Here is a 258,829-nt window from a genome sequence, read left to right as displayed (position 1 = left end):
GGGGGCAGCGCTGCGGCTCCTGCGGGGAGCCCAGGCAGACAGATCTCGCCTGGGTACCCTTCCCAGCGCGCAGGGTGCCTACATCCGTCACGCCTCGCCCCTGGGGGTCACCCCGGCTGAGCCACTCAGTCTTTCCCAGCGCGCACAGCCAGACCGTAGCGCAGGGCCAGCGCAGCCCGGGGAGCTCCTTAGGACCCCGCAGCCGCAGCTCCGGGATGAGAAGCGGGTCACAACCCCGCTCCATCCCACGGGGCAGTGGCAGGGAACGGCCACCCGCAGCCACCCCCCAGCCTCGCACCCCGGGCTGCTCCCAGCACACCCCCTCGAGGCAGCGTCTGGGAACCCGCACCCACCGGCGGAGACCCCCAGGGCCACTCCAGACAGAGCTGCCTCATCCCGCTGGCCCGGGTGCCCAACACCCCCCAACTCTGTCCCCGCTGCCCCTGTGTTCCGCCCAGGCCCCAACACTGCCCATGCCATGACCCAGGGAAGGGGAGGCACAAAGACCCCTCGCAGCCTGCCGGGCCCCGACACGTCCTCCCTAAGCAGTGCCCAGCTCCCCGTTTTGGCCTTGCCTGAGCCCAGTGCCCCCTCACCACAGCAGGGCCCTCATATCCCCAGGAGACAGGTCTCAAGTGTTGTTGGGTCTGGAAATTGTTACTTGGGGTAGGTATTTACAAGTTCTGGTGATATGTGTAGCTACAGCCTTTCTTTTTGGGGGGGCTGGCTACCTAATTGCTCTTGGGTGAAATAATTTCATTGGTAAGCTATTTCTATAGATTATATGCCTGTAAGGCTCTCAAGTTTGTGTTCTTAAGAACAGGACCCTTACTTTGAGATGAAGTGGGATCTGTTTTGTGTCTGGGAAGGCAGAGAGGTTGCCTTGCTTTAATTCCACTATTTATCCTTACTCAATTGTAGTAATGTCTTCAGTATATTAGAGTTGTCTTGCTATTGATAAGAATGATATTTAAGCTACGTCTCAGGCTTGTTAGCACAACAGGCACTGCAATTAGTATCTTGTCTTAAGGCTTGTTTAAACTTAAATCTGAATGTTTGGAAAGTATCTATGCACGTGTCTTATGCATATACGTGAACTTGTCTGCTTTTAAATAAAACATCTATTACCATATTCGTGAGTATGTTTTGGAGCTGCTCTGATGGCAGAGCACTTCCAAACTATTTAAATAAACTGGGGTCTTCTGGTAATCAGGTAAGGCACGTTTAATTGCCTGGTGAAGAACCTTTCAAGTGCAGGCATGAACTTTGGAGTATGTTTTAAGGGGTAAATCCTTATATTGTTGGTGTACTGTAACTTTTTCAGTGGGTTTAGTGAACCCTGGTTGGAGTTAACTCATGTGGCAATATCGTTTGTGTGACCAGTTCAGCTGGCTCAGTGCTGACAGGATAGAGTAGCCCAGTGCTGTTTTACGGTTTGCAGATGCACTGCAAGGTGTGGTAAGCTCTGCCCTTTTCAAGGGGTAGTGGCTTCTATAACCCACAGTCAAGTGTTTTTCAGCCATGTTTGTGCTGTTGCGTTCTAGGTATGGGACCAGTGCTTCATAGTCCTGCTCTCGGATATTAAGGCCTCTCCTCTATTGTACCTGGGCCAGGGAGCATTTTTCCAGGCAGAGGCATGGTGTTAAAGGCCTGTAGGTGAAGTCCTGGGTTTTATTTTCAAGGTGAGAACGTAATTGTCACTTAAAGAAGCTACTATACTGGGTCGGCACACCTACTTGGAGTATGTGCCTTTCTATACTGGTCTGCTTTGGTAATTATTACTTTTTAGTTACAGCTGCAATGTGAGCTGTACTGATCTGGTGGAAGCAGTTTGGCTGTGTCAGGGTAGCAAGGAGTTGTTGCTCTCTTCAGCTTTGGGTATATTGTCTTTGAGCAGGAGCAGCCCTGGTTTGACTCAAAGCTCAAGTGCCTGCATAGTTGTTTAGTCTTCGACTTTTGTGCGATTTCTTTAGTATTAGGTGCTGTGAGGTGTGAAGAACTAGATTTTTGAAGATTCTTCCCCACTTGATCTCAAAATAAAGAGGTAGGGGAGGCAGAAAAGCTTGGGAGTGTAACTGGAGAACTAAGGGCACAAGGAAATGCTGGGACCAGCCTCACCTGGCTTGCCTATACACACCAGTTCTGCCTGCTTATCCAGGAGTTCCCTTGAATTTTTGGCTGAAATGGCTGCCCAAGCCTTGTCTGAGTCAGCTGGCTGGAAGTGAGGACAAGGTGCAGTTGTGCTTCTTCTTGAAAGCTGCAGATATCTTCGATTTAACTCTGCTAACATACACCAATTAGTGCTATGCAGTAAAACCAAGTTATTGGGTGCCATGTTTGCAGATGGCTTTCCCTTGCCTGAGGTATGTTAAAGTCTGTCACATGCTGTATGGAGCTTGTGCCTTATTTTCTGAGGCTGATGGTGAAACTCCCCATTTGATTTAAATAACTGATGCAGGAGTGTTGGAATAGAGTTAATTGTTTCATCAATGTGTTCTATGAAGCTCATATCAGAGCTGCTTATGCTTGACCAGATCTGTCTCAGTTTTCTTAAGACCACACTTTTTTGTTTTGAACACTTGCCTAGTATCTGAGTCATGCAGGTAACATTAGAGTCAGTTGTCAGGCACAACAGTTTCTCACATAAATAATAATGGCTTATTGAGATAATACACAGAGATGATGCACTTCAACTTCTGGGTTAATATTAAGTCTTGCCAGGTGGTTCTCATTAGGTTAAATTGAAGTGACATTATACTTAAAATTGGGACTGAGGTCCTGGAACATAATAAGCTATACTGCAAAAAAGGTAGGTCCTGGTCTGACTCTACTGTTAAATAGCCACCGTCTTATCTGATGGGTGTTAGTGCTGCCTGTCAGAGAACTATGGGTGGGTGGATAGAAAAAAACCTAGTTAAACCACTTAGAGGTGTGGAGTATCAAGACAGAGCTTCCTGTGCAAGTGGACTATTTAACCACTTGTAAAATCGGTCTGTAGGATACTTGTGTGGCACCTTTCATACTGGCTGTGTTTGAGAATGTGAGCACATCACCCCCTGGCTGAACAGCATAGCTGAGAAATAAACCAAGAAGGTTAAGAGCTACTTCTCCTTTTTGTCAGGCAAGATTTGTCTTGTGTATGGCTATCAATGACAGCACTGAATCTGAGCTGCCTGTATGAATTTTTGCTTTATGACACTCTTCTGAGCTTTGCTGCTGTGTCACTGAGTGGCTGGGCAGTATGGGGAACCAGATTTTCAGTGAAGCTGATAATCCCTGTGGTGTGTGGGGAGTGCAGTAATTCAGTGTAGGTAGTACTGAGGTACATCAGTACCCTGTGCTTCCAAGGGTGAGGAGAGAGGCTGGTTTCCTAGGCCTATCCAAATAACACCTTCTGTTTAATCTCAGAAAATTGGTTACAAATTGGTAACATATTTCATGAGAAATGTGCTCAGGCTCATCCTAAATTGGGAGTGTTGAACTTAGAATCATAGAATCATAGAATTGTAGGGGTTGGAAGGGACCTCAAGAGATCATCGGGTCCAACCCCCCTGCCAAAGCAGGCTCCCTAGGACAAGCTTGTTTAATCTGTTTTGAAACAGGAGTTGGGAGGCTCTGCTTCCTGTAAAGGAGCTATTACTGGTCTCATGTATATGCTCCTGCAGGACACTCGTGTATTTTTGAGGCTTAAATACTCCTCCTTACGTATGGAAATTAAAAAGGAAACACTTGCAGGTAAAGATGCCAGGTCATTTTAATGTGTTTTCTATGGAAGCATCTGCCCCTTTGGAAGTCTTAAATATCTGCAGGTAGTATAAATTAAAGTCCTTGAACTGGAAGTCAGAATCCTAAAGAAATGGGAGGGTGCTGGAGATGGTAGGGTGATGGGAATGGACAGTCTGCAGCAAATGTTTTCTGACTAGTCTCTTGGTGTTCCTCATATAATGCTGTTCTGTCACCCAGTAACATCTTTCTGGTACAAAATTGTTTTGCATGTGGTAAAAGCACAGATTAGATACCAGCAGACCAACATGTGTGAGAAGTGTCATCTTCCTAATTGACTGCTTTAGATAGAAGTGTGTAGTTTCTGTAATGCACAAATATTAAAGACTTGTACAGAGAGTAGTTCTGACAGAGTAATTGATATCTTGGCTAGTAGCTTAGCTTTTTTCCTTGCAGCTCTCAAGATTGCAAAGATATAGTGCTAATGTACTACTTGAAAACCACTTAGCAAGATAAATGGTATAATTTTGGTTTTTCCTGCTATTTGTGTTCTTTGAATGATGTCATTAAGTGCTAAGGCTAATGCTGATATAATGTTTGTGTATTAGCTTCCCGTGTGCGTCTGTGCAGCTACATGGTTCACTATGTGTCTCATGAAACAATCCACTGAGTGACATGACTTCAGGGCATCACTGGAGACACCAAAAAGTGTCATTGGTCACCAGTTATGGTTTAATGCCCCTTCCCTTCTTTCTGAGGCAGACATGATGGCTGTACAAAGTGTTAGAGGAGAGCAGTCAAAAGACAGACTGAAGACCATTTCCTGGTAGTTTAAATAACCTGTGCTTGAAGCACCTTTAGCTCAGCACCTCTTCCTTTAGGTTTTCATGTGCTTGGAAATCTATTTCAGGATCTACCAATTCTGCTAGCTGTATCAGCTAGAGATCTTTTTTGCTTACCTAAATGTAGGGGGTTTTAAATCCTATATCCCAGGGCTTAAAGTATCTTACAGTAATGGAGTAAGGCACTGTACATTATCTCTTTAAGGGACTGCAGCTGCCCATGAGGGTCAGTAGCTGGAAACAGTACTTCCTGTCAGCTTGTTTTCCTGGCTTACAGGGGAAAGAAAAATTTTTGCTTTACAATGTAGGATTGACTGAGGCTGTTAATTGTGACACAAAGCTTGTGTTGCTTGGGGATGTGCTGTTATATGTGGGTTAAATCCCAACCTGTTTTGTGCTGTTTGATTTATATTTATGGGAGTAACTTAGTCTGGGTATACCACACACTCAATGCTTAATCTATAGATATTCTGGGACCAGCAAGTCCCTGCTAAGGGACTCCCTAAGGAGTTGAGGTGGGAGAAAGATGAAGCAACACTTCAGAACTGCCTAGACTTTTTTTTTTTTTTTTACTACTCCTTGCCACTGCGAGGAGAGAATCATAGTCTTCTGAGTTGTAAGGTATCCACAAGGATCATCAACTCCTGGCTCCACATAGGGCCAGCCAAGTCAGAGCATGTGACTGAGGGCATCATCCAGATGTTTCTTGAACTCAGTCAAGCTTGGTGCTCTCACTACTTCCCTGGGGAGCCCGTTCCAATGCCCAATCACCCTCTCAGGAAAGAACCTCTTCCTAACATCCAACCTAAACCTCCTGCTGCAGCTCCCTCAGGTTTTATCACTGGTCAGTAAAGAGGAGATTAGTGCCTGCCCCTTTGCTCCCTCTCATCAGGAAGACATGATTGTGCTGAGATGAGCTGACAAACCACACTGGCTGTTTTTTACATAGGCAGTGAAGATGACTCTACCTGTTACTGCCGTTGTTCAGCTGCCATCTTCAGCCTGACCAGCAGATGTCTGCACTGAAGTGGAATGCAGTGGTAGGTGAACCCTTCTGTAAACCTGAGCAAAGTTAAGTGGTGAGCAGGCAAGTGAAAAGCATAGGCAACACTTTCTCTGAGGCATTGACACCCTCGAGGCAGGGATGACTTTTGGGTGGTTTTTGTTTCAGTCCAGGACTAAGCTTGTTTCCTGAACTGGGTGCTGAAGCAAGGATGCCTCAGTGTTTGAGTGGGAGGAATGTTCCTCCTGTTTGTCATGTCCTTGGTGTAGCACTGGATGGGGTGTAGAGCAACATGATTTACTGGGAGGTGTCATTGCCCATATCAGGGATGTTGGAACAAGATGATCCCTAAGGTCCCTTCCAAGCCATTCTATGACTTGATGGGCAGAAAAAATTGATACGCTTTACAGTGGTTAATGGCAGAAGGGAGTAGTAGGTTAGAGACCTGCATTTGGATGTTTGGCCCTGATGAGGAATGTGCAGCTGGACCAAACCCAAGGCTCAGTGTGATGCATGACAATTTGGGTGCTGTTTGGCTGCAGGTCCATGGAGCAGTTAGACTGTGTGGGTTTTGGTGCTGCAGTGTCCCAGTTTAAATGTACTAGGGCTTGAGCCCCACACAGCTTCCCATGTCCTGCACCAAGCACAGGGTGATGCTAGGAAGCATGGGGCTATAAGCTAGTCAAAAGCAGTCAAATAAATGCAAACCTGGGAAGTGGGCAGCTTTAGAAGTTTTCAAGACAACCAGAAAAAGCATGTATTTGCCTGTCTTGCATGTTGTGGGCTGGAAGATAACTGAGGACTGAGACATGACTTAAGTGTAAGGGATGTTCAATGTCCATTAGAAACTTTACGTGTCGTGTCAAGCAGCATATTGGCTCTGGTTCTCTAGGGCTTTGGCTTTTGGTATCACAGTATCTAGTCTTTCACCTATATGCATGAAACTGGAACTCAAATCCATCCATTGAGCTCTGTTACATTAATGTTTGCAAGAACTGATAAAGGTATATGTTACAGGCAACATACTTCTATTGGTTTGTAGAGCCAGCTGTAATGCTAGTAGCTATGTGCAAGCTGAGAAGAAAAGGACATCAGGCCAGAAACAAGTCCCAGAATTTTAAGTAAAATGTGGTGAACTTTCCAGTGTGTCTGAAAAGCTTTAAAAAAAAGCGCCAAGTACTTCTAAACAAGCTAGTGTGTTTTTCACGTAGTTTTGGTGAGATGGTTACTCAGGACCTTTATTTGAGCTGCTGTCAGATGAATAAACACCTTTAACTTGAGGTCATAGTTCTGTTAACTACTTCTCACAACTTGTACTTCAGCCTCAGTTCCAGTGATACCTTAGAGATGACTTGTGGTGTTCCTGAAACTAGCATTTCTGTCTTCAATGGCAGTTCCCTGATGGGTGCAGGGCGTACAGTGTGTTTTGTGACAGAAGCAATTTGTCAGCTCTGCAGCCTCCACAAGAGTCTTCAACTGGCTTGTCCATGGCTGTGCTTAAGTGATGATGGTGGTCTGCCTGATGCTGTCCTCGTACGCAATGAATCTCGTGCAGCTTGACCTCTTTTCAGAAGAGAAGCGTGAATGGTGGCAGGCCTGCAGTCCTCTTCATGTTGCACAGGCATCCCTCACTGACAGGATGATTATTTTTGATTGACTGGCTGACACTTGCAAAGCACTGAAAGGGCCTTAGTGGCACAGGTAACAAAATACTTAATGGAAAAGCAAGGCCAGGGTGTTCTGGCTTAGAAAGACAACTTCATAAGCCCTTTCATTACATAGCATGCTGAGCTTGACCACAGGCCCATAGTGCTCAAGTTAATATATTGCTCTTTCTGAGAGGATAGCAAAATAATCCAACTTGTGTGGCCAACTTTCTCTTTTCTGCAGATCCTTAGGGCAGTTTGTAAGCTTCTGCTTGCCAAAAGGAGCACAGCAAGTGTAGCAGTAGAGAACTCAGTGTAAGAACTGCTTCCATTACTAACTGGTAGTGAAAAGCTTCCCTTTCCTCTGCTTGTTAAAGGTTAAGAATTGCATCCAGCACATGTATATAACAAAGGATGCTTCCTGACCTCCCCACCCATAAAACAATGACAGCTTGGGGCTTTATGTGCACCATATTGATGTTAATAATTGCTTCCTACCAGGAAATCCTGTGTGATTATATGCTTTGACACTGTTAGGCATGTGTTATAAATGTGAGGCTGTAACCTGTGCAACTGTAGTGTAGCGAAATAACAGAATTTGAGTATGCCTTTCTGAGGAAAATACTAGACTTTGGCTTCAGAGGAATAATTTAGTGTTAACCAGTGACCTAAGCATTAGTTCTTTTCAACAATTGTCCTGCTGGAATGTAGACATGCCTACAAATACAAGGGGCTATGGCATTTCTTGCTCCACTTAGGACTGGTTAAAATTACTCTGGATTACTTCAATCATAGCACTTATGTCCTGAATCAGAGTCTGCCCTCTGATATAAGCCTGCATTTTGCCTGGAAGTGGCTATAGAGTTAACAGGGTAAGGTACACAGGCTGGTGCAGCATCATATAACAGATCATGTCCTTGCTCTTTCGGTCTGTTCCTCGGTGATGTGGCTTCAGTGTTGGAGTCATCCCATGGATGACTTTAGTTCTAATACTGTGGATAAGGTTGGCCTGTGTACTCTTCACTGGGTGCTTTCTGGCCTTCCAGAAGCCTTATGGGAGTCGGCAGAGTCTCTCAGCAGTTCATAGATCTAAGAATGCCCTGGTTTCTATTTACAGTTTAATATACTTGAATAGAAGAAAATTTGGTCTTTGTGTCTACAGGTATGACTTGGCTGCTGGTCACTGCTACCTCTGCCTCGCCTATGACCACTGCTACACCTTTGGGAGGGGAGAAATTAATCTGGACTCCGAAGGTGGCTGGCATACTAGGGTGCCACCAAGTTGTTTTCATGCTTCCCTTCTGGAGCTGGTGGTTGAGCTCTGTAGTCTGAAGTGCAAGAAAGGAAGGAGGTTGACCATTTGGTGCCCAAGAGGTTTTCTGTTTGTTTTGAAATGCTTACTTAGATGTGATGGTCTTCCCTAGAACCTGTGTGGATGCCAGTCAACTTAGCTGTGCCATGGGGTAGTTCTGCTATTTCAGAATGAACAAGCAGCTGACTTACCAAGCCTTTCAGCTAAAGAGAAGCATCCTTGCTTACATGACTTATGTTTCAAATATTAGAAAAGGTGACTTCAAATGCCTCAAAAGTGGAAGTCTGTTGCAAATCTCAAGTCTCAGGAAGTAACCTCTACTTGTTGTGAGTATTCTTTCCACGCATCAAACCTAACTTGTGTTAAAGTTTTCATGGTTTACTATCACCTTTGTTTGTCTAGATAGTGATTACTGTGAAACTCCTCTTTGCTATAACATTTTTTGAGGTAAGAGAAGTGAACTTGGCAGAAAAGAACCTGCAGAACAGAAGTCCAACACATGTAAGCAGCAACACAAAGAACCATGGCTGCTGGACCTTGGCATCCTTGTCTTTTAAGATAGATTTTGTAATGAGGTGAAAGGCAATTTTGCTGTCTCTGGTGAATGGCATGTACATACTACCTGCAGAAGAAAATGTTCAGAGAGCAGCGGGAAGACAGACTTTTTTAGATCTACCCTTTGATTCCTCTTCCTCCTGGTGGGTTTGTGCTACTTTAAGTACAAAGAAAATAAATCTTGGACTACCTGTTTGTTCACTTGTTTAGCTTGAAAGAGACACTTGCCATAAAATTTCAGGAAAACTCCACTTGCTGGAGTGTCAAGCAGGTGAAGCTGCCTACTGCCTCTTTGTTTGTAACTTTAACCTCAGTTGCTTGTGACTCTCAATAATTACACATCACACTTGTAGTTGTCCTTGCTTAAAGATTTAAGTAAAGCAACTAAAGCTTTCTGTAGCTGAAATAATATGGAGGATCTCTTCCAGAAATTTTTCGTGTTGTACAGACTTTTGGACAAATTCCCTTGCCAGAATAATGGCAGTGGAAGTGTGGGAATGAAGAAATAAACCCTCACTAGGATGCAAGCGTGCATATGCCAAGCAGACCGGCTGCTCCTTGGTGTTTACTCTCCAGAGGACTGGTACAGTACTGTCCACCCTCTGCTGCTGCTGGCTTGCTCTTCGGTGGTTAACCTAGCTGGTAGCCACATGGGCATGTGTTGGTTGGATTTGGTAAAAGGTTAAGTAGAATACTCACAGATGGGAATGGGGCAGGGGGTGGTGGTTGTTAACTTCAGCTTCAGCTCTTAGTAGTTGAGTAGGAGGTGGGGGAATCCTATTGCTGCAATTCACAGAATGTTTGAAATAGCTGCCTGGCTGCAGGACTTGTTGCAGACTGTTAGTCCTGATCTGTGAATCCTTTGTGGTCAGCAAGGCCTTGTTTACATGTGCTGTCCCCTGCCTCCATAGTCTGTTAAGGTTTTATTCTTCCAAGCCCCTGATGGTATTTTTATAGTTCTGTGTTGAACTCTTCCAGTTGCCTACTGTGTCCATCTTTGTGTTGCGGTTCAAAGTTAATGTTATTGTTCCTTGTGTGATTTTGGTATGTTGCTAGTTGCCCTACTCTGTCAGGTACTTGACCCTCTTCCCATGCATGTTTGTGGTCGAATGATAGGGTTAATTCCACCTCTTTTTCCTGGAGAATGAGTGTCCACCTAGGGCATTCTACCTAAGGCCTCCTTTACAGGACAGTCTGTTTACTGTAACCTCAATCCTATTTAATAAAATGGGTAGAGGCTACTGCTTGTCAAAAGGACTAAAACACTTGGATATAGCTCAAGGCATTTCTAAGTGAGTAGTATATCAGGTTAAGCCTCCCACTGAGCAGAGAAATAGAAAGGAGAAGTGTTTCACTTCACTAGCCAGCAGCTTGACAAATGAGCATGTAGTTACACCACTTGACAAGAAGCAAGATATGAAAAGAAATAATGGTTTTATTAAAAGTGAAAACTAATGGCTGTGTGAACACTACTTCCTGCTGTGTTGTATCATCTAGGTGTGGAGAACACCTATGCTGCAGTGAAGTTCAGTATGGAACAGAAGCACCAGCAGTCAGAAAGAATGGAGAGTAGGACTGGCTGACCTGTCTGCTCAGCCTGGTGCAGGAGGCTGGAACTTGAACTGCTCCTCAATCACTAAGGCAGAGTGTACTAAGGATGGAAATGTTTTGCTTGCCAGGTCCTGCCTCTTCCCACGGTTGTTCCTTTGGTTGATGTTTAAATGGTATTACATCTAAGGTTAAATTCTGAAACAGCAATGCAAACAATCTTCAAACTCTTAAACTTCAAAGAATTGAAGGTGGTTGCAAGCCAGTGTGTTCACAGTTTATCTTCCCTTCTGTGCTGCTATTTGACTGATTCTGGAGATAAGGGACTGGGGTTTTTTCTATCTCATTAATAGAATGCTGTGGTAGCCACCCAGTTTCTCCACTGAAAATCTTAGTGCCCTGTTTTGTTAGGTGCAGCCAGCTCTGGGTGAGCAACAGGTGATGAGTCAACATGGTAGATGGTAGGGCACAAATTGGAGCTTGGCAAATACAATGTCTTAGTGCATAATACTAGGAGAGAGGGGAGTTGGAAAATATTAATGAAAAGGGACTGTTTTTACCAGGTTCTTCCGTGTTGGTGAAAGAAGAAAGCAGTAGCATACTACTTGTCTAGTTCCTTTAGTTAGGTGAACTTTGAAAACATGTGATACTAAATTTACCTGGGGCATGATTGCTGGCCTTGTTCCATTAATTTTCTACTTTGTTTTCAGGCCTTAGTGCCATCCTCTCTTGAGAGAAGTGAAGGATTGCTGCTGTACAATAACTGAAGTGAGTCCAGTCCAGGGATGAATCTCTTCAGTGAGGGGGGAAAAAGTGCAAAGAGCATTCCCAACTGTGGAGAAGGGAATAAGTGCAAATAACTGACTGTGCTTATATACGCTTCCTGTAGTTATCCTTGCTGATGCCAGCTGGCCTGGAGGGAGTTGCATAGCCCGTGGCTATCATGTGAAAGTGATGTAATTAAATTTGACCAAAATTTATGAAAGGCTGATCATAAACACTCATTTTCTAACAGGAAAGGTCATCTTCATTTTGTATTTGAAAAGCTCTTCATAGGTGCTGTCCAGGATTAGCACGCCTGTGGTTACACCGTATTTATACTGGAGGAAGTTGAGCGTTTGCCTTACCTGCACAGGTCAGGGGTATTTGACATAACAGAACTGGTGTGGACCGGCAAGAAGTGAACATAGGTTGGTTTTGTTTTTTTTTTTTTTCCCTGAAGTGTTCTGAAACCCTTGTCATGTTTTTCAAGCTATTTCTTCTCATGATTTTGCCCTGTGTGGTGGATTCTATGGCACGGGGTTTTTGTCTTTATTCTCAGCGTTGTGGTCTTGGACAGTTTGGACAGGAAAGGTTTTGTTCATTGGGGTTTGTTGTTGTTGTTGTTGTTTTGTCTTCCCTTGTTCCTTATAGTGTAGATTAGTGCAGCATGCTGCACAAGCGCTGCATCTGGTGGATGCTCTTGTTTGTTTGTTTCTGGTTCAGTTCGCATTCAGCATTTCTTGTGGTCCAGAGCATTGGATATCTTACTTTTTCCAAAGTAATTAGTAAAGAATTGAATAACATAAAAGGTACAGTATAGAATGAAGCTAGTTCTGATAAAATTATGCTAAAAATACAATAACAAAGTTTAGCATAGTTGTTATGCCTGTAAGAGGTAGGATTCAAACTGTTGAAACAGGGCATATTTGGCTGTCTTCTCATTTTTTATGGGAAGAACCCTATAGTGAGAAATCAGAACAGTATGAAAACAGGATCCTTTGACTTCCACACTGTATTCCCTGCTCTGCCCCCTCCCCAGACAGGAAAAATCATTTAAGATGGCACATCTATGCCAAATACTTCAGTGTTTGATCAGCAAACCCCAGCATCTTCCCTGTCCCAACTGCCTGGACTGCAACAGTCTCTAGTTCTAACAGTGGTATTGGGTCAACTTGGAGGGAAGTTTCTATTTTCCATTCTGCTTGGGATTAACTCAATATGATAATGACTGTGTTTTTAAAATTCCATTTTGGTCCTATGTGTCTTCTAAAAAGTCTTAGAAATTGAGGGGTGGGCTACTGAGTTAATTTTGAGATTAATAGTATTGAAACAGTTCTACAGGAAAGTACATTTCAGTAAAATATTACAGATGTGGGATACTGTATATGTTTGGGATTCAGAAACAGAAAGACAGAGTCAGACCCTTAGGTCTTGTCAACTTTTGTAGTCTCACTACTTCAATGGGCTTTATGACCCCCTCAAATGAGTGTTTTTCTCCTCTCCTCATCCTCGCTTGTCTTGCATCACAAGTTGTGTTTTCAGTTTCTTTGCCTTTTTCCTTCGCTGCCTACTGTTGAGAATTGAAAAAAGCTCTCAAAGTATAAAGCTGGTGATGCAGTACAGTTTGTTCCAAACCACTGCCTGGAGGCAGATTTAAAGGCATTAAAAAGAGCAGCAATGAAAGAAACCTCACAGAGATGCCACAGAGTAATGAGATCAGCGCTGCCCCGCTCTTTGCATTTTGATAGAGGCTGCTCATTTATGGATGAAGGATTCGGTAGCAACAGAATTTGCATTACAGCAATCTGTCCAGAGGATGACTCTGGGTGGGAAGCTTTCAAGAGTAAAATGACTTTAGAACTTCTGTGTGCATTTTATATGAGAGAGAACTTTAGGAATACAAATTTTAGTAATGTTACCTGGATTTATCTATCCAATACATTAAGAGGTAGTCTTCGTTCTTACTATCGATAATGCTTGTTTTCATAACAGCAGGAATATACTTCCTCTTTGTGTACGCTCAGCATGTGTCCACTTTAGCAGTGTTCCATCTATTGGTAATGGAGCTTTACCTACTGGGGCAGTGTCAGAATTTTAGTGAATTGCTACTCCACCTCTTCAGTTCTGCAGACCCCTTACTGCAATTAGTGACAGTATCACGCTACTTCTCTCCCCAGTAGTGATAATCATATTCTGTGATACCTTCTTAAAGCAGGTGAGAGGTCTGTGGCTCACCTACAACCTTGATATTGTCTTTTCCTGCTTGGTTAGACTTGAGATGTCCAGCGTCTCCCTGACATGTCCTTTGCTTATGGGTCGACCCACAGGTTGCTCACCGAGCCTACCCTGTCTGTCCTGCAGCCAAAGCTTTCTGAGGAGCAGAGCCTGCTTGCTGCTGCCAAGGAGGACATTAGTTTTGAGGCAAGTACCAATCTGAAAAGGAAGGGTGAGGGCTGAGATTAGGGTGGCGGTCAGATGGAGATGAGCCACTTGAAATAGATTATAGGACTGCTCAGCCAGGGATAATTTGCCTTCTCATCAGATGTGCTAAGAGATATAGGTTGCTAATTACTTGTCAGAGTCTAGAATTGGTTTGAGGGTTTAGGACAGCAGGAACCCAAATTCTTTGTTTATTTTCAGATCTTACGTGGATGACAGCTAAAGCGAGAATGGTTAAGAGCCTCTAAATTGGGCTCAATGCAAGCAACCCTCATGGGAAAACAGATGCAGTTATGCTTTGGGGATGATTTGCATTTGGCCTCTGGAAAGCAGCAGGACAGAAGAATGCCATTATCTGTTGAACTGCTGAAGAGTTTCCATTGGAGCATGGGTGAGGGTACTGGACAAAGTGATTGTCTCTTCCTGTTTTAATGCAGGCTTACAGTTACTGGGATCTTGTTAAACACAAGGCTAACTTGAGTTTTAGCAGCTATGTTCTGGGATGCAAGGTCTGAGGAATTTCAGTTTCTGTGACATCAGACAGAAGACAAAATTTGGTGCCAGAGCAGTGTCATACCAAGCTGCGTTTTCCTTGAAAGATGGAGATCTCTGGACTCTTGTCAAGACTGTTGTGAGCTTTTTTGATGAGTAATCAAGATAACTCAAGATAAATGAGTAATTGTTCCAAACACCACCTGGAATTAAGAGTTCCAGGTGGTGTTTGGAGGAGTTGCCTTAGGCTAGTTTCATTTGTCTGAGAAATGGGATTTGAGCTGGAGAGAGGTTGTTTGGAAACAGAGGACAGAGTAGATCTTCAATGCCACAGAAGAATGTGCTGGTCCTGTCAAGGAACTGCCTTGTACCTGAGTAACATTCTCTTCACTGGATGCTGGTTGGTGTAAAATTTAAAATTGAGGTTATGTTTTCATTCTTGTATGGTGGGTACTCAGGTTTCTGAAGTACGTAAGGATGACAATTATTTGAAGGAGAGTCTGGCTGCAGTTAGTTTGTTGCACAAATGGATCTGAGGGCATTGGAGCTAGGGTGTTATTTTAGGATTATTTTTTTAATGTTAACTATGGGCTTGTGTTTATCAGATCTGCTTGGATCAATCCATGAGTGTGAGTGTAGGTCAGTGAAGATGTTAGATAGGCAGACAGCATTCCAGTGAGGCAGTGGGGGGACTGACCCCCTGAGTGTGGTTCAGAAGCTTTACAGCTTAGTTTTCTCTTAATTTTTACTTTTCCTGGTGAGGCTTCTTTCCTGAAAGGATCACAATCACAGGGAGATGAGAAAAGTTGTTGTCACTCAGGGCCTCTGGTGCTAAGGAAGCAGGCTGCCTCCAGAGAAACAATTAATTAGCACAGTTCCTATCCAGCTGTTCTGTGTAGGCAACTCCCTGCCAAATTCCCCCCTTAGTAGGGGCTCTACTGAGAGTGTGCTCTTGTCCCGTGAGGCTGGTCCTGCAGATGAACCTCCTTCTCTGCTTTTCTGGTCTGTTGGATTTGAAGCAACTGAAGTGTGTGTGGCTCCTGCTGAGAGCTGCCACTGTGAGAAAGCGTGCAGCAGCCAAGCCATTTTGTTTAGCAGCAGCCTCCTGAGCTAAACCACTTCTGCAGAGGGCTAAAGTGGGGCTCGTCTTCATTGAAAGGTGGGAGCTGGGAATAGTAACAAAGGCCTAAACAGCTAACTGTGGGATCTCATGTCCTCAGTTCCAGGTATAAGGACAGTGTAGCATGAAAAGGCAGTATTTATAAAACTACATCAATTTTGCCCAGACTTGCTGTAGAGCGGTGATGTTGACCATTGGATTTGGTGTAGACCTGCCAGTATTAGCCACACCACCCTCCCCACACCCTCTGAATCCCCAAAACCTAACTGGATATATCAAATACTTCAGCAGCTATTAATCGTTTTTTAAAAAAGAGGCAAATATTAGTAATTGCTTATGATGCATAATTTAATTTCCTTTTAAATTATCAACAAGGAAATGTTTCAACACAAAACATTTGAGTCAGTATATAAAAGGAGCTGTTCAGAAGAGTCTGTGGCGAAATAACTCACATCTGTTGTTTTATGGGATGTTCTATTTAACTCTCTTCTTCAGGTTTCTTTTTGCTTTGAGTGTCACCTGCTGCCCATTTGTCAGACCAGCTTGAACTGAGCATGGCAGTTGGAACATCAACTTGCATCAGGGGCTTCTGTGGGTGCTTTCTTGTCACTTAACTCTTCTTCAAAGTGGAAAGCGATAACATTTTCCCAGATCTTCATAATATCTCTGAAGAGGTAATTTAGTGGTGGTGGTTTAAGTGAATTTCTGCTAGCTTACACAGAATGATATTCTGACCTTTACCTTCTAAACATTGTTGCCCATCCTTAATGTGGCCTCCCATGAGCAGTCCATGTTCTACGTCACCGCTTTGATTATAGATCAGATAGATTTAAGTGAAACTATTTTTTCTTGTTTAGAATCTTTACAAACAGAAGTGTGCCATTGTCTCACTCCTGATAATTGCTCAAGGCATATGCAAGTAGCTCAGTGCTAGCACAGATCTCCAAATAATAACAATATTGGAGAGACTTAAGTATTAATAACAACTCTATTGTCACTTGAGGGCAAAGAGTTGGGCCTATATTTTGAGGTTTATGAAGAAAGAAAGGAACAGAAGCAGTCCAAGGAAGAAAGAAAATGAATGCATGGAGCTGTGAGAGGAGATGTGCAGCTAGGGCTGTAATAAGAGACAATAGCAAATCTAGCCATTTCATTAAAATCATCAGTTACCTCCTGCCAGTCTCCTGGCGCTGCTGTTCCATTTGTAATTTTGCCACCTGCCTCCTTTCAGCAGGAAGAGCAACTGGCTTTTTGTATCTTTTGGAGGTTGGGGAAAGGGAAGGAGGATTTTTCACTAGTCAGCCACTTTTCTGCTTTCCCTGACTTTATGACCCCTGTGCTCCCTCATTGGAGTGCTCAGAAATGACTCTGAGGTTGAGCCCTGTCCACTTCCAAGGTAGTGGTCCAGTAATCCTGTTGATTTAATAGTTAGTGGTGCTCTGTAGCACACAGGGGGTTGTTCATTCTTCTGACACTGTAAAGTCTGAAGCAGAAACCTGGTGAAATGTCTGTGGAGCCTTTGAACAAAATCCCTTTCCTCCTTTTCTCCCGCTCGAGTCCAAGATGTGCATTTGCTCTCAGGCTGCAGTGCAATTTCTGTTCCCTTGGCATGTAGAAAAATAGCGACAGGACACTGACAGTGTGGTAGAGAGCTGGTTTAGTGCCTCTCGCTGAGGCATTCACAAACATAGTAACAGCTCCAGAATTTTTGTCAAATTTAATGAGTTAAATCTGTATATTCGGGGGAAACAACAAAAATCCTCATTTCTCCAGCCGTGCTGGCTCTCCTACACACAACGTGGTAGCGCTACCTATTAGGGAACTGCTGTTACTTTCATGCTCAAAATTTGCACTTTTTCTTTCTTTAGGCAAGCTGACTAATTGCCATGGAAGAACTGCTGTTATTCATTTTGCAGTCTCTTAATTATGTTGTATGATTTACTGACAAGGCTGGGTTTTTTTTATAATATGCCCTTGTTTTCCTTTCAAGCTGTCTCTGGCATATCTTTCCATGGCAGGGTAAGGAGTCTGTTTCTGGTCAAAAACTCTCACAAAAGCTGCTGGTTTTTTGTCTGTTGCACTTCATTCATTGAAGTAACAAATAAAAATTAAAGGTAGGGGGTAATTTAATTAACCTGAATGTTGAGGTGAAACCTTTTCTATTAGTTATTTCAAGTTATTTAGAAGTCTTACAAGAGAATGGCTGAAACGTGCTCTGTTTAACTATATAAAATTACCCACCAAGATACAGAAGTTTTAGGGCTAGAAAGGGAGTAGTGTTTCATGCAAGGCTGTAAGACTCAGGACTGAGGTGAGGGTGTGCTGTGATGCAGATGACTGAAATGTTTCTTGACTTGGAGCTGACGAAGGCATAGAGAACTAGAGGAAGGGCTGATTCAGTATTAGCTGCTAACATACTGTAGCACTGTGAACTGAAGGCTTTGTGTGGCCAGCTAAAATCTAGAGTCTGGGTTTTTTGTGGGGGCAATGGATGATTATTGCTTATCACCAAAAACTTAGGTGGGTAGGGTGAGGTCCATTGCTGTGCACAGCTAATGGATATGGTCAGAGCACATATAAGGAGGCCTAAAGAGTACAGTTATTTCTTACTGTATCAATTATGGCAGCAAAAGGAAGAGAAACCTCTAATGCTATATTTATTGCAAACTTTGCAGCAGACAAGGATTAGAGCTTGGATATGGTAAGAAGGAAGGAAATGAAATTGCTTGCTGCATGTGAAGAAACCCCTGATGCCCAGCCTGCTTCCAAGCAGTGATCCTGGCTACCTTCCTGTGGTGGTTTAGGCCTGTCTGGAGGCCAGAAGCCCACCAAAGTTGGTCTATCACTCCCCTTTTTACTTAGGGGGGAAAATATGTATTGGGAGGCTTAGGAGTCAAGATAAGGACAAGGGAGAGATCATCCCATAATCAACGTCAATGGGCAAAACAGACTCAACACAGAGTGAAGGAAAGAAAACTCTCTAATTTATTAGACAACACACAGTGAAACCAGAGTCGGGTAATGAGAAGAGTGACCAGATCTTAAAGCACCTTCCCCCACTCCTCCCTTCTTAGCAGACTTTAGTGATGATTTCAATCCCTTCTTCCCCCCTACCCCACCCCACATTGTGGCACAGGGAGGGGCAGGGACTGGGGAAATGGAGATTTTGGTCTGTTCCTTGCAAGTTGGTTTCCTTCCTTGGCTGGGGTGGGGGGCATTCATTCCACACACCCATCCCTTCCTGCCAGTCCTTCATGAACTTCTCCAATGTGAGCCCTTTCCCACAGGGCCCTAGCTCTTCACCAGCTGTCCTGGTGTGGGTCACTGCTATGGCAGGCAGTAATAAATCACAATGTCTCTCAGTCCCAGTCCTCCACAGGGTCACCAACCTCCCCCCAGCAAACCTGTTCTGGCACAAATCTCTCTTGCTCATCTCTGTGTCTCTGTCTCTCTCTGTGGGCTGCAAGTGCTGGCAGGGGCTTGTTCCAATGCGGGTCACAGCATCTCCCATATGCCTCCACCTGCTCCATCCAGCGTGGAGCCCCTCCATGGGCTACAGGTGGGGTCTAGGCCTTTTTCATGGGCTGAGGTGGGACACCCGCTCTACCATGGGTTTTTCCATGGGCTGCAGGGGCATCTTTCTGTCTGGCACCTGGGCTGCTTCCTCCCTCCCCAAACCTCCCCTCCCCTCCCCTCCCCTCCCCTCCCCTGCCCTCCCCTCCCCTCCCCTCCCCTGCCCTCCCCTCCCTGGCCTTGGTGTCTGCACAGCTCGTTACATCTTCTTAGTCCCTTCTCTGGTGGCAAAATGCAGCTGCTGGCGTTTTTTTTGCTCCTATATGTGATTCACAGAGGTGCTGTGACCATCGCCAATTGGCTCAGCCTTGGTCAGCAGCAACACTGGCCTTGAATTGGCTCTTGTTTAGTCTTTGGGGCCTGCATAGAGCTTCTAGCTGCTCCTTACAGCAGCCATTTTCTGCAGCCCCACATTCTCTCCCAGCACCCAGCTACACAAAACTGTGACACTTCCCCAGCTGTATCCAAAGTATGATGCTATCTGTAGTGCCAGGAGGGCACCCTGACACTGTTCGGTCTTCGGTTGGAATTGGAATTAGTGGTCACAAGTCTTAGAACTTAGGAGAACTTCCGGTATAGCTTGCAAAGTCTGTCACTAGAGTGCCTTTTTTGTGACATGTAATTCATGGCAAATTATGGGGTATGTGTATATTGTTAAACTTGGTAGAAGTTTAGGATTAGATTTTGAGGCTTGGGAATTTGGGGCTGTTCACTACAAGCTCTTGCAAAGCCTAAAAGGGCTGGAGAAAGAACTGTTCTCAGCAAAGGTTGTTTGTTAACATTACTTCAGATTTTTCTGCAGATGTGGGCAGGAGAGGCAAAGTTTTGGGTTAGGAATTCTGAAATCAGAAACTACATGACCTTTTATTGATTTATACATAAATATATATGTAAATCTTCCAGGCTTGGGAAAAGTGCTTTTGCAGTTCCTGAGCTGTAATTGCACCTGTTGCAATTTTGAGCCATTTTGTTATTGTAAAGGTACAATTAGAGAAAACTTTGAGGATATTTCAAGAGCTCCATTTGTGGCTGGATCTCACTCAAATTGCAGCAGTCAGGTGAGGGTTCTTACTAGTAGTCAAGCCTAATGCCTTCTGGTCAGCCTGGCTGCAGCTGGAACTGTCACATTCTGTGGCTGGGATAAGTCTTCCAGGAAACTGAAGGTGACTAATGGCTGGCATTCTGGAAAGCAGGGACTGCATGGTCCTTACTGCAAAGCTGAGATGAAGGCTTATAAAAGTAGCACAAAATGATTATTCTTGTGGGTTTTGTTGAGTATGTGTTAGTAATCATAATGGATGTGCAGCAAGGTGGTTATTGTGGTCTGCTGTTCCTCAAGGAGAATGCTTGTTCTGTAGTAATAAAGCTTTCCGAACTACAGGCTCCATTTTTTACTAGCTTTGCTGCAAGTATTTTTGGCACTGCTCTCATTTGGATTCAATACTGGGATTGCTCATGGGGCCAGAACTAGGTTTCATGCTAAGAGGGACTGAGGATCCACTTGACTAAATTTTGCATGATAAAAATGTAGTAGCTATAGAGCAGTGACTTCTAGTAACTTTTTTCCGGTTATGACAGGCATATTGCTGATACAGGCTTTCAGTTCAGATTTGTTCTGGTATCCCTGCCAAAGTGCCTTGGTTGCTGCAGTCTGTAAATCCTATGGAGAAAGGGATAGTAGTCTTTGCTGCCTTTTGATCAATTTGGTGTAACTCCTGGGCCCATCCTGAAGATCAAATTTAGGGCTGGAATTATGGTGAGGGATTGGTGTGTTGGGTGGTTCTTCTTTCTGGGTTGGGCTGGAAACGAGTGGTGGCTGGTAGGCTGTTTGTAGACTGGATGTGGCCAGGTTTTAAGCCCAGGATTAGTTTAAGGGATAGGGATAGGTTTAGGTTTTCCTCAAGCAGGAACTGAGGTAGTATGTTTAGGCATTGCTGGTACTAGAAGAAATATATGGCTCTTCTGGGTTCTGTGTTTATATGTAAGGTGATGGAAATGTCTCCTATTTGTAAAATTGATTTGGCTAAGGGACAATATTTAACTTCAGGTTTCAGGACTGGGTCTGCTGCTGATTTGAAACCGTATTAGGATGAGTGACATTAACCAAATTATTGCTTCTAATATTAGATATTCAGGAACAACAAAATTAGGAAGTAACAAAAGCTTTCAACATCTGGAGCCAGGGACAGACACTGTGTGATAAATGAGTTGTTCATCGACTGTACTCCAGCTACTACATGGCAGCGTATTGCAGGGGGATGGGCTCCTCACCCTGCAAGGCATGAGCAAGGTTCTCCTGACTGGGACTCCGCTCCAGCAGTGTAGCAGCCAGGCTGCTGTTTATTCTCTTCCCATATTGTAGGCTTCATACAGATATATCTTCCTCTTCTCTTTTTTTTCTTTCTCACCTTCTAGTGTTGAGGAGATACAGTTGGGAATTCGTGTCATCTGCTGGGTGAGTTTGGGGATAATTTTTTTAATGGAGAGGCAGAGTCAAAGGCAGATGGCCACGTTTTATTGCGTCCTGAGATTTTATATTTCACCTTGAGTATATAGACGTTGTGGAGGATAGTGTTTGTATTGAAGCAAACAGAAGGTAGAGGTGGACATGTGCGTGGGCACTGCTGGCGGTTTTCTCTCTTGTTTCGCCATCTGTGGGCAATTTGCTCTGGAAAAAAAAACTATGAAAAGTACTGCTGAAAAATAAAGAAGTTAAAAACAGCTATCAAAAGAAATCACTCATTTTTTAGAGGAAAATCAAACCAGTCTGAAACAAAGAAAATTGCTTCCCTTGTGCAGAAATATTTAACAAGACTCATCCAATGAGGGGCCAATTTCAGTTTGCTCTGTGTTAAAGAGGATTGAGAAGGGGGGTTTTCTGCCAGGTAAAAAAATACTTCGGCCATGGAACGAGGGATTTGAGCAACTTTCTCAGTATTCAGAAACTTCTTGCAAATGCCCTTCCAATTTGCAGTTTTCAGCCTCAGCACCTAAACCCACTAGTTTTGGGGAGGGTCTACAGGAGATGTAAGAGTTGGGCAATGCAATGGAATTTCAGCTTCTAGCAGTGAATGCTCTAGCAAGGAAGGAATTATACTAATTAATTGTGAGCTGGGGTTGCCAACAGGCTCTCAGGCAGAACAGCATGCCCTAGAAAGAGTCTATCTTTTTCTATATATAATTCTTCCACAGGAAAAACTCCTAGTAAAATTCTACTGGGGATGGAAAGAACAAATCTGTTGTAAATCTTCCTAGTGCATGGAAAGATGAGTTGTAAAAATTCCTCTGGCAAACTGGATACTTTGGGATCTGCTGTTATCACACTTAGCATCCATGTGAGGTAGTTTGCCTTTGAAACTCTAAAAAAGATATGGCAGTAGCAATGCTTTATTATACACAAGACAAGCAGAAGCTAGCATATTTTGAATACTGTGAGATTCACTTTGAACTCTACCTGCTTAATGGAGTTTAAACAGTATGGGGGAAAGACAGCAGAGGAAATCTTGTTTGGTCCAGTCACACATGTGAAGGAAGCAAATCCCATGTATGGTCGCAGTGTCCTAGAAAAGGTGCCATTTGAAGCTTTAATGTGATTTATCTGGGTCAGGTGTTAACTGCACTGGCCTGCAGCCTTTTGTTTTCCTGGTTACAGGTTATATCAGGCATCTGGACAGCCTTGGATGTAAGCAGGGCAGCATGGCCAAATACTCTCCAGCCCTACTACAGGCACATGCTTCTTATCCCCAGCTCAGGTAGTCAAACAAGCCCTCTTCTATTGAACTGTGTGGTCCTAGACTTGTCCTTTACGCTTCTGCTTTCTGAAACAGAGACCCAGCCACAGCTGCTCTCTCTGCACCCGAAGGTCTGGGTGTCTTAGGTGCATGTTCAAGGGATGCTCTTCAGTGCATCAGCTGACACAGTAAAATTAAGTGAAACACTATGGAAAATCCAGGCACTGACTTTTGTTTGTGTTCCATTAGAGAAACCTCTGTAGGTGAGACCAGTAAGCAAAAGGTGGATGTGAAATAATAGCTACTGCAGTGGCAAGGCAAAAGACTTGAGCTGGTGCTGGTGAATGAGATAGACATGTCTGTATCAGGTAGCTTTGGTCAGTGCTAGGCAGTGATGTGTTTTTTATCTTGCAGTAAGTGTGGTTAGGTGCACTGTGATACCGTATGCTGCAACCTGGGGTCTGTTTGGAGGGTGGTGGAATGCTTCCCCTTTCTTTTGAAGGAAAGTTGATGACTCGTAGTGTTGAGGGTGGTGTTTAGATGAGTTCAGGGTAAACTCTTCCTAGTAACTTTGTTAGAACTTGAACAAATGCTGCAGCAACTTAATTCTGGAGGTCATTGCTACTGTGAACTTCCAGAAAGTTCCTTTTGCTGCGTCTCCTCTTAGCGTTTTGTCAGCTACTATTGCCTGGAGTAAGATCTAGGTACTCGGTAATTTGCTGTTGGAAGCAGAGTGTCATCGCAGATTCTTTTGAATAAAGCCAGCTCTCATGAATTTGTCTGAAATTCATGCCCTCTAATGTGGTATTGTTATTAAGCTGTTACCTTAAGGTTACCCTTAAGGGCTAAAGTAGGGTGTCATTAAGAGAATACAGTATCATATCAGTCAGCTTGAAAAATACATTTCACACAAATTGCCTTTCTTGGAGATGCTTGATGTCAAAATAGAAATTAATTAGCTTCTTGTGAACATATGAACCTTTGGGCTATTGAGCACAAAGGAGTGCAAAAGCACTAGCACGCATTTGAAGCCAGTGAGAAATTCATTATTCAAAGTGCAGGCCTTTGTTGGGGCCTGTTGCAGAGGAGATAAATATTTACATCATCTGTAAGAAAAGTAGGAAAGAAGTGTACAGAATATACAGTGATTTGCAGAGGAAGGAAATAGGTATATTAAAAGTGTGCTGATTTATGTCTTTGCTTATTCTTTCCAAACGGGTTTATCAGCAGTGTCTAGGAAGATGCTGTGGAGGAGATGAGCCTTGCTGCTCAGCCTGGGCTGCCATTGCAGGAACACCTGCAGCTCAGCTGCTCTGCAGGGCCCAACCACTTCCCGGGCTGTGGGAGAGTAATTGTGTCTCCAGCTGAGGCAAAAACTCCAAGATCAGTGGTGTTGCTGCATATCCTTATACTTGAGAGGCATTGTGAAGGCGCTGCACGTTTGTTGACTTGAAAACAGCCCCTGTGCTGAGGTCCTTGCAGTTCAAACAAACCAAAAGCGATGAGTATGTGGGTTGCTGTTGAAGGAAACTGCTGTAACTTGCCTGTCCATCATTGCCCACCTTGCAGTCACCACAGGATTGTCACCTCTGAGCATGTCTCATGCTATGAATTTCGGTGGGAACAGGGCTGAGGTAATTCAAGCTTTCCACAGCTGTCAGCCAGGAGAAATGTTCAGCTTCGGATGGCATGGACCCAAAACCTGTCGCCTGGACAATAAAGGCATTGAACACAAAATCATATTGCTGGCATCAAGGTATGTCAGTTCGGTCTGCAGCTCTTCCTCATGCTGGGAGAAGGTTCTGGGGTTTTTGTGTGGTGCCAGCAGTGTTAGAGCTGGGCTGAGCTGAGCACACAGAAATGCTGTAAGTCCTGTCTCATTCTCTGTGTGCTTGTGTGGTACGAGATTCCTCTGATGCAGCTGGGCTGCAACCAAACAACCTGGGTCAGGTAAAAACCTTTAAAATGAGCAGACCTAGAGTTTGGCAGGGACTGCAGAGGTGACTGATACTACTTGGGACCTTTTCCCCCTGAAATAGTCTTTCTGCTCTCATGTCCCTTCTCCCTTTTCTTTTCCTTCTAGGAAAGGTTTGTTGTGGAAGGCAGGTGTTGTGTTACTTTTGTTCTTCATGAGTATTCAGCACTTGAGTTGCCCATCAGTAAAACTGAGACTGTGATGATTTCTGCCTTTCCAAAGTGTGATTCTAAACAACTTCTGAGATTTCAGATGCACCTTGCAGTAAAAATAAGTGTTTGCAGCACAGAGCACTGACTTACAACCTGTGGTCTCTGGATACTGAGGTTTGTGAGGTGCCTGTGTGTGCTTCATGAAAGGTAACTAAGGAGAGGCAGTGTCTTGTCAGAAGGTTTAGTTAAAGTTTAGAAGAGGAGTACTCCTGTAGGGTCCACAAACCAAGGCATTGTGAAGTGTCCAGGCTTACTCATGCGTGCATCATCTTTGAGTTTCATCATTATGCATTTTGGGTGCCTATGTATGTATGAGGATTACTCTTTCATATTTCTATCTTTTATGTCTGCTACAGAATAATTATTAGATTAATGAGGGTTTGGTGATTGCTTACAGGTTATACTGGAAGTTTTGGCCAATTAGAAGTTCAAGGTTTTAGACAAAGAATCAAAGTGGAGTATGGAAGGATGGGAACTATGCCTAAAGCCAGGAATGGTTGGAGACGTGTATTCTCAGTGTCTGGTAGCACTAGTTCCTCTTGCTGGAGAGGAGAGGCTGTAAACCTTACTGCAGTAAACCATAGGAAACCTTTGCACAACAGCAGGAAGCGGGGAAGGTTAGCTGTGCCAGGTGGGTGACCTGTGTGAAGGAAGGCTTGGTGGAGCTGGCTCAGCTCCTCCTGGTGCATTGTTGGGCTGTGGATTACACTGCTTGCTTGTGAATGGTGTCTGTGCAAAAACATGCCTCAGTATTTTGGTAGTTTGAATATCGATTACCAGCAGCTCCAGTGGAGCTGGGCTGCCGAAAGTGAGCGGTGAGAAAAGCAGTGCAGAGTTTAATAACATTCTGTGCCTTTTTAGAAACGGGGAGTTCAGAAGGGCATTAATGAGCTGTTAGCTAGGTAGGAGAGTTGGTCTCCTGTGTTAGGTATATCCCTGGCTTGGCTCACCAGGATCTTCACCAGCATTTGGATCAGTTCTCACAGACCCCCATTAAGAGCTGAGCATAGCTCTTGAGGTGAGGTGTGTGACCCTTAGAGGCAAAACAATCTTTGTGAAAAACAATAAACCATTTATTCAGCACTTCAGAAGGAGTTTTAACTGTTCAGGAGCTGTTAAATTCACAGTGACACTGTAGTGTGCAGTTCTGAAGAACAACATGTTTGGTTTTCTACTGTTAATATGCTCAGCATGTTTCTCATTAATGAGTGGGTTTTTTCCCCCTCATGGTATTTCCATTCTTATTTGCCCACTGTCTTTATGACAAGGCTGTTAACCACTCACAGGGTGGTGACACAGCATCAATTCCTGCTTGCACAGCTCATTTATTTAGGCTGAGATTCCTAAAGAGTGCCCTGATGAAAGCTGAGTTGAGAACTCATTTTAAAGCTTGATAACTCCTTCTCTTATCTGAGAAGAATAATTTTGTGCTCTGCCTGAGAATTTTGTGCTCTGTCTGCATCTCTCCATGTTTCAGTTTTTCTCCTTTTTTCCAGATTGCTTGGCTGGCAACGCAGTGACGCAGCGGCTAACTGTTGGAAACCATATGCACTCTATTCAGTACTCGCCGTGGTGTGTGAGAGCAGGAAAGGGAAGAAGTCTGACTTTTCTCCAAGTCTGAAACCTGAAAGGGTAGTATCTTTTTTTTTTCCTATGTGGTTTGCTTAAATAGTGAGGATTTCTCATGTGCTGTGTCACAAAATCCCACCTGCCTAACTTTGCCCTGGAAGAGTAGCAACTATAAATGCAGAGGAAATGAGGGCTGCAGCTCTGAGAATTCTCTTTGGATTTAAGTAACACAAGGAAGTGGTACCTGCGATGCAAAGACCCACTCCAAAGCTCCAAGTGAAGCAGTGGAAAGGCTTGACTGTTCAGTGAGGCTGCTGCGAAGCCTGCAGAGCAGCTAAACATGCTGTGTTTTGTGGTTTATTTGTACTTACTGTATCGAGGCACTTGGACTTGAATGCATGATTATCTGTGTGTTTGAAAGTGCTAAAAGTACCCAGGTTGTTCTGTGGAATATGACCAGCTCATGTCCAAGAGCCGCTTAAGTCTTCACTGAGTGTACGGAGGGCTCATAACCCCTTGCAAAATAAGGCTGAGAACACTGGGGCAGGTTTTGTGGCCAAATTCTGTTGCAGTTGCTGATGTATTTATAAAAAATAAAATCAGGGGAAGCAACTTAAGTTTGTCCTGTGAAATGCTTATATTGTTTGTGTGCATGTGTAATAATATGAGGAAAAAAAACAGTGTCATAATGCAATTTTTACTGTAGTCTTCATGGTGCTATGCAGTAAGCTGAGGGGAGCAGTGAAAATGCTTGTTCCTTCTAATTGTGCATTCCTAAGTGGTTTAAGTGTATAACACCAACCAACTTACTGCATCCAAGGGCTGTCTGGTACTACAAGTATTATCTTTTTCTAAGTAAATTGTAGCTTTGTCAGAATTGAGATGGCCCAGATTTCAGGCTTCAGGATAACCCTAGCAACAAGGTATTCTGCTGTTCAGAAACCTGTGTGGTACATAATTAACCTCTGGTGTCACTTTACTGATTTCTGTAGGTTTAAGGCAGGAAATAGCCAGCATCCCAGTATTTTAAAATGGGTAAGAGGTCAGCAGTCCGCTGATAGATTGGAATATGTGATAAAGGACATTAAAAAATATATACAGTTCCTAGTGCCTTTGTTTTTCTTCATGGAAAATACCCCTGCACGTGCCACTTTATTTCATGGGGTCTCTGTTTCCGTGGCTGTGAACAACACAGTGCACTATGGGCAGAAAAATCCCATGTGATTTCTGTAGAAGAACTTGGTATGTATTTTATAACTAGTAATAAACACCGTTTACCCTGTCACTAGTCTAGTGTCCTGTGCTTTCTCCCTGGCTCTTGAACCAGCAGGAACTACTTAGTCCAAGTACAATATTTTTTTTGTTATAGAAAAGAGGACAACAGTGTTCCTTAGATATCTTTGAGCATCTTAGTGCCCTGTGTGGGTGGAGGCTACCTGGGGGGTGTGGTGAGGGAGGTGTTGCTACCTGTGTGCCAGTGGTACTGAATTGGCTGTTCCTTGTGTTTCCTGCACAGGGGTCAGTATGGGTCACAACTCTCTCTTTTTCTGGTGGTGGAGACAGTGTTTCAAAATTAAATCAATGCTTGAAGCCCATCATCATGGTTGTCCAAAATAAGGCTTTTCTTGCTGCATTTATGTAAAAGCAACAACCATCACCCTTAAAGCTCCCCAAATTGCCCAGTTCAAAAGTTCAAGTAGCTTGTTACAGGATAGCATTGTTTCACAAATGTCTACTGGAAGGCTGTTCTATGGGGTGAGGGGAGCCCATTTAGTCCCTGAAACAATAGAGGCTTTTTATCCTACTCCTTTTTTTCCTCCTTGTAAACCTAAAACACACAACCTGTTTCCAGAGCTGCTTTTCAGATGATCTGAATCAACACTGCATAACCATTCCTTTCTTCCTCTTCCAGAGCCTGAGTTCAAGAAGCAGATAGGCTAATGGTCACCCGTGGCTCTTGAGCTGTGTGTGGCCTGTACACAGTCCCTTGTGCATTGCTCACACAGGGCTTTGAAAAGTGAAGGCCATACGGTGTGTTATACCTGGGTTAAAGCCTTTCTTGTTGACTAAACTAAAATGAAGCAAACCATGCTACAGCTTTACCCCACGTTCTCACTGACTACTAGAGTCTTGTCTACTACTCTGCTAGCAAAACTTTACTAGATTAATATAAACTTCTTTTTCATGAGGAAGGTGAGTCCGTCTGTCTAATTTGATTAGTTGTATCCAGTACCCTCTTGCTCAGCTGAAGAGATGTTCCCAAACCAGTGGTGGCTCTTTTGAAGTGTAACAAAACAGTCCCCAAAGTTGTCCTTCCAGTGTGAAATTCTTTCTGTGTAAGCCTGTCTTGGGCCACAGGAAACACAAATGCTCTGTGTGCTCTGCTCATGCTGCTTAATACTTTCTTGCTTGGAGACAAGCTGAGCTGCTGTCACTGCAAAAGCCACCTCACCAGGGAAGTTTTGTACTTCCTGCAGCTATTTGCAGCCTGAAACGGGAGCCTACATTTGTGCCTCTATACTGTCTGGAGTGTTTTCTGGAAGTGTGCTTCATGTGAGTCATCAATGTGCATTAGTCAGATTGTTTCAGACTGGATGAAAGGAAGAGTGTTGGAAGTTTAGGCTTGCCAGCTTAAAAGTTTGATTTGCGAAGTTGCTAAAAAGGACCCATCAGTTTGTCAAGTCACAACTTTCACACACCACTCGATAGTCTTTGTTTTCTATTTGGGATTCTCATCTCTTTACAGGGCAGATAATTTAACCTTCTAAATTCAGCCCAGCAGATCACAAAGTCTATTACTGGAGTATTTATTCTTTACTGTCCTTTGTGATTGTTTAATCTCTACACTGCTGTGAGCAGTTCCTTAATTTCTCTTTAAGAAAGCCAAATTGCATAGGCAGTTTGAAGAGGAGACCATAATTCTGTTTTCAGAAGATAGTGCTGACAGGTTAGTCTGCCTGTGCAACCTAAATATTGTAATGTCTGCATAGCCCAGGGGGAGACTGGTCAAATACTGTTAGATAGAACAAAATTAATGCATTGAAGAGGTTTTGCTTCAAACCTTTTCATAGTTTTCTGGTAATTGTTTGGATTATTTCAAAAGTACAAATAGAGCTCTTACTGGTGTGTTAAATTTTTATAGAGTTGACAAGTGGGAAAGTGTGTGGGGGAAAAAACCCATGATTGTGATTTGCAAATACTTTTAAGGTCAGCATGTCAGGAACACACCCCTGTCCCAGGCCAGTTTGAGGCTGTATTGCCCACTTGGTAATAACTTTTCAATTTTTGTAATCTGGTTTTGAATCTTATCAAAATGAAAATGACACTTTCAATAATTAATGAAATGAGGTAACGACAGAATGTTTAAGCTGCGTCCAAATACAATATGTTTTTTAACCTGAGATGTTTCCTCTTCATATTAAGTTGCAAAATCAGCTCCTGTGAGTGGAGCTAGTGCATCAACTTTCTAGCTACCCATGATGAGCACGTTAAAATCTTGATTTAGTTCACAGGCAAAAAAATCGTCACAAACTTCCTAGGCTTCAGTTCTTACTCGACAGTAATTGCAAAGCCTAGAAGAATTTTCCACAGCCAGAGAAACCCTTTTGACCATCCAGTCCATGGAATTACCCAGGCTGCATAACTGAATCATTCATTTAGCAACCGTAACGCTCTCTGATTGAGCGAGGCTGGAGAGTGGCCTGATGAGCTATGGGAGAGCCACCTCTCTGGAGAGGCTGGAGCAAAGCAAGACAAACAGATAAGATACTGTGTGATGACGGGGAACTGGAAGCAATCAGAACCTGTGGGTAAATTGCCCCATGGTTTTGTTTTGGCTTGATGTACTTTGTTCTTAGTGCTAAATTTTGCAACCAAAATGTGGTATGTATGACCTGTGTCCACTGGTTTTTATTCCTTTAACAAAAATTCAAAAGCAATTGTTGTGTCTGGATTGAAAAACTTGAAATAACTTTAAATTCTTTTTTAAAAAAACACCTTTTTCTTCTTTTTCATAATGTGATTGCTCCTCTGGAAGCATGCTGAGCTCTTGCTATGATGGGTCTTGCTGCAGCTTGTAAAATTACCACAGGGTGGTAAGAGCCATGTTGGGTCTGAGGTGGGGTGCAGTTAAAAAAACTAAGCTGTAGCTTAATGACTGGGCTGTTCCTTTTTCTGGTTGTTTCAGTCTGTCTGGTGGCTACTTGGCAAAAGGCAGCAGGTGAGGAAGTACTCGGTGAGGAATTTGTACTGGCTGCTCTGACAGGGGGTGCTGGGCCACACTTCTGAGGGAAGGGACACACACAGAGCTCTGAGTGTGCATTTATTCCTTTCAGCACCAGGATCTGTGATCGTTGATGCTTGTGGCAGTTTAACCTCCAGGTATAAAGCTAGTTTAACTAGCAGTTAGAGGGCTACTCAGATTTGGGGCTGATACTTCAGCATCTGCTGAAGAGCTTTCTTTCACGTTCAGTTCTTTCTGCTGGCTCTGTGACAGAGAGGTGCCAGGGACAGGTGACACAGAAACTGAGCTGGATGGTGTTGGGTGCAGAGCCAGCTCAACCACCTCCTCACCACTGAAGAAGGCATAAAACACCTCAAAGATGCAATTCTATAGCTTTTTTTTTTTTCCCCTCTTGACCACCTGGGTGCCTTGGTAGTTTTTTGGGCACTGCTAGCTAAAGCTGTGTGGAGGCACCTGTTGTACAAATTACCAGCTTCTCTCATCTTCCTTCTGCAAGGAAAGTGGTTCTCTCTTCTTGCCTGTGCAAACAATTCTCAGATTTCCAAGAAGCATCAAAGCCATCAAGCTTTAAATAAAGTTGTCATGGTTTAACCTGACAGGCAGCTAAAACAACTGTACAGCCACTTGCTGATGCTCAACTAGTTGTGCAAAAGTGACTAGAAATGCCAGAGAAAATTAGAGAAATTTAGAAAAGACTCAAGAGTGGGCTGAGAGCTGAGTGCAGCTGACAGAAGAACACTTCCCAGAAGGAGTGGAGCTGCTGGGTAAGAGTGTGGCCATAGAGACAGTTGCGCAAAATCAGAGAATAATCTCCTGCCAGGCAGTTGGGGTCTGAGCTGCAGCCTGATGCTTTCTTCATCGTTTTGTAGCTGATGCCTTCCCAAGTTCAGCAGTCTGTGGCGTGACTCCTCCAGACCAAGAGCCTTCTCAGGTATGCTCTTCTCCTCAAACTGGTGCTGGGATCCAGCTCTACTTTTCTAATATGTAATTGAGCAGAATTCCTTGCAATTCAGAAAGCTTAATCTCCCTTAAAACTCCGTAATATAAATTGTTCAGAACTTTAAAAAGTAAGTCCTGAGTGGCTGCCAGTTAGCAGTCATCTTACTCAGAAGATTGGAAGTAATTCTTGATTAGATTGCAGAAACCTTTTTTTAAAACCTTCCCCTTTTCCTGCCTTTGTACTTACAGATCTCTTTCTGTCTTTGAATTTACAGGTTTTCCCTTATGTTGCATCCCTACCTGCAGGAATTCCTTACAGCTCCTAGTTTATGGTAGGCATTCAGATGGACTTTCCTCCTCTTCTGCTTGTTTAATGCAAGCCAATTATTTCAAGGCAGTCTGACTTTCTTTCCTGAAAATGGACTTGAGCTGCTGGATATCTAGTCTAGTGTTTGTGCATGAATCTAAATTATCTACTACTTTCCTGCTTGTTTTTTGAAAAACCTATAGTAACCCCTGTACTACCCACAGCATGTCTGGACTTCAGTACACGAAGCTTATGAATGTTTTGGCACCTGCGTGAAGGTCAGCCAGGCTGTGAAACAATCTTTCTGTAAAATTACTGGGTGTTTTTCCTCCCAGATGTTAGCAGAGAGGTGTTTACCGAGGGTGTAATTCTGCTCCTCGGCGGGGTGTACTGGTCTGTATCAGACGTGGCTTAGTGCCCCCACCTGGCACTTGGTGTGTCAGACTGATGATCCGCAAATTGCCGGCTGGTTTATAGCTACGAGAGAGCAGAGGTTCCCAAACAGGTAAAGCTCTTTCTCACACCCAGAACTGGTGTGGGGGTACTCGGGTAAAGGTGTGCAGAGACGCCTGTTGTTGCACAGCAAATAGTATTCTCTGTGTGTGGAGCAGTAAGTGGCTGAGCTAAATTCCAAGGGCTTCAAATTCTTGGCTGAAAAGTTCTAAAATGGAAATTTTCAGTTTGAAATGTCCCAGTGGCATGTCATGGGAACTGTACTGTGGGACTCTCATTGCCATGGGTATCTTCTTGAGGCTGGGTTCCTGACTGAGTGTGTCTCCCACCCAGAGCAGTGAGTTATTTCTTCCCTTGTTGGGCCAGTAGGAATGGTCGCTTGTGATGACCATCGGGCTGCAGTTAGCCATTTCTGCAAATGGCTCACTTAAAATGATCCTGAAGCGCAGGATTTCCACTCTGCCAGTGTAAATTCAATCAGTCTTTACTGCAATTAGCAGTTCCATTACCTGGCTTCTCTTTACAGTCTTCTCACTGCTGCATACATGGTTGATTTTGAAGACTTCTTAACACTTTTTAAATTTAGGAAAGGAGTTTAAAAGCCAGCAAGGGCAGCTTACAAAGCCAGGCTTCAGCAGAATATATCTTTCAAAGTCAAGAGCTTGTAAGGAAATTGTTGTTGTCTAACAGTAATTCAAAGGATTTTTATTTTTTTTATTTTAATTTGGTAAGCAAAATCAAGCAATACAAAGGCAAACTAAACACAGTGGCATCATGGCAAAGGATTTTGACACATTTATGACTGCATAATTTGCTTTACTCCCTTGATATTCTGCTGGCTTTGGATCATTTCATTTTAATGACCTGTTTTTTCACTATCCAGCAGCAATGTTTGCTTTCCTTGTCAGTGCAATTCTGCCAATTAGCGGGGTTTGGTTTTTTTCTTTATTTTACATCAGCTTAATTTTTTAGAACATTGTCTTTCCCTTATGGCAGAAATTTTAGCTGTCTGCTTATTCTCAGCGGAACAGGAGAACAGTAAGAGTCACAACAGAGGACCGTGAATCCCTTGCTAATGTTTCCAGATTTGCAGGATGTTTGCTGAGTGACTTTTGAATCATTTCAGTATCAGTCCCTATGACAGGTTCTGTTTATACTTCAAATGCCACAGGCAATGAAATACTCAATTTTTGGAAGATGGTAAAATTGTCCCTTAATTCTTAGCAGTATAGTGGTGAGTCAGCTGTTAATACTAACAGTACTCCCACAAATGTCAGATGCCTAACGAGGAGCAGCCCTTGCGCTCAGCAGCTTGCGCTGGAAATGTCGCACGTAAGCAATGAAGAGCGGTACCGAAGGAGCCCGGAACGGCACATCAGCGCTGCCTGCTCAGTGGGCACAGGAGAAGGGCCAGGGATGCAGCCTGAGCCCTTGGCCAGGCTATGGGCACAGACTGCTGGTGGCTTCAGGGGCACGTGTCCAGGGAGGGGAAACATTTGTTGTTTTCCCAGGGTGAAAGCGCGTGCCACCGGGCGCTGCAGAAGGGGAGGACAGGTTATTATTCCTGTGCAGCACCTGTTAGTCTGGCATATGCGGTTGAAGACTTGATGTCTTGTTAATCGAATGGCCAGGAAGGATTGGTAGCAGTTACCAGGATTTTAATACCTCTAAGTGTGGTCTACCAGATTAGAGACAAAACACTTCTCTGGGGGCTTTTTCTCACTTTTTCTCTGTCCTCAGAAAGGGCAGATCTCTTCAAGCTCTTCTAAAGGTCTTTTATGACCCTAACATATATAACCCCTGCCTGAAAGTCTGGAAGACGCTCGTTTTAGAGCAGCAGTTTGGGGGTGAAAAATACAAGGTGCTGCTCCTCAGGTGAGCTTTGGGCTCCACCTCTGCTGGCCCCTGCATTTGTGTGAACATGGTGAGGAGGGGGAGACTGGGATTGCAGGGGAGCTGTTCCTCAAAGCAAAACTCAGGGGAAACATTAGCACGTGATTTCAAGGCAGTACGGGGTAAGAGAGGGATGTGTATCACACCACTGGGCATTTGGTGACACCCAAATTAATTCCTCTGTTTGGGACGTGGTTGCTGTTGCTGCAGTCCACAGCACAGCCAGTCTTTGGACTGCAGTCCCAGACTTTGGACCTCAGCGGCTGTTGGAAAGCTCAGTATTTGCAAACTGAGAGTTTTTATTAAACCACAGTGCAGGAAGTTTGACAGCATGGGTAAACCACATCTGCTCCCTTGCTTTCAGACATTTCTGTGTTACAATTGTGAAGAGACAGAACAGCTGTAGGAAATTTTTTCCCCTCTTTTTTTTTTTTTTTTCCCCTTATTCTTTCCTTTCATAGAAACCCTGTCATCTCTGAGGCCGAAGCCTGTAAGACTGCTCCCTGCCTGTGGTGGGCCAAATACTCAGTTTTCGCAGCTTCCAGGCAGCCCTGTTCTGGCTGCTGCTGCAAGCTCAGAGCAGAGTGCTATACAATGCATGTGTACTGCCAAAATGTATACAGTGCTTAGTCTGTATAGTCCGAGCTGATGTAGCAAATATCCCTGGAAACTGAAGCTTGTCTGCTGCCAAGCCTAAAACATGCTGTGGTGAGAAAGCAAGAGGTTAAAGGACGGGGAATACAGCTGTAACTTCTACACCCTCTACATCGGAGCCCTTGGGTGCCTTTTCCCAGGCAGTTGGGCCATTTTTCCTGCCTCTGGAAACCGTGTGATTTCTGTAATTACCACTCAAAAGATGGAAAGTGATGGACCAACCTTTTTATTCTCACTGAAACTGTCAGCTTGGGTCTCCTCACTGTTTCCAGTTTGTATGTAACTGTTTTCTTTGCCTTTTATTACACAGAGAGGAGCAAGCTGTGCCATGGGGAGGCAAGCTGAGACCCAAGGCTGGCAGCATCCAAATGAGAGGAGCAGAGCTGCTCCAGTCCTCCGTCAGCCACAGTCCGGCCCGTAGCAGTGAGGGAGATCGGAAGTCAAGTGAGGTCAACAAAGCCAGGTATGACATAGCACACTCACAGTGTCACTGAGGCAAGGGCCTGCATCTGCATTTAAATGTGATTTCAGTGGGGTGAGTTTGAGGCAATTTGTTCTTCACAATTCCCTGCTAGTTTTTTTGGGAGGATGGCTTTCTGGGGTTTTGTCACCTGAGGCTACAGGGACAGGCAGGTTCTCTTAAGGATCCTTGGAGAATGAGAATGACATACCACAGAGCTGTAGTTAATATTAGAGCGTTGTTTTTGCAGAAAGATTTTAGCAATCAGCGTAGCTTCTCACTGCACAGAGTGTCTGGCAATTTGTACAGCTTGCCTATTACATAAAATGCCTGTTCCTCAGAATGAGCACATGGTAAAGCAATCATAATTTAGGCACTGATGTTAAAAAGTACCAGTTGCTCAATCCACAGAGGAAGAAGGATGGTGGAGGTGGAGAGTCCTGGTACTGCCAGTGACGTTCCATGTGGAAAGCATGAAGGCCCAAGCAGTTGAGCTGTTGTTGGATCTGCTTCAGAAACCTCTTGGATAAGCTGATGTATTTATAACATCTCAGTTTGGGAGTTTGGCCTTTACATCTCTGTAAGTAAGTGGATTCTGAAGAGGCTGCCAATCATCACGTGGGCATTTGGGTTTTAGGAGGTGATGACTGTGTCATGATCTTCATCTCTTCCTGTCCATTGCATCCTGCCTGAGGACACACTTAATCCATTAAAGTAGAAACTGAGGCAACAGATTATATTAAGGACTTTAAGCATTCCTCTGTCATCCATGTACATATTACCCTTAGGAATGTGCCTCAGCTTCCAATTCAATCTCTGCGTTCACATGATCTTTTTCCTATTCTAGGCAGTTTCTTTTTGATGCCAATAAAGAGCTTTTAACACAACCAGTAATGGTTTCATATTATTTTTTGTCATGGGAAAAGTTTTCTTGTGAGACCATTTCTTCTTTCAGTAACTACCAGCTCCCCTTAACTTCATTCTTTGTGGTTTTCAAAGAGATTCTATAATCTGTTATGTTGGAAGTGACCTTTAAAGGTCATCTAGTCCCAACCCCCTGCAGTGAGCAGGGACATCTTCACTACATCAGATTGCTCAGAGCCCCATCAAGCCTGACCTTGAATATCTCCAGGGATGGGGCCTCCACTACCTCTCTGGGCAACCTGTTCCAGTGATCCTCCACCACCACATTGAATTAATATCCAACCTAAATCTCCCCTTTTCCAGTTTAAACCCATTACACCCCTTGTCCTGTTGCTACATGCCCTTGTCTACAGTTCTTCCCCAGCTTTCTTAAAGGCACCTTTCAGGTACTGGAACGCCACTACAAGGTCCCACCGAAGCCTTCTCTTCTCCATGCTGAACAAGCCCAACTCTCTCAGCCTGTCTTCACAGGAGAGGTGCTCCAGCCCTTTGATCATTGCTGTGGCCTTTCTCTGGACACACTCCAACAGGTCCATGTGGTCCTTGTGTTGAGGGCTGGATGCAGCACTCCAGGAGCGGTCTCAGCAGAGTAGAGGAGCAGAATCACCTCTCGATCTGCTGGCCGCACGTCTTTTGATGCAGCCCAGGATGCAGTTGGCCACCTGGGCTGCAGATGCACATTGGTGGCTCATGTCCAGCTTCTCATCCATGGGTACTCCCAAGTCCTTTTCCTCAGGGCTGCTTTCAAGCACATCATCTCCTAACCTGTATGGACAATGGGGGTGGTCCTGACCCAGGTGCAGGACCCTGCACTTGGCCTTGTTTCACCTCGTGAGGTTCACTCAGGCACACTTCTCTGATGCATGCAGATGTTCTGTTCCACACATTTGCTGAAGCTTTCTTGATCCTGCCTGCAGTCCATGTGTGTGTTCTGGGGGAAGGCTGCTACTACAGAAAGGCAGAGCACAGACACCAGCAATTTATTATCCTGCCTAAATAGTGATGCCTGACGAGAGGAGCAGAAAGAAAATAGCCTCAGCTTCTAGGGCCTTATGGCAGTATTAAATTTGGTGACAACTTTGTCATATAGCTGGCTTGCTCTTCTGTACCACATCTGTAGGTAGCATGTCAATGTCCAGCAAAACACAAAGCCCAGAAGTGCGTTCATAACAGTTTTGAAAACCTCTTCAATTCAGTCTGTTTACAGTCAGAGCTGGTTTTTATAATGCTCTCAGGCCCAAATGTACATAAAGAAATATGTCTACAGATTTCAGTTATGCATTTGGTGACTTGGATTGCCAAGTTACCTAACAATAATTTTGAGGTGTTTCTCTAAAAGCAGAGCCATGCAAGGAGATGAATCAATGGCATCTGGGTGAATGAGACTCTGCAGGAAGTAACATGACCCAGCAGGTTATAAAACATGAGACTCTGGAAACTCAGTACCCTATGTGTGATGAAGGATGTTTGATTCTAACTCAGCTTGAGAGTGGAAGGTCTGTTGTGTGTGGGGGAGGGTTGTTGATAAATCATAACTGTGTCTGTTTGCAGTCCTCTGAGCTGTGGATTGCAGCTCATGAATGCTGCTTGTTCTTGGGACAAGCAAGTGCTGTTAAGTTCCCCTCTACAGATACTATAGTACAAGCAAGTGTCTAATGAAGTACAGGACACTTGAGGTTTTTAATCAGTCACTCAATGCTGCTGAAAAAGTCATTTGGATATGACTTAAAAACCTGTTTGTGAGCATCCTGGGCATGAACAGTAGAAACTCAAGTAGAGACCAAGCCCTGCTCCTGTTTTTGTGAAATAAATCAGTTGTTGGAGAACCTTGTGCCTAGAACAGATCAAAGATACTGAGGATTGCCCCAACCCCTGTGCAGCACCCCACGCTTGGCCTCGTTGAACCTCACAAGGTTTATGTGGGCCTGCTCCTCACGCTGTTGGGTGCCCTGGGATGGCATCCCTTCCTGACAGCTATCAGCTCAGTGTCATCCCTAGACTCGACTCACTGAGGGTGCACTCCATCCCATCGTCTGTGTCACTGAGAAGATATCAAAGGGTATTGGTCCCACTACGGGCATAGCAATAAGCTTTGGAATCCAGGCAGGGCAAATTTTGGGTCTTGTTTTCTCAAAGTACAAGCAAAGGTCAAAAGACCAGAATCCTGGAGCTCCAGAAACCTTTGAGGTGGCGTTTTCACCAGAGCACAACAGGATCAGGCATCCATATTTGATTACATCCTTTGAAAATCCCGGCCTAGATAAAACACATTATAAGCAAAAAAAACCCTTCTGCAACATCAGAGCTGTTCACACAGCTTTTCTGACAGTTACTCCCCAAATGCTTTCCTTATTTTTTGGTATTCAGAAAGGAACATAGTTTGGGACAACAAGGCTTGAAAAGTTGTCACTTTTCCTTAATTGTGCAAATCTCTCATGATCTGAAACGTTCTCCAACTTACTTGGAGAAGGGCTGCAGCGTGATGAGCCAGGATGCACCTAATCACTGGGGAATGACCTTACCCCACACTTGGCCCCTACAGCCCCTCTCAGGGCCCATGGGCTCTAACCATGTAGCAGATCTGTGTAGGCTGGTCCTTGCACTAACCTGCATTCCTCACTGATTTCAGGAGTCTCTGTGAGATGCTTCCAAGATTGCTCCCTGTACACACTGAGCTGTGAGAGAGATTGAGCCCTAAAGGTGTTCTCTCTCCTAATAGGACTAAAGTTGCAGTCTTTTCAGGTGACTTATATCCCCCCAAAATAGAATTGAGTCGTGTGTGCTCCCCACTCCACACCAAGTGTACCACAAAAGCCATGTTTAATCCTTCATTTCTCAAATTTTCACTCCTATTTATTTCTCTAGTTACAACAATAATTAATTTCACAGAATTAACAAGGGGAGGCAACCAAAAAGGGGAATAAATGGAATGTGACTGACGAGGTTTTCCTGTTGTCATTTGGGTAGGAACCGGTTGGCATTCCAAATGTCCAGGCAGAAGCAACGAAAGCACAACCACAGAAGACCCAGAAACTGGTGAGTTCAGTTCAAATATTCAAACAGGATCCCCCATATTTGAGTTAATGAGATTTATACAGTAATGGACTGACAAGTGCCAGGAACAAGCTTATGTTTCACAGAAGAAACTACAGGAATAGTACCAAGGACCCATTGCTGAACAAAGAAAAGCTTATGTTAACTCAAGAAGTAAGATTATTGGTTTAGCCTGGCTTTTAGAGGAGGACTTTTTATAAAAAAAACCATCAGCAGATATGTTGGTCTACAGATGAAATTATTTCTTAATGCATCGAGGGGGATGCCTTCAGCCACACTGGCTCAGAGCTGCCCTGAGCCCCAGTAGTGGAGCTTGGGGCCCTGGCAAGTCTGGCAGTTCCCTCCTTTGCCCAGCTCCAGGCTGTCTGGATGCTACAGACTGCAGTGATGTTTTTGTTGTCTGGTATCAGAAGAAAATTGCAGGTATTAACAATGACTAGCCTTATGTGCTGAAACATTACCATAAACATTGTTCACGCAGCCCAGCTGCTCGGAGACATTGATAGAAGCAAACGAGTGAATGTTCTCCTCTTCTTCAGTGAGTATCCAGAGTAATTGTATCCAAGTCAATAATCATTCTTCCCTTTTCCTCTGCCTCATGATAAATGGAAGATAATCCCATTTTAATCAAGTCTTTGCTCCAGCCCAGTTCCAGAGCTGTGAGTCATCAGTGGCTGCGGGGGTGGGGGGAGCTGCCCCTGGGTTAAGCTGGTAACACAAAGGCCTGAATTTGGTTTCCTACTTCTATCAAAGGTTCATATATTATGCAGGCTGCCTATCTCCTTCAAAACAGAAACTTCTTAATGTTTTCATGAGAAAAGGCCTTACAGTGCACGAGTTTCACAACACAATAAGTAAACCCTGCTAGGCATAAATCATTTAGGCAGCTCATAGCACTTTTCACTTAATCCCATCATTGCAGGACTCTTCTAGATCCTCCAGTATCAAATCCTGCTGGTTATTCACCCAGTTTCCTTTCTTAACTGTCTTCCCTTCCCCCTTAGCCATTTGACCAGCTTGATACTGGGGTGTCCTGTAGTGGGAAGCTGGCAAAATGACATTGCTTTGGCCTCGCTGAGAGTAGACCTCCCTCTGAGCAATCTCCCTGAAGCAGAGCTGAAGTTTAAAGGCTGCCTGAAATCCTCGGCGGAAGTTTTCATTAAAGAAACCGTAGATGATGGGGTTGACGCTGCTGTTGAAAAAGGCCAGCCAGTGAGCAAAGGGGTAGATGTAGATGTTGATGATCTGCAACTGGAGATCTGAAAGGTTGGCGTAGTCTGAGAGCATCATCAGGGTCCACAAGGGAAGCCAGGACAGGGTGAAAAGCAAAGCCACGGTAATGAGCATTTTGATGACCTTTTGCTTCTTCTTAGGCACACTGTGCCGCTGCTCCTGGCTGTGCTTTCCCACCACAGGCACAGCTGTGTTGAAGAGAGCAATGCTTATCCTCACATACATGATAATAATAAGTGACAGGGGGGCCAGGTAGATGTTGGCAAACAGAATGGTCGTATAGACCTTTCTCATTTCCGGGTAAGGCCAGTCCTCCCGGCACCAGTATACAGGGCGGGTTTCATTCCCATAGCCAAGGATTACCCTGAAATGCTTCTCTTCTTGTACCTGCAGCATGACTGCAGAGGGACACATGATTGCGATGGCCAGCAACCAGATGATGGCTATAATGACAAGTGCAGTTGAAATCGTCAGCTTCTGCTTAAATGGGTAAACGATGCATCGAAACCTGTGGCAAAGACACCCAGGGACACATGCAGAGAAGCCGTGTAAGGACAGCTTCAGCAAACAGGCAAGCACATGCACACTTTTAAAATTATATACATATTTTTAAAAGTATAGATACGATCATCTTCTTATCCTGCCTAAAGCAGTGGGATTATATTTCATGACTCCGTTTCAGAGCTGTGCTGGTAAAAACAATCCAAAAAACAGGTCACGTGCTGTTAAAATTTCCTCATTTTGATCTGTCTCTGTATCAGCCTGCTGCTGCTACTTCCATTAACCCAAGCAGGTACCAGTGTCTCCGCTATCTGGTTTAATCACTAAGGGACAAACCAGTTCTAGGCAGCCAGGTGGAGCCTGGCTGTACCACTTTTAAGAGTGTAGAAGCAAATTGCTAGGGCTGCTCTTCAGAGTCAGACACATTTTGCTTTACTTAATAGCTTTAGAAGCCAAATGCATCTAATTATTGTGATGGTGTGTGGATTAATGAGTCGGCCCCAGCACAGTCGGGTGGCCAGAAGGAAAGAACCAGTTTACAGCGTCCACATCATCTTACCTATCCACAGCAATAGCAACTAGAGTGAAGACAGAGGCAGAAACAGAGATTCCTTGGACCATGCCGCTCATCTTGCAAACCAGGCTCCCAAATGGCCATCCTGGAAGGAAATAGGGAGGTAAACAAGACACAGTTTGACGCCTCTGCCCAACAGGTCTGCCAGTCATCGTTCCTGCAAAGTCCTGCTGAAATGCTCTCTGGGACATAGGAGAGGCTTTTCTCGAGCTGCATTTCTTTTCCCTCCTAGAACTGAAGAGGCTTTGTGTGCTCGGACTTAAATGAAGAGAATTAATGAGAAACCTCCCATTAGGGTTGGACTCAATGATCTCTGGAGGTCCCTTCCAACCCCTACGATTCCGTGAATCTGTGAAATGGGCTAGACTTGGATGCCTAAGGGGAAATTTCCACCCTAGAACTGATAGGTTTCTTTTGCTCTGTCAGGCCGTAACAGGGGTTAGGGAGGCCAAGGTTATGTAAACAGGCTTAACCAAACACCATTAAAATGAGATCTCAAGACAAGAAGGGGAATTGAACACAGCCTTTGAATGTTTCTCAACCAGTGTGGGGGTGATGTGTGAAAGAGTTTGCCCCTTGAGCCCAGCATGCACCGAATTTGCACCAAGCTTTCTCAGAGAAATTGCTTTCTGTACACTGTGGACAGAGTTAAGAAGCAATTTGGGTGCATAGCTGTGCACCCAGCTCTCTGAGGCCTTAGGGATGCCAGCCCTCAGAAATGCAGATGAGCCCCCCTTGAGATATTCCAGCCTACCTGCAATGATATTGTCCAGGAGGGTGGTGGGCATGCAGAAGATTCCCACCAGTAAATCGCTGACAGCCAGGTTTAAGATGAAGAGGTTCGTGACTGTACGCATATGTTTGCTCCTCAGGACGATAAAGCAAACCACTCCATTGCCAACCATACAGAGCAGGAAGATGAGGAGGTACGAGATGATGAAGACAGCTGCCACGGAAGGCTGATGAAGGTAGAAGTCCACGTAGGAGACGTTACCTTCTAGGTAGAGGTACTTGTATGTCCCATTATAATTCAGCACTTGAGGCCAATCCAATGACGAGTTTGAGTCCATTTTCTTGCTTGTGTCGTAATGTGCCTTAAAAGATACGTTTGAAAGGGTTATGTGAGTATGCTTGAAATAGGGCTGAAGAAGCACAACTCGTTTGGATATGCTGTGTGCTGGGATACCTGTGGAGATCAGGTACACACACTCCTCTGTGGCTGTCTTCAGCAGCCCACCTTCCGACCCTCCCCATGCAGGAAAAGCAACAAATACCGTTAGCCTGACTGTACAACACAGGTGTACAAAAGCAACCAATTAGACTGCTGAAGGTTTTTTTTTTTTCCTTCTGCAGGCTCTATAAAGTAAGTCTTTCCTTTCCCAAAGGAGATGAAAGCCAGACAGGGTGTAAGCTGAACTATTGTGTTGTGTCAGGTAAACAAACCAACAACCTGAACAGTTTATTTTGAGACAAAATAAGAAACAAAATTCTTGAGAAATCCATTTGCTCAGCAGCTTGAGTACTCTGGCACTTAGGCAACAGTGAAAAACAGTGATTAAAAGAAAGCTCTGGGAAGTGGCACAATCCTTCTGCCTGAACGTATCCAAATCCATACCCATTTCATGGAAAATGAAGTGGTTTTGTGTACAGTTTGTACTAGACCACAGCTGATTCCACTTCCTTGCTTACAAGCCTCGTAATCAGAAGATGAGCAGGTCTGCAAACATGAAGGGCTGCACTGTGTTTCAAGCATGCTGGAGTACAGGATAGCTGGATTCATTTCCCAGCTCTGCTGCTGAATTCCCCTGTGATCTTAGGAAATTTGTAATCTCCCAATGTTGCGGTTTTCCTACTATAAAATGTGAATAACTCCTTTCCTACATGATTTATTCAAGCTGTAAAGGAAATTCTCCCATTTTATATCTTATTATTATTGGCAAAAAGCTACCTTTTAAAGACAGGGGTATTTTTCAATTCGAATTTTTCTTGATATAGCATCGTCTCTGTTTTAAGCTTCAAGTATCTATGCCTGCTGTGTTGTAGGAGCACTGCTTTTGCTGGTGTGATGGTTTGAAATAAGGGACTTGAGCTTATGAGATCTGCCATCAGATAACTTGACTTGGAAGCAACATTCTGATGTTTTCTCCACCTTTATTTAACTACTGGATGGAGACTTTGATGCTTAGGTAAAGGGAGTAGGGAAAACAATTGATTGCTGTCTGCTGCTACTGCCAGCAAGATGGCTTTTGGATAGCACTTGACTAAAATGGGCTTTGGGATTATATTGCTTTAACAAGCATATGTATATAGATGCCTTAAGAGGCAAGGGGATGGAGGTGAAACTCCATCCTAACTGAAAAGAACAGCAAACTTAATTAGTGGGAGAAGGCATAAAATTAATCTGGGTGCCTTTAGGACACTTAGAAATTCCTTAGTTTATTTAGGCACGAGTACCCAAACCCTGATGAGCTTGTATGCAAGGGGAGGAAAGTGCTGGCTCCGCCTGCTTCCTCATGGAAGGAAACGCTGAGCAGCCCCTTTTTTGTGCAGCTAGTGCTTCAGCTGCCCCCCATGCCCCTGGAGAGGAGGGAGCTGTGTGCTCATTTTCACCTGTCTGTGGAGTAAAGATGGTGGGTGATGTTCTGTTGTCACCCTGTATGGGGCAGCCCTCTCCCTGGGAAAAGAAAATGATTGTTAAGGTACTGATGCTGAAAGGACAGCTGTTTTTTCTTCATTCTTCTCCTGGCTTTTACTTAAAAGGGTTCCTAATCTACCTTCTGTCTCTGCCTGTTGCTCCCTGATGTATTTACTCACACCTAATTCTCAGGAAAGCATCACAGCTATTTTATATTTTGCTTGTCAGTGGAATTCAATAACATAAAAGCCTTTGCAAGTGTTTTCCTTTCAGGTAGCAGGTGCAGTAAAAAATATTTGTTCTGATATGCCTCAGGTATGGAACAAGCAGAGCAGTGGAAATAAAGGTAGCTTTCTGACGTCTTCTGCCTTTGTAGAAGTCAACAGCAGCATGATGCATGTGCTGGGCCTGTATGGCTGCATGCTCATTAAACTGTCTGCACATTATGGCAGGTAGACAAGAACCTGCAGTCTCTCACCCAAAAAATGACTGCCTGTGGCTTTAACAAACATGGACAAGGGAGCTGTGAGGGCTGTACATTCCCTTTGGCTGGCCTTATGGAGGAGTCCTTACTAGATCATTTAATATATTTTTCAAAATGATTGGAAATAGTTTGGTTCAAATGTATTACGTGCCAAAGGCTGTAAGTAGCCAGAGATGAGTCTCAACTGCTTTGGAACCTATTTTAATGTCAAGTCATTATTCAGTGAGGATAGCGGGCACTGGTACGTGTGCACACCAATGTGCCCAGGATGGAGGGTGCCAGCAGAATACACATAGAGAGAGCTGACAGTAGTAGTTTACACCACTTCGTTAATCACAGATTAAAGCACTAAAGCTGTGCTTTAGAAATCCCAGGAGATGCTGCATCACTAAAACCCCATCTAAAGCACAGCATGTCCCACGGTCTCTGTTGGCTTGTGACAAGAAACAGACTGACTGCTGCTCGCTCTCCTCATCATCCCCAAATGTATCCTTTTTTATTACTGTTCTTGTACGCTAACACTTAATTTTCTACTGTAAGCCTTTGCTTCCCAGAGACGGTGCCTAAGGAAGACATTCCAGGTTGGGGTAGAAGACAGCTTGGGCCTCATGCTGTGTTCCCAGGACCGACAGGACCAGTGCTGTCATGAAACAGAGATGGAGGTGGCTTCCTTCCTCATCTTCAGTAGGTGGGCTTTTTGAGGGGTCTGATGTTATGTGAGAGAAGTTCTTGGACAGTCTGTGATAGAGGAGCATTCCTCTCCGTGTGAGAGCAGAGAAGGAGTATCTCTGGTTCAGGTTTCATCGCTGCCTTGCACCTGTTGTACGTCAGCGTTCATGGGCTACACAGGCTTTTGCTGGGCTTTTTACAAATGCAACTTACTCCACGGATACAAGTAACAGGTGGCCTCTGTCCCAGGAGTACAAACCCTTGCGGGTCCTTCCTATGCCATGGCACTATTCTAATGATTTAATTACTTATAATTTTGCTCACTAAGACAACTGCACTGGTACCTGCAGGAATAATTTGTACTTACTGTTCTTGGATACATATCATGGATTTTCCCTCTTTTTCTGACAATATGTTGTAGAGCAACAGCTTTCCACCTTTTCAGTAATGAACTCTGGAGTAGTTTTTGTTTGTAACCAGTATAAACAACAAGTTCCAAACAACCTCAAGGCAAACCTGGAGCTCTGTCTGCTTGTCTTACGTAGTCTGATCACAGTCACACTAATGAAATTTTGTGTCATTGTGGCTGTAGCAACAGTGACTCTGCCAAACAAATACCATAGCTTATAGGGAGCAGAAAAAGTAAACAGATTTTTATTATAACAAAGCTGTGGTGGAAAAGGATTGGCTGGAAGGAGAAACAGAGGCAATGCCACGTGTCTTCATAAGGTACTTGCCAGCTGAAAGCAACAGTGATAGATAATCAAGAGAGGCACAGAAGACAGAAACATAAGTTGCCTAAGAAAAGGGAAAAAATAACACAGTGCATAAATATTACAAAGTGATAAATAACAGTAATTTGCTTCCATGTGGTAATTTGATAAGGGCATGGCCTCCCTATTTCATTTGAGACACCAGTGGAGACTGCAAACAAGTAAAGCAAGAGCCTGCGCTAGCCCCACACATGGGGCTTTTAAACTCAGGAGGCTTGTATGCTGCTGAGAGTTCAGTAACAGCACCCGTACACAAACAGTATGCAGAGCCTCACAGCTTAACCAGGACGTCCTTGTGCCCCTGGGCATGGAAAATCAGTTTTCCATTTTTACAACAGAAGCTGGAGGTACTGATGAAGCGGATGCAGATGTTTTTATCTTGGCCTCTTGGAGGACGTCTGGTAGCCCCTGGAGCCAGCCAACACCGCTTCGCCTCTGTGCACAGCCATCTGGCTTTGACTTTTGTGTGTGTGACATCTCCTCACAGAGACCTCCAAGGCTTTGGAAGCTGAAATAAAGTTAAGGAACCTTCAGAGACGTGAAGAATACAAGCATTTTGTTGTGGAAAAAGATGATTTAATGTGGTAAGTGCTAAAAAATTGGTTCTTCCCTTGTCCTGAGCTCTCTACTCCATAATGGGTCAAGTACAGAAAGCTCCTGGCCATCTCAGAAAATGATAGCATCTCTGGTCTGCTGAAAAGTTAGAGCATCCTGCTTGCACAATGCAGCCACTGAGGGATGGCAAAAATAGCAGCACCTTGTTCTGTGTCTTAGAGATAAGTAAGAGACAAATGCATGGATTATCCTATGCCTCAGTGGATCAGAAAAAGCTACTGACCGAGACAAATTGTTCTTGCCTAAAAAAAAAAAAAGTTAAAAGATCATCTGTGAACGTTCCCAACTCAGAGAACACCTATTAGCAGCTATTTTTAAGAATTAAGTAGGGCATGTAAAGTAGTATGAGAAGAGGAAGTGGTCATGAGTGACTTCTGCCTTAACGAAAACTGAGCTTTCTGGAGGCAGCAGTAGCAGGGAGAGCAGCCCCTTGCCAGCCAGGCACTTGGATGCAAAAGCCCATTTCCTACAGCAACCAGCTTAAGACCAAAATACTTTTCAACAGGGATACTGTCAGTACGCAGTGAGGCAGGAGAAACTCAGGGGGGTGGCTAACTCTGTGGTAGTACAGTGGCCAAGGATCTGGGGGTGGTACTAAGCTACCAGCCAACAGGAGGAAGCAACAGCAGCGTGACACAGGAACATGGCAGGCACCCTAAGAGTGTGTCAGCAGGACAGGAGCTCACAAAGCTCACAGAGCACGCCGGTCACTACTCAGGGCTCCTGGAATTTGGTGCGTGTAGTTCTGGTTGATTTAATTCAGCACAGGTTTGGATCATGGGCAGGAAGTCTGTAGGAAGACACAGGAAAGATCAGAGGGCTCAACCAGCCGTATGACCTACAGGGAAGTACTGTAAGATAAGTGCTCAGTTAATCTAAAAAGCTAAAGTGCAGCAATGCATTCTCCCATTTTGCTGTAAATTTCAGAAATACTCTCTCATAGCTTCATACATATCAGTAGGTCAGACATAGAGAACCCGTGTCTGCAGTTCAATGCCAGCAGGGCTCACCTTGGCTTTCCCTTCCAGAGAAAGAGTGAGGCTGCAGGAAGAGCCAAGCACTGAATTCCAGGCTCAAGTGCACGACAGGCAGTGGTACAGACCCCGTCACTAACAGACCCGAGCACCTGGGCTTGCCAAGAGAAATGCCACCAGCAAGACAGCCTGCTTCCCACATCAAGACTGCATAGAGAATCATCAGCTGCTTGGAAATGGGGTTAAGGTACATTTTAACTTCATTTTCCACTTACTTTCCCATATAAGCAGGAACATTCAGTTTCTCTACTACGAGACCTGAACTACAAGGTACAAACTGTGAGGACATTTAAGGGAGTAGAATTTACTCTTATTTTATGTTCATGTTTCAGACTTTCCATGGTACTTTATATTAAATACCTCCAAGTGTCTCATCTCAAAATAAGCCCTGAATATCACGTGGAAACAGTAGGCTTTTAGCTAGGAGAAAAGGAGCCGTGAAAGAAAAGCCACAGTAAAAATAGCAAGTTGTAATTATTTTTTTTTGTTACTGACATTTACTTCTATGAAGAAAACCAAGTATACAATGAGAAGAAAGTCCCTCATTTTTAATTGGGCAGTCCCAGGGAGCTCTACCAATCTTCAAGTTGCACACAGAGCTCTTGTGAAGGGACTGCAACTGTATCCTTCCCTAAAAGTGATTTTCCTGGATAATCTCAGCAGGGACCAAAGAAAATATTTTGTCAAAGTATTTTTGGTTTTTTAAAAGACGTTAAAATTTTTCCTATCCTGTGTAATTATGAAGAACAATGCTATCAGTAGGATTGCTATCATAAACAAAACAAGATTAACTTGCAGATTACTCATCCACTTGAGCAAGGAATAGAAAACATTTATCTGAAAAGCTGAATCCCAAATCTAAACCAGAAAGCTTTTGTGGCAGGTGAGGCATTCACAGCAAGTTTGTGCAGTTTCTCTACAATATATTGTTTTTTCCACCCTGCTTCCTTCTTCTAACATTCAAGTAACATCAGGCAGTTTCAGTGTCAAAGACTGACTGTTACCACACTAACAAGAGTAAGGCTGAAAATTTACTGTTGCCAAACTTGCTACATAGCTAAGCATTTTCTGCCCATGGCCATTAGCTGACCTTCAGGTGCCAAGGTATGAATTTTATCCTTTCAAGCACATACTTGACCCCTACTGAGCTGCTCAGAAGCGTTCGAAACCTGAAGTATCCGTAGTTCAGTATGGGGTGGAAGTTTGTCAGCTGCTAGTTGTGTCTTTTTACCCATCGTGAATCCCGCTCTCCTCACGCAGAGCAGGGATTGACAGGAGGTACAGATACGGGACAGTGATTTTAGCATGAGCTGAGCAAGTCCATGGTTACCCGGTGAAGTGAAAGTTACTCAACATTTTGTTAGGAGAGAAATAAGGAGAAAATGACAACTGTAACATAACATAAATTCTTGGAGAATTCCATCTTAGGCTGCTTCCCTATTGCTCATCAACCTTCGTGCTTCCAAATTTTAAGTTTCTCCATTCAAAGCATCATAGGCTGCTTTAAATTTTAGCTGAAATCTCAGCCAGCTGTTCCCTGTCTAAGGTTAAAGTAAGATTCCCACACAGAGGCATACTTCTCCAGTTGCTATATTAAGCAGCCTAGTAAGCTGTAACATTTGAGCTCCCTTTTACTTGGAAATGGCTTTTTGTCACCTTCACAAGCATTCCATAAACCGCTCACAACCTGTGTCTCACAGTTTCCTGTCTGTTAGTGGCCTTTTCTCAACTGGAATCTTAGAAGTCTTTTACCTCAGTCTTCTCAGCCAGCAGCAGGGCGAGAAACAAGGATGGTTCTACAACTAATGTCAGCAGCACAGGGGAAGAAGAAGTGTAAGGTGCTTGAGTAGGGCACAAAGAAGTTCTACAACATGTTCAGTACAGAGCTTGGCCTGGCCATGATCAGAGTCTTACCCCCAAGCTGGGAACAAAGGGGTGCTGAGTCAGGAGCCTAGTGCACATGTGCTAGTAGCTGTAGAAGTTGCACAAAACCTCACTGAAAGCTGTCATAACTCTTACTGAGACACCATAGTGGTCTTTGCTCTTGATATAGTATCATGCTGAAAACACAAGGAATCGGGAACACATCCTTTTGTAGGCTAGCACAATCTACCTGGTGCTTAGGACGTGGTCAAAGGTATTAATAATACTTAGGGTATCTTCCCTTCTGAGGGATCACCCCCACACACCCCCACTGCATTATCTAGCACTATGGAGAAGAGCGCTGGGCTCAGTACAGTAGGGGAATGAATGCTGAATGCTGTACAAGCAGAAAGCTAAGCATGCTCATTCCATCCTGCCTTGGCTCTTCAGCCATGCATTCAACAGAGAAATTATGCATTTCTTACTTAGTCCTTGTGGCTGAGCAGCAAAACTTCAGAGCAAAGGCTACAGAAGAAATCTAACCCAGCAAGAGCAGCATTCTCCCTGTTCACCAGTACAGAGCACTGGGTGCAGCAGCAGGAGCAGTGCTTTCCAAGCAGGCTAGCAAATGTGTCAGATCACTCTTCTCTTTCACCAGCCTTGGCTGATCTAACACACCCACTTCCCCTGTGAGCCAGACACTGAGCGCAGCGTGCTTGGTGCACTCACACCTGGCCTGCCTTGGTCCATTTTAATGCAGGACTTGAATTCAGAAGGGGAAACAAGGCTGCTTTTGAGAAGCTTTTGGTAAGGTTAAACTGTTTCAATTAAGTTCTCCTGAGATGCAATCTGTAAGCAGCAAGCTTCCCATCCACCCTGGGAAACCGGCCAGGGACCCCACTCAACAGCATCTGAGCTGTTCCAATGGAGTACCTCTCCAGTGAGCACTTAGCATGAAGTGTGTGGATTAAGCTAGAGGAACAATTAAATGACCGCTGCCAGGCTTTTTGCCACTAATGGGAGACAAGCCTCCTAAATTGCCACCTTCCAGCACAGCAGCTGATTTTTATCATCCCCAGTCCTTTGGTGTTGGCTGGAGGGTAGGCACAAAGCTGAATCATCTCATGTTACGTGCAGGTTAAGGCTCTATGCAGGAGTCACTCCCTGCCAGAGCACTGGGGTGGGAGTGACAGCTATGTCATTTGGAGTATTGAAAGTGAACAGAGTAATTGAGGGAGTAGGTAGAAGGAGGAAGCAAGTGTAATCATCATTCAGGTAGAAGCTGAAAGGTGGGACAGCCATGAGATAGTCCCAGTGGAGAATAAAATTGGCAAACAAAATAAGCGGTTCAGGAGCCTGTCATTCGGGTTACAAGCTGAATCACTGGGTACAGGGAAGCCAGCACTGTCACCATGCAGCTCACACACACACAGACACCCACCCCCCCACCCCTAAAAGTGGTGGGGCAGAGAGGATACTGTAATCACTGCAGAGTGAATGACCCAGGGTATGCTGACACAAGTTACTAGTCCATATAGAAGCCCAACACAGATGTGTTTGGTTTTAGTCCACTGCAGAGGTGCAAACTGCCAAGAGCTGCAGCAAACAGACCCGCTCCTTGTGGCCTCTGTAGTAAGCCTCCAAGGAAGCAGGGAACTGTCCTACAGGAGGTCCCATCCTGTGTCCAGGGTTGAATGCTGGGGACAAGATAAGGCCCTAAGCACATAACAATGCAGGTTAGGTCCCTTACCCACTCATCCTTTCCCCCCTGTCAGCTGCTGCAGGTGGCTGCAGAGCCAGCTCTGCCCACCCTGCAAACCCCCCAGCAGTGCTGGGAACAGTGCAGGTCCCAAACCAGAACAACTTGCTCAATGTGTCAGTCATCTTGGATCAAACAGGGACACAACTGGAGCAGGATTTCTATTTTGGCACTAAAACTAGACAAGTCTCCTTTTAAGCCTTAACCCACGTTATTTGGTGTTCAAGTTAAATTTTTATTTGATGGTAACAACATAATAAAATAATGACATTGTTTTGGGCAACACAGCTCAAAAATAGATCCTTTTACCCCCTCTGTACCATTGGTACAAACCCAGCCAGCTTCACACTTGGCATGAAACTAATTGTAGGGTTTACATTGTTTGCATTTTACAGCAGGGATTGCTACTTAGAGCTTATCACAAAATTAAAGAGCATTTTATCTCCTCACCCAAGCTCCCAGGCAGTGGAATACCAGTTTATGCTTCACTAGAAACAAAGCAGAATTAAGCCATGACCAAGGGCAGACCAGGTGGCCCAGCTGTGCACCAAGTCAGTGCTCAGTCCTTAACGCTCTGCCACAACCAAAGGCCAGGTGAGTCCAGATGCAACACCTATAATCTTAAATAACTGTATGGACTAAGCTGAAATAAAACCTGCCTGTTACAGTTAGAACAAAGGTTTTACCTGTGCAATACCCTCTCTCTGGACTGTGCTAATAGTTTGTAGGACTGCAGAACAGGGAGATGGAGTCAGCTCCTCCTATTACCTTCCCACTTGCTAACTGGTCACTTGGGCTGACTTTTCCCACCAGCCTCTACACCTACACAGTTACTTTAAATACTAACTTAAAGATGAATCCACCAATTCTTTCCATTACTTGCTCTGATCATTGGAATCCAATTCCTACTTACTAGCTCAGTTACTTGATTTCATTATGCACTGAGCAATAACACCACTCAAAGATTAAACCTCACCTGGAAAACATTGATAGCTGCCTCTCATACAGGTCAGAAACTTCACATACTCCTCTCACAATGAGAGGTTACCTGGGGCTCAGTAACATCTCAGTAACCTGGGGCTTCGAGTTGTAAAGTTTAAGGTGGTTTTGTGTCCGAACATGAACTATTCCCCACAAAAACATCCATGTCCCCTTTCCTGTGGCTTTCCAGGTACTCCACATCCTGCCAGGGTTGAAGGGGACAGCAGCATGCAGTGGTAGTGACACAATGAGCCCGGCAGTTTCAGTGGTATGGTAAGCTGTTCTGCTTTGTCATCTCTTACCTTTTGTCACCGATAGCACACCAAGCATGGTTTCACCAGGTCACCACCACCACAAGGCCAGTGAACGTAGTTACTAGAAGGTGTGTGGCATGCACCTATTGCAAGTCACCCAGGCATGCGTATTTCAGCTCTAAAAAGGTTTATTCTGTTTTCACCCCGAGGTCTCCATCGCCATGAAGCTGAGTTCAGGTGTAGAACCAAGCTCTCTCCGCTCTTCTAGGGAAATTCTGCTCCTCATGTCATAGCTGAAACTCCAGGGTGCCACAACTGTCACCAGTAGCATTTGCTTCTGTATTGAAAGCCCTTTATGCCATGAAGTGTATTTGATGGGTCGTAAGCTGTAAGTTTGGTTACATACCTTAAATAATGTGACCTGTACCAGCCATATCATTGCACTGGTAGCAGCAAGTTCCTCTAACAACCTGTGTTTCTCCACTGGAAGGCAACAGCAAAACAAGGACCCTCTAACCATAGTGACTAGGGCCATCTGGTGACTAGTAGCATTTTAATGAGGCCCTTGGCTTTAGGATTTTAGGCTTCAGTTTCAGTGACTGTTGAAGACAAACAGTACAGCAACTTTTCCCTTCTAAAGGCAGGTTAATAATTTCCTTGAAAGACAGAGGAGTGACATTCTGTCAGTGCAGCACTCTCAGTACCTTTCCTTTACCACGATGCAAAGCTAGATTTAGTCAACAGGTTCCAGACATATGATCCTCCTGCAAGGAGAGGTCAGGCCAAGGCCTACCAAAACCTTACCCTCAGATTTTAGTGCCATGTGGGTTGTTATTTAATTCTATAATGCAGATGACTTGATAGACAAAATAACCACCCCTCCTAGTTTAAGGGCATTAATGCAACCAATGCTGGCATCAGCTGCTACCAGACTGTTGAACCTGCACACAAATACTGCGACTCCCTTGCAGTAGCCATGAGGTGCTGCCTTCAGTCTGCAGGAGTTAGGGTGTTCAGCAGGTAGGTAGCTCCAGGCACAGATGCCCTGTGTGCCCTGACCCTCCCACACTCATCCCACTTTGAGGTGGTGAGTCCCATGGGCAACGACAGCCCATGCAGATAGTCCCACGCTGTTCTTCAGCGGCAACAGCTGTACCACACAGACACCCTCATCTAGTGAAGAACTGCGAGTTCAGGGTCAGTTTTCTCATGCACCCTCATTCACATAGGAACTACCCATCGGTACTGCTCGGTGAGGTCACATCACCCAACGACTGGAGCAACGCTGCTGCAGGACTTTGCCCAGCTCAGTTAATTTGCAGCTTCTCCCTGTCATCTTGCTCCTCCTTTAGGGAGTTCTGCCAGCTCAGACAGCAGCAATAGCCCTACCACCCCAGGCAGTTTGCTTCCCCCTTGCCTCTCCACCGCCCTCCTCACAAACTGGAGACTACCTTTGCCTTCAGCACTGCCAGAAACATCACTGCACCATCAGCCCAAGGAAATTCAGCTAAAGTACAAACCCAGATGCAGACCAGCTGAGGGTGACACATAAGGATTTGTGGGATGTACACTCCAGTCCAAGGTCTACACAACTAGACTGCTTACCAAATCACACGGTACACAAATTCAGCTTTTAACCTTCAGAAGTCTTAGATTTCTGTGGAAGCAAATAAGTTGGACTGAGATGCTCATTAAAAAGATTAACATCAGCATGACACAGGATTAAGGGTGTGCAATAGGCAGAAGGTAAACTAAGCCAGGATTCGGGACATAAAATAGCCATAAGGAAAATGAATCGATTGCCCTACCTTGAGCAGCATGGATTGGTATTAAGTTTTCCTTGCTAAGATCTTTGAGAGCAGCAGCAGCACAGGTCCATTCCTTTGGTTTGAGATGCCATCTTACAGGTACCCCATCCCAAGCATCAAAATGCTTCTCCCTTGCAGAGAGTCATATTCAATTAGTAATCCTTTCTCTAGAAAAAATACTTGAAATGGATCTCACTGAATCTGGTACTTGAGTAGCCCATGAGTGTGGTTCAGATTTAAAGGACAAAGCAAATTCTTTTGTCGCTAGAGTTAGATAATAGAGGTTACTTGAGGATCCAAATACTGTTTCCTACTGGAGGTAGTCTGCTATTGATATAAAAGCAAAATAAGAGCATCTAAAAACTTTTGTTAGTCACTGAGGCAAAAAGGAAAAAATGACCAGTCACCCTTGGAGAGCCATTGAGGTGGAAATGAGTAGTTCTGTTGAGATGGGGATGTCCTTGATCTAAAACATCCCAAATCTATCTTTAATGAGATATTTCATGTCAGTTCCCCTGAAAGCAGGGTTTATGTTCAGGTTGAATTTTCCTCTGTACACATTTGGTGTTTGATCCCAACACGGTTACACTGCCAGCACCAACAGAAACACAGTGGACTATTAGAGGCAGAGCCACCACAACACTTGCTCTGAAAATCCTTGCACTAGGCATCCAGCATTTGGATTCACAGCAAATTTAACATAGCTTCGACTCCAGCCATTCGAGTTTCCCAGCCTCAGCAGGACACCTGCGTTAACTAGCAGCTTTTGACAACTGACCCTGAAAACACGATTTCACCCTTTTAAACCAACAGCCATTTGCAGAATCAATCAGGACAATGCACAGCAAGTTACCCAAAGGGTAACTCTCTCACAGCAGCAACAGGCTTTGCTTTATAAATCCGTAGCGCTGTGCAGGGATTAAGCAGCCAGCCCATAGAGATGGGCGCTCTCAGCAGCAGCAACACAGATGCTTCCCCACATCACACACAGGGGTCCCTGCTAGTGGGGGGAATGCATTGTTGTGTGCTCCCCAGCTTTTGAACCACAAAGCTGTGTGGGTCAAAGCCATCTACTGCCACCCTCCATCCCTCCCCAGTGCAAGAACCCGTCAGTACCGCAGCCTTGCGCTCCCTGGGACTAACTTAATCAGCGCGCCGGGGGAGTTGCTTACCAGAAGGCAGATGCCTGGCATCACCGGGAGCTCCGTGCAGGCAGCGTCCTGTCCCCAGGGTGAATGGGGGCACCCCGCCTCCAATCAGCAGGATCACCATCCCTCCCCACTCCCCTCCCAACCCCCCCCCGACCCCCCAACCTGTTGCTAAGAACGCACCTGCAGTTTTACCTCAGCCCCCAGCTACAACGGAGAGGGAGGAGAAGCACAACCCAAGTTAAAAACAGCCCCCACCCCACTCACACAGGACACCCCCACTTACAGGTGCCGGAGCTCCGCGGCAGCCGCTTCTTCAGCGCGACAAGGAGGTGGAAGGCTGCAGCCCCAGGCACAGCAGAGAGCAAAGAGACCCTGCAGCTCCTGCCTAATGCAGGGAGGAGGCAGAGGAGGAAGGAGGGATTGGAGCAAACAGCCCAGAGCCCTGATGCCGAGCCCTGGGGTTTAGAGGGCTGTCACCTGTAGCCACTACTGTCCTGGGTGGAGGGGGATGCCTGCTTTGCGCATCAGGGCTGGCTTTCTTGCCTGTATTTCTTTATCCAGCCTCCCCATGCTGCTCCTTTTGAGCTTGTTAGCAGGGTCAGGGACTACCAGCCACCTCCGCAGATGCCAGCCCTCCGGCACACAGCCCAGCCACCACAGCTAGGGGAACAGCAGCCCAGAGCCATCCTCCATGCACTGAGCACTGCCCAGCACAGCATGCAGCTCTCAGGCGCTTGCTCTGCATGCTCAGCTGCAGCGTTTAGATCAAGCCTCTCCAGAGAGAGGGCAACGGGAGCTTATAAATCATCAGCAAGAACCAGGGGAAGAACAACTGTCTGTATCGCCCAGGTTAGGCTAGTTGGCCCTTGTAGCTGAGATTGCATACTTCACCTTACCTAGTTTGCCCCCCCTCCCCAAACCCAACTCCCACCCAGAGCTGGTAATTTCCATCCCACCAGGAGATTCCTCCCTCCTCATGGGGCTAAGCAGTAAGAATAAGGGAATCTCAGGAAGGCCAAGGATGCCTCTTGGTCCACCTTACATCTCCACCTCCAAAGCAAGGAAGGAATCTCCAGTGCTCAGAATGTACCTGGGGAAAGCATCCCTGCTCTCAGGGACTTCACACAGAACTGCTCGGTGGGGGCTTGGTACCAGAACTGCCTTTTGCCCTGGGCTGGGCTTCAGCAGAAACCTTGTCAGAGACCAGGAGAACGAGGAGTTCTGCCCTACCGCTGTAACCACCCTGAGCATTTCTGGGTGTAAACACTGAGGCAAAAGTTAATGGGCACGCTTTAAAAGGAATGTGCTCCAGCTTTCCTTGAAGCAGCCAGTAGAAGTGAAAACCCAAAACATGAAGTCACACACTACCCCTAACCCAGATAGTGCTGACAGGCTGCAATAAAACTGGAAGGGAAACAAACTGAATCACAGCAGGAAACTGGAACTGCCCCCCGTCCCCTCCAGGTGCAAAGCCCCACAATACCCAAACAGGAGTCAAAGGCAGGCCAGGAACACTACCCAAGTACAGCAAAAGATAAAGACAGCAACAAAAATAGTAAGACTAGCAAGGAAAGAGAGGATTTACAGCACAGATACCACTGGAGTGAGAAACTCCCTGGCCTAGTGGGGGGCAGCAGAGAAGGGGCTGATGGGGGGTGGTGGTGGACAGATGGGGCCATTGGGGCGATGAAGTCCTGGCTGAGCGCTCTGAGTCCTTCTACCCACAGCTGCCACCAAGCAGCTCCCACATCCGCCCCCCCGCCTGTCCTGCAAGGCTGTCAGTACAAAAGTCATCTCACTTTAGGATAGGCCCTAGTGTCTCCTCTGCTGTGATGTACAGCAAGGGCAAGTCGGGAGAAGCGTGTGTGGGGTGTGTGCTGTCACCCTACACACGGCGGTCTTTGTGATCCAGAGCTCTGGACCTGACTGTGAGGTTTTTTTCTCATGACAGCAGGAAAACAACTGACAGGCAGTTTGGACAATGAGCTGAGTGCTGCTTGGCATGCCTCCTGTCCTTTGACTAGACCAACTGGGGCTGGAATTAGAAAGACCCATCTAAACAGAGACATGTGGGACTGACAGACAGGAGAAATGTTTTTCCACTTGCCCTGATCCCAGGCTGTCAGGGTCGGTGGCCAGCAGCACAACCGGCCGTGGCAGAGCGAGGAGGTCTCTGTGGACACTGCGTGGGGACAGGAGCACCAATCTCACACTTCGATTAGCTATGTGTGTTTTGTCACACACCTCGGGACACATCGCCGGGCTTGTAACAGACCCATCTGGCCTGGCCAGATGAACAATTCCTCCCAACTTTGAGGATCCATGCAAAGGAAGTGTTTTCTTATGGGAAAAAACTGCGGAGTACCTGTTGGGCTGGCAGCACTGGTTGTGTGTGCATGTGTGTGCATATCCTGAGCTGCACTGCTGCCAGGCTATGGGCCTCTGCAGCAGCAGAGCGGGACTCAGACTGGGGTGTGTGTGGGGAGATGCTAATGGGTGTGTGATGGGGTGGCGATCTCCTTTTCCTCCTCAGAATGGCTCACAGAGTGTCGCTGCATTGCGGGGTTATCGTGTGGCCCAGTTTCTCCCCTAAACTGGAGATTCTTTTCCTTGTTAAAGGGGAAGTGGCTGTACAGGAGATAAACTCCACTCGGGCTTGTGGTTATGGACTTGGGACTGTTCTTGTTGGACCTGAAGCCAACTCTGACCTTGCTGTTGTGTGGGATGTCACTGTGATGGCCTCAGATGGTACCGACCCCACTCTTCTCTGTACTGGTTCCCAAAATACATCCGGCCCAGGGCGAGGGCTTTGCTTTTACCTACAAACAGTTGTGGCTCGGCCGCTTTCCGTCTGCCACTGCACCAGTTCCCCATGTCCTCCTCAGCACAGCATGGCAGGCGTGTGTGCCACCGCTGCTGAAGGGAAGGGGAAGGGGAAGGGGAAAGGAAGGGGAAAGGGGAAGGGGAAGGGGAAGGGGAAGGGGAAGGGGAAGGGGAAGGGGAAGGGGAAGGGGAAGGGGAAAGGAAGGGGAAGGGGAAGGGGAAGGGGAAGGGGAAGGGGAAGGGGAAGGGAGCCCTTGGCCAGCAAGGCAACAAAGACGGTGTCAAACATCACACCACGTGTGAGGCTGCGATTTGTGTCATGAGAACGATCCCTGGCAGGCGGGAGCAGCAGGCAGCGGCCAGGGAGAGGCCGCCGGGCCCGACCCTCCGGCCCGCACGAGCCGGCGCGTGGCGGCTCGCTGCCCTCCCGGCCGTGACCTCGGGAGCCGCGGGCAGAGGGCCGGCTTCGCGCTGCGGGCGTCAGGAGCCGCCGCCGAGCCAGGGACGCGCAGGGAGCCGGCGGGGCGGGGCGGGGCTCCTGCAGAACGGCCTGCGGGCTCCCTCCCGGCCGGGGCGACCCGCGACTCCGAGGTCGGGCCCGTGGGCCGGGCCGGGGCCGCCGTGACCGCGGGGCGCTCTGCCGCCGCTAGGCGGCGCCACCATGGGCGGTCCCCGCTCCCGCCCTGCCTCGCTATTGGCTGTCAGGGGGAGACGGCACCGCGCGCCGAGGCTTGAACAAGGCGCGGGGAGGGGTTTCGGTGCTCGCCGCCAGGGGGTGCCCCTCCGTCGGGAGCTGCGCGCGGGCCGGGGCGGTGGCCGCAGGTACCGGCGCGCCCGGGGTCTGCGGGGGGGGGCGGGCCCGCCGCGCTCCTGGTGAAGCCCTCGAGGCCCGGCAGCGGCGAGGGGCCCCGGGCGGGCTGAGAGAGGAGTTCGGGGCTGGAGCGTTCGTGCCCCTTCCCCGGGCCGTGGCGTGGACGGTGTCGGGGCCGGGGCCGGGTTGGGAGGCGCTGGATCGCCGGGCCGGCGGGAGGGGGCTGCCCTGTCCCGGAGCAGCCCCGGGGGCTCGGCCGGGGGGTGGCTGCGGGTGGCCGTTCCCTGCCGGCGCCCCGTGGGATGGAGCGGGGTTGTGCCCCGCTTCTCATCCCGGAGCGGGGTCCCAGGAGCTTCCCGGGCAGCGCTGGCCCTGCGCTGGTGTCCGGGTGTGCGTACTGACCGAGGGCTTCCGTCTCCATCCCTGCTGCGGACCGAGTGAGCAGGACACAGGCGTCCCCATGTCCAGGGGACTGGGGGCTTTGGGGTGGGAGCTGCAACTGTGTGTGCTGCCGTGTCTGAGGGCTCTGGGGGGCTGGCAGGTGGGCACAAGCTCTGCAGCAGTGCTGGGACTTGTGTGCGAGGGCTCCTCTGGGGGAGTTAAGGTGCTTTTATTGGACACTTCCTGGTCCTCAGGAAACGTAAGTGCTGCTGGATTTGCCGGGGTCCCTAAAGGAAATATTTTCTCTCATTTGTTTGGGCTGCACCTATTGCTGGCCCTGGGCAGGTGTGTGTGTGGGTGTTGGGCTTTGCAGAGGGGCATACACTTGTACAGCCTGGGCACCCAGCCCCGGACTGGGGGATGGAGGGACTGTAGGAATTCCCTGGGGTGCCCAGCAGAGGGGCTGGTCACTGCCCACATGGGGGGAGTCACAGGGGAGCCAGGGGAAGCGGAAGGCACCTGCGTTGGCTCCACCTGTCTCCATTTGCCAGGCACCAGGCTCAACCCGAGGAGTCAGCAGTGACCTCAAAGGAAGGTCTGTGTTTCTCCCTTCAAAACCCCAAGAGCTGCAGCCATGGGGTAGGGGTAGGCCCAGGTCTCCTGTGCTGCTGGGGGCAGTGGGGCTGGGCCCAGAACAGCTGTGGCAGCGGTTCTCCAGGTCACCCAAACAAGAACAGCCTTTCTGTAGGGGTTTCTGATGAGACCAAGGCTCTAATTAAATGAGGTTTTGTTTCCTTTTGGTCAGCACAGTTTGTTAGCACGTGTGTTTAAGCAGCTGGTAGCCACAGGTTACTGTAAAGGTGTAACTGAAGGGTTGAAGTTTTGGCACAGCAGTTGCTGTATTTGTGCCTTGATTTTACTGTGCTTTTCTCTCCCCCCAGGAAACGGTGTTCTACTGTCCCTGACTGTCTCTGAGCTCTTCCCGTCCCTGTGCCTGACCCCGCAGGCTCTCACCTGATGGGTTTTTGCCATGAGCCCATGGTGACTAATGGGTGGATGTGCTGCTGGCTGGTAGCCAAGATGTTTCCTGGCTGGGGGAGCTGCAGTCACTTCACTGCCTGCACTGTGGCAGGTCTCTGGTGCTCAGCTCTGTGTGCCAGGTACAGGTCTGCTGGTGTCAGGGCAGCTGTATTTCAGGGGAACCAGTTGATGCTGTGACTGCTCTGCTGCTGGTGAGTGGGGACTTTTATGGTGGCTGCAGTGGCTTTACTCAAGGTGTGGGAGAGAGGAGCAGAGCTCCTGGGGTGTGGGGCTACTGCAGATCCCTTGTCCAAGTCCCGAAGGGCTGCTGCCTTCCTGGCAGGACTTGCTCCAAGAGCCCTTGGGGCAGCCACAGGGGTGGCTCTGGGCAGGGGCACGAGCTGCATGTGCTCCCCTAGCTTTGTGTGTGGTGAGAAATGCCCTTCCATTTTCTAAATGACATCAGCTGGTCTTTACCACGTGAGAGCCTGTTAACTTTGGTCATTTGGGCTATTTCCTGCTCTACAGGGCTGTGCAGTGAGGTGCTGCATTGTCCTGGGGACGCAGGCAGTGTTTGTGCTGAGGTAGAACAAAGCCCAGGCTGGCCAGCCTTGGGTTCGTGTCCGGGCCTGGCTTCCTGGAAGCCAAGAGCTGACCCTCATGGACAAAGGACCCTCCGGGCACCCAAGGTAACACCAACACCAGCATCCCAGGCCCTCTGACAGGGCTCTGAAACCCTCCCAGCGTGGCAGAGAAGGGGCTCTGGCAGGGCTCTGGGAGTGCCAGGACCACCAGACCGGCAGCAGGAACGCAGCCAAACGGAGCTGCTTTGCGGAGCTTTTCTGCAACTGGTGATTGAGGCTGTGGGGGCCAGCGACCAGTCACATGTGTTGGACCAAACGCCTGCAGGGTGCAGGAACCCCAGGTGAACCCACATTTGGGGTGTGGTGCTTTGGCTGGGACGCCTCATGCATGTGAATAAATCCTGTAATCCTCGGTTCTGCGTCCCAGCCTCTCCCCTCAGTTGCTGTGGGCCGGTTGTGAGTTTGCAGAGAGGTGTTGGGCTCCTTGGCTGGGCCCATCCTCTGCACTTGGTTTCTGGTCTGATCCTCTGCACTGGGGCGGGCACGTGGGGCAGCCACAGGTGGGTGGCTTGTTGTCCTGTTCCCCCTGTGAGACATTCCATGGGGGCCCAGCTGGGACACAGGGACTTCACAGGTGGGTTTTGGCACTGACCCTCTGGGGACCCCTCTTGGGGCACCGGTGGGAGTTCTGCCTGTGGGACTGAGGGTCCCCAGCAGCTCCCCATTTCCACCCCTGCTTAATGCTGCTGGCAGCTCATCCGCCTGGCTTCCAGCCAGGTCTCCCAGGGGAGCTGGGGGTCTCCCAGTGTGACTTGTGCTCCCTCCTTCTGCCAGGCTCCTTCCTCACAGCACAGGCACTAGCTGGTTTATTCTCCTCAGCCCTTGTCTGAGGCAGCTGATGGAAGGACAGAGTGCTCTGGGCTGTCACTGTCACATCTGGGCAGAGCTTGGACTGGGGAGTGTAGGACCTGCTGCTGAGGGAACTGGTTTCAACTGGGGTTCCAACCTTTGGCCCTGCCTGGCATCACCCTTGCAGGCAAATGCCAGAGGGACGGAGCTGGCAGCATGAGGGTGCTCCTGTGGTGGGACCTCAGGATGCCTCTGAGCTCTATTTTAAGCCATGGATTCACCTAAAAACTTATTTTTCAGCCCAATACACACTGTGGTGGGAGCAGAGGCCACTCCAGGGACCCACACCGGATCCCTCCTGCAGCCCCACTTGCAAAGCTGGCCCAGCCAGGGTGGAAGAGCAATGGCCATCCTGGCACTGATGACCACTTGGAGGTGCTGGTGGCACAGTGATGCTGGGTGGTGGTGCCAAGGTGTGAGGAAGGCTCATCCCAACACCTGGGCAAGGAGCACAATGTGAAGTGGGAGCCCTGAGGCGGTGGCTGTTCAGGCATTTGGGAGCTCAGGGAGCAGTTTTAGGCTCAGGGCACTTTGGCTTTGCCCCTTATCCTGCTGGGGGCAGCTGAAGGATGGGGAGGGCTGGCACTGTACCCTGGTTGGGCTCCTCATCAGGCCCTTTCAGGGAAAGAGAGGTGTCCCAGCATTTGTCCCTTGGGGCTGCAGAATCTCAATGCCTGCCTGGGCAGGGTCTCCCCATGGCCTCCCTGCTTCTGTCCCTGCTTCCTGCTCTGAGCTGCACATTTTGGGGGGGGCTGTGACCACAAGGGGTATTTGGGGAGGTGGGAGTGGGTGCTGTCAGGCTGCAGCCCCAGCCCTGGGCTGCTGAAGTCAGTCTGTGCTGCTGCTACTGTGCAGGGTGTATGGCTTTTCAGCTGGGGCCTGGCTCTCACCTGCTTTCTGGGGGAGAAATGGAATGTGTGTGGTGTCTGTCCCTCCCTCCCCTCCCCGCAGGGTGTGGTGCTGCCCATGCCCAGGAGGCAGCCGGGTTTGCTGGGCCATGTGATACCACTGGCAGCTCTGACTGAGCCACTTTTCTCCTTGCACAGGGATGGACAGATAGACAGATGGGAGCACCAGGAAGACACCAGGCTGCCTATGTCCACCTGGCTCCCACTTGGTTGCAGCTTCAGGTCAGTGTCTGGGCCCCAGCCAGGGAGTTTGAGCTCCTGTCTGGTTGTCTCTGCCCTCCTTTTTTCCAGGTCTGGCACTCAGACAGCTCCAGTTCAGTTTTGGACCCAGTTGTTTGCACCTCCAGCCCATGGATCAAGCTCCAGCCCCACTTGCTTGTGGTTCCAGCTTGCTTGCAGTTTCAGGTTGGTTGTTTCTCCTCAGTCTGTTTATGGTTCCAGCTTGTTTACATCTTCAGCTCATTGTTTCTTCAATGGAAGACAGCTCTTGGACAGCTCCAGGACAATTGTGGCCTCCAGCTCCTCTGTCATTTCATCTCCAGACCTGTCTGAGGAGCCTGGCTTGTAGCCAGGCTGTAAATCAACCACTGTCACAATGTGTATATGAATATGCCCTGTCATAACTGTGCAGTTATGCCCACTGTACACACCTTGAATAGAGTTGGATGGGTGAACAAAGTGTGACAAGAGTCTCTGGGGAAAAGGTGATCTCAGATGTTTAATTCAGCCTGGTGCATGCCAGCATCTCCCACAAGGGGGACACAGGCAACCAGACCCCCACCCCCGGTTGGGGCCCACGTACCCTGCCCATGCCCCCCGACTCCACCCAGACGCTCCCACCTTCCCCACCCCCCCTGCACCAGCTGTGTCCAAACCAGCCAACTGAGTCTCTGTTTCAGGCCCAAGGGTGCAGGACTTGCTCTCTGCTCTGTCCCCAGGAGCCCCTTTCCCAGCCTCACAAACGCAGCCCCCAGGCTCCGTTCTGAGCACCGGGAAACGCCGCTCAGCACCGGCCTCAGGGCTCCGGAGGCTCCCCAAACCGGCCCCTATACAGCCCCCGTGCGGTGTCGGGACAGGCCTGGGAGCCTCGGTGGTGCCGGGCGGCGCTTAGCGACCGGACGGGGGGAGCCGCGGAGCGGGCCCAGCCCTGGGAGACCGCGGGTGGCTCGGGCGACGACGTGGGGCGCCGGGCTCCGGCCCTACGGGCTTTACTCACCGGCGCCGCGGAGCCGCCGCCGGCGTGGCCGCCCGAGCGCCGGTAGCTACCCCCGCCTCCGCCCCGAGCCCCACCCCGGGGCCGCTCGGTCGCGGGCCCTTCCCCGCTCACCGGTCCCCGCGCTCCCGGGGGCCGAGCGCCCCGTACCGCACCCGGGCCCGCTGGAGGGCCCCGGCCCCGCCGCCGCGCACCGCGACCGCGGGCTGCGGCACCAGAGAGAGCGAGCAAAGGGGAGCGACGGCGGCCGCCGGGGCTCAAACCTGCTCGGCCCCGCCCGCTCACCTGTGCCGCGCTCCGCGCAAGCGCCCTGGGGCGCCGACCATTCGCACCAGTGCCAGACCCCGCCCCGCCCTGCGGCCCCACCCGCTCACACCTGCGCCAGACCCCGCCCCGTGCAAGCGCCCTGCGGCCCCGCCCCTGCGCACGCACCTCCTCTTCCGCCGCCAGACCCGCGCTGCTCCCGACGGTGGCGGACGCGGGAGTCGGGGCTGCGGCTGTGGGGCCGCTTCTTCTGTAGCGCCCGGGGGCGGTGGGGTGGGGTCTCGCGGGCGCGGCCCTGCCCTGCCCGTGCCGGTGGGGAGTCCCAGCCGGCATCCGCCGCTCCGCGGCCGGGCTGCGGGTCCTGGGCCGGAAGAGGAGCGTGAGAGCGCTGGGGCCGAGCCCGGCCTCATCGCCTCCGCCCCGTCGGCGCGGGCAGGAGGGGCCGCGCTCCGGGGCCGGGCTCAAGTCCCGCGCCGCTCCCGCCTCTGGCCTGCCTGGGGCCGGGGGTGCGCGGCCGGGGCTTCGGGCGCGGGGGAGGCAGGGCACTGCCGGGGGATAAAGGCGGCGGCGGCTTCGCGCGGGTGCGGGATACAGGCTGGAGGCGGCCAGCAGCAAGGGGGCTCCTTCGGTCTCCGAGGCAGCCGCCCCGGCCCCTGGGTAACCCCAGAGACCGCCCCCGGGTTCCTGGCCTGAGCCCAAGCCCTCCAGCCGCGGGCTCTGCTGCGCCCCCGGAGCGGGACCGGGGCTCTGCCCCCGAGCCCTGAGACAGGCGGGATGAGCCGGGCTCTGACCCTACAACACCGCATTTAGGCTCTGTGCCGCGGATCTGGTGCTGGGCTGTAAAACCCCAGGCTGATGGGGGCTTAAGCACTGGGTTGTAGGGCTCTGTTCTCAGCTCCAGCACAGTGCCCAAGCCCCAGGACTTATTCTCGATGTGAAGTCCTCCCAAGTACAGCTCTTGGTCTCTATGTGACCCCAAAAGCTGCCTGAGTGGCCCTGGTTTCCAGACTCCAGTCTTGAAGCACTGAACCTGGCTTCAACCCCCAAAATGCATGACTTAGTCTCTGTTCCTGAGCCCACACAGGCACGACTTCGTCTCTAGCCCTGAGACTAGCACCATGAACCTGGTTTCAACCCCCAGAAGCATAGGATTTGGTCCCCGCATGCCTGCAAACTGGCCCAATGGGCCTGGATTGACATGCAGGTCTCTAGCTCTGAGCCTGGTTTTGTTAGAATGGTCCTAAAGAAAGGACTTGAGGTAGACACGTTAGTGAAACAGTATTTTATTATACGTTCTTGCACGAGCGGGTGACCTAACAAAGGCACATCTTTGGTCAGAGTTTGTAGCACTTTTATACCATATCCTTATTCAAAAATCATTGGGTTACCTCATACATGTATACATATTCTTAACTTGTCCTGCTTCATGTTAAAATGAGTTCCAAGAAGTGATTTCCATGAACTCCTCCCAACTGTGCCTGCACACTGCTGTTTGGTGGTGGTCGTTGAGGGTCATGGGGATGAAGTCGGATGGCTCCTCTTCGTCACCATGAGTAACCTTCTGTCTTGCGCAGACTCAGTTACCCCTTGACTCTGATCCAAACTACAAGTTTGGTTTCAGCAGGTTGTGTATACCTTCAAGGACAAGGGGGAGCTTGAACTAATTACAATGAACTGTTTTGTCTGCATTTGTGACCAATTAGAGAGAAGCAAGGAATTCATCGAACAGATAAGGAGGAGGGGGTACTGGAACTTGTCAAAGAAGTCATTTCCACAGAGCACACAGTCCTGGAGTGTGTCATTTACTTAAAACACGGTGTTAGACTCAAACTTATATCCCAATTGGTGTTTCTTCTTTATCATTGAGGCAGTCATTCAAGTGAGGCATCGTTTATGGGAGGTCACCACTATGGCACTTCAAACCATCCTGTTAGCAAGTCTTCCTTAACCCTTTACAAGTGTCTTAATGCAATATTTCAGCAATGTTGAGACATAAGTCCACGGTTTTCGCACCCCGTCACCCATTACTTAGCAAATTAAGCTTTAGGTGGGTCTCCAGGCCTGGTCAAAACCGGCTGGAGTCTTCTCTTTTGTCATGTGCCATCATCATGACAGAAATACTGGGTTCACTGGATTCATGCATGCGTGAGCTTCCTTTTCTAGAACTATCTGTGGGGAGGTGGTGAGGGAAAACTGCACATGTGCGTTTCCAAAAGCACACAGTTAGGTGAACAAGCACTGGAGCAGCAGAAAATGTTATTTTGGTTTTGCTCTTGATTGTGGCTGGTTTCTAGTGTTGTCTCAGTTGTGTACATGAATAAAGTTTAGTTTTGTTCAGTTAACCAAGAGTTTCTGTATATCCTAAATTCTTCTACAGAAAATACAATAACCCTTTTCAATTTGCAAAAGCAACATTTCCCAGCATTTTCCACAGTCCATGCTCGGGTATTTTCTGATGCATTTGAGTTGATTTCCCCCTCTCTAATTCTTTGCTAACTTGGCCTGTCAAAAAACAAGCCACGAGAGAATGGAAATCTTGTGCATGGGGCGTCACCTTCCACACGCACCATCGTATGGGTGGGCACGTGTGGGGACACCGTGCAGAGGCATCTGAGCAGAAGGAAGCACACACCCTCCCCTCCTCCTTACTGTGCTGCAGAAAGGCACCTGGCAGAACTGAGATCCCGGAATGGGGCAAGCAGATGCCCACCCCAGAGCGGATGAATTTGGGGGGGGAGTACAGGCAGGAGGCTACCACCATGCCCAGGGAAGGAGGGCTGGCTAGTTTCAGCCTAGCACACCCCCAAAAGCGGTGGAATATCCACATCTGTACCCAGATAGCCCATCATCCCTGTTTCTTCCGCAGGCATGGTGCCATCAAGCCCTCCTCTGATCTCTCACAGCCCCGAGCCCTCCCCAGCACCTGCGCTACGCCGCTGTGCCTGCTTTGATTATTGCCCAGGTCTACCAAAGCCTGCTGTCCCTGCGCTGAAGAGCATCTCATTTGTCACATACACCTGGCGGGGGGGGGCAGTGTAGGGTGTGCTCACAGGAGAAAAGCAAGAAAAACCCCCTGCCCCACACGCACAGACCTGGTCGCCTCTGTTTTAAGCCAGAGCCACCTCTAGACCCCAACTGTTGCGGGGCTGTCCCAACGAACAAGCCCACCCCCGCGAGGTAGGAGGGCAGCCCAAGACTAGCAGCAGATGGCTCAGTTGCCGCTTGCCCCGCCCAGCAGCGATCTCTCTCCAGTCTGGCTGCTCTAGCCCTGCCCCAGCTCTTAAAAAGCTCAAGGGCGGCACCGGTTAGTCTGCCCACAGACTCCCCCCCCCCCCCTCCCCCCCCCCCCCCAGAGGAACCAGTTGGTGCAGCAGACACCGCCAACCCCTTATTTATACTGCAGCAGGCGTGATTCCCGCCTTCCTGAGGCTAAATAACCAAGCTCCTCCCAACCCCGATGGCTCTGCCACCCCTCCACGTACTCCCAGCACCTTGTCAGGTGCAGCACTCACCATCCCTTCTGCTGCAGCTCCCAGGGGGTTCCGGGGCGCTGATGTCAGCCCAAGGAGGGGGAAAAGGCGCCTCACGCTCCCAGGAAGCAGCCAGCGCTTGGACACCTGTCCATCGGTCACTGCGGGTGGGAGTCACCCTGACCCAGTGCCAGCCCGACACGGTCACAGTGACGAAGGGTATTGCATCGCGCCACTGTCACCTTGCGGAGCAGCCATCCCCATCTAATCGCCACCCCGGAGGGAGTCTGACGTGTGGATGCCCCAAAAAGCACGAGCCCTGTCCTCGCACGGGGACAGGATGACCGTTTGTCAGCCCTACCCTGCAGGGCTTTGCGCTTGCAGGGTGCACGGGTGCCTTCCCAGCCCACCTCTTGTCCTCCGCATTACGCCCATCCCCCGTGGCGGGCAGCAAGGCCCTGCCCAAGGTCCCGCAGCAACGCATCCCCTGTCTGCCGAGTTAATGATTGAAACGCTTTTGGAGGCACTGGCACCCCAGCGACAGCAGGCAGGCCAAGGATGCTCGCCCCCCTGCCCCGCCGCCGGGATTAATCGTTCACCCGGCAATCAGCGCTACCCCCGTATAAAGGCCAGGAGAGGTTTTCCTAGCGCCACTTTTCGGCAGGAGGAGGGAAACCAGCCCCAACATGAGGGCAGCTCTCGCCCTGCTGCTGCTCTTAGCTGCCGTGCATGCTGAGCACCGAGGTAAGGGCGGCTGTCGCACACCTCAGGCTTTGTTCTCCTCTGGGGACGAAGGGTACGAGGTCAGGGTCTGTCAGCTCCAGAGGTTTTTGGTGGCCTCCCGTCTCCCCAGCCCACTACCAAACACCTGGGCTGGAACTGGGGAGAGGAAGGGGAAGGGGTGGGGTGATATTTGATACCTGGGACATCCCTTTGGAGTGAGGCTGGAGGGGAATAGGCTGGGCTGGGGTCGGGGCAGAGGGAGGAGAGGAGGGCAGCATTGCAGAGCCCAGATTCTTCCCTTTCCTTGGGAAAATGAGATTTTTCTGACACCTGACACGAGCCCCATTTCCCTGTAAAACCCACCCCTCGGCTGGAAACTTCACAGTGTGCTGCCCCTCGCCGCCTCCACAGCTCCCCAGGCATAACCCACCTGCCAAACAGCCCCTCCAAAATCCCTCAAAATTTCCTTCTCCCCTACTGCTGCAGGAAAACGAAGAGAAATGCAACAGGTTGGCGCTTGGAGCCGCAGTTCCTGCCTTTTAGCACAGTTTCCCCCTTTCCCCAGCCTTCCAAGAGCCCCCTTACCCCTCCTTCCCCCCCCAAAGCAACGTGACCTTCAGTGTGATGGCACATAACCCCTCAGTTCTGGGGAGATGACCCTGCCCTGCACTGTCACACCAGTAAATACTGGTATCAGTATTTACCCTGCCAGTACCAAAGTCTAGCTGATGCGGGTTGTAGTAAAAAATCGATAGCATTTTTCCAGGGAAAAACTTCCCAGAATTACTGGGGATGTCTTCATGGCTGGGGGCTCCTGACCCCCATGGGCCCATCTCTGGGACCTTAGCCAGAAAAAAACACCACCACACTTTTGTTCAGGTGAGGGATGAGCATATCTGATGATGTACCCCCGGCTCCCCCAGCTATAGGGAAGGGTTTCCCCCCACCCCTTTCTTTCCCTGCAGAACTGGAGCAGCAGCTTGTGTACCAGCAGTGATTCTCCACGACCGGCAGCCCAGCAGCCGCCTTTGCTGGTCTGTGGCACCGCGCCAGCATCTCCCAGGGACCACCGCCGAGTCTGACCTGAGAAAAGAAGCAACATTAAAAAAAACCCCAACCAAAAAACCCCCACCTAACCCCCCCCCCAAGCCCTTTAGCAGATGAAGCAAGAGCCCTGTGGCCTTTGGCCTTTGCTTTGCGGTGCCGTAGCATCCCTTGCTCCCACGCTACTGATGGACAGACAGAGCAAAACAGGGTGCGCTGGCACAGATCCTGCTCACAAATCCTCCTTTTTCTGTGCTTGCAGGTAAAGCTTATGTGCGGGACAAAGTCTGCCAGGAGTTCAAGACCCTGGGGAAGGAGAACTTCCGAACTCTGTAGGTACCTCCTGCCATATCTGTCCTCCCAGGACAGTCAGCATCTACGCAGAGACCAAAAAATACCCCCAAAATGGATTCACTCCCTGCAATGAGGCTCCAATTCCTCTTAACAGGAGGAAAGTTCACTTCATTGCTGGGCTCCTCAAAACCAATTAAGTGCCTCAGTAACGAGGAATTCCAGTGGAGCTGGCGCATGATCCCCATGGCATGATCCCATGACCCGCCCTGGGTCCTTCCTGGCTCTTTTTCCAGTAATAGCCTGCTATTTCCTGTGGTGTGGCAGCTGCGGGGCTCTGGCTGGCGGTGCTAAGCTCTGCTTTGGCAGAGCCATGCTGCAGCCTGATGGTGTTTTGTTTGTTTTAAAGAGAGGGAAGCATGCTGCCAGCTCATCCTCTCCTTGCTCCCTGCTCCCAGGACCATCATTGCCAATAGCAGAAAATTCTCCAACGCCACTTTTGAGGAGATCAGCCACCTCGTCCACGAAATCGTCTCGCTGGCTGAAACCTGCTGTGTCGAAGGTGCCGATCCCTCCTGCTATGATGATGGGGTGAGGACAACAGAAGCTAGGTGATGGACCCCAAAACCACGGGGGAGGGACAGGATGGGATGTCCCTCGGCATGTAACCTCCTCTTCCTCCCGCAGTCCTCAGCTCTGTCAGCCAAATCCTGCGGCAAGGACTCGCCCTTCCCGGCGCACCCCGACACGGCCGGCTGCTGCACCCAGGAGGGGCTGGAGCAGAAGCTGTGCCTGGCCGCCCTGCGGCACCCACCCCAGCAGCTGCCCCGCTACGTCGAGCCCTCCAATGAGGAGCTCTGCCAGGCCTTCAAGAAGGACCCCAAGGACTTTGCAGACAGGTAAGTTGGGCCAGGGCTGGCACTTGGTCTTGCCAGTAATGCCCAGTTGAGGCCAGGTGCATGATGGCACCTGGCGATGTTTGGGTGCCCTCTGAGGAAACATCTCCTGTTCTTGCCCCAGTGCCATCGCCCCCACAGCTCTTGGTGCCCATGGGGCTGCTGGTGCCTCAGAGGAAAGGGATGGGGTGTCCTGCTTTTGCACAGGCCCCGGGAATAGGATTTGACCCAAGGGATGAGGGGTGCCATCCCCAATATGGGGACCAGAGGGTGGCCACCAGCCTGCTTAATGCCTTGGTGCAATAAGCCTGCAGCACAGGGTGGTACCAGCCCTGAGCAGCCCTGATGCCCTCAGATCCCCACATCTCCCGCACCCAAGCACCCCATCCTGGGGACCTGGGTCTCCTGAATCTGCCTCTGCCACAGGTTTCTGCATGAGTATGCCAGCAGCTATGGCCAGGCCCCCCTGCCTGTGCTCGTGGGCTCCACCAGGACCTTCCTCTCCATGGTGTCCACATGCTGCATCTCCCCCACACCCACTGCTTGCTTCCTGAAGGAGGTGAGATGCCTGGGACCACCCGGCTCGTCCCCATCCTCGCTCCCCAGGCGAGAGCTGTGCTGATGGCTGGAGGAGAGGCCACTGGGAAAGGCTGGCATTTCCCTCTGGGGACACCTCTGTTCTCTTTTTGTGGCAGAAACTGGAGAGGAAAAGCCTCTCCCTCCTCACCCTGATGTCAAACCGCATTTGCTCCCGCTTCACAGCATATGGGAAGGACACAGTCACCTTCAGGTAAGAGGGGGAAATGGCCCTTTCTCCCCTTGAACACGGGTTCCTGTCTCAACCCGTGGATCCCGTCACGGGTGGTGTTCACCAAGACAAACATTCAGGTAAGATGTACAAACAGGCGTGCCCCATGGAACTGCTGCATGGATGCATGCAGTGGAGGCGCAAAGCGAGCCCTGTGGCTCCCACCACCTCCCTCCCACACCCCCATGCAGCAAAATCCTTGCCGTTAGTAGGGGAAGGGGGAGCTGAGCTCCCTGAGCCCCTCGTACACCTTGTCCTGCCCAGCTACCTCACCTCACTCGCGCAGAAGATGCCCAGTGCTTCCTTCGAGGACCTCTTCCCCCTGGCAGAAGATGCTGCCGAGGTGTTTTCCCAGTGCTGTGACTCGGTGGATGAGGACTGCATGCAGAAGAAGGTAGGGCAGCCGGGATCTCACCCCAAAACCACCTCCCAAGTCACAGTGGGGGCGTAGGGAGTGAACCTCATCATGGCAAGGGAGCCCTCAGCCCTGCCAGCTGCAGCAGGATGCCAAGCCCCACACCCCCCTCCATTCCCCTCTTGGCAGCTATCGGAGCACACAGCCAAAACCTGCGGCGCGCTGTCAGCGCGGGACAAAAGGTTTGCCGACTGCTGCGAGGGGAAGAACCTCCTGCAAAACTATTTCTGCATCTCGGCCTTGCCGCCGGCACCCAGCCCCAAACTGCCAGAGGTGCAGGAGCCGGCCAACGGGCAGCTGTGTGGCGAGGAGGGGGCTCGCCATGCCAAGAGGTGAGCAGTACCCACAGCTGACCCTTCCCCCACTCCTGTCTTCACAACAGTTTGATTAACCTTAGGAGAACCGGGGGATGATCCTCTCTTCCCTCAGGTGTATTGCCCCCTCCTTCCCCCCATGCTAGGGCAGCACCAAGGTACATAAAGCACCCCCCATCCCACGCTGTAACAAAACCTCACATGGCAATGTGCTTTCCCTGCCCCAGGTACCTGTTCGAGCAGGCGCGGCGGCACACCAGCGTCCCCGACACCTTCCTCAGCAAGCTGTACGATGCCTCCAAAACAGTCAGGGGGGAGTGTTGCTCTGCCAAGGACCCCTCCGCCTGCCTGGACAGCAAGGTGAGCAGTGGGATGGCTCCCTTGGCTCACACCGGTTGCATCCCCCCGCCTCACCCCCCCATGGCTCCCCATCCCCCAGCCTCCTGCAGAGGCTTTTCCCAGATGGGTTACAGCCACCCCCCCCTCCCAGCGCCAGCAGATGAGACAAGAGCTGCCCCGCTTCCTGGAGAAGGCCAGCCAGCTCTGCCAGCCGTACACCGAGTTAAACTTCCTTGACTTCAAAAAGCGGTAAGCCTTTGCCCCCACCCCTCCTCCCCCCTAGAGATCACAGGCTGCATCGCTTGTGGGGCGTCCCGCTGCCATCCACACATGCTCCCCTCCTCCCAAAAAATACCATAGGGTTATGTAATGCCCCCGGGTTTCCCCTGAAATGTGCTGATCCCCACACTGCAGGCTGCGGGAGAGCCTGATGAGAGCCATGCCGGACGCCAGCCCTGAGCTGCTGGGGCAGCTGGTGGGGCAGCGAGCTGACTTCGCCTCCACCTGCTGCGGCCCCAACTCGCCCCCTCTCTACTGCACCTCCCAGGTAAAGCCATGGCCCCCCACTGCCCCGTGCTGCACTGGTAGCTACACCATGCCCCTGGGGCTGCCCCTCAGCTCTTCCCCTACCCCTGCCCCCCTTTTGCAGGTGATCTCGGAGCTGGGAGAGACGTGCGATGGTGGCTCCTGCCTGCTGGGCTAAGTGCCCAGGGGTGAGTGCCCGGGGCCAGGGCCCAGCAAGTCGGCATCAGGGACCACTTCTCCAGTCACACATGTATGGAGTAGGGTGCCTGGGGCTGTGCTCTGTGGGATGCAAGGCAAAGGGGGACGTTGAAAGGCAGCATGAGGGAACTGGGCTGGGGGGATGCCTGGCAGACGGCTGCTTTCCAGGAGAGGAAGGTACCATTTGTTCCACAGCTCCCTGCCCAGCCGCCAGCAAATGCCACCCATGTATTCCTGCAGCCCCAATAAAGGCTTTAAAAAAGCATCCTTGCTGCTGCCAGAAAGGCTTTCCGCACCCCTGGGTTGTTGGGGAGGGGTGGAAGGGGGCACAGGCAGGAGAAGGAGGTCCCAGCTCTCGTCCTGAGCGCTAATGGTCTAAAAAAAATTAAGCACACCGAAAACACTGGCCAAGCACTGCTGAAGATGGCTCTCTGTGACTGCTTGGATGTGTGGTTAGCACATGGATGTGGAGGTGATAGCACATCACTCGAGGTGGGGCCTCTAGGCATCCCCACAGCTCCAGCTACTTCCCCACCCAAATTTGGAGGGTTTCTGCAGGAGAATGAGGTCTATAGATGTACATATACACGCACAGGCACTGAGGAAGGTGGGTAAGGATGCCTTGGTGTGCAGAGCTCTGTGAAGATAAACCGCCACCGAGAGCAGCCTGCGGTGCAGGGGTGAAGTGCAGCCGAGCTGAAGCCACACTCGAGGAAAGCAACAAATGAAAAGGAGACGAGCGAGCTGTGGCCTTACCAACAGGGCAGAGGGCTCCATCCAGAGCAGGAAAACACTGGAGGAAGAGGATTAACCACATTTAAAGTGATGACTTTGCAGACAGTGCTAGCAGTCCAGAGTTGCCAGGCTCAGCAGACCCCACCTGAAGCAAAACTGAGGGATGGGATGGGTTTGGGTGGCACATGGTGTGGGATGGGGGACATGGGACAGCACAGGACTGGGCCCTGGGCTTGCAGGCAGGTTGGTCCTTGCCAGTTCCCTGCCAGAATCCCTCTGACAAGCGCCATGCTGACAATCTCATCTCTGGAAGGATGAGTGGAGCAGCAAAGACCAACCACCTTCCTCCCCGTGCTGGAGCCCGCAGCAGCTGCTGACAGCACTCAAGAGCTGCCATCATTGCTCAAACTATTTCCTAGGAAATACATCATCTGTCTCCACACACCTGGGTCCTGGCCGGACAGACGGCTCACTCTCTCTGTCAAACACGAGCTGTCAGCGACTGGCTGGAGCTCTTGCTCCGTTCTGGCGTCACGTTTGCACCTGTCAAATTCCCGATGGGCGTGGTAAGGGCTCAAGGTTGCAGCGGCCTCCTGAGTTTCTGAGAAGGACTGGAGAAACAGGGTTGAGAGAGCCAAGAACGTCCCCACTGGGCGTATGTTTCTGGGGAATGTGCTGAGGGAGGGGGAAAATAAAAGAAAGAACCCGGCAGCTCTGATTGCCAGCTTTCCGGGCCAGAAGTGGGCATTGCGATGCCCCGAGGGTATTTCCTAACGTGGAAAGCCCCAGGGCGCTGGACAGAGCAGCAAGCCAAGCGCTGGGTCTCTCCAGAGCAGACTCCACCACACACCCCTTCGCACCCGGAACGCAAGACACCCAGCAAGGGCTTTGCTCCACATGTTTTAGGGATCAGGTGTCACTTGCTGCTGTGGCATTGTGCCCTCTTGGCTATCAGGGGCTTCCAAAGCCCTGTGGCAGGCAGCCGGCGGGGTGGCTGGCATGGGGGACTTGGCCCTGGGCACAGGGCTGCCCTCACCCACCCTCACTCGAGGCTCTGCCTCTGCCAGCCCATGAGAGCATGCTGCCCACCTCAGCAGGAGGCTGCGGGCAGTGGTGCAGGGTTCACTTACCAGCCGTGTTGCTCAGTGCTGGTGCTTGGGCTGCTGCTTGCTTCAATTGCGTACAACAAGGCCCAGTTGTGCCCAGCCCACCCACCCCCCTCCCCAAAATTGATCAAGCAGGTGATGAAAGCGATTGCACCCACAGTAAGGGTTCCCTTTATGCAGTGGGCTGTGTCTTTGGGCTGGCTCTCAGGACCTTCCCCTGTGTCCGTCCCCACACTGACAGCCTTTACCATCCCAAGGCCGCGTTCCCTTGGCTCTGTGGCAAAGGCTGATGATGGGTGCCTGGGGACCTTCTGCCATTTCAGGCGTAGGCACAACGTGTTGCACTGTGCCAGACATACAGAGAAACACAACCAGGGGCCCCAGCCCCTGCCTCCCCAGGGAAACAAAGCCTTTGCGGCAGCAGCCTGCACAGTGCTCAGGGGCTCCTGGTGCAGCTCACGTGGGGGAGGGAACAACCAACCCCCCCCCCCCCCAAAATGCCAATTGCTGGTTAAAAAAAAACAAACCCCAAACAAACCAAATGCAACAGCTGTTTTATTAAACCAGCTGGCTTCGCCCAAACATCGGGGCACTCGGCAAGCCTCACATCACCACGAGCGTGCTGTGAGGTTGGAGCCGGCAACGCAACAAGGAGACGTTCAAACAAAACCCCAAAGCAAAAAGCCCTGCCAGAAGGACACCCCTCCCAACCACAGCCACCTCCAGCTGTTTATCTCGCTGATTGGCAGGTCCCAACACTTACCTGGCTGGTGCTCGCAGCCCCTCCAGCTCCCACAGAGAGGAAAGCCCCTAAGTGTCACAGAGTGACCTTTCCTAAAAACTGGAGAAACCCCTCCAGCCTTGCCCTGGCCAGCCCATGGCACCACCAGCCTTTTGGGGGGAGTGGGGGTGCACACAGGGTGTTTGCAGCCTCCCTGCCCCGTGCCTAACATGGGGCAAGTGGCGTCTCTCAAGAGCAGGTTATCCCAGCATAGGAGGAAAGAAGCCATCTAACTTCTGTCCCCCTTCTTTTTTAAAACATACAAGTACTAAATCTGTAAAAGTGCTAAACCAAAAAGGTTTAAAGCATTAATTTCATCCACTCCCCCACCTGCCCCATTTGTGTGCAAGCAGGCCCGTGGGCTGCTCCCTTCCCCAGCCGTTCAAGTGGAGTTTGCTCTTTGGGGCCGGTGACACCCCTGCCACCAACCTCAGCTGCAAGGGAAAAACCCCAACCCAGGGAGCAAATGAGCTCACACTTCTCTTCACTCTGCTTTCGTGCTGCACACAGTGCTGTGCCAGGAGCAGCTGGCACTTCCCTCTCACTTTGGCACCCCAAACACCCACAGAGACACACTCAGGAAAGACTCCCTCACCACCTGGCAGGAGACAAGCAGCGATTCATGAGGGAGGAGGGGACAGGCTCACAGGTGATGCTAGTGCAGCCCAGCTCACACCGAAGGCTGCGCTTGGCCCACCGTTACCCGTCAACAGGTGGCAGAGTTGGGCAGGGAGATGCTGCGTTGCTGCAGGGTGTCCTGATCTGGCCCCAAAGCTGCTCCCCCAGGAGAGGGACATCCCCCACAGCCCGGCGTCCTGCTGCCCACCACACGATGGGGCGAGGTAGCCCCACAAAGGAACCCTCAAATCCAGGTACCCACATCCCTGAGACACATAGGATGGCTTCACAGCTCTGGTTCTGGACAGACATCTCCTCTGGCTTGATCTGAGCCTGCATCACACCAAATGGCCAACAGCCCACTCCCAGGAGAATGAGGAAGGGCAAATCAACCCTCAATTCAGCCCATCTGGGGAGCTAAGCCTCCCAATCCTCAGTGTCGCGGGGCTGCCAACTCTTCCTCCCCACCCCAAGGCTTTTTCTCAGCCATGTTGCCCATCTGCAGCATGATTGCCCCTGCCCCACCCCCGTCCCCCTGCCCCACGCCTGATGTTGCTCACTCCCCCAAGTCCATGGTGCTCCCCAGGGGAGGGCAGCAGCAGCGACCCCCACACAACCCCAGAGCTGGGCCACTGAGGCTGTCCATGCCTGCTCCACACAGGTCATACCCCCCAAGACTCCCTGGTAACACACCTCCCCGTGCCTTGGGCACCTGCTTTCTGTGGGTCAGTGTTTTGCTGGAGCAACAGAGCAGCCACAGGAGGTGATAGGGTGGTACAAACCCACCTCCCCAGGCCAGCCACGGGGGTCGCACCATGATGCCTCCAGCTGCTGTGTGACCAGTACTGACCATTTTCTTCCTGCTTCTGATGCAAAAACACAGAGGTTGATGCCTCTTGAAGGGGAGATCTGTGGGAGGAGTGCCCCAACACTGTGGAGAGGCTGTGTGGCTGAGCACACAACAGCTCACAGGCTTTGTCTTCTGGGTGCTGTGCAAGGGAATTAATTGCCCAACAGGTGATGAGAAAAACCCAGGTGGAAGGATGAAGGGGCTCAGACAACCCTTGGGGCAGACATAGCCCTGTGCAGCCCTTAGGGCCCCAAGCATGGCTCCCTGAATGCAGGTCCAGATCAGGGCTTCCCCTTTCCCACCCTGGCTGGCTGAAAAGTCAGCTGAGGGGTTTTCCTGCAGGTTTTCCATCATTTTCCAACCCCGCTCTTTGTTCTCATGGTGTGGGCCACCTCGCGATGGCCGTCACCACGCACGGCAGCCAGTGAGCATCCCTCACCATTCCCCCTGAAGCATGAGAAACGGCACTGCTGAGCCCCGCAGGACCACAGTGGGTCAGACCCTGCCTGGAATGGGCAAGGAGAACAACTCCCCGCAGCAGGAGCAGGAGATGCCCCATCTCCCAGCACTGCCTGGGACCAAGCCCCTGACACCCCTACAGCGTTAATGTTCCCTGGATTTGGGGTGCGAGGGGACTCATCCCCGATACCAAACCTATCTAGTCTAACCCCAGGTTCAACTCTGGGTCCTGCAGCACTTGAGCCCCTTGAGGGCCTTTGCAGCATCCCAAAATGATCTTTGGGGGGTCGGTGAGGGTGTCCTGCCTCCAGCACTGGTGGCTCTGGGAGCCCCTAGGAAGCAACGGGCTGAAAAGGGATGCACCAAAACAGAGCCAGTGTGTGGCCAGGATCCATCCTCACCTGCTGACCACAACGGAAGTCAGGCCTCTTCCCTTTATTCAGGAAAAACCTCTGTTTCCCTCCCAAAAAAGCTTCAATACATCCTCTCAAGACAGAGCGTTCCTAACGCTAAACTTCATGCGTACAGCCACACATCCAGAACTCCCTCTGTGTTGGCTGAAAGACCTTCCCTACGTGTTCCACATTTACTGGTGGGACCACTCCTAAGCATCCATCCCCTCCGGAGAGCTGCTGAGCATTGTCCTGTGGAGTGGCCACTGCACCAGCAGCACCCCGGGGGTCTTGGCTCGAGCAGTAACGAGGGAGAACACACACACACACACTCTCCATTAAATGCATAAAGTTACTTTATTTTCAGTATACATTTAATTTTGAAAAATATAAATGCTAAAATATCTCATCATCTTCATCTTTTGATTCCATAAAAGTCACAATAGAAAGCTTCATAAAACTGTAAAATACTATAATGTTATAAGGAATTTTGTGGTTTATATTACTGGAAAAAAATCATTTTAATACACTGAAATGTTTCTGGTTTTCCTTTTTGTTCCGCCGCCTTGATCCACTTCATTTTTCTACCTACTTCTTTATTCTTCCCTCCAAAGCGAATACAGACTTAACGAGAATTAAAAACAACAATAAAAGTATCTGAAAGTGCGTGTTGATTCAACAAACAAACAAAAATAAACACACAAGACGCGTATCGTCCACGGTGACAACCAAGTGTGGGCTACAGAGGCAGAACGGCCGCCACACTCCCGGGGCCGGGACAAAGCTGGCTGCAGCTGGGTGGCTGCCGGGTGTCCCACCACCCAGAGGGACCCAGCTTTTTTTTCTCTCTGGGAAGTTCCATCTCTCCCCATTTCAGAGGGCTCTGGGTCAGGCTCCGCACCTACTCCCAGCAGTGCTCATCCAGGCTTTCCCTGTGAAATCCCCAATTCCAGATGGAAAGAAGTTTTAGTGATTTTTTCCAAAGGTCTGAGAAGTGCAGTGAGACCTTTGCTGGGATGCCTGCAGCCCCTTTTCCCTGCCCGCTGGCTTCTGGCACCAGCAGAGCTCATGGCTGCTCTCTTTGTGCAGGATTTTGGTTTGTGGTTTGAGTTTTTTGGGTTGTTTTTTTTTTTTTTTTTTACAAGGAAAGACCAAGGAAGGAGCCACCACCGCCACTGAAGTGCAAGGAAACATTTCCACCTCCCACCAGAGCTGTGCTTCTCACAAGGAGATACAGAAACCTTTGCCCTGCCCCTTTGGCAGCACTGCCCTCTGTAAATCACCTCCCTTGGGTAGAAATAAAAACTAGGGGGAAAAAAGGGAGAGCGAGAAAGGTCCAGATCAGCAGTCAATACATTTCAAGTACATTTAACACAGTTTGAAGGTGGAAGACCTCATTTTCGAGGAGACACGTCCCCAGCGCAACGGCAAGCAGCACGTGGGGCGCGCACATGGGCGCAGGGCCCTGCCCGCGGAGCCTGCCCGCAGCAGTGGGGCCGCGTCTCCCTTCCTATGGGCGATCTTCTTCCCTCAGTTACTGCGGCACCTACAAATCAGAGCAGGATACCACCAGTGCCTGTGGGCTCCCCAGGTGACGCTCGGATCTGTTTCTGCTTTGGGAGCACGGACTCAGGCTCCCCACAGGATGGAAGCTGTTGGCTCGAGGTGGCATTGCACTCCTGGGTCATCCGTCCTCAAGTTAGCAGGGCCCCGCAGCAGAAGGCAGCAGAGGGCTGCCCCTCTTCTGGCTGTTTCAGACATCTCCCCAGCAGGTTTGGACTGGTATCCGGGGATGCCGATCCGAGAATCAAGAGTGTTTTGTGGAAGCCAAAACCCAGACCCCTCGAGAACGAGCTGAGTTGTGCGCACGCATGTGTGCTGTGTCGGTGCCTCTGTGGCTCCATCGTCCCTGCAGTGATGACCGCCTGGAGCAGGGGAAGCTCCAACCACCGCGGTCCCTACCAGCTCACCCTTTAACCAGAGCGCTGCGGGAGAAGGTTGCCAGCTGCTTCTACAGCGCAGAACAGCCCTATTCTACACCAGTATGGCTACTACAAGTGAGTAGATGCTAAAATTTGGCAGGTAAGGTCTCAGCACCATCATGAAATTCTCTTTACTTAGCCAATGTGGACTTTGGTTTTGCAAGGACAAAAGCGGCAGCGACGTCTCTGTCCTCTGGGGTGGGATTTTTTCCATCAGGGAATTAGCCCTCACAGCTGGGATTATTTTCTTCTCTTTTTCTTGGTTTGGTTTTTTTTTTTTGACGAAGCCTTTAGCGTGCCACACAGAATCCCCACCTTCAGCAAAGACACTTCTGAAACGCGTGTTTGTACTCGGCACAAGTCCACACGCACATGTGGTACAGAGAGACAACTGCCTCTCCAAAACGGTGTCTGCTCTTTCGGTTCAACACCAGAAGGCCAGGGGTGCCCGTGCCTCGCCTGCCTGGCACTGCCGCATCACCGTGTACAGATGGGCGGATGGGCTTTGGACCGAGCGGTCAAGGTGTGGGGTAAACCCTGTAGATAATGGAAAACCGATGCAGGATGCGGATGTTGGTGACCCTGGTGAATCCGAGCGTCACGATGACCATCCCAGTAGGCCTCTTCAGCTTCCTCCTCCCATAGCGCCATCATCGTGCCTGAGCCGCACGCGGGGTCTGCTCACACACACACACACACACACACGCGCACACCGCGGCCTCAAAAGAACGCACTCGAACAACACCGCGTAGGAAACCAACAGTATGAGTACAATCAGCATCTGTCCGCTGGCAGCCGGACAGTGTTTCGCTTACTGCAGTTACAGTTAAGACACTTCCTAGACCACAAGAGATTTAAGTTACATCCCGTCTCCTTCATAGTAAAGTTAGATTAATTATATATATTAAAAATAAACCCCAACAACCAACCAACCAACCAACATCACCCTAAGTAAAACAGATGTTTCAGAGCAGAAGGTGTTAATCAAATTGATCCAGCCCATTGCAGTGTTGTGGTTTTGTTTGTGTTTTGTTTGTTTTTGTGGTGTTTTTTTGTGGTTTTTTGTTTTTTTGTTTTTTTTTAAAAAATCACATTATATATGGTACAATACATTTTTTACAGAAAGCCTGGCATCTAGAAATAAGAGGTAGAACTACTCATAACTATAAGTTTCCTGCTGCAGGAAAAATTCATTTTTCTTTACAGTAATTAAAAAAAGGTTAAAAAAATTGACAAAAAAAAAAAAAAGGTTGTAGGTTAGGCCCCCATAATTTAAACAAAATAATCTAGGAAAATAACACTCTTCAATGTACCTGACAGATTAAGTCCATTAAAGTGTTTCTTTAAAAAATAACAAGAAGATTGCATAGGAAAGGGACGTTTCAGAACACACGCTACAGCGATGGCAATGGTTCGTGCTGGGAGTGAAGTACCTTTTCCTTTTCCTTCCTGTGATAACTACAAGTACAGGCCTTAAGAGCAAATCAGGATTAGCAGCACTTTCCAGCATCTTCCAGCAGTGTAAGCAAGACATCCTATCAGCCCGGAGGTCAGTTTTTGTTCTGCCAGAGGACAGACAGACAGGCAGGCAAACACTGATTCACAACTCCAGCCCCTCCCCGGCATCTCCCACGGGTTATGATGTGACATCCTCGATACTTCTGCCCTCTGCTCATGAACGAGAGGGACGCGCGCACGTCAAAGCAGCAGAGAAGGCAAAAGGAGTCTTGGTCAGCGTGGGGCAAAACCGGGCATGGAGGGGTCGGAGGTGTGCCCAGGCAGCGCGGGATGTCTCATTTACTTATGCAGGCGGGCAGCAGAGAGCGTTTTAATATTTGGCTAGTCACAAAGTAAATTCCGTAAAAGATTTAACAGACAGACAAATTACAAAGTAGTTTCTGTTCCCTTGCTCCTCCAGAAATAACCATTGTCTTCAGGCTCAAGTTCTATTCTAATTTGAGGCACAACTTTTACTGGAGTTCGTGGAGGGCTGTGAAGAAAAAGAAAGATGAGGTAAGAGCGGGGACTGCCCCCAGGCCTCTCAGCACTACTCAGTGTGGCCTGCCGCGCTCCGGACTTTGCTGGTACAGCTTCCCAGCCACCAAATCCTGAAAACACTCCCACAACAAGAGAAAAAACAGCATTTCACAAGCAAAACAGAGGGGCAACCGGCATAAACTGGGAAAATTGCAGATCCCAGGACTGTGTTACATCTGGAAGCGGAACAAACGCTCGACTCCCACTGCTGGTTCCTCGCATTAGCTCAAACAGGGCAGATTGCCGAAACCGGCGCAGAACAGGGACCACACAGATCACCCTGACAGGCAGCAGTCATGTGCAGCTGGTCTTAAGATACAGCCCGTACATCCCATAGGGTAATTGGCATGAGTCAGCCTGAATGCTGCCCGTGTCAGGGGGTAAAACCACTGACTTTGCTGGCCAAGGGAGGAGCTCCGAGGATCCTCCAGCACTCATGCTTCATGCCACGCTGTGCAACGCTCATAGACTGCCCCTGAAATGGCCTGGTTACAGCCCCTGAGGTTAATTTCGCGCACTCTGGAGCACCCAGAGGCTCAGCTGCTGCTCTGCCACTGCAGAGGACTATCCCTGCCTTGGTCTGCATCCGACTCCCGGCACGGAGGGTCCAGGGTGGCCCCAAGAGGCTGAGCTCCAAGAAGTGGTTACCTAACTCCTTCTCACTGTCAATTTATTATTGACTCTCTTTCCCACCAGAGGCATGGGAAAATGGATTGCTTTCCCCCTGCAGCATCCTGATGCATCTCTGAAGCAATACATAACAACATCCCAAGGCCGCCCCAATCAACTTGGGATATTGCACTTTCTCGAAGCGCCTTTTACGTTTCCTATAGGGAGGAAGGGGGGCAGAAATTTTGGCTTTCTGTATACTGAGGGGTAACCAAAGTGCTCTCGAGGGATCATTAAGTGTGGTTTTTAAGTGCTTACCTTGGCATGGTGTGTGGGCGAAGGAAAGGAATTGTATCAGCACGACGTATGGCGTTCAAGGAATGTTGGTGATTTTTCTCCTGTCAGGAGGGAAGAAAAGCCTTGTTTGTCACTGCTTGCAATACAGACAGCTTCTCAAACCCAGCCTCAGTTTCTCCAGTGCACTCTCATCTATGCAGCAATGCTTTTTTACTGCTGCCTGCCTGGCGGACGAATTTTGCACCTCATAAATAAAAATACTCAACTTCTCTCTCTCTGTCCTCTCTCCAAAACTCTTGAACTGCTAACAGGACCCAAAACTTCATTTCCCACTGCTCTCACCACCTAGACACTTACCTTTTATCTACACCTCTCCAGTTACCCTGTGCTCCTTGCTGAGGCACCCAAGCTCCCTGCGAGAAAACAGGTGGTGTTCTGCCTGCAGCGGCTTTCCCCTCCTGACCCAGTGCAGGGAAGCGTGCTCCTTGCTAGTAATAATCCTTCTCTTTCCAATCACTGGTGGAAAGCTAGTGTAAGCAGTATTACTAGTAACAGACAGTTACATATTCTAGGGCAGTACCATGGTGTCGATGGACTCCAGCTACTTTTTATAGGCCAAGGGCCTGATTTTTTTTTTCTTTTCTTATTTCACTTGTTTCTAATTAAACACCCCCCCTCAGCAAATCAATTACTGGACTATAAAAACGTACAAATGTGCAAACCCACTACTGCTTGGCTCATGGGTGACTTGCTGCCTTGCTGTCTCAAAGGGCATTCCAGCAAGCAGGTTTGCAGTAGAATTAACTTCTCCTTAACTATTTCAGCCTTAAAATGTTGAAAACGGTGCATCCTGTCACAGAATCCTGTGTGGTGACATTTAGGACGCAATCTGTTTTCAGCACTCAGGGCATTTTCACAGAAAAAAAGAGGAAAACCTGTTTGTTTGCCTGAGGCTGATTTTGCTCCTTTACTTTTCCTTACCAGGGGAACCCCAAGAACATCTAAACAGTTGGGGAAACTTCTCTCTGTCTTTGGCTTTGTCTTCTAATGCCTATCTCCCTGCGGCCCTAAACATCACGGGGGCAATGCTTAGGATTGCCTAAATGCCCCTGAAAGGCAAGGGACTTTGGGACAAGCTCTTAAACTCCAGTGATAGTTTAAAGGACCTAAAGATCTGCGGGCTTAGGTCCTATACCTTGAAATCTTAGCAGCAGCATTTCAGCAGCACTGATTTATTGCTGTCCTTAGCCCTTCTCCCCTCCCGCCTCCGTATTTATCTCCAGGCAGCAACCATCACTCACAGTATTCGGAAAAGTCAGCGCAAGGGCCAAAAAAAAGCAGCCAGGGTCAGTTGTTACTCTCAATTCCTCACTTAAAAGACTATGACAAGTGGGAATGGCTGGAAACGAAGCTCATCATACCCAATTACGGATATTAAGGTTAAGAAATTAAAAAGAAATGGAGTAGCGCAAAAGCAAATCACCTAAGAAGGGAAGTAAGTTAATGATCAACTGATCACTGCCTTGTCAGTTTAAAGCACAATGCAGATCTGTGATGCACTTTTAATTACTCTTTTATGCGCTGATTTTTGCAACTGCTTGGCACCTAAGGAAACAAACAGTAGCAGGACAGCGATGTGGGTTAGACACGCTGCAGATCCAGAACACTAGGCTCAGAGGAAAAAAAAATACTGATAAATGAACGGAATGGTCGGCAGCATTAACACAAAACAGGAAAGGTCAGAAAGAAAGAGAAGAGGAGGTGGAGGAGGAGGAGAGAGTGGCCAAGAGACCTGTTAGGAGCTGGATAAAAGCGCTTAAGCTGGAGGCACCAGAAGGAACAACATCAGGTTTGTAACGAGCAAAGGAAAAAAGCTCACAAAAACCAAAATCTGTTATAAATCACAGGCCTGAAAATTAAAAAAAAATAAAAAGAGTAAAAAAAGAACAAGAAGCAGCACTTCTTAAGTAACAGGAAAGGTTGGGTTTATTTTTTTTAATCACTCTAAATATGTATCTATTTTTGTACTGCAAGTCAGAGTCAAGCAGGCATGCAAGAGGTTAGTTCTACTCACTGTCGGCAGGTTTGCTATCACTTAGGAAAGGTTCCTGCTCCATGATGTCCATTGGTATTTTAATACTTGGGACTTTTTCTGAGTAGGGGCAGTCAGACTGTGAAAGAAACGTGTAAAAGGTCTTAGAACATTTTCACTGCTCTCTCTCTCTTATTGTCCCCCACAAATTCAAATTATCCTTCATATAGTTTCTGTAGGAATGAGGAAAAGAAAAGAAAAGAAGAAAAAAGCATCAACCTGCCCAGCTGCCTGCTGATTTCTGCTGGCTCCCCACTGCACCCCGCTTTCCCTCTTCCTTCCCACTGCGAAAGCGAAACAGATTGAAAGAATTGTCTTGGGTAACTGCTGTCCTCCCCCTTCCCACCTCACCAGCTCCTTTGCCACCAGTTTCCAATTCGGCTCGGTGCTGGCCACAGGAAAGGAGAACGCTGGCAGAGAGCGCAGGGCACTGGTTCTGCCAGAGCTCACCCAAATACTTTATCCTGCTGCAACTGCCAAAAAAAAGTGGGTGTTTTTTCTTACCAATTGCTCTACAAGGACGAGGGCCAGACAGGATGTGGCAGAGGTTCCTTAAGCTGGACTGTCCTAACACCCCTTTTTATTTCAGTTGAGTCAAACCCACCCCTTTGCACCGGCAGTAAAACAGTTCAGCAAATGCAGGGCCCCTGAAAGAATTGAGGCCTTGCAGCCAGGCAGGAGAGACAGCAAACCGGCCAAGCAGAGGCATGAGTGCAGAGAAAGCTGCACTCGGGGTCCCCTCGGGTGGGTACCTGCCTGATTTATACCCCACTGGCTTCACTAACCCCCCTGCTTAGGCACAGCAGAGCATACATGGATTATTGTGCTTTTTTGAAAAACAAAATCTACCTCTCATAACCAAGGAAAGGCCAACATTGCACCACCTGGCGAAGGGGGAAAGGCGGTATTTGCTGGAAATATTACATGTCTGTTCCCGGAGAGAACCAGACTGGCACGGAACCTAATGCTGAGGTGGAGGGAGGGAGACCTTGGAGTCAGGGCAGGATAACATTACAAAGGCCAGAGAGTCACTTTCCCTGGATTTTATTTATTTTGTAATTATTTTTAATGTAACTGACACCCGGTGCAGTATTTCGTACTCCGACAGCAAAACGTTTCCTCAGGAGCATTTTCACGGGGCTGAGGGATAAGCGCAGCTCCAAGAGAGAGGATTCTGTGGAAAAGCACCGAGGCAATAAAGCCATCCCAAAATTGCTACCCCTTTGGTGCCATGCTGTAAGCAGAGCACAAGAGCTGGGTAACCCCTCCAACATTTCAGTGCTAAGAAATAAATACAAGAGATCTGTGGGACAGCAATGTTAATGCTTGGAGCCACCATCTAAAAGGAACAGAGGGATGGAGAAAGTATCCATAGTTGGCCAAAGTGCCCCAAGAGTGAAAAGAGTCCCTGACACAGCACTTCTGACTGAAAATAAACTAAACTAAACTAAATCCCAAGGCTGTGGGCTTTTTCTCAGAACAAAGAAGCTTGACCCTCTTGGATCATGCTTTTTTTGACATAAAAATCGCAGAGAAAACCATGGCATTTGAGTTTTCACTATGCACACGCAGTAGTTAACTTGCACTAACTCACTCACACGGTGTAATGACAAGCTGGAGGGAAAACCGATGGGGCTACCAAAACCCTTTCTTTGCAGCTCCCTTTTTGCTGCCCCTGTTTGCTAGCAAACCCGCATGGAGAACTTTTGGTGGGTCCTAACTGGTGCTGACAGCAGTCTCTGCCAAAGCCAGGTTTTGCTGTGCTCAATCATCTAACACCACTTGCACTAGCACGTCCCTAATTGCCGTATCGCCCGTCGAATCCCACACCTCTAACTCTGGGGAAGCATGTTTCTGGAAGGGAAAGTGTGAAAATAGTCAAACCAATAATGCCAAGTGCTTTAACGTTCAGGAAGCTGGTAAAAGCAAGTGCTGAAAAAGAAGGAAGAAGAGTTAAGAATCAACATTTTGCATAAATTCTCTTACCTGTTTAAGTACTGTACCTGAAATTCATTAAAAGTCTGAGGAGAGAGGAGATAGCTTAAAACAGGCTGGAGATATGTGAGCCACGGCCCAGGAAACAACACTGATGGATTCAAATCACTCAAAGGGACAGGATGGAGTCAGGCCTTTGCTGGCTATTCACTACGTACAGAGCAGTGACAGGGAAGGGCAGCTTACTGTCTTGCCAACCTCACTGGCTGTGATTCAGCTTGGCTGAACATGTTGTGGATCCAGGCTACCTTCAGCAACGCTGCGTCCTCACCTAAGGAACTCCCAGTTTGGGCTCTTGCAGTGCACACACTCTACTTTAGACAGTGTACAATGCATGTTACTGTGCTGGAATAACGAGATCAGACTGTTGCCTTTAAGGCAGACTGGCAGAGGCCTTCTGTAGCTCTCACATAATGGACTTGGGTTCTAGCTTGTCTTCCACCAGGACCTACGTGGTCTTTTCTGTGCTCCCCACCTTGAGCAAGATCCAAGAAAAGGCCAGCTGCCTTTTCCAGCTGCCTGCTTCCCTCCAGGAGCATCATCCCCTCTCATTTGTTCCTCCTGGCATGTCAAAATGAGATTTTCTTCCAGCTTCAGGTGACCTTACCTCTGCTTACAGTGTAGGAAAAGCCCTTCTTCACCAACCCTGGATGGTTACACAAGCAGAACAAGTACTGCCCAAGTGGTCTGAAATTGCTGAAGCCTACCTCCCTTCTCACGTTGCAAAAGGCAGTGCTGACTGAGGCAGCCAGCTCGCTTCCTATACGGAGTGCTGCACAGCCAGCATTCTTAGCACTTCAGTATGAATTTACAGGATTTGAGATCATGCTGGACCTGGGTGGGAGAATGTTTCAAGGCACAAAGACTACTTTTCTTCTTATTATATATAAAGTAAAAAATAAAACAATCTAAGGCACGTGGATCTGGTCTAGTCAGGTCACTGCCCTTAGTAATGACATATGCAGCCACACTTCAGTATTTCAGGTCACGCTGCAACCTGAGGTAGGACCAGAAAGTGTACTGCAGAAGGGCGTGTGTGCTTTGAAACATTTAGGGCATGAGCATTACCAACAGAAAGAAGTCTTCCCTGCAACAGGACAAGTGACATCTTTTTTTGTGCTTTAAAAAAAAAAAAGTCGGAAAAGAAAACGGGAAGATATTCAACAGAGCTGCTGGCGAAAGCCGTTCTCCTTCTAAAATGTAAAAGACAGTAACAGGGGACACAGGCGGAGGAGGGAAAGATGAACAAGGCAGGGTGATGAAAGGCATTCTAGTAAGGGGCATGACATCTCTGCAGGTACCTAGTGCTCTGGTAGAAAGTGTGATTTCTTTCTTGGCAATGCAGGTAGCACCTGCCACAGGCTGGTGATGTCAGGCAAAGGGAAGGCAATGTAGAAAGGGACCTTTGTTTGGAGCCGATTTGCTGCAGCAGCAAAGGCCTGAGCTGGTCAGCTCTAAAAGAGGCTGAGAAATTCCCAGCCCCAGAGCTGGGGGGTGGGCATGGACCATCCCCTGAGATTAACTAGCTACAAATGAGTAATTTGACAAGAGCAGAAAGCTCCTTACATCATCATTGTCACTGTCCACGCTGCCCTTCTTCTTTTTCTTCTTCTTCTCGTCCTCTTTCTTTTTCTTGTCCTTTTCTGGAATGACGTCGTCAAGAAAGCTTAAGTCGTGCTGGGAGAAGAGGTAGTCCATGGCTTTTCTGACTGCTACAAGTGCCAGGATCTGCAAAGGCAGAGAGGAACTTCTCAGTCACATTTTACCTTTCACTTTCACTGGAAACAGTCTGGGCATCCCTCTTGATGCCACTTCTTAATCCCACACTCTGTAATTCTGGTTATGAGCAAGCAGACAGGGGATAAGGGGAATACCTGGGACATATCTACCAACTTTAAAGTCAGGACTGTGACTGCCTCATGTCAGAATAAATAGGGATGATGTACAGAAAAAAGCATGTAATCACTTAATCCTCCTGCAGAGAAAAAGGTCATCTGTAACACCCAACTGCCACACATCAAGCAAAACCAGAGAGTCAAAAAAAAGAGTATTTTCCTCTATTTTTTGATTCAGCCTACATACGAGTGCTCACAAGGGCAGCCTGTGTTACTGTCTTGACCTTCTTTTCACTGCTTCCCCAGATGTAAGAACTCTTTAGCAGTTAGATGAGGGCCAAACTGTGCCCTCAGAGTTTGCAGAATGAAGTGTACCGGGGCTGTGGCTACAAGAAATGGGGGGCAAAGCTTTTTTCTGTGCAAGTTTGCAATCCAAGGCAATGGGTGGGGAAGAAGGAGCGGGGGGAAGAAGGGATGGGTCTGAAATATGTGTTTACATGGACGGTGGGTTTCCCACTACCATCAGATGCCTACCAAGATCCCATATACAGTTTACCAAAGGGTACACCGACAGACTGAAGGCTCAGCTTGGCTATCAAAAGCTCTAACCCATTGCCGACAACCAGGGACTGCCTTTAAGGTGAAGAATTTGTTCTGAGCAATGATGATTAATGCCACAAACAATTCCTAGGAAAGGATCTCAAGTTTCAATTTGAATAACTCAAGACATGATTTAAAGAAGCGAGAAAATAAATCAGGGGGTGGAAATACAACATACAGACACCCATGATTATCCTGCTGTGAATTTTGTATTAAAAGTGTTTTTCCTTCAAATAAACAGTGGTTTGTCTGGTTTGTCTACTTGTTTTGTTTGGCTGGATCTTCACAAATCCAAAGTTTTCCATCTTTTTATTCACAAGTGCAAATAATCGCACTTGTGTTATCAGATCCAGCTCCATCTAAGCTGTGACTGCAACTTCACTGAGTCTGCACCACAACCACAAACTTTGGCAGACTCAGGGCTCACTCAGATTCTCTACTATAGGCAAAGAGAAGGACCATCCAGATCTTAAGAGTCAGCTTTCAACAGCAGTGAAAATGCAATGGAATGGTGTGTCGGCAGGAACTGCTGAATTTTAACGCCTTTATGCATGAGCAGGTGTCCCAGCATGAACATTTGGAGGATTTTTTTTTTTTGTCACTTGAATAACCTTTTCTAATTTCACCAGTGTCAGAGAACAAACACTTGTCCTTACTTTCCCTCCTTCTCTCCCTTAAAAAAGCCCCGCAGTTCCTAACTATGCCCACAACTGAAATCTAACTTGTTCATAAACCCAAAACTAGGTGATGTTAGGCCCAAATTTCTTAAGAGAGTTTCATAAAGCTTTGACCTGACACAAAGTGGGCATATGAACTCCCCTTAACACTTGTTCCATTTTAGGACAAGGGGAAATGGTCTCAAGTTGCGCCATGGGAGGTTCAGCTTGGATATTACATATAATTTCTTCTACCCAAAGTGTTGTGAAGCATTGGAACAGGCTGCCCAGGGAGGCAGTGGAGTTGCTGTCCCTGGGGGTGTTTACAAACCAGTTAGACAAGGTGCTTCAGGAGATGGTTACTGGTTATGGTGGTGTAGGGCTGATGGTTGGACTTGACCTTGAAGGTCTTTTCCAATCTTCTCTGATGTTTATTAGGTATAGGTGCCTACCTGTGTCTGTAGCTCTAGCAATAATCTAAACGCAGAGAAACCTGGTTCACTATTCCTTTCCCTTGATGTAGAAACACACATGTCAGACTGACCACACAGTGTGTATTTAAGAAACAGTTCTTCTGTGGGATGAATACTTTCTCTCAACATCCCAACTAAGTTTTAGCAGGACTCTGATAGGCATTGTTATTAGAAATTATTAGAAAGTAGATATGCATGCAACCAACTTACATAAATCATCCCCCTATGTGAAACGCATGTAACAACATTATTGTCTTTTTACTCAAGTTCAAAGAAAGAGACTGGGGTTTTTTTTGCTCTTGCTTCAGCTAATCCTTCCCCTCTGTTTAGCACACCTCTTAACAGAGCCTCATTCTTGGGTTTGCCCGTTTTTGCTATTTTAGAGCAAGGGAGACATTTTCTGTGTGGTAATTAGTGCAGCCTAAAATAGGAAAACAATGCACCTCTTGTTCATTTTTGCAGCTCAAGGAGAAAACATGGTCAAACCTAACCTTGGCAGCCAGGAATGGTCAACGCTACCTACACCTTTCTGGAAAAAATTAACTTTCCAGGCTTGTTTTCTTCCACGGGGTTTATGTGGAAGCCACGGCCACGCCGACCTCATGCAGTCTTACATCAGCACTGCAAATGGAGGCCGAGCACCGAGCCAGGGATGTGACAGGGAGAGGCTGGATTTGCCTGTTTATGGGAGAGTATGACCGCACATGGAAGGGCACAGGCTGTGACAGGGAGGGACGTGAAGGAGAACATCGCCTACCATGACAGGGAATATGATAGCAGCCACGGTCGACTTGAGGATCCAGAGGAGGGCCAGGCACACCACCTGCAGGAAGGTGAACAGATGGACCCTGCGCAGCGGGACGTGGCGCAGGTAGATGAAGTCAGGCTGGTGTTTCAGAGGCATCAAGAGCAGTTTCAGACGATCCATGAACTGGAAAGGAAAAGAAACAGGCGTTTAAATGAAACCCAGGACACACCAAAAAAAGAAAGATATGAAAGCGCTGCTCCACTACAAAGTGTGATTTGGAATCAATTTGCTTTCCTTCCATAAAATAAACCTAGTAGAAAATCTAGCACAGCTTCTCTATCCTGATTGACTTGTGCTTGAGGCAGGGTGGGCTAGATGTACCAACTCAGTTATTTCAAGGGAAGGTTCTGGGTCTACTCTATATTGGGGAACTAAACAGAGACATGGGAGCAAAGCATCTCGCAAAGCGAGGCCTTGAGGTGCCTTTGTTTCATGGAGCAAGATTCCTCATGCTCTGGTGATCAGTGTGTGTGCCTGGAACGGAGGTGTCAGCGGAAATGGCTCCGCTGGCTTCAAACGAGCTTGATCTGCTGTGGCTGCACACAGGGCATTTTCTCTTCAAGGGAGCCCTTTGCTACCCAAAGAGCAGAGAAAAGAAGATGAATTCCAAACAAGATGAATGCCAAAAATACAGTCACCACCAAACTCTGGGACATTTCTGCTACCCTCCCCTGTCCCGCTCCTGCCAATGAAAAGACATTCAGCATTTAAAAACAATGCTTTTTTTTGCCAAATAAATCGGGAGCAGAGGTGAACAGAGGTGAGGGCAGACATCAGGTTACCAGAGAACAGAAAGGCAGCAAACTGAAAAGTGAGTAAGATGGGCAGCTTTTCTGGCATCGTCCCTTGCCCCAAGCAGGACTGGATGGACTTGGAGTTACACCAAAATCAGGATTTCTCATCAAGTGAAAAACATCCTTGATCAGGGGAAAACAAGCTGCCCATTCCCCTGACCACCTGGGCCGGGGCAGCAGGGGAAATCCCCTCCAGAAGAACCAACCCCAGGGTGAATGTTACAATCCCCTCGTTGTCCCCTGGCCGAATGTGGGCTTGCTGCCCACTGCGGAGACCAGATGGATCTCACACAAGTGAATGAAAGCCAGGGCCATTTTAAAGAATACCCAAGGAAATTCTCGTGGTGCTCACAGAACAGGCAGTCCTTTCCCGTTAGAGCACAACCAGGCGCTAAAAAGAAAGGCCACAATTAATAGGGTGCCAGAAAGCAACAAAAACCACTTCCAGCTTCCTAGGGCCAATTACAGACACTGCACTGTGAGAAAGGCTCCTTACGTAACATTTCCTCAACGACAAAGAGAAGGGCTTGGCTTCCCCTCCCCGGCACACAGCAATGTTCCTGCTCGTTAACATTACGGAATAACCCTTCCTCCATAAATCATCTTCCCTTGTTTTCCTTCAGTCTGAGACAGACATCCCGGCACAGGACCCCAAACCATGCCGGGAACGAGCACAGGGGCCTCTTCAAGAATACACTTCCCTCAGCATCACTGAGCCAGTGGGGGGAACATGGACCCCGGGTCTTCACAAAGCACCTGCCATTGCTTGCAGGGACCAGACTTGGCCGCACTCCCACTTGAGCACATCGCTCTGCTTGGGTCTGAACCTCAGGACAGCCAGCCTGTGGCAATGTTTGTAAACAGTTGCTACCCTCCCCGGGTTTCTTGGGAAGGAAAAGGAGGTGGTGAAGGAGAAGGGAAAGGCTGGAGGGTTATGAAAGAAACCCTGTACCCGTCAATGATTGCTATCTTATGGAGAAGGCTCAGTGGGGCGTCTGCTTCCAGCCGTTGGAGGAACTCACCTGTACACCGTTGAGGGATGCAACACCCATGTAGAGGAAGACACCATAGAGCACAGGCATGGGAATGAACTGCGGGGAAGAGCAATAGAAACAGAGTGAACAACCTCTCGAGACATTATGCACCAGGAGGGGACATAATTCCTAGCCTGCCAGCAACTCAAATTGCACCTACAAAGCAGACAATGCAGACTAATACAGTGAGTGACCCTCCTGTTGTGTTTTGAGAGCCATGAGAACACTTCTGTGATCACCAGAGGGCTGAGAAGGGCAGGGGCTGAACAAGCCCTGGGCTCTCCGGTTCACTGGGACTTGGACGTCTCTCCAAGAACCAAAGGGGATGAAACCAGCCAGTGCCAATCAGGCAGCAAATTAAAGAAGAGTAAACACATTACAGTAAGCTTCAAACTACATTTCACCTCTTGGGTTTGGGTGAGAGTAGAAAAAGGTAAAGAAGAAAAGGCACCATGTTATGCCTGGCTCAGGAAGCCATAGAAATCCATCCAGAAAGGGTCCCATGGTACACCTCAGTGATGAGAGTCATGCCAACCAAATTTGTGACCATTCTGGTCTTTCACTCACGTTCATCTGTAACTCTTCATAAATACCAGACTGTGAGTTGCTTTCTTCTCTGGCAGGACCTGTCCTTTCTAACACAGTTTCTGCTCCCTCAGGCGCTTAGCATGGCCCATGCCTCCATCGCTGGTTCTGCCACCCGGGACACCTTCCTTCAGACACGAGGGAGGAGCAGGGTAAGGACAAGTTACCTCTGCCAGGGCAGGTTCAGATTAGATGTTAGGAAAAAATGTTTCACTGAAAGAGTTGACAGGGCTGCCCAGGGAGGTGGTGGAGTCACCACCCCTGGATGTGTTTTAAAAAAAGGTAGATGAGGTACTTCGGGATATGGTTTAGCAGAGGACAGGAATGGTTGGCCTCGATGATCTTCAAGGTCTTTTCCAACCTTGTGATTCTGTGAAATTCTGTGATTCTGTGAAGTATCTGTCCCTCCAACCTGAGGCACAAGCCTTTCCTTGCTGGCAAAAGCCTCAGTGCAGCTGCCAAGCCGGGGAAGCGCTCCTCGGCAACGGAACGGTGCGCAGCCAGCCCGGCGTGACGGGAATGGGGATGCTTGGCCGCAAATGGCACGCAGGAGGTGAATAACGGCCTTTGTGGGAGTCATTCGAACCCAAGAAGGGCGGAAAGAGCTCTGCCGCCGCCGCTGAAGGCAGGCCCTCCTGCAATGACGGGCAGCCGCCACCGCACGGCAGCCGCAGCACAGCCAAGGCTCCCGCGCAGCCCCGGGCCGGCCCAGCCGCGCAGGAGGAGCGCTTGCCCTCCCACCTCCTCTTGCGGCTCCTTAGAAAGGCCAACAACACGGCGCTTATCCAGTGGTTTATCTTTTATGGTACCCTCGACTGCTGACTCACCCTCCTGTTGGGTTTATTTGCGCCTTTGAGCGAGCCCTGTCCATACTTCACATGAAAAGCCAGACGTTTCCCCCGCAGCCCGGGTTCAATGGTCTGCTGCCACCGTGCCGGCACGGGGACGGACATGGAGCCAGCACGTGGGTCGCACTGCTGTGGGTGGCCCAGGGCTTCCAATCCAAAGGGACTAGATGGCACAAGATACTACCTCCTGGGGCAAGGGGGGCAGGAGGCTTTTGTAGTTTAGCTTGCTAGTTCATTTACATTGCTCTCCTTCCTTCACATTCTAGTTCTTTCCTTTTAAAAATAAAAATAAAAAAAAGTCCCAAATATTATTTCACCATTCCATGATAACTAATCCTGTAAATCCTCCCTGGGTGAAACTTCAGCACGTTAGCCTGCAGAGTAGCAAGCACACTTTCCTTTTGGAAGACTTTCTTTTGGCAAAGCCTTCGCTAACGATGGGGTTTCTGGCTTGGGCACTCCGAGCAAGCCTGCTGCTGGCCAACAGAACTAAAGATGTATTTATAGGAAAGTGCCTGTCGTTCTCCTAGCAGGGCCGAGGATGTTTCTGTGGAGATCTGCCACAACTAAGCAGAAACATCAGTGACACTGAAAACCAGCACAAACTCTGCAAAGCCCACATAAAACAAAGATGAGATTATTCTGTGGACCGCCTGCTTTACTGCATTTGGGGTCCATAGTGTTCGGTGTGCTGCTGTTGTAAGAAGACATAAATGTTCTGCAATGCATTTAGCAGAGGAGACCCTGCCACTGGAGTTTGTTCAAAGGTCCTGAAACACTGCCAGGTACTGCTCGCTGGCACGTGGGCGAGGAGCGTGCCGATTTATCCTCAGGCATCCTCCCATGAGGATCCTCCCTGTACGCCTTCTTAGGGGAAGCACAGGCAAATAATTAATGAATGAAGCAATAACAGGGGAAATAATAGACCCCAGTGGAATAGAGGAAGGGAAATCTTGCAGGGAAAGGTCACATGAACTAACAAACAGAATTATTACAATCAGCCATTAAATTAAGAGCACGGAAATGCCTGTTTGTGCAGAGGAGGAAACTGTTACCAGGACACAAAAACTTGCCAGTTGTAAACACAACCTCAGGAATCACAAACAGGCACGCGCCGACTTTGTAAAGCCACTTTCTCCACTTGGTACACAGGCAGCATCATCGCTCCCTGTTTGCCTCCTCCCCGCCAGGCTCACACCTAACTGCGCCTCCCAGCCTCCACGGCTTCCAACCTCCTCACGACCGAAACCTCACTGGCCTCTTCCAGAAATGTTTCTCCAGACACCTCTCTGCTCCATCATTGAGTTAGGACACGTGGTGCCACCACTTCAGTATGTATGTTACTGTTTTGTCACCTTCTGCAGGTTCCATCGGTTAATGGACCCACACAGGTGGAATTTTGCAGCTGACATCTGTTGTGCTTGCATTTGGTGCCACTTTAAATCATTGTCCCTGGAGAAGGCAGAATCCTCCACAGGACACAGATAAACAGGTTTTCCAGTTTCGTTCTATGATCTGATGATCCATTAAGGAAGTGTTTCTCTGTGGCTATGTGCCAACTGATTTCAGGTCTTGGTAAATAGCTACCTACCTGGATTAAATGGAACATCAACAACTTGTCTGTCCAGAGCCTTAGCTAACCTCACAAGAAAAACAATTCGGGAGATGATGAAATCACATTTGATCACCATGCTTCTTCCAGAAACACGTTTTCCATACTGGTGAGCTGGGCGTCGTTTCTGAGCAATAAGGCATGTGCTATTCTAGGAGGATCCAGCCTAGAAGAGTCACAATTTGACTGTTGTGCTGAAGTTTTGTACAAAAAAGCCAGGCAAGATGCCGGAGCTTCACACTGTTGAGGTGTGCTGCCTTGGCACCTGTACAAGGCAGCAGCGCTGCTCCTGAAGGCTTCTGGCCAAAACTGTACCCACGGACTAAAACCATAAGCACTAAGCTCTGCGCATTCATCAAACCTCCCCTCCTCTCAGTGGGCCATGCACACAGCCGACAATGAGCAAGCACCAAATTAAGATTTTCTTCAGGTATGTGTGTCAAGACGTGCACTCACTGAAATGAATTCAAACGTGCTTTTAAAACTACACATTTGTCTGTTCACCTGTGTCTTCTGTGTGGCAACTCTACTGCATCGCCAACCATCCTTCCATCATGCTGCCATAAGGCTCTCAAGCTTTATCCGCAATAAATTTTCCATAAAACATGGGCACAGTAGAGTTATATGATTGCAAAATAAAAGGAAACTTAATGCAAACATGGAGGAAAAAATCTCAAAATGCAAAAAGCCACAGCCCCAAGACCACCCACCCTGAACTCTGTCACTATCTAGCACACTACAACGATATTATTTTTTTTCTTCCAAAAGGTTTGCATTCAAGCTTCCAGAAAACTGCAAAACTCCATCAGTAATTGTCACTAATCTCCTTTTCCACACTTCACTGATGAGCTTTCTAAACAGCATCAAAAGAGCCTGATAGTTGCTGTGGCAGAGTGTCGGTGGAAGGAAGCAGAGAAGGTGATATCCTTACCTTTAGGATGGGAGCCATAAAGACAGACACACCGGTCAGAATGAAAACGATGATTCCAGTGACTCTCTGCTCCCTGAAACAAAATCACCGTGTGAGCAGGATGGCTTCAGCACTTGCTCTGGTTTTACTCCTTCTATGACCACTCAAAACCAACAAAAAGCCCGAGAACTCGTTTTTGCAGCCCCACTTTCAAAGCAGACCAGCGCTCACGAGCCAGCAGCATCAGGCTGGTATCCTCATCCTCACCAAGCCTCATACACCGTTTTATCAGACACAAGACCAGGTTTTGTACACTGCCCTGGCCCCGCTGTTTGTGGATCAACAGAAGGCTGCTACTGAGTGAGGAGGAGTGTGTTTACATGTTAAACATTAGGAACCGTTAACTAGCAATCCAAATTCTCTGCACTGCCCGAGTTACAGCATGCAAACACATGACACATCGTGAGCTCTCCACACGCTGCATTTCATGGCACATTGAGTCCTGGCCACAGCAATCCAGCACGAGGATAAATGGTGCAGGATTTGTGGGGTGCTGAACACCTGCCTTCATGGGCACCCACAGCCACTGCCCTACATCCAAAAATACTTTTCCCAGGAATGTTTCGGAGTACTGTAAGTTAGGCCATTACAATTCTATTTAATTGCCTAAACGAGCAGCCTGGTTTCCAGACGTGCCCCTACTGAAGGCACTTCTGGCTACTTAATTAGGGCAACTAAAAGCGGAAAAAAATTGCTAGATTGGTGAAGCAGAGCTGGTTGCTCTAGGCATGACAGGTTTATATTTTTTTACAGTTACACTTGCTAATGAACACCAGTCTAATTTCTGTGGATAAAGGACTCTGCAGTAAACTTCTCTCCTTTCTCAAACACTGGAAAGCCGCGCCTGATCTGGCAGAAGAAACTTTTGAGTAGTTACATGGGGATTTGTCCCGAGACTTGCACAGCTGAATGTCACAGCCAGGTTTGGAAAAAACGAAGAAAGCAAAATTAAATTCCTCATGACAATTTCACAGTGCCCCATGGGCACCAGAGCTCGCTCTGTGTATCTTTGTGTATTTTGGGGTGACTTCTGCCTTCTACAACAGTCTTCTTCCTTTTCATGAAAGACTGCCTGCGAAAGGGCTATGCCAGAGAAGCTTCTAACCGGATATATCCTCTGCATACAAACCAGAGCTGTAAAGGATGCACAGCTGATCTGAAGATGTGCAGGAGTTCTCATCAATTCCCCCCGAACCCTGAATTTATTGTACAAGCTGATCTTTGCAGGCAAACAGGCAATTAAGACCCTTCTGGTTTGACATACCTCACTCCCAAAAACTTGGGCTGTTCTCCAGGAGCTGAAGTTTCTGTCTCCATCTTCAAGCTGTCAATGTGAGCAATGGAGATCACAGTAGCAGCAACATACCAAGGCAGACCCATAAAGGAGCATATGATCATCAGAATGGCCACCCAGAACAAATCCAGATGATATCCAGCACCTTTCTGTGAAGGAAGATGGACAACCTTCAGCTTAATAATTCTAAATACTTACAGAAGGGCCAGGGTTCTAGCCTGCAACAGAAGGACACTCATCAAGCAGCCTTTTAACCAACAGAAATGGTCATAAACAATACTCGAGCAGGACACTTTGTTCCTTAAAGGAGGAATTACCCCGGGAAAGCAGGTAAGTAGTGCAGTTCTGGCAAGCTCTGGAAACAGCCATGTGCAACAAGCATAGGAGAGCAGCAGATTGGCAAGCAGTCTGGCTCGTGCAGACTACACAGTGCTTGGAAGTGGGGTTGGTACAAAGCTCTGCCATCAAAAAGCTCTTCACAGGGACATGGGATACCGCAGACCATGAGCTAAAGACAATCAGAGACCACCACCTTCCCCAAAAAGTGTTTGGTGAGATACACGGCATATCATGTAACCAAGCTCTCAATATATGTACCTCACACAAAACCCACAACGGCCTTTTTCAAGGCACGAGACCGTTATGGCAGCAAGAGAGTTCAGAGGGGACAGGCGGACCAAGACCGTCTGCAAAGCAGAGCGGGGACGGCGCCAGTGCAAGCCGTTTGTTCTCCCGCTCGGCTACGCATACACAGGACTTCTCTGGGTGTCATGGGAGGCCAAGATCATCACCTCTGGGCACCAAGTCATCTCACATCTGTGCAAGTGACAGCTTGGACACACAGAGAGCTTTAAACACCCAAACCGCCCTTTAAAACCATCTAAAAGCCTCACGTCAGTTTTAAGCAGCTGCCGTTGAATGGCTCTTGGTGTAACAACTTAATGAAGTCTACCTGAAAACAGTTGTACAGAAACATGGTGCCTGCCTCAAGGTAACATGTGCCATGTGCTGTCTCAGCTCTGAACTCCTGTATTTAGGCTAGGAAGCGACTGTGGGATCTTACAGTCGGGACTTCACAGATGGTTGGAGCCTGGCTGGTCATGCCTCGTGCTGGAGGCTTGTCCCTCAACACCTGGCCTTGTGCTCTCCTGCGGAAAGCAACAACAATAGCTGATGCACTATCAAAAGGAGAAACCTGTCCTCATTCTTCATCCTTTTTAAAGACCCCATATCTTTTCTTTAATCCTTTAATGAGCTACCACAGGAAACCCACCAATCTTCTGTGCCAAGAGAAGAAGGGAAGAAATGAAAGAGCCACCAAAGAAAGGGATCTTTAGAAAAATACTAGACAAATCTCCAAGGTTTGCTATTTTCAAGAAGATTCACCTTTTCTTAACCCTGTTCAACTTGATTTTATTGGAAAGAACAAATGATCCAGGCCTACTTGGGTGACCCACGAGGGAAAGCAACCCAGCTCCTCTTGAATAGTCCTCATTGTTTTCCTCATACATGCACTGCTTACCTTGGCTGGCTAGCAGCACCGGGATGGGCACTTAGCAACACCCTGCCAAGACTTTAGCAAGGCACTAACAAGAAAGAACCCCCATCCTTCTATTGGCCTACAGTAGATTTTGTGTGCTTCTTGCACAGAGGTGCTTCTTGGTGAGGAGGAGCAGGGTTGTGCACAAGAACCCCCAATTAAACAAAAGCACGCGCTCACAACCATTACAAGGAAGCAGGAAATACTTTTTTTTATATTAAACAGTGCTTTGCTGGAGTGTTTATACTTTGTTACTAAAAAACTACACCCAGTGTTGACAGCACAACCACAGTCAGTGCCCATAACTTGAAGAGATGAGGGGCCCCTTCTTCATGGGCGAAAACCAGCAAATATATTCTTACGGTGACTAAGAAAATGAAGCCCGGGGTATCTAAACAACGACCCAGCACTGCCTGTGGCTTTTGAGGGAGTCTTTACTCTCACAGGTTTGACAACTTGAAACGTGTCCTGTTAGCAGGAAGGGAGAGTCTTCTTTTACAGGAATTTAATATTTTTCAATAGAACTGACTGTGTAGGGAAAGGAAGAACCCTACGGGCACGAAAAGCTGCATAGCACCACTCTGGAAAGTTTATTTTAAAAACAGTAGTACATCCTAGGCAGTTATATGTCAGCAGATATAAAGCTCTTCTTTAAATAACATCCAACTGCAGCTATTGCCCTTGGTATGCCCCAAATCCCTTCAGCTTATTGCTTGCATTTTACAGCACTGTACAGCCAACACAGCTGTCGTACTTGGGCCATCTCTGGCCAGATTCACCACAGGTGGGGTCCTGTGGGGCCCCACGATTGCCCCGGAGCCCCAAAAATCTCCCTCAGCACAGCTGACAGCCACACTGCTGAGCCGTGCCCGCTCGGGGATGGCCACGACACAAAGAGACCTTGCTCTGCCGGTGGCTGGGAACATCTGCCAGGGATTGCCTCACGTGATACAGACAGTGATCGAGGCTCACCAGACCCAGAGAAACTTTGCCCGTTGTGATAAGGTGAGGGAGATTTTGGCTTGGGTGCAGTAACACAGCGCTGTGCAAGCGACAGTTCAGTCCCAGCTCAGGTCAAAGCTAAGCTCTGAAGAGAGGAGGCCCTTCCAAGCTCACAGCCTCTCTCCACCACAAGCTTGAGTCTCCAGAAATGGGCACTCTCTGCACATCCCTGCATGGCCTGGTGTGCCTACTCTGTCCACCCTGGTTTTCCTTTACATGCTGATGCATCAGATTAAATGAAGCATCCCCTTATAGTCTATGACAGAAGTGCAAGAAGAAAGCTGACCACAAGCACAGAACAACTCACTCTCCTTAGAAACGGTGGCAGATGGTAGGGAATGGGAGATGATAGAGAATGGGCCTGTGTCCTTGAGGGAGGAAGGTGGTAGGAAGAAAATTAGATGTTAAAGAGTTATTTGATGCTAGAGGAGAGGTTTGTGTTAGCTGGACTTGAGTTTGGGACTAGTTTCTCTTGGGAACTGGAGCCTGCCAGCTCCTGCCAGCTTGCCTGCCAGCAAGCCATCAGAACGTTCTGCTGGCCCCAGTCATCTTCCTGAAAGCCTTGCTGAAAAAAACATCAGAAAGAATGCCTGCTGAGCACCCTCATTGGAAAGCAACCTATCCTTCCTAGGTCTTCCTTACATCAGACGTGGGGACTTATTTCCAAGGGATGAACAGTTTCGGTACTCTGCGTAGCCACTTTTGCTGGGTAGCCTGAGTTTACCCTACACAAGCAAACACTGGCAATGACAGACATCAACCAGTTTCTGACCACATTTAATTTAATGATTTCTTATCTCCTGCTGGAAGAGCAGAGCGTGCCTGACGGATGTGTCAAGCATATGCTTGTGGACAGACGCTCTTTCCTTTCCTTTCCTAACTCCTCAAATGGTGAAATCTTGCAGGATTACCAGGGCAAACCCCACCTCTGGGGTCAGGGCCGGTAGCTGTTGACATGAGCTTCATCCAGCCCTCTAAGGTAGACAGTACTATTGCCACAAACAGAACTGCAGGGGCAGCAAGGTTAGATGGGCAGCTAGATGTTGTTTACAAAAGTATTCTTTATGAACTTTGACTGGCTTGTAAGTTCCCTTTTCCATCTCCCCATGTGCACAGTTGGAGAGTGATGCTCTTGTAGGGAAAGATCAAAAACATTTTAAAGATTTTAAGAAACCTTTGGGTTTTACGTGGACACAAAAAGGGGCTTTAAACACAAGTTCCACCTCTCCAAAGGAGGGCTACTCCAATTTCTTCTAGCTCTAGCCAGGCCTTTGCCACAAGCAGGGGGTAGGATGCAATGAGTCTAAATCTCCTCCTTCCTCTGGAAGGGAATGGAGAGCTGGCTGCTTTGGTGAGATGTGACTATCCCTGGCACGGGACCTGTTTGCAAAGGAAAAGGGAGAAGCAATCCCAAAGCTTCTCAAGTGGGAATGCCTCGGGCTGCACAATGGTGAAGCCAATCACAACTCCTAAGTGGTTACTGAACGAGATACTGCGAGCTGGGCCTGCACAGGGCTCTTGCTGTAGGAGGAAGGCAAACACTGTTTGTGCAGTGTTCAAGATTTTCAACTGAATTGGTGGTTTTCATGGCAAAGACTCCACACTAGTCAAAAAAATAAATATTGTTAAACACCAGCAATGACATTTCTGTGGTGGGATGTATGTTTAACCCTGCCATGGGCATTCCTCCATCTCTGGAACAGAAGCAGCACTGGGCAGTTCTTGGCACGCATGCAAGACACAAAGCACACCCACCTTGAGCTTGTGCTCCTTCCTGTTGACAATGACGGCTGTGATTTGCTGGTCCATGAAGATGAGGATAGTCACCAGCAGTGCAGGGATGGCTGCAGCCAGGTACACCCACCACGGGTTCCCCCCAAAAGGTGGGATAAACCAACCCCTCTCGGGACTGGTTGGCTTTTAAGGGAAAGGAAAGGAAAGGAAAGCTTGCATTAGAGTTGCATAGAAGAGTTGACATCCTAAATACACTTGTACTTCCAGCAATGGGGCTACAAGGAGAGACTTGAGCTCTGTGACTTCATCCTTCCCATTAGCAGCAATAAAGGATTCAAAGTATCGAGGGAGGATTTAGAGGAGACAAATCTGCCAACCAAAAAGATGCTAATAAGAGGAGATTGTCTGAGTAAAACAGTCCTTTCCAGAAAGCTGACTACTCTCCTGCTTTGAGGACAAGTTATTTCACACAAGGTGTATGGATAGAAAAGGGGACTTCTCCCAAAGGCCACCAAAACAAGCTGGCAATGACATACCTTGAATTCACTTGGCACAATGAGTTTTGGTGTGTCCACACCTACCAGGGCATCTATTCCACAGAAAATCAAAATGGACAATATAATGGCAAAATCACTGATGAGCTTCCGGGCCTGAAACAGAAGTTGACATCATAACAGTACTTAATACAAGAAAACACCAGTTCACCCAGGCTTTAGTTTCTACATTATACTCCAGGCTTCTGTTTGGTGGCAATAAAAGCTCATAATTTGTTTCATAGAAACAAAGGCGTGTGTTGTCACGTCTGGTGCTTTGTGCTTAAATGTGCCCTGGTAGTTTATTTATCGCGTTGTTTGAAAACCAGACAATTAAGCCTAAATGGAAACATGAAAAAAAGCCTAAGGGAAAAGAAAACTGCTTTTGTAAGGAACCCCCACGTGAGTTCTTCAAGGCAGTCTCACTGTTGTTACATTTGACAGCAGCCAGCAACCACTGGTACGGAGGCCTAGTTCCTCTGCCACAATGACTTTTCAGGGTCAGCTTCCAACATTAACAGATTATGAACATTTACAAATAAACCTATTCAAAATTGTGACTTCTTTAGATATATAAAGTATTGTTTACTTCTGTCTGCCTTCTGATCTCTGGTTCTTTAGGGTCCAAATATGCATAGTTTTCTATGCAGAGTCAGAGGCTACTTTTTTGACATGAATTGAGCTTCTCCTATTATCACAGAATTCCCAAGGTATGTAGCTTTAACAAAAATACTGCGTTACCCCAGACTTCATTCTTTTGATGTGACTGAATTTACAATGCAGACTCAAAGAAGAAATAAAAAAAAAGCAACAGGAAATGGAAGAAATGGCATTTTACACCAGACAATGGGAACAGTCAGATATTTCCCTTTAGAAGATGCAAAGACCTGAACTTCCAGGACAGACGAAATGTTCTGTATGACTGGCTGACGTTAGATTGTTTTCTGTTGAAGCAATAAATCAGGCAGGAAAACAAACCAGGCTTCTTGGCTAAATCCTCAACATGCCCTATAGAACACAACTCTACTAAAGCCATTGGAATAGGACAACTTAAAGCCACCACCGGCCAGACCCCAGAATTAAACTGGGCAGGACCCACTATGTTTGCCTGCAACTGTGGGACCTGTTCAGAGCTGTTGTTCCTTCCAGGCTTCCAGGGTTCACATGGTTACAGATAAATTGAGCTGCATTCCAGCCTGGATGGAATTTGTTTCCTTTTTATTAAAAATAATAGCGGTTCAATTGTAACACAGCGGAACAGTAAACATCCACGCAGGATAAATCCCCGTGTGTCAGAATGCCAACAATGCAGCGGGGCCGGGGGCAGGCTGGGCTCAGAGAGAAACAAGGCGTCGGTACACACGGAAACCACCAGCTCGCACACGTGTCGTGGCAGCTTTACTCAGGGACAAAACAAAGCAGATGCACCTGAGAGGGTGTAAGTTTGAGAAGAGTCTGGTTTCAATCAGTGCAGAGGTTTTTCAGGTCATCCTTATGGGATTTTCCGCTTTAGGCCCCTACCATGACAGGAAGGCCAGGCATGGACTATAGTTGCATTCAACAGTTTCGTTTTGCTTTCAGAGTATTTCAAGTGCTTTGTGGCAACATCAAAGATGTGTCTCTGCTCTCCTGGACTGCTCGCTTACCTGCTTGTATGCAGTGACATCACGCTAAGGGCTGTCACTGAAACAGCCAGCTAAAACTATATATACCTGAAGGGCTCTTCTGCTTCCTTAAGGCTGATAAACTACATCATTGTGTATCTCTGCTTGGAAGTGTTGTCATCAGTACATTATAAATCACTGCCACAGCCCCATGACAGATTATGGCTCATTTTGGCTCTTTCGCTGCCTTACCTGTGCCCTCCAGAGAATGAAAGCTGAGCAATCCCAGGTGCACGTGGGTCATCAGCCAGGATCGATGCAACCTGGCTTCCCTGCAAAGCCTCTGTGTGTGACAACTATATTGAAAGGAAGGCTGATCTTTGTGCCCCCCCAAAAATAAAGAATTGGACTGCTAGGGTGAAAGGAGGTACTTACAGTGGTGGGAAAATAGCGACTGGTCTTGAACTTCTTCAGGGCCATGGAGCAGGTGTAAGTGCCAAAGAAGAGGATGAAAGACATGAGAGTGATGTCAGGGACATATCCACAGTTGTTGCCCACAAGCTGTCCTCCGTATTTCAAACACTCCTTCGCTGTCAGAGATGGCCAGTCAATGGTGGTGTTGTGCTGCAGAAAGAAGAACACTTCAATAAAGCTCTGCTCAAGCAAACACAGATTGTGCTGGGACCGCAATGGGGACAGGGCATCCGGAAAAGTCCTGGGAGGAAAAGGGAGGCATGGAGCAGAGGCTAAAAATCCCTGTGCTTGTGTGGAGACGGCATCAATTTTAACCTGGACAGAGTGTGATAGCAGCCAGGAACTGAGGACAAGCTGGGCCTTGGAAAGAAGACAGATCTCTTTGGACCTTAGCTGCCATCTACCAGACACACTCTGCATTCTCTCCAGTGGAAAGGCAACACAGAAAACCTCATGCAGAAGCTGGAGAGGCCTGAGACCACCTTCTCCATCTGCTCCCCATTGCTCGTTCATTGGAAGCAACACCAAACCCAAACCTACTTCTCTCGGATCAAGACTGCAGCAGAACCCTCCCTGCCCTTGCTCTACCTAGAAACAAGGCTCGAGCTCACCTAAGGCCCGCTGGTGTCAGGAGGCCTCTGCACACACAGCGCCATGCTTACTGCGTGCCATCAGCACACAGAGAATGCCGGACGTGCAAAGAAAAAGCTGGTGCGTGCTGTGAATGATGTTAGATCGCCTTCTCCATGCAGCTGGAGTTACCAAAATGCCCTCCGTTTCCCAGGCAAGCAGTCAGAAGGGTGCTGAGGTTCAGCTACCCCTCTGAGGAGCCCTCCAGACCCAGCATGTCCTGACACCCCCAAATACAAAGGTCTCCTTTGATTTCAGCAAGAGCTGAGGGTTTCATCCCCGCAGGAAAGAGTATTTTACTCAAAATACTCAAGTTATAGAGAGCTTATCACAAATGCATGCACAGACTAATTCAGACCAACAAGCAATTTACCAGGAAAGTATTTTCTTCAGGTGAAAGAAAATACCCTTTCGTCACTTTACAAGTGACGTTTTCCAATAGGAAAAACCAAAAATGCCAAACGTGTATTAGAAATCCTGGAAATATGTCAAGTAGCAGCTGAAGGCAAAAGGGACACTGCCTCCTGTCACATCTATTAGTGCATATTGTTCGTGTGTGTGCTGAAAAATACATCCCACGTGTGCCTCCAACCTGGGTGCTTGTAACACTGTGGTCTGAAGCTGCACATGATTTGCTTCCTCAGCAAATGCCGTGAATCCAAAGAGCTGAGCCATGGTGTGCTGAACCCAAGACAGAGATAAAAACCCAACTGGGAAACACCCAGCTCCGTGCTGTTGTTTGACAAGGTGCTGCCATGTCTGCTCTCCCCATGCTGTCTCTCTGGGCGGCGTCCAGCCACAGCACTTTGTCCCTTATCACTGGAATTTCGGCAGAGCTGCCCTGGCTGCCAGCTGCAGGATGGCAACACAGGGGACAGTGAGCGTGGCTTTCAAAGCAGGACAATCAAGTAAAAAAAACAAATATTCGGGGGCAAATTTTACATTTTGCAATTTTGTATCTGCAGAAATAAGCACTGGGGAATGTTCAATAGGCAAGATTGGGGGATCAGAGAGCAGAAAAAAGAGGGCAAATGTTGTTGTTAGGGGACCCACCCTCCCCAGAGCAATGTTGCTTTGTCCACCTGCCAACTGCCTGACAGAATTTGCACCAGGGCTGCTCTTCCCATTCTGAACATCCTTGTCACATGTCCCCAGACTTTTTTTTTTTCATTTGAAACTCTAAGGCATCCAAAAAGAGGCCTGGGAATAGCTAAGCTCTGTGCCCTGGGCTGGCTCCCTGGGTAGCAAGCAGGAGACCTCGCTTCTGTTTCTTCACCCTGCGACTTCTCCCTTGGGGACTTTGGGCTGTGCTCTTGCCTTGAGGTTTATGCCTCGTGCTCCTAGTGCCTGTGGACAGCTCAGAAACCGTTCCCTTTCTGCTGTGCCATGTGACAACATGCAGGAGTTGCCACTACATGAAAAAGAAATGCAGGCAAGTACGATCTGTATTCTTCAGCAGAGTTGTTACTCCGCACCTCAACCTACTTCCACTGCACCAAACACACATGTATCTGACCCCAACAAGCTCCATTTCATTCTCCCCATCACCCAAAGCTCACCACCGGAGTGAAATGTGGAAAAGCATCCCAGAATGGGATGGAAACAGGACCTTGCAAAGGAAGGACTGCCCGCAGCACTCCTGCCACTGCAGTCCTGCCACAGGCATCTGACTAATCCACCAGGAGAACCATTTGCATCCTGCCAACACACACAGAGATCAGACTGCAAGAAAGCAGCCGCTATTAGCGTGTAATTAATATGATCAAGCTGTCCACATAGCATTCTGTACGCAGTGCTATCAGAAATCCTTGGAGGATCAAGTGAGTGTGCCAGAAGGAGCAGTGTCCCATTTTCACAGTGTCACAAGCAGTGGGGGACTGTCAGCCTGAGGACTTTCTTTGTGCCATCAATTCTGGATCTATCGGCATGGCCCAGCAGTAACGCGCGGCACTTACAGACCTCAAAGACCACGTAACCCCCCCCTCACAAGGGACACTTACCATCTCGGTAGAGGAATCAAACAGCTCACTGGCTGACGGCACTGTTGTCCCATTAAATAATGAGCTATTAACTGCAAGAGAGGACAGGAAAAGGAATGCTGTGAGCATGGTGCCCAAAAGCAAATTTCAACCACTAAATCGTTTGCTAACTCCATCAACCTGTTTGCAACCTCATCCCTCAAGTGAAGTGAGACAAAGGTAGTGTTTCAGGGGGACTCAAAAGCATCTACCATCCATCACCTAAAAAATGGAAAGAAAAGGCTAAGGGAAACATAAATCAAAGCTCAACAGGGTGTATTTGGAGTTCACTGTTAAAAAAAAAAAAAGAGTAACAGACAAACAACAAAATGCTTCATGTCTTTGCACTATTTTTCTAGTGATTTCTGGACTAAAAGAAATTAAAATAAATATCCACAGAACACTCCTAATTATTAATTTAAAATTAATGCCCAACCCCAAAAATATAAAAAAATGCACTTCAGAATCTAGTGCAAATGCATTTTTTGAGTTAAAAAAAGAGAAAGATAGAAAGGAATTGAACTCAACAGGATGGAGATAGTTTCTCTGAAGAAAGGGGGCAGCAGTCACTGTGACAATGAAACACGTTTTCCTTTTGTCTTCACAGGATTAGAAATCATTTCTTTGAAAGTTCATTTAGAAATGCAATCCTTCTTGAAAATAGGCTTGTCAACTCTGTCCTCAAGTTTTATTCAGGTTTGGCATGTGCTTTTATGCATGTAAGAATATTTAAGTTGTATTAAAGTATTGCATAGTTCACATGGATTTAGCTGGAGAAAGAGTAAGTGCATTTGTCCTTTATACTACTGAAATCAGGCTAGGCTCTAAATAAGTAGCAGGACATCTTTATGCGGAGACGATCTTTGCCAGGCCCTTGGCAAGTAAGATCTCACGACTTTTGTCAAGACAGAGATTTTGCTGTGCCTCAAAGCATTGCAACGGGTTTTGCTGCCAGCATCTTCCTCGTGATGGCCGGGATCTCCGAGTGCAGAGACTTTGTCAAGCTGTGAGGACAGAGCTGTAAAACCACACAATCCTTCTCTTGAGAGGTCAAGTTTGAGAAGAGATAATAAATGTCTCTCTTGGAGCACTTTATGTTCTTTTCCCACCATCTCCAACCATGTACAAGCCCTCTTGAGTAGGCTTGATTAAGAGACCTTTTGGATGGAGCAGCTTGTCCCCTCTGAGTAGGAACATGCAAGGTTGCTGGTTCAACACGGGTCTTCACCATGTCACGTCAGTACTCAGTAAACCACACTGAGCAGGGAGCAGCAAGTTGTCATTGGATTGGGTATTAGGAAAAGCTTCTTCCCTGCAAGGGCTGTCAAGCATTGGAACAGGCCTCCCGGAGAGGTGGTGGAGTCCCCATCTCTGGAGGTATTAAAAAAATGTGCAGATATGGCACTTCAGGGCATGATTTAGCAGACATGGTGGTGTTGGGTTGACGGTTGGACTTGATCTTAGCGGTCTTTTCCAAACTTAAAGATTCTATGATCTTCTAGACCCCCACTCCCCCTCCAGTGCATCCACAAGCCGCCTCAGCGTTCAAGCATGCTGGCCTGACACTTCGCTTTTGGCTAAGCAGTTGATGCTATTGCTCCTGGAAGTGGATGGATTGTGGGTCCAGCTGCTGGTTTTGCCTTCTAACTTCTTGATCTTCATTATGAACCGGTGTGCATTAGCTCAGAGCCCCAGCCTGGAGGTGCAAGGATCAAAGGGAAGTCTCCGTGGGACCCACTCAGTAATCATTGCCAGAGCACATACAAATCCCGTTGGTGATTTCAAAGACATTATTTTAAGGTCCTGTGGAAAGCATGGTGGGGCTGGCCAGAAGCCACTACCTGGCTTTCTGCATTCCCTGCAAGCGGGAGTGCAGGCTGAGGCCAGTACAGAAACCCAGCAATACAAGCTGAGGGCTGATGCTGAAACTCCGGAGCCAAATTTTAATGGCACAGATGTGAAAACCAAGAGTAAAATGCCCGAATGCAAGGGAAGAAGAGTCAGTTTCACATGGGGCATGATAAAAGTCAATAAAGGTTTGCCTGAACTTACCTGGAGGGAAAAATACCAACCCCAAACAAATCTGCCCTCCCTCCCCAGTACAATCCTGCCAGCTTATCAAGCACTGCTTACAACACCCCAACAGCAGCAGGCGTTATCTGTGCTATAAAGGAAAATTGCTGGAAAGAAAGCACCTGCTACCACATTATGCTTTGTTTCCTAGAACCAGGCGTCCCCTTTTGCTAATCTGCCACGTGCATGTTTATTCCATTTCCCAATGCATGAGAGAAAGCTTGCAAACTTTCAGAGAGGAAATGGCAGCACAGAGGGTAATTCACGTCCTAATGGCTTACAAAACCTGCCGCTGCTGGACCTTATGGTCTTGAGCTTTGTTTTGAAGGCATCCATCCACACTGCTGGGATCGCAGCTTGCACTGGGTTAAGTTCAGATCTCCTCGTTCATCCTATGCTGTGCCATCCCTCTCAGTGCCTTCATCCCAAGCCAAAGGACAAAGAGCCCACTGGGCTGCCAGGTCCTAGTTCCTCCTTTCCCTGAGATCCCTGGTCTTTGACACCATGCTGAGCCGCTAGAAGATACCCCAGAAAGGCAATGATGACATTCTGCCTCTACTTTGCCATCTCATGAAGGGCTTTAAAAATACCCAGGATGCAAATAAGGTCGCTTGCGTTCGGTGAGCAGAATGTCACAGACTGCCTCCCGCTGCACAGCTGTAGGTACATGTGCAGAGCAAGGCACGATCTATAAAAACAAGCAAGCTTGGAAGGGCCGCAGAGCCCCTTTGTTAAAGTGTTTGGCTTCGACTCTGTCCCAGCTGGCACTCGCTACTTTGCTGCAGATTTACTGTTGTGTGGTAAGAAAGTAGCCCCTCGCTGTAGCTGTGATGAGCAGCCGATGTGGAAACTCATTTAAGAACAGGAATGAAATCTGGGCTCCCTTTGGTAAGGGATGCTGTCTGGGCCCCTGGAGAGACACCGCTATACAGAAACATGCCTGGATCAGTGTACTCCAGACCTGTGAACAGCCAGACAGCATCACGACTGACATGCTTGTGGCTATTTAGCAGGCTGCTTGTTCCTCCGGAAAATTTCTTGCTTCCGTGCATCAAATCCACCGTGGAAGAACATGCTGCTAAGGAAGCAATGAGAACAGCTGAAGGACCCAGCTCATAGTGTAACCCCAGCACTTGCTGCTTGACACACAGAAGCCTCAAATTATTTTTTGAGGTTGTCCTGGACTGAGTTTAAATATGGGATCAGTCTGTTAGTTGCTCCATTCCCAGAGAGTCTGCCATTTCCAATCTTCATCCTCTGATGGCCTTCGTGCCCAATGTGCTGTAGACTCAGGCAGATGTGTGTGCCTGGAGTCAAGTCCCCAAGGGTTACTGGGACAGACTGCTGTCAGCAACTCCACTATGATCTGGTCACTCAACCCATTCAGGTTTTATTCCATGCTACTTGAAAAACTAAGGGAGAAGCATTTGGAGATGATGACAGGGAGGTCATTTTTACCCTCTGAAAGAAACATCTGGAGAAGTGGCAGATCAGATGGAAGGAGAACCGTGGCAGCGAGGGTGTATGAACTCTATCAAACCACACATGCTGATCCACCCCAGCTTGCTTACAAAGGTCAAGACCAGCACTGTTTCCGGGCACAAATCTCTTATGAAATGACATGTGGGCTTCTGGCACACACTCTGTTTCCTCCACATGTTCCAGCCATACCACCCCATTTGCCCTGGGTCTGTGCTGCAGGCAAAAAATTATGGAGACTTTCAACTTGGCATTGACCATTCCCCATCATCTTAACTCTGAAAAAGAGAACACCCTGCCATTCAAACGGCAGCAGAACCAGACTGACATCCAAGTGCTTGCAGAGATCTTACACCTGGTAACTGACGCAAGCACACAGCTCCGAGGGATCCAGTTCCCAACACCTTTTGCACAGAGCCAGCAGCAAACAGAAGCTTTTCCTGTTTGACAGGAGTGTCAAGATAACCTGAAGTTTACTTTGAGCACAAACCAAGTTTCTTACTCACTCCTCATTGTTTGAAGGATCCTAGGAGTGGTCCCAGCTTTTGTTCCCGGTTGCGCTGCCAGAGCTATACGTACGCTGGCAATGCCTGCCTTGCAGCCCACGCTCCCGCCACAGGCTCAACTGTTAGATGTACATCCCTTCCGCTCTAGCAGGGAACTGCTTGTGCTTTTCCACTCGCACATGCAGCCAGGAGGTGGGAAACTACCTGTGTTTGGGTAATGCCCTGAATAAACCCTGCTCCTGCACTTGACAAAATGGCACGGCAGATACCAGGAGTGACCAGAGCACCACAGCAGTGACATGGCCACCATTTCTGCCCCTCCACAGACTTCTCAGAGGAATGGTATTGAGAATTATCAGCCGCAGGGATGCAAGGAGACAAAGATACAGAGACAGCCTCTCCACTGGCAGTGATGCTCACATGAGGAGATCCCAGGAAGGTCGGCTGCCAAGACTTTCCCTTTGTCACTAAGGCTGAGATACGGTATCTGAAGACACCTGATAAAGAAGGGTTAACCTATGCATTTATTATCTGGGCTGCGGCACAACAGAAAAAGAAAGCAAAAGCAATCTCCTATCTGCAAATTGGAGATCTAATTAAACATTCTCTTACCTGGATCTAAAGGTTCACAGGCACAAGAGTAATGTGTGATATAGTCCACCTTGAACTTGGAGTTGATCGGGTAATGATCTGCCAGCTTGATCATCTTCTTGAAAGCATCATAAATGAAAATGAAGCTAATAAGGGAGGAGAAGCCTTCTTCAGTGAAGCGGGTGAAGTACTTGACCAGGAAGCTGGCATCGGTGGCGACGAGAATGAGACACTGGAAGGCTGACCAAAGGCCGATCCAAAGACGAAACTCCAGGTAGTCAAAATCATTGTCTCTGCAACAAGACAGGGCAGCAGAAACAGAAAATATTGGGGTTAGATAAATCTATGTGGGATGGTGACTTCCCAGTGAGAAGTGCTGAAGGCACAGCCCCTGGGACCTGTGTCACTTAGACTCAGAGAGCATCTTCCCAAGAGCCAAGCGCTCTGTTCTCAGGCAGCCAACTCCATGAACATATGCGGTGCAGTTTAATAGTTGAGGGGGTGGAGAAGCATGCATAAGTGATCACTCTTGCTTATGCCTTCACTAATACACATTACCAACGATTTCAAGCTCTTTCTAGAGCTTCCCAGTAAAAATCCTCCTTTGGCAACTGTGTGCAGAGCTAAGGGCCAAACATCCAGCTGTCCAGATCATGAGCAGCTCAATGCAAAAGCTTTTTACCAGCCAAAGACAAAAAACATAGTTTACAAATCTCCTCCTGAAAATTTACCTCCTGTCAAGCCTCACACTCAGGAGCTTGTGCTTCCATCTCCCAGGCCCTTTTGCTATCTGCAGAAATCACAGTATCAGCAGAAGATCAAGAAGTACAAAGGTACAAAGAAGATGACAAACCCCATTGCCAGGATGATGGAGCAAATTGCACCATTCCTTTCCAGAAGTTTCTTTGCTCCTTGTTTGGTGCTTTAGGCTGCCATGCCCCAACAGTTCAGAGTCCAAAGGCAGGCTTTTAGGACCCAGCAAATGCAAAAAGCCAACACTGGAACAGATAAGGCCCTGCCAGGGAGGTTACAGCCTGCTCTGGGAGGTGGTGGGACTGGCAGCCCCAGCCAGCTGGTCTTCCCTGGAAGGCAGCAGCTCTGACGTGTTGAAGGACATAGAGGGAAGGGCAGTTTCTGTGGAAAATCACAGAGCAAAGTCTCTAATGGTGTCCGAAAGCTCCGTGAGGGGATGGGGCCCTGGAGTTTATCCTTTTCTTCCCCCAACTACATAAAGTGTTAGAAGGAAAACTAAAAGCTTCTCCCTGTGAGCCTGTCTTTAAATAAAAATCAGCAAAGCTATCCTCAAGGCACCTCAGGAATGCAGGCTACACCAGATAACCACACGCAGCTGAAACTCAGGAGCAGAAAAGGAGATGGAGACTGCTGGATTGCCCTGAGTCACCATCCCTCCAGGAAAGCTCATGGCAAGAGGACAGGCGTGGGTCAGCACCAGCTTCTCCAGACATCCATGTGTGCCTCAGAGTGGGGCTTAGTTCCTAGTACCAGCAGTGGTTTTAGCTCAATAGAAAACCCTTTGGTAGAGTGCTTGCAACTCGGTACAACTGGACACCTGTAGAGCTGGCTACAGGCTGGTCCCACCATTTACTCACATCCTCTCTGCAGATGGACTCCCTCAAAACTTGCGTAGCAGCAGTGAAAGCTGCCCTTGTTTTTACACACTATTTCCAGGTAGACACGGTGTGCTGTTACACACCTCTACACTCTGTCAGCCTTCATCCACAGGCAGATGTCCAAAAAAAAAACCCATCAAACTTCACAGATGCCAGGTAGGGTCAGACAGGGTTGGGCATCTACCTTCAAACCAAGGCTGTGCAAGGCTTTCTGCTTATCGTACATGAACATCTCAGGGAGGGCTGCAGCCTCCTCACAGTGACAGTCTGACATGGAAGAGGGGTGAGAAGCAAAGAAGAAATAAAGTGATGATTTATAAAAAAAGAAGGCAGGGAGGGGGTAGGGAGGGTGGGGGAACACCCCAGTGACAGGTCTCTGAAGTATCTGGTGTCAGGGCCTCAGAAAGCAGGAGCTGCCATCCGGCTGACCAAGCGCGGGGAAGGCGGCTGGCAGGAGCCCAGATGGCATTCTGACTGCACACCACTGAAGCCGCGCACCACTGAAGGACTTCAAAAGGTTTTAAACTGTTTTTTAGCCCTCAAAGTCCTGCAGCACTCCTGCAGCTCACAGAGCAAGTGAAAAAGCACAGGACATTTCACATACGCAATACAGTGGGCTCGGTACCTTTCTTTCCGAGGTGTCTGGAGGGGAACCCTTCCCAATGGCCTGCCCACGCAGCTGGAAGGCAGCAGGGCTGGGGTTCTGCTTTCATGGGAAGCCTGGTGCCCTGCTTCCTGCTTGGAGACCAAGCCTTGTTTCACAGTGGGCATCAGAGAGGCTCTGCACGGGAGCAGAGCTTACCACCCAGGATGTGAGTTGACCCGGAGCGCCCTGCAGCATCGACCCATTGTCCAGCAAGGTGGTGAACATTGCTCCCGCAGGCACCCAAAGCTAGATGCACGGCTGGGCACATGAGGCTTATTTAGATGTCTCTCCATACACACACACACACACACAGAGCCAAACTTTAAATGAGTGGTAGATGAGAAGTCTTTCTAATTTTGCTCCCAGTGGGGAACAGGGTGTTGTGAATATGAACAACCACAAACACATTATTGAAAAAATCACAGTACTTGATTCCAATTTCCTTGTGAGAAAGACTCCCTTGAAAAATCCTGCCATTCTGCTCCAGCAGGTTGTTAGGACAATAGCTTTTATAACCACCTCCTCCTCCTCAGGTTAAAAATAACCACCTTCTCCCTCCCAGAACCATACAAAGTGTTTTTCCATCTTGCCTTTTTCCTTCCGCGTGCTGCACCTGGGCTTTCGCCTGCCTGCCAGAAGCAAACCGCTATAGTGTGTCTGTTCCTGATCTTGCTCATTTATTCCAGTTGAAGAAAGAAAAGAAAGGTGCCCCCCTCCCCCAGCTCCTTGCTCTGCTGATGAACTCTCCCCACTCAGCAGCTCCCGCTTTCCATCCGCTTTTCCAGGCTGACTTTCCATCCGTTTTTTCTCGCCTCCATCCTTCCCTGCCTCAGCTGCAGTGGGCTCTGAGTCCATCTCCTCTGCCCCTCTTCAGCAGGGCTGGGCAGACCATGCCAAGGATAGCAGGAGTCCCCAGGACAGGCAGGAGGGGATGAAAGCGTATGTCCATTATCCCGCCGTGGCATCCTCGACACCCAGATGAACTTCTCTGCAGCTTGGCACGACTATGGCCCTATCTAACAGCAGTCAGAGCATGCTGCGAGGCCACTCAGGCTTCAAACCCAGCAGTGCTGATTATAAAACAGCACCAACTTCGACAACACAGCGGGAGGATCGGACTCTGCCCGCTTTATCCTGCCTTGCACTGTTTTCACAGGCACGGCTCACGTTGCCACAAGTATTATCAAGTGAGTTGAATAACTGAATGAACTCATCTCACTCCGAAAGAGTCCAGTGTAGTACTGTTTATGTGGGATCACATGCAAACGTACCGCCTGCCTTAGCTCTGTGCCTCAAAAGACTTCTCCAACATGTAGGGTACTCGCAGGAAAGACACTATTATATGCTCTCAATTATCTCTGAGCAACTGCCCACAGAGATTAAATATAATGAGGAAGAAGATACAATTAAAGAACCAAACATACACCATGTCTCCTGCCTTATTGCAACCTGCAGCCATGTTCAGTTTAATAATTCAATAAACCTTTTCTAAAAATAACCACCGACGGCCAAGGAGCTGCTCCACATCACGGGCAACTGCTTCTGAAAGAAAGCCCAGTGACGGCTTTTTTCCCAAAGCTCTTGCTGTCACGTCCCAAAACACAAGTCTCAAAACTTGCAGTGCTGTGAACACTCCCCGACGGTGAAAGAGAGCACTATGAGCGCTCTGAGGTGTGTTCTGTACACCCTAAGCTGATATCCTTGCAAAATATCACCCAAAGTATCAGTAGACAGGTCAAATCGCCTATGACCACACATGTCAAATCACCAGTGAGAACATTGATTCCTTTAAGGATGCTCATTATATCTTCCCAGTGCTGCAGATGTGGGAATAATAAATGAGAATGGGAATAGTAAATGAGAACACCTAACAGAACGGGCTCCCTTTAGCTCTGGGTGTCAGCTATCTTCGCTGCATCGTTAACGTGGTGGGGAGGGAGCAGAACTTCTTTATACCAGTTCAAAGGAAAAAAAAAACCAAGAGCATTTGATGCAGCAAAGCTCCACCAAGGAATTCTGGGGGCAGACAAAGATGTACAGCCATTTCTATCACAGGTACTTCTGCTTGCGTAAGTAACAGCGATTACTTCAAATGAGTACTGATTTAAGGACACATTTTCGGTAACCTTGAGACCGGTGGGATTTTGTTAGTGAAATCACCCAGATTTGGATTCCTTCCTTGGCTCCTGTGGGAAATACACAGCAGCCAGGGAAGCACAGGCAGCGGCTGGTAGGAACAGCATGCTGACTGTAGCTGCTGTGAACTTCTCATCGAGGATGGGCTTGGCCAAGAATTTCCAAGAGGCCCCAAGGAGATATGCGCCCACAGACCGGGCAGTGCTCTGAGACATGCATGTTTCTGAAAATCCCCAATCTGATTGCACTGCCATCTCCACAAGGAACAAAGAGATGTTTCATTTCACGGACTAAATCCCCTCCTTCCCCATCTCATTCCCTAGCTAGTATTTCATTAGTGTGAGGCATTCCTCCCCTCCTCCCTCCTTTCCCCTTGTACTTACTTGCTGAAATTAAAGAGAAGCCGTTCGAAGACAAGGACAGGTCCTGTGCTGCTCAAAATTGTGAGTGGCTGACCAGCAAAAAGGCAAAATATTGCACCGGTGACCGCTGTGCCCAGAAAGCTCTCCAAAACACCCTGCGGGAGACATAGGAGAGAAGTGAGCTCTACCGAATAACCCTTCCCACGAGCGCTGCTGCAAGAAGATGAGTAATTACACCAGTGACCGGACCCGTGCTGTATGCTGACACGTCCATGGATAAGGGAAGACCATTTTCCATCCTTGGCTGCAACCACACACAGAGATGTGCTCATCCCACGCAATCCAGAGTCAGGATAACCAGCAACCCTCCCCCTTGGTATTTCTGAGGCCCAGAGTTTAATAATGCTGTATTGCATTTTAGATGTGACAAGGGGTGGAGAGTGTTTTCAAAGACTGCTTAGAGGATTTGAGAACAGTTTGAACATCTCACATGTCCTTTGACGGTGAAGATACACCTTTGCAGGGCTCTCCGAACAGACAGGGCAGAGCGTGGCTGGAGGAAAGCGCTGACATCCTCTGGACAACAGAGGGTGGGTCATGTTTCTCCAAGTGAGCAGAAGCTCTTTTGAGATAAACAAGATGCCTCTCTTTCAACTAATGGTTCCAGCAAGGGAGACACAAACCAAACATGGGCACTTCAGCCAGCAGTCATGTGTTGAGACACACGTTCATTGGATGTCACCAGCAAGTAATAAATTCTGTATTTAACGGGCTCTGCAATTACCTTTGGCATGTGTGGCAAAACAGCTTTGCCGGAGAAGGATAAAAGAGCACATCTGGTGCTTTTGTGGCTTTCCATGTCCAACTATAGCTGGACAGTATCTACTTTTAAAATGCAGAGTGTGGATGAAATATAAATAGCAATAAAATGTGATTAGTGACAGAGCATGCATCCTTCTACAAAAATGGCAGAGTTTGCTGGACCTCACCTCATTTGCTCCTACGGAAACTAATCTGTTTACTCTTGACTGAGTTTTAAAGGAACAAGAAGAGTCTTCTACTGAGCAAGAGGTGCACCTGCCAGCATCACCCTCTCCAGGAATGCTTCCCCAATGAGAAGGCGCAGGTTTAAGCAGAGGCGTATGGGCCTCCTTGTAGCCATGTCCGAATCAGCAGCCTCAGGCACACTGCACGAGCTGAACCAGCAAGCGTTAATAGCACGGGCAGACCTTTCTTCCCACCCATGACAGACTGCAGTTTTCCCGACTTATCAGTGGTAACCAAAGAATGTAAATTAAATTTGGTGGCACGCTGTCTTGGAAAGACCCACGTCACCGCCTACACTGAGTATAGTAACAGTATATTCATACTGTTGTCTGTCAAACTACTACACAGAGCAGAAGAGTTTTGGGTTTTCCTATACTAAATTACTTGCTGTAAAGCAATCCTAAACTGTTTTTCTGGCTATAGATGTGATCTCAAAATACTGGTGGCCAAGCACTGTTACTGCTGGGCAATTAATTAGAGCAGTGGTATGGCAGCCGCACAGAGAAGCAAAAGGTAAGGTAGGCTAAAAAGCTGCCCATTCCTGACACATATTCAGTCACTCATCTGTCTAGACAAGCTGCTGTAGAGTGGACAGGAACCACCTTGCCACAGCAGGAGGGGACATCTTTGGTCATTCCCATTTCAAAGCGCTGCTGGTGATGCCCACCAATCACCAACAGCCCCAGCCCGTGCAGGGATCAGCACAAGACAGATCTGCTTGTGCCTGCAGCCCACATCCACGGACTGCGCAAGTTTCCAGAGGGGACATGGACGGGAACCTACCAGCCTTGGCTTCCTGCCTTTGGGAGACTTGGGAGATGAGAGGAGTGTTTTCAGGACAGGGAATGACATTCGCACAGCTGATCCCCTTTGCTCCTCCCACATTACTCATGGAGAGGGCCCTCGTGGCCAGCGCATCTGGAATCTCTTTTCCCTGCATTCTTCCACGTGTCTGTGGCTAAGAATAGTGTCTGTTCTCAGAAACATAAAACTCTGAAGCGAGCTTTTAAAGAAATGTTGGCTGTGTCAGGCTCTCTGGGGCACGGGACGGGTGATTTTTAGTGCCTGACCCAGCGGCAGTCATATAACTGTCTACAGGAAACAAGCAGGATAAATGGTGACGTGGTAGCCTCAAACCTACTGTTTTCAAAATGCCTGGGGGAAAGCTTCGAGGTGCTGTCCCTCAGCTATAGGACCTGGCAATAACCTTCCCTTGCATTTCTGAGCATAAAGATTCCCTGCAGCTCCTGCTCTTGTAGGTCTTACAGCACCCCACAACTCCCTACTCCTTCCTGCTGCAGGAATGTGCAATGGTTTGAGCAACACTCCGTGTGAACCTGGACTCCAATCACCTCGAGCAGCTCCCTGGGGCCACAACTTGAACTGGGCGCCTCAGGATGCTTCACTCCTTCTCTGATGATACAGGGGCATTTGAAGATGAAACATTTTGCTCTTCCATTGCAAACCTGCAGTCAAAACCCCTTTCCAGGCTCCCACAGCAGTCGAAGGACCTAATGCCTTTTCAAATACAGATGCTAGGTAAAGGTTTGTTGAAGGGACATGGCAGCAGAGAAGCCAGTTGTGCCCAGAGTCTCCAAACCCCTGATCCCACCAGTGAACAGTTCAGGTAAATCTGCTGGTACTTCAATTTTACATCAGTACGTAAACATAGAAGAGTCAATTGAACCGCTCGTTGTATGTGAGAAGCAAGTCAATGCTGAAGTGCACAGATTAGAAACAACAGAGGAGGTTTTCCTGCACTGAGCCTTAGCTATGTTATAAACAGGCTTGTGTTTTCTAGCAACCCAGTGATGATTTTCTTGCACTCTGCTCCATTTCTGTGAATTGAAGTTGAATGGCAAAATGGTCACTGGGAGCAGGCGGCCAGGACAGGGGCACATCCACAGACCTCCCTCCTTGCTGTCAGCGTTCCTCTCTGGCTACAGTCCAAAGACCGTCCTCTCTGAGCACAAACCCCTGTGAAGCAAGGGACAAAGTGTTCAACAGGACCTCTGTGTCACTTCTTTCTGTTGCGCCTGGAGCTTTTGTCACTAGTGGCTATGCGGTGTTTGTATTTGCTGCAGAGCTTCCCTGTTACTAAAGCACTATTCTTAACTGCAGGGCATCAATGGTTTCTCTTTTCAATGTGGAGAGTAAACCCCAGAGCTCAAAACAAACTGTTTCTGCAGCTTGTGTCTTTCTAGGACTTCTTCTTTCTCCAAGCAATAGGAAAACTCAGACTGGGTTTTATATACTGCAGAGAAAACTATGGACTAAAGGCAACCTGTGTCTTCTCTTCATTCTGTCTTTGCCCCACACTGGGTCTCTCCTCCTATGCAGCTCACAGTCTCAGACATACTTTGGTGAAAGAAGACTGTCACGTTCAACCAAAGAATGACATTTAAAATTAAAGGAATGCTGCATGCTTTGATATAATCCCATTGAGAAGGTTCATGAGGAAGAATAACCTCACCCCAACTTCAGAGGTATTAAAAGAAACATAGTTATGCACCAGTCCCTCGCAGGTGGAAGACTGCAGAAGAGTCCCGCAGGAGCACAAGGATTATCAGCTCTTCTCCTGGAGGCTGACCTTCTTTTATCACCTACTTGTGATTCTACTTGATAATAAATGTTTATGGGATACAAAGGGAACAGAAGAGGCTTTTGGACACAGATCAGGCAACATTTCCTCTTCCTCCCCCTACTTTAAAGACCATATCTCATACAGATGCAGAGCAGACTTGGCTCTGCTACTCGGTGACAGGGAAGTGATGCTCACTGGTGGATCCTGGAGGCCTTTCCAATCACCACTTCCATTTGCTTAACACTGCACACCACACATTTGTTTGCATGACTGCTGCAGAGGTGACTTTCCAAAGAGGCAAATGGTATTTGTACAGAGGAGAGGGCAGTATGGCACTACACCAGCTACTGAATCTTACTCGAGCCTGTAATTTGTCATAGGGAAGTGTGGAGTTCCAGAAAGGTGCCCCCTTTTCTATGTTTGGTTTAATTAAACCTGTGTAAATTATTAATTCAGTCATTGTCACTATAAGCTTAATTATTCTTAGAAGATTCAATGTGGCTGCACTGAATCTATGTAAACACAACCTCCTATGTTCTCCTCCTCCTCAGAAAGTCAAAGGAATACTCAAGCACACTGCTAGAGCATGAATTCTGCTCTGGTCCAACATGAAGGACCTACAGCAGTGTTAATACAGAATCCCTTTCCTTTAGATGTCGTCTCAAGCTGAGCTGTCCTTTGAAGCCCCTACTTTCATCTTCACCACTGATCAGCCTGCTTTCGACATGCAAGACAGTTCCCAGGATCTGATCTTCCACTATTACAAATTTCACCTTTCTAAAAGGACCTTGCGTTTTTCTCCTGTGTTGTATCTCCCAGTTTACTCACTTTCCTAGGAATCTGAGGATCTGCTTTTCACCAGAGAGGCAGAAGTCCAGGGATTGTAAGAGTGAGGCAAGGGATGCAGTGCTATGCTCTGATGACATGAAAAGTCTGAATCGGATTTGGTAAACTCAGTTGGACTGAAATGGTAGAACTGAGACACAAACACAGAGTGTAGATCAGGGGAATTGGGGGATTGGACCCAATGATGTCTCGAGGTCCCTTCCAACCCCTATGATTCTGTGATTCTGTGAATTTCTCTACACCAGAGTAAGGACCCTCTCTGTCGCCTGGCCACCTTTCAAACACCATTTAAGGTAAGTGCTCATACAACTTTTCAAAGGACAGCTGTCTAACAGCAGAGGAAGGAAGGCAACTTTCAGCTGAAACACGAGACAACTCCATTAATTGTACCCAGAATTCAAGCTTCGCCGGTGGCCAAACACTCCTCCGACTGCAGAGAGCAAAAGGCAAATGACATATTTGCTGCTGCAGAAAGCTCTTGCTAACCTGCATGTTTTCTGTAGCATCACCAAGCAGTCCTCCAAAAGTGATGGCATTGGTCACTGTGGCCAGGTAGATGAACAGAATGGCTGAAAGGGCTTGAATATTTAAAGCATCATAGAAGTCGCTGGCAAAGAACGGTGCTTTCCTCTTTATGTCTTTGATTAAGCCACCACAGAATCTGAAAAGACAAGCAAGAGAACACTTGTGCAAAATGTTTTACCATGAAAGTCACCATGATAAGTCATCAGAAACGCTGCCAGAAATGAAGCATTATCTGAAATGAGTGAGATCATCACATTACATAATACCCATATCACAGCTGCGATGGTTCAGGGATGTCATCTAGATAACATCGTAAAGAAAAAGAGTACCTTGAGCATGTGCTGGAGCTGGAATAGACAAATCTCAGGAACACAAACCCTACTTCTGCAGAAACAGACCACTGAAGTTTGCAGTCCAGGAAGCCTGTCTATTGGGCTTTTTTTCCCAGATATATCGTTTGATGTAATAAAATATATTAACTCTAGTCTCAGCCCTTGCCTAAATTTCTCCATATGGCAGACACGATGGTTGGGTGAGCCAAACAATCTGCTACATGGAAAAACGCTTCACACTGTTAACCAGAAAATGAACTAGAAGTAAAAATGCAAGTAAGTGAAATCATCTAGGAAAACAGGAGAGCTCCACGTGCAGACATATTCTTTTCATACAGTCACAGACAAGACGGTATTTAACTCTTTAAAGAAACTCCACGTGGCTTTGACAGTGCCAGCATGAAAGATGTTTCTGATCTGCCTCTTGTTTCCTTGTACATGGCTCACCACCAACGCCAGGACCATTCAGACCTCTGCACACAGCAGGTAGGCACGGGTTCTGACCCAGAATCAGGATGTACTGGCTGCCTGGTACACACCAATGTGTAATTTCAGACTTTCAGACTTTTCTCCTAGAGTTTAAATATTTTACTTGAACTTAAAAAACAATATAAAGTGGAAGGGAGGGCACAATGCCACCATGAAACCCTGTGTCTTGACCCTGAAATGCTGAGCCCAGTGTTTTATGGCCACCTGAACTGCATTCCTTCACTAGAGGGTTTTTATGTGGCATACAAGCAGAGCAATAAAGCAGAGAGGAAGGCCTCAGGCTCTGTTATCTTCTGTGTTTCTACCCCGTAAAAGCCTTCCTCTGTGCAATTCAACTACAAGAGCAATGTCTGGAAAAGGGAATGTCTCTCCTTTTGGCTGTAGCATTTCCAGCACTTCAAATGGAAACTGTAGTTGTGCCAGCCACATCTACATCCCTTACAGTTCCTCTAACTTCAACAGCCAACACCTACCTGCGCCTTCTTTCATTTTCGAGTGCCTCATTTAAGAATGCTTTGTATTTTGCTGAGGCTGAACGTTCAGAACCCTTCAGACAGTCTCAACCTGGGCACTAAAAGCCCCAGGAAACATTCTGGGGTCACAGCTTGACCTATACAGTCTTTGGGGATGGAAAGCAGAAGGTGTGAAATGGTTCTGCAAGAGAAATGTTGCCCCTTGCTCGGCTCACACCAGATACGTTCCGCTGAGCAGAGCCTTACTGACCTGCCAGTCCGCTGCAGCTCTTCACAGTCCCCATGGCCGCCGCCGCCATGTCCTCCATCATGAGGGGTGTCTCCATTCATCTGCAGATTTTCTCCGCCGGAGTACATGTTTTTCCTAGGCAAGAAGGCAAGCCAAACTGAGGCTCACTCCACAAAACATAATCCGCATATAGTTCCTCCAAACAAGTGCTATATGGCCCTTCCTGAAGCCGTGTGGCACAAAGGAGACTAGAAGGCTGAGCTGCATGTTAGAAAGACCAAAGCAGAACCCCAAACAATCTGGATACCCACTACATATATTGTTATACACTTACACCTTAACGGGTACAAAATTGCAAGAATATCCTCCTTCCAGCTATGAAGAAAGACCTGAAAATATCTCTAGTGCTTTCTAAATACAGACAGGGAGATGCAGGTCACTCTGTGGTTGCTCAATAAACCAGGTAGGTGTACCCAAAACACTGGCTTTTCCCATCACCTTTTCAGAACACATGCATGCTGTCCTTCATCCCAGAGCCAAGCCTGCCTGTTTCCCGCTATTACCTTTTATCTGATGAAGGAAGAGACTTGGGGGGCTCTATCCTAATGGCTGGATCCCATTCCCCTGGGGGGAGCACAATTACTTCATCCAGAAACTCATCGATGCCAGCGATCAGGTCCTGCCGGTCCTTGGCTTTATAGGCAATGTCGTGGAATACCTGCAAGGAGAAAGACAGACTCCATGTAAAAAACCAACTGCATTTCCTGTAGTCCAGTCTCCATCAAATCAGGCTTTTTGTACAAAACCAACTTACTAATTCTCAAAAACCTCTCAAAAAAATCAGGATACTCAGCACAAGAGTGCATGAACCTCAGGAAAGCCCTTTCCTTTGATTTGTCATTTAATGGTAGAGATTCTTGCAGGCATATTTCTAATTTTCAGCAGAGTACGTATCTCTAACCTTTAAAAAAATGTAACTAACACAACTACCCATTTCTTTTATATTTTCAAAAAACATGTGTTTTCATCTAGTTAAGGAGTTTCAATTAAATTGGGAGAAGACACTCTCACAAAGCTACAAAAAACCATCGGTCCTCTTTATCTACCTCAGCCTATCAAAAACTAGGTTATTTTTTAACCCTGTGACATAGAAACAACAACAATATTGACTCCAAAATAATAACAAGAAGCACAAACTAGTTTTACAGGAAGGCTTAGTATTACTGACGGAAAGGGAGCACTAGTGCTGAATCTTACAGAAATGGCTTGGAGTGAAGGTGGATCAGCACATGTGACAGACTTAAGACGAGTGGTCAGTGGCGGGGGTGGGACTTTGGGGCTACAGGCGCAAGACCATTGCTCCAAGCAGCATAACAACAGAAAACAGAAGAGCTGAAAGTGGGTGAGCAGTAATTAAGGGAACCGTATGAGAGCAGAGCCAACACAAGGAGAAAGCGAGAAACAAACATGATGCAAATCAGCCCTCGATGTGCAGAGCCCAAGAGACTGGAAGAAAGAAGCTGTAAATGAATACTGAAAGCCCAGTCATCTCGCTGAGGTGTAAGACTAGTGAGTAATTCCTAGCTACTCATGGATAATATATGTGCTGCCTGCATGAAGAAGTGCTCTGGGGCACAGTGCGGCACACAGCGCTCCATCCTGGGTGTAACCACTCCTGCCATCATTACCTGGAGCGTACCAGCAGGTTAGCGCAACAGTGGAATGTGACTCAAGGCACAACCGCGACACCATTCGCATAGAGAGTCTTTTTGAAAGAGTGACTGCTAGCAGGAGAACACACATGATGAACAAAAGCTTCCTCTAGTCACACTTTCATAAGAATATGAAGCCAGATGAAACCATTGTATCAACAGATGGAATTAGGAGGTGACATTTGGGTATTTCGGCTTTACATGTACACCCATTCCCATCGACTACACTGGAGGAAAGGACATCATTATCAGTGAAACCCAGGAGAGCCCATTTCACACAGGAGATGTCAAGACACCTACCTCATCTGACATCAGAGTGGCGATGGCTCGGCCGATCTCATGATAGGATTTTGCTTTGCCCTTCGGTCCCAGCAGAATGAACAGAAATCTGACAAAACAAACAGGTTGTTCCCATTTGGGATAGCAAAATGGGTCACTTATTACTTACACAATATCCAGACAGAAATTCAACTTTAGAAAGATGTGTCCCTCCTTATAGAACCAGAGACTGCCAGTGGCCTCCAGCTAACTTGAGGTGATACCCTGCAGCCCATCACGCTTACGCAGACAAGTGAGACACTACACAGTTTTTCTCTGCAAAAGCCTTAAAAGGAGCTTTGAGGCCGCTGTGGCCCAGTGCTATCACAGCCCTCAGCAGAAGTCACTACCATCAGCAACCAAGACTTCAGGATGAGATAAGGATGTTCTTCCAATGCCCACTACCTGGAAGTGAACCATGTATGACAGATGGATGAGAATCCACGCCGCGTGTGCCACGGAAAGCCCATCCACCTCCATGCTGATGTCTTTGATCACACCGTACTGGCTCTGTGTGTCTGTCCAGTCTTTGGTATCTGTGTTAAATATTTCCCTAGTGCTATTCCAGAGCCATTTATGTGACGACAGCAGTGACGTAACTTCTGCTGAACAGCCAGGAGGGGACAGAAGAAGATCTAAGAGGTCACTCTGCACAGCTCCCAGGGCAGTGACACACCTGAGCACAGGACTGAGTGGGGTCAGGACAACAGCTGGTGCAGAGGGAAGATACTGTTAACTATCTGTATCGCTCACTGTAAACTGTATCGCTCCCCTGAGCTATCAGGTAGCTCTCTGCATCCTTATTAATGCTCAGCAGGGGCTGAGATCTCTGTTACAGTTCAGCACCCAGAGTGACTATCCACATGTGAAGGGAAACCATTAATCTAAAATAGGACTTTAGCAATAAATAATTAAGCCCAACTCACGTGCCCTGAATTTCTGCTCTGAGTATACAATACATGCCAAAGACCTGTAAGCCCATCTGATGGCTTCATAGTCACAGCTTAATTCTTAATCAGGCAACTTAAGGTGCAAACCCATTCCTAACGGTAAGCACCATCAGCGAGGGTGACTACATCTACAAGGAATCAGGAGTTAATTTCTTACATGATCTCTTTTGGCAGCAACTATATCTAAGCCACTGCTAATGAGTTTGAAAAACACCATGATATGAAACCTCTGGAGATAGGAAATTACTGCTCTTTATCTTTCATGCCCTTGTTTTTGTCAGTGCTTACATGCTTATGAATCAGGACTTGCCTACGTGACAACATGTTCTAATGAGATTCCTTAATGGAAAAGGCTATACATGGAAAATGGATACTTCTGCCAATAAAATTGCTAGAGGTTGTGCCAGAATAACGGGAATGCTGGTGAAAGGCGGCTAGGTTTTCCAACCTCTTAACTGACACTCATGAGAAAACATTTTAAGTATGGCCTCAGGGTTGGATGTTCAAAGGTACCTATATCCTTCTGGCCTGGAATGAAAAATTGGAAAAAGGCCACACCACCACCAAAAAAAGATACCACAGTTCAAATAATACTTAATTCAGGGAAGACCTATGCCTCATCTTAGACATTCCCAGTTCCTAAACTAAGCTTCATATGCAAGACCAAGGTTTCCATGCTGCAACGGCCATTACCTCCTGTAGAAACACCTTTACAGTTGATTTCCTGCTGTAGACAAGTGCCAAGCTGACAGCTACCTGCTCACAAGGTACCTACACACGGCCTTGGCCGTACAGACAACAGCTTCCTATAAACGCCCTGTTCATACCCAGAAAGAAGAGATTGTTTCATGGCTTTGGCATGAAAATACACCTGTTTTCATGCTCACCTCTTCACCTTGTTAAGCAGCTTGTTGAGAAAGCCCTGTCACTTCTGTTGGCCACCTTGTACAAGGGCCAACACAGGGAGTGGCCAGTGGGATTTCCACACTGACCGTCAGGCTGGTCAGATATTGTCGTTTCAAGCCTTCAGCCCGAGCTGGACTCACTAGTAACCTTGAGATGCAAGTCTCTTATGCATCAACTGATCTTTGCACTTAGCAACAAAAGAAGTCATGTGGCAGGAGACCAACTTCTCCATTTCACCTAATTTAGCAGAGACTGAGAATTATTAGGGCAATTTTCAGCAAACTCCTTATCAGCATGTGTTTCAAACAGAAATGGTAACAGCCACTCAAACCAACTTTAAAGCTTCCTGAATTAAGCCTTTTTCCAATTACAGACATACCTTTCAATCAGCAATGGAAAATAAACACACTATAACCTTTGGTAAGCAGCTGCCTCATCTAAAACACTTCCAGTGTGAATGTGGGTAAGCTTCAACTTCCAGCCATAAATGTTGATTGTCTCTCACAGCAAGATTGAAGAACCCTTGATAATTAAATTCCTTCAAATATCCTCCCCTATTGATCCAGTCCCCCGTAGCCATCTGTCAGTTACGCTAAGCCATGTGAGGCTTTTCTCCTCTCTTTAGTCACTTTGACGGCGGTTCTGTGAACCTTCTGATGCATTAGTGTCTTTCTCATGGAAACCATCCAAGAGCTGATTCCTTGTTGCAAATATATAGATGAAACAACCAATGCCTACTCAGGAATGTGAGCCTGTTTTCCTGAGAAAAAATGAAGTTAGGAGCATTGAGTCAGGGGACAGGACTTCAAATAAACACTGGAAGCCTGGTGAAACATGGTAGGATGGTGGGGAGATGACCGGATTGCTCTGAATCATGGAGACACCCTCTGCATTATTTGCCAACCTCTACTATGTTAAGTCTACGTCTTCTCAAAAGCCACTAACAAAACGTGACACCTCACCAGCAGTACTTCTCCCCTTACTTGCACAGCATTACGTATTATTTTATCTTCCTAAATCAAAATATCGTGAGGTAGTAACAGTCAATTGTCCTATGCAGTATATCATATCCAAACAGATCATTTCTATTAAAAAAAAAATCTACTCTTATTTTAAAAAAGACATCAAGTTAGAAGGACAGGATCCACAAATACACATTCACCAACATTACTAACAGTAACATTTCCTAATTGAGTTCTTCATGAGGCATTTAAGTGTTTTAGTTAAGGTTCACAAGGAGGTGACTAAGCCATACACGCCTAGGTCATGTCCTCTGCTCTCCTCCTACCTCTGGGAACTTTCCCTGTCTTTCACGAGTTATTATAAAACAACTTTAAAGAAAAACTGTTCCTCAACCAACTCTTAAAACTCTGGGATGCAAATTATCCAAGTTTTGTTTGTTTTTTTTTTTTATTTATAAGTTCATAACTTCAGAAGTTGCTGCTCAGCATTCTTCTAATTTTCTGGGGAAATGAGACATTTTTATAACCATGTGAAATAATTACCTCAGCTGGCTCTGTTCCAGTGCCTAACACAAGTACCTGAATGCTCTTGCGCTTACTAAAAAGTTCTTGAAAGCAAGCAGTTTGTGATGCTTTCTGCATTCTTTGTCCTGACTTTCAGCTCAGACTTGCCTTCAGCATGTAGGAGGAGAACTTTCATAGGGCCAAATATTACAAACACAAAAACATTTGTGCATTTTAGTAGTTTGGACTAGATTATGTCTGCATGCATTTAACATCATTTAGTTACAAATACTTCCACCTAAGGCAGCCTTTGCTCCCAGCTGTGACATACTCCTTCCTCTGCCAAGACAAAAGCCAGCACAGAATCCCCCTCCTGCACACAACATGTGCTGAGTGATCAAATGTCTGTTTCTCATACTTAACATTGATAAGGATGCTTCAATGCAGAGAGCATGAGGTTTCACCTCTTATCACACAGCTCAAAGTCTCTCTGAAGCAGCAATAAACCGAAACATTCCTCCCCAGTGCCCTGGGCAACAGCTAACAGAGAGGGCTGACAGCCCTCACACCCAGCGCACCTGGTCTTGAACCCTGTACGACAGCACAGGCAAAGCACTCGAAATCCTTTGCTTATGAGCTGATAAGGAGACGGAAACGCAGGAATTTAGGATTCTTTTTTACCTAAAGCACTATTCCTCCTGCTGCTTCTGCACGCTTTACCCTTCCCAAGCAATGACCACCGATTATGTATGAGTCACCTTCTAATCATAGGGACTCTGCCGCCAAACCCGACAAGAGTAAATTAATTCTTACAAACAACTAATTCCAACTCAAAATGGACAAACCTTGGCCCTTGGCCAACACACTGTAAGCCCAGACAATGCACCTAGAAGACACATACATAGCACCACGGCAATACCTTGCACAAACCCAGCAACATGGGGTTATGGACCTAACAACCTGCTATGAGCCAATGCAAGCCCCCTGGACTTTGGCGGGAGGTGGCACCAAAGACTGAGGGGCAGAATTTCAATCCACCTTGCCCCAGGAGGTAACAAGGCAACATTTTGCCACACATTTGGGATATCCTGCAAGAAATCTGTAATGTCCCTAACCAGTAAGTTCCCGTACAGGGTAAGGGTTATGCTGGAAACTGTCCCAGGACTAAGGTCGAAGCTTCAGCATGGTCTCTTTGCAAGCTGACCATCAGGGCAGCAGCCAAGGTAGGTGAAAGGCACCTATACAAAGGAAACTCAGTCAGGTCCTGCAGAAAATGGTTTTATTTCTGAGAAGAGTGGGGGCGAGCAGACCTTTTGTTGTTGGACACTATGTGAGATACTTGCAAGGCATCCAGCATTCCCAACAGAGATATGTACCAATGGATTCAAGGGCTAGAAGAACCCCCTCTTGGTGTACTCTTCCAGCAGAAACTGTGGCTTGGACCATTGATGAAAGAAGCATGACTTGAAACTGCAGTAACAAAAGCAGACGGTGGAGTGTTTGATCACTCTTCTATTTCACACAGGTAGTCCTTCAAGTTTTGGGAAACATACCTGCATTGCAGGCTTCTCATATGGTGCCCAACACATGAACGCAAAGGTAGTCCTTTGCTGCCAGAGCTCAAATTTCCCTGAGTAAGTCCTTCTGCTGGAAAGGCTGCTGAAGGCCAGAGCCCTGAAAACCATTTTAGTGCTGTACTTAATGTGAACATGACACACATTTCATCCTCTCCTATGAAGAAGAAAAGATGCCTCTGCAGTTAAAAGCTTAAGTTAGGAGGCAAGGGAGGAGGAGAATGTGACTCCTGGTTCTCTCACATTCTTTCTAAGTGACCTTTGGGCAAGTTACTTCATTTCATTTGAGACTTGTAGACACAGGCAATTTCCCAGCACTACATATTAGACTGTGCAAGTCCGTACATCTAATCTCCCAAAAGATCTTTTCCTTGCTCATTCTTCATCTTTTTTCCCCATCAACATTACATTAAGGCAGCAGACCAGGACACATAATTGCACATTTCGTTTATGAAAACAAAAAGCTGTACCTATTGCATCGTCCAGAGGAGAAGCAGCCATAGACAAGCCATGGTGCAAGCAGAGTGGCTTGCCAAATGAGGAATTTGTAGCACTGTGGAATTAAATTCAACATGAGAAAACCGAAGTCCTTAATACTGGGGTTATTTTTCAATCTGAGAAGTGAAAAGATAATATGGGGAAAGGCTTGGATCTCTCCATACCCAGCTTGGATCCATGATTTTTGTCTCTAGACCTGTATGAAAATACCCTCCTGATAAACTTTTTCTGGAGACTTCATTGGATCCTGATGGTTTCTTTTAAGTAAAAATTTACTTTTAAGTAAAGGAAATGCTTCAAATACTTAGCAAGGAAGCATGAAGGAAAAATATATAGAAAATTTATGTATCCAAGGAAGAGTCATTTTTATACAGGAAATCTTATTTCAACAAAGCATCCAAAATTCTGTAACTTACAAGAAAAATCCAAGCCAAAGAATGTGTGGAGGAAGAAAAAAAAACCCAACACAACCCAGCAGAACTAAGTAACCCAATTAACTGGATGTCTACATGTTGAATACTGTCTGCCTTATGCACACAATAATGCCTTTTCTTTCTACAGAACTAAATCAACATGAATAAACCAAACCATGGAAGGGACTACAGATGTCACAAGCCTTTCACCTCCACAGAGCTTGCTGTTGCATTTGCTTCTTCATCATGAGACTGTGGCCATGTCCTGCACATCTACCTAACGTATGAGGCCAATACATGGATTCTCAGCTAGCTGAACGAAAGCTTTTGCTGCCCTTGCCCTGCAAACCTGCCCAGTTAGTGCTTTGAAAAGTGTATCATCAAGCAATTCATGCAATCCTGCAAGCTGTGTGACACTATGTAATGGCTGAGAATGCTTTCTCCCTTCTTCCAGGTCCTTGGGACGTTTTTTTTAACCCACCCATCTGCCACAGACCCAACAAATCCTGTGACCATCACCTCATCAGGGCAAGGCACTTCACTGGCTCCTGAGATGGATTCGGTGCATCTGCAGCTGCTAAAAAAGCCCTAGATGTTTACTTAACACAGCACACCAGAAACATGACCTGGATTGCTGTGTGAAGGCCCCTCCAGCAGCATCTCTTCCCACAGGAACAGATGGCTGTGGAAGGCCACCTCCCCTCTGCCTTACGGACCAGCATGCACACAGCCCTGTGCTGAAACTTTGGGGTTTAACCTCCCTGCCTGCCCTACATAAAAACCCACTGCTTTCTAAAGAGACAGACAGATGCAGGTCATGCCACACTGACTCGATAGGCTTAGCTCATGACACTCCCACAGCAACCCACAGCACTGACACATCAGTTCACATCTGTTCAGAAACCCCAGGTGGTTTTGCAATGCCTAGCTGTGATGGCATGGTTTCGACAATTTGACCAGGAATTTGATCATTTAACAAAACAGAAGGAGAAGCCCCAAGGGAGAGAAGAGGGGACACGCCAAAGGCTCCTGCTCCAGCATTTTGTAGAGCCTGCAGGCTGTTAAGTGCACGTCTGCCGCGTGAGATGGCTGAGACTCAGTGCTGACCGAGGAGATGCTCCATCAGAGCTAGTCTGGGCCCTGATGGGATTTCCTTGATTGAATTTCACAGGATGCAGCCACTGCAAATGGCTCTTCATTACTCACAAAAACCATCTAATGAGCCTCCCTGCTTTGATTAGGGCTAGCATTTGGTTTGGAGGACGGCAAATGGATAATACTATTTCCTGGAAAAAATGTTGGCATGGAAGGACATATTGTCTTGATTAATGCTATTGAGTAATGAGGTCGTTCAGCAATCCTAGATCTAACTTCCTGGCTCCCACTACCAAAACAATACATAATTTTACGTCTGCTGAAAAGCATTCGGAGATGTGTTTAAAAAAAAAAGGAGCAAGTGGGATTAGACTTTGAAGCTGAAACACTGAAGTACCCAGAGCTCAGTAACACCGAGGAACAAAACCTTTCACTAAATAAGCCACTTTCAACTCCCTATACTCCTACCAGAATACCCAGTGTGTGCAAACACTTGTTGGCGTGGTTATTGTAAGGAGCCACTTAAAGAAACTCCAGGAAATACAAACACTGCTTCATTACTAGAAGGCAATCAAACTACTAACAAAACACACTCATTGTTTTCCTTTGTTTCGGACATGGGAACAAGGTGCAGATTATAACCACCATCTAACTCTCATTCCATACAACGGCTGCATGTTGTTCCAGTGTTAGTAATGCCCTAGCCACGTGCTTTTGTCATGGTGCTGTGTCTCTTCCCACAAAACATTACTTGATACAGCCTCAGACCCTCAAGGCATTACAGAAATCATAGCGTTCTCCCTGCGTCGACAGCCCCTGAAACTGCCCACTTCACATAAAACACACATTTGTGCACTAGTGATGTGCAAGAGGCAGTCTGAACTCCCTAAGGACCAGCAAAAGGCAGAGCAAACCCTTTGTAAGCAGATACCCGAAGCGTGCCAGAGCCCAGGAGCGCAGCAGCGCCGGAACACGGCACCGCAGGGACCATCGTGTCACTGGGAGGGGGTATTGCAAACCAGGTGTGGGCTGCCCACTTGCGGCCTCCAGTTCTCCCCAGAGGCAGCACTGTGCTCTGCTCTTTGTGCATCACATCACCTCTTGCTGCTAATCGTTCTTACGTTTCTCACCTCGGTGGGGTGTTTGCGTACACACGCAGCACAGGTATCCTGCTACGTAACGCTCACGTGCAGCAGATGTTCCAGGCATCTGAACCCATGATTTTCCCTACTGTGTGACACAATAACCAATACATAACCGTGTACCTACGGACAGCAGGGCTAAGAATTCCAATGGGACTCGAGCTTTGCTGTTCCAGGAGACACATATGCTCACTGTACTGGCAGTCACGCATATTCAAGCATCAAACCCCAATACTTAAGAACGCAAGATATATTCACATTTGTGAGGCTCAGATTAACCTGTGACACGAGTTGTAATAAATAAAACATTTATGTGACATTTTTCTCTGAGCCACTCTGCATGCCAAAGCCACACAGAGTGTGACCACCCCGGCAGAACAATACCCCCCAGGTTACCTGGCTTTTTTTGTTTTGCCCCAGCAGGGCCAGAATTGCAACCTTCCCTCCTTCATCTGAGTTTTTAAGAGGAAAAATATGTACTGCAAAAACATTCAGATGGACTTCAAGATATGTACAGTGTGTGCTGGGTGTTGGGGGGATCATCAGGGGCAGGAAAGAATCCTAATTGTTAAATTTCACAGCGATAGCACCCTTTCCTGTTAACCTGTTAAGTCAGTGTGCTCAGGCAATGTTTGCCTATTTTGCAGTTTAGACCTTATAACCAAATGAAAATGAATAAGCAGCTACAGTGAGTTTTGTTACTTTAAAATGATAATCCTGACCGCTGTGCACACCACACGATGGAAATCAACGGAGAACGTCTTCTTTCGGCTTCATGTTTATATTTCACAAGGTGGAAACGCAGTTTCTGAATCGTGTTCCCTGCTGTGGGGCTGAGCTCTCTTACCGGGTAGGTACGGGGACTTCAGTCAGAGCACCCAGCATGACGGCCTGCTGCAGCCGCACGAAGGCAATGAAAGGAGTCTCCAGGAAGTCCACCTCCCCCACCAGCACGTTGGAAGCCTCAGCATCACGGGGTAATTTCTTCATGAATTTATTCTTCAGCTGCATCAGTGAAAGAGGAAGGTAAAGAAAAATCAAGGCTTGTTAGGCATGCAAACAGGAACATGCAATAGAATTTACCCAGTTTTCACCCACACTCACTCCCTGGTCAAAATATATCTTTGGCCAATATGTATTGTCCCCACAGAGCCTACACAGATACAAACGCTAAGAGGATCAGTTCCAGACAAGCTGCGCTGATATTGGTGCTGGGAGCCAAGAGGATGCTGAGGAGGTTGCAGCTTTTCTCCCACAACCCATCTGTCCTCTAATTTCCCTACAAGAGTCGGGTTCAAAACTAAAGAAAGAGCCAACACTCAGAAACCTGCCTTGAAACAGGGGCGGGGGTTGGGGTTTTCCCCCTTAGCTTTTGGACTGAGATACAATGCAATGGCATGCCCAGCAGCAAAGCCCCGTGTGCCACTGGGCTGCGTGCAGCATGAGGATAAAAGCCTAAAGATGTCAAAACTTTTCTGTTGAAGAGTTAGAGACACATCCTGGGAAGAGGAACCGCTTCTGCTGGCAGGCTTGCTCCCGTCAGCCACTTGACCCAAGGCTCCAGTCAACCTTTTTAAAGGGTGCAGAAGGAATGTATCGAAAATAAAATGAATGTCAACGACCGAAAAGGACAGACCCCTCTGAAATGCATGCAGGCAAACAGAGACAATAGTATATGAAGAGCTCACACATTTCAGCAACTATTTAGTAGAAAAAGAAATTCAATTAAACCACCAAAATAGCTCTCGGACCACTCTACTGATCTGATTTTCTTACCTGGGTTATTTGAACATGACCTCCCTGTGATGCCTTTCTAGCCTTATTCTTTCTCTGTACTCTCATGATCCTTGACTGCTTCTTTCTCCTCAGTAACAAGAGCCTGGGTTGTTATCCAAGCTTTTTTAGGGGTTAGGGGTGCTTTCCCTAGCATTCTTTCACTCTCTTCCCACATCTTTGCCTTTTTATTCATTACCAGGGACACGAGCTGTGCCAGAAGCATGACAAAAGGAGCTGGTGAAGTCACTGTGGACGTACATCGGTGCATCCGCACTGCTTATCTCCATGCTTTCTCACACTTACCATCTAGATCTAGGAACATGAGCTTTGAAGACGACCTATAAAGATGTATTTATTCATTTCCAGAAATCCTTCCTCAGGCATCCAAGGTCCAATTCTGCACCCATCACTGTTAAACCAGACTGCTGGAAGAAACCTACTAACCAGCATCACTCTTATCAGCCAGCTGCTGTGGTTACTCTCATTCACACATCTTCTCCCAACGTGTAGCTATAGCTTCATGCTAAAGCTAGTTCCTTAAGCCTGAAGGTTGTTCTTCTCATTTCTGTGCCTACATAACGTAACTGTAGCAGGGCAGATGCGAGCAGGCTCGCAGGGCTCTGCAACGTGCATCATCTAGCTGACAAAGTATTAACTAAATCCAGCTATGGAGAAATGTCATCAGTTGCTTCTGATTTGATAACACAGGAGCAGCAGGAGACGAGTTTTAAAAACCAGGCATCCCCCACCCATCCCCTTTCTCTTTTCTGTTGTCTTCCTGGCACCTGAGATCTCCTTAGCCTGGCACAGGACTGCCTCTCTGCCTGGTTATGACCTGAGCTCAAGCAGCCTGCTGCAGGGCAGGGCAATGTGAGCTGCATTGCTCCTGCCCCAGCCATGCAGGAGGGGGGCACTGAGCCCCCAGCTCTGCCTGGCTTAGCATTCAGGCTGCATTCTCGCAGCCGGGGAGGATTCCCGAGTGTCCTCGGGTCCAAGATGGTTTTGTTTTTAGCTTCAGCAGCGGGAGAACTAATTTGACATTGAAGGCTTTTGAAAAAGCCTGTCTTTGGCTGGTTCCCGACACCCCCACCACCACCCTGTGTGATCTGGGGAGATGGTCTGTGTTTGTCTGGCTACTGGTGAATGGTGAGGAAGGATGTACTGCCAGAATCACCCCTGGGGGGGTAACACCCAGTGGGGCTACAGATCCGTGATGGGCTTTGCCAGGTGACCCGAAAAAATAGAAAAATGGAAAAAGTCTCATGAAAAGGCATGAATTATTGATTCTGCAGGAAGAATCCCGCTGCAATGATCCTATCCCTGCGCGCTTCGCTCAGGATTACCACCCAAGAAAATATTAGATAACCATCACGGAGCTCTGAGGAGGAAGGCTGGAAAGGTGCTACCACTTCTTCCATGCCAGGAAGGTGGCAAATCCCCAAGGAACATTTGACTTGACAAACAGGTTAGTTGCTTATGTACACTGCTGAACAAGTCCCATGCTGGCCCAGACGCAGATACTTTTCTGAACCAGAACTGACAAACAGGATCTCAAGTCAAAACTGCCTGACTAATTTTGAAGAGCTATCGTTACAGTGCTGGGTTTTGCCTCCAAATGAGTTTTGCAGCACCACTCACCACTTTCTTAAATCATTTATCAGTGAGGTGATGGGAAGGGTGCAGTTAGCACTTACAGCCCATTCTGAACCACTCCCTGAAAAAGCTTCAGAAAGATAGGGAAGGGAAGGGAAGGGAAGGGAAGGGAAGGGAAGGGAAGGGAAGGGAAGGGAAGGGAAGGGAAGGGAAGGGAAGGGAAGGGAAGGGAAGGGAAGGGAAGGGAAGGGAAGGGAAGGGAAGGGAAGGGAAGGGAAGGGAAGGGAAGGGAAGGGAAGGGAAGGGAAGGGAAGGGAAGGGAAGGGAAGGGAAGGGAAGGGAAGGGAAGGGAAGGGAAGGGAAGGGAAGGGAAGGGAAGGGAAGGGAAGGGAAGGGAAGGGAAGGGAAGGGAAGGGAAGGGAAGGGAAGGGAAGGGAAGGGAAGGGAAGGGAAGGGAAGGGAAGGGAAGGGAAGGGAAGGGAAGGGAAGGGAAGGGAAGGGAAGGGAAGGGAAGGGAAGGGAAGGGAAGGGAAGGGAAGGGAAGGGAAGGGAAGGGAAGGGAAGGGAAGGGGTGCAGCTGGAAGCACTGTATCCACTTTCCCTGCGCTCTGCTGAGTTGAGCATCATTCCAAGCTGACCATTAATGTTACATTAAAGGCCTCAGATCTCTTAACACTGCACTTGAAAAAAAAAGGAAAAGGCAGTGAACTTGAAGATCACAATATCACTAAATGCATTTTAATGCTGTTATCTACAGCACCACACAAGACTTCGGGGAAATGAAGGCGATTCCGAAGCGTGCACGGCCTTTGTTGCACCCGTGGGTTTGCGCGGGCACGTCACCGCGCTGCAGGCCTTCCTGCCTTGCCCTCTCCCCGCTGCTGCTTCTGCTGCAGAGCACTGCACAGCCCATGAGCAGCCCCAACTGCCACCATTTCCAGCTCAACATGCAGGAGTAAAAGGCAGGGGGGAGCTCACAGGCCTGGCAGGCAGAAAGGAGCAACCATGGTTACCAGGGCCAAGAGAATGCCCAGCTTAGTTACGTGCCCCCCAACTCCTGCCAAGATAGTAAAAAAATATTTAAGGGACCTAGTCAAACTGATCTTCCCAAATCACTCTGCATCAAGTATTTCATGAAGGATAGAAAGCACCTTCCTCGCTTTTGGGAGCGCTCAGCACAAATGGGAGCACAGCAGCTGCTCAATAACCCAGAGCAAGAGAAGGTAAGGAGGAGTGCTTGGCTCCTGCATGGGACCCTGACATGCTCTGTCAAGTAGTCTGCAGGCTCACCCGAGGCAAGAGGATGTCCAGGGCAAGTGGAAACTCCATTCAATGTGTCGTTAGCTGAAGCATCAGAAACACAAAGCTAACCAAAAACCCAGGATGTGGCAGTGAAATTATAATCAGACAAGTCCCTTAGGGAGTCATGTTAGGGCAACGATGCTCTGGGCCTTGCAGAACAGCCTGTGGGGACACCCTGGCAGGGATTTCTGGAAGAATCTGTGTGCCCTTCTGTGTCATACTTGCATTTGATCATCCCCGGGCTCAGGAAGAGCTACCAAAAAACTGGCTGGGTGAGCTGGAGGTCAGGTAAAACACTCACCTGTAACAGCCTCCTTGGAAATTGAGTTTACAAGCCTGTGAAAGCTTGAAATCAATTGCTCTTTGGGGATGAAGATCTGCAGCATGCCATATGGCATCAACAACTGTTGCTGCCTTTGCAGAGGACACCTCAGCACCATGATCAATGCCGGTTGACTAGGGCTACTCACCTGGCTCGCACTGCTTGGATTTAAGTGTCGGCTGCACAGGGAGAGTTGTCCTGATGAGCTGAGATAGGACAGTGAGCCCATTAGCATGCTGCCTCACACCTATTTTACACAACGTGAAGTGGTTTGAAAAATCAGCCCTAAGCAAAAAGGGATCTGGGACAAAAGACATGGGCTAGTGAAGTGTGAGGCTGTGACTCGGTTGAGCTCTTCTGCTATGGGTAGAGCAGGCACCTTTCTGGGCTGTCATTGCTGTCCTCACCTGGTAGCTCCTGCCCAGTTTGCAGCAGGGAAGCCCCCACATGCTTACAGCAAAAGGAAAAACAAAAGAAAAATGTTACTCAGGCATAATGCCATTATGTAGGTACAGCAGATAGGCAATAATCCCTGTCTCATCCTTACAGTCACAGCATTAATAAAAGACAATCAGGATGAAAGGGCCATCCACCGACCACCTAGGGAAGCTCTAAGCAGACACTGACTTCATATCATGCCTTTCTCCAGCCATGCAGGACTCAGCTGCTATCCTCAGCAGAACTGAGTGGCCAAAGCAAATGCCACTGGCATGAGAAACTGAGAGTGCTATCTTCCCGGCAAATATCAATACTGGTGTTTCCAAGCTTTGCCCAAAAGCCCAGGAAGGTGGCTTTCGGCAGTCCAGCTCTGGGAAAAAGCTACCAGGGCTATTCCATCCAGCTGAGAAAATGTTCCACCTCTTTTCTGCTTCTTTATGCCTTCCACCACTTCACAAATCTCCCTGCTCTTCCCCAGTCCCCGCTTTTGGCAAGCTGAAGACCCCTAGATTATATTTAGCATCTCCAACAGAGAGTCTATTCCAACTCACTCTTTCACTCTACCACAGACCATTTCTAAGTCCACTATATTCAACAACCTCCAACACCACCCTATTAAAAAGAGACAGCACTTGATGTGGGGATGACAAGCAGGGGAGGAACCCCCGTGATAGTATGATTTGGCTATGATTTGGCTGCAGGTCCAGCAAAACTCAACCCCGCAAAGTGCAGCTGTTCCCCATCAAACTATGGCAAAACCTGAGCACTCAAAATAAAGGGAGACCACACAGGTTACCATCACAAGTCTAACTGCACACGCAGTGCTTTGTGTAACTGAAGGAAGGCTTAACGGCTCCTGATCACAGGGAGAAGGGACCCAGATCCCCAGCAGATCAAAGCCAAGGGCATCTTCCAGCACTTCCCAAGAGCATGAGGGTGAGCATGGGAGACACTGGATGAAGGCAGCAAAGACTCGGGGCGAGGAAGCCTTCCTCTCATACCTGTGGAGGAAGAGGTGAGGGCTGCATTATTTAACAGAGGCCACTTAAAAAATTCACTCTGCCTTCTGTTAACACCGCATCAGTGTATGTGCACTTCCCTCAGCACAGCATCGTGTTTCATCAGGGGTACCCACACCTGAGCGCAGACACACGGAGCTTTTGTTCTCACAAAAGGTTCACTTCAACTCCCCTGGGCACTCCAACCTGCCTCTTGTCTCCCCGTATTTCTGTATCTGTGCACATATACAGGTAAGATTACCTTCCCCTGAACACTTCCCGCAAAGGAAGCCTTCAGCGCTACGCCTTCTGTCCATGCACAGAACTGCGGTACCCAGGAAGGCTTTAGAGGTGCCCTGCTGACATACTGTGGGGAAAAATGATGCGAGCAAAAAGGCCATGGTAAATGAAATCCCAGTTCCTAGGAAGTCTCCATTGGAAAGGCAGCAGTGATCTGTACTGGAAGACGGTTCTTTTTATTTGAACTCCACAGAGTAAAATAGGTCATCTGGGCTGATGGACCTAAAAATTAGGCATGTCAGCTTGTGACTGTGGAGCCGAGGAGACCTTGTTCAACCAGGGAAACCAGTGAATTGCTTCCACCATTAACCACCAGACTTAATTCCAAACCATGGGATCCCACCAGTGCCCTCCCTGTCCATGGGTCCCTTGGGAAAGGCAGGAGAGTTTCTCTCAATGAGGCCAGTTTCTTTTTTAACTCTAGAGCTGGCTTTGGCACAGACTCCCTGTTGATATGGAAACACTGGTTTGAATAAGCAGTGTGCACACCACAACAAATAAGAAGGGTTTTGTGCCTCTCCCTGGCTGACCATGCTCATTCAGAGCCGGTTTTTGTCCCATATACAAACCATTCCAAAGTGGAGATAATGCCAGGTCAGTAAACTCCCCGTATATCAACATATATTCATCTCCCACATGCTATCGCATCAGGTCACTAATAACAGCTCCCTGACAAAACACATTTTCTTCAAACATCCCCTTTACTTTACATCTATAGCACTAAAGGAGCCCTAGTGATTCAGCCATTCGGAGCTGCAAAGGACATCTGAGCCTAGCACATCTGAAGGATTTCTCACAGGAGGAGGGACAGACAACAACGGGAACTTCCCAGCTTCCTGCGGCCCACTTGCACTACAGCAACAAAGGGGCTGGTAAAGGCTGCACTTGGCTTGTCTCAATCACTTGTGTTCGCCAATAAAGCTGAAAAAATAATTTGGACTTTTTTCAAATTATTACGACAGGATGACAGGAGGGAATGGGAAAGGAACACTCGCAAAATGCCCAGGCAGCACTGGGCAACCGACTGACAGGGAGCACAAAGCCAAACTTCCAGACATAGGCACAATCCAGGTGCAGAAGCTCTGCTGGTGTAGCCACATCAGTCAGCATGGAAAAACCCCCAATCTCCTGGACCATGCAGCTCATGCTAGCAAAAGGACTGCTCCTCACTGGTACAAGTCACCCAGTTAGGGGTTTCCAGCTGGTGGAGGCTCTGGGTCTGCCACGTGGGCTTGCCAGCATGCTGTAATTGCACCAACAATCCCTTTGACCTGCAGATGAGTCCCTACTGAAAAGAAAAGCAGAAGGGAGCATGGGATGCTGCAGGCAAAAAAGTGTAGCAATGTGTGAGAAGAGGGTTCTGTGGCCCACCCAGATTTATTGCTGCACGGCTCAACTCCCATAAAATCAGGCCTGGGGGTCGAGCAAAGATATGTTAAGGCACAGCTGGAATGCAGTAGGAGAAGACCTGAAGTCTGTGAACAAGATAAGAAACTGCAAGAATGTTAACAACTGCCTTAAAAAGGAACAACGTGACGGTGTAGTCTTAACCAATTATTAGCAATAGTGAGACGCATGTAAGGCGGGTGAGCAGAGCATCTAACCAACAGCAATGTAATGTAACTCGTGTACTGATACAGAAACCTATGTAAGCTGTGTGTGTGTTTCAATAAAGGAGCTCAGCACTTCATCACATTGATCCAAGTTGAATCTGCAAAACTACGGCTTCTGCAAAAAAGAGTGAAGCTTGGGATGCTCCTGTGTAGGCCTTCACCTGACACCCCGCAGCCTGAACCGCTGCCCAGCTCTTCTCTTCCACACCCCTGTTCCAGGCACCCTCTTTGGCAAGAGGCTGTGTGCAAGCTGGCAGGAGTTCAGACGAGAACAATCCAAACAAGGAAGTGGCCCAGAGACATAAATATATCAGAAAAGGTGATTTGCATTAAATGCAGAGAAGATGTCTAATTTGGCTAAGATGCACCTAAACCGGCAGAAGCGTTAGATCTTTCCCAGCTGCAGCTGGTTGAACAACCCACATGTACACACACGTGTGTGTGTGTCCCCCTCACCTTCCCCAGGTTTGCTGGACAACCCACCTGCTTTTTCTATACTCATCTCTGCTGTGGACCATACCAGGATAAACCACAGTTTTGACAGCTCAAGAAATCTTCATTAGGTTTTTCCATTTGGTGATACTCAAAGATGGTGTTAGAGAAGAACCTGAGCAAAGAGCTCAGCCTTCAAGAGCTGGAGGAAATGTCCTGCCATGCGATGTCCTGGTGTTTCAGACACTGTTCCGGGACCACTGATGTATCTGGCAACAGAGAGCTCAGCCTATGAGAGAGCAGGAACCCTGGACACTGATTTAACAACTAGAAAACAGAAAAGAAAATGTCCAAAAATGATGTCCCTCTGCTTGTCTCTCTAGCTGCTAAAGGCCAGTGCGTTAATTGCAGCCAACACCTCATAAAATAAGACAAATGAAGGCAAATCACTTCTACACACTGCTACCTCAGAAGCAGTGTTCTGCCAACACAAACACAACGGAAGGGAATGCACCTCCTCTTCCCTAATTATCCTTATAAAACTGCCAAGACATCAAACAAGCCCAAAGCAAAAACATGATAAAACAGCAAAATGAAAACTTGGTGGCCTTTATTGAAGCTATTCATCATCAGAGTAGTTTTAGTCTGGGCTCTGGCGTCTTCTGCAAGAGACTCTGGATGCTGAACCAGCCTCTCCTGCAATCTCAAGGTAATACAGTGCGATGAATCAAGCCGTCACTCTCATGGCAGAGAGGAGCCAGGTCGTGCAAATCACCCGACTTCAATATTCATAAATAATACACTCTTCACCACACATGGCTGTTTGGGTGCTTAGCACTCCTGACGGATAGGAGAGTGGCAGGAGGAATGAATCAAGAGCCTTTGTATTTGGGTGTGGGGCAAACTTCCCACACAGGCTGGATGCTGACAGGGAAGACTTCCTTCAGAGCTCAGCTGTTACACCTCCTGCCTGAGAGCATGTTTTATCGACTACAGCAGTGGAAACAGGAATAAATGCTCTCTTCCCCCTCTTTGCTTCTTCCCCAACAAACCTCTCATAGACATCATTAAATATCCTGTTACAGCTTTTGATCCCATGAGCTCAGCAGGGAACCTAACAGCCAAAAAGCTCTGTAATGTTTTGGTGATCGTCAGCAGATCCCAACACCCCAAAATAACAGTGTAAGAGTAAACTGAGGCTGAAAATACACAGACTTTTTCTCAGTGAGAAATTCTAGCTTGGTACTGCCCACAGACGCTCTCTACAATCCATCCTTACTGCAATCCACACCTTACTGACTGCACAGCCTCTTCGCCCAAGCTTTGGTGTCCACACACAGTGTTGCTGCTGACTGTAACCGACTCTGCTCTACCAAAATAAACAAGAAATCACTGCCTGGTTCATTTCCCTTTCCAGACACCACCAGTCGTGACAAACAGCCCACCAAGAGCAGCCTCTGTATACAGGCGAGGCAGGGGGGCACCATGTTTTGTCTGCCACAGGCACAGGAGATCCGGATCAATATGATTGATGCGACTTTTGCAATGAGTAATCTACAGGTAACGATTTTCTGCAAACTCTGCATTTTGGTAATTGGCCCTTCCTCTTGTTTCAGCTTGACAATCATTTGCTTTCCGTAAATTAGAGGGGGAAAAAGAGTAACATGCCATTTTTAATTTAGCAGATATCCCAACCTCACAAGTAACCCAGAGCTTTTGAACTTTCAGATTTCCCCATCATGTTAGGATTTCACTCAGCCTTATTGTGATGACAAAATTATTTCATCCAGCCTCAAATCTAAGAAAGAAAATTACACCAAGCCAACAAACACGTTCCAACTCCACCGTTTTCCACACGGCAACCTCTCCTAAACCGCTAATCTAACTGCTTATCACAAGCCCGTAAACACTTTACATCAGAGGGGAAAGGGACTAAAAAAACCCAGATCCTTAAGTTGTGCCAAGATGTGTTTGCATTTTTTTCAGTGAATAGCATTACACTGATGTTTTCAGAGGACAAGAGGACAGTAAAAATTAGCGTGATGATCTTAAACTTATCAAAGAACAAGCTGACCACACAGGTCGTGATAACTGGAGCAGGTCAGCTGCGGAGCAGTGGGTTTGTTGCTCCAGTAGCAGTAAAGCAGCTCATGCCACTGGAAAGAGCCCAAGTGTTCTCGCTTCTTTCCTGACTCGTCTTTTCCAAGCGGGATCCTAAGTTCATTTTCTTTGTGAAAGAGCTTAATGGTTACACAGTAAGAAGATTAACTCTAAAAAGTGTATTAAGAAGGCAAAGAGTATGAGAAAAACAACACAAAGCAAGATGAAAGTAAATTCCAAGTAAGCATAAAACCATCCCTTCCATAAGGGTTGAGGAACCAGACTCACAACACTTAACACCAGCAAATCTGAGTGCTATCTGTGATTTTAATAATACCATCTCTCTTGCTATTACCACTGGCTAGACTCATGCCAGTGTGTCTCAGGACCACTACAAAGGTTGTCTCTTATCCTTGGTGCTGTATGCATTCTACTTTATTCTGCAATCTACGAAAAAGCCACTGAGCTGAACAGGACAAAGAACCAGGTTAAGTGTTTATGCAGAAAAGCAAAGCCCAGCTCTTCATCATACAGAGGTTTCAGTCATGGGAAAGCTGAGGGTTCTTGTCTTCTCCCACTCTCTTCAAGGCTTGCTGCTCCTCTGCCAATTCAACTGTCACCATCTCAATCACGCATTCACCTTTAAGCACTGGCATCTTTCACCATTTCTCTGCTGGGCAGGACAAGAGGAGCCCTGGCAAACCTCAGGGAGGGCATCCTGCAGGAGCATTCTCCAACTGATCTTCAGGGAAAACTTGAGCATGTCCAGTGCTCTCCAGAAGACTCCACTGCCACGCCCTCAGCACAATCCCGAGCAATTTTAACACCTCTCTGCCCTGCTGTGACAGAAGCACCCGACTCACCCAGGTGCTGCCATAGCACAGGTGTATGAAAACATAAAGACTGAAGCCTCTTCACAGAGTTGTCTATGTTAGCAGGGCTGCTTTTGCAGCCAGCGAGGCAACCAGCCTACCTGAAACCTGAACCGACTCTGCAATCCCAGCTCTCTGCAAGGACTCAAAAATAAGATCGGGAGACCAGGCTCAACAACAGACACCTCAAAGAAGTGCCTATGTTTGGAGGGATCAGTCTGGGGTTTTGCCTTTATAGCTGAGGTCCCAGCTGCTTACTGCCCCTTAATTGGATTATCTATAAAAAACCACCACAACCCAAGCCACCTGAAGGCAGCCTGTTCCAGGTGACCACACTCAAGTACTGCTGCCAGCTCCAAGAGGAGAGAGAAGTGGCCAAGTGCATTAGATAACACACCAACACATGCCACTCTTCTGCACAGAGTGTTCCCCCTCACAAAGTGTCCTCTACTGACCTCCAGGCTTGGTTTAGTGCTTCTGCCCTCAAATGATATCCTTGTAAACCACCAGTTGCTGCAAACTTGGAACTGAATGGGAAAGAAATCAGTACTCGCTAGTGGTGAAGCTGAGAGATCTGTTCCTGCTTTGCCTCCACAGACAATGATCCCCAAGAATTATCAGGGACATACAACTGGTCATACCAGTTTTCAACTCAGACCTCACAACAGAAGGGGAAAGGAGCAGGGAAGCCAAGTGCTCTTCCAAAAACATATGAGGGAACTGCTGCTAAGCAGAGACCAAGCACCTCAGGATGGATGAAGTTAAATATCACTGGGGCTGGAAGCTGGGAGTTGGAGAAGATGACATTCCCAGGTAGGCCAAAAGCCTGGGAAGGTGCATCTGCCTCAAAATGTTACAGCTGCTTCCAGCCACCAGCACCAGTATGTGAAGAGAGGACAGAGACAGAAACAAAATGAAATCAAAGGATAAAATCCTCTGAGGAGCACATTTCACAGTCTGAGGAGATGGCATCAAGAACCTCTACTCTGGTTTTACTTTGGTGTCTCTCTGCTCAGTAAAAACCTACAAGATTAAAGGAGTGTTCTGGCTATAATATCAGTACGCTGTTAGTTGCACCGTTTCAATTAACATTAAGGGTTGCAGAACTGAAAATTAAGGAGACAGGTAGGCAGGCCTGTTACTGAAGGTATACTGAAGCCTGCTCAAAGCCTTTCTTCCTTTAAAACATGGACACACAATACCCTCCTTTCTCTCTGCAAAAAATAGTGACTGACACAAGAGCTTCAGCCTAGTCCTGCTTCAAGCAACTGTTACAATTAGGCTTCAGCCTGTCACTGCTCTTATACACACAAATAAAGATGGAAATAGCCTCTTTCTCCAGCAAACCTGTACCTTGCCATGTGGCCTTGTTAACTGTCACGTTTCCAGCTGGGATACTGAAATAATGAACGGCAGTCACTCTGCTATCAGGGCAAGAAAATCTGCCCTTTCCCCATTCCGTTGTCATAACATGATGGGTTATTCCCTTCCCTCCTGTACAGCATGCTGAGTTCTGCTCAGGAAAGGGTCCAGGCATCACCACAATGTTACAAACTCCAGCGAGACACGACTTCGAGTCAATCAGTAACAAAAATTGAGATCTAAGGTGGTTTCTGGGGCCAGCTCCAAAAGGCATACAGTACAAGGGTTCCATTGCACAAAGTTCATCAGCGGGACACAGCCTAATTAACTAATTGGAACTAGTTAGTCTTCATGTAACGGTTTTCACTACAAACAGTCCAGCATTATCGACACTGAAAGTTAAAAACTTTGGAGTGTGCTTCCAGACTGGATTTACTAACAGATTTCACTACCATCAATTCCAAAGCATCTGTTCTTACAGCAAATTCTACACAAAGCACCGATCATCTGTATGTGTCCAGAAGTGTATCAGCAGGAGGGGCAACTGAGACTGTTTGCACCGCTCAGATCTACAGAGCCTGCTGCAACATTCAGACCTAGCATTCTGGCAGTCTGTCTGTAAGATCTGGGTTATAACATGATTCAAAATGCAAAGCATAGCAGTCTTTCCAAAGGGGGGGAGGGGAAAAGCTATTTTTGAATCCAATTCTTTCCCCAGGTGTGACTGCTTATATGAAAAACCCCAACTACTTTGCAAAACCAGCCAATACAAATGTATGGTATGACACATTGCAATCCATCTCTTTCAGTTAAACTATGGGGTTTACTTATTTTAAAATAGTTAATTACTCCAATAGTTAATTACTCCAAATTCACTTTTATACACTGATTATGTTGGTGTGTCCCCTTGAGGCAGAGTTGCACTTAAAGAAGACTACAGCCAGCCATCATTTGAAGGACTAGCCGTTCTCAGCTGGCCAGCATAACTGTGTTACCCAAATAATTTTCCAAAGTAACTCTCATTTGCATTCAGAATAACCATGGGACTAAAGAACATTCAAAGACACGCAAAGAAAAAGGAAAAAAAAAAAGAAAGATTCTCCAAAAGAAAGAGTCACGCTTTGAGAATAACCCACTTCTGAACCAAGACAAAGGTTTTTTGAAATCTGCACAGAGCCTTCATTCAGGCACCAGTTTTATAAGAGTTGAAATAAACTCACTCTTACCCCTCAGAAAGGATGAGGACACACACAAAGCCAGCCCATACGATACACGGGGGGCAAACACCCCCCGTGGCCGGAGAAATTGGCCCGATGTGTGCAGACTCGGCACTAAAGCCCAAATTTAGCTTCATTACTCATCTCCACTTCGGAGCTGTTCCGTGTCAGCACAGTCGCCTTTCTGAAGCTATGCAGAGCTGCGCAGGGTGAGGCAGCATCTTCTGTTCCACCAGCTGCTGTAGTAAAGATGTATTGCCCTAAATGCTCCCCATCTGCTCTGTGGTCCTTGTAAACGCACAACCAGGAGGGCTGCAGGACCTCAGTCCCTGGGCAGACCCTTGCTGCATCCCTCAAAGACCCTCTTCTCAGCAGGAAGAGGATCTGGACTACCTCAGTATCTGGGTATTCTCCCTCCTTTCGCATGGGTGCCAGCAAGATGCCATGTACATCTTGCCTTGTAAGAGTTTAACCTGCCGTTTGCAAGGGCTGGGGATTAAAAAGTGGAGGATCCAGTCACAGGACTCATAAAATACTCTACTCACCTTGTTCACCCCTCTTCTTCTGCTTCAGTTTTATGGTGAAAAGCACCTTCCCCAACATTCAGCCCCTAACCACACATCACCAAGCAAAGTCTGAATCTGAAGCTTACCTGATCTTTCTCAGGCTTGTCAGAGATGTCGTTCAGACTGGTGGAAGTCAGGTTTCTGTGGGTCATGGCTGGGCTGCCTGTAAGAACAATGTCAACACCAATTAAAGAACCTGTTTGGACCCAGCGAGAAGAACACAGAGGCTCAGGCTACAGCAACACCTTTCCTTGCACAAGGGAGTTTGATGTGGGGAACTTAAGACCCTGACAGGCTGCTTTCTGTGACTTTGTGGCACGTGGGAGATTAAGATGCTAACACTTGGTCATCTTGTACCCATAGTGCTCCCAAGACTCTTCAGACACCAAAGGAGTCTAAAGGCTTCCCACAATTCCTGCCTGTGGGAGAAAAAGCAAATCAGTGACAGGGTGCTCATACCAATGCTGCTGGGACGGTCAGGTCCCAGTCGCAAAGCCATCCTTCATCAGGGGCTCTTGTGGTCCCTCTGACCTGAAAAACCCCTTGCCTGAGCTCTCCTACAGAGATGGCAACTGCCCTGCCCTCCTCAGTATCCCAGACTTTGGCACACAGCTCAATCAGCAAGACAGTTCAAAACAGTCAACAATAAAAAACTACCTTCTTTTAAGTAAGCTTGTGAACTTTCTCAAACTTCAAAACCATGAATGGCCCACACCAATAGGCCCACAGCCACCAATTCCTGCCACCAGATACCCCAGGGAGATAAAGAAAACCCCAAGAGACGAAGAGCTGAAGCAGTTCAACTCCATTTTCTTCTGCAAAGACTGATTGCTCATCCGTAGACCTGACACACCAGAATTCCAGCACTGCCCAACAGCTAGTAAGGAGCTGTTTGCTCCCTTATGGACTACTTACCCTACTTGCTCTTGTGTTCTCAGAGCCTAGCAGAACATACAGAAATAGTTGGAAAGAGCTTGAAAAAAAGCCCCATGATTTCAGAATTAAGTTCTACAATCCCACTAAAAAGTATTTGTAGGTAAAACTGAAGGAGCCCAGACACAAAATTGTAAAAAAAGAATTGTTTAAAAAAAAAAAAAAAGACAACTTCTGGGATGGGTACAGTATCATAAACCACAGCATCAGTATGAATTTTTTAATTATTCTGAAATTTTCCCATCCCTTCTCACCCACACTCGCAGCAAGAAGCAGCACAGTAACAGGAGCTGTTATCACAGAGTTTCTGACCATGAATGTAACTGGAAAGGCAGCAAATACTCAAAAAGTATTGGCACTTCCCAACTTAGGCTGTGTTTTGAGACAATATTGATTACATTTGTGCTTTGATATTCACACCGAACTGAAAGTCCAAGTTTTCAGTGTCCATCAGTTCCCAGTTCAAACAAGCTCTATGATGAATTAGCATAATGAGAAGAAAAAACAAAAGGGGGGGAAAAAAAAAAAAGAAAAATGAATGGGAAGAAAAAGATCTGGACTCACAGAGTTAGGGCTTGCTCTATAACATATTCAACTGTATGTGGAGATAGACTCAAAGCAGTTTTTCTTATGAGCTATCTGGAATCACAATATACCTGCTGTGTGTTATTGCCATATCTAGGAACATCAAGCCAAGCACAATCAGATAAATTAGATATTAGAAAAGGGGGATTCCCCAGCTTCTTCCCTTCCTGCTATTACTGTGAAGCAGATTTAGCACCTCACCTCTCTCTACAAAGTTTTTACAAATATGTTTACTCACAGAGTGAGAAATGCCACTTTGAAGACCGGTTTAAGTCACATATATTAGTAACCAGTCTCCTAATTAATTATGAGCAAGTCAGACTAAAAGATGTCTACACATTTTGATTGAATCTTTGGTATGAATTGGTACGCAGGAGATAAACACATAAACAGGAAAAAAGGGATCAAACTTGCTGACATACATTGCGTCTGTTACATGGTGGAGGAGACCTTCTTTTGCTCATAACACCTTCTGTGCTGAGTATTTCATAACTATTCTATTTGGTAAAAAGCAAATCTGGACAAACAGGTCATCCCCTGTGCTCCCCCCCAATAAACCCAGGTTACTGTAATGCCTCCATGGAACACAGGGCCCCTTTTTCTTCTATGGTGCAATTAATTATCTTTTAAAGGTTGCACAGACACTGCCAATTCTGGGAAGTCTTTCGCAAGTATATAATGTACCCATAAATTAAAACGGAAGATGGACGCTTGGTGCAGATGCACACATGGTTTGCTTTGCAAATCTGAGCCCTACTACCCACTGCAGAATCAGGGAAGCACTTTCCTTAAAATGCGAAGCTTGTCCACATTGATAACTGGTGTTAGGCAGCTCAGAGATCCAAGGCAAAGCTTCTACCAGTTCCTATCACCTGAGTGCTACCGAGTGAGAGAAAGTAAACAAGAAAGTCTTTGGCAGAGTTGGACAGATCTGGAGAAGTTTGAAGACCTGCTCAGATGGGAATACCGGACTGCTCTCAGAGCTGGGTATCCCACCCTGTCCAAGGCCAAGGCCAGTTCATGCTTTTGGGAGAGCTGCTCTTTTGCTGTGCATGGTAAGAGAGCATTGCAGAGGTTGATTTCCTCTTGTTCAAGCCTTACTATGAGGCCTCTCAAGTCCAGACATGGCTAATGACTCCAACTGCAAAGGAACTACGCATGGCTTCCAAAAATCTCTGAGGTGAGGGTAGAAGATACACATGATTTTATTTGTTGTGGTTGTTTCATGCTGTTTGAATGCATTCTGATTGAAAGAGCTGCACTAAGTAGCTCTAGAGAAAGGCACCTGCTGAAGGTATCCCTTAATTTCCTACAGCCTCCTTTGACAGTTTTCCAGATTTCTAGGTCCAGTTCTGGAGCGAAGAGACTAAAAATCAGAGCTCACAGCTTTCACGGCTGGTATTTTTCCAGATCACATTTGTTTGCTTTGTGTATTAGATACCCAAGACCGAGCATTTCTTAGGAGATAATCACCCTTCTCTCTAGAGGAAGAAGCTAATGACTTTATTGCCTCTTGCTAGCAGCCCCTTCCCCCAACATGATCACCATAACCACATCAAACTCACAGCAGCTTTCTCAAGGCATCCTGTATTCATTCCAGACCTGGACAGACCCCTGTGCCAAAACACTTGCCTGCCTTTTCCCGTGATTTTAAACTGATTTATCAAATCAGTTTAACCCTCTGATTTAATAAATACTGCGCTTCCCCACAAACATGACCTGAACTATACCTCTTAAACCCTCACAGCTACAGCAGTGCTACCACTACAAGGCTGAACGAAGTGGCAGTGCATGGAGCCCAGAAGTGAGGGACATTAGACACAACCTTGCACGAGAAGCAGCATGAAGCTCCGGGGAGAGGGCTCACAGGAAACCCCTTCTGTCACAGTTTGAGCACCTCCTGCCCATAAACCCTTGCTGGCAATTCAGCACTGCTTTGATATTTTCTCTAAACAAGATGCTTGTGTGACATCTCTCCTAGTTCAGTCAGTGACCAAGCTCCTACCAGGAAGGAGGACCTGAACCTGAGAAGAAAGCAAACCTGCACCTGCACCCCTTTCTGAGAGTCCTCCCCACAATGAGCTGTGAGCACATAGCTCCAGCTCCCTGGCACAACACACAGACCTTATTCACTCCCTTTTTCTGTCACCAGACTGGCCTTGCATTAAAAGATCTGAGCACGGAAAATTCACAACGCACTCTTTGTTCTTTGGAGGTAGAAAGCGTCTCATAATCCCAATTTAAACAGGGTTCTCACAAACTAAGATGATTTGTATCTCCATCTCCTTGCAGGAAATTTTCCACTTAATGCTGACAGCCAAAACCTCTTAAACATGTAATATGACTGTTCTACCCTGAAGTTGTGTCTCTGCCTATCATCTTTTGAAGATGCCTTATGAGGCCCTCAAGTCCAGACTAGTCCCACTCAGCATGGACTTTGATGATCTCTTTAACACAGACTAGAAACCACAAGCTTCACCTTTTACCAGCTTTGCTGACCTAAGGAACTTAACAGTATCCCAGCCTGTATTTTTCCCTAAATCCCTGAAATTTATCTTGACTGCCAAGCAAAGTCACTAACAGAAAAATGCTGCTAGAAATGCAAGATGCAACATGTACATACAATGTTGGTTCAAAAGCCATTTGGACACTGTGGCCCAAATCTGTACAACCTAAATCTCTTCTGACTCAGGTTCCTACCAGGTGTGCACCTTTGAAGACCCAAAGCCAGGAAGAACATGTGCAATACTTGTGGGTTTACGTTTGGAGGTTCCAGTGACACAAGGTGATCCCAGTCTCTGGGGTAAGCCTAGAAATGCCACTTGTGAGAAAGACCTGAGACAGAGGAAAGAAAAACCCCAACCTTAGAAACCTGAGAGTCCTCAGGTGGGCAGTTTCTCTGAATCAAGAGAAAATACAGGAACAGAAAGAAGCAACGAGGCTCTCGGAGCCTGGACAAACCAGCGGAGTACAAAGTTTCTGCTGCTGAGACCTCAGCCAAAGACTTTGGCACACAGTGTTCACCCTTACGCAGTTTGCTAACAAAGGGTAATTTCCTGATTCAGGACTAATTCACATTGCTGTCTCTCTGGCAAAGGCCATGGCAAGCCCAAGCCTCTCCTTGGCCGTGCTCAGTCAAGCACTGCTGCAAGAAGCAAGGCAGGTGGTCCAAACCTCCTCCCGTTATTATCTACTAATAGGTTCAACAGTTATCTTTCATGGGGAATATCCTGAAATTCAGATTTATGTGGATTGCTATGGCCTGTAAGAACATTTCTGTGCCATCAGGACAAGAAGCTGTGCCTTCCTAGGGAAACGGCAATGCTCCTGTCAGCAATGGCTTATAGAGGATAATCAGAGACAAGCGGGACATGAGAAGAGTCCAGCTCATCACTGAGAGATAAAGCTGGTAGGGCCTGCTAGCTGTGTCACAAAGGCAGCCCATTTTTGTTATTTACTTCACGTGGATATTACAATATTTAAGCTCTTTGCATTTATAACATTGCATTGGTGGCAAAATTCATGAAGCCCTTTTCACAGCCCTTCAAGAGAGGAAAGAAAAGTCACGAGACAGCTTAGGAGGGTGACAGACACCGCCCGAAGGGGAGTGTGGGCTGACCTACCTGTTTCATCCCAGATGAAGAAAAAAAGCCAAACAGAGCGAAACAGAGCATGGAGAAGGGACAGAGGGGCAATGTGAACAGCCAGAGCAGCAGCCATTCCACAAGGAAGGCATCCGCAGCAAGCGTTAGGAGACTGGCAGTGTGAGTTAGCTATTCTCTGCCTCTCACCTCCCCCCGCCCGCCCGCCCTCACCCCTGTCCCCCTGCCCAGGACTTACTGAGCCATCCCACGCTGGGGCTGCGCTGAACTCCCATTTCATCATCCAAGGTGCGGGTTGCTAGGCAGGGCACAGAGCTCTCGAGTGGGCTGCGTGCTTGTGTGGTGCAAGCAGGAGACAGTAGCAGCAGCAGCAGAGAGGAGGAAGAGAGCAAAGTTGAAAAGTCAAAGGAAGAGGGAGGAAACAACAACATAAAAATAGGGCAAGAAAGAAATGCTGAAGCGATTGCACAAGCAAGGCAGGCAGGAGACCGAGTGTTTGAACAGTCGCAGCTATACACAGGTGCACCTTTCTGCATCGTTCAGTGACCAAAGCAGTAAGCCTGCTCATTTGGAGCACATCTCCTCCGTAGCTCCACCTTTCAGCATTCAGTTGCCAAGTCTGGAGCCAGTTTTCCATCCCCGGTGTCTACAATTCAGGTACCTTGTACGCAGATTGCAAGCAACCGAGTAAGGCAGCTGCAGCACTCGTTGTGCCGAGCGGTCCCAAGCCGCGGTGCAGTCAGTACGAACAGCAGCAAAAACGGCAGACACACAGCACTTTGTGAGACCAATAGCTCCGTCATGTCCGTGTAGGAGCCAACTTGGAGCATCCTGACCATGCATGTACCCAGACCATCTTGGTCTGCAATGCTTCAAAAGACAAAATCAGCTGAATACATTGGTGGGGTTTTTCCAAGCATTCCTTGAAAAATGTCTCGTTTCTGACAAACTTCTCTCCTCCTGTGCTGGCACTATTCAGCTGACACCATCGTTCAACTCCCTAAGGGGACTGAGGATGAAGTTTTTATGAAAAACACTCTAATAAAGCTGATCTCTACCAGAAAAGCTCTGTTGCTGGCTATCCTCCTCTCAGCGTATTAGCTAAGACATTGCAGGCTAAGTTATTTGAACTCAACTCTTTTCCAAACTACAGTGAAAATAAATCTCATTCCTGAGGTGTCTGGGCAGCATGGGCCCTATCCCCACAGTGATGGGCAGCATCCCCTTACTTACAGTGGTTGAATACCCACTTAAACACATCACGGTTCTCTACAGCCTCTGGCAGCCTGGTCTTAGGACCATGCTTTTAAATAAAAATGTCAACAATGTGTACCAAACGTCACCATTGAAGCTCTAGTACAAATCAACCCAGGCACCTCCATGAGGAAGGGTGACCATGGTTCTCAGGGCAGACCTGTGTTATGACCCAAAAGTGTGCCAGCCAGGCAAGGACTGCTGAAGAGCCACTTGTGTGTACATTATTTATCGCAGGGCTTCATGTCAAGTGCTGCGCCCCGTGCCAGGAAAGGACACAAAGAATTCTTAGAAAGCCAGTCAGTGGAACAAGATGCACAAAAAGACCTGTCCAAAACATGAGTTTAATTGAGATGTAAAATCAGAACGTCCTTCTCAGACACTTCATAGGGCTCAACTTTCTACCCATAAAATAAAGGAAAAGGCTGAAGTCTTTGTAAGGTAACTCTGAGTATTTACTTGGCCCAGCTTTGTTGGTTCAGCTTTTCAATAATCATCTTTTTCCTGCTGAATGGAGAGCAAAGGAATGGATAGCCTGGATTTATCCTCCTCCATCCAATGGCACACAAGACTTACCATCTTCCGCCCAGTTTATTTCCCAAGAGCCAAAGGGTTCCTGAGAAAACTTCCTCCCACAAGCAAGATCCAAATATCAATCTTTATGACACAGCAATGAATAAAAGGCATTTGGTGCACACCTTCAGTGAACACCAAAGTTCTGTGTTTATGCCAATCTGATTTCTACAGAGTCTTATCTTCAAAAAGGGCAGGGGAACGAAAGATCAGGGAGGAGGATGACTGCTACCAGGGGCCTTGGAGCTGCAGTCAGCCCTGGTGAGGCTTGCCAAGGCAGAGGGAGCAGCTGGAGATGCTCAGGGATCAGTCATGGTGGGAGGTAAATCACAGTTTCTTAGGCTGGGAATTTCTACGTGCATTTCACGCAATTGTACAGGGCTCAGAAGGTGGAAATAAGAACCATACGCAACAGAGTGAAAATACACTCCTTTTCCCAGGCTAACTCTTCACATCTTCTGATTATTTACCTTTTTTCTTGCTTTATGCCTAAAGAATATCTTAGGAGGCATTAATTTTTTTTTAATTTTGATTGAACATAATACCAGAACAGGAGTTTACACAGGTTTACCATGAAGCTAAAATTTTAGAGCCCCAAAGACCTCCTAGTTATTTCAGTGAGATATAGGCACCTCAGTATGTTTGACAGCCAGGGCTCAGGGGATATTTCCAGATTTCAGATGTAACAAATAACCTTGAAGAAATTTATTGTTATTTAATGTGGGTTCCAAGCTTAACTGCCCAGTAGGAAACCCCAGGTGGAATCCATACTAATGACATTTTGCTAAAGTGTTTCCTAAAGAAATGTTTTTGAAAGTAATTTAATCCAGTTAGGTACCTGTCAAAAAACGGAGGTTCCAAATCAATTGTGACTGTCCAGTAAGAGCCAGTAAGTTGTGTAATATATTTATATATTATACATAACCTACAGCAGGGTCCAGTTCAGCTTCAGTAGAAGTCATTTCATTAACCACCCTTACTGAACACATGGTAATTATGTCGTCCATTATATGAGCAGGGTGCTCTGCAATTTACATCAATGCATTTTATGGGCAAACCAGAGATGAGAAGTTCCCCCTTCTAACAACGGCGGTAAATGTCAGTCAAGCAGAAAGCCAAGCTGCTTCTCAAACACCCCAGCCCATAAACCCATTGTGAGGAGGTGAGCAGTTAAGCGATGCACAGACAGGCCACCGCTCTCATGAACTGGCGGCAGCATCAATATTGGATGAAAGTGGCACTGGGGCTGAAACAGAAGGTAGACGCTGAAAGGAAACACCTACCTGGAAAGAAACTCGGGAAATCTATGGGCGCTTGGGGCCATGGCACTTTTGTTACTGGGATTAGCCATGTCAAGGGACAGCTGCACTCCTGTTGGCCTCATTAAATTTTTATCTGTCTAAAGGACCAATTCTGCCTTTAGAAGCACATGAGAGGCACTCACTGAACTCTGGGGACCGTGGTATAACTCTATCAAACACATCCTGGAGTTACTTCTTCATTAAAGTGTAAATAATAAATAACAGTAACAACTACTCACAAACTATTTCCCTTCATACACAAGTCTCTCCCTCCTTAAGTCTCAAAGCACTTGCAGTGTCACAGACCATAATGCATTACATAGTCTCCTAACACATAACATCCCAGGTGGGGAAACAGAGGGAAAATATAGCATGAAAAGAGTGGCTGAATGTCATCCAGTGGGCTGGCAGAGACAGGGAAGAAATTCCTGAGAATCAGTCCAGTTGAGGCAGGACCATCACAGCCCCTTAAAACACAGAAAAAATAAAGGAAATGAAAAATGAAGTCACCTAACATCTGATGGCCTTTGCCATGAGAAATAAACAGGGTTTGGAGTGAGAATTTCAACAAACACCCTTAGTCGGCATCACCTTTCCCAGGGTAAGCATGCTGTTATTTGCTCTTTAATCAGCCCTGAAAGTCTTGCTCTGTACAGTAAAGAAACAGGGCTTAACGTCAAGGTACGCTTATGTAATGCACTGTGCATCATTTACCTTCAAACCTCCTAAGTTTTAATTTGCCTTTAACACCCTGAGGCTTTGATGGCTCCTCAAGGAATGACTTTAACGGCAGCGAGGAAGAATTCGACATTCACCAGCTGCTGCTGAAAAAAAGAGGAAGCTGTTACAAGCATATGGTGCAGTAAAAATAGATGCAATACACAGGTGGAAGATGGATGTATGCTGTAAACAGAGCATATTTTAGCCCCTTTGGCTAACTCTTGCTGTGTCCGAAGGAGGCACTAATCACAGCAATGCCATGCAGTCAATCCTAAAGGTTTCTCTACAGTTCTACACCTTCAGAACTTCCTGAGGAGTAATACTCTGACTAGAACACTAAACTTGATTCCTTGTTCAACTGTAGGACAGGAAACAAGCCTATTGTTGCCCAAACCCAGCAGTCAGAAAGTCAGCTTGCCTGCCACATGCTATGAGAGTGGTTAGATCTGACTGCAGAATCGCCAGCGTACTGTGGGCCAGCACGGGAGCATCTCTCCACGTCCCCATAATCCTCAGTGCTGCCGTGCCTACACACAGGAACAGCATTTGGGGCTGGAGCCAGGAACCTAGGGCGTCCCTGACACCACGCAGAAGGCAACATGTGCTAAAGATGTGTCTGCCTTAGATTTTGCCTCCCATACAGCGCGGCTATGGTCCAGGATCCTCCTCCTCCAAGCAAACCTGTTCATCCTTTCAAAGGTCCTGAGAGAACAGCAGTCACAGAGGCAGTACCCAATAGCAAATAATGCTTATGCATTTTGCCTGCAACAGCCCTTCCCTCCTTTTAATGGAAAGCTGGTGCCTCCCATACAAACAGTAGGGAGGACACAGTGGAAAGCCTCAGAGCATGTGCTAAAAAGAACGCAATTTCTTAATCCCAAGTGAAAACCAACGCGAGTTAATCACTGGGTGCCCAGTCCTCATGGGACTGGAGTTCCTGGACAACTAAAGAGCAAAAAACTGAGGAACCTACAAATGTTATGCCTGAGGCTGATGGGAAATGAGCAGAGGGGCTTGAAACGCAGCAGTTTACTACAGCCCCCGCATACCACTTCCCCTGGATCCAGCTCTCAATTAGCTACTAATTAAATAGATTACTCAATTAGCAAGGTGTCTGCTCAACGGGAATTTCCTGACAGCGCTCTCCAAAGCACACAGTCCCTCTCTGCTCCATCGGACTCCTGAAGGGATATTCACTGAAAAGGTGCCCACTCAGGACATTCCCTTGACTCAGGTCACCGGGTCTTTGTGATATTCATTTAACCTCTGCATTACCAAGGTGCTTATACATGACAAGATGATGCATCATCAAAAGCAATAAACATTCTTCACATGCACATACACACCTGTTGCAGAAGCAAAGGATGATAAAACGTAGGAAATATTATTTAAACAATGTTATTGTTATTAAAAATGTGTGATAGTTAGGGAGAAACATTAGGCTGAGTTTTAAAAGGAGAAGACAGAAAGCTAAGAGGCCTCTATTGTAGCAAGAAGAAAAAAAATTTCTTCAATTGCTTCCATTTTTTGGTGTTTTAAACCAGCAACTTTTAGACTGATTTCCAGGCTGCAGTGGGAGGCAGCGGACAGCCATCCAAGACATGACAACAGGCTTGAAACTGCTCTTTTTGCATCAGCACTCACGAGACAAGTGCAAAACTCAAAACACCCACAGTGCGTGGGTGGGTAAGGGCAGAGTCCCTGCCAAGGCCTCTGTAGCTGTCTGTGTCCACGCACACAGGTACAGACACTGCCATTGCCACGGTACTACCTGTTATGCCATTTCTAAGGAGGAGAGACATACTCACAACAAACACCACAAAACAGCTATAGGATGTATAAAGCGAGATGGAAATCAGCTTTACCCACACTGGACAATGATTGGCAATAAACTGCAAGCTAGATGTAATTATCACATAATCTCTGATTAAGAGTGCCATCGACACCGTCTGCTACAGAAATCGAACGCGTACGAAAGCTTTGCCTCTGCCCAAACGTTTCAGAGGACCACCCTGTTAGGTTCAGGCATGGTTGGAGTTTTTTGGAAATCTCTTTCCTAATGCTGCTCCTCCATCATCTCCCACATGCCTGCCATGAGAGCATGTTTCTGCCTTTGCCTGTGCCTCCTGCATCCTGCTGCCTGCCTGCCACCTCCCCTCCTCTCTCACTCAGTCCAGTGAAGATATGGTTAGAGCAACGTGCCACGGCCAAAGCAGCCTTCAGAGCCCACCACTGATGTGTCATCAGTAGAGGTCTTGCTACACTAATTGTGGGTTAGAAAAGCATTGTCAAGGCAACGCAGTTAGTTTTTGGCGGGCAAGTTTGGTGGGTTGCTTTAAAAGGGAAGGCTATAGCCAGTTAGCCTCTGCATTACCATTATCGGGGTTGGTAAACATCCTACTTGCACTGGAGACGGTCTTTCCAATGTCGGCCAGGGAGCGCAGGTTGGATTTCTTGGTCTGGTGTCGGTGCTTCCTGAGCAGCGTGTAGGTGACTTTGTCCTTCAGTTCAGACTTCAACAGCCCGGTCTCAATCTGATTGTCAACTATCATTTCTGTCGCACGCAAAGAAAGAGGTGAGGGAGAGAAGACGATTAATCTCAACACACAAAACTCAGCTGCATTGAGGGAGAGCAGGGGCAAAGTGATGACCTGTTTTCTCCCAACCTTTCTGAAGGCTCTCCTTCCCCTCTCAGGAACACCACCAGATTTCCCCGTTTTATTTTCCATGGGAATCTCTTAGACAATTCTTTGGAAACAGAATGTAAGCTCTTCCATCCAGCAGGTAGCTATTGCACCCAGACTCCCTTCAGTCATTTTCATACACGCTACTGAGCCTATTTCAAATCAACTGTTCCCAGGATAAGATGCTTCTTAGTTAGGGAAGGGAATCTGCTCTGACCCTGGATTTCTGTGAAGAAGCTACAACTACAATGTGAGTTCCAGTACGCTCCAGAAAATAGCACGGTAAAACTTCCATCAGGTTCAACAAGGCCTGAGTTCACCTCGCAGGCCCCAAAAAATCTAATCTAATGATAGAAAAAAGTCCTGAGGATGAATAACTAATTAAATCACTCACTCTCAAGACTGAAGTAAAATGACGGCAACTACGAAAGGCAGAACTTGCTCCAGTTGTCACAGGAGCAAATATATGGCTTTGCCTTTAACTGGATCACCAGGGAAAAAGGCTCCCAGCCCACCACAAAGAATGCTTGCTTTCCATCACTTCTCTCCTCTGCTCCCCCATCCCAGATGAAAGAGGTGAAAAAATGTAGCCAGACTTATTAAGAATTTCTATTGTGCATCAAATCTCACGTTAAGCTGTTCCCTTGATTACTTCAGTTAATGTGCTGTCCCCCCAAGGGAAAGTGGCAGCTCTTATTTGTCTACCAGTAACTTTTATTTGTGCTAATAATAAAAGTTATGGGAAAGAGGAGGCAGAACATGCGTCACATTTGCTAACTCAGTGAGTCAGAAAGTCATCCTCTACATGCTGCCCAAGAATGAATGCCTCTTCAAATCACTGGGGAAAAAAGCCCAGCTCTTCCACCCAAACTCAAAAAATGTAGGTATGGTTACACAGAATCTGTGGCAAAAGGTTTATTTTTGTAGAGTGCCACTTCTCCTCTACACTTTTGTTGTTCCTATTTTCTGTCAGTGATTTTTGGAATTCTTGCTTCAGAACATCATGTCTGTCTTCATCAAGTTTACGCTTCTCCATCTGGCAAGTACTCCTCCTTTGAGTTTTCCTCAAAGAAAACTTCTGGGAGTTTTCTTCCCAGACATCAACTAAGTGATCATGATGAAACAATTCTGGAACCCAACTCTGCAGGCTTCCGAGACATCTCTATCCGATCATGGATCTGGATCAGCAAAAATACCTCACTTGGGACAGTGCTGTGGCAAGAGCAGCCACTGATTCATAATTTAATCTTCCAGGAATTAGATTTAATTCAGGTGCTGAAGAAGGATATTGAAGGTGACATCTCAAAGTAACTTCAAAAGGAAATTTAATATTTGAGAGTTAAAGTTTTGGACCACTGACATCAGCTGCTATCTTCTGAAGCGCATTCAGCTTAAAACTGCAGAGGTTTTTACTTGGGTTTGTGGGGGTTTTTTGGACTTTGCAAAGCTGTGCATTTGGATACACAGACACAAAAATAAAGGAAGAAAAATGCCACCATGAGCATCTACAAAACTAAGATCAAAACTCTACAGGTACCATCAGAGGCAGTGTTTGTAGTTCCAAGCCCTACAAACTAGTGCAACACCTGACATTAGATAGCTTCATGCCAGGACAATTTTGATTCCGCTCCCTGCAATTCTAATTCAAAGCTCTGAGTTTTGTTTTCATTTATTTCATTTTGATCTCCTACCCCCTCTCACACAATGGCTTCTAAACTCGGTGCTTTGGTTGCATGTACTTCCATCGGATGGCTCACTTGTAAATTGCATTTCCACTTATAATGTCTTCTCACATGTCATTGGGAACATGGTATAGTTCTCACCACTGTCATTAAGAGTCATCACAGGCCATTGAGTAAAAACTGCCATGCCATTCAGCAGAGAGAAACATCATCAGGTACCACAGCTGCTCTTCACTCCCCTTTGCTGGAGGGGAACACACCATCCCAAACAGAGCCTCGCCTGCCTTGGGGGCCCATTCCGGGTCCCTGTCCAAAAGCAGCCCATGGTCTGACCAGGTGGGCCAGCATTCCACACAAGTCAGTGCTTGACTCTGGAGAGATGGTCTTTTCCATGTTACCTTTCTGGTAGTGAACCTACGCTGTTCCTCTCACACACGCGATGTCACAGGATATGTACTTCACGATTCAAATGGTTCTATGTAGTCACCAAAACACAGTTCAAGGCAAGCATTAATTACCACTGAAGTCGATTCTTCTACTCTGTTCTCCTTCTCCACGTGCTTTTTAGCTTTCCTTGTTATTCCTTGGAGGATTACTTCCTTGTTTTCCTCTTTTATTGAAAAAAGCAATGCTTTTTCATTAAAACCATCACTGAAAAACCATCACCCAGGTTAATAAAACTTTGTAGGGAAGAGCCAAGGCAAAGAGCCAAGGCAGCGTTACTTACCCACCACCTGTGGGAGAGAAGAGGCCTCCATATCCAGCATTATTGAGCCCTTCTCTATACATGTCCTTAGCTCGAACAAGCTGTGCAGGGACAAGGTGGCCACGTGAGGTTTGCTCCATCGCTCCCCACCTTGTTCTACTTTCTCCTCAAACTTGATCCACCTACGAGAGGGCAGAGCATCAAGATTGTGTTAAAGTGGTCGGCTCCTTGCAGACACACACCCCTGTAAGAGGTGAGACAGCTGAACCATCACGGCATACTGATGAGTTCCAGCACACACGTTTTCCCACACATCTCTAAGGCCACAAATCCATGATTGAGTTGCAAATGAATAGGTATGTGCCAGCCGAGCAGCGAGAACTCTCTGCCTGCTTGCAAAGAATTGATTGCAAATGTGAAATAAAACACATTATCATTCACCACTTTCATCAGGATCTAAACTTACAGCCCTTAAATTTGTTCCAAGGCAGCTTCGGCAGCTGAGCTAAGACCAGTGACCCCGTCCTCAGTCTGCGCATGCAGACTATAACCCGACCCTGCATCACAGCAACCAGCACGGCTTCACTGATGCTTTCCTAGGCCCGGTGGAGAGAAGTTCAGGTAACTACAGTAACACTTAAATGATCTCAAATGAGGAGGGCTGAGCACCACAAAACACACAGGGCTGGGGGTGGGCAGGAATAAATCATCATTTCTGTAAATAAGCTGACTTGTATTCAAGTATTCAAATCCAGACAATAAAATCTGAAAGTTTCAGCCACCACCAAAACTCAGCAGCACCAGATGATACTGCCTCGTACCCATGGGCTGGCATGAGACTGAGAAGCGCATCCCAACCGAATCTGAAGGTGTTTTTGGCACAAGAAGTGAGCTGCCAAAGGAAAAGACACCAACTAAGGGTTCTTTCCCTCCACACTCTAGCTGCTGTTTAATGATTTAACAAAGTAGGTCTAAAAAAACCACAGAAAGCTCACCTCTAGTTGAAGATTAGAGCAAAGGTGAAATCCCATTCTCTGCAAAATACTCTTTATGCCCCTAAACCCATGTCCCAAATCAGGTGAGCACGAGGTTCCACCTCCACCTCCAGCCTTGACCCTGCTCTTGGCTACGCTGCACCCAGCCAGGGGTCTCCACGGATGGGTAGCCCAGGACAGAGCAAACTACTCCTTCTGTGGGGCTTGAGGAGATTTCCCCTAGCTCATGCCTTTGCCACGCCAGGAAAAGGAAAAGGATGGCCACAGGCCTTTTGCCTTTAGCACAGCACCCAGCAACGGCTTTGGTATAAGCTCAGAGTGCGGGACAAGGAAGGTCCTTTAACAGCATCTAATCACAAAGCAGAAGTGCCTTTTAATCCTGTCTCAAGATACTGTTTTAATATATGTGGAAAGTGAAAATTCCAGTGACTAATAAAAGGGGATTATTAAGAGAAAAAAAAACCACTTGTAAAGGGAAGGAAGCCCATAAATTGGTTCAAAAGAACGTTATTAACACCAAGCAAAATTATATTTAATCCTGGAAAAGGTATTACTTGAGGATTAATCAATTATACTTTCAGTTGCAAATAATGCTTTCTGAGACCATAAAAAAAAACTCAAACAATGAAAAAAAACCCAACAAATTGCTATTTTGCCCAAGCTAAAAGCCTGAATTACATCTCAAATTAATAAGGTTCTGCTTAGTTCACAAAACCCAGGTACCTCCTAGGACACCTAAGGGACTCAGGCAGCTGCCAACCCACGAATTTGGAAGGACGGAGATGGGGTGTGACTGAGATGCAGTCTGTCCCACTCGGGCAAATGACCACGCGTTTGTCTTTTCGGTGGAAGTGCGTTACTCGCGACTACTGGTATTTGCTTTCTGTTTGCTTTTCTCACTATAACCCACAATACAAATACAATAAACCAAATATTAACTCACCAATCTCTAGAGCACAGTCTTCCTAGGGCGCGTTCCCGCCACCCATGCCAGCGGGAATTCCCTGCCAGCAAGGTGCTTTCCAAACACCCCGAAGCAGCTTTAGACTCTTGGTTCTGAAGCCCACCATCCCCTACGCAAACCAACGTGAGTACTTAGTTAAGCCAAGCTCTGCACGTGGCTTTCCGCGCGTTTAATCAACGCCACCTCCTTTGGTTTTGGGTTGGGTTTGTTCCTAAAAATCTGCTTTTGCACAACAGCCTGCTCACAGCTAGTTTTTCCTGTGGGCAGGAAAAACATGGTGGACTTTCAAGGTGTCCACCTCACGGCCGTCTCTTTTGCCCCCTCCACTGTGGGGCTGACGCTTACTATCGCGTGACTGGAGAATTGTACAGCTCTCAACAGAGCTGCCCGAGCACTGAAAGCAGTGCTGTCTGCAGCCTAGCAGCACCGTACTGTTTCAAGGCAAAAGATTATCTCCACTGTTATTTGAGAAAACAAACAGCCAAATTACCCTCCTGATCTCTATTCCACTCTGCTCTTGACATCCACATAATCTTCCTGACTGCAAGCTGTACTTCACTTGCAATAGCCAGTAAACATCCCCGTGACCACATTAGAGAAGCAGCAAGGTATGACATAAACCACCCACGTGCTGTTATGCCTCTTGGGCCCTGGAAATGACACTGATGGCTCCGGCAAAGCTCGCCTAGCACTGGGGACTTCTGAACTTGGGTACCTATCAGCTTCATTGGCTCCAAAGGGCTGAGGCTTGCAAGAAAAATCTGCCATAGTGCACTTGGTTCCCTCCAGAATAACACCCTGTAATCGATGTGTGCCCAGGAGCCAATGGCACAGTCAGTGTATGCATACTGTGAAGACAGGTAGCATCCCTGCTACCACAGAGGCAGGAGCCACCATGGGTTTTATTTTTAGACCTTCAAAAAGGACTGTGTAAAAGGAGCATTAATATAACGTGTGAAAGGCTGAAGGATATAGATGTACCGTCTGACAGAGCCTATAGAATAAAAAAAGACTGTAACAGAAGACAAAAAAAAGCTACCCACCATCCATCCCACAGTCTTTTCATGCCTCTTCCATCACCCCATGACCTGTCTGCCATCCCCTCACCTTGCAGGATGACAATCCACACACTACGGTGGACACATTTTAGTCCCCAAAGGTACTGTACAGAACCTCAGCATAGACTGGCGGCCTCCAGCTGCTTCAAGTCTTTTTCTAGTTTGCCCTGTAGCCCACTGCTGAAATGCAAACTTGTCTCAGTGCAAGAACCTGTCCATCCACACCAGGCAAATCGATCACGAGCACCAAGAAAACAAACAAGGGGTACCCAGTGACCCAAATCTTCAGGTTACCCTTTAACAGCAACAAACCTTCCCTTTTGCTGCTCTATTTCTAACGCATTTACAGGCTTTGTGGTGAAACCCCGGGTATGCTAAGGATGCTCTTCCAAAGCGTCCCTTTACTGTGAGCCACAACACCACAAGATGCTAACAAGGGACAGAACTGCATGAAGGAACATGACATCCTTGAGCCCTGGTCATAGGCTGTTCTTATCTACCATCAGAAATGTCCCCTCCTGCAGGAGGACAGCTACAGTCCACTTGTACCGGGGCTGTTAACAGGCAGCTCAATGCATGCCAGTCAAGAACCAGGATGAGCAACTAAAGGTCCCCTTCTGGAAATATCTTTGAATCAGCAGCCTTAAGGTTCTTGCTAGACATTTCTCTGTGGCACGGACCCCTTATCTTTCCATTGCCCAGAACGGCTGTGGAAGGGAGCGTGTAATTTGCAAAACCCTTTCAATAGAAACACTCTTCCCTGATGGCTTCCATGCTCTTCCAAGCCTTACACCTGCATGGCTGGCAGCTCCTCTGCCCGCAGAAGCACTGAGCTAGCCAGCTCCGGCTGGTACGCCCTGCACTCGGAGTGGTTCCACAGCTTACAGCAGGGTTTGCTGTGCAAGACTGAGTCGTTTCAGGAAGATACCAAAAAATCCTGAATGATCACAGGCTCTGCCAGATCGCTATCAACAGAACAGCACATAAGTCAGGAGGTTGGGCCACATTTAGGAATTACGCAGCGCCTCAACCATGAAAAAACTTTAGCAAATTGTTATTAAAACCTTTTCCCACAGACCTGTCCTGTGTGCATGGACAGAGGAAAGCAGAATTGGCTGTAAAAAGCCAAGATGGGCACTGCAAATGACAAAATGCAAGTACTGAATGAAGTATAAGAGGGAAAAAAAGCAATAAAGGGAGAAACAGATGACCCACAAGTAAGAAGTCAAAGAGTAAAAGGTGAAGAGTCTTTAAACAGGTTCTTCAAGTGACCGAGAAGTAAAAATAAAGATAAGAGGGTAAAGGGGTAGGTGGTGGAGCAGTTCATTAAATTGCAGGTAAAGAAGATTAGGGTAACCAAACAACACGGGCTAACTACCAACACAGTAGATGCCCTTAAGACTGGAAGGTGGGGAAAGAGCTTAGCCCAGCCACAATAAAGGAAAACGAAAAGCCCCAAAGTGACTGAGGCAGACTGGGAATAGGGAAGGCAGAGCCCTGAACCGCTCCCAGCTGGGTGAGCACCTCTTTCTAGTGGGATGTATCAGGCCTTCACAGCAACCAAACTGCAATTAGGGCTTTACCTTTTAATGTAAACCCAATAAACTATTTTTACTGTATTAAAAAAACCCAAGCCACACAATTTATAAGGCTAGAGGCTGAATAGAAGTCTTCAGATCAGAATCCAATCCAATGGCTCTTTTAGCGGTATTCAGAAATAAACTACAGGTAACTTGTGTCAACCAGCTTTAAAAAGAAAAAAAAAAAACAAGCCATTTTTTTGCCATGGTTTTGGCATGGCTTTTTTGATCAAACCAAAAGTAGCATCAAAGAAACAAGCAGAGAACCTAACCAAGAAACTCAAACCAGTATTTGACACACACTGTGAACAATGTCTTCAAAAGAAAGAAAAAAATCTCCCAACTGGTGGTATGCAGTGGGGTGAGGCTTAAACCTACTTTTGGGTGACAGAACTGAAGTAGTTTTGACACGCCTGCAGGAGCTTTATTCAGGTACCGATTTCTGACAGCTCTGGCCAGGTCCCTGTCATTGACTGCAAAGCACTAATACCCCATACGTCTGTAACCCACTCAAATAAATCTGGACTCTGGTATTCTCTAGTTTTTGTTTCAAATGAATATTTAAACAACTCCCCAGATTCTCTCGTTTATCAAAGAAAGGCAATTCGAACTATACAGGCTCCTTTCTGTGGATTCTCCCAGCAATCCCATAGCATGGCTATCCCCCCCAGCTGAATGTCACAAAGGGATTGCCCGTGGGGGTCCTGCACAGCTGCCCTTCCCTTTCGGGGTAAAGGAAAACCAACCCACCTCGCAGTCTCCTTCCACTCCATCTCCTGTCCGTCGACGGCCAGAAGTTCATCCAGCTCTGTGAAAAGCTGTGGCGGCGCCGGGCTGTCATCTTCCTCTCCGAGGATGAAGCGGATGCGTTCGGCAGCGGGGGAGACTGCAGAGGTGAAAATACTGCGGTTAACGGCCTGCGAGATGACCAGGGATGTGCGGCTCCTCTCCTTCCCCTTCTCCCCAAAGCCATTCAGCTGTTTCTCCAGGCTGCCTTTTCCATTTGACATCCTAGTTGCTGCCGACGGAGGGGCGTGAGCGAGGGTATGTCTATCTCCCTCTCTCCCCTTCCTTGCCTCTCACTTAGCTTCTAAAATGTTCAAGCTGGGAGTAAAGTTCAGGAAAACTTGTCTCTTCCTACAGTCCTTAACTATGTTACAACAATTTGCAGCCCTTGTAAAAAATGCGCTATCAAGCTCAAAACCAATACGCTCTATGGTGCGTGCCCAAGGACCTTTCGTACTCTGATCAGCTGAAATCCTTCGCCCCCTTTTTTTATATGACGTAAAACCAGTTTCGGCCAAACCATTTTGGGGCTTGCGGTGACCGCATCCCACTGCTGGCTCTCCCCTCCCTGCCAACACAGCCAGGGCTCCCATTGGCCTGCAAGGCAGGCTGTAACCTCCCCGGACCTGCTGCTGGAAAACACAGGAATATTTAACAGAAAGGTTGTCTCATCTATACATGAAGAATGCGACCCAACGCATTTAGTCAGGCACCAATGCACTGAAAAAAAACAACTGCTCCCATTTGGAAGAGACTGCCCATTTAGACACAAGCAACTGTGTTCAACACTTGCTCTTTTAATAGCGCAAGCAAAGTTCATCAGCATTATTAGCTCAAGAAAAATGAGTGAAAGGCCCTTCCCAGTGAAGAAACACAGGTGATTCAAAGTTAAAACCCAAGAACATCACTGTCCATGTCCCAAGACCTAAGGGCATCTCCCAAAGGCAGCTGGAGCTCATGCCACCAGAGTCACCTTGCTGGAGGACTTCTTGGGGTCTGCAGGTTTTTTCTGATGGTATCACCTTAAAACGAAGGTGTGATCATGTGAAATTTTAAGACAGACATCCTTTCTGCTGGATGTTTATTAGCATTAGAGTTAAACAGCAGACTATGAACTTTGAACAGTTCTGCTAAAAACTCTTTTCTTTTGAAAAGATCAGCTGTCTGTCTGTTGCAAAATAATTAATTACACCGGGTGTCCAATCACCATTGATTTTCCCTGGGTCAACAACGTCTCAATTTGTAATGGAAAAAAGAAAACACTAAGAAACATGCCTTTTCCTCCCTTTTTAAAAAACAAACACCCCCCCCCCCCAAAAAAAAAAAACAAACCCAAAGCAAACAACCACAAAACTTTCATAGCTTTCTTCTTGAATTACTCATCAAAGATTGATCAGTTAGGGTGATGATTCTTTCATAATATAGAACAGATTTCTATTCTGCTGAAAGGGTGTTTGCAGTCATGAGCCCCCTTGCAGTTCCCTGGGCATCCAAGTACATTGCCTGGTTCTGCAGCTGGGGGTGACAACACAGAATCACAGAACATGCTGGGTTGGAAGGGAACTCAAAGATCACCTAGTTCCAACCCCTTTGCCATGGGCAGCAACAGCCTCCACTAGCCCAAGTTGCCCAAAGCCCCATCCAGCCTGGCCTTGAACACTGCCAGGGAGGAGGGGGCTTTCACAACCCCTTCTGGGCAACCTCTGCCAGTGTCTCACCACCCTCAGAGTAAAGAATTTCTTCCTAATGTCTAATCTAGCCCTGCCCTCTTTCAGCTTGAAGCCACACATAGAGCCACGCATCTGGACACCCCTGCAGCACTCGGCCAGGATGGTATGGAGAGCACAGGCTTTAGGGCACACTAACAGCTACCAGTCTTTCGGTTTCTACAGCAGCCATGTGTCCCTTCTTTAGCATCCCAACCCAGTAGCAGAGAAGAATATAGCATATATATTGAATATATAGTAATGCATAGGCAATTCCTACAGCACTTATCTTTTTTCTCAAATACATTTCTCAGGATCTGTGAGGTGCAAAATGAGTATTTATTTGACTTGGATCTAACAGATGCACTTTGCAGAGCAGTTCTAAAAATCTATCTGCAAACACGCAGCCTTACGCCTGAAAATTGTCCCTGCAATTATAAAAGCAATTTGGACTAAAAATCCACGTCTAAACGGAACATTAGTATAAATAATTAAGATGATCCTTTTCTAAAAATGCAATTAACACTTGAGCTCATCTTGATACCATCAGCCCTACTCAACCACTGGTGCCAGGAGCTTGTGCTGAAACCAACGAGCCTGAGGAGGCAGGGTACAATTTCTTGCACATGTTTCAGAGCAGAGATGTCTCCCTAGGTGTATGCAGGACAAAACACCCACTCAAAGAGAGGCCACAGGTTGTGCCAAGGCTGCTAAATCCCACCATAGCACTGGGTTGCTTATAACCCAACAGGTTTTTTGTTATTTCTGTTGCAGTAACATCCTGGGTTTCGGGACATCCGATCACTTCAACAAGTGACACGGAGCAGAGCAAGCAGTTGGTGCATGGACCAACCTGGAAGAGAAATGACTGCAGAGCTTCCAGAGCTGCTGAAGGCATTGGCTGCAGCCAATGGGAAAATCCCTTCTTTCCAGTCATGTTGAAGTGGGTTTGTTAGATGGAAGTGTAACCTTGAGACTTGATCCTGTAACTTGGTCATCCCACAACCATCCCCACATTTTGCATCCCAAGAGCAATTACAGAAATGCTCCCACCCAACCTAGACATGCATCATACCTCACCCCTTCTTTCTTTTCTTCTTCCGTTTCTGCTAATTTCCTATTAGCTGCATTTAGCACAGATGATAAGGGTCAAAATCCAATTAAGGAATTTGCTGGGTCACAGGTCTCCTATGCCTTGCTTTACCACATGTTCTTTATTGCAATTTTGTAAGTTAATGGGCCGTTTATGGGTTGTTTATGTGCTCTCTTTAGCAAGGAGAACATATTTTCATCTTAATCTCTGGAGTGAACACTGTGTGCTCAGTGTGGGGCGGTATCAGACTTAAGAACCAGAGAGCAATTAACCTGGGAGGTGAACTCTGCAGACCTCCCCCTGCCCGACCTTTGAGCACCAACCCCACCAGCCTGCCCCAGCCTTGACCATCACCTTCGCTTCTCCCTAATCCATCCAGTTTAGGAGCTGCTGGAACCAGCACCATTAATGACAGGATCAGCTGCTGCTGCCACTAAGTCTTTTTAATATTATTTTCCTTGCTATCTCATTCAAGAAACAGCCTGATGCCCAACAGACATATGTAGCAGAGAAAACAGTAATCCACAGATTTAGTCAGCCAGGATTATATTTTTCCCCTGAATGGAAGAGGAATTAAGGTATTAATTGCAGATGGTAAAGTGCTCCAATTCAACATCTGAACAGAGGTCTTGTCATCTGTAAGCAACACGTCTTGCCCAGAGAAGCTGTGGATGCCCCTGGACCCCTGGCAGTGTTCAAGGCCAGGCTGGATGGCACTTTGGACAACCTGGGCTGCTGGAGGGTGTCCCCTGCTCATGGCAGGGCAGGTGGAACCACAAGGGCTTTGAGGTTCCTTCCAACCCAAACCAGTCTGGGGCTGTGTGATCCTCCTACCCCCACCCCCACCTGCCCCCGGCCCCTTTCCTGCTTCTGCGTTCAGTCACCAGCAGTTTGTGGTGACTTATAAACTACACCACTTGCAGAAGAGCATGAACACATCAGCAGTTTCTCCTAGTTCAGTTCAGGCCAATTACGAGTACAATTTATACCCTCAGGTTCCCAAAGGCAAAATCAATCTCCATCAACAGAAAGAAATCTCAGGGAGCTCAGAAACAGAGAGAGACACATTCTAGCACGACAACCTCAGATCAAGCACAGCTGAACTTCCCGGTCTGACGTCGGTCTCCCTCCTGCAACTGCTGGCTCTGGTGAAGAGCCCTCCTGCACTGCCCTGCACGATGGAAGAACAGGAGCAAGGCGTGGAGTGCTCCCTGCCATGCACCGCAATGCCAGGGGGCTTCGTGGAATCGGCAAGTATCCTGAAGTCACCATCCTGCTTCAGCAGAGCCTCACTTGCTGTGGGTGGAAGGTGGTTATAGCTCAGTTCTTCAAGTGTATGATGCTGCCTTGGGGTAGGGGAACGGGACAGACTCTTTTGTGTCCGTGTCTCAGTAAAACCGCCTCTTCTCCAACCAGCCAACACGTTTTTCCTCCTGTTTTCTTGGCTTGCTGTTACCAGTGACATGTCTCAATACCCATGGGACCTGCACCTCAGCCACTGCTTCCTCGATCCCAGGCCAAAGAGACCATCTAACATGAAGTTCTCTGTTACTCTGAAGTATGTCAGCAGCTACAAAAGTCCCCAAGAGACCTGGTGTAAATCCTTCTTCAAAGCCTGTGGTAACGGTATCAAGGAAGGCTATTTGTCAAACGTGCTTTCCAAATACCCTTATTAAAATAGGAGAAGATTATACTCCCCATTAATTTCTGGGATTGCTCTCAGCCAAAATTTGGTTCAGATCCATCTCCCATCTGAAGTCCAAGCAAGCTAGTTAAGTGAAACACCTATGCAGATCAGATTTTATCAGATTTGAAGACGTTTTCTTTCTAATTTCTTTCACTTCCAAAATTAATCAATTACCCCAAACAACTTCAAACGTGTGAATGTTGACACAAGACCTTGAGCAGTTTTGCTACTTCCCTTATGATTTACACCTTTGATCAACCGCTGTTCATTTTCCTGGCCATTCTTACACAGCCAAGCCCCAGAGTTTGAGTGTTTTTAGCCACAATTCCAGGCGCTACCTGGGGGTAAGTTTCTGCCAAGGATAACTGCCCCATGCTCCGGTCAGCATTACTAACAAGAGCAGCAAACCAGGCAGCCTTACTCTTCCAACCCCCCCAACAGCAACAACCTATATGGGCTTCGTGCCTCGCAGGTCAGATGAAACACAAGCACTGAGCTCCATGGAACAGAGACAGTGAAAAATGGTTCCTAAGGACAGGAGAATAGAACAAAGTCCATTACAACTCGCTTGAATTCTGTCATCAGAAGCAGCAGTATGCTAAACCCATGATGATGACACATCCCCAATAAGACCAGAAGTCACACTATGTTGTCTTCACAGTTACATTCTTGCTCTGCATCTACTTGGCTTGATTAATAAAGTCAAGAGCAAGTTCTGTTACTTGATTTGGCAAAAATTGCAGAGGAAAGCTTCTAAATCAAGACCAGGTAAGATGTGACAGTGAGAATGTGATGTGACACTTCAGAGAACCATTCAAAAGCAAGCAGGGAGGGTTTTATGGCTCACAGTTTTACCAGCTTCCTTGAAAGACTAACCCAAAGGGAGTCAAACCTGAAACCAGGAGTCACCAAAAATCATCACCTTGGACATATTCACTGGTCCACATACAGCACCCCACATGCTAAGCGAAGGCCACAGGGTGAGGCAAAGGATGTGCTCTCAGTTCCCTAGCAATACTGTGCAGTGTTTCTGGAGCGCTGCTCCTGTTCGAGCACGGCATGTAGGCTCTCTGTGCTCCTCCTGCACCTTTCTGGGTAAGTACTGTTACTCTCTTTATGGGAGAGATAGCGGTCAAATTACGTAACACCAATTTCTGCAGCACAACCCAGCTGAGAAACCATTTCCCGATTCCCCAAGTGCTCCATCAAGTGAAAGCATCCTTGAGTGCTGCCGAAGAAGCCAACTGCACGGAGATCTGCACGCGACACCTGCTTACGGAAACACCTGCACCTAAAACCGCTGCCTAGCAGCCCCACACCAGGCCTTCCCCAGGGCCCTGCAGAACCCACTTCTGAGGGATCAACCTACCAGCTAATCACTCTGAGCAAGCGTGAGAATCGCTGTTTTCCTTTTTTCTTGTTTTTTCTTCCTCACAGAGGTAAATGATCCCTTTTTGACCCCACGCTTGGTGCTGGCTGGCTGAAAGGCAGATTAGACTTGTCCACAGCTGAATTTAGCGGTCTGCGGGGCACGCTCCCCGCTCTACCCAGATCCCACCCCAGGCTGTTTTTTTCACAACTATGGGGGGCAAAAGCAGAGAGTGCTATTCAAGCTGCTTGATCCATCTTGCAGCAAACATCCCCCATCCCTCGATCGTGACCCTTCCCATCACTGGCTGCCTCTTGAATAATCCTTTTTTTTTTTTCTGCTGGATGATTGTACTGCATGATTGTACACGTTCTTCTGTAAGCTCCTCTGCAGCATGTGGCACATATTAAGTCTTTGATCTGCAAAAACTCTTCAGTAGTAGACAAATGCTTACTAATAACGTATCCCCTCAAGTGCCAGAAGAATGGTAGCTTTTACGTAACAATTTGCTGAGTTTTCTCAGCTGCTGTTGTCTTCAGTGCTGCTGTGCTCTTGTATGGAAGTTCTGTCTACAGGTGTTTTATTGAAACCCTCCTTGGGCACGCAGAGGCAGAGAAAAAGACCCTTCTCCCAAATGCGTCCCAAATCAACTTGCCCATGGCAGACAGCGGACAGGGCAAGGTGCGCAGCATGGACAAACCATCTGGCAACCTTTCCAGCAAAAGCAGCAACATCGAACAAACAAGCTGGTCAGCCTGAACATAAATGCACTGCCCACAGGAGGAGGAAGGTGGCTACCACACGGATGTGACAGAGAGACCACTGGATGCTATACCTTGAGCCTAATTGGGAACTTATCCCAATACTGTTCCACTTGAGAGAGAGAGAGAGAGACCATCAATAACTGTCTTGAAAAACACTCTGCTTTTTTCAGCCGTAGACAGTAACAATGATATCTGTAGGATATCGTCAGGAGCAGAGGCAGCTGCATAGTCCAAATGGAATGCATTATTGATAGCCGCCCACAGAGATGCGATTAGCCAGTTGAGCCAGACTGAATATTTAATGTATTAACAACGCGAGTCTCTGCCTGCTCAAAACAACGCGAGGTTCCACTGATTTCCAGGGTGCGGAACCAGCTGTACGTGGACGCAATTCTCTGTGGGCACACTGTAGCGAGATGCTAATCACCAGTGACTAGCTTATGAACTGACAGAAAAACTGGAGAGGTCTCTTTCTCTATCTCCCCCCTCCTTTTTTTTTTCATTTTCTGGATTTGACGAGTGCCATTTTTAATTGCATTGAAGGCAGTGATGCCTCCAACACTTATTTTTACTAAACAAGTAGCCCACACTTCTGTGCCTTAGCCTGTGCCCTATAACAAACCAAACCATTTTTAAGCCCTGGCATGATATAAAACTACATAACAAGAGATTCATTACAAAATATGGATCACGACGGTATTTTTTGACTAGTCCTGGAGGTCAGCCATCTTACTTCGAGTTGTGCAAAACTGCTACAGCAGCACATTTTTAAGGAGCTATTACTGAGCAGTTGCCAAAAAAGACTTTAATAAAGAAAAAGCAGCATCTAGAGAAAGCCTGGCTTTCTTCCAAGCTTTGTAACGTTTCCCCCTGTCACAGAGATACGGGATGCTGTCTGGCATCGCACCTCCTTTGGACCCAACTAACAGCCAAGTCTCCAGTTAAACCATTTAGCAGTGCAGCGGCTGCCATATGTAACAAAGTTCAAAAACTGCTCCCTAATTCTCTGCGTTTTCCTTTTCCTCTGGCTTTTCTCCATTTTCCTTTTCAAAGCACTACAGCTTTCACAGTCCCTTGCAGACACGTGTGCCATTTACCCTTCCGGGATCCCGACAGGGTCCTATTCTCATATCTTAAACATCTTAGTCACGTTAGTGATCATGCACAACTGCCCTTGTACCCTCAGCACCATCGCATCAACAACACAATGGGGGCACAAAGCAACTCCTCAACATGAGCCAGCGCAAGAGGAAATTCCTGCTCCTCTGGTGAGCAAAAAGAAAGGTATTTTCTCCTCCAACACTGTAACGTGGCTCCCCCAAAGACAATTGCAAAACTGTCTTGATGTGACGCAGTCCCTGAGTAAGTACTGTCATTCCCTTGCATCAGTTACAAGCCCCCCTGCCAAACTATTTGTTATTTTTTAGGTTTGCCACTGATCATTTACCTATGCCCCCATTTTTTAGGTAATGGTGAGAGTACAGTGACATTTTTTAAGGACACAACTATAACAACTCTGGGCTCTTCTTCTGAATTTAAGCTTTCATGCAGTGACAAGAAGAAACTTCCCTTCCCTCTCTGTGCTTTCAAACCAGCCCTCTGGCTGGAATAGTCAATTTTATGCCTATTAAGCTCTTCTCACAGGCAGGGCTTCATCATTGTCTGTTTGTCCCGTTCAATCAATCTCCACATCAGCTCTGACCATTTCAGCACTTCAGAAGTCTTCTCCTGTGAGGGCTCGGCAGAAGAGACCGACCTGCAGAGGAAGGAACCCAAGCACAAACATGCGAGGATTTCAATTCTTCATTTCCCCTGATCCAGTGCGTGCCGAGCCCTTTGTCCCATGTGTTTTTCAGCCAGTGTCTCCGGCTGAAACGGAGCCCATCTCTGTTGCCAGGCAGTATTTCAAGGAGTACTGAATGTCTCTGGCATCCGACACTTTTTGCTTTCAACTCTTTCATTCTGCTCCCCCTCTCACCCTGTTTTAAATGTTGCCTCGTCCACCTCAGGCATGGAGAGAAAAAAAAAAAAGTTCATTGCTATTCCTTACAATCATTGCAGGAGACTAACTGGTGTACGAGACCAAAATACATGCACAGAGAGCGTTCTGCAGGCTGTTATTTCTTCGTGATCACCTGCCCTGCTTCAAGCACCACGGAGCAGAGAGATGCCACGGGCTCCCACCCGCCTTAAGGCTCAGCAGCACAAATTACTGCTGGGGGAGAGGAAGGAGGGAGAGCTAAATCAATGAGGTCTTATTTTTCCATTGCTTGGCACACCGGACCATTATTTATGACATGGGTATCGATGGATGGGTCCCACCTGAGTGGGTTTCATCTGCCAGGGGTCACAGACCCAAGATAGGTACCTCAAACCTGATAGAATAACTAACCCAAGAAGCTGCATCAAACTGAATCTCATTTTCAAGGCTGACAAACGCTTCTTCAGAACTCATAACATGACACTGGTGTGTGTAAAATTATCTCAAGGATCAATACTCAAAGGCAGTGTTTGTTACCAGGGATCATTTTAAACAGCCATGAAAACAGCTCTCCTGCTTGGGTTGAGAAAAGTACAGCAAAGGGGACACTGTAGCAGTTGACAGCGGGAAAATGAAGGTACAAATAAACATGGAGAGCTCTCTGTTACTGACAGAAGCAGACCTGGTCTTCACCAGAGCACATGGCAGATGTGGGAGGCTCTCCTTTTCTGCATGTGATGGGGATAAGGGGTATGCATTGGCCGTTTGGACAAATGCACATCTCCACGTTGGAATCATCAATGTGTGTATTCGGTAGCCTAGATCCATCTGGATCTTTGGAGGCCACCTCATCTTGAATATCAGCAGGAGTAAGGCGCCAACCTTCTTTGAACAAAGCTCAGCTTTTCTTTTTTTCCATCACCTCCTGAAAAGCCTCATTCAGTGACAAACCACCCTTTTGGCTCTCAAAGGTTAACAGCCACTTATCTCCAAAACTGCAAAGCCAGCCTGTGGATTCAGACAATGCTTTCATTGACTTGGAGGGCAGCAGGATTTGGCCTGACGGAGCAGTTACAAAACCAGTCAGTTTCATGTTTGGACACTGGTTTTCCTCATACTTCCCTGCTGCAACAAAGTGAGGTGAATCAAGTAGACCCATCTTGCCAGACCTGCACTTCGGGTGACCACGCTGATTCTGTATTTTAAGCCCTGATAAAAGCCTGTCCTCAGCACTTCCCTCACTTGGCATCCCTGGACAACATCCTCATGAAACTGTCACCGTTTGTTAGTGGTGTAGCAAAGCAAAGCTTTTGTTGGATAAATCGCTTCTCTGAGGGCTTTTTCTTTTTCTCCCAGAGTCAGAACGATTCAAAAAAGGGCTTCTGCAATGGTATTTCAGTAGCAGAAAGACCCTATTGAGATACAGATACAATAACCAGTTTCGTTCCTGCCTTTAAAGATTAACCACCGTTAACTTGAGGCTCAGAGTGGCTTCAGGCTGCCAGCAGCACACTCCTTCCAACTGCCTTCCCAGAAAGAAACTCCTGATTCAAGTCCTTCTCAAAAGCCTTTGACATTTCTGCAGCTCTTGCTCTTCACCCATTTCCCCATGCAACAGCAAGTAGAGTTCAAGCTTCTGTCTCCTTTTTACTCTTAGCTTCACAGACTCACCCCTCACCTCCTACATGAGCACTAAACCTCCACAGAACATGATGATGCTGGGGAAAAACAGGCTCCATGGTTCACAGGCAAGGTCTGCACCTTCCTTTGCGCCCCACTACTCTGAAGCAGAACCCAGACCGACCAAAACCTGCAGTCCCATCCCTCCCTCCGTATAAGAACAACTCAGTTGCTTGGTGAAATACTCTCATTCAACAAATGTCAAAAGCACAAACAAATGTCCAAGAAGAGAAAACAACTTGGGATACAAGAAGTTTGTAAAAAGAATTTAAAATTCAAGAGAAGGACGACAAGATGTTTGTGCAACGCGTGCCAGGCTAGGAATGCATAGCCTACCCTCCTGTGTCACCCTGGGGCACATCAACTGGCCCCATTTTATTGTTAACGTTGGTGTCTACTGCACAGAAGAGGAAAGAACGATTCTCATCAGACTCCAGGGTACAATAAGAAAGAAAAATGACTCAGACAAGGCACTAACTTGAGGGGATTTGCTAAGGACTCACCTACACTGGGAGGCAGTTACGCTGCTTTATGCAGATTTCTGTAATTCCATCGAACACACACCAGCATCGAGTATTTCCATGTTTGCGAAATGAATACAACCAGGACCTATGCTAGCAAAACTGTGCATGAAAAACTAAACCCCACCACCATTGTCCCATGTGTTTACACAGTGAAACTAAGCATAGGCCAGCTTTCGGTAAGCGGCTGTACTGTAATTAAGATCAATATACTCAGGAAAAGGATACTGCCAAAACCAAGGAAGGAAGAAAGCTAGTTCAAACAAACCTAACTCTCTTTTTTCACACTGACAAATGAGAAATTTGGTATCTAGAGACACATCTGGAGACTAATGAAGGAACGCAAAGCTAGCCACAGAGATATACTTTTACTGAAACAACAGAGGCTCAAAAGCTGCAAGGAAGCACAAATATATGAAAAAGGAGGCAGAGCCCCTCTTCACTGTTCCACTTTAGAACATCTTAAGTCCAACACAAGACAAAGCCAGAGTCAAAGGAAAATGAGTGAACATGAGACACAAGGAAGATTCAATCAAAAACTGGAGTATAAGTACAGAAGGCATACAAGGAAAATTAATTATTTAAGAAAATTACCAGCAGGAGCTTGAGAACCAGTGGGTGAACCGGACCACCTCAGAGCATGACAGCCAATTAAGAGGATTAAAGGTTTTGCAGAAAAGCAAACCGGTTTCTTTGTGTGAAAATTCACCGCAGAGGTGGGTGGAAAAACACCTAACCTTTTTTGCAGCTGGGACGTGAAGGAGGAAGAAAAGATAGGAGGAATTCAGCAATAAGTGGCCAAGATCCCCTGTGCTCACACCTCATAAGACCCCATCCAGCCCTGAGGTTTTAGTGAGGCCTGGAACATTTTCAACACCCTGAAACCAAAAAAACTATAATCAATCCAAGAATTGTTAAGAATTGGTAACGTAATACAGGATACCACCTAACACAGAGGGAAGAAAGCACCCCAAACTATTTCATCTGATTGCCATATCTTTCTAGAGCGCAGGTACTGCTCTTCAGAGGTTTTCTAACATTGCTTGACCACACCACAGTTTCAAGAAGTGCCCAAGGTTAGCATGCCTTTATTTTTCTTCCACCGCCAAAAACACAGCTACGCTGAGCTGCCACAGCCTGTCCGGACTCACGCAGACCGGGGTGGCTGTAGTTAAAAACAAAACCATTAGCAGAGTTCTGGGAAAGGAAGGGCTAGTTAAGCAGATTTATTTTTTTTTTTGCTTTCTTTCTTTTAAGCTCCTAAATGCAACTTTAGCAATTATTGGTTTATGTAATTGCCTAACATTTAATGTTTACAGCAACATTTTACAACTAATTTACATGTAGTTCACTAAATGCTTTAGGGTTAATTGGTCTTTTGTCGTGCATTAAGTAGCTTGTTAATTATTAGACAGTTGGGAGGAAAAAACAAGTAGGGGGTCAGTTTGAGGATGGCTTGGACTGAACAGAATTGCTGCTTGTAATTAGCAAAATGCACAGGGGTGATCTTTGCTGAGGCAGTGACCTTCCAAATGGTCAACCCCGTGTCTAACCCCAAAGCGGGCAAGCCAGGAGCAAATGGCATGTTTTACAGGATCATGGCGTCACCTTTATCATACCTATGCAAAAGAGAATACAACAGGGCTAATTCTCTGACCTCACCCTTACAGCGTGTGTGTGCGAGGTCAAGATGAAACCACAGGAGGAGAGAGAGAGAAGGTGCCTGGTATCAAGAATGTAACAGGGAAAACTGGCATTTTTTTAACCCACTTCAGACAAAATGGGTGGAACAAGGCACATGGAGTGTATCAGAGGGATGTTTCACTGGGACACCCCATGACAACCAAAATCAAGCACCCACATTTCCCAGCTTCTTGACTAGCGCACATCTAGGCCACATCTCAATACCATATTGTGACACAAGTGATTCTGGACCTGACGTGCTAAAATGGAGCTCTGTGACACCTCTGCATTTTCTGCTCTGAGCGCGGTAAGCCCAGGTGCATCCCAAGGGATGGGAATGATTTGGAAGAAAAAACATACAATTCAGCATGCTTCCCTGGGGCTGCCCTTCTATCTAACGAAAGTGTGCTTTGGACACGACATCATAACTTAGAACCCAACATTAATAACTTAATTACCAAGTTGGCCCTGCTTTGAGCAGGGGTTTGGTCCAGATGACCTCTATACGAGCCTTCCAACCTAATTGATTCTATTCCATTAGTGAACACCACATATAGCTAATCTCCAACTCCAGTTATCCCATCTGCTGCCCAAGCACAAACACTTTGCCAGGTTCTCAGAACAACTTTTAGTAATGAAGAGAGACTGGAAACCCCAGATGCTGGTTTTAATGATCTGCTTGGCATCATGGTCTGGAAGTTGAGATTAGACATTCAAGTAAGAAAAAGCCAACTCTCCATATTAGAGGCACTTGCAAAAAAACCCAAACCACATCCAACTTGAAAAATTTATGTGCTGTCTTTCCTGTGCAAAGCGTTCCCATGGCTTCTTCTCACCAAGTGCCCCTGCTCCATCTTCTTTGGCTTTTAGCAAGATGGAACTATTATTAACCATGTGTCCTGTGGCAGCCCAAAACGTTTTGTTGAGGAGCCCACGCCCAAATTACTCAGGATGCAGCACAGACAGACCCGAGTAGGCTAAATGGAGGCACTAGGAGCAATTAAACCAAACGGACTGGATGCCTGGGCTCCAAATGCATTAGAGAAATCAGATACATTTCTTGCACAGACAGCATCATTCCAAAATGAAGTGACCTTTGCCACATACACCTTGACTGGAGCTATTACGTACTTAGGTCAACAAAAAAGATTGTTTTTTGAGGACCCTCCATGACAACTACCTCTTTGGAAACACCAAGGGCTGCCCCAGCACAACAAGTCTGACTTCATGTGCTGTCCCTCAAGACCACCCAGAGCAAAACAGCAGAACGGCTGCAAAACAACACCACTTCCTCTGCATTCAGGGCATCGGCCTTGGCCACCTCAACGCAGAGTCAAACTCTACCTGTACCTTTTAAATACCTTCCCAAGGCCTCATCTCCAAAAGCACTGAGCACCTGGAAGCAGAGTTGGCTTTAAGAAGTGTCCAGGACTTAAACAAAACAAAACAAGAAGGAGGCTGGGAAGGAAGGATGGAAGGAAGGAAAGAAGTCAGCCAGGTACTACTTTTTAACAACTTGGGATGTAAATTGCAAACCAGCAATGAGCAGTGCTTTTCAAAATGTGTTCTATCAAAACAACATTCCCTCAAATGTAAATCATAAGTACTGGTCTCCTTAGAGTAATTAAATGCTATCTTTATTTCTTTTTAATTGCTCCCACTGCATTTTAAATTGCTTTTTAAAAGTATAGACGTATAAAAACACGATTAATTGAAACACTGAGCTGTTAAAACATGGGAATTAAACTTACAAACTCTGCAGTCCTACTGTTGCTTAAAATCCACTATTGAGAAATAAGGAATGGACTACTTGTTTTTCAAAAATACCTAATTATTAAGAAAGTCTTAGTTTGTGGCAAGATTCTGCAAATCATTAATTGTGATAACTCAGCATGAGAATGCTGCTGCTTCCCCTCTGACCTCAGGAACAGGCATGCACTCAGGGGTGGGTTTAAGAACAGCAACATGGAAACGTCACCCTTCTTGAGCCCGAATGCTTTTTTGCTCCCAGCACCTCAGCCACACACTCCCCTTCCACCCTGGGACTGGCATCTCTGCTCGGACCGGTCCGTTTTCTAGGTGCTGCTTAGTGCACGGCCACAAAAACAGTTAAATGGTCGTGGCACCAGTTAAATGGCCATGACACCAGTTAAGTGGCCACACAGGCAAGGGCAGGTGCTGCTGTCAGGGAGGCAGAAAGAAGTTGAGGCGCGATGGGAGCTTCATACCCCAAGAGAAACGTGCAGCCAGCGTTACAAGCCAGCCTGCAGAAGCATGCCATACAGTTAAGCCATCTCGGACGGGGCTGTTGAAAGTTCACAGCCCAGCAGCTGGGCAGGGCTCAGTTAATACCGATATTCAAAGGACCCTGTGCCGGTGCCAAGCACGCAGTTCGTATGACAAGGGTCGCTTTGTCTCGCATCCCCCTCCACCTCCCAGCACATGGGAAACTTCAGAAATTCCCTTGCCGAGGAGAACAACTAAGCTGAGTAACTTGGAATTACAGGCTTTCAAGGTTAGTTTGCTGCTGGAGCCAAGACATATTTCCAGTGCTTCTCAGGACTGAAAACAACCTTCTACTTTTAATGACTTGCCTTTTATCTTTAATAAGGGATTAGGAGTTATTTTTCCAGCTAATACCTTAAAATCCAGATAATCATAAAAGCAATCAGTAATACCCAATGTATGTTAATTACTCATTTTCTTCTCGTCTCTCGATGGCGTGCTGTCACTCATGTACATTAATTTGTCTATAATAAGGCTGAAAATCAAAATCAACAAAAGGCTTCAGGTCCTTTGGGGAGTCACAGGTTTAGACTTGGAGGATTAACAACAGATTGTATCTGTGACAACAGTGAAGAAAACAACGTCATGGCCAGAGACACGCTGAACTCTCCAGCCAGCCATTTACCTGCCACGTTCCTGCATGCTAACTTCCCACAGGACTCAAACAAAGCACAAGACTGCTGTTAAGATAAGCTAGCAAAGGCACTGGACAAACTTTTCAGCTAGATGGCAATAAGGGGAGTCAAAGCCATGCCCGCCGAGTTATTCCCAGTGAAATGTGATCCTAAAATAATTCGACATTCTCTGTAATAGGCTACACTGGCCTTTCCGAAGGGAATCTGTGGGAACAGCAGCTGTAGGAGCTTTACATTCAAGACCAGATGGTGGCAGAGGGGAAAGTCGAAGGTGCTGGAATAACGATGACAAACAGTATATTGCTCAGATGGAAAACACCTATGACTGCATAAAGACTGGAATGGTTAGGATGTCACTGAAAGACAATGTCCAGCTATACATATCCTCTTGAGGGCAGAAAGGCAACTTTCTTCTACCCAGGTTTACGAAAACGCTGGACCAAACACTGCTGCTGACAGTTCCCACACTGCTGTCAGGAAGGTCAGTCTGGCAAGCACTGCTGGAGAGCATGGAAGGAAGGAGACACTTCTGCAAGTGCAGAGGAGGATGTCCCCAGAAGGCTGAGTTCCAGACAAAACCCTCAGGTCACAGCCTGGTCAGGAAGGAATTCCCACTGTCAATAGCAAAGCACCATACAACTGTGTTCAAGACAGTTCCCAAGGCCTGTTTCTCCAGTCCAGAGCTGCTGCTGAGCCGTTTCAGTGAGCTGTGTGATTGACTTTTACAAAAACGGTACTGCTGGCACCAGTAAGCTCTCAAAAACCGCTCTGTATGAGCCTCAGCTGATGGCCATAGCATATAGGATGTGCTGTACTTGTGCAAACAGCTTGCTCCCACAAACAAGGGCAGTTCTTTCACAGGAAGCGCTGGTTCAGTCCAAGCAACTAAACCACCCAGGCTGGACAAAGCTAAACCACTTGGCAGCAGCCATCATCAGAAGCTAGGAGTCCGTCAGGCCTCATGCTGCTCCTGCCCAGAATGGCAGCTCCTCACTTAGCAAACTGTTTCTTCAGACCTGAGACACCCACGGGACTGCCTGCACGCCCAAAAACTTGTTGTCTTTCCTGTATTTCAAAGAGTCAAAGCCAAGTGCTTGAAAATCCCCCCTTCTGCTAGGAATGGTGTCACTCCCCTTGAACAAAAGTGGTCTGAGATACTAAAAGTCAACCTTTTGAATCAAGGTGCAACTAGCCTATATCCATCTGCCTCTGCACAAAACAAAGAGATCCTAAGGTGGAAATACTTGCACTTTGTGAGAAGGCAGACACCCAGAAACTAGACATTTACACCTCCAAACCCAACTACAGGAATACAACATGAGACAGAAGGGAAAACATACATTTCAAGGAAAGCCCCTCATAGCAGAGAACTACAAGAATAAGATCTTGGTGAAGAGGAAAAAAAGTACATCTAGCACCACAGACACTATAACAAGGAAACACCTTTCATTGCTCATATTGGCATCTCTGTCTTAAATCACTTGTCAAATCCTCCTCTTCTAGATTTCTACCTGCAGACCACAGAATTACAGACAAGCCTTGGTCTGAAGAAACTTCTGGAAATCATCTGCCCTGAGCTGGTGTTGAAAGCAAGGCCTTTGATAAGGTATCCAGTGCTTGTAAGCTGAATCTCAGCATTTCCAGCAAAGGAAACTGCACCACTTCTTGCCCCCATGTTTACTCTCAAACAATAATTTCCTGTCCAGGCAAAACCAGTGTTTCTCTGCTGACTTCCCAACCACTGTGTAACCCTCCTGTTATCTTGGGAAGTCGCTTGCGATGCCACAGGGCTACAAGCAGCGAATCATTACTTCTTCAAGACGACAACACAAAACTGGTTTCTATTTTGGTCCAGTCACCTGCTTTTAAATGCTTTCTTAATAAACACATTCAAAAATTAACAAATTAAATGAAGACCTGACCTGTTCCATAATCTACCAAGAACATGACAACTGGTTAGCTACAGCACTGACTAAAGAGCAGAAAATATATTTGGTTCCAAAGACTAGGGCAAGTCAAATTGCTTAATTGAAGTGAGAATCGCTAATTAATCATCTCAGCAGAGATATGCAAATGTGCTAAACAAGTTTATTAGCAGCAGCATCGTCTATATTGCAGAAAGAGTATTACCATCAGTTTATTTCATAAAATTTATTCAACTTATTGAAGAAATTAAAAGGGAGGTGACAGAACAGGGCAGGTTGTGTATTTCTTCTGAATTCAGAGCTATAAAGAATAGGGAGATGAGATCAAAGGAGAACGGGGAACTCCAGTAGCTCAGTAGCTCAGACAATAATTGCCCTCGATTCCTTGATTCATTGTGGGTTCTGCCTAGAATAAACAACCAAAAAAATGCACTGGTTGCTAATTTCTCCTGGACAAAAATTAAGATGCTGGACACCTGTAGACTACATTATGAAATTAAACCAAGCATTTCTAAGTGTGACTTGGCTACCAAAGTGGAATGATAGATTCAGCGTGAAAGAAATATTAACAGCAAATCAATCACTGAGAAGCAACTTCCCTTCAGGAAATCATGAAAATTTTATAGTGAGATTAAAATCTGATATTTGAACTCAAGTTTGCAACTTGCTGATTCAAGTCACTGATGACACCAAAATTATTAATTTTTTTAATATTGATTTTTTTCTAAGGTAAACCAGGCACCGTAGTGAACCACCTCACACGTTATTTCACCTGCTGACTTAAACCTGAGGGAGGAAGATGCACATTTTCACAGCTCCGGAAAAACAGTACCATTACCCCAACCAACAAGGGAAGGAGCTGCCTGCAAGTGGGAGGCAGCACTGAAGCTGCAGAGGGGAAAGGAATTCATTGAGAATGTGTGTAATACACGTGCCAAGACACACGTGGCTCCATCTCAGCCATTTCAGACTGCAGATTTTTAACAGTTTTATTTGTGTATGCAAACACTCACACACACACAGGCAGAAGGGGTTTATTAATTTTAAAAGATGTGCCTAAAGCCTAGTAAGCTTTTAAAAAGAGACAGAGAAACTATGTTAAGAAATATGCAGCTGATCTTCAGGGAAATGAAATTCCTCACCTTCCCCTGCCCCTCAGTTCAAAGTATTTGCTTAAAGCTCTGCGCAGGGAGAGGAACTTCCTCATTTCCTCAGTCCTCTACAACAAAGTGCTGGGCAATACTTGACAGGGATACAGCTAGGAGCAGCATGAATACATGCCACTGAAACCCCCTTTCTGGGAGTCCCCATGCCCTTGCTGCATGACTTACATTGCAGACATTTTAAGAAGGAAAATCAACTTTTTTGGGGGCTTCACTTATTTCAGAGTGACCAAAGAACAGACCCCTGCTACAGCAGTTACTGGAAAAGAAGCTTAGGCTATGAACTTGAAAACCATCTCATACGAAGGGCCGCATTCATCTGTACAAAGGAAATGTTACCAAGTCTTCGTTGCCTTCCAGTTTTTAAAAGAAGAGTTCAAAGAATTTTGAACCCTTGGCTGATGCAGCAGCATATGTGAAGTCAAACTGAGGACAGCACATGTGCTCATACATCAACATCCAACTCTTTTCTTCCCCCAAGTTTTCACTAAATGGATTTCATGCAGCAGCAAACTCAGAAAAAGAATAATAATAGTAAAAGATAATAAAATAAACCTGCCAGCAACCTGCTGTGCATTAACTGCCATGCTTGGATTGCCCCAGCACCTCTTCCACTCATGGACTCCAATAAGAACACTGTGCACTTCTCAATATCCCAACCTTGTCAAACATCCTAAGGACATCCCCCAACTCCCTCATATGGAAAAGCAACTTCAGAAGAAACAGGCAGGGACTATTTGCTACATGCCTCCATCAAATGCATTAAAGAAAAGAACATGGAAAAAGAAAAGCCAGAAGCTGTTTTCCAGGTGTTTCTCAACTTTGTGGAATCTGAGAAGCCACAGAGAAGTGGACAGTGCTTTCAGATACCCGATTCCTCAACCACAGCCCAGGTTCTTCTGCTTAATTTTGAGATGAGCTCAGTATCTGCCAACATCATATCAAAGATGGGAGTGGTTCAGTTTACTGTAGGTTCACAGACAAAGGAGGACACGGTCTAGATAAATTTTTTCTTTGAAATGCATTTGGCTTTTATCCCCCAAAGAGACAGGAAATTGTGAGCAATAAACCTCAAGGACTTCTTCTCTAAGATTACTGCATTTGAAAGCTGTCCTCAACTAGAGATTCCCGTTTTAAGCACATGCTTTGCATAACTGAAAATACGTGACCTTGATAGGAATCAAAATACTACTTGCAAAACATTTACTCTTCCTCCTGATATCTAAAATCTGCCTGTTCTTCCTAAACGAAGGACATCAAACCCACATTGCCCGAAAAAAATGTCACACTGGATGTACTTGGAGGAGTATGTTTTTACAACAAGTGAAGCACTGACCTTATGTTTCTGAAGCCGTGGGCTTCCGAGGACAGGGCATCTTCTCTTCTGCACCACATGCTGCCTTGGCTGTGTGGGCTTTTAACAGGCACTCACTTTGCAGTCGGAACAGAGAAAGCATGGCTACAGCACGACGTGGACAAGCTCCACTGAGCTCTTCACGTGTTAGTGGAAGACACTCCAGAATCACTTGTCAGATGTGCAAGGGACCCTCTGGTTCACCATGTCACCCATGGCCCTAGGACCTTGGGAGGCCCCAGATACACTGGTGCTGTCCTAGCTCATCCCAGTCATCTTAAGAATGAAGCTGTCATTGACAGCAAGAGCATCATACCTACTGCAGCACCAAGTTTGGTTTGAAACAGAACTAGAGCTAAAGGGTCAGTGGCCCAACATCTGAGACCCACATGAAGCTGTTCTGGTTTTGAGCCAGAAAACTGATCTCACCTCCAGCCCATGCCTAACACCGTTCTAGGAAATAGCTGTTCCTTTTTTCCCTGCAATAAGTACTTTCCCCCAACCAGAAGGGACTGCAGATGTATTTTTAAGAAACCACACCACCACCACAAAGGAAAAAGGAAGAAAACCCCAGAGCCCAGAACTGCACTTTGCAAATGACTGCCTGCCAGCAGAAAACACATTCATCAAATAATGCATGCATACATCCATGGAGCAGCATGAAAACAAACTGCAAGCTTGCTGCTTGGAAAGCATACATGTAAAGCCAATTAATTTCCGTGTGCCTACAGCAAAACCCACGTGCAGGTCTTGGGAAAAGTGGGACCATTCTGACTCTGTGCACCCAGTCAAAGAGAGCACCTCTCCCCTAGCACAAGTCATCACAAATGAGGGACGGCCTTCAGAAGACTTGCCATTCCAATTTCCCCGCTTCCCGTGGCATACCTACATCTTGGGTTTAAAGGGTTTTTTAAGGAATATCACACCTCTCAGTGCAAAACCCAAAGCAGGCAGATAACCCTCTCAGATAAGCATGTAAACAAGTATGCATGCTGGTGCACTTCTGGGATATTTCCCAAGTTCAGAAGTACAAGTGTTAGGATTTTGTCTCCAAGATACCATTTGTCAAACAAAGTGTTGCTCGCTCTCCGCTAGAACACCGCATCTCCCTTGCCAACAGGCAGGGCTTTGTATATTCCCAGCAGAATTGCTGTCTCCTCTCTGCTCCTGGCGCAGACTAACCCAAGCGACACCGCAAGTCCCTCGTGATTCCCTCAGTAGGTGCACCACTACTCTGTTTTTACCCCCAAGGCACACGCTGACGTCCACAGCAGATGAATCACCTGCAGAGTTCATGCCTGTGGTGGCAAAGGCAAGAGCTACTGGCACCCAGGAGGGCACTTAGTACACTGAGTGCTGTCCTACACCCATACAAGGGTCTCACACTCTCCTAAATCTTCTATCTTGGGCCTCTCCTCTTACATAAAACCTGAAGCTACAGTGGTAGCAGTGTCCAAATGATCAACCCTTGCCAGAAACGAGTCATTGACAGCAGCAGCTCCTACAGATGCCATGTTCAAATGACCAGGCACAACCCTTCTCTCTTTGCATTTCTTAAAAGCACCAAGTTTAAATAATTGCAAAAAAAAACAGTGTCAAGCACCACTCCCAAACACTTCAGACAAGTACAGGCAGCAAATGAAACCGCTTGTAATAAATACCACAAGCCTGACCCACAGTCAAAAAAGATGTAACATCAGAAAAGATACACATGCTGTGATATCAGACCTCAACAGTCACCATTTTTAAATGCTAAAACCAGTTCATAAATGCTACTCTCAAAAAAAAGGACTTAAAATAAGTAAATAAAATACTTGTTATAAAAAACAGAAGGACCTTTAATACTTCCAAAAAGTGGTACTTGCTAGTAAAGATTTTGTAAGTAGGAAGACGTAGGTCATTAAAATGCGGTACCTGTTAATGCTAGTGAAAAGCAAAAACGTATTGATCGTTGTACCAGTGGTTCAACCAAAAGAGAAAGTGATGAAGATAAACATTAAGTTGTGAGTGAGGTCATTGAGCTGGTGACATGAGTTCTGCAGTCACTCAGATTCTCACCACCAGCTTCACTGGGAACAGAGGTAGCCCCAAATCTCTGGGCATCCAAAGCTCTACCCTTGAGACCTTGTAACCACATGAAACCTCAAAGGAAATAAAAATATTAATTTCCAAAACGTGCTGAAGACTGGCAGGCTTCAGCCAAAAAGGAAATCAATTTCCTAAGTCCAAATTTCAAGGTCATCCCAGAGTCAATACAGTACTTCTCCATTTAAGCAAAATGGGTGAAAAGAAACGTGAATGCCTTTCCTGGTCAGAAATACAAAAGTTGTTGTAAAACAACCATTACCAAGGGTTCAAAAGCAAGGACTCAATATAAGCAGGGATCAACAGAGCGTTTTTGCACGTTTGTTACAGAGCATTCCTGAAATCTATAAACACAAAATCCCTCTTCTTTCCCAGAAAGCAATCTCGGCTGCAACTGATTACATGTGCATACTAATATTATTTCTTGATAATTCTTTCTCTCTTCAAAGCCTTTCAGTTTGATTAAAGCAGCCACATTCCCCTTTGACAACAGGAATGAACAGGTTCTTCCTCAAAGCATTACACCTTCCATTTTTCTGCCCTGCTCACTTTGGTGCCAAATTCCTTGGCAAAAATGGCTATAAACATAGGAACTTTGATCAATAGGGGTTTCAGCCATTAGAAGTATGCAATAACCGCCGTGGAATGATGAAGCAAATACTTTAGTATTTTTCCAGTTTAAAAAAAAAGTACACAGTTATGCTAACAAATGGCAAAACTATGACATTAGTCACAGGGTAGTATTGAAAAGAGTCAAGTCACAAACCTTAGATTAGCTGTAGATGTCAAGAAGTCTAACTAATTACTCTTGCAAGCCCAAAATAACACTCAAACGGACTTGTGGGGTATCTGCAGACTTCCAAAGCACTCAGAAGTAGCCATGGAGAGAGAATTAAGTTGCCAAAAGGAAAGTCTGCTGCTGGTGCAGAAAGTCAGTTTGGGGAAAACCTCAGAAATGGGTCCATCAAAATTCTTTTTTCCTACTGCTAACAGTCCGTGTCCCCTTCTCGAGAAGGGCAAAGAAAAGCCCCGTGGTTTGTTAAGGGGTATTATACCCGCTCTCAACACAGAAAGGGAAAGAAAATGCACCCACTGCTTCCCAAACACTGCCAAGTTTCAGTAAGGAGCCTACGGCTCCAACTGTTGTGAAATATGGGATGTCCTGAGAGTCAACACTTTGCACGGACGGTACCAGCCGCCAGCTGTTAACAGTGTTCATGTCCTCGTGGCACTGGGCTTCTCCGTAAGGAGCTAATGAGGATACAGTGTGCTAAAATCTATTTTGCTCTAATGACTGAAGAATGACATTACGCAGAAGCTGAGTAACATGACCTTCTTTATTAGCAAACCTTCCCCAGCTCCTGTCTTTATCAGCTTCTTCATATTTAACCCTCTGATAATTAAGAAGCGGTTATCACTCCACAGGCATGATAAATGCTTTATATGCTGCAGGCAGAAGTTTTGGACAGAAATCCACATGTGTTACCACTTTCACACAGGAAAAAACCCCAAACCCCATGCTTTGAGATTGGAAATGAAAACTAAATGCAAGGGAAATATTGGATGGAGCAGCATGGACAGAGCCATCGGAGGCAGCCTAGCCACAAGGGCTAGCTGGGTGGCAGTGACCACCACCAGCTCTTGCCAGGCATTTTCCATGTAAGATGGAGTCAGTGCACAATCTCACAGCAGCAGGTGGGAAGAAACCTGGCTCGCCTGTGAGTCGGGGAGAAGGTCAGCAACTGCATCACTGCTTCCAAGGGGAACTCAGAGCTGCTCATCACCCTAACTGCGTCTGGCTTGAGAAAGATGCCAGCCCCAAGGGATCTGGCCACAAGGTTGCCCTTTCTAACAACCCCTTTTTCACAACAACAGGGAGAAGCCATGAAAATGCCTAGCACTCCATTTAGTGGCAGCCTACCTGGGATTAAGACACGTAAAAATAATAGGTAAAATAAGAATGCCCGTCTTAAGTAATGCTGGAAGAAGAAAGCCCTTCTACATTAACTCTGCTTACAAAGGGAGACCAGGGTGAGATATATAGAGCATGCTGGCAGCTTTCCAGGGAAAAGATAGCCCAGCTCATCCTCCCAGGATCAGTTTACAGTAAACTCCAGCAAGGGGTGGGGGGTGACAGTTCTCATCAGAACCACACTTCTGGAAAGCCCCACAGGTCCAGGGTCACCTGGGGTGGTGGGTAGGAGCCAAACTCCAGTCCCCTTTGTGCTTCGCTTCTCCCACTTGTGACAAAGGAAATTCTTCCTTGGTTCTAAAACCCCACGGTCGTTAGAAAGCGAGCTAAAGAAAAGGCGTAAGGGCGGCGAGAATCTATACCAGAAACAGCCATCTGGCAAAGCTGCGCTGCTTGCATCATCCCAGTGCGGCAGGGCAGACGAAAGCACTCCCTGAAATCTAGCCCGCTCCTAGGTTTCCCCACGTAGACAGAGCAGCTCCAGTTCAGCAGACTATTTATATCAGCAATCTGCACAGCACTTCAACAGATGCTTAGCTTTAAATATGGATTTAAATCTTCTTGAAAACAGCCAGGCTAAATATATGCTGCAGGTTAAATTTGTTCCTTGGTGCTGTCCTGAATCACAGCTCTCTTTCTGCCAGCGCTGTTCCTATAGGTGCTGATGGAAGATGTACGGGCAGCCTGTCCCTGTACCATCGATTGTTACAGCAAAGCATGACCAAATCCTATGGATCACAGCCCTCTTTCTATAATGGAAGGTCCAACAATCACATAATGCTCACATTTAACCCCAAATGTGGTTTTGTCTGCTGTTGGAAACTTCTTATTTATTGCCAAAGCATCAGAGGAACCCACAAGACAGAGAACAATCTCATTTTGAAGGCAAGCAATTAATTAAAAACTACTGCATGTACATTTTAAGTATACCAGGTAAAAGAACTGGAACTCTTCCCTTTTCACCACTGAGCAGAAGTCCCACTAACACTGCTTTAGCGAAAACCAGGTTCAGACTGGAGAAAGGCTACAGCACCAGTTATTTGTGGAGACCCCGAAGGATGCTGTTCGTCCCCCAGATCTTCAGCAGCCACCCATTACCTCCTGCTCACTTCCCTACTAGAAGGCTCCAAGCACGACACGCATCCTCTGTGGGAGCTGCAAAGCCCTTGCAGCCAGGCCAAAGGAAAAAGAACTAAACTGTCCCATTCCCATGACTATGCTGGATGAGGAGTTCAGAGCACGAGCTTGCTACCTGAACCACACAGCTGACAAAATTTCACTCTAAAAAAAAAGCCACATGAATAATGTAAATCAGCATATTCTGTGGTTACATAGCTGTTTGCCTCCAATTAGAAAATGTGATTCTGCAAGCTGTAATAGTCACTTATCTGACAATTCCCAAATAATCCTGCTTTCTTGAAGCTCTTCTGGATGGCACCACTTTTCTGCCACTAGGAATGTGGAGTATGTTTCAGCCCAGCTTTAATGCAAAGCCTAGACTAATCCCCTCCAGAAAGCTTTAGCCAGATTTTGCCCAAGGAACAATTGTTGCCATTAAATAAGTTTATACTGTTTGGTGGTGAGCATTTTCTTTCTGCAGCGTGAGCTCTTATTCCCACGATGAAATGCATGCTGGAATGAAGTCACTTGACTGCATTTCTATGTTCTATAGACTCATCCTTCTGAAGTTTCCCAATTTGCATAGAAACAGGCCAGAACAAGAAAACCATGATATACAAAGTAGGCAGAACAAGTCCCAGACAGATAAAGGGAAACCCAAATAAGAGCGAGTCCAACAAAACGGGGTCAGACATGTTCTCTAGGAATACCCAAAGCCCAAGGAAGAGTTGGTGCCCAGATGAATATTCAAGTCAGCACTTTGCCTGCGAGCGAGGAGCGAGAAGCAGGCTTCCTCTTCTCGCCAGCATCTGGAGCCTGACCCATTTGCAAGATGCCCCAGAAAGCTTTTATTGGCCCTAGGACCAAATGGCCAAAGTTACACATCAAAACCTTCCCCAATCTATGAAGCTCTTTCCCAGCCTCAAAGTTCCTGCTGCCTTCAAGAACACAAAAACACGTGGTTTTGTGAAGCTTGTGTAACCGTATCTCCTCTGCAGGAGCAAACATACCTCATCCACGTAGCTAACCCCTGAACACCCCTGGGAACTTTGTGGATCTATCATTTGCCACCTCCCAAGTTCAGTCTTGCCACACAGCTGTGACAGGCCAGTCTCACCATCACGCACAGACTGCAGTAACCATGAAAACAGTCACCTTGCACGCTGCATTCAGCCCCTTCTAGTGGGAGTTAAGAGGCAATGTTGCTGCGAGGACATGTGTGACACTGCCTCCAATCCAGAGCTCTCCAAGCCCATGGTTCCAGGCAGGGAATTCAGAGGTGACTTCACAGTTTGTGAAGACAGACTCCCTTACCTGGACTTGATGGGGGTTCGACCCAATGATCTTTTAAGGTCCCTTCCAACCCCTACAATTTTGTGATTCTGTGACCATGGGCCACAGCAAAACCTTAGCTTAGCTTCTCCCTGTCTGTGCAATGACTGTCTCTGCCAAGATTTGGTGCGGGACACTTGGCAAGTGTCCTGATACCTACATTTTTTGTTTTCAATCTAGCTTTTCTGACCTCTCTGCACAAAAAGCCCAGCACATATTTCACTGCCTACAGCAAACTTCCCAATTGCTGCTTCCTGTGAGTGGTGTCATTTAGCCCCTGTCCTTTCTCCCTCACTGATGATTCACTTCAGAAGAACTACTTATCTGTTGTAAAAACAAAAATAAAAATACCCCCCCAAACCCACAACTCTATCTGTGCTCTTCAGCCAAGGACCAAGTGGCTGCTGTGGCACTGTAAACACTTTTAACTGTTTCATGTATCGGTGTGCATAGAAGCCAGTCTGTTACCGGTGTCACCTATCCCCCGTCAGACCCTGTTTGTGAAGCTCCCCAGTGCTGGGCACTGCAAGACACATGCATATGACCACGGGTGCCTCTCTGAGGCTGACCTGCGGCAGAGCCCGGCTCTTCCCTTTTGCCTGCAAACAGGTTTTGACACCTATGCTTTCTGCTTCATGTCGACCTTCCAGCATCCTTCCGCTTGCCCCTGCTTTTACATCAGGAAAATTGTTTGGTTCCAAAGAAGGAAAAGCACAGACTGAACAGCCGCAGACTCCTGCTGCCCAGGCTCCCCAAGCAGGAGAGCAAGTACGAAATAAGGACACACACTTCACCTAGCAAAAAAACCCACCCCAAACTCCCAGGCAGCTTCAACACAGGGGAGCCAAGTTATTAATCAGAGTCTGAAATCCAAGACTAGTAAGTCATATCGTTATGAAACTGAGCGTGAACACAACAGAGAGTAACTGCTGGAGGTCTCCACAGATCAGGAGGCTCAAAATACCTTTCCTTTCATGCACAGCCATGCAATTCACAGGGTATTACATACCCACAGCTCAGAGCTGAAGTCAAACACCCCTCCTCAGCAGGATGAATTCAGTTCCCATTACTATATTTAAATATCAAGGTCTCTGGTTGGAAGCAAGACTTGAACACAAGCCCAAAACCACAATCAGGTTGAGACTAGTCCATTCATAGGTTTCTTTACGAACAGAAGGAAAGGCTCTGCTGATTTATGCATACTTTTATTTCCATTTAGCTGCTGTGGTCTACGCTACCCTTCCAGCAAGCATAGAAACCATAAAGCCAAATGCAGCAAAAGGGATCTGCATTTTTATAGACAGAAATCTGGCGATACAAGTACAAACACATCTATGCAGATTCGCTTACATTTCAGTTAACATTTGTCTTCCTCTTCAGCTTTCAGATGACCAAGCTCTTCCCTATGCATAATTTCGATGTACTTAATATCATTAGTTTGAAGTTCACTCAGTGGGCAAGGAGTCAGCAAATAAACCCAGAGACTCTCCCCTGCTCAAACAGATGCTGGATCAGGATTCAAAGTTGAGCAGAATAACCCAAAGCTCTCAAAGCTTTTGTTTCAGATATCTCACAGACTTATTTCAATGAATATACCATTTTTCTGGAAAATGGCTGACAGGAATAATTTGCAATAATTAACATACCAGGGCTAAGACTTTTTCCACCCTATCTTGTTTATTTCTTGGGTTTCTGACACTGGAAATACTTCCATCTCCCTTGGTGGTGGTTCTTCGGTCACAGGCAAAATAGCTCATTCTGACTTATCAGGAAGTCAAAGAGATAAAAGAGACAGAAGAGATAGGAGAGATGCAGTTCTTGCCTCCTGGTGAGGTGGTGTTTCTTCAAGGCAAGAAAACATTCACAACGCAGCATCTGCTTCAAAGCAAGTTCACCATCCCTAAAATAACCCCAGCAGAAAAGGAAACCCAGGAGTGGCCCTTAGACAGGACCCACAGCTGCAGATGACCCAGCCTGAATACAAGTCTTTCCTCAAAAGCATTTGTAAGGGTATAATGAAGCTGTTTTTTCTATGACAGAAATGTATTTATTTTAGGGTTCACACTTAGGCAAGCTGGAGCTCCAGCAAAGCACACGCATTCTGCAGGGAGGCAGAAGGTCCTCTGCTATCAGCAGGTTACTCTGTATCTGATTGATTGACTTTTTATTAACACTCCCATTTTGTCATGCCAACCTACTGGCATCCGAGTAAAACAGGTTTTTGGCCTCGACATCTCTGATTCGCCCTCCACACATTTCTTAATCATCTAATTCCCTAACAGCTTCCTTGTGCAATCAAAATTACTTGCATTATCTTTGTGCCAGCCCAATCTGGAGGAGGAGATAAATGGAGGTGGTGCCAAGAGAAGAAGGGAAAGTGCCCAGAAATGACTGGTATTAGTGAGAAGGGAGCAGCGCTGCAGTTCTACAGACATCCCTACCCCCCTCACCACAATTCTGCTAAGACGCCCATTGATCCTACTCATTAGATCAGCAGCATCTGCCACCGTCGAGAGAGCTGCCATCTGTGCACCCATTTCCCAACCCCACCATCCCAACTGGAGGAGGTTAGTAGGTCACGGGCATAATTCCCTGCAGCTCCCGGGATGAGAGAAGATGCAGCTCCATGCCACGGGAAGCACTCAGAGAGCCCCTCTTCTCACCCATCCCTACCCTCTAACACTTCTCCTGCCAGCTGACCTCAGCTGCAACTTCTGTCCTAGTCCCTCCAACCTAATGCTAAGCTGCCTTCTTCTTTGCAGCACAGAAGCAAGAAATGGTAGGCAAATCTACAGCAGCTCTGCTAATGCATAAGGAGATTTCAGAGAGCAGGGAAAATAAATAAATAAATACATACATACATAAATAAGGACACCAGCTCCAAGAATAACCAGACTAAGGATCAACAGCTGCCACCAGCTGCCCTGTGTGCCTTTGGCAAGTCCTGAAAGCTGGTGTTGAAAGTCCTCAGAGGGACAGTTATGCCAGGGATCTTGGGTGAGTGAAAATAAATCTCATCCTAATGTAACAGCATTTCCCACATTATCCTCTCTGATTGGTGCTCTTTGTAGACGGAGTTTTGTGTCTTGCTCTGGTAAGTCCTTTGCTTTGAGAAAGCCCCCTGCCAAAGGGAAACTCCAAACTCTGTCCCCTGAATTTTACCTTCTCTCTTCCTCTGCTGTGATGTCTCAAGCTCTCCCCACAGGCTTGATACCTGGGTCTGAGGACAAGGGGCTGAAAAACCAAGGGGATCAAAGCTCTGGCTGTTGGGCTTCCTCTTGTCCCGAGCGCTGCAAGCGGCCGAGGTGCTGAGGTCACCGTGCAGGCTCCTGTGAGCAAAAGTGGCCACGCACCAAGTTCTTGCCCAGGAAGAACATCTCGGCTTGCTTCCAGCACCCTTCTCCTTTCCCCAGTATCAGTAACTTTTTCTTTCTTTCCAGCAACGTTTCTCATAGGTTTTTCCACGTGTTCCTTGACCTCTAAAGTAGCACAAGCACATCCTCAGGAAGTGAATGGCTGTTAAGCCACACAAACAAAACCACCACATGTGGTTCCTCAAGTTGAAAGTGTAGACTTAAATTCCATACTCCAGCTTTACTTATTTCTTGTATGTGTATTGTGTCTCAGAGATAGCAATATCATACTTCAGTGTTTGTGTCAGCCACCTCCAACTGCATCGAGGCTGGCAGGTATTTGGGTACAGAACGCTGGCTTACGAAGGTTTACTGCAGCAATTTATAGGGGTACATTGTGTAGGATTTAGAAAGCATCTTGTATTCCTAGGATTTCTGTGTCCCTGTGGAGGTGGTGCAGTCAGACTGGTGTTGACAAGCTATTCCAATTTGAAAAAGAGTTTAAAAATATGACCACTGCAATGTGCCCGTGTGAAGCCATTGCAAATGCCTGGGCCTGGAGTAACATGGATATGCAGGAGAGGGTTTTCCACCCACGCAGAGGTCAGGATAAAATAATTCACAGCTGAATTCTGCTTTCAGAGATTTCAGGATGTGTGCGAAAGGAGCAGCCCCAGCAGAAGAAGGGAGAGGAATGAATCTGATCATTTTCTTCTCAAGAGAAACGATAATGTGTTTTTGATGAGGATTATTTCTAAGGCCCGTGCATTTAAAGGAACAGTGTCCTCTTTTCAGGTATGCTTTAAAACCTGCCCCCACTGTTCTAACCGTTAAAAAAAACAGTCACAAAAATTGCCACGGTAATGGCACCAATACAGAAGCTACAGCTATTGAGCAGTTCCACTGAAATGTTACTGTCAGCCCTGAAGTAACAAAATTGATTTGAATATGAAGTATCAGTACAGCAGTAGTGTTATTTCAGCTGGCCTTCTGGATTTGACACCCTGATGCTGTCACACTCCTGCCATACTTCTAAATTTTCTCTACAATTTGAAGACCTGATATGAACATTTTTGGTTATGAGAAAGTCTATAGCTTTAACTTCCCCGTGAGAAGCAAGTAAAATTATAAAACCCATCTAGTTAATACTGAATTAATCGTTGCAAAGTTTGAGATAATGAGAATTGAACATTGTGCATTTGATAACTGTCGTCTGGGCAGAACAGAGGAGATACCTGCAAAAATGACACAATGAATCAGTCTCAAAACACCTCCCTTGTGCCGCAGGTATGAGCGACACAAAGCTTTTTCCTTTACCGGTCACTCCGGCCTTGATTAGCCATGTTTGCTTGCAGCTTTGCAGGTAAGCTATTTAAGAACGGTCTTTGCTGCTTTCTTCTTTACTAGACAGTTCTCCCTAGAAATCTTCCTTGGCCAAAGGTAACATAAGTCGTCACGCTAGATGCAGAGGAAAATAGCTCAATATAAACTTTACATTGGGTTTAAAGCCACAGGGTGCAGTGCTGTCTGCTTTGTGGATTTAAAGTGGTTCTTCAACTTGGTCTTCAAACTCCTTCAGTTTTTAAGGAACAGAAGTGCCTCCAGGAAGTTTTGGTGGGGTATATATTGCCGCTTCCACATGGTACACTGTTTGTGTTTTAGACAGACAAAGCAAGAAAGAGGCTAGTTCCTTTCACAGTACAGGGGAAGACCTCCTTTAGCTGGAAGCTCGCTGTGCTAATCTCTGTCTTGAACTGATAGCATGTGCCGCTATAATTACCTAAGCCACCTTAATTCTTTGCCTAATTCTGTTCTCTGCGTTCACGTGAAACTGCTAAGGGGCAGAAAAGTCTAAGGAATTTACCATCGGGTGTGTGTGTGTGTGTGTGGCGAAGTCATTTAGAAGCATTTTCATTTTAAGCCAAAGATATTTCTATAGGTGAGAAGGGAGGGATTGTGTAGGTGATGGTTGGTACTGTAAAGCCTCCTTTTTTAGATTAAACTCTACACAAATCCGTTGGACAGAGTGGGAACAAGCCATCCCAAAGCTCTGGGTTTCTCTATGCATGAACATGTGTGCATGAACAAGAGTTTGAGGCACTACCAAGTGAATGCACATGGCCTGCTAGCTATTTCGACATTCTCCTTCGGTTTCATACAGCGGGTTTTCTGACTCATGTTTCACCAGAAAGCATGGCTTTGTTCACATCAGGTTTGGTCTTACTGATTAAGAGGCAAAACTGGTCAGCAGCAGTGCCACATCGCTTCTGTGTATTTATTTTGTAGGTGTGTGAGGCATGGATGATATTTGGAGCTGAATGCTGGTGGACAGCAAATACTGTACTAACAAAGAGAGGAAAAGCAGATGTCACTGAGATCCTTACTAGCTAGGTGGAAGTGTTGTGTATTACGTACTCTCTGCTCTGTCATTACTACCCAAGACAGAGGAGCAACTGCCTGGAGTACAAGTTGATTAGCAAGTTGCAAATTCTCTGCTTAGCTTGGTTTCCAGCAAGCCTTACACAAAGAAGAGGGTTCTGTGGACTGTCGGTCCTGAAGTGAGTTGGAGGGAGGCACGAGGGCAGGCTCAGGGTCTGTCACCACAGGGAGTCTTGGAAATAGTGTTGGAAACAGGAGCTGGAATGATCTTGTTCCCTGTGGCAACAGAAAATCATTGCTTCCTTCTTCTCTGAAGTCTTGGTGTTGGTAGACTCTGTGGAGAATCCTCTCATCTAACTATATGAAACATCTGGATTTTCTTCTCTCAGTCCTACTTTGGGTATTGTATTGGCTCTCATGAAATCTCAAACTGATCCTTTTGGGACCATAAAGCAAAGCTCAGGCACTGTGTGTCATGTCCCAATAGGCATGTGTATGCATACTCCCTATGGATACCCAACTCAAGTCTGCATTTCACCAGACCTAACATGCACCCAACCTATTTGGGGACAACTGCTTCTCTTCCTCAGCCTTTATTCTCAAACACAACTTTGGAAATGACCCTGAAAGGAAAAACTACCATCCCTTTCTGGACAGGGAAAGCCCTAACCCTCTGCACCAGAGGCACTCGGTATTTGCCTTACCAGCCAGCACCACCAGCAAAGATAGCTTTCAGTTACTGTGTGTGGGAGTCTCAGTACACACCTACCCAGGGAGGAACGGTTTAGCCCTACCTCTTATCACACCCACCCAAAATACAGACTGTGCAAAGGGATAAAAAAATAAAAAAAACCACCAAACCTTAGCTCCTTTCCCAGCTGTCACAAGCAAGGAATCAAAGCTTGGCAGAGGCACAAGACTTCTGCTCTTCATCAGAATGATTTATTAAAACCAGGCTTCAATACTTCGTTTAGAAAACATACCGAAACGGGGAAAGGGGAAAACGTAACGTGGGGAGCGGGGGGGGATATGCAGGCAAGAGCAGGAGAATGTACTCGGCAGCAATGAAAAGCTGCAGTGTTTGCACTCACACAGAGCAGCTCTTGGGACTGCCAGCCTTTAGTGCACAGCAAAGGCAAACCAGGAGCATGGTGCAGCTTAGCACCATTCCACGCTGTGAGCCAAATTTCAGCCGTGTGCTTGCCTAAAAGAGGTGGGTGTTAGGTGCAAGGGAAGTGCCAAGTGCTTTATGCAAGGCTGAGGGTTCCTAAGAAGTCCTTATGCGATCAGCATACACACAAGTCAAGTTAAAAAAGGAAAAACCCAACACTTGAGTCAAGAGGTGTTGCAAAGAAAGCAATTTTTTTAACTAGTGGAGAAAAGCCCTGTACTCTTGCTAAGAAGGAAAAGAAAGCCTTTGCCTAGGGTGACAGTTCACAGCTAGACCCAACCTCCTATCACTGTGTGCCTTCATCCTGTCCAAGCACTTCTGTGGGAGCTGTGAGTCCCCGCAGTGAGAACGGAGCCACAGGAAGAGCAGAAATACCACCCAGACCATCTCCCACCAACGAGAGATGGAGTAACTAATGGGTCAAAGAAGTTGGGGCTGGCTGTCACCTCCTACACATGTCTTCTCTGTCACTCCCACACCTACAAGAAGTCTTAAGTGCCTGCCATCTGCATCTCCAAGTAACATCTACTTATGCCTCATCTCCTCATCTTTCCTCCAATTTTCTGAAGTCACAGCCTCTTCCCTGAACCTACCCACAAACCCAAAAATATCCACTTTGAAACCTAAAGCAACTCCAGGATGGCATTCCCTGCAGTGACAAGGAGGAGAGCCTCCTGTCACCACAAAATGAGGCAACCTGCCAGGGATGAAAAGGGTGCTGCCTCAGAGGAGCCCAACCCCCTAGAAGAAGGTCCCTGACCAAATCTTCAGGGCCAGTACACAGTCAGCTTTACCCTACATAGTCCCATGTTCAGCCCAGGTAATTAGCAGTCTCTCCCTGCATTATGCAACCTCTCCTTTGCAGGGTGAGAGCAGAGGCAAGGGCTGTGTCAGCAGACGGTGCCATGCCCAGCTGCTGGCTCTGTGTGGCTGACCTCCTAAACCTCACCCTTCCCACCACCTGCCCACTCCAAGCACCTTCTCCTGCCCTTTCCCATGGACGCAGCCAGCTGTGGCCCAACAGCCTTTCTGACAGGCCCCCAGCTATGGCAGAGGGCGAGTCTGCAACCGAAGCAGTAATTATTTCTGCGCTTACCTCCGCAGTTGCACTACGCGTGACCTAAATACGCTCCTCGCGGCACCAGAGAGCGGGGGGCAGAACGAGGCATGCTGCAGCTGACTCCACCGCCTTGGACCAACGCACCAGCCTGCTGTGCAGTTCCTGAAGACCAAACCACCACACATTCCCTGACATTTGTGGGAAAGTCTCCCTGACCACCTTCCCGATGTGAAATGCGTGTATTAAAAAGTATCAGTCAATTTGGCCATCTTGCCTGGTTTTGCTCAAAGGTCCTCACAACAGTGGTCTGCCCTCACTCTCACTGTGGTGAGCTGAAGCTTTTGGAAAATCCCTGTGGCTTGTGAAAAGCCAGGAAAGACATCGGATTGGTGAAAAATCCAACTGTACTAACAGAAAGAGAACTTTTGGCACACCCCTGACCATGCTGCATCTGCTCTGCTAGGGAGGAACCTTCATTTCCATCCTGCAGTGTCTCTCAGTAGCATAATGACACTGAGCCTGAACCTTCCCAAATGGATGTTTAAATATCCTTGTTGAATTAATTTGATTTCAATATGGAGGGACTGCTCCACAGTTGGACTAGCAACTTCCACTTCTCACTGGAAATCAACTGGGACATTCTCCGTTATACAGGATCTTTTCCTGCAAGGCAGGCACTCCAACCTGGGAAACAATAGCAGACACTGACCTTGCAGTAAACCAGATCACACATCATGAGGTAGGAAAACCATTTTAGAACAGCCCAACAAATAGCAAACACATTTTTGAAGAGACGTGCAATTGATTAATCCACCTCATAGTCACTTCATGACAAACAGCAGCAATTCTGTAAGCGTCTGACCCGTCATGCTGTCTTCTCCTCACACCGCCACAGGTAACCCTGTGAACAACTTGTTTCCCATATTGTATAGAAGCACTCCTGAGAAGAGGCAACGTAGTGCTGGAGAGCTGCAAGCCTTGCTCTCTGTGAGGAGAGGCTTGCCACAGAAAGCCTGGAAAAGCCACACCAAATGCATAACTGTGTCAAACGGATTGCATTTAAAATTAGAGAGGGATGCTTTCCACATCCATGGGCTCCAACTGCCTTTTTCAGGAGTGGTTTCATGCAGAGCTTTGTCTCTGTTTCAGAGGCAGTGCCAGGGACAGAGCCTTCTGTCCACTCCTCTGCTTGTTTCTGGACGTGAAAGCTCACACCGTCCCTGTTTTGCAGCACAGCCCTCAGCATGCTGCTCCACATATTTTACCTATAGCACTTTGGAGAGACAGACTTGCCTACCACAGGGCCCTGTTTAAAGCAGTGGGTTGGAAACACTATTTCATAAGCATAAGCAAACTGTTTACCCACACCGGTTTTGAGCAAGGAGACAGAACACGATGGTTCTCCAGAAATGAGAAGCACTAGGCGAGCAGATTGTGACTTAGCCACTTCTGGGACAATCCGTGATCCAGAAACACCTCCTCAGCTGCTCAGGTCTTGCAGATTGCAGCAGGAGTTATGGGAGCGATGAAGCACTTAGATAGTCGAGAGCAGCAAGGGATCAATAGACATTTCAGTCCCTTAGATGGGCTTTCCTTTGCGCTAAAGATCCATGTGAGTGAGTGACTGAGAGAACACAGCGAAAAAGCAGAGCAGCTTGGCCTTGGAGGATAACTGGCTAGCACCACTCCGAGGTGCTGCACTTAACAGACAGATTTCAAAGAACTATTTACACACACACAGAGCACATCTCTTATCTAGGCACTTGGACCCACCAGAGGGCCTGAAGAACCTGAAAGGACCAAAAAACCTATTTGTTATGCAAGAAACAAGCCACAATGCCAAAGAAACAAAGGATATGAACGCCATCAACTTCAGGGGGGTCCCACATCAACCAGAAGCAACAGCCTTTTGTACGTGGATGAAAAATGAAAAAGCCTCCGCGTGAACAAATCATCACGGTGAATGCATGTTACGGGACTGCTCACCGTGACATCTTTCACATCGCTAGCTGTCTTGATACAAACTAAATACTGACTGAACGGTTTTCAAAAGATAAAACCAGTGCCAACTGATGCTGCAGGATCTCTCAGGTTCAGACAAGCTGTTAGAGATAAGAGTTCTCTCTCTACATCAAACATCCTCCCGAGGACCACTTCAGTGCAGGTGTTCAGCAGCCAAGTCTTCATACACACACCCCAAGCACATAGGAACCTCCAGAGCTGCAGCTTTCCTAGCCCCAGGTTAGAGAGAGCTCACTCTTGAGAGAAGGCTGCCTTTTAAATTAGAATTGTTAAAATGTGTGTATGAACCTGTCGTGGGGGACAGCACTTAGCCATCATTACAGAGGGACCCAGCAGCTGCCTTCCAAATCTCATCCACCCAGACCCAAGCTCACCTTCGCTGGGAGAGAGGCACTCCATCCCGAACGGCAGCACAAGCCTCAAACAGCACCTTAATGAAATGACTGTGCAAACATTCTCTCTTTCAGCAACATGCTCCTCCTAACCCACATCTGAGGGCCCAAGAGAGGTTGTATTTTCACTAAAACCTTCAAGAACTATTGCTGGTGGGTGGAAAAGGAATTTCTCTGAGCAAACTGCAAACCTTTACAAACTTTTGATGGGATGACGTATCATCTCATCCCTCGCTCTTGCTATACGGGTCCTCTAGAAACCACTCCAACAGACAGATCCAGATTTTCAACCTCTTTTCCCTGTTTCTGGTTTTGTGTCCTGTAAGCAGGATCAGTTACACCCTTCAGCTAGTAAAGAAAACCTTCAGTAAGCTTGGCCGGCAAGTGACCATGTGCAGAAGAGCTGCTGTAACAGGAAGGATGCCCTTGGCTCACAACCACTTACCCCTCCTTTCAGGTTTTCCAGAATTCAGATTCTGCAGTTACATTTATCCACCCAGCAACATTTTGACTCCTCGCAAAAATCAGGTTTTACTCTCTTCACAATGCAAGTGCTAAGAAAACACTATTGCAAAAAGCAGTTTAATGGGCCCCTTGCTTTTGGGTCCCAGTACCCTGCTGAACCCACCCCCGAGGCTCAGGCTCACCATCATTCCTGAAGCCCAGCACTGAAGGTGGCACGGTGCCCCAAATGCCTGTTTCAAAAAAACTATGAGGACTGAGTTTCCTTTGCTCCTGCTCCACTTTCTTGAGTGCTATGCTGAGTTTTGAGTAATGTTTCACTTGGGAAACTGCGATTTTTTTCAGACCCATGAGTGGTCATAAAGAAAACCAGTCAGTGAACCACCCAGCAGCAAGCAACCCTCTGCAGGAACGTGGGGCGCGCAAGCACCGTGCCCACGCCTTTGCACGCCTACTTTTTAAGCAGAGGAAAAGAAAAATTTCAAAGTGATGCCTCTAGTTAACTTCCCAAAAACAAGATTTGAGGATGTTTATTGTCAGCTGGCTTTACAATCATGCTGAAGAACAGAGGATGTTCAGTCTTTGGTCACCTATGTTACTGGTGTGGTTTTTGTGATTACTCTGGGTAAAACGCCTCAGGGTTTGACCTGAGGGTCCTACTGCAAGCCATTGCTTCAGAGCTTGTAAGACTAGTCCTTGACTACACAAGTAACTCCCCAGGATGTTTTGGTAATGGACAGGCATTTTATAGTTTGGGCTTCCTGCTCTCCATCTGCTCGGAATCACCTCTGCCTGTTACAGGACTTTACCGCAGCTGCTGACTTCAGAGCTAGGGACACACCCAGAAAACTTCTCGCCTTCGAGAAAGCAGAGGCTACACACAGGTCAAATGAGCAAAGATGAGGATTTCCATAATCATACATTCTTCTGTTTCTTCTGACCTGGTAATCACATCAGCCCAAGTCTGTTCCCCCTGTTCCAAGCACCTCTGTTCCAAACGCGCCATCGGAGTTTCAGAGTAGAGAGATGGGTATCTTCCCTAACACCTACTGTCTGCACACACTGTGCATCCAAGGGCTGCAGAGCTGCGCCAGGCCAAGGACAACTCCAGCAAGTTCTGCACAAGCACGGGCATCCCTGCGGAGCACCCTGGAACTGCTCTGTGTGCAAACCTGGTGTCTACACGCTACTTGCTACCAAGCGATGGTGCTTACCAAGAGACATGATTTTGTTTGACTTGAGCCAGGGAGGTGAGCCAAATTAACTTGGAGAGCAACCAGGCAAGAAGAAACCACTTCCCAAATCACGTAGAGATGCATGCCCTTGTGGGAACATCTCTGTGCATCTCTACTAGAGAGTGATGAAGAGGGAAACTGATTCAGATCGCAGCCCTGTCCTGAAGAAAAAACTTCTATCTGCTTCCCTCCTTCCTCCCCTGTCTCATGCCTCCTGCACCACCCCCCTCACACTGAGACCAGGCAAAACCAGGCTTGATGCCGCCACCCATGCCAGCTGACAAGCCTCCTCTGGCTTTGCACCACCAAGTAACTCTCTTCTCTGTCAGCCGAGTCTCTCCTTCACCCCAGTGAATGCGCTGACCAACTGAATATGCCCCAACTACCAGCAGGTCAATACTCCAGCCACTAGCATGACAAAAATCACTAAGCCTTCCCTCCAAAAACCCCGCGTTACCCATTGTCTCTCAATATGCCTTCCTTCCCTTTCTGCAGTGTTCTGACAGCATAACTCTTAATCTGATTCCCAACTCTTACATGTGTTTTAGGCAGATGAGAGGAGGGCCTTTAAAGCCCACTTAATGCAATTTTATTCATTTGTTTTAACCCCAAAAACACTTCTATGCCAGCTTCCTGGATAGCGCAGAATAGAATAACCACTGCTAAAAAGCGTCTCCTTCTTACTGGCCCTAAGTGGAAACCATGACTGGACTCGTTAAAAGAGGTGCTTTTAGAAATAAGGTACTGGCATGCTCTATTTGAAAACAGATTTATAGCAGCCCGCTTCTAATGGCAGCCACATCGCTACCAGTGTCAGCAGCCTGCCTGAGAGGGCCTCACAAACCTGAAACGTCCTGAAAAGGCTCTGCAGAAGGAACATCACCTTCTAGCCTTCTCCTCCTCCTCAGTGCAGCAGAGAACATTCCTACCTGGATTTTTGAAGGAGACATCTTTCCCAAGCAATACTTTACTTCAGGTAGAATGTATTTGGATGTGTTCAATTCCCCTAGCCATCTCCAGATGGGAGAGCTGTAAGTCGTTCATAAAGCAACAGTTTGACTTATCTGACTGAACTGGCCACAGATTTTAACAAATTTAAAAATTTTTAAAAAATAAATTACATTGCTGGACCGCACAGGTTCCCAAATACAGAAGCACAGCTAGACCAGTTTTGAACTGGAACAAGACATTTATGGTGAAGGTTTGCAGTTCTGGACCTGTTTATTCTGTTGCCTGCAGCCACAGACGTGTTTCATCAGCTTCGTCGGCTGTGGGACAAGCAGGTTGACCTGGTGAGTCAAATCCCAGTTTGGTCAGCATCTGCTTGCACAGTTTTCACCAAAGAAGCTGAGAAATCATCTGCAGGTAAGACATCTAGGTCTAGGCTTCACGGGACACAGCAAGAAATACAAGTAATGTATCAAATCAAAGCTGGGTGAAGCTTTCTGCTCAAGAAAAAAAAAAAAAGCCCTCAGTATAATGGAGACAATCGTTTTCCTAAACTTCCAGGAACTCTTTTAATAATTGTATTATTTAAAGGAACCAAGCTTTGTATCCTTATATTTGATGATGAAATAAACTACAAATTATATACAAGAGAAACTGACAGTGTCTAATACCTGGCCACGTTAATAACAGCAAAAACCAAGGAAGAGAAGGAGCTATGTAAATCCTTGGGTTTGTAGACTGAGATGCACCATACCACTCCAGGAGACCATCAGGGTTTTTTTCATGCTTGTTTTGAAACATCATTAACTAAACAGAACAGAAAAATCCTAAATCTCCCGATTCCGAGGAAAAGACTGAAGCACCATCCAGCTCAGCCCCTCTGTCTCACCTTTCACCACATAAGCAGCACTTTGTCTTTATGATCCCATTACACTCGCGTACACCTATCGCCTCCCCTGCAGCCCTTCCAAAGGCAGTGCCCTACGTGTCACCTCCTCAGCCAGGCACTCGTTGCGCCTCACTCTCTGACGGGTACTTGAAGTGCGGGGGAACCCGAGCCCCGTTTTTCAGCAGTGACCACAGTCTCCAGTCAGAGACAGCCGTCCTGCAGAGCGGTGTTACGCAAAGGTCATTAGCAGCGGCATCCCAGCAGCCCTTAATCCTGGGAACCGCAACACCCTCGCTCTTCTATTCTCGGGTCCAGTCATGAGAAAGGCGATGAGCTGCATGACAGGGCACAGCGGGCTCAGGATTTCCTCTCTCCCTGGGGACCAGCACCGCTATTGGATTTTCCCCTCCCCTTCTGCTGACAAGGAAACACTGCGTGCCCACATCCTCAAGGCCCTGCAGAGCTGGCCCTTACAACCAGCCATCCCTGTTAACTGACCTTGAGCATGTTAGACTCACGCTTGCTCTCTGCTTGTCTCCATGTTCTGCATTTTGCTTCTTACTCCGTTTCTGAGGGTGGGGTTTTTTCCCCGTTTGAAGGAGAAAAGCAAAACCCAAATGTCTTTCCTTCCTGGCAGGAGACGCAGCCACTGGCCAGCCCTACTCTGCTGCAAACGCCTTCGCTCTGTCCCACTCGACCAAACCACAGAGCCCTAACAGGTATTTCAGCTTCCGATGCCACAGACTCTCTGCTGACATCTCTCTTCAAGCACAGATCGCATTACAGCTTTCTCCCAGCCCCATTAAAATTGATTTTCAAAATTCTCCAGTTCTTCGCTTCTAGTGTTCTTGTCAGTTTGAAACTGAATTTGAACCACAGACACCCCCCTCACTCATTTACTATTAACAAGTGAAGATTTTAAAAAAAAACAAAACCAGGGTTAGAACTGAAGATTTCTTGCCACGATTGCCAGTAATTAACCTCAGACTAAGCCAGTAAGCTTTGTCTGAAGAGAACCAGTCTTGCCCTAGACACGCTTGCCATGACAGAAAACAGTCACAGCTGGAGACATGGCTTGTCAACAGCTGGAGACATGGTGCTCATGAGCCATTCAGACCCTCAAAAAGCCTTCAGCCAAGTGCCACTCAGAGACATCTAAAGCTGAAACAGCCTGCCTGAACATCTAACAACTGTCTCAGGTCAGTAGCCACCTAGGAAACACAGGATGAAGTGGAAACAAAGGCCCACTGATGAACAACAGAGAAGGCCAAAAGCAAAACAGGGGAGATTTCTGAAGGAAGCCTGGCACCACCACGTACACAGGACCAGAGAAAAAAGGCCAGTCAGCAAGCAAAAAAGGCATAGGAAACAAATACTTCAGGTCAGCTATGAAGAGTTTTAGAAAAGAAAAAAACCTGGGGATCTGAGGCAACGGGTAATTTGATGTTTGGAAATTCAAGACAGTAATCTGAACTACTCGTATCCTTTACGGTGTTCTAAATTAACTGTGCCAGCTCGTAAAAGGATCTGGCCACCAGTACAAAACAGCAAGTCCCTGCAAGAACCTAGTGAAGTATCTGGATACATGAGACAGTGAACAATGCAGAAAAAGTTTTAAAAAAAGTAGTACTAATGCTATTGCATGGGACACCTGCAATACTGTGTGCTATTTAAGTGATCCCACTTCAGAAATAGGTAGTGCAAAGAGGTCAGGGTAGAAAAGCCTATGGGGAAATTCTCAGAGTGGTATGAAAAGAGTGCACATTTCTACATACAGGTCAGGAGCCGACAAGAATGTGCTAACCTGTAGAAGCAATAGAGGAGAAAACACCATTAACCTTTTCTCAAGTAACACAAAACAGGAGCAACGATGAACAAAATGAAAGGCAGAAAATCAAAACCTGATGGAAGAAACCGGTTTTCATCCATGGGCACAATGAGCCAGTGGAAACAATTGCTCTAAGTCACTGACACATCCAGAAGGCAAAAAGGAATTTCTACAGATCTGGCGGCTCACACACCAAAGAAGAATAGGTGCTTGAATTCTAGAGAGGGTGGACGTCCTGAAAGCTGGGGACAAAGCTGCAAGAGGTCTTTTAAGGTATCTACTCAGTCTTTGCGTTTCCTTGCTATCTCTTTACATGTGGTGTCAAATTGCTGTTTAAAATTTGGCCTGTTCTTGGCTGGCATTAGCTCAGGAGACAACTCAGGTGATGCAGAGGGATGAAATGTCTGCTCCAGCCTGCGCCTTGTCCAAGCCACAGCAACCATTCGACAGCAAGCGACGGCTCCAACCCTGCAACATGAGATGACCACTTTCGCAGATCCAGTTTCCTCCTCCAAGACCAGATCAGAAGCAGATTGCTAGACAACAGACCACTGTAGTGAGTGACAACTGAAACCAGTACTTACTGAGTGGTTTAAGGATGCTGCTACTTGTCTCATCAGCATTTTCTACATCTGATTTGTCCGAGTAGTTCTCAGAGATTTTCTCCTTTTCTTTCTTTTCTTTATGCCCAGTTCTTCTTCTGTGACGCCTCCTTCTCCTATAGCTCTTCGGCACGTGGACCCCAATGTAGATGGTGTGATGACCTAGGGAACACAAGCACAACAAACATGAACTTGGGCTGCATGTAGTTCGGGCTGCGTGTAGCTCATGCAGCACCAGCCACCACAGTTCACGTCACCTTGCATTCAAACAGGCAAGCAGAGTACACTTCTTTGCTGGCCTAACATTAATTAGCACTACGTTTCTTGTCTCCAAATGTGAGACAGGAGCGCTTCAGCTACCATTTGGAAAAGTATCCCTGGACAATCATTTCTGAGAGTGCATGCAGTGCAGACCCTCGGATAATTATTCCGTCCTTGAGACTTGGTTGAAAATAACACCCAGAGAAGGCCACCACACTCCTTTTATATATACTGGATACGGTGCTCTTCAGAAACATCCTACATTAATTTTTCCATTTGTTTTAACAAATACACCAGCTGGACCTAACACCTACCTTGGCAGACTGATCCAGCTTAATTGAAGAGCTTAGAGCAAATAAATTTACACCACTTGACTACACAGCCCGTTGTATAACAAGCGTCAAAGTGCCATTAGGGTATTATTGCCGCAGAGCGGATGAGGAAGGACTACTAACATAACTTAGGGTGAACTGCTAAGTACTTAAAAATTAAGTAATAAAAGAGTAAGTGCCAAATTACACTTGCTGACTATAAACAGAAAGCACGCCTTTTCCCTTTCATATAGATTTTCATTTCAAACTAAAGCACTTAAACCACATTTGCCAATCATTACGTCTTCCTGATAAGTTTGATAACAACGTTTTATTTCCAGGGCTTCCTGCACTCCTGCCAGCTTTGGATAAATATCCTTCCTTGTGCTTACAGAAAGCATTTACGTGCCATCTTCTGTGTCCGGATAATTCAGACACCTCAGTGTAAGCTTTAAAAGCCGGTCCTTCAGGTCTACTTCTTGTTAAATGATAGCTGTATGGTTTTGGCTACATTTTGGGTTCCCCACTCCTGTCTCTGTGCAGACAAGTGCAGCGTGTCAGAAAAAACCCACACATGCCGTATTACTGACTGGAGCACATTTAGCTGGATGAACCAGCCACAAACACGCATGAAAGTAAATGTATTTGTCTGTAGGTACAGTCATTTACTTCGACTCACAGCAGAGTGCTTCTGCAGAGCTGTCCCTCTGTGGAGTCACTGTCTCTTTCACCTCACATCCATCTATCTGTAGCCCACTCTTCCACCTTGCAACAATACAGCACTACTGAAGTCCCTTGTAAGCATACCAGATGATGTATTCACCCAAAGGCAGAGGATCCAGCTCTAGGGAGATGCACACCATCCTGCAGCACAGTCTCACCCCAACTCATTCGGAAGGTGCCTCCCCAGAGAGAGGGGAGACCCGCCCCAAACAACAGCCTTCAACCTCTGTGACTGCTGTGGCATTGGTAAGATACCCTGACTCCAACACCCACAGGTACCTGCCACAGAAGGATGTTCAGACAAAAGCCTCACAAAACACACTTCACAGCATGAAGTCCCATCACCCCTGAAACCTGCCAAATGGGTAGGCACCCCAGCAAGATGGCAGCAACAGCGTCTGAAGCCAGACAAGACGTGCTTCTGCGTTAGCGGACACAGCCCTGCAACACTTCTCCATTCAGCTAACAGCTGCTTCCATGTCTCTGTTGCAGCAGCCATACTCCCCTCAGCTCAGAAGTATGAATGAAGTCAAGCGAGTAACGGAAAAGTCCAGCTTCACCTGATAAAGTCACATAGCTGAGAAAGTGATAGAGAACCATCCCTCACCACTGACCCTTCCCCACCAATTTTCCCGCATTACAGAGGAGCAACTAAAAATTTAGGCACAAAATACACAGATTCCACAACAAATCGACCCTGCATTTGCCATCTCAAATTCCACACACTTCTGAGGCCGGCTGCAACATCTGGAGAGTCCTTCACCTTTCTGCATGTGAATTTTCACACTGAAAGCATACGAGGTCTTTTAAAAAGCTGCTTCACCAGAGCGGCCCTCCTTGATGGCAACTTTAAAATAGCTAGCTGAGTTCCCCAAGGGCTTTGCAAATAATGGAATTGTGAGCCATGTGCAAGGATGGGGCTGGCAGCTCAAGAAAACATCTCATACCCTATGCACATCACACTGTCTCATACACATCTACATATGTGCCCTACAGCCCAGCAAGGTCCTGTCCACAACTGGGCAGAAAATGGGTTGAAAGCAGCCCTGAAGAGAAGGACTTGGGGGTGTTGAGTGATGAGCAGCTCAGCATGTCCCAGCAATATGCACTCGCAGCCCAGAAAGCCAACCGTGTCCTGGGTTGCATCCCCAGCAGCGTGACTAGTAGATTGAGGGAGTCTCTGGGGAGACTCCCCTGCAGTACCGCATCCACCTCAGGGGTCCCTAGGACAAGAAGGACACAGAGTTGTTGGAGCAAGTCCAGAGGATGCCACGAAGATAATGCCAGGGCTGGAGCACCTCTGCTATGGAGATAGGTTCAGAGAGTTGGGGTGGTTCAGCCTGGAGAAGAGAAAGCCCTGGGGAGAACTTAGAGCACCTTCCAGTACCTAAAGCAGGTACACAAAAGCTGGAGAGGGACTGGTTTCAAGGACAGGGAGGGACAGGACAAGGGGAAATAGGTGTAACCTAAAAAGGGGGAGATTTGGACTGGATCAGAGGCAGAAATCCTTCCTTGTCAGGGTGGTGAGACCCTGGCACAGGTTGCTCAGAGAAGCTGTGGATGCCCATGGATCCCTGGTAGTGTTCAAGGCCGGGCTGGATAGGGCTTTGGACAACCTGGAATAGCGTAGGGAGTCCCTGCCCATGGAAGGGGGTGAGACTGGGTGGATTTCTGAGGTCTCTTCCTGTCTGAACCAGTCTGGGAGTTGACTCTAAGACTACTGAGGTAACGTATCTCCAAGCAGTAGCTCCTGTGAAAAGCAAACAGGAACGATGAAGCAGGAATTTTAAATGCAGGCTGCTGTAGTTACTTAAGTATTAAAAAAAGCATCTGAAAAAGGCTTCTTAAATCCTTCATCCTTAATTCTCAAAGATCAACAAAATGAAAAGAAAAATAAAATTGTCCTCCAACATGAACACTTGAAAACGTATGTTCATCCCCAGAGTGGAACTCAAGTGTGCTAACAAAGGACTTCAGAGCCAAAATATATGTGGAAATTGTAATAGAAAGCAGAGGTTCATGACGAAATTCCCTTCTCACCCATGATGGTGCAGCAGTGCCTGTGATGGCTCGATCACCCTTCTGGTGGCTAAAGTTAACAGCATAAATACACAGATCTATAGTGTTTGCCATATTGCAATACAAACTAACAAAAATAAAGCACCAGTGAATATCTTTCAGGGTGAACGTACAGTTACTTTTTAGCCTGTATTGTCCAGGCTGAGATACTGAAAGGACACCATGACAAGCTGGGTGCCAGCCGCTGTACAGGTGCCCAGCACAGTACCAGACACTGACAACTTCCCATCACAGGAAGCAGGACAGAAAAAAGGAACAGAAATCCAAGGCTGAACAAGGTCCAAAATCAGGCAGCACAACTGGGACAGAGGAAGTGACATACATTTGCTGCCTCCAGCCCGGCGTGCCAGCACCGTGACTTCCAAGAAACAGTCACACACCTCAGTGGGAAGGGGCAGAGCTGCAACACGGAAGTTGGAGACATTGACAGTGAGACCTTACGGATCAGCACCCACAAAGGAAACCAGCAAAGCTGTTACAGCAACTGGAAGCATCAGCTTTTACACGGCAGATGGCATCAACACTGGAAGGAAGGAGCAATCCTATCTGAGCGTGTGTGGCCACAGGACAGGGCAGCGGTAGCTGCTCCCAAGGGATTCTTACAGCCAAGATCACATGCAAAAGCCTGATGCAAAAGGTCAGGGCGATTCCAGTATCTGTGTTGAAACGGCGTCCTCCTTGGACTCACTTTAATTCTGTGGTCAGCTTGATAATAGAAAACACATCATAGTAAGCCTGTAGTCTTAATACTTTAATATGCTGCCAACAGAACCGGACAATCTCTTTAATCTTTTGACCACATGTGTACCGTACAGATTTTGGTAACGTGAAACCCAACAGTATACACACAGGCTGTGTGTATAGCAGTAATGCAGTGATTTGCCCTGTTCTGCAAGGGAGAGACTTCCTAAATGTTGCTTTTTGGCCTCCCCCCCCACCGCCAGCTCCCAGTCCCTTCAGGGAAGCCAGGCAAGACATTTTCTTTTTCTGCGTACTTGAAGTGCTTGGCATCTGTTTATATCCTTGCAAATGCTGAGATAAACTTCTAGGCTCCCTTCCCAAAGCGCCTGGAAGGAAACAATTGACACGTACTCTCAATGCACGGGGTTTCTGAGACATTTCCTACTCACCAGGGTAACAGCCCTTCCCATGAGAACCATCAACTACAAATGGCAATGCCCGATAAATTTCACGTGACACACATGCGCTGCGCTATTATCCAGCGGCTTGGTGGAGGATGGGAGGCAGAGCGCCGAGTGCTAAACTTCTGGTAACCCAGGTCCCGCTCAGCTGTAATTTTCTCTCATACACCCGGCCCAGGCTAATTGCCAGTTTCCTCCTGTGGGCCTGGTGCACTGGCAGCCTGTTCTGGAGGCTGTTCCCATCACCCTCCCCAGGAAAACGAGTAGCCTCTGCATGCACCTAGTAATGTTCAGAGCTGTTTTGGCTAACCAGAGGCGCGTATTTCACAACACAAAAATCCCGTTGCTAAGAGGCACACAGCCAGGCCTGCAGGTTCAAGGGGCACAGTTTCCTTGCTGAAGGATGGTGGTGGGTCATGGCTTCCCATGAACCGACACCTGTTGCAGCCAAAACATCTGAATTTAGCTGCTTCTGCCCAAGGAGAAACTTGACTGCGCACAAAGCTCAGAGCGAAATTGTTTCATCTGATTATTACCTGAGCTAGAAGTACTCACTGTCTGACAGGTATTTTTCCCACAGAAAAAATTTTGGTTAAAACCACACCTTTTGCTTTACTAAGAGCTATTAAGGAATAGCAGCTCATGATTCAGAGTCCAGACTTAGAGTTTGGGCACAGGAGATGCCCTGAGTCAGTTTTACCGCAGCAAACCCACTCACACACCATTTGTGCCTGAGGTCTCTGCATTCATCCAGACACTGAACTGAGCCTGCAGCTTTCTGCAATCTCAGTGCACGACCCGGTGCAGACCTGAAGCCCAAGACTGCATTAACAGTGAAATTCTCTTTTCCTTCCAGCTACATACAGCCAAAGGAACAAGTGGAAAGAGATCACTTTCTGATACTCTCTGTTTTTCAGCACCGGCTCTTTTAAGAAAATGGTGACAGTGGAATGGCTTTTACTTAGCAAAACCAGAACTTGGTAATTTGGAGAAAGATGCCCAAAGTTATAGGATCAAAGGATAAAGCATGCCTGGTGCATAACATCCAAGAAGGAATCCCTTTCCATACATCTGGGGTTACTGAGACTTTGAGGCTGGTCAGACCAGCCCATGCAGAACCTCAGACTGGTACCTCAGAAGGAAACTAAATCCAAACCTCACGATAAACATGTATAAAGCACTGAAAGCAAGCTGAGTACTAGCAGTTTTCACCTGGCTCCTTCCCAAAGAAATGGGAGAGTCACACTGTCCCCGATCATGCTTGGACAAGCTCCTGTGGTTACAGCTGACATGTCTACACAACTGACTCCTTCATAAGCTCTGACCTGTCACGCCTCCTGTGCCGGGCACCTGTTGTCTTCCCTGGGTCTCAGAGAAGACTAGGAGAGATTTTTCAGGGCACCTGAATGCAGGACTTCACTTGGGACGCCCCAGAGATTTGACTTTGGGGCACGGCTGACCGATAAGAAAAGAGAGGCAGGTCAAGGTGTGCCCTTCTCTGCCCACCTCCACAGCCTGGCCATCAGTCTCGTATCAGGATGGAACTAAACACAGCATATCATCAGGGTGGGGAAGCTTTACTTACGGTGTGGCTCATAACACGTCCCAGGAGCGCACAGCTTTCACCCCTACTGCTAACAAAGTAGCTAACTTGATGAAAATTTGCTCTGCAGCCATGTCTAACATTTAGGCATCTGCATCTATTGCAGCTCTGAAGTCACATGAGGCAGGCTGGGGATGCAGCACACCATGTGCTTTGACAGCAGGCAATGGCATGGCACACCTCCACAGCCAAGACGAAGGTGCCAGCGTACTGCCAAGCACCCAGTGAGACGTGGCACTAGCCAACAGGCCACCACAATGACAGCTGGGCCAGTGCAGCTTTTAGTGGCTGCGTTTCAAAGCCAGGGTGGCAGCAGAAGGGTACTTCTTGTTTTTGCGTGAGAATCAGAGGAAATAAATGACATAAAAAGCTGATGGCCCAGAAGGACAAATAAATCACGGGGATGATCCATTTTAAAGGGGAGCTACTAAAAGTAGCACTAAGCAAGTCCCAAACTAAGCCCTGCTTAGTTTCAAATCAGCTCAAGAAATAAGAACAAAAGGCCACGCTGCCACGTGCCAAGTGCCCTTAACTCTACCTGATTTTATAGGGGTTACAGGTGCCAGGGCTAGCAGAGGAGCAAGCACAGCCCCACTGGGGCACAGCTGTCGCTCTGCACATCCAGATGCACACACAATGATAGGGGACCCATGGGATGAGGCACCCAGCCTGCAAAACACCCCACTTCAGACAACTGTTCGCACCAGTGGTAACCGATGTGTCATTCCCCCATATAATCAGACTACACCTAAAGATTTCCCAGGGCCGAGAAGAAAGAGCGTTGATTTCCACACAAATGACAGCACAGAGCACAAAAACCAAACCCTGTAATACCATGAATGGTACATTAGGACGATTTAAATTCCAGGTAGGAAAAACGACCTGGAAATCCACAAGACCTGTCAGCAAACGTGGCTGTTCTGTGCAGTAGAGACACAACCACGATGGTTTTCCCTAGTACTAAGCATCATTCCCATTAATGCAGATGAACGTGGGTGCTGAAACTCCAAACAATCCCAGGCAGAAGCAATCCTCCAGCTGGGCTGACAAGGCACACTCCCAGGTCACCACTCTGTCCCTGCAGGGTTTGCAGAACATCCTGATAGCCAAGTGACTCATTTTCCAGGTGAGTAAAGTCTTATCGATCTAGTAAACAGCAGAAGGATTCATTGAACACTTTTGCTTGTCAAAATCTAAACAAGCTAGTACAGCAGCCAGAGATAAACCAGATTCCTTCTGCTCCCAACAGCACAACAGACCTGTCAAGGAGTGGAAGCACAGAAAAGCTTCAACTCCCTCCAAAAAGAGGGCAGCCTGCATAAACTGGATACAGTTATGTCCCAGTACGGACTTTATCAGTGCAGAAACATGCAGGCACGCCTGGCAGTAGTGATACCTGGACATCTCTCCACATGAAGCTTCCCTGAAGGGAACCCAAGGACTTTTAAGGGACAGAAAGCTGACTGCCACAGGACCAGCGATGGCAGGTGGATGCCTGGGTTGTGCAAAGGATGCCAGGTAATGGACTGCCTGGGAGAAGCAGAAAAAATCATGTCTGTGTGGAGAAAACTGGAATAAAGAAGCATGGGTTTGTAAGCAGGTAGCTGAAAAGGCCTGAGATGAAGAAGGCCCTGAGCCATTACTTGCCAAAGGACAGCCATAAAATTGAGGAGGGGGTTCACAACCTTGTGACAGCCATCAAGAGAAGAGCCCGCAACAAGAGAGATGCTGTAAAGGGCAAAAAGAAAAGCAGCTGCTCCTGAGCCACTGACACAAAATAAGAAGGGACAAGATTAGAAACAGGGGGGGGCCTCTTCTCTGCCAGCTCTGACAGAAGAACCCTGAATTCACAGCTAAGATGAAAGCATTCAAGAGAGGAGCCAGCAGCAGCAATGAAGATGCAGTAACTTTACTGAGCAGGGAACTTGGCCAAAGATTATTTTTTGTGGTTTTGTTCCTGCACTTCACACCTTAATAATGAGTGCTTTACTGAAGCCACTGCAAGGGCCACAGAACTGAGCTGTGGAGAGGAAGACAACACCTAAGTTGGAGATTTTTTTTTTTCTTCCTTTATAACTTCGGGATTCTAGAACTTCAGTATCTTCAAAAGGTCAGTTCAATCTTCACGTAAAGTGACCTCTTGAGTGTTTAAAAGGTTCCCATGTAAGAACACTATAGTTAGCCAGAAGGAGAGTCTTTCTAGCCATCTGTCTGAAGCTTGCATTTCTCAACTTCAAACATATGCTTGCGCCCGATGGATGACCCAGACTTGAACTGCCAGATTCCTAACAAGATTCAGAGGCCACTCCAATGAAACATGTTTTAAAAGTGAGTTAGCACTGAGCCCTCACCAACAGGACACCTTTACAAGAGCTCACATGAAGTCAAGCCAGGAATACCTAAACAGGAAAAGAGAATGAAAAACTGAAGTGAGGTCTGCAGTTGACTTCTTGATCTTACAAATCCTGTTTGTTCAGAAGGAGCAGGCCAAATCAGTCACCAAAAACTACACGAGGAATCAGTAGGATAGGATCAGAATATGAAGGCCAGAGGACACACATTAATGACAACTATCAAGTACTGCACCATGCAGGAAAATATATGGAAGCGGGCAATGAGTTAACAGGTGGACACTGTTTAGGCAGAACAACAAATATGCATTTGGGGTATTCTCACTGAGCTTTATATAAGCCACTCTTACCCACAACCCCATAAGCTGCTTTTCTTTCTCTCTTCTTTGGAGCTGTGAGAGGTTACAGAAGCCACCGAACCTGTCCTGCTGTGATCTGATCTAATCTGGCCAGTACTGCTTGGGTTCCACGGAATGAAAAGGAAGACTTGAAGAACACAGGGGGAAGAAGGTGGAGGAGGGGAGCTATGCCAACCTGTTTGGAAGCACCGTACCTTTGGATTTTCTGGTATCTGCCTTGACCACCAACCACAGCTCCTTTAAAATTATGTCCCCTTACAAAATGCCCCTAACGCCCACCCAAAATAGCCCATCTTGGCTAAAAATCTTGGCCTCATTTCCCATATCCCTATCTTATTAATTACCAAGGCTGACTAAAGTAATGCCAAACGGTACTTGGCATATCAAGTTCACAGATACAGGTAGGTTTCAGACCATCCTCCAATACAATTAAGAGCCGTGGTATAACAACTAAGGCATCCAAGTGCTGTCCCAATTTCAGAGAAAGAACCTCCAGCTGCTCTCTAGGTGCCAGAGGTTGGCTGCTGGTTTACCACTTGTGGACAAGCAACAGGAAGGCACACTGCTGAAGCCAGCACTCTACAGCAAACACCATAGTCATTTTAGAGCACAGGCTCCTCATCCCTGCATGGAGTAGCACATGGCTCAAAGCCTGAAGAACAAACGGCAAAGGCTGGGCGCAGCGTAGCAACAAACCCAAGACATATAACTGCAGTGTGCCAGGCAGGGATCTATTGAAACCTCCATCCTGCTTCCTTGGGTTTGCAAAGCACCAGGCAGCTCGTAGGAAGCCCTCATAACTGCTCGGTGCTGCAGTCCCACCTCACGACAGAGAGAAACCGCCGCGCTGCAAGCCAACCTTGATCCCAAGGCTGGAGTTATAATTAAACACATAAAGGCTGCGGTGTGTTTTATGAAAGGCGGACTGCGGCTGGAGCCGGGGTTACTAGAAGGCTGAGCTGCTGCCAGCAGGACACTGAGAAGGAATGCAAACACCATGGTGCTCACCCCATTTTCACAAAGGCCTCCTGATGCCTCTCCAGCAGCACGTTTCCCTTCTCAGCCCCTTTTTACTGCTAAGGAAGTTCTTGCAGCTCTGTGCAACCAGACTAGGGATGTCACCCAAAGGAAAGGAAAGGGCAGACCTTCATGAAGAAGAGAAAATGACCAAAACAGGCGTACAGACTGCATTTAGCCCAACAAGCTATAGAAACTGCCCTACAGTTTCCAGTTTAAGCCCAGCTCCACCAGTTCTGGGCACACATAAAAGAGGGAAGGACACTACTGTGTTCCCTACGTACACAAAGGCTCTGACTGATGTGGCCAAGTTTAAAGAAGCCCAAGTCTCAAGGAACCCAACCCTGACATGGGGTCAGGTACCTTCCACTTTCTGCCTTACTATCTTCCCCTGTTTTCCAAGTGTGTTCCATCATTTGCCTTCACTACTTCTCTACACTTCGATTTATGGCATGGGGTACATCTCTTAGCCATCTGTCACACAGGCAAAGCCAGAGTTTGCTAAATACAGCCAAGGAGAGCAAACACCGGCACTACCTATTTTACCCCTGCGCCTGGGCCTCCCCAATATATTCTGTGTAAACTTTTAATTTTAAATGTCCCAAAAAACCTCAGGAAGGGTAATCAGCACATCTGGGGCAAAAGCAGCATTGGTCCTTCAATCTCCACCCTGAACTGTCATATCCAGAGGGGGGTATATACTACAACAGGTGGGAGAAGACAGACCTAGACTCGAATCCTAACCCCAATGACCCAGGAGAGGACCAAGCCACCACGTAACCGTCACGTGCACACGATACCACCAGCCAGTGGTATCTACAGAAATTGAAGCAGAAGAGAACTTCAACCTTTACTGTAGAGTTGTTATCATGAGCACAATGAGACAATAGAGGCCTGTTTTCCTGGACTGGACTACTGCGCAACATCATCTCTTGGAAGAGACCAGCAGCTTCAGGATGGCCCCAGCACATGAAAACCTCTTCTCGGAGAAGCTGCTCCCATCAAAGGCTGAAAGGTGCCACATGAGGATCACCTTTCGAATTAGCATGGCCCTAACTAGTTTTTCAGCCTGGTCAGAGAGCGGATGGCTGTTTCTAAACTTACCAGAGATGGAAAAAAGCTGGTCACTGTCAGAATGGCACGGAAACACCTTCCTTCACTGCCACGTGCCCTATGCTAATCACCTGTGTCAGTGCAAAACTTATCAGTGCTCAAAACACCACCTTTCCTTCGCACTGGGCAAACCGCATCGTATATTGACTCAGCTGCCCCTGCAGCATTTTCTCAATTTCTCCTGCACAGGCAGCCCCTTTATCGCTACCTTACATAAAGTCAATTTATCACTACCTGAACTTGGATTGCAGTTTTTCCCACGGACCCTGGAGTAGGTTGGTATCAGCACCTTTGCACACAACTCCAGCAGTTTCAAAGGGAGTGCTGATGCCTGACAACAGATGAAAAGACATCTCCAGTGACCAGAACGATAGCCCATGCAATGTTGGGGGAACACAGATGCCTGCTGCAATCTGCCAATAGAAAGCACACCTGTAGATTTACTAGCATCAGACTAATAAATAGCTGAAAAGTGATATATTATCTTAATGACAGTAATTTCTGAACAAACCACGAGTGATTCATGTTTCACAGACCTTCCAGCATTTGTGCTGCTGATTTAGTTAATATACACACACAGAGAAACCACTCCCAACTTTTCCACACGGATTTACCATATTATCAAAAGCCGGAAGCCATAGCACTAGACCTTTTCATTTATGAAACAGACCAGTTAACAGTGTGTTTCAGCATCTCACAAAGTGTCATGGAGAATTAAAGCTGGGCAGAAGCTCATGGGAAATCTTTCACCCAGATACTTCAAAGCTGAGAAAGTGCAAACCACCTGTCTGGGTTTTCACTAGCTGTGTGGGGCAGGGTTTGGGTCCCAATCTGTGCCTGCCATTCCCAAGCTCCCCCAGCTGCTGAACGAAAAGCAAACAAAAAGGCAGTGCCCAAGTCCTCATCAGTTTGCTTCTGCTGGGGTGAAGCCTGAATTGGTTTTGTCAAAGCAAAACACAGCCTGCTCTATCTCTGAGATTTTATCCGATTCATGCCTTAATCGCATTTATTTCAGAAGCAGTTAAAGACTCTGATACGAAGCGGGTCTTCTGCTTATTTCTGAAAAAAGGAGGTCTGCCTACAGTCAGCGATCAAAAAAACTGAGGGTGGGGCTGAGAGAAGGAAAAGAAAACAAAGGACACAGGTAAATACAGCTCAGTTCTCCTACCTTCTGCCTGCTATTAACACAGATAAAGATTTTCACAGTTATCTTTACCCTTTCAACTTCTCTCCTCATTGATCAACCATCAAGCAAGGCTCTTAGGCTTATGGCATCCCACAGCTTTCTCCCAGCAAAGTGCAATGACACAACAGGGTCGAGAACAGACAGCAAGGTGGAAGAAAGTGTGGGCAGCACTAACATGGGATAAAGTTGTTGTAACAACATGAAGTTGTTACAAAATCCCCACTGTAAGCTCTCTCTACAGTAAATCCCGTAACGATAACAGGATCCACGAAAAACTTTCCGCCCTGTTTTTTCCTGAATTCACTCCTAAGAGATGCGCTCGATCCCTTGTCTGGCAAACCCCCAAGATGCAGGACAGATGCCCAAGCCGGGCAGCCAGGGCGCTCCTCGGCCCTTCCAGCGAGGGAGTCGCCAGACTTGAAATCAAGCATCCTCCACCCCACCATGAAGTCCGGGTGGCAGCGAGCCCGGGGGAAGTTATGCTTCAAGAGCCAAGAATACCTTATCTCAAAGGATAAGGTGGAGCTTTACTTTTCCCCTCTTGCAAAATTGGTTATTAAGTAATCCGTTTATGTCACACATACCAGCACTCCTAAGAGTGGCATTACAGCAGCATGTCATTACCTTCAAGGAAAGGAACGTGCAGTGCTCTAAATGAATGGGAATGCTTTTCTCACACAAGAGGTTCAGCTTGGGCCAGTGCCTCTTCCTGATTTCCCCCAGGAAAGCCCACGTTTTCATGTTTGCTTTCCTTCCACGCTCGTCTGGCCAAGTCACAGTCCGGGGTGCTTATGGGCAACGGCAGTGAGGGCCCGCAAAGTTCTTCCTAACTAACTCCTACTGAATCGATCAGCCAAGCCGTCCCACTGACACAGGCTGGGGGGGCTGCAATGGAATGATTTTCAAAAGCTGATATCCCTAACAAAACAGCAACGCATTCCAGTGTAGGACCCAACTGAGGTGCCATCTTAGAGGAGCATTACACAACTTGTGGAACCAGGCCAAAAAGACATACTTTTGTCAGGTATAGTGTGGTTTGTATTAACACTACATTTCCTTGGCACAGTCATGACTGACAGTTGCCCCAAGCTGAAAATGTTTCAACATCCCACTGACCAGAAAATCTCAGTTTTCCCCCTCCTTAAAAAGTGAAGTCCTTCTTCCACCCCTCGCCCCCAAAGCCACCATAGAATGAAATTAATAAGTGATGTGGTAATTCTGAGCTGCTCTCTCCATCTCACCAACATAATGTGAGGCCATCAGCTACCAATAAAACAACACCACGCTGTTTCTCTCTTCTTGCAAAGAACATGCAGAAGAGGGATGCTCAAAAATGACAACTTGAAAATTCTATCTTCATCTTTCTAAGCATGCCATGATGTCTCGCAGGCAGGCTTTCCCATTCACCCCTGCAACGTACCACAGCTGGGGAATCCCCACGTCCCACTGCCCTAACACTACGCTGTCAGTTCTCTGGTAAAGGTTACGATTCCCCTTACCCCAGCAGAGGGAAAAGAAAACTGTCTCTGCTCCCTGCTTGGGTCGTCCCCCCCACAAGACTGGCAAAATTAAGGGTAGCTTTAAAGAACCTCCCTGAGAAATTCAATCAAAATTAACCATGCAAAAAATTATTGGGAGAGGAATGGAAAGAAAAGGCAGAAGAAACAAATCACTTCATGGTATCTATGTTGCTTCCTTATGAAAGCAGGATAAAAATAAGAACTATCAAAAAAATAAATACACCTGGAGGTAAAAAAATCCACTTACTGTTACCTCCTTCTACAGAGGGTGCCACCACCATAAGCCTTTCAGAAAAGCAAGTTGTAACCATACCATGAGAGTGGATGGAGTGATGGAGAGCACTTCAGAGCTCACACCTGCAGGTCTCTCGACATGCTCTCCTCCCCGAGATCACCTCTCCTGCAGAGCAGAAATCTAGCAGGGAGACTTAAAACTATCTGTACCACCGTCATATGAAGGTCTTCAACCTGAGGTTTTAGCCCTTCCATTGGTTCTTAAACTGAAACTGAGTAGCTTTAGAGCAGACCTGAGGCAGAAATCCTTCCCTGTGAAGACAGCGAGATCCAGTGTTCAAGGCCAGGCTGGACGGGGCTTTGGGCAGCCTGGGCTAGTGGAGGGTGTCCCTGCCCACAGCTGGGGCATTGGACTAGATGGTCTTTAAAAGGTACTTTCCAACACAAACCAGTCTGTGAGTCTATGTTTTGTTCTACCCATGCAAACTACAACTGTACGTGAGGTGTGTGTGTCCATACACACATACATTGAGCATGCTTATATACAGTGCGCATAGCTGTGCGGAGAGGTAGATGCAGCTGAGGGCATGGGCAGAATCACGACTCATTCAGGTTGGAAATCTTCCCCTCCAAGGCAAATCAGAGCTCTTGAAAGTGCCCAAGTCTTTGCCATTTACTTTCCCTGTGGTAACGCCCCAGATTTGCTAGGGACACTGTGAATTTAAGGCTGTCCCACGCCAGAAGAGCGGAGCGGCTGAGCACCAGCTCACCACCCGAATCATCCAGGCACCACCCACCCACGGTGACACTGAGAGATGCTACGGCATCAGCACCAGCCCCACCACCTCAGCAGCTCCTTTTGAGATTTAGCTAGGCCACCTGCACAAGCCTGGTGAGAACCAAGGCACCGCCTTCAGCACGAACAAGGGAATTAGCCAGTTACGCAGCTCCGAGCCTCTCCAGAGGATCAGAGAAGCAGCCACAGTTCTCCGGAGCCTGTCGAGTGCAATTACAAATGCTTGTTTCACCCCCTCTTCTCCTCACCGCAGCGAGATGAACTGCAACTGCTCTGTCAGCCCAACTAAACCAGAGGAGGTTATCTACACCGAAGCACGGTGATAACCACACCGCACGGACAGATCTTCCTTACAGCACTAACCACAACCATTTTCTCTGCACCTGCACACAGTTAAAAAGGACGTTCCCACAACGCTCTTCACAACCAACTGTTTGTGTTGTATTTCCGGAGCGCCAGACATGGGCAGCTCATCCCACAACAGCATGTGACAGCATCTATCACAGCAGAAGACAAGAAATATTCTCCCCCTCTTCCCTCAAAAGTTTCTGCTCTGCCAAAGTATCCCTTACTCTACAAGCAAAAGGCCAACACAGAACCCCTGCCATTCTAACCCTGCAGATGGCAAATGGCCTAATTAACCCCAATGTGACAATTTATAGCTACTGAATGCAGATTACTTCATACCAGACAGGCAGAAAACACAGGTTTTTTCATGGAAAAAACTGGTTGATTTGCTGGAAGTGTTCTAAACTATTTTTTTGAGATTTTCTTTTGCACTGCTTGATCCTTCACCATCCATTACCAGTGGCGATGGCGTGGCTGTAAGCCTGCACCTTTCAAAGTGTTTTAAGCCAAAAAGCCACAGGCATCTGCTTGCAAATGAAGAAATGGGAAATAAATTACATACCTTAGTCAATGGGAGGAGGATAGGAGTGTGAGATGAAATACCAGCCTCCTTTCCCTTCTTGGTGGAATACCTGTCCTATTGTCCTGTCCTCCTCCCTCCACCCCCCACTAGTTTATCAAGCACATAGTAAACTGATCCTCAGAAAACAAGAAATAGAAAATTTGCTGCAAATAAATCACTCCTGTCTGCTTAATCGTTTTTCGCAACCAACCTTAATTGAAACTCCTTTAAATTCCTTTTGCTGTAGTGTGTTTCAGAACATGTTTAGTTAGAAATAAAATAAAACCACTTTCAAAGGAGTCAATTCTTTTCCTAAAAACTGAGGAAACCGTTTGCTCTGCTAAAAAGCCCCTGTGGAAGGGAAAAACCTTCTCTTTATGCCTCCTAGGCTGAAAGGATAACCCAGGCAAGTGTTCACCCCCGACCGCTGGTACGAATTCTGCTAGTTTTTCCAGTTCACTTCTCCATCTGCGACACCTGCCACCAGATTCCAGCACTTCCAAGTGCAGTGGTGATACGCAAGCATTGCCAAAACTATATTCATAGAGGGAAGAAAACCAACTAGCTCTGGTATTTCCCGGCCACTATGGAAGACACAGCAAACACAACTTTGTGGGAAGTGGAAATGCATGTCAGCAGCATGTAACAATACCTGATCCCAAACTGAAAAAGAGGATTTCTTTTAAAAGTCAGCTTCACCCCTGTCAAGGTTACCAGTGTTTCCGTCGATTTTAGGATTAATTACTTGGCAAAACAAAGGCACCCTTTGTGTCTGCTATCCAAATATGTCCATCTTACATGCAAACACAAATGGTGAAGGCAACCCTTTCTCCCCAGCCGTCCAAGGTCTCTTACCTTCCACTTCTTCTTCATCACATACATGTTTAAGGAAGGAAGCCCCTCTATCCAGCACTGCCTCGTCCTCCATCCTATAGTAATAGAAAAGAAAAAAGGAATGCTCAGACTTCTCCTGGAGTGAGCTGTTTGAACCAGCCCAGGTCCTGGGCAGGTTAACTTGCAGGCTGTTGTTCATGTTCCTGTGGGCGATCCGGTTCTCCTTCCAGTGCCTGCTGCTCCTTCATAGAGCTCCTTCCGATCAGCGCTTGGTCTAAGCTGGCCTCGCGTAGCTCCAATTCTAACCTTGAGAGGACATCAGGGTGACAGGTGTGAGAAGGGTAATCCCGGCTACAAGTCTTTGGGCTTTTTTCCTGTTTCTTGAGTTGTTGATTTTTTACCCCCTCCTCCTTTCTCCTTTTTAGATAAAAGGATGTGTACACACAGAGGCAAGTTTGGGGCTGTCTGTGCAACAGCCAAGAGTGTGCAGAAATCCAGTTTCCCTTTCAAGTTCTTCTAAAAGCCCTCGGCTGCAGAGCCCTGTACAGAAGCAAGCACGCATACTACACAGACACACATGCGCATTCAACTGCTCAGTGGGAGACCAGGCTTCAGCCAGCCTCTTAATACCAGCAAAGCACACTTGTCTGCTGGGAGGCAAGCCCTGTGTCACATGTTGGCCTTACAGAAATCTGACATACGAGGATTATCCAGAGACCAAGCTACAGTAAGTCAGACCATCACAGCAGTCATTTATGTGTGTCACCCATTCATTCATCCATCCCTCTGGGGGACGGGTTTTAGTAGTTGTCTCCTTTTCCCCCCCATCACCCTTTTCTCTCCACCTCTCATCTGCTTCTCTGTACAGAAGAGACACCTAATTCCCCACCTCTGCCACAGACATCCTCCCATGGTGCTGCCCACGACCAATGCTGCTGTACTTCATCCACAAAATAAGACCCCTCATGCTTTCCAAGGGTTCACCTGCAAATTCACTTTTGACAAGCAAATACAAAAATGATAAAATAACAAAGAAAAAAAAATCTAGCTATATTAAATAATCTCCTTTCATATCGCTTAGAGGCTAAGCATGCATTTGCTGCTCACTGCTGGGCAGTCACTGCGGAAGCTTTCTGTCTTAATAACCTGGTTTCCGAACAACGGCAAGAAAGAGGCAGACGTGGCCAGTGATCAGAAACCAATACCATCTCCTTGTGTTCCCGAGATGGAATAATTCAGTACAGGAGGAGACAAAGCTTTCCAATTCTTCACATCCATATTGCTCCCACTTGTGATCCCGCAAGACCCCCATCCAAGTGCAACTGCAGCAAACGCTTAACAGAGTTTTTTTAAGGGCACATCAGAAGGGTATAAAACCTGAGTGGATGATCACCAAGAAATGAAAATGTCTCAGGGAATCTACCTTGCACGTCAACGTCTACCTGAAGGAGCAAAAAATAAAAAATTCAGCCACAAAAGGAAGTAGCAGAGCCCTCATTTTCTGAAAGCAGCAGCAGCGCAGCCACTCACCCATCTTTGCCAAGTCTTCCTCCAACTCAAGACAGCATAGTTAGCCTAAGCATATGGAAACACACATACTTTATTTGTATTATTGGATGGCATCAAATAATACAGCACCATACCCAGACATGACCATGAGCACCAGCTCCTAAGCTTAGGTCCAACTCAGGCATTTGAACCACAGCACACCTCGCCTTTGCACAGGCTGGTTCTGCCCAGCAGACATCCAGAAGGCCGAGGATTTGAAAAACACATTTCCCCAACTGAAGGTGCCACCTCCCAGCAGCTGCTGCCCTGAGCGAAGGGGAAGGACATGCTTCTCGTCAATGACATGCACAAAGCCAGCACTTCGGGCACACACACTCCAGTTTTCCATTGTTCAAGACTATTTGTGCATCTCTTCCAAGGCACTGAAAGGGAACACATTTTATGAATGCTCGTGCCCGTGTGCAACAGTTGTGAAGTCACACCCCAATTTTCTTTTCATTCCCCCTCTCCCCCACCCCTCCAGCACTACAGTAGCTACTTGCTATAAAAACAACTGAAAACATCTGGAACAGATGGGACTGGATTTCCAGACCAAACACAAACCGCACGCACTTTATTACTCTGTAAAGCCTGTCCTCAACAGTTTCACATGCAATGTGTCCCAGCATTTGCCTCTTCTCCCCGAGCACCAACACAGTCCGGCCCCTTGGCCACACGTGTGTGTGATGCCTTGCACACAGCCCCTACTCGAACACCAGCTTCCAAAGCCAGTTTCTCCACACCATCTTCAGCACCATCAGTCCAGGCATGCAGCAACCGAGAAGCAGCATTCTCATGGGAGGGAGGGAGGGAAGGGAAGAAGAAAATGGGGGAGAGGAAGGGAAGGAGCAATTTCCACTGCCTGCAAGGAATACAGTGCTGACAGATTTGCCGGCTGCCATCCACCTAGTGAGAGGCCTGCTCAAGCTCCCCACAGCAGCAGTACATCCTGGCAGCATCACCCTGCCCACGGGGGTGCCCTGCTCGCTACTGAGCACCCAGGGCAGCAGGGACAGACCCCACACTCCCACACACGCACACCTTTTTGCCCTTGGATCACTCTATCACATTTAACAGCTATGCTTCCTAGCTGCAGAGGGTTGGAAAACTGCTTACAACACATTGCAAGCCTGGTGCTTTCCCCGAAACGTGCGCAGAGCAGATCCGAAGGAGCTGGGGGGTTTAAAGGGCCAGGAATAGAGCTTGGGTAGCCTTGGCACGGCGCCTGTCTCTAATCCGCAGGAGTTTAGTGATTAGACTCCCAAGCGCCACCTCCCTTGACTTGGTCTTTTCTGCCCTTCTCAGATTACTGCAGGATTTCTTCAGGCTGAAAATCTAGCAAGAAAACATCCTTTATTAATTTGCACAGGGAAAATATTTCAGTCCCCTTGATTTTTTGAATAATGTGAAATGGGAGTTGCAGAAATTTATATATAACATAATCACAAGTGAAACAACAATTAAACCTTCAATTGGATCTTCAGGGGCAGAGTGGCAAAGTCCTATCAGTGAAGCACCGCAGCAAGGAAAGTTATTTTCACCATCCCACAGAGATGATACACACTGGACAGAAGAATGGGTGGAAATACCTTTTAGGGCCTCTGAACAGAAACATGCCCTGGTTTAAGACCCATTTACCAGCTACTTTCTATAAGGTAAAAAGCATGGGACATTCAGACACTTTATCCAGGTCCATATCCTCATTACTGCTACTGCAGGGTTTTGGACACAACCCTAAAAAATTAATTGAAAAATACTGCCTTTCTGTTTTCTAGATCAGAGCAAGCCAGGTACTTTGACAGATTATGCTCAAGTGAAAAAAATACGGGCTGCTTGAGTAACTGGCCTCTCTGGGTAGATAATTAAGAGTGTTACCAAACATATTTAGGAACAATGTTACTTGTGAATAGGATTTTAACAGGAGTCACACACAGCCTATGCAACACAGCCTGCAACTCAAACTCAAACTTGCAGAGCACTCACAGCCACAGCTCACAGGAATCCTATGCCAGTCTACTCAGAAAGACCAGGATCGATTTAGTACTAGCACAGATCCCAGGCTTCATCGTGGAGAGAAAAGTCAGTACAAAACGGAAACGACCAAAGGCAAAACAACAGCATGAAACAGACAAGATGGACGGTCCGTTCTATGAGCTGAGCACGCCCTCAAAACCAAATTATTTATGATAGGTGTCAAAAAAGGAGTGAAATCTCCTTGTATCCTTCCCCATGGCTACACTTACGTGTCAGTCTCCATTTTGCCCTACAAATCCTTCCTGCCAGCCTCCTGGTTCCAGCACCACACCCTCACAACCCACCTGCAGAGCAGTCTGAAGCCAAAATTAGGCTCAGCTTTGCAGGAGGCCAGCCTAGCAGTGAGCCCAGGTGGCGGACAGATGGACAGATGGAGTGCTGCCACCGCCCAGCATGGCCTGGGGACCCGCTGCTGCTGGCAGCCCCAAGAGGCACCACCAGGGCCCTCCAAAACATAAGTTACATTCCCGTAATTGCAGAATTTATGGCAGGAGACAAGGGAAACTAGCGCTTGGTATAAATAAAGCAGAAGGGCTGATGCGGCCACGTGAGCTGTCGCGTGGAGATACCGCTTGCTCGAGCGAATTAACGCGTAGCGTAGCTGGGGAGCAAGGAACCAGAGTTATTAACTTGCTGATAAGCTTTTACGATTCTACCCATTGCAAATGTCTTTTGCAATCAGGAAAATCTCCAGCACACTCTGGCGTGAACAAAGAGGGGGAGAAACCAAACCCCGAGCAGAGCTGACTCTAACTGAACTGCATAGCATCGCACAGAGCCCTGTGAAAGTCACATTTCAAGAACAACCTTTTTTGCAATGAGTCAGGGTGCAGAGCGTGTCAACGGCTCCAGGGAGAAGACGGGATTGCGAACATCAGGTCAGAGAGCAGCAACGCCTGCCAGCCCAAACGGCCACGCCGACGGCAGGGCTCAAAGGGGCCAGGCTCAGAGCCGCTCAGCGGACGCCACGTGGTGCCACCGCTCCTGCTTTACGTACGGCTCTTGCAGGCTCACACGTGGAAGCGATCTGCCTTCCTGGGAAAGTTAAGGGAAGAGCGATCTTCCTGGGATCAACCCCCCCTTGCCTGCTTCTCAGAGCTTGGTGTCATTTACCTGGCCAGTCTTTCTGCAGCAAACCGCTGTGCGGGAAGTAGCATGGGAGCACAAAGCGTGGGATGCCGGGGGAGAAAAGGGACAAAAACAAGTAAACAATGCACTGGGCCTCACCATTGGGCAGGATACAGACATGTTCTCCACCACCAAAACTACTAGTGATGAGCAACACCATTCAACCTTCACCAAGGATGCAACCATCAGGTAGAGCTAGAGGCTCATACGGACAGGATGCACCAAAGGCTTCCCTGGCCCTCCCCCAAGCCACCTGGGTCAGATGCCCAGTGCATGCGTGTGTATCCTAGAGAGAATGAGCAAAGAAGCCCAACCGGCTGTTTCTCTCAACAGGCTGTGGAGAAGCAGAGAAAATATTATTTCTGTTCTCTGCAACCTGTGAAGCATTCAGATACTGTGATGATAGCGGCCAAATAAACAGGAAACTAGGAAGGAGATGTGGTCCCATTGATTCCCTCACAGCCCGTACGCAAATGCTTGAATAAACAGACCTAATATGACCAATTCCTTTTTAGGAGCTAGATGTGTTTTGTTTTTCTCACATCCTTGCATATGGGCTCTATCACACAGAAAAATGAGCTTCTGACTATACTCAGCATGGCCTGGTTGATGCACTTTTAGAACACATTGCCAAATTTATCTTGGATGCATTTTCCTCCGTCAGCTCTAAACCAGCATTTATTTACATGCTTTCTCAGCAAAAGGTTGTACTCACCAGGAGCAGAGGAGGACAGAAGCCTCTGCTTTCTGCAGAAAGAACTTGCACTGTAATATTTTTAAATCCAAACATAAACCCAGTTTCTTTTAAAGTAACTCTGAATAGTCAGCAGGGACCTAACACCCCAGATGACTGCTTTGCACAATGCAGTCGCGTAGGGCAGGCACAGAAAGACCAGTCTCTTCCCTCTCCTGCAGACCTCTTGTCTGAACAGAGAATGCTGCTTCCTCTCTCCAGAGCAATGCCAGCCGTCTTCTGCACAGAACTGTGGGACAGCCACAAATGCCACAAGACTGAAATCTGTTAATGTACACAAGGTGCTAAAGCACCCTGTCTTCTGACAAGGCAGGCACACAGGGAAAGGCTGGAACATCCAAAACTAGAAGGAGGTGGACTGTTGGCTTGCTTAGGGCTGCACTTCCACTTTTTACAGTGCCAACTCTTACTTTCTAGTTCCCACGTGCTGCCGGCACACATCAGACCACAATGCGTGCAACATGGCTGCTGACAGATCGTGCACATGCTGGACTGAAATAAGAAGGAAGCAAAAAGGAAGAGAGCTTTGTAAGTTTATCATCTCATGACCAACTTACAAGCCACAGCACGTTCCGGATTACTTGCCTTTTCAGAGGGCATGTGAAAACTCAAAGGTTTGCTGTTGCTTGTTTGTGTCTCTCAAGCGTGACAGCGACATAAGCCTTTCAATACCTGACACTGCAGTGCACTCAAAGGCACTCTGGGGAAAGGATGAGCACAACACAGGGTGAGCAGACCCCTAACAGCATACATCACAGAGGTTATGCTTCCTGTTGTCCACTCCCTCGAGGTCCTTTCATGGAAGCCCACCTCGGCCAGAGCAATGGCAAGACAGCACACAAAGGAAACAAGCCACTGTCCCACCCCAGCCCACACAGGCACAGCCTGCAAGAGCCAAGGCAGACGAGCACAGCACCCACCTGCACAGCTTCACGAAGAGGCCTGCATCCTGCGCCCGTCCGCATGCTAACACGCTCCTTGCATACAGCCATGCATCACATACATACGTTACAGATTTCATGCCATTTCACCTTTTCTCTTTTTGAACCTCCCTCACCCGCAGCATGTTCTTGAGAAGAGGTCACTTGCAGAGCTTCTCGGTGCTTCTTTGTCCCTCAGAAACCTCCTTTGTGAGAGGCTGCCACTAAACAAGGCACTGGTGCCTCCGGTCCATCAGATGGCATCACACAGAACACAAACCTCAGCATCAGTTGTTATCTTGAAATGTCTCAGTTACGCAGATTTCACTCCGGAAAACACAACCCATTTGCTCAGTAACACTATGCTGTGGAATTCAGATTACTAAGGGGTTTCAGTCTTAATGAGACATTTTGAAAAACCTGGGGAAGGTATGGTGGGGGTGGGGGGCAGGGAGAGAAGGACTCTTGTCGGGTTTGGTTTTCAGTAACTTCCCAATTAAGTCATCTCACTATTACATCAAATGTTTCTCTCCACAGAGGTGTTCTCAGGGACTGGAATTACGTCCCATTACAGGATATAAATACGAATCTCAGTTCTTGACTACATCTTGTTTTCAAAAACTCTCACTGACTGGAACATCAAGAACTCTAAAGGTTTATCTCAACTGACGGGTGAAGCCTGGGACTGTGTGAGATCACCTTCCTGAAACCAAGGCAAGGTTTATTTGAATGTATTTCAACAAAAAAAAATGTGTTATCTTGGATTTCAACTTAAATCTGACAACTTTGTGAGAACTCTTCAATGTGGATATTTTCCAAAAATGAAATAACTACTAGGAAAAGCAATTAGGAGAGAATGAAATGGATGCTTTTTCCTGCAAAAACAACAAAGTTTCATGTTATCAGAACAGAGGTAAATACAGGGCGGGGGTGGGGAACACTGGCACTAGACCCTACGGTAGGTGTAGCAGTTGAAGCCATTGTTTAAGTATGTTTAGATTCCTTACCATAAAATGGCACAACTCTATAAAAACTGATAAAGTCAGCTGCCTGTTTGTTTTCATTTCCTTCTCTTAAAGGAAGCCACAGAGTTGTAACTGGAGACATACGTGCAAGCAGAAGTCTGTGTTCCATTCAAGCTTACACTGAAACCAGTAGCATCCCAGTTAAAGCCCCCTCTCCAGCCGGGCAAGATGAACCTCTATGGCTGAGCACCCGGTTCCCAACACCCTCCCCATCTGTACTGAAAATAGCTAGAGCCAGGAGAGGGTGTAGGGATGCTCTGAAAGGAATTCAAGATTGCACTTACGTAGGAGCTTTATGAGATGAGCCAATCAACGGGATGAAGTGATTTCACACTGCAAATATTATGAATATATCTGTTTGAGGCTAACATAAACCAGACATTTTTGTGGCTTAATTTTCTACAAAGCATGAAATATAAATCACAAAAAAAGTTTCCTCTAGAGGCAGAACAGTGTCAGGTTTTAAAGCTACAAGCAGCAGTGGACTTTTCCTAAAAATTACTATTTCAAGACACCCTGTGGGATTGTTCTTTTTTTTTTTTGGCCATGTATTACTGTGACAATGTCATGTCCCACAATATTTTTGTTACAGTTTTATGTCCTGCAGGCAACTTCTTACTTGACCATGCTTCACACATTTGATTGGCAATCCCTACAGTATTTTTTTTTTCTTTCCATTTTACATGCTAATGGAAATAAAAAGAACAGAGGTCTATCTGGACATGAAAAAGTCCTGAAAAACATTTGCTTGGGAAAAAAAGGTTAGCAAATTCTTAGAAGTAGTTAAAAACTGGGAAAGGGGCAGGAGGAGAGAGCCCATTTCAGGAGTGGATGAAAGGAGGAGGCGAACGTGAAAAGATGATTGCAAGACATACCATGTATGCTTGCCCCACTTTAAGAAAATTAGGCATTGTACAAGAAGCTTATAATTCAGTGCATGGCTCGAGGCTCAATAAACCTTAGAGGAAACCGCTCCAGAGGGTTGATTTACGAGAGCATTTTCATGTGCTCTTCAACTAAACCCGTGTCTATTTAAAAGCAATCCCGTTTTATAAAGTAGCCGCTCTTTGTTCAAGCCTCGTCTAAGAGCTCTTTTCAAGAAATCTGTGCCGAAGCCCACTGTGTCACAAGGCCAGGTATCACAGACTAAGAGCTGCCTGCAATATTACAAGCATGTAACTCACCTCAGCTCGGCACACAACGTAAAAGCCCATGCAAGCGACTTTAGAAGCACCTAACAGATAGGGGGATCTGTATACACCTATGTACAAGCATATGCAGGTACCTAAATCTAGACAGCCAAACAACAGCTGTGGGAAACCTTTCCAGCACCTGGGGCACATTGCCTACCCGGAGTCGCAGGCAGCAAGGTATGAGCAGTTTGGACCCGACACAGCACTTCCTACCGAGAGACAAGGATGTCAAGGCAGGTGTCTCCGTCTTGCCAGGCTGCCGTTTAAAAGAAAGAGGTTATCTGAAATGGGAGTTCCTCAGCTTAAGTCCATTTCCCACTCAGCAAAAGCACAGGCAGTGTGTACAGTGTGGGATGGGGCAGCATGCCCGGTGGCATCATTAACCCTGATCCGGTTTTCTCCAGGGAAAGCAATCCAGCAGTCCGGGTCCCAGCTTTGCAGCTAGCAGCTCCCACGCTTGTCCTCCCATGTGGGTGGTTTGGGGGAAGGTCTCCTCCGCAGCAATAACCCCCAGCACACAAAATGCCCCCACTAACACAAAACATACAAGACAGGCTCAGACCATCATTTCACTCCTTTAATTATAGTTTGGAAATTTCTCCTTCCTTCCGGCTTCTCACACTCAAAGGCACGACTCCTAGAGTTGCACGTTTTTCTCCCCATCACCTTCCCAAGCATCTCAGAGATGCTGAAGTCATTCTAAAAGCATCACAAACCTCTGGACCACCGACATTAACGTGGGGGCTGAGCCAGGCCAGGCCCCAGCCAAGCACGCAGTACAGAATGTATGCTGGCTTTCTACTGGGAGGAGGACAGACAATTCCCGATCCAGCACAACGCTCAGCCGTCCGGGGCAGAAAGCCTGGTTGTATAAAACGTTTTGGACACATCTGAATCAGCCAAGGGAGCTAATGCACTTTCAGCACTTCACGGAGTGCAGTCACAGCATTTCTGATCCAATTCTCGGCATTCTGAAGTGATAAGCGGTTTCACGATACGCTAGTTTCAAAAACATAATCCAGCATAAAGGATATTTTTAACATGGATGACTTCAGTAATCTGCTTCAGCACTCGCACACAGCCCATGTGGCACAGCCCAACAGCACACAACAGCGTTACACCAGCAGGAATTCTTGACGCGCGCTTATCAGCAAAATCCTCACACAACTATGGCGTGTGCCGTCCAACTACAGACCGAGACCTGGAGACACTTGCATGACCAAGAACCATGATGATGCCAAGGGGTTTATTTGATTTCTGGATAGCAGAGGCCTCAAGGGGAAGGAAAAAATATTATTAAAAAAAAAAAAATCAGTTTCTGCAATCTTTCTTTCTAGATGAAAGTCCCTGTAAGATTAAATACTTTGTTCAAGTTGGAGAAGAAGAGATGCAATAACATTTGAGATCACATCAAGAGAAGTGCGATCAGAGCACACAGCTATAAAGAAGAGGCAAAGCCATCAAATTCAAACGTCAGCATTCACACATCATCCAGATGGAGGAAAATAAACTTCTCCAAAAATACTAGACAAGCGAGAAAACCAGCGGGATTTCCGAGAGTGCTCCGAGCTAACTTCATCCTCACTTGTCTCCACTCTTTGTCCGGAAGACTTCACAGCAACTGTTCCCCAGGGGAGAAGAGACAAAACCTCTTCTGAAGAAGGTCGCTGGCATCAGTCCCAGTGCAGGCATAAAATGTTAATTCAATAATAGTCAATCAAAACTAATGCAGAGCTGATAGCTAGAATGCAAACAGCCGGTTTTCAAACTAAATGCCCTTTTTGCCTCCACCAGCTGCACTCGCAGGGGAAACAAAACCAAACAGAAAACCAACAAACGAACATAACAAAAAGCCCCCACCAAAACACCACCACCACAAATCCCAAAATGGTTTGTACATGGTTTTACCAATACTATCAAAGAAAGCAGCTGCCATGGAACACCAATGGCCATTGGGATAAAAGACAACTGGGGGAACCTCACTGCAATCCCCACTAGCTTATCCAAACGTTCACTCCCTTGACAGCCACTGCAAGGAAGGCAAATAGAGACATTGTGTGCTTCTCAGTGAAATTCCCTGCAGTGGGCAATGGGGGGGTCACGGGCACAGAGAACAGAGTAGTACCCTCGGGCATCCCTTGCTCTTCCACGTGCTCAGCCGATGAGAGCAATGCATCACCATGACCTACTTACTACCTTGACTTCAAAGCGTGGTGCCAGTGAAGAGTAGATCAAGCCTGTGATCTTTAAACTTGAACCCACAGACTATCAATTAGCCATTAATAAGGGTTTGGCCCAGATCAGGTAGGGTCACATGATTGCGTTTTTGTTGCATTAGTCAGTGAGCGAAACGATAGGGGTTCATTCACCATCAGGACACCAACTTAAACAGAAGGAACATGACACAGCATAAAAACAGAGCGGCACAAGCAGACAACACATGATCCTGCATAAAGTCAATCCATTTAGAAATGTTAAACTCACTTTACCAGCAAAATGAGTCTCCTACTAGATTGGCATTACGCTTCATGGGAGAGTAATGTTCTTAATTTGGTTCTAAGTGCCCTAAAGCTGGATTTACTGTATCCTCCAACCACAGCCAAGAGCGCATAACCAAACTGCTGAGCAGGCAACTCCCAAGTTTTAACAAGACTGTCCTCTACATGACATCCAATTGAGGGCAGCCCAAAATAGACTTACTCATATCAGCCTAAAACAAGACTGAGAACAAAACAATAACCCAGAGCTGAAAAGTAGCTCCTTGCCAGAAAGTGTTCATCATAGTTGCTTCTTATGAACTCCCTTCTAGTGACCCATTGCCATGGAAGGACAACTTGGGTGGAAAAACTGATAGGACCACATTGATGCTGATAAGCAGCACAGCTGGAGGAGGTCCCAGGTCCTCCAAATTAACCTAAAATCTGGTGTAGTGACTAACATGCTTGTCCAGAAGACCAAGCAGATTTCTGGAAGAGAAACTGTGATTTTAGCACAGCCATTTCTTTCAATGTTTGCTCAAAAAATGAACCTGAGAGAAAAAAAAACCAAAAAATCATTCTTCTGGATAGAGACAGCCTAAAACCTTAAGACCACTTGCATCTTCCCATACCAAAGGCAAGCTACTCATGATACCAGACTCCCGTAGCACCTTTTCAGACACTCAGGAGTATTTGAACCTTGCGTGTTGCTCCCCCTCTATGTGCAGCTGGTTCTTCCTGCATCCAGTAACATAACAGAACACTAGTCCATAAATAGGAACTTCCCAGACATCCCTATAATGTTCTCTTTGGAAAGGAGAGATTTCCCAGATTCCTGTGCAACTCAGCCCTTTACCAAGGAGGCTTTCAAGCCACGATAAACATGAGCAAGATACATAACCTGCCCAAGTTTAGAGGCCAGGTGATGGCCATTAGCTGCTTCAATTCATCCCCAACTCCACAGAAAGCCTTCTATGAGTTTTCCTGGATACTGTTCTTAAGTTGGTCCCTTCAAGTTTCATCTGTCATCTTTAACCAGAAATCTCTAGTCTAGATGAAGGTGCAACGGTGGCCAACTCCAGCTAATTTTCAACAGAGTTTGGATACGAAGCTGCCTTTTGTCCTTTTGGCAATAAAGGCCTCAGTACGGAAGAGAGATAAGAGGTACTCCCTGGTGACTCTGGTCGAGTCACGTGCACCTTAACCATCAGCTGCAGGCACGTTTTTAAATACAGGGTGTAACCACCTATCGTTGAAGCCAGCTTGGAAATCTTCATGTGATCCCAGACTTCTTGGGGACACCTGTTAACAAGGAACAGGTGCTCTACGCCCAGCACCTGATGGCAACACGGCTGTTTAAAGGGAAAAGGAAAAGAGTCTATGGTAATATTAAATCCCTATTATCTGCACCCATTATCTTACTTTTTGTTTATTGCTGAGTGGAACGATCGGTCTGGGAACAGAGCCAGGGAAAGTTGGGCTGATACCACAGTTCAAGACTTCATAGACATTGCTGAGAATTTCAAGTTAAGGGTCATAACCAGAAGCGTACTGATCTCTTCGTGGAAAATACTGGGTGCCTTCACAGAGTCACAAGCCAAGACTTCCCAGGAAAACACAAAGCTGTTCGTAATCCAAGGCGTTACTGTACCAGGAATACTTAACACAAGTGTCTTGTTCATCCTTTAGAATTAAAAAGGCAGAAAACGGGTTCAAGAAATACAGCTTCATTTGTAGAAAAGTAACTACAGCAGCTTTCAGGGTGCACAGAAACCTCTGCAAACTCCTACATTTCTCCAGTGCTGAAGGCCCAGAGGACATTCAGGTTACTCGCCAGGAGAGATATTTTGAGCACGATGAGCTTAAGTTGGTTTTGCAATGCTTTTTAATAAATTAAGTTGTATACCTAATGTTCAGGGAACTGCACTGGCTCTGGGCTCTTTTAGCTTGATCTTTAATTGGAGTAATTATTTTAAAAGCTGGAGACACGATCTCCCTTCGTTCAGTGTCTGGAGAGGATTCTGACACTGTAAGATATAGTTGGGATTTCCACTGAGTTGTTTTGCAGCGTATCCCTTTTCAACAAAAATTATACATTGCATTTTTGGCAAAGGGAAGAGATGGGCAATCCAAACAAAACTTACGAAATAAGGAGGTTTTTTTTCTTTTGCAGCAATTCCTGCTGTTTCATTGTTTTGTTCACAGGTCCAGAGTGTCCGTCCTGGGTTAAACTATAGTAGGGTGATCGCAGTTACGTGCCCACTCCTTTAATTGATACCACAAATAGGAATAAGTCATTAAACTAAGTAGCTGGAGCATCATGGTTGTAGTTCAATGCCCACAACAGTCAAGGAAGGGTGCCTGGGCTTGCCTACCTTGTCAGTGAGGCACGGGCTCAAGCCTATGCGCAAGCCCAGACTTGCTCACATTCTTTCCATGCTAGCAGGCTCCAAGGCTTAGTTTCAAAGCACTTCAAAGGTGGAAAATTCAAGGGCTACCACAAAGCCCAGCAGATCCAACATCTCCCTCTTGCCACTGGACACCAGCAACATCCCCTGTACAAGCTAGTACTCTCCAGTGCAGCAGGAGGGCCTGCAAGCCAGCCTCAGCAGGTACAGTGCATGGACACTCCCCATGCAAACCACAAGGCTTTGGGCCAGAGGAGCTCGGAGCCATTGGGCTCTGCAGACCAAAGCCTACCTACAGACCTGGGTTTCAAGAGCAACAGTGTCATTGCCAGGGACGTACAGAGCTTGGCACAGCACAGATCCCTCCGTTCCCCCACGGCCCACTTGGGCTACTGCGCTCACACCTTCTCCATCACACCTCTGAGTGACGGAAGACATCTACCAAACCTTGCCTCCATTTTGCATCCAAAGCTTAATTAAATTTTCTTCAAGTGGTTTTCTCTGCATCCATACAGCACACTATTTCAAAGAGCACTCTCTGTGTTTAAATGTTTCACAAAACCTTTAGTTCTTTTCACAGTTACAAAAGCTATCTTCATCAAGCTGAAGGGAGCATTAGCCAAAGGAAGCCTTTTCCAAACACAAAACAGAGTAAAGGCACATACCTTTTCCTCTACGGAACTAACCAAAACACTTTTGTCTGACATGGAGAGCACAGTCAGGACTCTGAGTTACCTTAATGTCATCAAAAGCCACTTCCCCAGGCACAGCAAAGTATAACATATAAACTATCCACTGAAGGCCACAGAGTGAATTCTGAACATCTGTGTGACATGGAAAGCATACGTTGTGGGAGACACACTGCCTTTCCTTCTAAAAACCCAAGTGCAGCTTTTCCAGATAGAAACCAATCACTATTCATAAAGAAGTAGAAAGCATCGAATACTATTTTATCCTGAGTGAGAAGCATTTACAGAGTTACAGGAAGAACTCTGCATATATCGCATTCCTGCGGAAGGATTTCTTGCTCTTAGACAAGAATAATCTTTTCTTTCCAAGCACATTTTGGTGATGTATGTGTCAGGGATACACTGGGGACATACAATAACTGCGAAATGAAAAGCATTTAAAGTGAACACTCGGCTAACAACATCTGCCTATTCAAGATTTTTTTTTTCAACAAAAACAGCAATGTCATCTGTCAGGGCTACAGGTGACTGAGACCACAACTGCGGCCGTCACGCTAGTTGGTTGTTGTAGGTCCCCTCCACCTGAAATGTCCTGTTGTAAAGAAATCTATATTCTACAACGCCTCTCTAACAGCACCCTTCAGGTCCCTATCAAAGATGCACTGAAGACTTTGCACTGGTCTTCAGTTGATTTCCAACCCCACCCCACAAGCAGCTTACGTTTGCAATCTAGACTTTGCTCCTACTCCCCTCCAGCCCCGTTCGATCAGCTCTCCCCACTTGCTGTCCTATCTCACTGTTCATTCCAGTGGAGCTACGCAGGCAGGACTCAATCCACCACAGGACTTCATCATGGCCTTAAAGGTCAGTCAGTTCAGTTGCTTCAAGGCCAGAAGTCACCTGTCCCCAAGTGCTCTGCGGGTTTAAGGCAAAAGCCCCATAGAAACAAACATCCCATAAATTGTAAGAGGGACAGGAATGTGAGCCTGCCATCCTGTCAGCGGTGATGCAGAGCAGGTTGACAGCTCTGATAGCATTTCCGAGTCTTCTCTACACACCGCTAGAGACATTTACTGCACTGAAACTTGGTGCATCTCAGCATTTCTCTACACTTACCTGTCAGCAGCATTACAGAGGCTCTGGCATCGCTTCCATATAACGCCATATGCACACCTTACCCAGACAATGCTCCTCAAACTTGGTTGCTCCCCACAAACCCAAGCCTAATAGATCATGAGATGTTAAACCATTTATGTGCAATTACTCCCAGGGCACTACAGGCTCTATTGTTCTGCCATTAGGGCTTTGGAACAAAGCTTCGCTGGGGACAGAAGAGAACAAAGTGCCTGTCTATTTCTTCATTGCGATTATTGTTTCTGCCTGGAAAGAGACACAGGCTGGTCTGCTGAACGGGGGCTGCTGTTCTGTGCTGCTGTTCTTTAGCTGTGCTGTTTGTCTGCTGAATGCAGGAACCGCCAGACATGGAAGTGATATCAGACTATTCAAATTTAACAAGAAGTTGGGCAAAATCCACTGCACGATTGCCAAATTCGCCAACTATGAGGCACACACACCACAGGCAACGTTCAGTTGCCGCATATGAGAAACATGCTCTCCTGCAATTCCACTGCAACGAAGCAGGTTTGAGACGCTCAAGAGATACTTTTCCTTCGGCTACGGAACAAGTATTTCCCAGCCTCATTCTAAACACTGATTCTTCTCATAGTTTGCAACCTTGATGAAAGATCTTTACGCTTATGTATAAGGGTTGACAATGCGTCAGAAGTGTTGTCACGGGTACAATAAAGCAGTTAACTGTGCAACCTTCTGTTCAAGGTTAGGAGTTGAAATAGGCACTCAGATCAGTAAACCTTCAAGAGGTGATTAAAATTAAGTGAAAATTTAAATAAAAAAATACAATTTAAGGTGCGAATTCTCTCATCTTCAAGTTGCACACACCAAAGAAGAAGAGGCAAATTCTGTTTCTGCAGCTATAATTCAAAGCAGACAAAACATGAACATTATCATAAAGATGATTATGACATGCAAGAAGACTCACGTCTTTCTTGACTTAAAAAAAAAAAAATCAAAATTTTTGCATGCTCTGATAAGAAAACAGTAGCAGAGAAAGACAGGATATACAATGGGAGTCAATTTTAAGTGGAAAAAAGCCAAATATTTGTTGCACACACAAAGCCACTAGGATTGCTTGCATAATACCAGCTCATTGTGTAACTTGTTAAAGAAAGTAAAAGTATATCTCCACTGGTGAGCAATCACGTAAAATTTGGGCCTGTTTCATTAATTCCACAGGTGAGCCACAGTGACCCTTCACAGATTAAAACCTGAGGTACCATTTTTTTAAATACTATCATGTATTATGACGTTAGAATTTAATGAAGCCATTTTTATAATTGATAACAGAATCAAGGGATTTGAGTAACCCTCAGTCTTGTAAGAAGTCATTCAAATGATTCTCGCCACCGCCAAGTTCAATTTTTCAAGACTTGCTTTGAGATGTGAGATGTGCTGATCAGCACTTACAGAAGGACAATTAAGGCTCATTTCAAGTCAGATTTAACACAGAGTATTTAACAAGCTAAATATATGTATTATACAGTGGTAAAACAGAAATATGGCCCTATTCCCCCATAAAGGTAATTAAGTAATATATCTAGGGTTTGAAATGCTGCAACTCAGAAGATTTCCCCCTACTCTTGAAGGATTTCCTTAGGAGTACCAAATACACAGATAAGCCACATTCTCTCTCCTCCCACACACATTTATATACATACAAATAATACAAGCACACATTTAAAATAATAATAATCCCCTACAGTCATTGTTTCACTTCTGCAGCAAAATTAGCCCTGCTAGCACACGTCTGGAACTCAGGTGTTGAAAGTTCATTTGAGCTGCAAATTAAAAGGATTCTGAATCTGGTGCTGCCAGACCATCTCTTCCAGTAAGAGATTTTCTGGTGAGAAAATCTGTTAAAAATAGGGCCATTGCCAGTTTCCTCTGATGTGCTCTGAAGTATCAGTGATACTCAAATACTACAGATCACAGCTGGCTATTGTCAGCACAGGTCCCACTCTCCTCATATTTACATGGCTGGAAATTTGGACTGAATTCCAGAGTTCCAAACCTAACCAAACTGCAGGCCAGGAACTGAGATGCAGGTTTCCCTGATTCTCTGCTATTCCTCCTACAAGCTCCATGCCAATTCTCCCCACTGTGAGTACCCGTGGCAACTTCAGAAGTTCCTTATGTGAAAAACGCGTAATTTAAAAGGCATTTCTGTCTCTTCCATTAACGCAATGAGGGCACTGACAATCGAGAAGACAAATGATAGCATGGTGCTTCCCAGCTCGGTGGGTCACCGCCTGGGTGCTCACCTGAGAACACCCAAAGCAATGGCCAGCTTGCATCCTCCTAGAGCCTGAAAGCCTCGTGCACAGACCTGTGCTAAAGGCTTTTATTTCAGAGGAGGTATTTTCGTTGTAGTTGAAAGCACATGCTGACTTTCAAGGTTTTACAGTTAGCCCCACGTCACGGTATCTTTGAGTTCAATCTCCATGCAAGCTTTGACCTGAAAGGCTATGGCCACTCCTTGATCCACTATTCGATATTGAGTCATCAGAGTCGAGTGAGAGGATAGTAAGCGATTTACCCGAGAACAAGCACTCCAGCAGGCTGCAGTATGGATTTAACTTGGTATTTTTAAAGTTCTGTAACTTTTTACTTAAGCCACACACAGTTTTACCACCCAATTATGAGAGCTATAACTGTCTTCAATGCTGTCCAACAGCAATAAAAAGCATTCCTGCCACAAACTGCATACAATCTTGAGCAAACTCAGTAGAAATGAGATGCTCCAGCACCTCAAAGTTCAAGGGCAGGGGGGAGGAAGCATTACTTTGAATGGTTGTAGGACTTCACCGCAACCTTGGTAATTTTATCACCGTATTGTCATTTCAATCCACATGTTAAACAGTTAACAGAAAGACCTCTGCCTCTCCTTTCAAGTTCTGGCATTTAGAGAGAGCACGAAGGACCAGCTTTCCTTCCACCAGAAGCAGCAGGACAACACAGCGACATGCTCCTTGCTCCTTTATCAATATTAACTGCAAACTGCTATTATGCGATTTTCAAAGAGCACTCCCTTTTGAGCCTTCCCAATGGGTTTGAGGCCGGAAGCAGCTAATTGACTTCAAACAAGAAAACCTGATAGTAGTTATCAGAACTCTTTTAATTTGCTCAAAGCAGGAGTTCGAATTCTAAATCTAATGCACAAAGAAAATATGTGAGAGGCAGGTCACTGGAGCGTGACGAGGATGCTATCTCGCTAGGGCCATGAAGTCATTCTTTACCAGTGCCATGGAGGAAAAACCTGATGCCACAGCACCAGAGTTAGAACCCTGCAAACGCTGTTTTTAATGAGGCATCTTTAAACCCGGTCTAAAGTCCTCTAGTGCTCCCAACCCATAAGAAGGAACTTCAGTGCAAACCAGTAAAACTGATGCTATTTTTGATACGGACATGGATAACAAATAAGGTCATGTTTTAAAAATTACTGCTTTTACTGTTTAAAAAGGAAGAGTACCAAGTCCAGTTTAACAAAGTAGCACGTAGGCACAGAAGAGCATCACTTTCTGTACCTGCAGGAACAAGTGTTTTCACGCATCCACCTTCCTGAAGCAGCTGCTTCATCCAGTCTCTCTCTGCTCGAGTAAAACACCTTGCCTTTGCAACCACTTCTCTCTGTCAGGACAGCACCTTAAGAGCTGCTGCTACCTGAACACAGCTGCTTGCAGACCTACTGGTTTTCTCTTTACTCTCTTGTACAGCAATTTTCACTGACAACCCTGCCCAAAACACCTTCCAGCTTGCTATTATGGATCTGCAAGGCAGCAGCGTGGGTAAAAATCCTTCAGACAGACACCCATAGGCTTTTCCACCACTGCTGGAAGAACACTTGTGGAGGTGAGCAAGGCGCCCTCTCTGATAAGCAGGTAGACCAGAAAGCAGAGAGTTACAGATTACGCCTTCTCGCAGGGATGTTTTTTCTTCCAACTGCGCTTTGTGCACAATTTCAGACCTTTTCTTATCCATCAGCAACCAAAGTGTTTGCCCTACAGGCACCCGCAGCAGGACTGCCAAAGTGCCTTTTGAAAGCTCCTGTACAGAGCACCTTTGAAAAGCCTCCTGTAAGGAATACCACAGCGCAGCACCAGTACACAGGGGTGCTGTCTGACAGCAGAGAAATCTCAAGATTTAAAAATCAGAATATGGGAAGTTTACAGGAAACATCTTCACAGTTATAAACTGCAGAAACACCTGCTGGACCTTGCTGGGAGCTACATGGATGCGGACAGGGTGGGAACTTGCTCGGGATGTCCCGCGCACACAACTGAAAACTTCATCCCTCCTCACCACAACTGAAAAATAAAAGAAAAAAGCAAATGCACGGTTCCCTCTCACCCCACCTCCAGCTCTGGAGAGCAGCAAGACACCACTCTGTCAATTCCTCCTAGGCCAGCGCTCGTTCCTCTGCAGCTGCCAGCACCCTGAAATCTCAGAAACACAGCTCAGGAGTAGCCTCTTCCTCAAAGTCCAGCCATTGCTTTTACAAATGCTAGGAGAAATCCTTCTGATCCTTCTCATATTTACTTGTTTATTTGTTTATTACTATTTATTTATTTTAATTTAACACTCTGGGTTTATTTCGCATTTGGTGGGGGAAGCTGAGGGTACCACAGAAAAAGCACCAGTGCAGACCATGCCAATGCTTACCATCCAGATCACACTGACACTCACAGGCAGGTGAGGTTACTGAGAACTAAAGCCCACCAGCTGAAATAAAACCTAGCAGAACTGAACTCTTCACATCTCCTGGCACGCTGGAAAGGTCCTTCAGCACCAGCTTCAGCACTGAATAGCAGGCGAGAGGGGACGCAGGCTGTGACAAATGGGTTCTCAGCCGTGCAAGCATGTGAATGAGCACACAGAGATGCCAACAATCCCGTTTAATCATTATGCATGCGACTAGAAACTCTTACGACAAAATTAAGACTGTCATGAAAGAGTTGTTGGGGGTTCGGGAGCCTTAAGTGCTGGGGTTCTTTTTGGGGGGAGGGCAGGGGGAGGTTGTGTCTCTGTACCTCACTCTTAACACAAACCATTTCCTTCTGATTACCAACCAACCTAAGAACCAGGCGTATTCCCACAGACTAGCCCATCAATAATTTTTAAGTAGCCAGTTCTGTTCCCACACACACATAATGCAGCTCTGCACGTTCTGTTAAACCCAGCTAGCCACCCTGCCTTTCTTTAATGGAAAATAAACACGTTTCAGGAATAACCAGAACAATTAAGCCGCTAAGTAGCCAGCAGCCTAAGCACAAAGTCACATTTAGATGCACAGAAAACTACACCTCCCGGAAACAAGAAAGCCAAGTACCTATGCTACACGGAGCAGCTCTCTCCGACAGCGCTGCTGCTGTCTGGATTCGCCCTGGGGCCCAACCTCGCCGCTGTTTACGCGCCTAACTTGACTCAGAGGCACAGCTCCGTGGAAGGATTAAATGCAGCTCCCGCCACACGCGCGGAGCCTGGCGCCTCTTCCACGCCGCGCAACACCAGGAAGCTCTCCGCACGTCCAGGTACACCGGCTCCTCCCGAATGCATGTGCTGAAAGGATGCGCTCCTGGCCAAGGGGAAAGCCATTAATAATTAACGTTGTCGTTAAAAAGAAACGGGAAAAGGGAACGCGAACAAAAGGATGATTAAATTCTCATTTCCACGTTTGCTCTCGAGCAGAGCAGCTCTGGGCTGCAGCGCGTAGCAGGAAGCTCACAAAAGGGAAAACGATCAGCGAGGAGCTCGTCTCAGCTAGGAAAACATCCCCATACCAGGTGGAACACCAGAAACTTGAGCGGAAATACGATTTCCTTGAACCGGCTGCTGCTGACAACTTACTAAAGTGAAAATAAGAAAGTTTGCAAACGCCGTGAAGCCTTTTTCAAGTCCCCACGAAATAACAAGCGCCAGACAGAGCGCTCACGGAGCCAAACTCTGTAGGAAGGAAACCGAGGGGGGAAGAAATCAGTCCGGCCGTACAAGCTGCGGGCATTCCCGCTCCCCGCGGGCCCACGCCACTGCGGAGCTGCGCGCTTCCCGCGGTCGGGCCGGCCACAAGTGTCCGGGGGCCGGTGGTTCGCGCAAGCCCACCCCCGGTGGGGATGCTAATGGAGCGGCGGCTCCGGCTGCCCGCCGAAAGGACGGGCAAGGACCGAAGGCGGCCAGGCGGGCAGGTGCGCCAGGGCGCCGCCGAGTTTCTCTCCGTCCCACGTCCCCGTCCCCCCCCCTGCTCCGTTCCCCCATCCGCTCCCGCAGGTGGCCCCGGGCCGCGCTCACCTCCGGGGTTCGGGCTTGCGGCGTTCCTCCAGTTTGGCGGCGAGCGGGGGCGGCGGGCAGCCGCGGGCCGGGCGGGGAGCAGCGGGCTGAGCGCGGCGAGGAGGAGGTGTATGTATGGGGGGTGGGGGGGGCGGCTTCAGCAGGCGGTGCGGAGCATAGCTACGCACCCGCACCTATACAAACGCCGCTGACTACCCCTACACCTGTCTCTGCACGCACCCCCACTGGCCGCCTCGCCTTGCCCGGGGTGCGCAAGGGGAGCGCAACGCCCGCGGAAGGTCCCCGCTACCGAGCGGCGACGGCGAGACGAGACGGAGCGGCAGTGCCGGCGGAGCGGCTGTGCTGGCGGCGCCCGCCCCGGCCCGCATTTAAAGCCGCCCGCAGGCTCGGACGTCCCCTCGCCCGCTCCCATCCCGTCCCATCCCATCCCCCGCTCCCCTCCCCGGCCGCTCGGCCGCCGCTCGGCGTCACGGGGCCCCGGGGCGGGGAGGCCGGAGGAGGAGTCTGCGGGACCGGGGCTGCCGGGGCTACGGGCTTGCCCGCTTTCCCCGCCCCGCCGCTCGGCACCGGCTGCTCCGGGCCCCGCCGGGGCAGGTGCTCCGGAGCCGGATGGCCGTGGGGAGAGCTAGCCCCTGGCTCCCGGGCCGGGCCCGTCGCGGTCGTGCTCTGCGGAGCCGTCGCCAGAGCGGGAGCCGTCCCGGGTGGTCCCTCAGCGGCTCGTTGCCCCCCCTCTGCAGTCCCAAGGGGGTGCTGGCCGCCACACATCACTTTCTCCGTCATTCCTTCACTTGTCGGTGGGGTTTTGATAGGTACCCATCCAACCACCGCCTGGAAACGATCCTGTCCCCAACCACCCTCTTCCTCAGCCCAGGGGATGCCCAGCAGCAATGGATGGATGCTCTCACCCATGATACAGGGAGGGATGTCAGTGCCCAGACAGAGGGGCGGGTTCCCCACCACAGCTGAGTGCAGCCTGCAGTCTCTCAGGGAGAGAGACTCCCACGGTGGGAACCCCAACACTGGAAACACACAACCGAGGTAGCACCTTGGCCAAAAGCACATACCACAGAGCAAAACACAAGAACAAATGTAGAAAACAGCAGTTTGTTACGATTTTGTGAGGAAGTAAAATCCTACCTCCTCCTCCTCTTTACCTTCCAGCATGACTAATCTCACCTATTGCCAACCAGACTTTGCTGCGCACACGTGCAGCCTGAGTTCCCATCTCTCTCTTAGGCACACACACTTCGATGTATGCTAATTGACCTTCAAACAGTTCTCTCCAGCCTCTCTTCTCATGTTGGAAGAGAGCGCTAGTCTCAATGTCCCCAGTGTTGCTCGGTAAGCTGTGGCTCTTGGGCTCAGTTTTACTGTCCAGGAGAAGGTGATGAGATCCATGAAATATTTTTAAACAAACAACAGGGGTCTGCAAAAAGCTCACAAGGAATATGGCAGACCCACAATCCATCAGCAGAAAGGACGTGGATGCTCAAGGGAACAAAGGAGACTATTGTAGCTCTGTAGAGGAAAGACTCCACTTCTTCAGGAAGGTTTAGGATTACCACACAGCAACTGCTTCTTCAGATACTCCTCAACTACCGAAGCTCCACTTTTGTCACCCATCCAAATTCTGTATTAGAGAATAACACTCAATCCATTGGACAGGCAAAAAAGTGTCCGCAACAGGAACCACAGCACTTGCACATGGGAGCGAGAGCACAGCAGAAGACATCTCCCTGCTGAACTACCCTCCTCCCTTCTGCCACTGTCACCTCTGTGCTTTCCCCAGCTCCTAAAAACAGGAAATTTTCTTTAAGCCACTGTGCCCTTGTTTCCTTTTTAATGTTCTCCAGAAAGATCTCAGACCTGTGGACATGAATTGGTCGGGACTTGGGCTCCTCTGCTCCCTTTAGGAAATCAGATTGATGTACTTAGACCATCAGTGGATTTCCATTGGGTCACTGGCAGCATCGCTTAGAGCTGTATTTCGTTTGAACTACTGACGGTCCATGTATTAACAAAAAGCAAAGCACTACATTAATTAAGAAGCATTGTATGTTCAAGTCCAAATGCCCACATAAATATACATCTCCCCCTCTTCCAAAGGTGAAGGTGATAGCTTGGAATCAAGGACTATTCTCTGCATGCTTTAACTCCCTAATGATATTCCAGTTAGTTTATACCTTCAACTACGCTGGTCTCTGTAATGAACTGGGAAGCTCCTGAAGGACAAGACACATTAGCTGCTTCAGAAGATCGCTGTTACATCTTGACACTTAGACAACTAATAGGGGTTTTAGGACCACCTTGAGTGTTCAGGTGAAAGCACCTCTTGGATGGTCCTGAACAGCTGGCTCTTAGCTCCCTATTTTAGTAACAAATCTAAATATCTCCCATAATAATTCCATTGCCTCACAATTCATTGTAAGTACTGTCACCTCAAACCTCTGCATTTCATTTTCTGGCTAAAAAATGTTTTGACACAGGGATGCATGACTTCAAATCAGTCTTTAAATACACCATCTCTACCTTCAATGATCTAAAACCCTACCAAAACCACTTCCTTAAATCAAGAGCCGAGGCAGTGTTCTTGGACAAGTCTGAAAACAAGTACACTCTATGAACAGAGAAACACCCAAGTGAACTAACCCAATCATCACGTCTGTCAGTCATGGTGACTGACAGAATCCCAAACCACCAGCTAGAGCTGACTTGTCCGACACGCTGCATACGCGCAGCTTTTGCCATTACTTACTCACTTCAGCCTGCATGTTGCCTCTTACAAATCACCCGGTCATTTCCAAAATCTCTTCTGTTTGATTTAATTAATAGAAAGCTTGTTGCTCAGGCCTAAAACCCACTAACTTCCACTCACAGACCAGACAATGAAGAAACGTGGTTTTCTGGGAAGCCTTTGGCTCTCTATTTAAAGCTGCCTTCCACGGCCGCTGGCTTGGGCTCTGCACACAAAGACACTGTGAAGCAGAGGTGTGCTGGTGGCCTTCACTAAAGCCAGCCTCCCACTCAGGACCAAGGCAACGTGCCTCAATGACAACACGGGATGGGATGCCACGTTCAACTACATGTTTGGTCATAGACAGAAATTATTTTTCTGCCTGCTTGTCCGGGGCACAGTTTTCTGTGAGGTCACACGAGGTACCATTGTCAGTGACAGCATCTGACATACATACAGATGATGAGAACAGCCAACGTTATGATGGGAAAGATTAGAGAATACATAAGCGCCCATGCTCAGTGGAAGCAGTAGAGTAAAACTTTCCCCGTGGGCAGGTTATTCCATAAATATATCTTGCAGCATTTCGCACAGATTCCTCAGAAGCCACTCGTGCTGACCACAGCTTTGTCAGTCAGAGACAATGCTGAACTAGATGGGAACTGGCAGCTCCTGCATTTCCAGGGCTTGGTGCGGACAAACGAGTGATAAAATATTTGCATGGGGTGAAGTCGGGAGTAATTCAGTCTAAGTCAGGAAGTTCACAGGACAGAACAATTTCAATAAAAAGAACTAGGGCAGAGGGAGACCACAGGGGCACTTGTCTAAGAGGCTTTTTGTATCTTTTCCTTTGTTGACAAACAGTCAGTGCCAAGTCATCATTTACAAAAGCAGGCTCAACCCTGAACACACTTGTGCATACAAATAATCCTCTTTACATTAACAAAAACAGCATTTTCAGGACTCAGTCCTTGATTGTGGGTATTCCTAAGGACCTTGAGGGTTTTGGGGGAGGGGATGATTTTCAAAGATACAGGTACGCAGCTCATTCTAGCTTTTGAACTCAATGGAACAAACTCCTGCCTTATGTTCCTTAGCTGATTTAGTCCAATAGCACCGATTCCACCAAAACCAATACAGTAGCCCTCATCTTTGTGTTCAAGTCACCAAGAATTAGGACTTGTCTGTCCTTCCCATCCTTTTCCCTGGAAAACTAGACCAAACACAGCATCTCAGCGAGCACTACCTGAAAGTTGGTTATTAAAGGTCCAATGTAAGTAAACCTTTTGAAACTCGATCAGCAGAGCCCGCGCTTTCTCCTAGTCCTGCCTCAGTGAGCTGTGAGGACAACAATTGATGATTTTAAATTTTAAGACTCCATAATAATCCTAGTTCATCCCCGTCTGCCCACTCATTGCCCAATTCTGTGTAGCACCCAAAGAAGCAAATCACCCCTGATTTCTTGTGCGCTGGCTCACACTTTCATCCTTTGAAGGAGGAAGAAACAGGTGGTGCTTCAAAGAGCACTCAGGTGAGTTAAGACAGAATCTGATGCTGGAGGCCTAAGTGTTTGGGGTTTTTTTGGAGGGGTTTGCTTTTGTTTTTTTACTATGTGTGCTTATCAGTAGTAATGCATCACACCTGTTTGAGAGCAGTGAGCAACCCTGGGTCCCTTTGATAGCCATGTAGGCTCCTCACTCACATCAAAAAGGAGGAAAGAGCTGTGAGTTGCCTCCAGGACCTTCCAACGCTCCTGAAAACTTCTGGTAACAGTGTATTCACCTCAAAAGCCTTTTCAGTAGATCTCTAGTTAGGGTTGGAAGGCTATGACGCTTGGAGATCAGAATGTGTGAAAATAAGCACCGTGTTCTGCTTGACTGGGAAGCAAGACAGGCTTGTGCTTCGCACGGATCTCTGAGCGAGACCCGCCAGCCCCGTACCACCTACTACCTTCAGAGCTGCATTTCCTAAACCGCCCGTATTTCCCAGCAAAACCACCCCTTGTGCTCCCAGGAGGAGCACCCCCGTCAGGCCGCCCGCTGCCGTGCCGCCACACGCCGTAGCTGACGCCGGGAGCCCCAGCGCTGTTCGTGCCGGGCCGCAGCAGGCAGGGAGCCTGCCCAGGGCTGCGGCGCTGCTCGGGGGCCCTCTGCTGGAAACCTGCCCCCCCCCTCACGCCCCCCGGACCCGGCCACAGGCACCCCCCCCCTTCAGATCAGATCAGCAAGCCCGCTTTGCCCCGGGAGAGCGGGGCTGGAGCAAAGCCCAGCTCCGGCCCCGCGAGAGGCGGCCGGTGTCCGCTCGGCATCCCCAAGCCGGGCTTTCTGCGGGAGAGCCGGCGAGCGAGCTCATTTCACGCGCCTCAAATCGTGTCCCGCTCCGCGCTGGAGGGCAGGGAGCCAAACCAGTCTTCGGTCAGAGAGCCAAAAACACAGGGCTTTGTTAAAATAAAGAAAGCGTGTTTGTTTATACACCCACAAAAACCACCAGAGCATAGGATGCTGGAACACAACGCTTCCGCCACCTACAACCCTCGGCGGGCTGAAGCAACAAATGCGTACCCCGTCTAGGAGGAGTAATGGAGGAGGGGGCTAAAGCAGGATGGAGCAGCCCAGCCAGCTGGAGCCACTCTGTGCTTTTCTAACACATTGCCTCCTCCTCTCTGCTTTAGAGTGAGATCCTGCACAGCACGGCAGAGGGGACACAGACTTCTTTCACCTCTCAGGACAGGACAGAAGTCACAGGGCTAGCATCATCCCCCCTTTAGCAAAGGGCTGATTGCATGTAGATGAAAACGGGGTACAGAGCTGGAAGCACCTCTCTGCTGTATGCCAGATACAGGTGGGCCGTGAGTGAGAGAGGCAGTATTTATGTCAGGACTTACTCTTTTTCCCAGGCTCTCCTCCAGCTGTCATTTAGATGAGTTTCTCTTCCTCATTCCTCAGTTTACTGGTATTCCGGGCTAAAAACTCCCAGCTCTGAGACACAGGCCAACATGCCTGCTGATCCTTTTGTATAGCACCTGTGACCACAGTCCAGAGTGATTCTCCTGAGCACCAAATCCTTACCAAGTTTCAACCACCATCTTGATCAAAATCCTTCTCACTGTGCACCAGCTTAGGAGAGCTTCTAATGTTTTATTGCTGACCGGGTGGAGATGGAGAAATCTCACCCGCTCTTGGTGTAAGGTCAGGTCCACCAACACAACCAGCAAAACTCGTCACTCACTACGGACAATCAGCAGCTTGCTTTATCCGCTACCTTCTGGCAAGCAGATGGGGATAGGCATTAGGGTTTGGAGGTGTTCTACATCAGGAAAACAAACTCTGCCCTCTTCTCTGGAAAGGAACCCTTGCCTCTCCTCCGCTGACAGCATCGGGTCTTGAGCGCTCTGCTGGCAAGAGTAGCTTGAATGGCAGATGACAGTGATCCTCTTAATCCAAGACCACGCCTTTTACAATACAAGAAACACAAAGGTGGAATGCGGTAAGGTGATTCCAAAACAGACCCTTCCTTCCAGTGCAGCTGTTTACCAGAGGTAGAGGATAGCTCTAAGCTTAGCCATGAGCCTTCAAATTGAAGAACTTTCCATCTGGTAACAGCCAAGAGCAGATATTCCAGTCTCCTTGCAAAGGTGTCCTCTTCTCCGACAGCCTCCATCAAGATGACATGTTCTGCAGACACCTGCCCAGGGCTCTGGAGACGCCAAACGGCAGCAGCAGGAAATCCAAAATACGGCACGCCACAGTAAGAAGCAGCTTCTTGTGAAATCCCTCCTGCCAGGGAGCACTTTCTGCAGAAGGTAAACACACCCAGAGCTACACCACGGGGTCTGAATGGCTTTTAATATGGCTGAGCCTCATGAAACAGAACAAAACCGTTTTGGTGGCATAAGCTCCAGACTGAAGATTTATAGGAAACGCCTTGGATAAACACGTTTGTTAGCTCAACAACCATGAAGTCAAGCTATGGCCAGCTCCATCTTATTCTGAAGGCAACAGCACTACCACAGGTAGTGGTGACAGCAGTGATAAAATACCAACTTCTCTACTGAACCCAACCTTATATCCCCCTGAGCAACCTTCTCGGTTGATGTCTAGCAATAGACGTTTTTCAAAAGAAGCTGTAAAACTCTCACAACAGGAAACTACACAGTAGTCCATGGAGATCTATACTGCTCTGCTCCAGGCTATTAATCATTAATTGATTTCCAGTACTGGTTAGGTTATTGTTCTTGGAACATGTTTTTTTTCCCTTACTTAGCCAATTTAAACAACAGATACTCATCTAAGTGTTTCTTCTTCAGTTTCTCTCAGCTCTTTGCCTTTAACCATTTTCCTATTGTTATAATACAGAGTCTTTATTCCCAGCAAACAACAGTGTTTCTATTGATTAGCTTTTAGAGTGTTGCCTATTTTTCCACTGGTGGGGGTTAGGGGGGAGGGTCGAGCAGCCTTTTGATAGGGAGAAAAAGGCTACATGGGAGGAATTGGCACTTGCAATAAAGTAACTTGGCCATATTTTCCCTTCTGTCATTTCATTTCTAAACTCCAGGGCTGTTTTTACACAGGACACAATTTATATTGCTCTATAGCAAAGGCTGGTTTGGTTTGTTGTTTTGATTTTGCTTTTATCCTTTGGGAGGGTTTCAATGTGTTACCCCATTGCCTGTTCTAGGTCACCAGAAAAGTTTGCTTTTCTTTTCAAATAATTGAACAGCAGTGTTATCATTCATGAACATTGGCAGGTCATACTCAGCCAGAAATTTGTGCTCTATAAATAAAGCTTTGAGGACACAATGATTTTTAAATTATCTGCTTGGTAATCCCATCAGAAACTGACTATTTTATAGCAAACAACAGTTCCTTGGGAGCAGATGTAGCTTCAAAAAGGTCTTTGCTGCTTTAGGACAGTCTGAAGCCCAAAGCATCACAAATGTGTTGTCCAAGCACAGACAAGGACCAAACCTCACATAAAACACTTTTGCTCTTTTTCACTTGGGGATTATGCACAATCATAACTGTTCTTAGCCGAGGGTTTGCCATGTCCCTCTTGGGCAAGCAGCTGTGACACCTTTGTCACAGACAACGTTCCTACAAGAAGTTGCAGGTGCTACTTCCACAATGAAAAGATTCTGACAAAAACTCACTGCCAACAGCTCACTCCAGCCCAGCAGCCTTCTGCAAGCTTGGGCAGATGAGGAACAGGCCCAGATCTCAGGGATTCATCACAAAGCAAGAGAGAAGCAACCTGAGCTGGAAGTACCCCAAAACAACACACTCCATCTGAAGACCTTTGGTACAAAAACCTTCCCTGGACAGCCCCATCAGATCTTCTCACCATGGTTCCCACTGTTCAGCTATAGCCAAGCTGTGCACTTTACTTAAGGCAACTCCAGTGAGTTCAGAGGAGCTGCACCAAGGAGTAATCAGCCCACAAGACCTGTTGCTGAAACCACCTATTTAAATACCTCTTGCGGTTATCTTCCAGCAGCAGTCCCTAAAGGAGACTGCAGCACACAGCCCACATCAGAGCAAACCCCTATCTCCTCTCCAGGTGAAGGAGGAAATTTGTTGAGCAGAAGTTCAAGGGCAAAGACTGTGTGGTGCTCTGCAAGCAGCAGTCAGGGCAGGTGGTGGAGCCTTGCTGTGAAGCACCTCAGAAGCACCAATCCACAGCTGGACCGCAAATGAGAGATGAAGTATGCAATTTGCCTCAGCTTCTACAGGCTTCCAGTAAGCAAAATAAATTCAAGGCATATCATTTTAAGACTAATAGAAATTATGGGAGAAACAATATCTTCTGCCTTAAAAGCTAATAATCTCAGGCTTCACCTCAATATTTACGTAGCAACAGGAGATGACTGTCTTGAGACAATGTTCTGTGTGCTTTACGGGACTTGGGGCATGACAGAGTATTGACAGATATGAAGGGACAGCATGTTCTGGTGGAGCATTTAAAGAAAATAGTAGTGCTGTCAAAGGGCAAGCTTTCATTTTATGCTTACACAACACCAGAATAAAATATTTCCTTTGGAGAATCTCACATATCACTTTATCAATACAAACATACAAGGAATAGCTCCATCTCTCAGAACACTGAACTTTTCGCCTGCATTTCCCCCTCTTTGCTCACAGTCTTATCTAAAAACTGCCATCCTTCCCCACCAAGGGAGAGGACATCCTCAAGGCACCCTACCAGGTCCTCCTCAGAGACTAGAGCATTACACAGCTAATACCTGCAGTGCAGCAGCAAAGAGTTGCCTTCCAGGGCATGATTTTGTCTTTAGCTTCAGCCTTGGTTTTGGTGGGAAAATGCAGCCCAGGGCACTA

At 47.2% G+C, this 258,829-nt stretch overlaps 3 protein-coding genes across 5 annotated transcripts; 1 reads left to right on the top strand and 2 right to left on the bottom strand.

The window, feature by feature from the left end:
• Nucleotides 1–40,329: 40,329 nt before the first annotated feature.
• On the bottom strand, nt 40,330–42,807 carry NPFFR2 (neuropeptide FF receptor 2; the record flags this gene model as incomplete). The annotated part of the gene is made up of 3 exons (XM_084262860.1): nt 40,330–41,170; nt 41,723–41,822; nt 42,492–42,807. The coding sequence occupies 3 exons, from the start codon at nt 42,805–42,807 to the stop codon at nt 40,330–40,332; spliced, it is 1,257 nt and encodes a 418-aa protein (XP_084118986.1).
• Nucleotides 42,808–68,817: 26,010 nt separating this feature from the next.
• On the top strand, nt 68,818–73,964 carry GC (GC vitamin D binding protein). Of its 2 annotated transcripts, none has more exons than XM_084262631.1 (12): nt 68,818–68,890; nt 70,176–70,245; nt 70,663–70,795; nt 70,892–71,103; nt 71,527–71,659; nt 71,796–71,890; nt 72,173–72,302; nt 72,453–72,655; nt 72,865–72,997; nt 73,128–73,225; nt 73,391–73,523; nt 73,626–73,964. In XM_084262631.1, the coding sequence occupies exons 1-12, from the start codon at nt 68,833–68,835 to the stop codon at nt 73,677–73,679; spliced, it is 1,452 nt and encodes a 483-aa protein (XP_084118757.1). In that variant the 5' UTR covers nt 68,818–68,832; the 3' UTR covers nt 73,680–73,964. The 2 variants fall into 2 exon arrangements, with proteins under 2 accessions (XP_084118757.1, XP_084118756.1); XM_084262630.1 differs by having other exon boundaries at nt 73,077–73,225.
• Nucleotides 73,965–78,978: 5,014 nt separating this feature from the next.
• SLC4A4 (solute carrier family 4 member 4) lies at nt 78,979–228,263 on the bottom strand. Of its 2 annotated transcripts, XM_084263507.1 has the most exons (25): nt 228,190–228,263; nt 211,712–211,891; nt 168,998–169,133; nt 163,672–163,832; nt 160,953–161,132; nt 149,697–149,773; nt 135,567–135,724; nt 126,658–126,745; nt 125,209–125,363; nt 124,667–124,780; nt 123,084–123,258; nt 118,142–118,275; nt 113,367–113,638; nt 108,679–108,749; nt 106,010–106,198; nt 103,974–104,087; nt 103,459–103,620; nt 99,132–99,310; nt 97,829–97,901; nt 93,841–93,909; nt 91,974–92,147; nt 89,219–89,380; nt 85,640–85,736; nt 83,587–83,666; nt 82,435–82,612 (listed from the first exon to the last, which is right to left on the bottom strand). In XM_084263507.1, exons 1-24 carry the CDS (start codon nt 228,260–228,262, stop codon nt 83,623–83,625), a joined length of 3,237 nt encoding a protein of 1,078 aa, XP_084119633.1. In that variant the 5' UTR covers nt 228,263; the 3' UTR covers nt 82,435–82,612; nt 83,587–83,622. The 2 variants fall into 2 exon arrangements, with proteins under 2 accessions (XP_084119634.1, XP_084119633.1); XM_084263508.1 differs by lacking the exon at nt 85,640–85,736 and having other exon boundaries at nt 78,979–82,612.
• Nucleotides 228,264–258,829: the final 30,566 nt, after the last annotated feature.

Source organism: Gallinula chloropus, assembly GCF_964237585.1.
Source record: "Gallinula chloropus genome assembly, chromosome: 4".
NCBI classification, from domain to species: Eukaryota; Metazoa; Chordata; class Aves; order Gruiformes; family Rallidae; genus Gallinula; species Gallinula chloropus.
This window is presented reverse-complemented; position numbering and strand designations above follow the sequence as displayed.

Bases quoted from the DNA above. Each gene is read 5' to 3' on its own strand.
- GC (XM_084262630.1), top strand. From the start codon at position 68,833: ATGAGGGCAGCTCTCGCCCTGCTGCTGCTCTTAGCTGCCGTGCATGCT. The intron at 70,246-70,662 runs GTAGGTACCTCC...CCCTGCTCCCAG, and splicing joins AAGGAGAACTTCCGAACTCT to GACCATCATTGCCAATAGCA. The intron at 70,796-70,891 runs GTGAGGACAACA...TTCCTCCCGCAG, and splicing joins CCTCCTGCTATGATGATGGG to TCCTCAGCTCTGTCAGCCAA.
- SLC4A4 (XM_084263508.1), bottom strand. From the start codon at position 228,262: ATGGAGGACGAGGCAGTGCTGGATAGAGGGGCTTCCTTCCTTAAACAT. The intron at 125,364-126,657 runs GTAGGTGTCTTG...TTCTCCTTGCAG, and splicing joins CCACTCTGATGTCAGATGAG to GTATTCCACGACATTGCCTA. The intron at 92,148-93,840 runs GTGAGTTCCTCC...TTTCCTTTCCAG, and splicing joins CATCCCTCAACGGTGTACAG to TTCATGGATCGTCTGAAACT.